This window comes from Mytilus californianus, unplaced genomic scaffold (assembly GCF_021869535.1).
Source record: "Mytilus californianus isolate M0D057914Y unplaced genomic scaffold, xbMytCali1.0.p SCAF_4, whole genome shotgun sequence".
Classification (NCBI taxonomy): Eukaryota; Metazoa; Mollusca; class Bivalvia; order Mytilida; family Mytilidae; genus Mytilus; species Mytilus californianus.
In genome coordinates this window covers 35,940,080-36,228,437 of record NW_026262690.1, presented here as the reverse complement: position 1 = coordinate 36,228,437, position 288,358 = coordinate 35,940,080, and the positions used below count along the sequence as shown (strand labels likewise).

General features: G+C 32.9%; 9 protein-coding genes and 1 long non-coding RNA gene across 11 annotated transcripts; 8 read left to right on the top strand and 2 right to left on the bottom strand.

The window, feature by feature from the left end:
* Positions 1-25,939: 25,939 nt before the first annotated feature.
* Positions 25,940-30,783, bottom strand: LOC127737967 (uncharacterized). The gene is made up of 3 exons (XM_052248932.1): positions 30,491-30,783; positions 27,869-28,057; positions 25,940-26,758 (listed from the first exon to the last, which is right to left on the bottom strand). Exons 1-3 carry the CDS (start codon positions 30,768-30,770, stop codon positions 26,004-26,006), a joined length of 1,224 nt encoding a protein of 407 aa, XP_052104892.1. The 5' UTR covers positions 30,771-30,783; the 3' UTR covers positions 25,940-26,003.
* Positions 30,784-70,873: 40,090 nt separating this feature from the next.
* Positions 70,874-76,008, top strand: LOC127737966 (uncharacterized). Its single transcript, XM_052248931.1, has 4 exons — positions 70,874-71,028; positions 71,295-71,421; positions 71,984-72,057; positions 75,678-76,008. The coding sequence occupies exons 1-4, from the start codon at positions 70,974-70,976 to the stop codon at positions 75,704-75,706; spliced, it is 285 nt and encodes a 94-aa protein (XP_052104891.1). The 5' UTR covers positions 70,874-70,973; the 3' UTR covers positions 75,707-76,008.
* Positions 76,009-81,145: 5,137 nt separating this feature from the next.
* On the top strand, positions 81,146-87,057 carry LOC127736917 (serine-rich adhesin for platelets-like). The gene is made up of 3 exons (XM_052247482.1): positions 81,146-81,452; positions 81,952-82,327; positions 85,755-87,057. The coding sequence occupies exons 1-3, from the start codon at positions 81,276-81,278 to the stop codon at positions 86,633-86,635; spliced, it is 1,434 nt and encodes a 477-aa protein (XP_052103442.1). The 5' UTR covers positions 81,146-81,275; the 3' UTR covers positions 86,636-87,057.
* Positions 87,058-90,059: 3,002 nt separating this feature from the next.
* On the top strand, positions 90,060-96,281 carry LOC127737965 (uncharacterized). Its single transcript, XM_052248930.1, has 4 exons — positions 90,060-90,181; positions 91,837-92,005; positions 95,727-95,802; positions 96,070-96,281. The coding sequence occupies exons 1-4, from the start codon at positions 90,075-90,077 to the stop codon at positions 96,240-96,242; spliced, it is 525 nt and encodes a 174-aa protein (XP_052104890.1). The 5' UTR covers positions 90,060-90,074; the 3' UTR covers positions 96,243-96,281.
* A 943-nt stretch (positions 96,282-97,224) lies between these two features.
* Positions 97,225-111,864, bottom strand: LOC127737964 (thrombospondin-2-like). Its single transcript, XM_052248929.1, has 6 exons — positions 111,602-111,864; positions 105,749-105,801; positions 103,891-104,079; positions 102,771-102,941; positions 102,267-102,431; positions 97,225-100,411 (listed from the first exon to the last, which is right to left on the bottom strand). Exons 2-6 carry the CDS (start codon positions 105,795-105,797, stop codon positions 100,344-100,346), a joined length of 642 nt encoding a protein of 213 aa, XP_052104889.1. The 5' UTR covers positions 105,798-105,801; positions 111,602-111,864; the 3' UTR covers positions 97,225-100,343.
* Positions 111,865-118,032: 6,168 nt separating this feature from the next.
* LOC127698223 (uncharacterized protein C5orf34 homolog) lies at positions 118,033-142,517 on the top strand. Its single transcript, XM_052201580.1, has 13 exons — positions 118,033-118,104; positions 122,811-122,986; positions 124,726-124,865; positions 129,796-130,651; positions 131,214-131,448; positions 132,372-132,489; positions 133,093-133,184; positions 135,037-135,100; positions 138,251-138,448; positions 139,542-139,675; positions 139,979-140,080; positions 140,509-140,549; positions 141,950-142,517. Exons 2-13 carry the CDS (start codon positions 122,842-122,844, stop codon positions 142,297-142,299), a joined length of 2,475 nt encoding a protein of 824 aa, XP_052057540.1. The 5' UTR covers positions 118,033-118,104; positions 122,811-122,841; the 3' UTR covers positions 142,300-142,517.
* A 5,653-nt stretch (positions 142,518-148,170) lies between these two features.
* LOC127698228 (F-box/LRR-repeat protein 2-like) lies at positions 148,171-154,630 on the top strand. The gene is made up of 2 exons (XM_052201584.1): positions 148,171-148,291; positions 152,957-154,630. The coding sequence occupies exon 2, from the start codon at positions 152,962-152,964 to the stop codon at positions 154,444-154,446; it is 1,485 nt and encodes a 494-aa protein (XP_052057544.1). The 5' UTR covers positions 148,171-148,291; positions 152,957-152,961; the 3' UTR covers positions 154,447-154,630.
* A 3,953-nt stretch (positions 154,631-158,583) lies between these two features.
* On the top strand, positions 158,584-192,260 carry LOC127698226 (aldehyde dehydrogenase, mitochondrial-like). The gene is made up of 14 exons (XM_052201583.1): positions 158,584-158,710; positions 160,398-160,502; positions 161,289-161,429; positions 163,216-163,342; positions 165,729-165,790; positions 166,521-166,649; positions 167,888-168,001; positions 173,586-173,688; positions 176,160-176,344; positions 186,223-186,387; positions 187,462-187,619; positions 189,537-189,611; positions 190,720-190,759; positions 191,283-192,260. Exons 1-14 carry the CDS (start codon positions 158,663-158,665, stop codon positions 191,313-191,315), a joined length of 1,485 nt encoding a protein of 494 aa, XP_052057543.1. The 5' UTR covers positions 158,584-158,662; the 3' UTR covers positions 191,316-192,260.
* A 12,288-nt stretch (positions 192,261-204,548) lies between these two features.
* On the top strand, positions 204,549-207,809 carry LOC127698249 (uncharacterized). The gene is made up of 3 exons (XR_007980768.1): positions 204,549-204,707; positions 206,178-206,246; positions 207,400-207,809. It is a non-coding gene; the product is annotated as an uncharacterized LOC127698249 (long non-coding RNA).
* Positions 207,810-229,442: 21,633 nt separating this feature from the next.
* On the top strand, positions 229,443-278,898 carry LOC127698236 (thrombospondin-1-like). 2 transcript variants are annotated; one of them, XM_052201597.1, is made up of 6 exons: positions 229,443-229,910; positions 261,086-261,145; positions 272,812-272,997; positions 273,948-274,118; positions 274,738-274,908; positions 275,814-278,898. In XM_052201597.1, exons 2-6 carry the CDS (start codon positions 261,100-261,102, stop codon positions 275,897-275,899), a joined length of 660 nt encoding a protein of 219 aa, XP_052057557.1. In that variant the 5' UTR covers positions 229,443-229,910; positions 261,086-261,099; the 3' UTR covers positions 275,900-278,898. The 2 variants fall into 2 exon arrangements, with proteins under 2 accessions (XP_052057557.1, XP_052057558.1); XM_052201598.1 differs by lacking the exon at positions 229,443-229,910 and adding an exon at positions 244,851-244,978.
* The last annotated feature ends 9,460 nt before the right edge of the window (positions 278,899-288,358 follow it).

The following is a 288,358-nucleotide window of genomic DNA, read 5'->3' as shown; positions in this document are numbered from 1 at the left end:
TGTTCGCTTGTTGTTGATAGTATGGCTATGTCATCAGCAAAATCAAGGTCTTCTAGGTGATTAATTAAGATCAACTGGATATCCCTTCTCTTGTCTGATGTTGTACGCCTTTGTATCCAGTCAGTGGCCAATAAAAACACAATGGGTGACATAATACATCCCTGTCTTACACCACATCCCTGTCTTACACCAGATTTAACTTCAAATGAGTCTGAAATAGCGCTACTAAGGATGACACTGAATTCAAAGCTGTTGTAGAAGGCTTTTATTAGCATCAAAATTTTAGGTGGAATTCCATATGATTTTACAATTCTCCAAAGAGTTTCTCTATGTATACTGACAAACGCCTTTATGGAGTCAATGAAATTAATGAAAAGTGGTGTGTTCCATTCTATGCATTGCTCAATGTTGTTCCTAAGCATAAAAATTTTCTTTTAAAGCCTGCTTGTTCTTCTCTTAGCTTTTCATCTACGATTTTATCAATTCTTTTTAGAAGAATTTTTCCGAATACTTTACTAGGGACAGAAAGTAATGTAATCCCTCGCCAGTTGTCACAGTTGCGTAGATTACCTTTCTTTGGTAGTTTGACAATGAGGCCTTTGCTACAGTCTGATAGTATGTCCCCTTCTTTCCAGAAGGAAAAGATTGTGAAGTACTTTGGATGACGTAAATATGTCTGCCTTTAACTCTCTGCGTGGATGGAATCAGTGTTTTCAATGATTTAATGGCATTTCTTACTTCTTCTATAGTTGGTGGTTCTGTGTTGATGTTTATATCATCTTCTGATGGTTCAGGGTTAGCTATGTCATCAGACTCAGGGCAGTTTAATACCTTTTTGAAATGTTGGACCCACCTTTCTGCTTGTTCACGTTCTGTTCTCAATGAATTGCCATTTTGTCGTTTACATGGGCTGTCTGGGTATTTGATGTTCCACAAAGTTGTTTGGTGATTTTGTAAACTGTACTCAACTCACCCAGAATGACTGCCTTGTCTTCCTCTTTTGCTAGGTCCTCCATATATTGTCTTTTATCTTTTCTAACACTTCTGTTAACTTCTTTGTCTTTTGTTCTGTATGTTACTTGTAGTTGATCTTGTTACCTTTTTGGATTTTGCATTTACTATTTTCTGTTTTATAGTTTTTTCTTTCTTCAATTTTTTGCCAGCCAATCTTTGTTCTTTTTTGTCTTGTGACCAACTGTCATTTCTGCAGTCTTTACATAAATATCTTTGATGTTATCCCACTTCTCTTGTATACTGCCTTCTCCATCACCAGAGAACCGATTTTTCAATTCTAAGCAAAATGCTTTCTTGACATATGGTGACTTCAGCCTGGCTGTGTCTAGTCTCTTTCTGTTCTGACTTTCAGATGGAGCCTTTCTAAGTTTTAATTTGATGGTGGCTTTCAGTAGATATTGATCACTATTTACATCTGCAACCCTGAGTACTCGAAAATCTCTTAATGACATACGCCACTTGTTGTTCACCAATATGTGATCAATCTGGTTTACTGTTCTTCCATCCGGTGATTTCCATGTTAGTTTATGGATGTTTTTATGAGGAAAGATGGTCCCTCCTATCACCAATTCATTGCAAAGACAAAGATCGATAGTACGTTCTCCATTCTCATTTTTCACCCCGCAACCATGCCTGCCCATGACATTTTCAGCATCAGTGTTATCTGATCCTACTTTTGCATTAAGATCTCCCATTATTACCAGCATGTCGTGTTGAGGTACTTTAGAAATGGCAGTCTGCAGCTGTTCGTAAAAATCATCCTTGGTCTCATCTTCAGCATCATTTGTTGGTGCGTAACACTGTATGATTGAAAGCTTACAGTAGTCTGAATTAAATATTGCTGTGACTAATCTAGCACTGATTGGTTTCCATTCTAGCAGTGTTTTTGCCTTTTCTTTGCATATAATTATTACTACACCATTAATATGACTGTCTTTGTGTCAAGAGTGTAGGATGATGTTTCCACTATTTGTTCTAGTCTTTCCTAAGCCAGTCAAACGACATTCACTCACGCCAAGAATGTCAAACCTGTAGTGCTGCATTTCTTGATGACCTGTGCAGTCTTTGATGTTTCATACATGGTTCGAACATTCCAGGCTCCTATTATGTATTTGTGATTTAGATCCTAGAATATTCATAATCATTTTCCTAGTTTCCACATTAGGGCTTTCACTAGAAGTCATTGTTGGTTGAGTCCCCTGTTGAACCTATAACAGTGGGTATTCTGATTTCATTTGTTGTAACTGTGATAGTTTTTACAGGATGGGGGAGTTAACCCCATGCCCAACACTCCAACCTGGAGAGCCAGAGAATTTGTGATCAAGGTTTCCATCCTCTAGAAGGGCTGCTGTCCTGAGCTTATGAATCCATTTTATCCAGGTTTGTTTTCAAATTTTACAATTTCCTTGATGAGTTGCCTTACTGGGCTTCGACTCTCATCTAACCGACTATTTTCCCATAGCTAGGACAAGGTTGATGAGTGTTAGGGTATGTCCACACACCGATGGGCCTACACACTGAATCGTTAGGGCCCTTGCTGCTCCGAGATCTCCTGCAGTTTAGCCTCAGGTAATAGACCCCAGTTTACGTGCACTGTCGCGGGGAGGCATTGCAGGAGTCTTGGTAGTGTAGAGGCTATGTACTGACAGGGAAGACTTACAAACTCGGCTTTCTTTTCACAAAGCAAGTATGCTAGCCAGCGGTAGTAAATAAATCATAGACTTGCTACCACACTTGACGCATATCACTACCCTGTGGCATAAACCACCAGCAGATGAGCGAGGATTGTATAAGATGTGGTATGGTTGCCAATGAGAAAACTTTCCACCAGAGACCAAATGACGTAGACGTTAACAAAACCCATACCGCATAGTGATCTATTAAAGGCCCCAAAATGACAAATGTAAAATAATTCAAACGAGTAAACTAACGGCCTGATTTATGTACAAAACAATAAACGAAAAACAAATATGATATACAGAAACAAACGACAACCACTGAATGACAGGTTTCAGACTTGTGATATGCACACAAAGAATGAAGCGGGGTTAAACATTTTTGCTAGCGCCAGACTCTCCACCTAACGTGGGACAGTGGTGTAACAATACAACATAAGAACAAACTATAGAAATCAGATTGATACAAGACACAAACAAACTAACACAAAAAACACAAAAGACACAAAGTACAGATCTGAGAGTACTCTAAGTTTCTGAAAGCTAGTTCATATCCAATAATAATTAATAAACAAATCATGTATGTAAGACTAAAATATCAATCAGTACACATCCAACAGCCAATGGATATAGTGTAAAGGCGTTAACAGTCAGAGAAAAAAAGATCTTGTACAATGCCAAAATAAAAGTATCGACAGGTTATAGGACCGTGCATGTACATATTTATGTAACAATAATATTTAGTTGGGTTTTAATTTATTGATAACAAATCAATATTTATACCGATAAAAACAATATTCAAAGATCTAATTACAGTGTTGAATTGGTAAACTTTTAAAATAAATTTATTTAAGTTTACCTGGATCGTTTTCTAAATATAAGGGCTCGGTAAACAAAATCACCGTACAAATTTGGAGGTGCTATCCATTTTGTAACCAGTTTTCTACAGGTACTGCCAAATTTTCAAATCAATTCTTTGTATCTTTGAAAGATCAATAACAACTAATAAAACAAGAGTGTACACGTCGAAATGTCTCGCCTGTTTTATTTATCATTGAATTTATGTTGAAAGTCTGTAATATGAAGGTTTAACTACAAGTATCACACAAGTAATAGCTTTTCTAAAAAGCTAGCCGTCTCGTAGCTGATGAAAGCGGAAAATGTTTTCTCTTTGTAGTTTAATTCGTTCAGAATTGTATGTAAATTGTAGTGGATTACAAAAATTATAAAAGGCTTATACAATTTTTTAGTTTTACCAATTTGCTTTTGGGGAAAGTATTAACACTGGAAATGGAGGGGTAATGTCTTTTTATCGATTTTTTTTTTTCAAACAGATATCGGAGTTGTTCGTTGACTTTTTCTTTGGTCGTTTGCTTATTTATTTGTGTTAGAAAAGTATGGCTGCTTCCACCTGAAAGTGTTTCGTTCAAAATAGGCATCGAAAAGTGTAGAGAGTGAAACGTAGAAAAATTTAAACATATAAGAACACAATTAATATATTTCCAACATTATCTCACATCTTTTCAAAAATGATCCTTAAAATGTAACGCTTCACATATATGTATGGTTATTTTTGTTGTCGATGAAGATTTTGTCTATTCATTGTAGTTGGACTGTAACGTGGAATGCCCCACGCCTCTTTTTCTATATTTGAATAATGAGTATCCCTACATTTAAATGTTTCTTTTTTTCAGATTATTTGGTTTTATTGGACTTTTTGATTATATTTTTGTAGTTTCGTCGCCATTCTTTTTCAAATTATAATGGACGTCGTTGGTTATAAAGAAGGTGATAAGTTCTGCAAAGCTATTTCAAGTTCACTATGATGTCATCAACATAAGAGAATCAACAAATTTGACCAAAAACTTTATTAAGCATACAGATTTATACTGTATCTTTTGTTATTGTTTTACTTGTACATATCTTCATATTTATTTACTATACCATTTAATGTTGGATGACGAATAAGGCCCTTATCATACTATCCCTTAAAAGCTTGACATACTGAATTGACATAATCTTTTGTGGGAGACCGTTCGTATGTTGACATATAAATGTCTTTTTGTTTTGTGATCATAGTATATGTATGTGTATACTTGTTTTACAATTCTTGTAGAAAACATACAATTAAGAATAATCTTTTAAAATGCCAACAGTATTTTCGTCTTTAAAATATATAATTTTCTTTTATTTCTCTTTCTCTCATGTAGCATGTCTAGTATAAATAGTCAATAAACCTCAAAACAAACATAAGAAGTTTGTTCCTGACCCTGCTCATAGTTTCAAGTAATATCTGAATTTTTTGCTATTAAGATTATTTTTTGTAACAAAAAAATTGTTCCGGTGTGACATTTGTTCCGCCGGAACTTATTTCATAGGAAATATGTTCCACCGGAATTTATATCACAGAAAATGTATACCCGGAATATATATTATAGGGAAATATGTTCCAGCACTGTAAAATTTGTTCTGGAACTATTTTTTTTACTAAATGTTAAATAAGTTCCGGTTGTTACAGATAAACATGATGCATTAACTTTATATCATGCAAAACATTCTATAGTTGTACCTGACAAATTTAATACTCAACATTGAAGTCTTTAAACAACACGAAAAGATTCAAAATAAGGTAAATCTTTTAGAAATTCAAATTAAGTCAGCATAAATATTGTACGTAGATAATATGATTAAAAAACAAATGCAGAACTGTGATTAACAACTGTGATAATTATTTAAAACACACTAATTCATTTTTCTACAAATTCTGGTATGAAGTAACATATGTTAAATTGCAATATTCATAAATAAATGATTGATCTATAAAAAAAATTCTGATGGATTTTTCTTATTCTTCGCTTTTCTGCCTCATTAAATTATTGTCATTTGGGTATTTTTTTTTATGGATAATGTAATTAAACATTTTGCTATACGCCACATAATCCATATTGGATGTTTACACCTTTTATTTATTACATAATCAATATCATACATGTTTTTATAATGTACTTCAATTATAACTTTAAACTCACTGATAACAATGCTCAGTATAAAAGATGTAATGACATGTCCATTGAAGAAGACCGTAGATTGAACTTTAGAAGTAAATTGTCACGTTTTGTTTGTTGCTTAATTGGGTTGCTGTCTAAATTAATTATGTATAATTCACATCTCCTTTAAAATCATTCATAGAAATTAAACATTGCTTAAAATATGTTAGCATACATGTATAATTGCTTTTATCGTCTGAGAGTAGTTTTTTTTTGTTCTTCTTATATTCCCTTTTAGATATATTTTTAGTCTTCTGTTCTTCAACGTCTGCTATCTTGCTAGGAAGAGCTAGCTAGGTAGATCTAGACAACATCCAACTCAGCCCAAAGATCTTGGGGTGTGTGTGGGGGCACTTATTATGTAATGAGTGGAAGGGATGAGTCGCTGGGATAGGTCACTATTTGAAGCTTCATGAAATTGCATGAGGTCGAGAAATTTAGGTGAAATATAAGACAAGGTTGATGATTGAATCTGAAACTAATCAGATGTCGATATTTTTTTTTTACAGATGCAATTAAAATCACAAAAGATTGTGTATATATTGTATATATGTCTCTAAAATCATTTTCGTAAATGTTTAAGATATTTGTCAAATCTATTTACTAGTATCTCCCCATGAAATAGCGTAACAATGATAGCTATGTGCAGGTATATATACTTATTGTAAAAATATATGATAACTAGGGTAACTACATGTATGTTCTTTTATCATTCAATATATATATATATATATATAAAAAGGGTGGGGTATTGGATGTCTCAGCTGCTCACCCCTACCATAGAAAGGTCGAAGTGCCGCCGCCCCCGCCCCCTGAGATAAAAATTCTCGTGTAAATTAATATTAATCGAAAAGAAATTATTTGATATCTCTGTTTTAAAATGTTTGTGTTGCCTTTAGATTATCTTAAGAGTATAGATAAATATAACCTAAGAAAAAGGCATTTTCCTAAAAGTTTTCTTATGTTTTCACGTATAAAATGTACGTAACTTGAAATAATCACGTGTGTGTTTACAAATCTTCAGGAGATTCGGCTATTTATAGATAAGTGTTATCTGTGTACCGATATGCATGATTGGTAACCAGGCAAATCTATTTACTGAAATAAAGAGTTCAGATCCGACACTCTACGGGATTAAAAGACATTTACTAGGTTTGAATTGTCCCAACCAATCAACGAACTTTAATTATGACAGCGCCGGTAATATCTTCCAATCAGGTAGTAAGAAAGCCTTCTGCCCGCAGACTGTTCATCGTTCAACTCTTAATACCGTCTCCTCGGAGACGGTAATAAACTAAACATTATCTTATCTCCTATACATTTCTAGGAATATGATTGGTTAAAAACAACCGCGTGGAGACCGTGTATATTTCATATGGGGTTAGTAGGCGGGGATTATTTCAATACACGGTTAGTAGTGGTGTCACGTCCCTTTGTAAAAACAACACGGTGTTGAGGAAAAATCTGAAAGGTTCAACTGACGAAGAAATTGATGATGAACGATTGTAATAAATTCATAAAACACATTTAAAGCTAACAAATTGTTATTGTTGGTATTTGTTTATGTATAGACCAATGGAAGTATTGAAGACTTGATCACTCTGACAATGTTATATATGCCACTATGTTATGATAGTCCGAGTAAGATAAATTCGTTACATAGTGTGCTAGTGACCTAATACGATATATATGGGGTAATGATAATTCCATATGGGGATTCGATCTTCGCTCTCAACCCCTTATATATCGTATTAGGTCACTAGCACACTATGTAACTAATATTAGCAATGTTCTATGAAAATGAAGTAACCAACATATGAACTATGCCAGATAAACATATACACCTTACAATCATTCCATACACAAAATATAGTGGTCCTAGCTATCGCTAATAGTGCCCAAGAAACAAATCAAACTACAAAGTCTTAAAATTTAAACAATGAACCATGAAGATGAGGTCAAGTTCATATGAATCTTGCCAGACAGCCATGAACACCTTACAATCATTCCATACGCCATATATAGTTGACGTTTTGCTTAAAATATATGAGAAATGGACCAAACCACAAAAACTAAACATTGTCCGATGAACCATAAAATTGAGGTCAAGTTCAAATGAAACTTGTCAGTCGGACATGTACACCTCACGATCATTCCATATACCAATATAGATAAGAAGATGTGGTATGAGTGCCAATGAGACAACTATCCATCCAAGTCACAATGTGTAAAAAGTAAACAATTATAGGTCAAAGTACAGCCTTCAACACAGAGTCTTGGCTCACACCGAACACATATAGTTGACCTAATGCATATAGTATCAGTGAAATAGACCAAACCACAAAAACTAAACATTGTCTAATGAACAATGAAATTGAGGTCAAGATCAGATGAAACCTACCAGTCAATCATGTACACCTTACAATCATTCTATACACCAAATAAAGTTGACCTAATGCATATATATATAGTATCTGAGGTACGTACTTGACCACGTAACTTTAATCTTGATCACTAATCCATGAAATGAGGGAGTGCGAGTACTCTCAGATCTGTACTTCGTGTCCTGTTTACATCGGATGTGACCTTGAGAGGTCATACCGGTGTTATGTTGCCGCAGAAATTTCCTTGCCGTTTGACTGATAACCGAACGTATTTCGTATAATTACGCGGATATTATCGAGTGCAAAATAAAATTCCTTATGATCGCTTGTTATATATTAATTTCATCAATAAATATTCATGAAAATAATTTTTAAAAGCATAGATAAATGATATGAAAACGTTTTGTCGTGAGAAATATATATATCAATAACAAATCATGAATACCGAAAATTTGTGTTAACGCATGCGGAAGAATATCTCGAGAACGTTTTGCAACAAAAGCAATCTGATCTGATGAGTTAAGCCTTTTTCAACTGATTTTTATAGTTTGTTCTTATGTTGTTCTGTTACACCACTGTCCCAGGTTAGGGGAGGGTTGAGCGCTCACAAACATGTTTAACCCCGCCACATTCTGTATGTGCCTGTTCCAAGTCAGGAGCCTGTAGTTCAGTGGTTGTCTTTGGTTCATATCTGTCATATTTGTTTTTCGTAAATTGTTTTGTTATAAATTAGGCCGTTGGTTTTCTCAATTGAATTGTTTCATATTATTCATGTCGGGGCCTTTTATAGCCGACTATACGGTATGGGTTTTTCTCATTGTTGAAGGTCGTACGGTTGCCTATAATTGCTTACATCCACTTTATTTGAACTTTGGTGGATAGTTGTATAATTATTCAATATATTGGCAATCATACCTCATCTCCTTATTTTTATATAGAGGTCAAGTGAAGCCTACTTGACTGACATGTAGACGTTGCAAAGAACCCATATACCAAATATAGTTACTAGTATCTTATTACTCATAATAAGTGAGTATTTCACTTGACAAAAAGACAAAAAAATGTTCAAGCAGTCACTAAACCATGAATATGAGGTCAAGGACAATGGACATATGACAGACGGGAGACGTAGCATAAGGTATCTGTTTACAAGGTATGAAGCATCCAGGTCTTCTACCTTAAACAAATAGTTTACGCCATCGCCGCTGCCGCCGCGAACAACGAACAACACACGGTCCAAATAGCAGGATCCAGTTTTCAGTTTTTCTTGAAACTTTAAAACAAAAACCATATATATATATATTTATATAAGTGTTCACGAAATTCTCGTTAGCTTTCAAAATAAACCTGATGTCGGTCTGTTTTGTTGCTGAATAACCGGTAGCTTTGTGTAAAATCCATCTGCAAGTAATATAGATATGCTTTTAAAATAGTAGTCGATTGTAGTAGCATCTATGTATATGCATCTTCGATATTATATATCGGCGCTTTCTGTGAAATCTATGTAAAAGTACAGTTACATAGATATATCGGCGCTTGATTTAAACTCTGTGTACATGCAACCAGATTATCAAACCCTCACATTAAATTCAAGGTGGTTAAGCATAAGTGCAAGATCATTTGAATTTGAAATTGTCGTTGTGTTTAGTATTTCCCTTACACAAAGGATTTGTCGAAGTATTTATTACATACTTTGTCCAGCTCATGCCATCTGTTCTTAACAATTTAATTACCTCGTTGTTCAAAATGTTTCAAGCATGAACATTTTATAAGTGAACGTGTAATTGTCAATTTTCTGCCGCGTATGTGTAAATTAGTTATCATTTACGTACCAAGGGTCAGTAGACTACCACGCCAGCATGGAACCCCCCTATTTTTTAGCTCACCTGGCCTAAAAGGCCAAGCGAGCTTTTCTCATCACTTGTCGTCCGTCGTCGTCGTCGTCCGTCGTCAACTTTTACAAAAATCTTCTCCTCTGAAACTACTGGCTCAAATTTAACCAAACTTGGCCACAATCATCATTGGGGTATCTAGTTTAAAAAAATGTGTCCGATGACCCCGCCTGCCAACCAAGATGGCTGACATGGCTAAAAGTAGAACATAGGGGTAAAATGCAAGTTTTGTCTTTTATTTTGAAAACCGTTATAAATAGAGAAAATCTGACAGGGGCAAAAATGTTCAAAATGATGAGCTCTATCAATTGTCCGTACACGTCAAAACTATCAGACGACTTCTTATAGGAGTTATTTCCCTTAAATGACAAATTTTACCATTTTTGTTCATCTTTGCCTATTATATTGAAAACTATAATAGATAGAAACTTTAAATTGCAAAAATGATCAGCATGACAAGTTCTACAAATAAGTCTGCATTGTCAAAATCGTCAGTCGATTTCTCATTAGAGTTGTAGCCCTTTGATGACAATTTTTACCATTTTGTTTGCGTGTTTGCCTTATATTTAAATAAACTGCTTCGCTGTGCGCAGTGAATACGACCGCATAGGTCCAACCCTGAACAGTTGGGGCAAAAATGGACACAATATTCAAGCTTGATACAGGTCTGAAATTGGATTGTAATTAAATATTTGACACATGATAGGTTTCTGACACAGAATGAATGTAGTCAAAGAATTTGAAATTGGTTATATGATTTGAATTTATATTCAATTGAAGATTTCTTGCTGTTGTGCAATACACTGTGCTGTTGCGCAATACTTAAGTTAATCTGTTTTCAGGCTATATACAAAGAATAAGCAAAATAAATTTTAACCCCTAATTTTGTTTTGGAAAATTGATAATTTCTTAAATCTTGAGGAAAAAAATTGACCCCCCCCCCCCCCCCCCCAATTTTTTTGTACCCCCCACCTTTTTCAAAAAAAAAATATTATTTGAAGAAATTTTCTTTTTGTAAACTGTGGTACAATTTAAGAGACATCCATATACTTAAAAACAAGTGATTGTTTGAAAACTAGAAAATTGTTTGTTTTGGCCCCTAATTCCTGAACGGTTTTGGGCAATTACCCCCAAAATGAATCTCAACCTTCTACTTGTGGTATTTAACCATGTGGTACCATTTCAGAGCAATCAAAATACTTATACACAAGTTATTGTCCTGAAACTAGAAAAATGCTTGTTTTGGCCCCTAATTCCTAAACGGTTGGGACCATCACCCCCAAAAACAATCCCAACCTTCCTTTTGTGGTATTGAATCTTTTGGTTAAATTTCATAGAGATCTATACACTTTAAACTAAAGTTATTGTCCGGAAACCAAATTTTTCGGACAACGCCGACGCCGACGACGACATAGCATTATACGAACGCACATTTTTTGTGGTCGTATAAAAATTATAATAGATAAATAGACACTTAAATCACAAAAATTATCATCAAGGCAAGTTCTACTAACAAGTCAAATTTTGCCGATATAGTTAGTAGACTGTCACTCTTTGTAGGAGTGATTGCCCATAAATTAGGATTTTTTTTAACCCTCTTATGTTTTGATTAAAAACTAAAGAAGAAAAAGTGAAATTAAACAGACTAAATGATCAGCAATACAAGATCAACAAAACAGAGATTTTTGTCATGAATTCTGTCTCGTCTACAATGTTGGAGAGTGTCCTATTTTGTGGTCTTTGTGTACAATCACTCAGATATCAAAAAAATTGAAATGTTCATTCCTCGGTAGCTTAAAATTTAGTGAAGTCATGTTCTAATTGAGCATTATCAACACTTTCGTGTTCACCTTTTAGAGGTTATGCTTTATATATTACAAAAAGAAATAATTTCAGTTTTGCTGATTCCTGCTGGAATACCGAATATCAGAAATTTGCTAACTATCCCTATTACATATATAAATTATTTTACTCTAATTTTATTATGGAGAGCAGTTTTTTTAAATAACCATAGGACAAAAGGGTAAAATCTAATTTATAAATACAAAACATCTACAATGTTTACCGGAAGCTGCTCTTTAGGAAAACTTTTATGGAAAAGGAAATTAAAATATATAATAAGCAGCTGCACCCAGAGTGCATGATACGCCTGTATTGTGCATATTAAAATTCAGGTTGCTAGAACAAAATAGCAAATTTAGAAGGTATCTAATCAGAAGTATAATGGCTCTGTAAAAACACATGCATAAGGATGTCCTTGGACTTATAAATATTGCATCAAATGTGACAGTTAATAGTCCCATCACTCTAGAATGGAAAACCATAAAAAATTTACAAAATTAACAAGAGGCACAGAGGCACACCTGTGCCTGTATCGCTCACCTGGTTAAATAAAATCGCCAGTTTGCTAAGGACTTTTATATACACATTCTATAGTTACTCTTTGTGTTGCTGATTATTTTAGCAATTTACATGTTTAACCTAGCTCCCATAGGTTTTTAGATAACAGCCAAAACTTCACAAAAACAATAAAAATAAGAGTTCCAACATCCCCCGCGTTGCGCATATTTTATCTATCCAGGGGCAATAACTAAAAAAGACACACTTTTTTGTTGTTCTTTAAAACAATTTATAAATAAAAAGCGTACGCGGGGGACAAAAAAGTTTTTTTCATTGTATACTAAATATTTCAAACAGACCTTCAAGGGCATTACTTATAGTATACTATAAGTTTAATGTAATATTGTTCCCGTGAGAGCACTAACGAGACCATTTTCCATAAATTTAATATTTCCAAGGGTCATAACTCTTTTAAAAAAAATCAATCGTCCACCATTATAGAACTTGTCCCAGATATTGCTGATATTAACCTATAGTATAAGTTTTATAAAAATCTGGCAAGAATTGTACACGTGAGAGCTCTAACGAGGCCATTTTCCATAAATTTAATATTTCCAAGGGTCATAACTCTTTTTACAAGACGTCGATCGTCCACCATTTTAGAACTTGTCCGAGATATTGCTGGTATTAACCTTTAGTATAAGTTTTATAAAAATCTGGCAACAATTGTACCCGTGAGAGCGCTAACGAGGCCATTTTCCATAAATTTAATATTTCCAAGGGTCATAACTCTTTTTAAAAGAAGTCGATCGTCCACCATTTTAGAACTTGTCCGAGATATTGCTGGTATTAACCTTTAGTATAAGTTTTATAAAAATCTGGCAACAATTGTACCGGTGAAAGCGCTAACAAGGCCATTTTCCATAAATTTAATAATTCCAAGGAGCATAACTCTTTTAAAAAAGTCGATCTGCCACCATTATAGAACTTGTCCGAGATATTGCTGATATTAACCTATAGTATAAGTTTTATAAAAATTTGGCAAGAATTGTACATGTGAGAGCGCTAACAAGACAGGACGGACGCCCGGTATTTCAATGTCCCCAGCAACGCGGGGGACAATAAATATTTAAGAGGTAATAACTCCAAAACCGGTTGTCAATTTCAGAGTTAATAGATCTTGTCATGCTGATCATTTTTGCAGTTTACAATAAACTTCTATAGTATCAAAATAACTACAACTAATGAGAACAATTGGAATCAAAGTACTGAAGTACTGTACATCGGATGACCGCAAGTTCTTGTGGATGGTCAAAAGCACTTGTCTCAGAAAAAAATCACATCTCTATACCTGAAACTGAGGTTAATGTACAGAGATATATTTTTTTCTGAGACAAGTTCGTGCGTGGATGATGAATAAATGACAGGGAATTTAACCTCACCGTAACAACTATTATATTGTAGTGATACAAATCAGTATACACTGGTTTGTTGTTATATATTATATATTTTGTACATCATTCTATTCTACTATTCTAATAATAGTGCAGTACAAGTGCATGGTGGACACTCTTCTGTAAAAATTCGATTTTTCTAAAAGATCGGATATGAGGAGGCATTCATATTTTCAAACAAATTTTCAAAAACAAACTTCCATGCAGAGTTACCGGTCCATGCGGGGATTGCCGCAAAAGGTTCTTGAGATATTCTTCCGCATGCGTTAACACAATTTTTCGGTACGTGTGCATAGATATTATCAATGATTTTTTACTTATACATATATATCTAACGACAAAACATTTTCATATTATTAATTTATGTTCTAAACAAAAATATTTTTATCAGTATTCATTGAAGAGATGTATTTATAACAAACGATAAGGAATGTTACTTTTGTACTCATTAATGTCTGCGTATTTATCATGTTAATAGATCGGTTACAAACCCAAAACGAAAGTTAGGTAATGGAGATCTAGGCGATAGCAATACATCGGAATGCCCTCACGGTCATCGCTATGTAAAAATTTATATTTCAAGGACAATAACTCAATAAAATGCTCCGCTGGGCGCAGCTTGATACGACCGCAGAGGTCAAACCCTGAACAGTTGGGGCAAGTATGGACACAACATTCAAGTTTGATACAGCTCTGAATTTGGATTGTGATTAAATATTTGACACAGCATAGGTTTCTGACACAGAATGAATGTGGTCTAAGAACTTAAATTTTTTTAATTTTCCTATTATGGTCCAATATCCAAAATCTAAATACATGGCTAGATTCAGCATATCAAAGAATCCAAAGAATTCAATTTTTGATGAAATCAAACAAAGTTTAATTTTGGACCCTTTTGACCTCAATGTGGACCAATTTGATAACGGGGCCTAAAAATCAAAATACATGGTTAGATTCAGCATATCAAAGAACCCCATATATTCAATTTTTGTTGAAATCAAACAAAGTTTAATTTTGGACCCCAACTTGGACCAACTTGAAAACTGGGCCCATAATCAAAAATCTAAACACATGTTTAGATTCAGCATATGAAAGAACCCCAAGAATTCAATTTTTGTTAAAGTCAAACTAAGTTTAATTTTGGACCCTTTGGACCTTAATGTAGACCAATTTAAAAAACCGGACCCAAAATTAAAAATCTAAATACACGGTTAGATTTGGCATATCAAAGAACCCCAATAATTCAATTTTTGATGAAATAAAACAAAAGTTTAATTTTGGACCCTTTTGACCTCAATATGAACCAATTTGATAGCGAGGCCCACAAATAAAAAATCTAAATACATAGTTAGATTCAGCATATCAAAGAACCCCATATATTCAATTTTTGTTGAAATCAAACAAAGTTTAATTTTGGACCCCAATTTGGACCAACTTGAAAACTGGGCCCGAAATCAAAAATCTAAATACATGTTTAGATTCAGCATATCAAAGAACCCCATATATTCATATTTGTTAAAATCAAACAAAGTTTAATTTTGGACCCTTTGGACCTTAATGTAGACCAATTTGAAAACTGGACCCAAAATTAAAAATCCAAATACACGGTCAGATTTGGCATAACAAATAAAAAAATGTGGTCAAAGATTTTACAAATCTAATGCGCCATACTGTGCAATTAAAGATTACTTCTTGAAATTCTTCAATATTTGAAATTTGAAAAAAAAATAATATTTGAAGAATAATTCTTTTTAATTTCTGAAATCTGAAATGAGAAAAAATTGACCCCCCACAATTTCTTTTTAACCCCCCCCCCCCCTTTTTCCCCCAAAAAATTCTTTCCCTCAAGATATGGTCATAATCTCAATTCAAATTTCCAATGGAATTTGCAACCATAATTACCCATTTAAATTTACCATAGTGCTAACTTAATCTATTTTATAATAGAATTTAAAATAACGTGTCAAATCTTTCATATTGATTTTTTTGTAAAAAAAAAAAAAAAAGATGCAACATTTGCCGATATTTTTACTGGTCTTCCTTTATAAATATGCATTTCTTCAAACATAATTTAAAAGCAGTGTAAGGGAAGTAATCAAAACGTTGTATTGGATTACCTCCCTTCCACTGTTTTAAATTGTCTTAATTGTTCATTAACTATTACTTTATACATAATTTAAAAGCAGTGTAAGGGAGGTAATTCAAATGATGTATTTGATTTATCTCCCTTACACTGCTTTAAATTATGTTTTGTACTAAAGTATTTGTCCATATAAAAATGCTTGTTTTTTGTCCCTTTTTTGGCCCCTAATTCCTAAAATTTTATGGCAATTACCCCCAAAATCAATCCCAGCATTCCCTTTGTGATATGGAACCTTGTGGTACAATGTCAGTGAGATCCATACACTAACACACAAGTTATGTCTGGAAGTTACAAAAATGCTTATTTTTGGCCCCTAATTCCTTAACTGTTGGTACCATAACCCCCAAAATCAATCCCCATCTGCCTTTTGTGGTATTGAACCTTATGGTAAAATTTCATAGAGATCCATTCACTTAAACTAAAGTTAGAGTGCGAAAACCAATGTGTCTTCGGACGACGACGACGCCGGACGACGACGACGACGACGACGATGCCAACGTCATACCAATATACGATCGCAAATTTTTTTTGCGGTCGTATAAAAACAGGTTGACAGATTTTTCTAAAATTTTTAGGATTAATATCAATATCGTGTCATGCTGATCATTTTTGCAATTTACTCTTTTAACCTAGCTCCTATATAATAGTTCACGGTAACAGCAAAAAAAGACAAAAAATATCATTTCAAGGACAACAACTCCAAAACAGATCAACAGATTTTTCTCCAATTTTCATGGTAGAGACATCTTGTCGTGCTGAACCTTTTTTGCAATTTACACTTTTTACCTTACTTCTATAATTTTCATGATTACAGAAAGCAACGGCTTATATTTTGCAATTGCAATTTTTACCTTGCTCCTGTAATTGTTTAAATAATGACAAGAAACTGCCAAACAAGGACAATAACCCCTATAAGAGGTCGATTGACCTTTTTTGTCTTTGCCATTAAAGGTTTATTAATATCTGTATGTATCATAATTTCTGCAAAAAAACAAAAACTTTGGGTAATAAAATGCTTCGCTGAGCACAGCCTGATACGACCGCAGAGGTCGAACCCTGAACAGTTGGGGCAAGTTTGGACACAATACTCAAGCTTCTTACTGTCTGAATTTGGATTGTGATCAAATAATTGACATAATATAGGTTTCTGACACAAAATAAATGTGGTCAAAGATCTTAAAAATTTGAAATGGGACATTTAATTTACCTAGAATGGTCTGATATCCAAAATTTAACAACATGGTTAGATTCAGCATATAAAAAAGGCACTGGCTACGGTTACATGGAAATGAAACAATAATATAAAAATTATTGTTACATTGGAGACTAATTGCCGGAATGCAGGGTTGGGTAAGGAACCGATTAATTACGAATGTAACAATAATATTTATGTCTACGGTTACATTGCGTTATTGTTACATTAATGCACTGCAATTTACTATGGGACAAGTAATATGTATTAAAATAAAACTTAAAACTTTTATTTGATATTTACAGTTCACAGTATTTTAGTTCACTGTTGGCAAACTTTGCTTTTGATGTATCAATTTACTGCGTTTTATAACTAAAATTTGAGTCTTGATATGATTTAGTTTCGATTCAAACGCATCACAAGTTTTAAATTTTTCATCTAAAACAAATTTGGTAATGGGAATCACTTCATCCATTGTTCATAGTATATAGACAGTAATAAATCAAGGGTAGGTGTGCAGTTAAATACATAGAAGTGAACAATTTTTTTCAGCCCAAGTTCTTAAGAACGAACCATTGAACTGTATTTTTGGCACTAATAAACTGTAGTAAAATTGAGAATGGAAATGGGGAATGTGTCAAAGAGACAACAACCCGACCATAGAGCAGACAACAGCCGAAGGCCACCAATGGGTCTTCAATGCAGCGAGAAACTCCCGCACCCGGAGGCGTCCTTCAGCTGGCCCCTAAACAAATATGTATACTAGTTCAGTGATAATGGACGTCATACTAAACCCCAAATTATACACAAGAAACTAAAATTAAAAATGATACAAGACTAACAAAGGCCAGAGGCTCCTGATTTGGGACAGGCGCAAAAATGCGGCGGGGTTAAACATGTTTTTTGAGATCTCAACCCTCCCCCTATACCTCTAGCCAATGTAGAAAAAACAAACGCACAACAGTACGCACAGTAAAACTCAGTTTAAGAGAAGTCCGAGTCCGATGTCAAAGTAGGAAACAAAAGAAAATAAACAAAATGACAATAATACATAAATAACAACAGACTACTAGCAGTTACTGACACGCCAGCTCCAGACCCCAATCAAACTGATTGAAAGATTATGTCTTCATCGTATGAATATCAGGCACAATCCCTCCTGTTAGGGGTTTAGTATTATACCATCATAAAATATATGAGAAGAACATAACCCGTGTCATGCCAACAACTGGTTTTAGAATAAATATGTTTAAATCCGATGCAAAGACCCTATAAGTGAATCAATATTAAAGCCAAAATCTTTAATGACCTGACAACAGTATCGTAACTATATCCCTTCTTAATAAGTCTGTTTAAAGGTTTTGTTAGCTTTTGAGGTGAATACTGACATTTTTGTGCTTTGTAAAGAATATTACCATAAAAGATTGGATGTGAAATACCCGAACGTATAAGATGTCTGCATGTTGAGTTATATTTACGAATGATGTCCTTATACCGATGATAAAATTTAGTCAAATGTTTTGACTAGTTTATGATATCGAAAACCCTGGTGTAATAATTTTTCAGTAATACATAAATTTCTCTCGGTAAAATCTAATACGTTGTTACATACACATACATAAAGTAGTATCTTTAAGAACATCAAAACAATTAATATTTCAAACTATTTCAACACTATTGAATAATATTATTAATATTATCATTATTACTAATATTATCTTGTACATATTGAATAACAAAGCAACAAAACTATAACTAAACTATAAATTTGTAACCGTAGACACAAATATTATTGTTACATTCGTAAATAATCGGTTTCTCATCCAACCCTGTATTCCGGCAATTAGTCTACAATGTAACAATAATTATTTTATTATTGTTACATTTCCATGTAACGGTAGCCAGTGCCTATAAAAAAACACCAATAATTTGATTTTAGTTGAAATCAAACAAAGTTTAATTTTGCAAGAATGGACCCTTCAAACCTTAATATGAACTAATTTGAAAACAGGGCCCAAAATAAAAATCTAAATGCACAATAAGATTCAGCAAATCATACAGCCGCAATAATTCAGTTTTTGATGAAATCAAACAAAGTTTAATGTTGGACCCTTTTGACCTCAATGTAGACCAATTTAAAAATGGGGCCCAATATCCAAAAAAATTATACAAGGTTAGAACCCCCAAAAATTAAAGACTTAATTAATCCCATCGTAATTGGTTAAAACATTTGTATTTGTTTTCAATTGAAGATTTCTTGCTATTGCGCAATACTGTGCAATTAAAGATTTCTTGCTATTGTGCAATACTGTGCAATCGAAGATTTCTTGCTATTGCGCAATACTGTGTTGTGCAATAGAAGATTTTTTTGCTATTGCGCAATACTGTGCAATTGAAGATTTCTTGCTATTACGCAATACTGTGCAATTGAAGATTTCTTGCTATTGCGTAATACTGTGATATTGCACAATACTATGCTATTGCACAATACTGTGCAATTGAAGATTTCTTGCTATTGCGCAATACTGTGCTATTGTGCAATACTGTGCTATTGCGCAATACTGTGCAATTGAAGATTTCTTGCTTTTGCCCAATACTGTGCTATTGTACAATTCTGTGCTATTGCGCAATACAAAAAATTTTGAAGAAAAAAAAACTAACCCCTCCAAAAAATTGGAAAAAAAAATCCCCCCAACTTTTTGAACCCCCCACCCCCCTTTTGGAGTAATTACCCCAAAACTCAATCCCAGCCTTCCCTTTATGGTATGGAACCTTGTAGTACAATTTTAGAGATATTCATACACTTAAACACAAGTTATTAGATATAAGAAGATGTGGTATGAGTGCCAATGAGACAACTCTCCATCCAAGTCAAAATTTATAAAATGTAAACTATTATAGGTCAAAGTACGTTCTTCAACACAGAGACTTGGCTCACACCGAACAGCAAGCTATAAAGGGCCCCAAAAATTACTAGTGTAAAACCATTCAAACAGATAAACCAACGGTCTAATTTATATAAAAAACGAGAAACGAGAAACACTTATGAACCACATCAACAAACGACAACTACTGAACATCAGATTCCTGACTTAGGACAGGTGCAAACAATTGCAGTGGGTTTAAACGTTTTAATGGTACCAAACCTTCACCCTTATCTGAAACAATAGTGTAACATCACAACATAGAAAGACACACTATAAGATATCAATTGAAATGGCTTAACTCAATCAAAAGACATATTAACACCAGTGAACATACATTGAACAAATAAATTTGATCTATGATACAATGTATTGAAATTAGAAAAATGCTTGTTTTTGGCCCCTTTTTTGCCCCTAATTCCTGAACGTTTGGGGCAATTAACCCCAAACTAAATCCCAGCCTTCCCTTTGTGATATGGAACCTTGTGGTACAATTTCAGAGAGATCCATACACTTACACACAAATTATTGTCCGGAAACTACAAAAATGCTTGTTTTTGGCTCCTAATTCCTAAACTGTTGGTACCATCACCCCCAAAATCAATCCCAACCTTCCTTTTGTGGTATTGAACCTTCTGGTAAAAATTCATAGAGATCCATTCACTTAAACTAAAGTTATTGTCCGGAAACCAACAACTATAAAGAATCAACTGACAATTTTGAGTATGTTAACTTATTCGTAGATCTTTCTTTGCTGAACATTTTTGCCACATAAGTTTCTCTCTATCTATCACAGCTTCTGCAAAAATTTGAAAATTTAATAAAAATTGTCTTTTGAGCGCAATAACTCCTATTTTTCGATTAGTTGCCTTATTTGTACTACAAATTTTGTAGATCTTAATTCACTGAACATTTTTGCTGCTTAAAATTTCTCTTTACCTATAATAATTTAAAGATAATAACCAATAACAGAAATTTTGTAATACTAATTATTTCAGGAGCAATAACTCCAAATATGGTTGTCCGATGTGGCAGATAAATCTTAACATGCTTAAATATTTACCCAGGCAATTTTGTTGTAACAGCTTTAATTTTTGAGATATAAGCCAAAAAATGCATTTCACCCAATACTAGATACTCTCAGGATTATTCAGCCCAAGTTTGGTCGAAATTGGTCCAGTGGTTGCAGAGGAGAAAATCTTTGAAAAAGATTACACAGGACGTTGGACAGACAGAAAGATGAGAGATGCAAAGGGATGGCAAAAGCTCACACAACTAATGTTATCACCCTATCTTAACAAATTTTCCACATTTTTTACCCATTTTTCAATCCTGGAAGAAATAATTCTACATTTTCTATTTAGAACACACAATAATAATAGTTTAATAACCATTGAAACAATGTCAAGAACAAATTAATTATAAGCTGTATGCATTATGATAGAAGTTTTCATATCTAAGCAATACTCTTTTTGATAGTGTTCCTGATAATGACAATCTTTTGAATCAATTAAACTTCATTATTTAAGTTTGAAAAACAAAGTACATGTAGTATATCTACAGGAAATGGTTTGTTTTCTAAAGTCTAGTCCTCTATTAGAAATAGAGTAAAACAAACTGCATAAATTAGCGGCAACATAGTTGTATATAAGTATTCATTATCAAGTTTCTATACATGTTTCAATAAACTGCTTCGCTGTGCGCAGCTGGATACGCCCGCAGAGGTCCAACCCTGAACAGTTGGGGCTAAAATGGACACAAAATTCAAGCTTGATACAGGTCTGAATTTGGATTGTATTAAATATTTGACATATTATAGGTTTCTGAATAAATGTAGTCAAAGAACTTGAAATTGGTTATATGAATCGAATTTATATTCAATTAAAGATTTCTTGTTGTTGTGCAATACACTGTGCTGTTGCGCAATACTTAGTAAATCTGTTGTCAGACTATAAACAATTAAAGTTCAATTAATTCTCAATGTCATATTAGAAATTTATGAAAATGTAAAGGGAGCTTACATCAATAGATATAAACAATTCACTAAAGTTTCATGAGAATTGCTGACAGCATTTTTGAGTTATTGTCCGAAAACTGGAAAATCCCCCCTTTTTTAATGAATAAAACCCCATAACTCAGAAATGTAATATGTAAAATTTATAAAATTCTAAACAGAGCTTACATCAATAGATATAAACAATTCACCAAAGTTTCATAAGAACTGCTGAAAGCATTTTTGATTTTTTGTCCGAAAACTGGAAAATCCCCCTTTTTTAATGAATAAAACCCTGTAACTTGGAAACGTAAAATCTGAAATATATAAAAATCGAAAGGGAGCTCATGTCAATAGATATAAACAATTCACCATAATTTCTTGCAAGTTGGTGAAAGCATTCTTGAGTTATTGTCCAGAAACTGGAAAATCCCCCTTTTTTTAATGAATAAAACCCCATAACTCGGAAACGTAAAATCTTAAATATATAAAAAACGAAAGGGAGCTTAGGTCAATAGATATAAACAATTCACCAAAGTTTTATGCAAATTGGATAAAGTGTTTTTGAGTTAATGTCCGACATGTTGACAACGGACGGACGGACAGACGGACGGACAGACGGACAATGGTATATATATCATAATAATAAACGGGGTATAAAAAATCTAAATTCATGGTTAGATTCAGCATATCAAAGAACCCCATATATTCAATTTTTGTTGAAATCAAAAAAAGTTTAATTTTGGACCCCAACTTGGACCAACTTGAAAACTGGGCCCATAATCAAAAATCTAAACACATGTTTAGATTCAGCATATCAAAGAACCCCAAGAATTCAATTTTTGTTAAAATCAAACTAAGTTTAATTTTGGACCCTTTGGACCTCAATGAAGACCAATTTAAAAAACGGGACCCAAATTAAACATCTAAAAACACGGTTAGATTTGGCATATCAAAGAACCCCAATAATTCAATTTTTGATGAAATCAAACAAAGTTTAATTTTGGACCCTTTTGACCTCAATATGAACCAATTTGATAGCAGGGCCTACAAATAAAAAATCTAAATACATGGTTAGATTCAGCATATCAAAGAACCCCATATATTCAATTTTTGTTGAAATCAAACAAAGTTTAATTTTGGACCCCAATTTGGACCAACTTGAAAACTGGGCCCATAATCAAAAATCTAAATACATGTTTAGATTCAGCATATCAAAGAACCCCATATATTCAATTTTTGTTGAAATCAAACAAAGTTTAAATACTGGACCCTATCTTGGACCAACTTGAAAACTGGGCCCATAATCAAAAATCTAAACACATGTTTAGATTCAGCATATCAAAGAACCCCAAGAATTCAATTTTTGTTAAAATCAAACTAAGTTTAATTTTGGACCCTTTGGACCTTAATGTAGACCAATTTAAAAAACAGGACCCATGATTAAAAATCTAAATACACGGTTAGATTTGGAATATCAAAGAGCCCCAATAATTCAATTTTAGATGAAATCAAACAAAGTTTAATTTTGGACCCTTTTGACCTCAATATGAACCAATTTGATAACAGGGTCCACAAATTAAAAATCTAAATACATGGTTAGATTCAGCATATTAAAGAACCCCATATATTCAATTTTTGTTGAAATCAAACAAAGTTTAATTTTGGACCCCAATTTGGACCAACTTGAAAACTGGGCCAAAAATCAAAAATCTAAATACATGTTTAGATTCAGCATATCAAAGAACCTCATATATTCAATTTTTGCTAAAATCAAACAAAGTTTAATTTTGGACCCTTTGGACCTTAATGTAGACTATTTTGAAAACTGGACCCAAAATTAAAAATCTAAATACACTGTTAGATTCGGCATAACAAATAAATAAATGTGTTCAAAGATTTAACAAATCTAATGTGCCATACTGTGCAATTAAAGATTACTTCTTGAAATTTTTCAATATTTGAAATTTGAAAAAAAAATAATATTTGAAGAATAATTCTTTTTAATTTCTGAAATCTGAAATGAGAAAAAATTGACCCCCCACAATTTCTTTTTATCCCCCCCCTTTTTTCCCCTAAAAAATTCTTTCCCTCAAGATATGGTGATAATCTAAATTCAAATTTCCAATGGAGTTGGCAACCATAATTACCCATTTAAATTTACCATAGTGCTAACTTAATCTATTTTATAATAGAATTAAAAATATAGTGTCAAATCTTTCATATGGATTTTTTTATAAAAAAAAAATGATGCAACATTTGCAGATATTTTTACTGGTCTTCCTTTATAAATATGCATTTCTTTAAACATAATTTAAAAGCAGTGTAAGGGAAGTAACCAAAACGTTGTATTTGGATTACCTCCCTTACACTGTTTTGAATTATCTTTATTGTTCATTAACCATTACTTTATACATAATTTAAAAGCAGGGTTAGGGGGATAATTTCAATGATGTATTTGATTTATCTCCATTACACTGCTTTAAATTATGTTTTGTACTAAAGTATTTGTCCATTAACCAGGACAACCTTGTTTTTCCCCCTTTTTTGCCCCTAATTCCTAAACAGTTTGAGCCATAACCCCCCAAAGCAAATCCTAACCATCCCTTTGTGGTATGGAAACTTGTAGTATAATTTCAGAGAGATCCATACACCGTTCCACAGTTATTGTCTGGAAACTAGAAAATGCTTATTTTTGGCCCCTTTTTGGCCCCTAATTCCTTAACTGTTGGTACCATAACCCCCAAAATCAATCCCAACCTTCCTTTTGTGGTATTTAACCTTATGGTAAAATTTCAAAAAGATCCATTCACTTAAACTAAAGTTAGAGTGCGAAAACCAATGTGTCTTCGGACGACGACGACGCCAACGTCATACCAATATACGACCACAAAATGTTTTTGCGGTCGTATAAAAATATGTAGAATACTCGAGTATTTGTTTATCAGGCTATTTCGTGTATTATTTTCCACTTCCTTAGACAGTTTTACGCTTGACATAAGTAAGCTTGATGTCTCCTCTGAAGATATTGTAACGTTGATGATAACTTCTCCTCAGACACTGCGATGTTGCTGATAAGTTCTGCTCACATCTCTAAATTGTGATACAAGAATTACGGAGCAACTGACCTGGGTGATATGGGAAGGACGATAATATAAAATATCACCCTTAATATCAGCAAGGAGGCCTAATCATAACTAGGTCAAAAATAGGTTCACCATAATGAAACTTCTTATCTATAACTACTCATTTTACAAAGATATATCAAATATCTGCTCAATGTATGCAATACATGGCCTTTTATAGCTTTCTACTAAGTATAGGTTTTGATCATTGTTGAAGACGCTACGATGACCTATAATTGCTTACATCTATTTGGACTCTGATGGATAGTTCTCTCATTAACAATCATACCACATCCTCTTATTTTCATAAGGAGAAAATCTAGAACAAAAAAATTCTATAAAGTCCAAGGACCATTACTTCTAATTACACAAAACCTAATTAAAGTTCAGCTAAATGGCCATAAAAGATTACAATTTTGCCAGTCCCCCCGCCCCCTCCTCCATTTCCTATTGGTTTTAACTGTCGACATGTATGTTGGATGGCGAGATACACTAATGATGTTTCAGGTTGATGTAGGTTCCAACTTACCAAGTGTTTTACTTTACAAATCAAAGTGATTTCAATAATTCCAACTACCTTAAAACTCACAGAATTAATTTTATAGGAATTTTACATTTTACTAATAAAAGTTGGTATCACCTGATAGTAGAAAATTCAAATAATGGGTTCAACAGTCATTCATGATTAATGATGGGTGCGGTGGCCTAATAAATGGGGATGACTTGGCAGAGTTAGATGTAAACTATGCAAAATATTTACATAAAAAAAATCTGTATTTTGTCATATTTAGGTTGCAGCTTTCAACATGTATCATCATCTCAAAAAGGAATTTCTTTAGAATCATCAGACTCTTGTAGCTTCTTTTCATACATAGTTTGAATCCTTTGCAATTTTTCTGACATTTGTTTTGAATATTCTGATACAATCAATAAAAATTTCATGTCAAAGTTAATATCAGATGAATTTCTTTCTTTTGAATTCTTCAAGGGTTTTGTCAAATTTTTCTCATAAATGGGCAACAGATCCCCAACAAAAGTCTTGAAATTTGCTTTCGGAACATTTCTCATGGTGAATTCTTCTTCAGGAACTTTGTTCTGAAATCTCTCAAAGTGCAGCGCTAACCAAATACAAACTATTGTGCCAATATTATAATTATCACCAGACCAAATTTTCATATTTTCAGATGTGTACAACCTATCTGTCTCACAATTATACATATGAATACTAACAACATCTGGTGTTGCAAAAAAGGATGGGATAAACAAATCTGACATTTGTGAGCATTTTGATGATTCAAAAAATGCATTTGTTATAGTTTGAGAAAATATTTGTGGTAAATGATCCCTTTGTTCATTCAAATGTACTGATACAGAACTGCAATCTGAATCTCCATCTGAATCTACTGTATCTCTTGATGATCCAAACTTCTGTCCATTATTTCTTCTCATATATTTATGTGATGGTTCACCCATACTGCCATCAACACTTTCTTCATCCTCCAAATCCTTTCCAACTTTCACAGTACTTCGACCAATAAGAATATCAGTAAGCCCGTGCCAATAGTCTGCATGTCCTAAAAATCAATTAGGAAAAATCTTATTTCAATCATTTAATCAAAGTCATTTTCAATATATAAGTAGACACACAAATTGTCATGTATGTCTAAATGGTATAGTCTTAAAGGACATTTCTAAGTTACATTGAAAAGGCAGTATCTCTAGCTAGAGGTTCCAAGGAATCTGTACAGTATCACTCAACTGGCATCCATCATGAACAAATGTCTAACTTCATTTGATTTAGGGGTTCCAAGGAACATCTTTAATAAAGTACAGCAACTGATTGGAGAATAGAATGACATAAATATATATCAGCAGGTTAAGTATTTGAGATTGCTTATTCAGTCACTTTGAGCATTCTTTGATATGGTATAATTTGTTATTTATTTTGTGTTTTTGTTACTCTTATCCTAGAGTTGATTACTCTTTCTGTACTTGGTTTTTAGGATATTCTTGTATGTATGTTTTGTTAATCTATGATTGAGATTTCAAAAAAAAGATTTACCCTACCACATTTTCATGTGTGCTTGTCCAAAGTCTTGGACCTCATCAGTAGTTATCTTATGTTATATTTTAATGTTTTTTTCATTATTTGAAGAATTGGGTTTCAATTCAATGGCAGATCTTTATAGATCGTTTTTTGTCATATTTCAAAGAAAAACAAAGGAAATGGGTATCCATACATGACAGGAAATCAGTACATGTACAGCAAAAAACACACAAAAAGCAAAGGAATAGTGCTTTTATTGCTATTTTTCATCTCAAAGTCTCGTGCGAGACCCTCATGGTCGTTAAACACCACCAAGTAGTAGTAAAGTCACAGTGAGGCCTTCAACATGGAGCAAAAAAAAAAACTCTGACCTCACTGCAAGTTTAAGACAGCCAACATTACTTTTCAACTCTGGACGATTTGGAACACAACATATTCTATTGACATATATATGTCTATTGTTGCCCTATGGACATGATAGATGTCCTATGGTTTTTTCTGTCATAGGATTGCTGCCTCCTTAACGTATATCTCACCTCTCCTTTCCATTAATGATCCTAACTATGGTCCATGCATACATGTGTGTGAAAATTTGTTACATATGAAATCTTTTTTACTGACAAATAAATATACTAACCAAATGAAGTGTCACCCAAGTTTAATTTCTTCTTGCATGCTGGGCATTGTTCAGAGTATGCTTTAGATTCATCCACTAAATATTTTGAGGATGATGCTAATGGTGCGAACAAATGATGTGCCAAAATAGACTGAAGTTCAGACTCTGACCCTGCACTAGTGACTTTCATAAGATGTTTTCTGTTATTCTCTGAAATATAAATTTTCTATTGCAGTGATTATATGAATTAACAGACTTAAAAAATTTAGTTTTACACCACATAATATAACAGTGATGCACACTCATGTCAGATACATGTATCATAAGCCTATGATTAAAGAGATTTTGTGACTATAAGACATGGAAACCCTAGAGTTACCTCCCATTAAATATATATATATAATTCGTCTAAACAACAGCCCAACAATGTTAGATCTGTAAATTTAAGGAAGGAAATTTTTTTGTTCTTCCCTGTATATATACAGAAATTAATTTTAAGGAATTATCTTCAAAATGAAAAAAAAAAAAAACAAATGAAAAGAAGTGTAACATCCGAGAAATACAGGCTGAGACACTTAGACATCTTATTCTGTTGTTTGATTGGCCTTATATTTAAATGAACAGAAAGACAGGATCTACCAATATGCCAACACATCTTGAACAAAAAATATTGTGGAAACATAACATAAAAATAGAGTTATAAATAAGTATTGTGCTTTTTGTTAATTAAGTTTACTACTCTGACATCTTAACTCCTAATAAGTAAGTAATTAAGTAATCTACTTGTACATTCTATTTAGTTTCAGCACATACAAACAGTTAACAAGAAACAATAGAGCCTTTGCTGAAAAGTTAATCACAGAGTCAAATACAGTTGCTCCTGTCAAGTCCCCAAAGGCCTAAGGGGAGAAGACTGTAAAGCTTGAGCAAGGGAAAATCAATATTTACCCATAAGAATATTTTGGAACTGCAATACATAAATTTATAGATATAGGAAGATGTGGTATGAGTGCCAATGAGACAACTCTCCATCCAAGTTACAATTTATAAAAGTAAACCATTATAGGTCAAGGTACGGCCTTCAACACAGAGCATTGGCTCACACCGAACAGCAAGCTATAAAGGGCCCCAAAAAATTACTAGTGTAAAACCATTCAAACGGAAAAACCAACGGTCTAATCTATATAAAAACGAGAAATGAGAAACAGAAAGACAGGATCTACCAATATGCAGACACATCTTGAATAAAAAATATTGTGGAAAACATAACATAAAAATAGAGTTATAAATAAGTATTGTGTTTTTTGTTAATTAAGTTTACTACTCTGACATCTTAACTCCTAATAAGTAAGTAATTAAGTAATCTACTTGTACATTCTATTTAGTTTCAGCACATACAAACAGTTAACAAGAAAAAATAGAGCCTTTGCTGAAAAGTAAATCACAGAGTCAAATACAGTTGCTCCTGTCAAGTCCCTAAAGGGGAGGAGACTGTAAAGCTTGAGCAAGGGAAAATCAATATTTACCCATAAGAATATTTTGTAATCTAAAATTCCAAAAAATATACAAACTTGTATTACAAAGATGATTTTAGGCTTTAAGCTTTTTATGTACAGATAACAGAAATCCAGCAGTGCCTACATGCACATATGGAGTGTATATATTTCTTGATAGAGGGTCACTGCTTACAAAGAGGCTATTGAACCAAGGGTTCAAAGTGGTAAAGTTGCAGTTATCCCTTCCAAGTTTTACAGAAGCCAAATCACAAGTTGATTGACTATTATGAAATATGTGTCACAGATGACCAGGGATATGTACCTATTGTTGTAATCCCAATCCTGCCCTCTTTTCCTTGATTGTGTTATCACTATTAAATGAGACTAATCACCAAATTTGTATTTACCATGAGGAACACTACAGGTGTCAAATATGGAACAGAATCTATTATCCTTCTAGAGCATCTGGGATATTCCCCAGTTGGTAATAACTATATATTTGGGTGTTTGTTGTTTATCCTTTGAAATTGTAGTTTTGTACATGTATTGTTTGGTAGACTTTTGTTCGTCTTTTCATCTTTTTTCATTTTTTTGCCATAGTGTTGTAATTGTGTGTGAGTTTTGAATGTCTCTTTGGTATCTTTTATCGATTTAAGTAGCCATACGATTTTAGTTGTTTAAAAACAGTTACTGTAGACATATGGTCATGATGGTAGAAATCCAAAATTTTTAATTTCTGCATGTTTTCAGGTTCTCTAAATACCCCAATGAAAATTTATCTTCGGCAAACACCTAGTCATGTATATGAATGTTTTTACAGTTCTAAGTCTATTGTAAATAAATCAATCTTGACCTCCTTCAAATTTAGATAATGTTTAAAGCCAATAAAGGTAAATTGGGGGGGTGGGGGTTGGGATAGGGGATTTGGAAATGAATAACTTGGCCTGGTAAGAACTAAAAATACATCATTTTGCACAAGACAGAACAAAAATGAGTGTTCTGCAACACAAAATGCAGAAAACAAATGTGTACTAAAGTGAAAATACGGCGTTTCTGGTTTTTAGGTTTTTAGTGAAACCCCCCCCCCCCCCCCCCCCCCCAAAAAAAAACCTATAGGTAAAAACCCAGTTAGTGTCCAAATAGTTACCATCTTCAAGAAAATTGATAAGATCCTCAAAAATTTTATCGTCTCTTATGTTTTCATCCTTTATTATTTTCCTTTCCATTAATTTGCAAATGGAATCTTGCCAAAATAAAAACAGTGGAACGCCAAATCCCGAATCATATTTGACATATGCGTTTGAAAAACGACTTTTCCCCTTGGCATTGCATTCTTTTATGGTAACATTTGAAAATCTCCTTGAGGGAACGCTGTCATCCGTTTTCAAAAGAAACTGCAATGCAACTTCGTGTAAAAAACAAGCCATCTTCCAAGTGGGATTTTTCGGGAAGGTCTAAAAACAGGACAGATAAAACAAGGACAGTTATTTTCGATACGTTTTCATCTGTAACTTTTGTTTTTACCAACATATTGTTAAAATTTCAATTGTAAAATAAAGAACAGGGTATATACTTACATTATTTGTAAAAATATTTAAAATAAAAAATTAATAAGTTAAAAAAAATCTGCCAGGACAGTTAATTTTCAAGAAAAAAATGACCGAAATTGCCGAGAAAAATTTACTTATAATTGAAATAATTTCTCCAAAACAACTGTCTGGCATAATATTTTTGTACGATTATAAAGTTTAGGGAATACTCATTCTAAAAATCTAGAATTTAATATTTTTTTCGATTTTTAAAGGTAAAAAAATCTGCCAGGACAGTAGCCTATTACGTTAGAAATTTTGTTGAAATCAGCTCAAAATCAAAATATAAAGTTAAATATCTTCTTCAAAATGAATGTCTGGTAAGCAAATTTTGATTCATTGGAAAGTTTAGAATATAAGCTTTATGAAAATATAAAATTATGTGAACTTTTATTTTATTAACACAAAAAAAATCTGCCAGGACAGTAGCCTACTCCGTTAAATTTCTGTTTAAATGGCGGAAATTAACAACGCAATTTCTAACTATAAATGAAATAGTTTCTGTATTGCGATTGTCTGGCATACTATTTTGTTACTGTTATAAAGTAACAGACCCAATTATCAAATAAAATAAAGAAATTCAACAATTTTCATTTTTAAAGTAAACAAAAATCTGCCAGGACAGTAACTTATTATGTCTTAATTAACTTGTGGAGAAATTGGTTTCAAATCGAAATGGAAAGTTGAATAGATTATTATCATTTTTGTTATTCGTTGTAAAGTTTGAACAATAAATTTTAGGAAAAGATAAAAATATTCATTTGATAATAGATTAATACCTCAAAAATCTGCCCAACAGTCGTCCTATAGCTAAATATTTGGTTGGCACGTGCCAAACTTTACGACCAGTCATTGAATCTGTGTATTTGTGTATTCTGTTATGTCAACCGTAAACGAGCGTGTGGTAATGAATACCTATGAGGAGATATTTATTGTTTTAAGTTATAATTATTTATTAAGAATATAGTTGAAAAAAACCCAATTCGAAACACTATTTGATTGTATATTTAAAAGTTAAATTTGATTAGATCTCAATTTTACCGCAAGCATCTAAGAGTACGTGTTATAGTAGTCTCAGAGCTCACTAACAACATCTTCAGAAATACAGCTTTCACATGATAAAAAACGTCTGTTGGTCAAGATACCAGAAGTTCAGAAACAAACTAATTCCATAGATTGTGGGTTGTTCGCAATTACAAATGCTGTAGAATTTTGTTTTATAAGTTTTTCAGGTGGGATACATGTAGAATTTGACACTGAACTTTTTAGAGAACATCTTGTGATTTGTTTGGAAAAAGGTGAATTTATTCCATTTCCAAAGAAAAAAATTAGCATGAAAGGTAAATCGAAATATAAAACTAGTGTGGTGGAATGTAATTGTGAGTGTGGCAAATATGATTCAGTAGAAGACATGTTAGGGTGTGAATGGCAGAAAGGAGTAAAGAAATGCAATATTTGGAAACACGTTTCGTGTACGGGGATGAAAGAAGGCACTCTAAACACATTACTAATTAGTGAAAATAAATACCTTTTGAAGGATTTGACACCAATCAGTGACTTTGAAGTTTTTATTACTGTCAAAACATAATTTACCTGACTTAATTTGTTAATATTTTACTTGTCTTCCGATGTAAAAAAAAAGATTTTGCAGTTTTTAACACTTGTGTGTTTTTTTTTTATTGTATTGTATGATGATTTATATATATGTATGGGTATGAAATGTTTTTGATTAATAAAACATAAGCCCATGCCCGTTCAATGACCTGTCTGCTGCCTTTAATAAACTGAAAAGAGATCAAATTAATCAACATAACAAAATAAGTAAACAATGTTTTAATGAACACACAAGTAATTATGTTTTCTAAATATATTCACTTTAATGATTCTAACAATGATAAAGCTTAAACTGCAAACTTTGAATAAAATAAAAAAATCATTCTTTGAAAATTATTTTAAATTTGAAACAAATTTCTTCACTAGTTCCAATATGATATAGTACTGTCCTGGCAGATTTTTTTTACTTAGAGAAATGATTAAAAAATAAATTCAAAGATTTTTTGAATGATTTGGTCCTAATAATATCAAAAAAGTATGCCAGACAATGGTAATAAAAATACTATTTCATTTATAATTAAAAAATTACGTTGATTTCCGCCATATATTCAAACATTTAACATAGTTGGCTACTGTCCTGGCAGATTTTTTTTATGTTTACAAAATAAAAGTTCATAAAATTTTATATTTTATTAAAGCTGATAATACAAAGTTTCCAATAAACACACATTTTCTTGCCAGACATGCATTTTGAACAAAATATTCAAATTTATCCATTGATTTGAAGCGAATTTCAACAAAATTTCTGACGAAAAAGGCTACTGTCCTGGCAGATTTTTTTTGTGTTAATGAAATAAAAGTCCATATTTTTTTATATTTTCTTAAAGCTTATATTTCAAACTTTCCAATGAACCAAAATTTGCTTACCAGACATTCATTTTGAAGAAGATATTTAACTTTATATTTTGATTTTGAGCTGATTTCAACAAAATTTCTAACTTAATAGGGTACTGTCCTGGCAGATTTTTGTTTACTTTAAAAATGAAAATTTTTCAATTTCTTTATTTTATTTGATAATTGGGTCTGTTACTTTATAACAGTAACAAAATAGTATGCCAGACAATCGCAATACAGAAACTATTTCATTTATAGTTAGAAATTGCGTTGTTAATTTCCGCCATTTAAACAGAAATTTAACGGAGTAGGCTACTGTCCTGGCAGATTTTTTTACCTTTAAAAATCGAAAAAAATATTAAATTCTAGATTTTTAGAATGAGTATTCCCTAAACTTTATAATCGTACAAAAATATTATGCCAGACAGTTGTTTTGGAGAAATTATAACAATTATAAGTAAATTTTTCTCGGCAATTTCAGCCATTTTTTTCTTAAAATTTAACTGTCCTGGCAGATTTTTTTTAACTTATTAATTTTTTATTTTATTTTTTTTTACAAATAATGTAAGTATATACCCTGTTCTTTATTATACAGTTTAAATTTTAACAATATGTTGGTTAAAACAAAAGTTACAGATGAAAACGTATCGAAAATAACTGTCCTTGTTTTATCTGTCCTGTTAATAGACCTTCCCGGATTTTTCACAATACAAACTCGGCACATGACATACTCGGTCTTTTATATCAAAGTACAAATGAGGGTATAAGTATTAGCAAGGATTTGTATTTACTATAGTAAAAACAAATCCTTGGTATTACAGTACTGCCAAGTTTTCATGAAGCAAATGCGTGAGATTTGGCCAAAATTGTAAAGATCAAAGAGTAAAAACAATAGATCGAAGGAAAATGCCGCCAAATTATGCATGAAAATGCGTGAGTCTCACGCTAATTGAGACTTGGCAGCCCTGGACTATTAGTAATGTTTTTATTACTAAATTATATTGACACTCAATATAATATTCTCAAGTACAAATGTAAGATTCTATATAGGGTAGAATTTTTAAAACGATTACATTAATTATAATAGGTTAAAAAGAAACAATACAAAATCGCCAATTAAATTAACAATCACAATACTATACACAGATATTTTTTATTCAAAACTTGCTTGTTATTAAAGGGCCGTCAATTGAGGCATCATGCATTGGAAGCATGGTACTCTAAATTATTAAACGTTTTAAATAAACATGCTCTTTCTTTGTTGTGATGTTACACTATTGTTTCAGATAAGGGTGAAGGTTTGGTACCATTAAAACGTTTAAACCCGCTGCAATTGTTTGCACCTGTCCTAAGTCAGGAATCTGATGTTCAGTAGTTGTCGTTTGTTGATGTGTTTACTTTTATAAATTGTTACTTGGATGGAGAGTTGTCTCATTGGCACTCATACCACATCTTCCTATATCTATTCATAAGTGTTTCTCGTTTCTCATTTTTTATATAGATTAGACCGTTGGTTTTCCCGTTTGAATGGTTTTACACTAGTAATTTTTGGGGCCCTTTATAGCTTGCTGTTCGGTGTGAGCCAAGGCTCCGACGGTGTTGAAGACCGTACTTTGACCTATAATAGTTTACTTTTATAAAATTTGACTTGGATGGAGAGTTGTCTCATTGGCACTCATACCACATCTTCTTATATCTATCCAATAATAACGAAAAGAGTAATGAAAAAGTCTCAACCGAAGTAGTTGAATCAGGATATAAATCAACTACGTGCTAAAAGAGACTTTTATCATAAAAAGAAAGATTTTAAAAACTACAAGAAACAAGCTATCCGCCACAAATTAATGTAAGACTGACTATTTCTCCAAGGCTGTACAGTCTAATTCAAAAACTAGTGAAATCTGGAAACATCTCAAAGATTCGAATGCAGAGTCAAAATGCCCAATAACAAGTGTTACTTTTCAAGGATCTGAGGTCAATGAACCAAGAAAAGTTTGTGAACACTTCGATGAGCATTTTTGGTACTGTACATGCTGTAGCTGAGTCAAAAAATTTCGAATCCCCAAAGTTAAAAGAGTTTATTGAAGAAAAAGTTGGTGGCAACTATTTTAAATTTTATTGTTTATCTCCAACAGAAGTCTTTAATGAACTTTCAAAATTTAAAATTGATAAATCTACGGGTTTGGATGATGTTGGTCCTAAAATTCTAAAAATAAGTGCTCCAATAATTTTTGAATCTGTTGCGCATATTTTTAATTTAAACCTTTGCACAGGTACATTTCCATCGACCTTTAAGTGTGCAAGAGTATCATCTATCCATAAAAGTGGCAACGTAAAAGACATATGAACAACTATTGACCAATATCTATACTTCCAATTTTATCAAAGATTTTTGAAAAGATTATTTATTCCCAAATTTACAAATATTTGATAGAATTTGATTTGATTTATAAGTACCAGTCTGGGTTTAGACACGGCCATTCCTGTCACTCAGCTCTAACGAAAATTGTTGAAGAATTGTTAATTAATATGGATCAAAGAAACTACACGGGAGTTGTATTCTTAGATTTGAAAAAAGCTTTTGATATTGTAAATCACTCAATTTTATTATCAAAATTAGAAATGTATAAGTTTGATTCTCTTTCTTTTAAATGGTTCAAATCATATTTATCAAACAGGTCTCAAAAAGTAAAAATAAATACCAACATATCTTCAGGTAAAAAAGTAACATTTGGTGTACCGCAAGGCAGTATTATAGGCCCTTTATTATTTCTTTTATATATTAATGATCTCCCACTTCAACTAAATCATACAAAGCCTGATTTGTATGCTGATGATAAAACACTTAAAATATTATTCAAATCCCGTTGTTGATATATGTGATAAACTTAATGACGAAATAGCAACTTTTAAAATATGGCGCGAAAATAATGATAATTATGATTTTAAATATTAAAAAATCCAAATCTATGTTGGTTGGATCACATATGAAGCTTCAAAGCATACAAGAAACATTGAAAATAGAATACAGTGGAATTCTTTTACAAAATGTAAACAGTGAAAAATTACTTGGCATTTTAGTTGATGATTATCTTTCATTTAACCCATTTCTCTGACGTCAGTCTATTGTTCTGACTGTAGATTATTTTTCAAGAATCCACTGACCATAGTATTAACTTAAGAGAACTTATATTATAACTTTAACCTTTTAACTTACGATCTTTTATCCTCTCAAAAACGAGTGGCATGTGTAGGATTCGAACCCGCGCGTATTTTCTTCGTAATCAATACAGTCTTCAGTCTATGCATGATACCACTAGACCACGATGGCTGACATCAATCATTATATAAATAGTACTCTTAAAGCGCTTACTTGTCAAAACATGTCATTTAACTGTATTTCTGTCTCATTGTAATCTAATGAAATAAATATATCTTGGTTTGTTCATGTTTATTGAATTTGTTTTATTTTGGGTGTTATTTTTTTTTAAGAAATGGGTTAAAACTACTTCTTTGACAATAAAAACAGAAACAAAATCATCGCCATTATATGAAAATGAAATATATGATACTTGTACATGTTCTAGGATTAAAACAATATTTTGGTCCAGAAAAAAAAATTACAATGAAAAAAATTCATTCCGGGTACAAGGTTCGAACTTTGCACTGTTAATATCACCGTTATGACATTCGTTATAAACGACTAGACGATCACGGCTATGAACAGCTTGATGGTAAGTTTATGAAATCAACATAATTATTCATTGTACATCCGTAGCAAGAGCAATTCTGATGTGGATTCAGAATGCGTACCACAGATAAAACTATTTTACTGACCGGTGAACGATATATGCCAAATGTAATAACGCTAAAATAATCTTAACTTAAATGAAACGGAAACAGTTTAAACAAAATTTAAATATAATTGTTCAATTTAAATCGTAAGCACATAATTTTAATACTTTAAACAGCAATATGAATTATGAAATGGCAGATTTATGGCATATACGCTAATAATATTTAATTGACTAAGAACGACATAATGGTGTTACGATTTCATTATACCAAAGCACGTTGCTAAATATTATATATATAAATTTTGAAGATTCTAAATTTTGGTAATTAAAATTTTTTAACTTTTCAAAACAAGATAAATAAATTCTGTATATCAATATATGTCTTTTTGAATAAATTAAATATACCAAAATCTATTTAATTTAAATAATTTGTAATGATTAAAGATTAAATGAAATATGTATATACAAAAATAAAATCTGGTATTAAAAAGGGGAGCTAACACCCCATTTAAGTTATATTAAACTTATGTTAACTTGTCAAATGTCTAAATATAGATGCGAACCGTGTGGATATATTCATTTCCAGCTATTATAGAATAAAAAAGACAAAATACCAAACTTTTTTTATGAAATATTGTTGATTCATTGTCAAAACGTAAAACAGACAGTCGTTTTACTAGAAATGGGTTAAGCTAGAGGATTCGGAAACGATAATCAACTTGCGACTAAAGTCGCTCGTTGATTATCGTTTACGAATCCACTACTTCTTATCAATTCTCTACTACGGAATCAACAAATAAACAAAGTATGTACTGTAATTTCAACTAGACTAGGTTTACTAAATCGATTGAAGCATTATATTCCACAAAAAGGTTTATGTTTATTTTATAATGGATATGTACTTCCTCTCTTTGATTATTGCTGTATATAATATGGGCAGAAACCCCCCTTTTTTTGGACAGTCAATGAATTTGAATGGGGACATAAAGTTGGAACCCTCCTTTATCTTGGGTTGGGAATCCCCCTTTTAAAAATGGCTGGATTCGCCTCTGCAATTATTTAACAATAACCAAAACGACAATGCAAGATATTCTTTGCGTTCATCGGACAATAATTGTCTTTTCATACCACGTCCGAGAACAAATTTTATGAAAAAGACATTTCATTATTCCGGTACTGTTCTTTGGAACAGTATTCCTGTAGAAATAAAAAACATAGAAAACATAAAACAGTTCAAACAAAGGTATCATAATTTCTTGTTTCTAGAACAAAAAAAGCTAATTATCAGATTCATATACAAACATGTAAAACCAACCAAATAATGATTATCACAGAAATTTATCTATCTTTTAATCATCCATTTATTTGACTTGTACATCATTAAGAAAATGAAACGAATCTGTATGTTTTTCACCATTTGTTTTGCTCAAAAAGCTGTATGTATGTATGTATATGTATATATTATATTATTATATTTTGAGTTATTCAGAGGGCATCAAATAAAGTATCTATTATTATTATTATTATTATTATTATTATTATTATTATTATTATTATTATTATTATTATTATTATTATTATTATTATTATTATTATTATTATTATTATTATTATTATTATATACTTAATAAAATTGAGAATGGAAATGGGGAATGTGTCAAAGAGACAACAACCCGACCAAAGAGCAGAAAACAGCCCAAGGCCATCAATGGGTCTTCAACACAACGAGAAAATCCCGCACCCGGAGGCGGGCTTCAGTTGGCCCTGAACAAAAATGTGTAATTTTATATGCTGATGATACTGTGCTAATGGCAGAATCACCTGCAAATATCCATTGGCAACTTATCTCATTTCAAGATAATTGTTCTATTTGGAAACTGAAAGTAAGTTAATGCTGATAAACTGAGTAAAATCATGGTTTTTTCTAGAGGAACACTTCCAAGGAACCTTAGTTTTAACTTGAACGGAATAGAACTAGAAATAGTGAATAGTTTTAATTATTTAGGGATAGAATTGGCCAGGATTGGGAACTTTAAGAGATAAGATAAGATATTTTATTAGTATAAAATCCAAACCATCGGATTGCTACTAAATACAAACACAAATAAACAATAAACAATACAAATATGTAACATTTACAAAAAAATATTAAAATGTTAGACGACATGCCTCCCCTTTAAATCAGAGAGCGAAACAGTCCATAGCCAACAAAGCTACTAAGGCAGATTTTGAACAACAAATCATAAATTACCTATTGCAGCTGGTAGATGGTATTACACCAACAGACAAAACAGAAACTGTACTCTGTGTAGAAAAAATGAAATCGGGGATGAATTTCACTTTATCTTGGAATGTCCATTTTTGGAACAGGAGAGAAAAATTAACATTCAAAAATATAGTTACACCAGACCAAATATCTTAAAGTATAGATTATTGGTGTCATCAAAAAAGAAAGCTTATTAAACTTTGCAAAGGTATCAAAATCATAAATTAATCTGTGTGTACTCCAGACTTAATCTACTCTAGTGTGAAGCCACCCCTATTATTGTTGATAAAATGTCTTGTGCAAATTGTATTTTATTAAATATTGTATATATTGTACATATGTATTTCTCTATACCTTGTCAAAATGATGGTTTATTGAGAATGAAGATATATATAGGGCGTAATCACTAACATAACTGTTACAGTACACCAATTAAAAAACATACTGTGACACGGTACATAATGATTTAACTTTTCATCAACAACAAAATTACGAATGTAATAAACAAAAATGATTCTGGGATCTATCTCATTTCGAACATTAACCCTCGTTCAGTAGACGAATTTTGATGATGACATAATTTATATGTTACTATCATAAATACCCAGAGAAATATATATGTCTCTGATATATCATACTTTGTTCAAGATGCACACAGTCAGAAATATATTATAATATAAAGCTCAAAAATAAAACTAATTAAAGAAACACAAATTTACATTATAGAGTTTTGAGTAAAGCATACATCCAGAAAGACAATATATGTGACTAAACTGCACGAAACACGGCGAGGGTCGGTGTTAAGATAGACAAGCTGCATGATTATAATGGGAAGGAAATATATTGAAATTATTAAATTAGTAGGAATGATATTGTCAGAGTAAGTCAACATTCGTTTAGTCCAGGAAAGCCAGCCTATGCGGTACATAATACTAAGTATACTCCCCTTAAAGGGATTCTGTCACTTTAACAAGATAAAATAGCTGTGTATTCACAAATCTGTTTAATAAGTTTACTAAGATAACTATTTTTATTTAATTGATATGCTAAATTGTTTTTAAATCCACATGAACAGCATACAGTTGGATGTACAAGGGAACAAGAAGTGCATTTCTCGTGATCGTCTTTTTACCTTGAGGTACACCCGAGACAAATTCTATGTGTTCGCCAAGTAACCTGGTACCTTTGTCGTGCTCTTTGCAACTTATGCGCAGATACTCTAAGAACAGTGATGCTTTTCTTCTGCCCAAATTAATTACAGACACGGAATATTTTTCAAAACCAAAATAACGCTTCATGTACTTTTACAGTGGTATATCCTGTTGTGAGAAATCTACCGATATCATCAGTAAGCACACCTCGTCGCAGTGGATTACACAGACAGCCAGGGTACATAAGATTTTCGAAAATACCATGCAACCCATACAAGATATACGTTTCAATTTGACAGTGCATCGTAAGACTTTTTGGCTGGCTGTAATGTAATATTGCACTAACATGTACCTGTTGAATATATACAAATTGCACTGTATAAGCCATTCATTCATTCTTTCATTCATCGGTCCTTCTTTCATTCATACATTCCTTCCTTCCTTCCTTCGTTCATTCATTCATTCATTTATTCATTTATTCCTTCAATCCTTTCTTTCTTCGTTCGTTCGTTCAATCATTCAGCCGTTCACTACTATCATCGACAGTAAATGGGCACCAAAGCCTACCACCACCACCACCACCACCACCACCACCACCACCACCACCATCAACACCAATAGCTTGGTCTGGACACAATACACCGTTCTCTCAATTATTCAATTAACTAGACACCTTAAATACCATATCACAACCATCATCATCAGCAACAAGATACCAGAAATCGTCACTAGTATAACCATAGAAAACTTCAAGAGTACCGCTAGATGCATTTTTATGCTTTTTATAACATTAAGAGGAAAATCTTTTTCATAGTTCGTGGGCAACCGTCAACCGTCAACCATATAAAATTTTCTATAAAGTAAAACAACCGATTGCAAGCGAAGGGTGGCATGATTTCTTATCATCTGAATATAAGTACTTTGAGCTTGCTTTCACTAAAGTTCTACAAACATTCTTTAATACGGTATAATTTGGTTTTTATATTGTGTTTTTGTTGCTAGTATCTAATATCCCGGTATTTTAAAGTTAAGTGCTTTTCTTGTACTGGTTTTTTTATTGAACTATGTGCTTGGTTGTACGTTTTCTTAATCCACTGACAGAGATTATTAATAGGGAAACAGTTGTTATCTTAAAGAAACTTGTTGAAACCCGTTACATTTTCAGATAATGTCTGCCACAAGTCAGGAACCTCGTATGTAGTCATGTGTAAAAGCGAGAGAAATGCGTTTGCGTCAAAAATGCATGCGTCCTTTTGCGCCACAAACCCATTTTAGTCAATAAAACGTTTGCGCCACCAGTTTTTGAAAGTATTGAGTATCATTTTCGCCAAGTTAATCAAACTTAGAACGTCTTCTCATTAATATACAGTATGTTGCAAAATATCTTAAAGCATGCAAATGTTTACTTACAAGTTTAAACGTTATAAAATAAAGGCATGTTAGAGAAGAGATATGAAAAAAGAGACGATAAGAAGTGAAGTTAATGTGTGCGTGCGTTTTTATCATCTGGTATTTCTCATGTGCAGCTCGTTATATTAAACACCTTTTTTCTCTATATAATCGAAAACAATTTTTAATATTTATATTGATTGTGTTCATATGATAAATTCATTTTTTTCCATGAGTTACTAGATCCAATACAAAAGGAACTTCAAATATCAACTTCAAATATCCCCTAAAAATTGACTTTTTGGAAAAAATATCTTTCCTTTTAAAATACAAAATTAAAAACAAATCAAAACAACAAAGAAACACACACGCGCGTGCGCAAACACACATCTTATAAGTATAAATTTTCAAATTTTAAACATCTCTGCAAGCCTCGCGTTTTAAATTTGAAAATTTAACTATCTCGAGAGGAAAAATATCTTTTCGTAAAAAAAACAAAAACAAAGCAAAACAACAAAGACACACACACACGCGCGCAAACACACATCTTATGAATATTCACATCTTATTTAATAACCTAGTAAATAACCGCCCAACTAGTAACGATATACTAGTATTCAATGAAAAGTAATGTATTATAACTCATTTTTTATCACTGATGATAGTTGTATTTGCATTATTTTAGCATTGAATAATTGAAAAGGGGGGGGGGGTAATGTCGGACATTCAAGGTTGTTCCACTTGTGTATTCCCACTTTAAGTTTTGATATTTTTTCTTTTTATAGATAAATGTGTTTAAAGTCAGTGTAAACAACATTTTTATTGTAGAATGCATATTTTATTAGACCAATTTTGTCGTAAATCAAGGGAAATGTAAACATAATTTTTTTTAATTTTTTTTAACTCTTTACATAAAGGGAATTTATTTTAAAACACACATTTTGAAAAGTCAAAATTTAAAGGGGAAAGTGGAAGCTCTTTATTTGAATAATACGTCCGAAAACGGAAAACATTTTTGATGATTCGTTTTATTGTTTCATCGAATAGAAACCTTTTTAAATTGAGGTGACTGTAGCGCCACTACTTATCATATAATAAAAAGAACGTATTTTTTTATATGGCTTTTTTTCTGAAAATTCCTCTAAGAGAAGAACGCATACAAAATGATCTTCTGTAAAATTACAATATCAAAGTATTGCCATTAATTTGATTTACGTAACTGAACTTTCTTTGCCTATAAGCACCATCGACAAATGTCACCAAGTGTGATATCAAATCTTTGAAAATGGAAGATGCAAACAATAGATTGTTTTTATGAATAATTTAATAATATTGCATTATTGGTTGTTATTTAGAGTGCATTTCTTTCTAACACAAACGATACAAACGGCTAAGCGCGCACATGTTTTGATCATTTCTTTCTAACATACGTTTGCAAAGATTACCTAAACTTTGACAAACTATGCACTCGCTAAAACTGCGTCTACAGTTTGTCGTTCACCGTTTGTTAGTACAAACGCTACATTTGTTTCTAACTTCAGCCTGATTAAACGATGTGTTTGTTTCAACTTTTGTAATAAGTCTGTTTACCAACAACATTTGCATGCATTATTGAAAGTTCAAACAGGGTCAGTAAACACTGATTAAACGCTGTATTTGTTTCTACTTTTGTAGCGTTTAGCAAACGATAACAAACGGCACACAACGTTTACAAAATTTTGGTTAGAAAGAAATGCACCCTTGATAAATGTTAATAAATGAAGTACAATGAACTATGGAAACGAATACAGAAGAAAAAGGCACATTTACTTAAATTCTCACGTTTTTGAGACAGCGATGAAAAGTAAAATATGCAAAATATCCCAACTGCATGTTGCGTAATATGATTAATTCTCATGTTTTAGCGAGAAGTTATATTTCATATTTTGATTTCAATCCTAAAAAGCACCAAGACTCTTAATTCAGAACAGAAATATTTCTGAAACAGAATTTGACGTACATTAATTCATAGTTAAGGTAGTATGGGAGTATAAATTTTCAATACTTAAAAATTGCGGCAAGCCTCACGTTTTGAATTTGGAAATTTAACTATCTTGAGTGAAAAAATATCGTATCACAGTTGATGCAGTGTGGAAACAATATATCCAATATCCCTATTTCCAGATATATTATAATTAATTTTTTTAAATGAATAAAATTTGCAACAACAAAAAAAGCGTAATCGTATAAATGCAAGAAATAAGTAATCATGTTAATAAGGTAGGCGGAGCTAATAACGCTATAATCTTGGGTTGCATTCATATGGCATGGGTTGTTTTCATACAGAATAAAAACATATGACTACGAAGTCAAATGATTCGTCTTTCAGCCAATAAAATATCAGCATTTGTATAAATTCAACACCTACTGTTAATATAACTGCATAAATGTAGGTCGAGATAGCAAATTTTTGTATAAACAATCATATTACTATCTAAGATGTGTCCAATGCCACAATTGCATTGATCTACTAGTATGACTTGGACTTGCTTAGATCTTAAGCTCTATGCAAAACTCAAAACCAAATTCATACCTACATAACATGATGGTCCACAAGGCCCATTTTTTTACATGATCCTTTGATACCATTAAATATGTAGTTACTGACAAAATATCACTAATCTCTGTCTTGGTTTTGCTTAAAACTGGACCATATACAAAGCTCAATCAAGGTCATTCAAGTGTAAACTTTGTGTTCAGCCTTCCTTTTTGTGCCAAGGAACATTGTGATAAAAGCTTCAGAAAGATCGGGTAAATTAGAAAACAATATGCTGACATACCCATGACACATTTTGTTTTGCACTTGTATAAAAGTATAAAAATAGGTACACTAAGACAAGGACACATCACACATCAAACAATTTCTATTTACAATGCATTTGATAAACTAAAACTTCCTTTCGAAATCATAAATATAACTGACATGTTACATCATAGGATGAGTGGGTAGCGTTTAAAGTGTCGGAGGTTATTTCCCGTATCCAGAGGGAAGAGCAGATTACATGTAAAGGTCAAGTTACAGTAAATGGGATACGTCACTGATTTTTATAAGATGTTGCATACAAAAACGATGTGTTTGTCTTGAACTAAAAATCTGAAAATCATTTATTTATCCCGATCCTTTTTTGAAATATTTTTTGAATGAACACTTCAATAAGTATGTAGATTTGTATATAACACACGTAAAGTTAGTGAAAAACTTTCTTATCTAATATTGTCTTGAAAACATAAAATCTCAAGAAACCAAACCATAGAATTTTCTTAATTATTTGTTGTTGCTATACATAAATTTCCATTTAATGGATATGAAATACTAGTAATGATAGGTTCAACGACTTTTTTATGTATCAACCAATAAGTTTCAGGGAAAATTAGAAAAACACATGCCGATTTTTACAAATATGCGAAAAAAAAGAAAAGAGAATAATGGGTTGCTAAGGGCAAAATACAATATAAAACAGAAGAAAATTGATATAAAAAGATAAATACAGAAACGTAAAGCTTTGACGTTGTATCAAAGACCGTTTCAAGTAATGAAGCTTTTATTCGAATATAGTCAAAGTAATGTTATGGATATAAGAATAAGGAGTAGGCTATGATTGCCAATGAGACAACCATTCAACAGAGACTAAAGAACGAGGATGTAATCAGCTATATGGCACTGTAAGGCCTCCAGCAATAACAAAAATCTATACCAAATAGTAAGCTTTTAAAAACCCCGGCATGATAAAATGGGAAAAAAATCAAAAGAGAAAAGCAACGGCATAATTTACTCTAAAAACAACAAACGCAAAACAATTTCAACTGACAGCAACCAACGATAACCACTTTATTACCGACATGCTTCTGACTTGGGACACAGAAAGAATGTTGCGGGTATAAACATAGTCAACCCTCCCTTAACCTGGGGAAAACAAAACAAAAAACAGTTGGAAAAGACCTCATTCATCAGAATGGCGCTAAAAATTGTGAAAAACTTAAACAAAAAGATAAAAAAAAAAAACAACAAGTTTCAATTTACGAGTTCTCGCAGTAACTGACAACTAGTTCAATACCAATTTCAACTAATAATTTAAATAAACCAAGAATTTCCCGTCAAAATATTCAATCAGTATACATCTAAAGGATTAAGTGCAAATAACTTATATATAAAAACAGTCTTAGAAAAGTACGGTCTTGTGCAATATCAAAATATAAGTTTCGAGAGGATGTAGGACCAAAAGTTTTCATAACTGTAAACCCGAACATCTTTAATTATGTTTTAATTCATTACAAACAAAATCAATGTTACATGTAGTACCAATAAAGACACTATCCAAAGATATTACTAAAGTTTATTTATATATATATATATACTTTTTCACTTTTTTTGGTCTTTTGGAAAATGTTGTTTGTGCTGTATTTAGACACCTCTACCAAGAAATTTGTTTTGCATGCACACGTATAAAAATTGCGGTTTTTATCCAACGCAATCATAGGTTTGAACGTTGTTTTCAATTTAGACTTGTGTATATTTTTTCGTTTGGGCTTGTATTATATTTGCCTTCGGGTTTAAATGATCCGTTCATCCTATTTTGACTCCTCAAAATTCAAGAGTCTATCCTAAATTGAGGTAAATTGTATGGCTTTCCAAATACCGTTTCGATTCCTAACATCACTGAAGAGACATTAATTGTCGAAATCCGGATATGGTGTACAAAAACCTTTGCACCTTTTGTTTGCGGTATATCATCTTTTCCGCAAGTTTATTGTTTTCTATTTAGTATCAAATTTATAATTAAGATCCATTTATTACATCGGTGATCCGTTTATTTGGCAATCGCCAATGGCAGTCAGCAGGGTTTAAGAACATTTGTTGTTCGACCTGTTAGTCAAATGCGTTTTGTTAAAAAATACTTTTTCACTTTTTTGACCTTTGAAAATGTTGTTTGTGCTGTATTTAGACCCCTCTAACAAGAAATTTGTTTTGCATGCACACGTATAAAAGTTACGGTTTTTATCCAACGCAATCATAGGTTTGAACGTTGTTTTCAATTTAGACTTGTTTATATATATATATATATATAACCTTCAGAATAAGTTTATTCAAAGGATCAATATTCTAACATGGATGATATTTAAATTTACGGGCTCTATAAACAGCGTCACCGTAAAAGTAAGGATGTGGTATCCATTTTTTTTAATAAGATAGCTACAGGTACAGCAAACATTATATCTTAACTGTATCTATGAAAGCATAAAGTAAATGTTTTAAGTAATTTGTTGTAACAAAATCCCTGCCTAAATAATTCATTAGATATTCAAAGAATACGTTCAATGAAATCTAAACAGTCACAACACACAGAAATTGGGAAAAATGCATACCATAAGAAGTGGCCAAAGGAACATAACTGTCCAAAAAAGATAGGTTAACAATAGGAAACGAAAAATCATGTCATTCATCGTAATTTTTAAGATATTAAAGTTTCCCTTGTGAAACTGAAATATCCAAACGTATGGAAAAGGACAATTATTGTTGTGTATGTTAGATTTTTTCTAAAGTCTGTTCTTTTGGGAAAATTTCTGCAGAATTCTTGATTATCTAAACCAAAAATATAATATCATAAAGGTAACGGTAACACAGGCACTTGTCTCTGAAATTTTTTCCCCCTTTATATCTTATTTATAACGCAAGGTACCTAACTCGTTTATTTGAGAAATATCACCCGGTCGCGAACTTCCGTTATATTTCGATTTTGCGATTGTCTATCCCACTAAAACTTGTTATTCCGTAAATTTGAATTGAAGTATAACACGCCTATTTCTATTATCGGAATCATTCGTAATAGGCTTTCCAAGTATGTCAACCGTAATTATTTCGTCTGTTCAAAGCCCTTTGGAAATATTAATCTCGCAGTGAATGATTAATTATAAAAAGGATTTCCCAAAAACCTGTTGCTTTTTCTCTGAATAGAACTTATCATCTAGATAAATAAATTTGTAAAAGATTCCGTGAAAAAAATCTAATAAGTGTTATTTGAGGTATGTGTAATGAGTTATGAATTTCTATTTTTAGACTCCAATTTTCTCATTCCATCAATGTCATTCAGATTCTCCCTGGACTTTACATATAAAATTGATATAACTCCAAAACACATTTATTTTAAGCAATAATTTGATACCAATCGGAAACAGAGATATGTATAAGAGAAGGGAAAGATATCAAAGGGACAATTATAATTAACTATTTACTGCGAAATTAATATTTCCAAAGGGCTGTGAGAAGACGAAATGTTACGGTTGACATACTTGGGAGGCTTGCTACGAATGATTCCGACAACAAAGGTAGCCGTGTCATACGCCATTGTGTAGATTTACGGCATAACAAGCTTTAGTGGGGTAGACAACCGAGGAATCGAAATATAACGAAAGTTCGCGACCGATTGTCATTTTTTAAAAATGCGAGCTAAGTACCTCGTGTTATATTAAGGTATATAGGGGGGGGGGATTTTTCAAAGACAAGTGCCTGTGAACGGTAAGTGTTATTAAATTGTTCTATTAAATGGAAGTTAGACGGATCTTTACTTTGGTAGATATCTTTGTCAGCTTTTATGGTTTTTTTTTGGAATATACATTATAGTTCAGTATTTTTGTTAGTAATTTTACTGAGTTTGACCATGAAATGTAATTCAAAACAATACAGGAATAAGTCTGATATTATGGGTACAGTTAGTGCCCATAGGAATACATACAATCTGTCGAAAAACTTTATTACCGAAACGTATATTACATGTAATGTTGTCAAGGAGAAAATCAAAAGCTTTTTAAAATCATCTTATCGCAGTTTCAGTAAGTGTATCTTCATATGTTTACCTGATTTCGTTTATCAGAAATAATGCAAGGGTTTTACTATTGCGACTTAACGTAACCACGATGCATACTGATATTCTTTCGATATTCATTTACTGACAGTTTTCCGTTGCATAATTCTATCATTTCTTTAGCCAGAGGTTCGGGTTCGCCTTTACTAAATGCAAACATTAATTTCCAAATTTTAACAGGCGTTTTATTTTGAATAGAATTGATATTGAATTGACCATTTATTCTGACAACTTTTGGTATTCTGTTTTGTTTTTTTTGTCATTTCTTAACAATCTTTTATTTTCAATATTCTCTTTTTTGTACTTATATAATTTTTCGATGACTTCTTTGTCGCAAGTTATCTGGGCTAGCAAAATATTTGTTAGTGAATTTTATTTATATTTCCGTCTCATTATGGTTTTATACATGTTTTTGCTTTTTGTTCTTATCATTCAATGGCTTGACCCTCAGATTCTTCTTATGATGACTTGAAGCCTATAAAGAGACGAATCCTAAAGTTAAACAAAATGTACTCGAAAACAATTGGTTAATGATGCCGATATTCATTTAAATCTTATTTGACCAATAATTAACTTGTAATATAAGACCGTTGTATTCGTTTGTTTATATACATGGCTTTTATAATACCGGTAACCTATATTTCACATTTTTATTGGAATTATATTTGGAAAGAAAAAATTATCATAATAATATAAATTTAGAACACGAGCACGAACATGCACATCAATTACATTTTGTTGGACGTTGTGACAAAACGGCTATAATTCCTTTAATTTATTTGAAAAACAAACTTTTGGACAAATTCTGAATTTTTACTGACAATATATATTTCTATATCAAACCATGCTTATATGATAAACAACCGGTCGAAATCTTGATTCAAAAACTGGACCGTTCTTTTTTTTTTTTTTTTTTTTTTTTTCGTTGTGAGAAGATGGCTATACTTTTTGAAGTCATTGCTGTAATAATACTAATGTTTCTTACAAGAAAAATTTACTTTTTTAAACTATAAACCTCATTTCTCTTACCCTTTCCAATTTCGCGATTTAAATACAGAAACCAGATATTTGCTTACCTTGCATTTTCTTGGATATTTTTCAGACCAAAAACTGATGGTGATCTCAGGTGCTACGGAAGGGTAAGCAGGTCAAGTTCTACGACGATCGGAGAAAATACGAAATATATAAACAGAACATTATTATCTGTTGTACACAAAAAGAAATGTTGGACATGGCGTGTTTGCGTGGAAATGGGGTAATCGATCATTATTATCTGGGGTATTTTAATTCTTAATTCAAATTGTTCACTATTTGCGAAATGCATTAATTTAACAAATATAACTATACCATTAATTGACGACGTTCCTGACTTAGCACAGGAACATGAAAATGTATAGATGGTGTCAAATTTTATTTGGACAGTCAACCCTCATCATGTTTAATATCAATAAATTGAATATTAAAAGGTACATAGAATAATATGAGTACAAATCAGTTCATAAAAAACTTGACTCTATAATATCGGTAAATTATACAATCTCTAAAATCCTTGTAGTTAATGAAAGCAAGCTCGAAGTACTTTTTATGTTGATATTGAAATCATGGCGGCCAACACTATAATAACGGATTATGTACTTTGGGTTGATCTTATTCACTTATGATATGACCGACTTTTCTTCGTCAAGTGTACAATTTATGAGGCCAATTTTGTTGAAATGAAAAATGTTAGCATAAAAAAATTATCTAATTTTTTAAAGGGAATTTATTCTAAAACCCACATTTTGGAGAGTCAAAATTGTAAATGGAAAAACATGCAACACGTCCTTGTTATTTCATTTCTGTTGAATGAGGAGAACCTTGAATTATTTTCGTACATTTGGTAAAAGCTTTTTTTTTTAATGTAGAAGACTACGTAAACCCCCGTCACCTAAATTCGGAAATATATACTATTCTACACATGACATATCTATATCACACTGGTAACTTTGTCTATTCTACACATGAGATATCTATATCACACTGGTAACTTTGTCTATTCTACACATAAGATATCTATACCACACTGGTAACTTTGTCTATTCTACATATGACATATCTATATCACACTGGTAACTTTGTCTTTTCCACACATGTGATATCTATATCACACTGGTAACTTTGTCTATTCTACACATGAGATATCTATACCACACTAGCTGGTAACTTTGTCTATTCTACATATGACATATCTATATCACACTGGTAACTTTGTCTATTCTACACATGAGATATTTATACCACACTGGTAACATTGTCTATTCTACATATGACATATCTATATCACATTGGTAACTGTCTTTTCTACACATGAGATATCTATATCACACTGGTAACTTTGTCTATTCTATACATGACATATCTATATCTCACTGGTAACTTTGGCTATCCTACACATGAGATATCTATATCACACTGGTAACTTTGTCTATTCTACACATGAGATATCTATATCACACTGGTAACTTTGTCTATTCTATACATGACATATATACATCACACTGCAGTGGCGGATCCAGAACTTTTCATAAGGGAGGGGGGGCGCCGACTGACCTAAGCGGGCCCGCTCCAGTCATGCTTCAGTGATTCCCTATATAATCAACCCAATTTTTCCCACGAAAGGGGTCTAATGTACATTTATCCTACACCTTAATCTTTTTTTCTCGGTTAATCATCTTTTCAGATCCAATTGATATATTCTAGTTTGCTCTTATCCTGAATATGCATGAATATCTGTCACTGGATGCTATCAATACCAGACGCTTCAGCACTATAAACTACAAGAATAATGTTATGCTTTGATAGCCAACCAACGTATCTGTCGTAGTCGACTATAAATATGAGCATGCTACTTTCAATATCAAAATTGGAGTAATAATTATTATGGCATTATTCTTTATTTCAATTTCATCCACATTATTACTGATTTCTAAAATTTTGATAGGAACAACATTAACTGTACCAATCATTTTGCACCAGATGCGCATTTTGACAATTAATGTCTCTTCGTGGATGCTCAATCAATGCCAAAACCCAATACAAACGTTAAGAGATGATAAAACCTATAAAAAAACAAAAGTATAGCCAAACCCGGACAAGAAATAGGATCTACGGATAAGGGAGATACATTCATTAATTTGATTTTGAAATTAAATAATAGCAAATTTGAATAGAACAATATCCGTATTGCCATGTCATCACAGGTACTTGTTACTTGGCTGGTGTTACCCTTAGTGACTAACAGTCCACCAGGAGAGACATCGATCCTGGGGTAGTAATAACCTAAACGGCACCAATGTGTTTCCTTTGTATTGATCATTTTGAATAAAAGAATTTATCTCTGTCATTCAAGTTTATAGAGTAAAATACATACTCCAAACATAAGAAATATGATGTCAATAACAATCAAGCAATCATGCTAATGTGTCAGTTTCAGAGAACGTTTCATTGGATCAGAGTGATTTATTTTTAACAAAGTATGGTTATCTCTTCCCAAAACAAAATATTTGCATCTAAGTTCCCAATTTTTGTTTAGATTTGCTGATTGCAGAAATTGACCAATGTGTATTTGCTTATTTCAGCCAATATAGAAGGGAGTACAACATTTACTTTTTGTAACATGTTAGGTTCATCAAAATACTTGAACAAATTCTCTCAATTTTTCAAATGCAGTTTTGTATTTTCTTTCTTTTATTATTGCATGTAGATTAGATGTGTACAATTTATTTTATCAAACCATATCTAGTAGCTGGGTTGTCCATTTGCACGGTACATCAGATTGAAGAATAAACTGAAGCATATAAAAATAGTTGACTCAACAATCAGTACCCAATTTTGATAATCTATCGTAATGATTTATGGTTGAGAGAAAAATTTCCAGAGGAACGTATAAGGAATTTCCACATTTGTTATACGATGGTCCTCCTACCAGATATAAAAACAGGTGAACTTTTAAAACTCTCAACACAAACGTTATACGACAATGCATTTGACTTTAATCTGCTTTGTCTTATCTTGCATTTTTGCATCAGGTATTTATTTATGATTAAGTAAAAATATTGATGTATTTAATTTTCATTTTACTGTTTTTGCATACTGCTTCTATACATGTAATTCAAAAACAAAATCAAACTTTGCAATTGTTTTACATTATCTTTGTATCGTTATTGATTTTAGATTTTTATATATGCTGATGGCATTTTGACGATCTTATAACATAAATTTACCAATCTCAAAATATGCATTTTAACATTTCAATATTAGCTACTAGCCAATGAATCTGCGTTACTTAAATGTATTTATAATCATATTTATTATGACGTATTTCTGAAAATTATACACTATTTTGTTTTTTCATGTGTAGTCATCACAAAAAGTTTGTCTCAATGTTTTCGGTACAAAGGATGATATGTTTGTAATATTTCAGTGTTTGCCGCTGTATGTCAATCTGATTCCCAGTGTTCAGATGGCTATCACTGTTGTAAAGGAACCATATGGTGTTGTGCGAGTGGTTACGTGTGCACAGGTACATCAACATGTCTGTCCGCTGGGTATGTCTTTTTCTGTCATGTCGCATATAATATCTTTTCTTCATAATTCAGACTAAGTGTTATTTTCAGGCGCAAACAGTTAAGGCCGTACGGTTGCCTATAATTGCTTACGTCCAATTATTTTAACTTTGGTGGATAGTTGTCTCAATGGCAATCATACCACATATCTTTATTTTCATAAAGATTATGTTTGGCGTCAAAAATGGGCATATCTTAACCCGTGGCTTTATTGTTTTATGCATGCTGACGTTAATAATAAAAAAAAACATATTCAAGAGTATTTGACTTCATTTAACAGGAGGCCTGTAATTTTCATACAGATTATTATGTTTATCTCTTCCCGATATTCTATTTTACTTCTTTGAGTGGAGTTTATTTTGTCAAATTTTAAGTTGTCTGTGTTAATGTGTTGTTTCTCTTAATCTGTATTCCGTTTTCATTTTTTCTTGAAACGAGATTGATTCATCAGATAGCTTAAAACAAATCTAGTAAAGACCTATGAGGAGGGGTGAGATAATGGCACATTTGACCATAACATGTATTCTTATGTTCATGAGCATGTTATCTTTTAATAACTTTACTGATAAGCATGTTCGGAATAAAACCTGATAAGATAGCATAAGAACAAATCGGGCCAATTTCAACTGAATTTCTTGATCTCGTAGAGTCAAAAATCCAAAATTAGTTCAAACATATCGTATACTGAAGATTCTTAATCATACACATTAAATATTTCATACTAATTTCACGTATATCAATAGTATATTTAGTAAATAAAATGTTGTTTAGCGATATACATTGAAGTTGAAGACAGTTTTGATAAATCGTTGCAAAATTCACATGTGTTTGTAAAATTTTGCACCATCTTAGACCAACATAATTGATTTGCAACTAAAAGACAAAACATAGCACTGCTTCTCTTAGATTTTATTTCAGTTAAGAAGATACTAATGTAGACACAGAGCATAACAATAGTTTATAACTGAATACTAACGAATCCAAAATGTCTGTCTGGTTACTAAATCCAGTTTTATCAAATCTCTTTTTTAATAATTCGTTGTTTTATTTAGACACTTGTATATAATATATATTTATATATATATATATATATATTGGGTACTAAATGTACTTAACCCCGTCACATTTTTGCACCTGTCCTGTCAGGAACCTCTGGCCTTTGTTAGTCTTGTATGTTTTTTTTAATTTTGGTTCATTTATATGTTTCGAAGTTTAGTGTAAAGTCCATTTTCGCTATACTAGTATATATTATTGTTTAGGGACCAACTGAAGCCCGCCTCCGGGTGCGAAATTTTTTCGCTGTGTTGAAGACCCATTGGTGACATTGGCTGTTTTCTGCTCTTTGGTCGGGTTGTTGTCTTTTTGACACATTCCCCGTTTCCATTCTCAATTTTGTTATGTCTACTATTAACACTATTCCCTTGTTTGGACATAGAATGTAATGAATAGATGGAGGGAAGGAGGAGGAAGATACCAAGGGGACATTCAAAACTCATCAGTCGAAGAAAAACTGACAACGTCATGACAAAAAAAAAAAACGACGAAAATATGAACTTATCCTGAAACGTTAACAAAAATCGAGCATCATGAACCCCACCAATCCCGGTGATTAATCAGGTACTCCAGAAGGGTAAGCAGTTCCTGATACATTAGGAAAGCAGTTCCTGCTCCACATATTGCACCAGTCGTGTTGCTTCATGCAAGTATAAATCCGGTGATAATCAAGTCTCATTCGATAGGTCACATTCGAAGATGGACGGGATTGTGGTTACGACAATTGGAACATATCCATGGTCATCTCTGACACAGAAATGCCATAACAGTCAACCAACTCGTGATGGCATCTAAAACTTCCAAATAAATTACTAACTTCACCACATGGAATCATTGGTTCAAAAATTTCCATTTAAGCGGCTATCCTCTATCAAGGAAATCATGACATTAAACGCAAGCTTCGGAATATTGTATCAACTGGGAGATATATACACATATACTCCGTATGGCATATGCCAGCGCTGCTTCAATGTTGCTGCATAGAAATGCAAAGTTCACAATTGGGAATCTAAATATTCAGAACGTATACGTGTTTTATGTTAGATAACCTTGTATGCATGTAGTTTCCTTTTCAAACTTTCCGTCACTGGTTTTTTTTTCTTTTAGGATGATCGCGGGTATTGTGATAGGAGTACTAGTAGTTGTCGTTGGTGTGGCCGCTGTAGTCTACAAAAAGTTTTTCCGTGAGTAAAATTAACATTATAATTTTCGATTATGATAACGGTTATCTATAATTTTTATGAATTCTACAAAATTAAAAACAAAATTAAAACAACATGTTGAATAATTGCATGCGTCCGAAGCGCTTTTCTGGATTTACTTTCATCAGGAAGGCTCAAAGCCGAATTCGTGAAAGCCGAGGATGTGTTCGTCCGCTTGATGTCTTTCCGTATCGAATCATCTTTTTCGATGATTAGTTTTAAAAGTGTTTAAAGCATATAAACATTCGGCAGCAAAGACTCCAGTACTTGTTTAATGAGGTTACTAGCTTTTACAGAAACAACGTTGAAAAAGGGAAATATGAATATTGTGACTATGCACTGTTACTTTAGTTATCATTATTTGAAATTAAGCAAATAGTAGATTGGGGAATTATCTGGAATAATGACAAATATATGCAATCCAGTTCTCAAAATTAGGTAAAGTAATTCACCAATCTTACACAAATTGAAGCAAACATTAATAAAGGGTCACTTTTCATTAAGAACATTGTATTTAATGAAATCTATATTCAAACTAAGTAGTAAGCAACTTGAACAACAATTTCTGTAGGTCGAACTATTTATGAGTAGTGAAAAAATTTAGTTGTCAATTTCTCGGAGACATGTTCATGTTAGCACATTTCGATTCATCCTGAGAGGTGATAAAAGTTAGGACCTTTTAACTTAGCCAATCATCTACTGAGATCATCGACAACCAAACGTTGATTAATTTTTTTTAAACAATTGGTTAATTGTAGGTTATATAATACTTGGTCATGTTTTATGAATATTTAAAGCCCGAGGCGTAGCCGAGGGTTTTAAATGTTCATAAAACATGACCAAGTAATGTCTGACCAATTTAGAACATATTCACACCTTCGAGTGACATAAAAAAATTAGCCTCTCATTGTTATAATCAAACCTTGATATTAGCTCACTTTAAGTGTTAACATGTTTAGTAAAAGGGATTTAAAATATTAAATGGTCATTTCAACAGATGGAATGAAAGAGCAATGCGATAGTTTTGTGATAACAAATCAAAGTACTGAAGTACTGAACATCGGATGACCGCAAGTTCTTGTTGCTGGTCAAAAGCACTTGTCACAGAAAAATATCACATCTCTATACCTGAAACTGAGGTTAATGTACAGAGATAAAAAAAATTTCTGAGACAAGTTCGTGCGTGGATGGTGAATAAATGACAGGAAATTCAACCTCACCGTAATAACTATTATATTGTAGTGATACAAATCAGTATACACTGGTTTGTTGTTATATATTATATTAATATAACAGTTACATGTATATATAATTTTCATCCATTTGTATATCATTCTATTCTACTATTCTAATAATAGTGCAGTGCAAGTGCATGGTGGACACTCTTCTGTAAAAATTCGATTTTCTAAAAGATTGGATATGAGTAGGAGTCCATATTTTCCCGCAAAAACAATTATAGAGTTACCGGTCCTTGCCGGGATTGTCGCAAAACGTTCTTGAAATATTCTTCCGCATGCTCTTAACATAATTTTTCGGTACGTGTGCATAGATATTATCAATGATTTTTTACTTATATATATATATATATATATCTAACGACAAAACATTTTCATATTATTAATTTATGTTCTAAACAAAAATATTTTTATCAGTATTCATTGAAGAGATGTATTTATAACAAACGATAAGGAATGTTAGTTTGCACTAGTTTAATATCCGCGTATTTATCATGTTTATAGATCGGTTACAATCCAAAAACGAAAGTTACGTGTGCAAAATTTAGGCGATTGCAATACATCGGAATGACCTCACGGTCATCTCGATGTAAAAAGGATAAATTATTAAAAAAAAATGGAGATTTCCTCTGCTTCAGGTACAATTTAATCTTACATATCTAAAATATCCTTCATTTCAAAAAAGCACAAAATATAATATAAATCAGCTTTTCTAAAATTGTAAAATTTTTAATATGGACAAAACTTCATAAATGAATTTTAATTTACAATCGTTTCAACATGCTTGTTTTTTATTGATGAATGTATTTGTTTCTTTCAAAAATTTGTTTATCAAGTCATTGTTTCTTAAAACATTGAGTTCGAGGTTTGGTATAAAAATTTGATTAAATATTACATATATTTTACCAACACCTTTGTCCCTTTTCAACTTTTTTTCGGGGGTGGGGTCTAAATATATACCATTAAATAACATTTACAATGTTGAAATCTCAACTTGAAATACTTTTTTAGTTCTATTCTCCTGATTTAATTTATAATACCGGGTAATTAAACAAACAACAGTACTCATGTTTTTTTCTTTTTCTCTTATCCCTTGGACATTGCCTTGGGGGTTGTACAATTTGAATTTTTAAGAGTTCTCTTTCATAATTAATTTACAATGAAAAGTCATCCATGTGTAGCATTTTATAGTGCATGGAAAGCCATGTACTATGAAAAATAGAAGGGAAAATACTGATTTTCCATAGGACGAGAATGGGTGAGTATGTTCTAAGTATATGTAAGAGATCATCCCTTTCTTCATGATTAAGTACAAGCGTTAGCGAGTAATTATCATGAAGAAAGGGATTGTCATTCTCTTACAAACTTAGAACATTGTAAAGTGCTCACGGCTCAAATGGTCTCTTGATTGGTTGTATTCAAAAATTAGTTCCATTGTCAGTGCAATGTTTATAATTAATGCATGACTTCCCTTTGAGGCATTTCAGTAATAGTTATCCCATGAGGACGCGGTGTGTCAGTGTAAGATCACCCCGACGGCCGTGATCTTACACTGACACACCAATTCCGAGTGGGATAACTAGTTACATCACATCTCTTCTAGACTATATGAAAAAACATTTACGCTTCATAACATCTAGTTAAGAATGCCATACATAATTATAATATACTTTATATATTACTATATAGTATATACCCTTTATGCGGAGCCCCGGATACAATGTTTAGATATGTTAAATTAACAGTGAGTTTGTATCAAGTCGTCGTCCTGGTGTAGAGGTATGAATCGTGGCTTCATATGCTTAAGGTCTTGAGTTCGATTCCCTGCATAGACACTGGAAATTTAGTGGATTTTTTCTACATAAATTTTGAAAGTTAGCCTTCATTCCCCATAAATATTTCTAAGTTTTATTGTGTGTTCGATATTCCCGCCAAAATGTTACAGAACAAAAGAAAGCATGCAGAACAAAGAAACTCAATGTAGGGTGATCTGGTAGGGGTGATCCGACTCAGATCACGCCTGTTAGAACAAAGGAGTTGGGATGTAAGTAATAGTTATCCCATGAGGACGCGGTGTGTCAGTGTAGGATCACCCCGATGGCCGGAGGCCAGAGGGTGATCTTACACTGACACACCAAGTCCGAATGGGATAACTATTTTACATCCCAGCTGTTTTAGATTAGACGAAAAACCATTTACAATTCATAAAATCTAGTTTAGAACGCCACACAACTATTATAATATACTTTATATATTACTATATAATATATACCCTTTATGTCCCCCGAACACGATGTTTGAATATGAAACCATGTCAACTCGCCCCACTGGCCAATCGGCCCACACTAAATCGCCACTTTCTTAAAAAAAATCGCCCCACTCTTGTTTAACAACTCACCCCACTTATGAATAAGGGTAAAATCCCATTGAACAATCAGTCTGACAACTCGCCTTATTTATGAAAAGGGTTAAAATCCCACTGAATAAAGGTCTGCCAACTCGCCCACTTATGAAAATATCTTGCTTCCTTTAAATATGTTAAATTACTGAGAGTTGGTATGCAGTCGTCCTGGTCTAGGGTTATGTGTCGTGGGCTGATATGATAAAGGTCTTGAGTTCGAATCCCAGCATAGACAATGGATTTTTTCTACATAAAGCATGATAAAGTATGACAGTGTGTCTTTTCTCATTAAATAATTCTAAGTTTTATTGTGGATTAGGCATTCCCGCCAAAATGTTACAAAACAAAGGAAAGCGTGCAAAACAAATAAACTGGGGTGATCTGGTAGGGATGATCCGGCTCATATCACCCCTGGTAGAACAAAGGAGCTGGGATGTAATTTATGAAACAGTTTAAGTGATGAAAAGACTGTCTTATTATTCTGGAAAATAAAATGTGTTTTAGAAATTATATGACACAACAGAACAATGAAATGGTAGGAATTTCTAAATGTTTCTTGATTGTGAGTATGAATGCAAATCATGTAATATTTTAGTGAGGAATTATCTTTTTGATTATTTACAGTTCAAATCAATAAATTCGAAATTTGAGTTACAACTAAGTTTTATTTCACAGCCAATATTTTAGTCCAGCTCTTTACATCAAATACTACTTCAATAAGTCATGGAAATGTTCAAATAAAATGCCTTTAAAAGTTTTAAATACATTCAAAAGTTAATATTAAACTCCTTTTGTTTTTTTAAAATTTTATTGGACTATTGGAAATTACTGTTCTTACCAACTGCGGACCCAATAAACTGAGTTTTGGTAAGCGTATTACAGAAGATTTAGATTATATTTAATTTTAAAACTTTGTTCTTGTTTTGCATTGCTTTGATATTGTTTATTATATTTTTTAGTAATTTGAAGTTATTAATATTCTCATAATAACATTAACATTACCAATTGTACTGCGCCAGTAATCTTCAACTTATTTTGATTTTATTTTTGTTTCAAAATTAAACTTTTAGTCAGTTTCAATCACAAATCCTTTCAAGGTAATAAATGTGCTTCGGGGCAGTTGTAACTCATATAAAGAAATTCTTTGTTTTGAACTGTAAGTAGGCCTAAATAATACTATAATCCCTTACTAAGAACATGATTTACATTCATTCTAAACAAGTAAGAAACACCAAATCCTACAATTTCATTGATCGAGAGCATTTTTCTATATTCTAAGAAAGGATTAAATTGCCAAAGAATTAGAGAAAGCGATATACCTTTCATCATTCAATAGATTTTATTCAAATTTGTCTCACCTCCCAATGTAGTGTATTCGTAGATTGTATATTTTAGATTTTAGTACGATCGTGTCAAATATGGTTTTTCCAGATAATGAAATTTCATTTCCATCGAACTTCTTAAAAAGAATTTTAGCTGCGTGAAATCTTAGGATTGTTTATATTATCTATTAAAAAATACTAGCTTTGTAAAGAAAAAGAGTTAATTGTGTTATTAAGCCCACGAGACAGCTATCCACTTTCGATAAGATAGCGTTATTGAGAATATATATCATCATTTACATAGAAGTGCAATCATTTATCAGCAACAAGTTCAGATTTTGCAATTAAACCAGAAAAAGACAATTAAGATAGTTCAGCGATTCATATTGCTATACAGAAGCAGTGATCAGGTATCAATTTGATGACAGAAAAATAGACACAATTAAGATTTCATTCCAAATCCATAACTATAAAACATCTTCCGAAAGTGTTACTACATCTGGAAAATTTGAGATAATAACACTTTTCCTGTTTTATCAAAACTAACTGTTCTTTTAGAACAAGAGAAGTATGTATTTGTTACTTCTATCTAAATCAGATGTAATCGTCTCCTTTCGTCGGGGCTGACACCCCTCAGATATGAGAAGCTTACATCTAATACATGATTTTGGCTTTTACAATACACATTGAAGCCGTATTGATCTCATTACATGACATTTGTACGATCTATTTTGATTCTTTTTATCTGTGGAAAAAGTTGAAGAATCGCATTTTCTTAAAATATTTCTGATAATCTAATGACAAGCCGATACTATATATTTCTTTAAACTGTTATCGGGTGCGGTCTTCAATAAATAGAAGTGAAATCATAATTATGACACCAAACTCATAAAACTGCATTCATGATTAACAAAAATATCATAAACTTGAGGTCGGTCATATGAAACAGCAAGCATTATTGAGTGTTTACTACAGAGGTATATCATTATTGAGTGTTTACTACAGAGGTATATAAAGTTAAATCATAATAATTCATTTTATTTTTATGACATTGAATGCAGTTTTAAAATGCTGAAACAAAACTTAACTGATATTTACAGGAAATACAGCATAGAGAAGACACAATGGAAAGTGAAAGGATGAAATCACAGTAGAATGACGTTTATAAACATTTTATGTTTGAGAAATATTAAACTGTAACTCTGCTTTCAATAATTGTTGTATATTAATGAAATAAAATTTTTAAAATGTATTCTATTCCTAATATAATGAATAACGTGTCCCTTTTTAGCTCACCGGGGCCCGAAGGGCCCCATGTGAGCTTATGCCATCACTTGGCGTCCGTCGTCGTCCGTCGTCGTCGTCTGTTGTCGTCTGTCGTCGTCTGTCGTCGTAAACTATTTCAAAAATCTTCTCCTCTGAAACCACTGGGCCAATTACCTTCAAACTTTAACTAAATGTTCCTTAGGGTATCTTGTTTATAAATTGTATCCGAAGTTTGTATCCATCGACACACATGGCTGCCATGGCTAAAAATAGAACATAAGGGTCAAATGCAGTTTTTGTCTTATATCTTAAAAACTAAATCTTTTAGAGCAAATGTGACATGGGGTAAACTTGTTTAATTGGTCAAGATCTATTGGCCCTAAAATTATCAGACGAATCGAACAACCCATTGTTGGGTTGCTGCCACCGAATTGGTAGTTTTAACAAAATTTTGCAGTTTTTTGTTATTATTTTGAATATTACTATAGATATATGTAAACTGTAAGCAGCAATAATGTTCAGCAAAGTAAGATCTACAAAAAAGTTAATGTGACCAAAATTGTCAATTGACCCCTTAAGGAGTCATTGCCCTTTAAAGACAATTTTACACAATTTGTTCATCAAAATTGCTAACATTTAAAAATCTTCTCTGAAATACAGGTGAGCGATTCAGGCTCTTGAGAGCCTCTTGTTTCATATCTGATAAATATGTATATATTATATGGCCTTCCAAATACCGTTTCGTTTCCTATGTCACTAAAGAGACATTTATTGTAGAAATCCGGATATGGTGTACACATTTTTGCACCTCATGTTTGCGGTATACAACCTTTTCCGCAAGTTTATTGTTTTCTGTTTGGTATTAAATAGATAATTAAGATCCATTTTGCTACATCTGGTGATCCGTTTATTTGGCAATCGCCCTGGCAGTCAGCAGGGTTTAAGAACATCCGGTGTTCGACCTGCTAGTCAAATGCGTTTTGTTAAAATATACTTTTTCACTTTTTTGGTCTTTTGGAAAATGTTATTTGTGCTGTATTTAGACCCCTCTACCAAGAAATTTGTTTTGCATGCACAAGTATAAAAATTGCGGTTTTTATCCAACGTAATCATAGGTTTGGACGTTGTTTTCAATTTAGACTTGTTTATATTTTTCGTTTGGGCTTGTATTGTATTTGCCTTCGGGTTTATATAATCCGTTCATCCTATTTCGACTCTTCAAAATTCAAGAGTCTATCCTAAATTGAGGTAAATTATATGGCCTTCCAAATACCGTTTCGATTCCTAACATCACGGAAGAGACATTTATTGTCGACATCCGGACATGACGTACAAATTTTCGCACCTCATGTTTGCGGTATACCATCTTTTCCGCAAGTTTATTGTTGTTTGTTTGGTATTAAATAGATAATTAAGATCCATTTTGTTACATCTGGTGATCCGTTTATTTAGCAATCGCCATGGCAGTCAGCAGGGTTTAAGAACATCAGTTGTTCGACCTGCTAGTCAAATGCGTTTTGTTAAAATATACTTTTTCACTTTTTTGGTCTTTTGGAAAATGTTATTTGTGCTGTATTTAGACCCCTCTACCAAGAAATTTGTTTTGCATGCACACGTATAAAAAAAAGCGGTTTTTATCCAACGCAATCATAGGTTTGAACGTTGTTTTCAATTTAGACTTGTATATAGATATATATATCAACTGAGATGAATATGTACGTGTAGCGTAAAAGTCAGGAAGACAGCAAGCAATCTTTTTTTACAACCAAAATAGTTATCTAGAGATCACCATATATTAAACTGAACAGAACAACTTCATGACATCGAAAGAAAGAGGAGATGAAGCAAGGAGAGCAATATAGAACATCTAGATTCGAACAAAAATAGAAAACACAATGTTCAAGAGAAAAACGAAAAAAGCCAAACAGCAGTTCACAAAACACAACATTGAAAACTAAAGACCGAAAGATAAGGAGACCCCGATCCACTACTGGTATCTTTCGTGTTGCTCGTGGTAAAATTCCAAAGAAAAATGTCGATCTTTTGTGTAAAGAGTCGTTTAATAAAGTATAAAATCATATATGGATCTTTGTAGAAATTTTATCATCTATCCCACAGACGTATTAAAAAATCCGTTTTTACACAAGAAAATAGAATGAATTGGAAACAAAAGCTTACCTAGCTTCTTACATAACGCTGAATTCATAGGAGTAAATGTATACATGGTGTCTGACTGGTTAAAAAATAACCTTTTCGAAAAAAATTTAGTAACTATACTGCTTTGAAGCCTACAATGCAATATTTCACAACCATTATGGTTACCCTAATTCCAAATGCGGGTCATACATTTATGTTTACCTCTAAATCAAAGAGAATCACAAATATTTCAATTATTTTATATATTATTAAACCAGGAAATTCAAAGTTAATTGGAAAAAAATCGATGAGAAATTTGTAATTTAAAGAGGTCAATCTAATTCTCATAGACAATGCAGATACATGCAGAATGGAAACGGTCCCTAAACAGTTCAGTAACTATAATCAAATTTGCATAGTTGATGACCCGAAATTATGCTTCCATAGATACATGTCTCTTTATATCACTTGAAGTAACGAGATAAGTATTCTAGAAACGACCATCACTTACTTGCTACACATATCGTCAGAATCCATATTTGTAAATATTTATAAGCTTTAAATATGAAAATAGTTTTATCAGACACATAGTGATCAGTCAGATGTTTAGTAATTTGTATGATTTCATATAAATCAAAAGAACATTTCAACACCTCTGTATAAAGAACTGAATTTATAACAAAATGAAAAAATAGGTTTTCAACAAAGAAATTGCATCTGGATCAAAAGGAGCTTAAATCGGATGAAAAGGGGTAAGTTGATTATTTTGTAAATGTTTTCAGTGCAGATAGACTATTAGTGATTGTTTAAAGGCTAAATTGTCCATGAAACTAAGGGTTAAAAGGGTTTATTTCTGTTTTTAAAGGTTCCTTTTCGTTGATTTTTCCAGGCCGTAGACCTTGTGCAAAGCATAATTCTTTCCGGATGAAATAACATCCGGCGGCAAAAATATTACATATGATATTTTAAGATTCTTTCCGGAGAAAATTATTTCATTGTGAGATATTTTCCATATACATGAAATTTTTACCGGAAAATTTTACAGATAGAAGGTGTGAAATTGTTGTTTTCAGCCAAAGTAGTCATATTTAACGATTAGAATATCAAAAAGTTAATAAACAACTAAATTTTTGTAAATACTTAGGACTAATGATGGAGTAATTCAATAAAAGCTAAAGTAGTGATTAAAAAACCAAAACAATTGTATTGTAATCGGAAATAATATCATAGATATTATTCGTAAAATAATATCAGGAAATAATTTTACAGTAAAATATCGTCCGTTTGAAACAATTTTCTATTTCATAATCACAATATTAAAAGGAAAACAATTATCATGCAAAATATATAACAAAACCAGAAATAATTTCACAGATCTTAATTGTGAAATAATATCCTGATTAATAAGAAAATAAGGTAAGTGAAATACAGGCACACGTGAGTTGTTTTCAGATGTGAGTACAATTAAAAAGTAAAGGCAGCAATATAGTTACATCACTACAGTAATGGAGGAATCAGAATATGATGATATATACTAGAATATAAACTCCCTGGTTGTTTTGTTCACACATTGTTGTCAATATAATGGAATTTTATGCGACTGTCATACAAATGAGAGGTTTGGCTAGCTATAAAACCAGGTTTAATCCATCATTTTCTACATACGGAAATGCCTGTACCAAGTCAGGAATGTGACAGTTGTTTCCATTCCTTTGATGTGTTTGAGCTTTTGATTTTGTCATTTTATAAGGGACTTCCCGATTGGAACTTTCCTTGGAGTTCGGTATTTTTGTTATTTTACTTTTTCTCAAGAATATATTTACACATTTTGTCATGTGTAATACATTTTAGAAACTGTTTAATGGTAAATACTTTCCATACAATATTTTATTGCGCAATGCTGCCCAGCAAAATATTTCACATCTTGCTGGATAGTGTTTACTTGTGAAATATTTTACGTCTATTTAATCTTTAATTAAAGTCATCATTTTATATTTAAGAAATCAAGCAAAAAAAGAAACAATTTCACTATGAATTTTTTTCCCAAATAAAATATCCATAAAATGAAAATCTCTCATAATTTCCTCCCTTTGATTGATAAATTATGTAAATCTGTTCTACCTTGGTGAAACATTTATCATTATGGTTAGGTATATATATAGATTGTGAGTACCTTATATAGTAGACAGTGGGATTCACAAGCTTATGTGAAATTTTAACCGGAAAGGATTTGGTTACCCAGACGCTTGAATTTTACAAATCAAACATCTGGGTTATCCCATATAAGATGGAAAGAATTGCACTCCTCCGGAAGAAATCTACCCGTGATATACCATGTCTGGAAACTATTTACGATGACAAATCTTCCGCCGGAAAAAAATATCACAGAGGAAGAAATAAACAGTTAAACTTGCCTTTGTAAGTTACCGATAGTCATACCCTTCATTTTCAAATATACCAAACATGTGTAAAAACTAAACTGTTTTCTGTTTCCAAGGTGTGTCGGTAATAAAAAGTTTTCGTATAACGTAATTTGAGTAAGATTTTGTATCCCTCGTGTCGTCATGTTGGAGGTCAACGTGCACAAATTCATTGGAGTGCATACAACAACCAAATTAAACTTGTTATAGTGACCTCTAAAGTTAAGGAAATATGAACAATCTTCACTTGTTTAAGCCTTGTATAATTCCTCCATACGATCCTGTAAGGATCATTTATCAGACTTGATTGTACACCATGTTTTAATTTAGTGAGTCAAATAAGAAAATCAACTACTTTGCCCTCTCATATGATTATGGTTAAGGGAAATAACTGCAGTTCTAATTAAGGAACAATCATTCACCTTAAAAATATGGAGTCTGTTTTTTGTTGGTTTTTTTATTCCGATCCCAAGGAGAAGAAAACTAAATAATATGTCGCAGCATTGGCATTGATAAAATATTCTGTTTCGACTTTGTAAGGAAAAAGAAATGGTTTGATTGTAGATGGTTTTGTTTTAAATGTGTCCATCTGATGAAAAAAAAACCATCCGGTAATGTTACCTTGACCACATTGTTAAACTCATGGTCCAATGATATCATATACTAAATTAATAAATTACTGGACACATAAACGAATCAATAATCAAATGGTAAAGGGTTGATAGTTCAAATAAGAAGTTACCAGATAGATCCCTTCAGAAAAGATTCGTATCGAAAACAGTGCGTCGATATAATTTGCGATTACAAATGAGACTAAGGGTTATAGTGAGATTATACTGTTTTAAAAAGGGCGCGGTTCCGCACGTTCTATGTCAAAAGGGAATCAATTGTGAGATCTTAATGTACAAGATATCTGTTTCGATTTCTTCCGAACCAAAAGATTTTCAAGTTTTGATAATGCCATCATGTTTCATTAATTTCCGCAATTTTGTTTGGCAGACAACAATCGTGAGGCATTCCAAAATTATATATTACTTCCAAATAAAATGCAACATTCATGACTGCACGTGCTTCCCATGATTACCTCGTTATTACTCGTAATTTCATGGTGGTAGACAAAAATGTTATAGGAATAAAAATATCGAATTCTTCTCTTTTATAATCTAACAGGGTTTTACCAGTTTTGATCGTGGGAACATTTCTAGCATGAAGCGCTTCCACTTCCGCGCTTTTACATCTAAAAAATATAATTGAAGCATTCTTAAAAAAAAGGAGATGTGGCATATACATTTACAATATATAAATCACACGACATAAAGGGACACCTTAAAAAAGGGATTTAATAAGATCAAGTTGAGGTAAATAATTTTCATTTGCATCTTTGGAAAAAATGGATCATAACAGAGAGTATGTTAGTTATAGCTCATATTTATCTAAGGTCCATAACATTATATATGATTGTTTTGTTGATAAGATAATGTACAGTAGTAGCGTAGTGTACAGAGTAGAAAAATGATAATGGCAAGAAGTCAACTTGCCATAACATGACCGTATGTCAACGATGTGTAACGCCCCAGAAATATTTATAACAGCTACTAGCAATGCTTTATGACAATACTTTGATAACGAGGTCCATCACCATAGTTGGAACCTTTTGATTTTCACAAAAACAGCTTTCAGTTCAGTCGTTTTTGAAATGTATATATATATACGATTTTTTTTCTTCAGTAGAAGTAGCACTAGCTGATAAAGAACACGACAAACTAATAATCACAACAACAAAAATTCTTATCAACTGAAAAAAAAAAAAAAAAAAAAAAAAAAAAAACACATCAACAAAAACATACACGAAATGATCAATTAGAATGTTTTCCTCACAATCTTCTATCGTCGTATCAGAGTTTTATTGACTTGTGTACATCATTATTTACTCTGTCAACCTTGTGAGGCCAAATCCAAAATTTCGATATCATGAGAAAATCGATAAGAACGCAATAAGAAAGACAACTTTGGATGGATCATTTGAAAAATACACTCATTTTTACCATACATGAAACACATTCGAACTCCTAGGAAGAGACTGGTCGATGATATTTAGAATTATGCTAAAAAAAGTATTTTTCAACATTGTTAAAAGCCCTTTTGAGTTACAAAGGTTCATGTACTCGAAAACAATTACCGTTGCCGTATCAACAGTTCACCGCAGGACGATATTCCTTATACTTTCGAAAGTAAGCGCAATTATAACTCTTTTAGAAAATATAAACCATAAGTTTGCAATGATTAACACTAAAACTTTTAATATATTTATCACTTCTGTATTTATCAATTCCCCATTTTATAAGAAGTCTTCAATTCGATATGATATCTCTTATGTGAAAAAAAATGTTAAAAATGTTGTTGTTTTAAACATAATATGTTCTTTTCGTGCTCTATCTGCTGGGCTTAAGTGTCGACTTGAAAAGCTTATAATACATGTAGCTGTTTTAACTTATTTCATAAATGAATTTAAAAAAGATATTATTATAATTCTGTCGACTTTACAAGGACAAACAATACATGCATATTTTGAAAACATATTATATATAATATTTCATTAATGAATTTTTCATGTTTATATATGTTACATGCATTTTCTAAATTCAGGCATTTTGTATATTGACTAATTTGTTTTAAAAAATGCCTGGAAAAATTAAAAGGCATTTTACAAAATGCCTGAAATTATTTTATAGAATGAATTATTAACAAAAACTGAGCAATTAAAAGTAAAGAACAACAGAGCAGTTTTAACTATGATAATAAATGAATTTTAAATCTTGCATTTTAACAGTTTTAATAATTAAAAATAGATTGTACTGAATCATTTAAAATTCCCAAAAGCACCGAACTCGACAGTTATTTGTTATTTCATATAATGTTTGGATGGCAGGATATGTTACATATGTGTCCTGGTTTTTTTTTGCAAATACATTGTTTGGAGTAAAATCTCGTCTTAGCATTACAATCACCTCTGGTTAAACCCGGCCCATCACACGTGCAGCTTTGTCAATACTTTTTCTGATAAAACACTTAACGATTGACCAACATTGGGTTTCGCAAAAATCAGACACATGAATATCTTTTTTTTCATGTGTTCCCAACAACTTCAAAGTCATATTACCATGATTAGATTGACTGACATCTTTTATGCTATGAGAGCATTTAATAGGCTGAAGCACCTATACGCATGTCTGGTGATGCATCCATAGCAGGGGACACTAACCATGTTTGGGCACCTTTATTTGTCTCATCTTGGTCGATTTTCAAGATTTTACATTGGTTATAACTAATGATGCATTAAATCATCCGTCTGTAAAGACCCAAGGATTCTTTTGGCCAATGACGATGAAGATATTCATATACCTTTGCATCACTACTAGACACAAAAATTTGTATGGCGAAACCCATGCTATAGAGAGGGACTTCTGTTTGGCTGTGCATCATGTATAAATTCGAGGCAACGTTTCTGTCCCTATCCAACATACCTTCATTTCAAGCAACAGTCAAATTTCTCTCCTTTCTCCGAGTTAATCTATTGCAGAACTTAGCTCTCTGATTTATAAATAATTTGTTAAATATGCGTGAAATATTTGCTACTGAATGCAAACAGACAACAATCTGTCAATAAAAAAATACTTATTTTGCTGCTATGCTTGATAAATCAAACTTCTGTTATGAATCTAGATTTTCTAAAAATTCGTTTCTAAACTTTTTTCTATTGTAAGAACAATTTGTACTTGAAGAAGATGATAAAATTACAATACATAGTCAGTATATAGTTTACGTAGTTTCACTAAAAACAATACAAACTTTTCCAGCTCGTTTTGGAAGATAAACTCAATTTTACCAATTACTTAGTTATTTTCTTTGCAATATATTGTGTTTTGGTCAAATGCATCCCAATGATAAGTATCCTTTTTATAACAAATTACCTGAAACTGAACAGGCAATTTGTGAAATTCTGTTTCAAAATTTCAGTCATTTTACAAAATTACTAGGTATTTTTAGTCATTTTATATAATGCCTGTCAAGGTTAGTCATTTTATAAATTGCCTGAAAATTCAGTCATTTAAAAAAATGCATAAATTTAGAAAATGCCTGTAACATATACAAGTCCTCATAATACCGCTTAAGTCCTATATTACAATATTTCGTGTATAGTCAGTACATTTCTAGTATCTTCTCAATTAACAACATAAATCGTTTATTTAAAACTTTGTGTATTGAAATTACATAACAGTAATCTAAATGACAAAATCATTGTACATTGTGCATCTTAACAGTTAACGTATGAATTACGGTCATATATTTATTCTACAGTATAAATATACTGATTTAAATATGATTGCTTTGTCTTTAGGTTGTAATGCACATACAAATATAATCGAATATGACACTTTTATGGAGTAGAAAATGAAGATGGCTATTGCACCCGTTTTGTTTTTTATACAACTCAGCATTTCATCAGGTAAGGAATTTATCACTATGAAAATGTCTTTATATAAGTCAGTTTTTTTATGTACTGATCATTTTTCATGGTTAAAGCACTTTTTACAGTAATTAAGATTAACACTGGGATAGATATTCCTACACGTTTACGTGAGGAAATTTTGTGACCATAACAATAATTTACTTAGACCGTAGACCACTGTTGTTAACATTTACCCCCCTTTCTTTGTACCAGCTTATTATTTACTTTGCATTATTTAATTTTTATTTTATTTTTCTGTTCAGGAATTGAGGTGTGCTTAAATGGTTCGGCTGTTGGATATTGTAGTAATGGATGGCATTGTTGTACCAATGGTTACTGCTGTCCTGATGGGTTTATATGTTCTTACAATAACCATTGTTATTATATAAGGTAAATGTATTACTAGATAGATTTAGATTCATTTTAAAGGCAAAATACAAAAATATGTTGTCATAGTTTTTGTCATAACACATGTATTATACCATTGTATTATATTATTTATGAATAAAAGATATGTGGAGTATACATCAATGAGAATGCAACACAACGACAAATATCTAGAAGGCAACATATTGACTTCATGGTGGTTATGATAATTATTGACTTTAGGTTGTATGGAATGCTATTGAAGTAATACAATTTTAGTACTTTTTTCTAAGAATGTAAATTTCTTTGTACACGTGTTTCAGAAAATTGAAATTCTGCATCTTGAGGTTGTCAGTTACAGAGAACTTTTTGTTTGAATCCGAGTGATAAGTTAATTCTCATGTTTGGTTTGCGTATAAGTCTGAACTATTAGTTATTTAATTATAATATACACATAATCAACCTACATGTATATAAAATTGCTGTAGAAATACTGCATATTTCGAACTATACCACAGAAATAAGTAAGTTTCTTAAAAAACGATAATTTCATATTTGTCGTCTTTGAATATAATACTTCTTTCAGAGCTTCGCTTATTCCAGGATTGTGTGCTGTGCTGTGTGTTTTATGTTTTATCAGCATAGTTCTATATACATCAAGTAAGTTGTTATCAATACGTATAGAGGAACTGTACCTATGTAACATGTACGGTATACATCATACTTTAGAGCAAGTAACAATTAACGTATCTTAATTACAAACATAGTAGTCATACAATGTAACCATAAGAAGTTTGCCTGGTACACATCGTATCTTAATTACTAATATAGCAGTCAGATCCTTTAAATAAACTTATTCTAAAAGGTTACCAATTCAACACTGCATGTAATTAGATCATTAAATATTGTTTTTATTGGTACTAATATTGATTTTGTTATCAGTAAATTAAAAGCAAACTAAATATTATTGTTATATACATATACACATTCATGGATCTACAATCTGTCGATACCTGTATCTTGGCATTGCACAAGGTCATGTTTTTCTCTGACTGTTTATGACGTCTTTACACTAAATCCATTGGATGTTGGATGTGTACGGATTGATAATTTAGTCTTAGATGCATGTTTTTTTTTAATTAGTTGTTAGTGGCTTTGAACTAGCTGTCAGTAACTGCGAGTACTCTCAGATCTGTACTTAGTGTCTTTTTGTTGTTTGGATGTACAAGTACCCGGCCACGTTCACTTGTATTTGTAGTATTTGTATTTTTATTCATCTGATGAGTTAAGCCTCTTTCAACTGATTTTTATAGTTCGTTCTTATGTTGTACTGTTACATCACTGTCGCAGGTTAGGGGGAGGGTTGGGATCCCGCTAACATGTTTAACCCCGCCGCATTCTGTATGTATGTGTCTGTCCCAAGTCAGGAGCCTGTAATTCAGTGGTTGTCGTTTGTTTATGTGTTACATATTTGTTTTTCGTTCATTTTTTGTACATGAATTAGGCCGTTAGTTTTCTCGTTTGAATTGTTTTACATTGTCATTTCGGGGCCTTTTATAGCTGACTGTGCGGTATGGGCTTTGCTCATTGTTGAAAGCCGTACGGTGACCTATAGTTGTTAATTTCTGTGTCATTTGGTCTCTTGTGGAGAGTTGTCTCATTGGCAATCATACCACATCTTCTTTTTTATATATACAATGTAACCATAAGAAGTTTGCCTGTTACACATCGTATCTTAATTACAAACACAGTAGTCGAACAATGTAACAATAAAGAGATTTGCAGTGGCGTAGTATACATTGAGGTGGTGATGCAACTTCCTCGGTGAATATTTTGGCCAAGAAAAACAGAGAAAGAAAGATCAAATGGGAATTGTGCATTCCGTATATGATGTCATATAGTATAGGGTGATTAAACGCTTAGTTTTCTCTTCACTCAACACAATTATTCCTCATTATAAGCCTAAAGACACATTGAAAGCATTTGTCCAACTTTGTTTCATAAAAAGGCCAACGTAGATACTAATTTCTTGCTTTAGAAACAGACAACTACTAGTAGTACTTCGTAAAAACCTGCATTATTTAAACCAGAAGTTCTGCCAAACTGACATGAAGATACTCGATTTATTTTATTAGAAAACATTTTTTGTTTCGTTTGCCAAGTGGGTTTTCAACAGACAGTTGGTGTTCCTATTGCAGACAACTTATCTCCTTTACTCACTGACATGTTCCTTTATTCTTACGAGGCATACTTTTTACGGGAGCTTCTAAAAAGAATGCAAAAAAACCAGCGTTTCCATTATTTAACTTCACGTGACACTTAACTAGTATAGATGTTGTTCTCTCACTGAATATTTCAAAGTTTAATGACTATGTTGATTACGCGATGCCTATCCAATTTGACATGAAATAAAGACACCACATATACAGTTAATAGATATAGGAAGATGTGGTATGAGTGCCAATGAGACAACTCTCAATCCAAGTTACAATTTATAAAAGTAAACCATTATAGGTCAAGGTACGGCCTTCAACACGGAGCATTGGCTCACACCGAACAGCAAGCTATAAAGAGCCCCAAAAAATTACTAGTGTAAAACCATTCAAACGGAAAAACCAACGGTCTAATCTATATAAAAACGAGAAACGAGAAACACGTATGAACTACATAAACAGACGACAACTACTGTAGTCAGATTCCTGACTTAGGACAGGTGCAAACATTTGCAGCGGGATTAAACGTTTTAATGTTACCAAACCTTCTCCCTTTTCTGAAACAATAGTATTACATCACAACATAGAAAAACACACTATAAAATATCAATTGGAAGGCTTAACTCAATCAAAAAACGTTGTTTCATACATTGACTTAAGCTCGCACAATGAGATGAACTTTTGTTTGAGAACTCAACTTTATGAACAAAAGAGATGATTCCAGTTTGTTCGTTAAAGCAATAATTACGATTTTTATTAGAAACATGCATGCAGCACCTCGAATATATATTATCAATTGATAATATCTTCTAGGGCTTTCGTTTCTTGTCTTTATCTACATGATTACTGTTTACAAGTAGGCTGTCGAACCAAGTTTTCGTACTGGTAAAGTTAAAGTCACCTCTTTTTTAATATTGAAACCATTATTTTGTAGACCATTAAGGATTAATTGTGTTGCACATGGCAAAGGGTATTTTCAGGATAATGCAACAACCCATTCTCTTTTCGTAGTTTTTGACATCACCAAAATGCGACTGATAATTTTCTCTTGCAATAACTGCTCATGATTGAGCGACACATATCCCACTAAAATTCGGGGTTAGAATCGGGTGCTTCAGAAGGATAATCAGACCTACAGTGCAGCAATTTTGTTTTAGTTATTTTTTTCCATGAATTTTTTTTTCTATTTCCCCTTGGTATCCTCTTAGACAAATTCATTTATTGTATCCTGTTCCTATATAAAAATGAACGCAATGGAGAAGTAATGTATATAAATATGGAAAAAAACTCCTCTCGTCAAGCAAAGGATCCATGGTGACTTGGATGTTTGTTTAGTAATGCTGGATATAATGTATGTACACGTTAACAGACACGTCCATCAGTTCACATTCGTCGTTCAAGCTGCAAATCGTTTGCGTCACTAAAAAAAAGGGTCATTCTACGTGACTTTTTGAATGGTACGTATCACAGCTTTTAAATACATTTATCATGCAGTAACAATAAATTGATGTACTACCGATGCGAATGAGATCAATATTCACCAAAGACATAAAGATCGCAAATGTCTATAAATCGCCAGATGGCTTCAAATCAGTGTCAATACCATGGACATGGTGGATCAATAGCGAACAAAAATGAAACTAGAGGTACTGCGACCAAAGCTCATAAAATGATATTCCAGCCTACACAAGCAATGGCAAAATCTATGATTTGGTTAGGAAATCCCCATAAATAATTGCAATCAAATATTGAGGTAAAAAATGATATCATATTGTTAGGATTCTGAGAAGTTTCAATAAATTATGTGGACATTCATGTCGCGACAATATTGTCTTCAATCATAGCAGAAATATCTCTCAAATCCTTTTTACTCCGTTAGAAAATGGGTATAAGATAGCTAGAGGAACATGAATAAGAAAAAGCTCATTTCATGTTTATATTTTGTAGGAAAAACTTTACAACAATAACATTTTCATCTATTAAAAATGTATGTATGTTTACAGTCGTAATAAACGTCTATAAATGTCTATATGATATGCCTATATGACTACTACATTTTATTTTCAGAAAAGCATTGGGACAGTAGAAAACTATGAAAGGTTGGAGAAAATTTTTAAACAAGAGTGGACACACTGAAATGTCTCGCCTGTTTTAGTGTTCATAATTGAATTTATGTTGAAAGTAAAAAAAATAAGTTTATATAAACTTTACATTAAATTAACATTTTAATGATGAATGAACATGAAGTCAAGGTGAGATAAACCCTATTGACAAATATGGCCATTTTTTTTATTTCCTCTTGAGTACAGACAAACCTGTGCACAAGGAAAAGTTTTAAGGCATTGCAGAAACTGGATAAATATTTGTCAATTCCTTGAGATGAACCTGAAAGACCCCCCACCCCCCAAAAAAAAACCTAAAATTATCTTCAATCTTTGATCAAAATATTGTAAAAAGTCATATTTTCATATTATCTATTTATCTATTTATGTTGCTATGCTAAAATATTTTTTACTTATCTCAATACTTATCTTATTTCATATGTATCAAAAATCAGTAAATGTGATTCTGTTGTGCAAACAAAATTTCAAAAGTTCTTCAATCTGTACATATTCAGCCAATTAATCTTTATGAAGGGACTGGAGTGAACTGTATTCTATGTTAAACATTCATGCATGAGTGACCTTATTTTAACATTTTCACACCTTCCAATGTTTTTGTTAATCACGGTTTAGTAATGATCCCTTAAAAGTTTTTATTATTTATTATCATTATTAATGTTATTTAAAGATTTTTATAAAATAATCTATTTCAATGTAAGTAATCAGCAGTTAAATAATAAAATACATTCCATACACCAAATATAGTTGACCTATTACTTATAGCATCTGAGAAGAAGACCAAACAACAGAAACTTAACATTGACCAATGAACCATGAAAATAAGCTCAAGGTCAGATGAAACCTGTCAGACAGACGTGCACACCTTACAATCATTCCATACACCACATATAGTTGACCTATAACTTATAGTATCTGAGAAGAGGACCAAACAAGAGCAACTTAACATTGACCAATGAACCATGAAAATGAGGTCAAGGACAAATGACACCTGCCAGACAGACATGTACACCTTACAATCATTCCATACACCAAATATAGTTGACCTATTGCTTATAGTATTAGAAAAACAGACCAAAAACACAAAAACTTAACATTGACCAATGAACCATGAAAATGAGGTCAAGGACAAATGACACCTGCCAGTCAGACATGTACACCTTACAATCATTCCATATACCAAATATAGTTGACCTATTGCTTATAGTATTAGAAAAACAGACCAAAACACAAAAACTTAACATTGACCAATGAACCATGAAAATAGGTCAAGGACAAATGACACCTGCCAGACAGACATGTACACCTTACAATCATTCCATACACCAAATATAGTTGACCAATGGCTTAAAGTATTAGAAAAACAGACCAAAACACAAAAACTTAACATTGACCAATGAACCGTGAAAATGAGGTCAAGGTCAGATGAAACCTGCCAGACTGACATGTATCCTTTATAATCATTCCATACACCACATATAGCTGACCTACTGCTTGTAGTATCTGAGAAACGGACCTAATCACGTAACTTTAACCTTGATCACTGATCCATGAAATGAGGCTGAGGTCAGGTGAACCCTAGTTTACGCCGCCGTCGCCGCCGCCGCCGCCGGATAGTAATACCTATGTCTCACTTTCTGCGACTTTCGTCGCAGGCGAGACAAAAAACCACAGAGATCCTATAGCGAGTCAAGAATGTTTGTTGCTATATTTTGTAAAGGATTTACTCATGTTCGACATGTTGAAATAACGTAAACATGTTCAGAACTGTTCTAAAAAAAACTCTCTTTATACATTTCATGACATGTACATTCACTTTGTTATGGGGAAATAGTTCAAAATAAAAACAAGCATAATGAACTTTCTTTCTTCCTGAAAAATGTATTTTCAATGAAAATATTCATTTCATTTCTCCAAATTTCAAGTTGTTAAACATTGAAACTACCAGAAAGTATCAATAGCGAATGTAATTTCACAACGCCCACCATTTTTTTTAAATCTATTTGAAATACAGATTCTTTGTTTAATGGTCATTTTATCTTCACTATAACTTCGAATGTTTGAACATTATGTCACTTTTCTGAAGAAGAAAAAAGTCATATTCTAAATATTAATATATGGCTAAACTGTTGTATGAACATGTTTTGTGGATTGTTACTCTTTTCTGAAAACTTTATATTTCACATTAAATAGCAAATTTAATAGGAAGTAAGTAATCTTCTCTTGAATGACTTCACTGTAAAGTCACCGAGAAAAAAAAATCACCACAAATATCAACATCTATTGGGCTGAATGGCTTATTTTTTACAGTATACTGCTATATATCACATTTGTTTGCATTCATTTTCATTTTTTTAAATTTTTTTATTTTCCTATATTGACTTTTTAAGTGAAACAAGTACATTTATGTAGTACATGATGTACAGAAAATTTATCTGATGTGTTCGTTATGTCTAAATTTTTAACCTGAAGGTAAATATTGAACACGATAAAGATTGATTAATTTTGCTGATTCATATATAGTCGACGTACAAGGATGTACGATACCTTAACAATTTATTGCTCTAGAATGAATACTTATATAGAACAAGTTATACCCAATAGATATAGACTGGAATTTTTTTATTTGGTTCAATGAATAATTATTGATTGCCTATTGATGGTAAATCAATATAAAGTGTGTTCCCCACCATTGAAAATAATTATCTTGTTTGCACAAAAAAGCTCGTACAATATATAAATTATTTATTTGAACAACATTTTAATGTTATTGTAAAGTACTTGTCACAGTCTGAGATAATGAGACTGGGGAGTCATTGGATGAGTCTTCGTGGTAATTTTTCTGCTTAAAAAATGAAGTACTTAGAAAAATTCTGGCATTACTAGTCACAAAAAGGCATACGTAAAACTGGTTTTCCTAGATTAAAGCCATATTCAATACAGAAGAGATTTAATGTTGATTATTATTTGAAATTTTGCCAAGGTGTCAGTTTTAACATGTACTCTCAAAAAATGCTCCAAAAATATGGCCTCATGAGTAACCTGCCAGATATTTTAGTACGATTTTGGCATGTTTCAGGCCAAATCACAAATTTCATATCAATACTTATTTGGGAAAAACATGTTAAATATGTGAATATAAAGTTGTAGACTATAATTGTCTTGTCCCAATAAATGAATGCAGTAAAAGTCTTGTCGATTTTTATGTAACTTTTTTAACGCTTGAAATCTCATTTCCCTTTTGGTGCTGAATAACGCCGTAAAAAAATACATAATCTTGAAGTTTAATCAGACACTGTTGTCATACATAAAAACGGTACACCTAAAAGTTACACTATAATACATGTGTAATTGCAATAATATATATGTCATATATTATTATATCTGTAGTAAACGAAATAGTACTCAGAAATCAAAGAAGATACAAAAAATGTAAATAGGAAATTATAACCTTACTTTTAAAACTCAATGGTTAACATGAATTACAATTTTAATATTTGGTTTTCATTCATGCTAGGGTATATCTAATCAACTTGTCATCGTTTGACACTCATAATTTTGAAAGTGGTGCGTTGGGTTGGGTTTTTGTACCCTCCTTTTTGCCAGGTACAACTTGTATTTCAGTTGTAGTAAATCTATCATATACATAATAACTGACAGGCGAATTCACAACATAAACTTAGTTGGGTGTTTTTGCCATGGTTTGTCTATCTTTCTTCTTTATGTAATTATTGTCTCCATGGTAATTATCTTTTTATTTTTAACTACGTTTAATCAGTCCCAGCACATAAGTAGCACCCGTCTCAGAAATGTTCGTAATTATTCTTTTCCTTGAGAAGGCATGGCATATTAGTACACGTGTTTTGGGCTTGGTGTTCCCATCAGACTGCCCATGATTATGTATTTATGCATCCTGCTAAACAAAACAAGTGCTGTCTTGGAAAAAGTTGCTGTAAAACATTATTCAACATACAGAGTGCTCCCCTGGTTTTCAGTGAAAAGTTCTTGTTAGTCAATCTTTAGTTTTCTATTTAGTGTTTTGTAGACTATTGTTAGGGGTTTTCCCTTTTTCAATTTTGGTTATGGTACTGCATGTCGGTCTTTTTTCGATTTATGGCTTTTTTTTCTATATCTAAAGTGAAATTCACAAAGATTTAAAAATATGCACGTCTACTCATGGTAATGAAGAACAATGTCATGTTAAAAGATAAAAAAGACAACAACAAAAGAACGAGGAATCATGGTGTTATTCAATAAAGAGATAGGCGAAAAACCCATAAAAACTGTACACAAAACTCTTTCAAAGTGGATGAATATAAAATAACAGTAGCATGACTTTTGTAATAGAGTTAAAATTTAAAAAATCTTCTTCGTGGCGTTTCTTTTTCTTCATGATACATTTTGAAATGACAGCAGGAATACCAAAAGACAGAACCGCTAGTATCATTCATATTTAGTTTTGTTTTAGTTTATAAAAACAAAATCCACAAGAGTATCGATAAAGTCATATGCAAAGTTCTTATACAGTGTTAATATAATGATAAATTATAAACCTTTAAGACTAATAAGTTAGTTTAGAGGATCAATAGGTTTACATGGATCGTATCTAATTGTACAGGCTTTATAGGATGTGATTATTATAGCTGTTTTTAATTAGGTAATTAAGGCGATTTCTTTCTAGATATGTAACCAGGTAACAAATTGGTTTTTTTTTTCGGTTTAGTAATGCAACTTTCCTGTTTGACATATTGAATATATTTCCTTTTGACTTACTTTGCATTTATGGGTAGTTTCATGATAATATACAGACATGATGATCATCTACTAATGGCATCAACTGCAACGATTTATGTTTATTCATTTTTTTCGCAAGACGATGCAGAATTTTGCCATCCATTTGATTTTCTGAGCATAACTACATGTAACTATCATCATGAAAATGTCCATTTTTCTGTTTTGTTTGAGTTCTTTGTTCTGCTTGCAATGCTTTCAGATTTTCATGACTTTTGGTGTAAGTATTCCTAGTGAGGATTATCAAGACAAAAATCCATTATTTTTTATGTTAGCATGGATATTCTCAAACATCAACCTATTAAGGTGTATCAGCAGACTTGACATTGTGATCTAGATAGACTGTTATAACATAGCCGTCGGTATAAAGATAAGCTAACAATATGACCATCTTTATTGGGGTGTCAACCAACAGACCAAATCGATGAAAAAACTGATAATTAATGTGTTTAAATGTATGTTTTATGTTAGGATGACAAATTAACTTCACAAATTGAAATGCGCATTCTGAGTATCGAAGACATTAGACTGTGATTAGTATATCCGGATTGAAATATTTAATGGATGCGCTAGTAGAAGACTTTTAAATTTTTATATATTTTTAATTCCATTGCCGGATGTTTTCACGTATGATCCAGTACTAGTGATGAAGGACTTGCGCTTAAGAACATAACATACACATGAGAACACCGGAATAGCAGAAATCACAAACAGCGCTTTAGAAATAATAATAATCGGGTTTTTTTAATCTATAATGGAACGTCGAAACACAAATGCATTAACGTATATTTTGATAATTAACAGTTTTATATGTTCGATCCATGGACACGGAAGATTAATTGATCCTCCCGGAAGAGCCTCCATGTGGAGATATGGTTTCAGTACACCAGTTGATTATAATGACAACCAATTGTTCTGTGGTGGATATAATGTATGTATCATTGTTTCAATGTGGCAATTTTTAAATTTTTTAAATTTTTTTTTCAAAAAGACGAATTGTATGTAAATTAAGCATCCACAATCATATTAGGCGTAGCAAAATTAAAGTACAATATGTAACACAACAGGCAAGTGAAGATAAGGAGTAGTATATCATAACAGAATTGTATTGGATTCAAATTAGTTACCTTTCAAAGCGACGTCTCTTTACGGAGGTCAACTCTTATAATCTCCCGTGCATAGCTGCATTAATTTGCAACTGCAACTGCAATAAATGTTTGCTTATTTGAAAATAGTTTATTCTGAAGTAATACCATTATTACTATGAATGACAAGCATGTACCTCTCTTTATACTATTTAATAAGTTGTTTGATTATATTTCCTCGTACAATTAAAATTAACTTTAAGTTGCTTTTAACTTCAGTATCATCGTCATTTCTTTCTGTTCATATTTATTAGGTCTGTTCTAATATCGTTGTTGATGCTGTAGGTACATCATTTTCAAAATGGCGGTAAATGTGGAGTCTGCGGGGACGAGTATGGAAAACCCCAACTTAACCAACCACCTGGAAAATTTGCCACTGGTATCATCACCAGGAGCTATACGGTGAACAGTAATGCCTCAATGATGTTTGAAATAACTGCAAGCCATCGCGGATACCTTGAATTCAGGATTTGTCCGAACAATGATGTAACTAAGGCAGTCACACAGGACTGTCTTGACCAGTATATACTTTCTGATGTCCAAACAGGAGGAACGAAATTTTATTTTAATTATCAAACAGGAGGAAAATTTACAGCAACGGTTTCACTCCCAAGAGGTTTAACATGTTCTCACTGTGTTATTCAGTGGCGATATCGTACAGGTAAACCTAAATCTATATAACTTTTTTAACAAGTCAATGTCTCAAATCTTTTTTTGGCTCAACAATATTATATTCTTATTTGACGTACTCTCCAGCTTGACAACTGCATTACAAGTTTGTTACTATATAAACGACCATATTGTTTAGCAAATATAACATGAAAATATAAATGGCGACTCGGTATTATACGGAGCCCTGTTGGTCTCATACAGATAAAGGGTTATTGTTTTTAAAGTCAAGCGCTGGAGATATAAAGTCTAGCGTTGCATATTTAAAATCAAGCGCTGGAGATGTAAAATCCAGCGCTGTAGATATATAATAAGTCTAGCGCTGGAAATGTAGTCGAGCGCTGTAGATATGAAGCATAGCGCTGGAGATATAAAGACCAGTAGTCAGTTTCACAAATATCTTACGACTAAAGTTGATCGTAAGTCTTACACAATTCAGTATACTTGCGATAAACTTTAGTCGTAAGTTTGTTTTGTGAAACCATTCCAGCGCTGGAGATTTAAAGTACAGCGATGTAGATATAAGTCCAACGCTAAAGAGTGTATTATAATACTGCGTTCACACGTAATTCGAATTCGATTCGCAATAACTAATTCGAATTAGTTTAATTCGCATTCGAAACGTTTAACGTCCAAACGTAAATTCTAATTCGAATTGCAATGCGCGTCAAATTCGCTTTACTGTCCTAACGACGTTAACTTTTAATTCGTATTAACAAAAACGCATTTCTAATGCGAATTGGTTAATGCGATTAAGCCAATTCGAATCGATTCGAATTAAAAAAGAAGAGTGTTTGAACGCGATTAGCGAATTCGATTCGCATTCGATTCGAATTCAATTCGAATTAAATGTACGTGTGAACGAGGCATTCAAATAAGAAGATGTGGTATAATTGCCAATGAGACAACTCTGCAATAGAGACCAAAAGGACATAGACGTTAACAACTATAGGTCACCGTACGGCCTTTGACAATCACCGGATCAAAACCCATACCGCATAGTCAGCTATAAAAGGCACCGAAATGACAAATGCAAAACGATTCAAACGAGAAAACTAACAGCCTGTTTTATGTTAAAAAAAAAACAATGAACGAAATACAAATATGATATACAGCAACAAACGACACCCACTGAATTACAGGCTCCTGACTTGGGACAGGCACATACAGAATGTGGCGGGGTTAAACGTGTTAGCGGGCACCCCCCCCCCTAACCTGGGACAGTGGTGTAACAGTACAACATATGAACAAACTATAAAAAATCAGTTGAAAAGGGCTTAACTCATTAGATGGATACAGAGCAGAAAAACAAGTAACAAAAAACAGACCGGACGTGGCAGGGTATTTATACATCCCTACAACAAAAAAGACACTAAGTACAGATCTGAGACTTCTTACAGTTACTGACCGCTAGTTCAAAGCCAATAACAACAAATAAAAAAATCATGTATCTAAGACTTAAGTCCAGCACAAGAGATGTAACGGAAATTTATATATACAGTGCTGGACTATGCTTCTCTAGCGCTGGACTTCATATCTACAGCGCTAGACTTCATATCTACAGCGCTCGACTTTACATCTCCTGCGCTAGACTTTTTATATACCTATAGCGCAAGACTTTACATTTGCAGCGCAGGGGCTCTTTTCATAAAAAACATCTTACGACAAAAAATGATCGTAAGTTAAAGTTATACTGATATGTTCATGACTTAAGAGTGTTTTTTCTCTTAAGATTTTTTGCGAAATTGATCACTGGAGTTTATTTATACATCGCTGGATTTTAAATCTCCAGCGCTTGACTTTATATCTACAGCGCTATACTTTACATCTCCAGCGCTTGACTTTGAAAAAAAAAACGCAGCCCTTTATCTTAATGAGACCAACAGGGTTCCGTAGTATTGAGGAGCTATTGTTCAGATTAGATTTGATATATAATAACTCCAGGATATTTTAAAACGAGCAGTTTCAAGTTAGATGATCCATGCAAATAAGCATGATTTGCAATAGACACCTTTCTATTGTTGAAGACTGTATGTTGACCTCTTTTGGTTATTTTTTGTCGTTGGGTTGTTGTGTCATTGATTGATGTTTACTCCTCATCTTTATTATGCATATAAGTACAGTTCGAATAAAATACAGATACATATTCATTTACTTATATATTGTGTGTACGCAAGTTTTTTTACACATAGTTGTCGTAACGTTTGGATATAAGGCGATGTGTGGTAAGTTCATTGAAGTAGCAATCCAATAACACGAGGTTATAATAATTAGCATCCAGATCTGACACGTAAATTATACAACCAAATTAGACAAAAAGTATAAATAAAAGCCTGCAAACGAAAGGAGGTGTGGACTTTACGACAAAAGAGACAATTTTTCGTTCCCTAGTGTTAATTTTCCTTTTTTTGACAGTGATGTTCCTTTGCCACTTCTTATGGTGTGTATATTTCCCAATTTGTTCACTATGCCCGTGTCTGTAGTGACGTTTTAGATTTCAATGAAAGTAATATATGAATAACTTTTAAATTATTAAGTCAGGGATTTCTTTACCATAAATTACTTTAAACTTTTACCAATTGTTTTCATAGATACAAAGTTTTGTTTTGAAGTTTGGCTCTTAATGTATAATTCTTATAAAAAACGGGATATCACATCCTAATTTTTATGGTAATGCTGTTAATAAAGCACGTAAACTTAAATACGACCCATTCAAACGTATTGATCTTTTGAATAAACTTATTCTTAAAGGATATCATTTTAACGCCGTAGAAAGATATTGTTTTTATCGGTACTTACATTGATTTTGTCACTTTTGGTAAATTAAATCATAATAAAATATGTATTGTATTACGTTTATGAAAACGTGTGGTCCTACATCCTGTCGATATAATGTGCTTATATGTTTGCACTGCGCAAGGTCGTGCTTTTTTCACACTGTTACTGACGTCTTTACACTCAATCCGTTGGATGTGTACTGATTGATACTTAAGTCTGGGAGAACATGATTGATTTTATTTTTTTGTTATTGTCTTTGAACGAGCTTCATGTAACTGCGAGTTATTTTAGATCGGTACTATGAGTCTTTTGTCTTCATGTACATTATTTGTTTTAGTGCTTCGTGTCGATCTGATGAGGCAAGCACTTTCCATTTAATTTTTAATTTGTTCTTATGTTGTGCTGTTAACCATTCAGTGTTCCAGGTCAGAGAAGAGTACAGGTGGATTAAATGCATATTCATTTATTTTAAAATAAAAGCAAAATCTAATTTTTAATGTTTGGGCCTTACGTGTTTAAACGCACATCGTCGTATTTAATGTGAATAAATGAACAAAAAAGCAAATTCATAAATAGACAGTTGCAGTAATAAAGAATTTATAAACTAGGAGTGAAATTCTTTTACCTTTGTTATATTCCAGGAAACAGTTGGGGATGTAAAAATGATGATGCATCAAATCCTGAAAATTGTGGAATCGGAAAAGGAAGACAGGAAGAGTTTTTTGCATGCGCAGACGTTGCAATAAACGACAATGGATATGTCGCATCTTCTTCAACAACAGCTTCGGTTGCAACTTCTTCAACCACAACGTTTAAAGATTCTACATCATCGCCACAATTACTTTCGTCTACGCCAATGCAATCATCGACAACTTCTTCCCCCACAGTATTATCTACGGTGACAACTTTTTTATCCACGTTATCTTCCACAACAAAAAAATCAGTACAGGTAAAATGTACTGCGATAGGAGCCTTTAAAGGAAATTCTGTTATGGACTGGTGGTGTAGAATCAACTGCCAGGTTGGATACTGCCCAACAACATACTGCAGTGAGGGTTGTAGTTCAACTTCAGCCAGTATTCCAACAACCGTTACCCCAGCCAGTATTCCAACAACCATTACTTCAGCCAGTATTCCAACAATCATTACTTCATCTAGTACAACCAGCACTTTCACCACAAACAAAATAACAACATCAGCGACAACAGTATTAATCATTCCAAGCACATCCGAAGGTCCGCCTTCCGAAACTATTACATGTGTTGGCACAGGCGCATGGAAAGGCGATACAGCAATGGCTGCTTGGTGCGATTCTAACTGTAAATTAGGTCATTGTCCTCCTAGTCACTGTCAGTGTCTTAAAGATGGCACATTGACCGAAATAACGTATGGTTTAGGGGATAAATGCGTTACTGTGATGGCAAATATTTCTTCAAGCTACAAAATGTATATGGATCTTTGGTGTAAACATAATTGTCCAAGTTATGGATGTTGGAATATTCCACACATTTGTGTATGCTAAAGAGAAAAAAGAATATTGAAAACTAAAATTATGTGCATATCTACCTTTCACAAAAAAACGAACTCGAATTAGATTGTCCTTTTGGGATTGTATTATGATATTGGTTATAAAAGTTGCCTTGTTGCTTGTTTATCATTAAACACAATAGTTGACATTAGTCGAAATGAGTAAGGAGAATGGTAGATTGGAATAATTTCATAATTTGAAAAATCCAAATTCATTGGCAAACATGGGAAAACACCTCAATAACCCAAAAAGGGGAAAAACAAATAGCAGATATAGTCACACTTCGGATTTGGTGGAGTACACAAAGAAATTTTATTAAACAAATATGTGCCTCTGTCCGACTGAGCTAATTAACTAAACAGCATTTGATATCATCTTGATGTAAATTACATAATGTCATTTAGAATAAAAGTATCTTGCAACGTATTTAAGAAATGTATGTAAGGAGTCTCTACACCGTCAGTAATATTCAAGCGACTGTAGTCAGTATCGGTTGGATCGAATTCTATTTCAAACCGAAAAATGAAATTTAAATTATATTGTTTTTTTTTTAAATAAAAACAAGTGTCCATACCATAAGTATGCTATAATCGTAATTGTTGTGGATCTGTCATCTACACTATCCACTGCTATATTTTAAAACAAGACTTGATAAACACAGTACAAAGTCGGTCTTATAATGGACACTGAAGGGTTCTTTCGAGTGTTTTATTCAGTGTTTTATGCAGTTTAAAACAATGTCGGGGTGTTAAATATTGGTGTTATTTTGTAGAATTTATAGATTTTAGAAATCAATCTGATACAAGATTTATGGTGGATCTATGTCAAAAATTCTTTAAAACTACTAGAAAGATGTTTTATAATTCTAAAATAACCAAGTAAGTTAAGCTAGTAAAATTAAGATACGATCGATATAAACTGGTAGTTTCTTTGAGTAAGCTAATTATAAAAGGTTATTTATCTTTTATTATTGAAAGAACTTTACATATTGTTTTTATAGCTGCTCAAATCGGTTTTTAATTTGTCTAATATATAACGTGCTAAATATAATTATATTGTTTTCCATGTATTTGCACTGGTGATCCTACATCCTGTCGATACTTACATTTTTGGTATTGAACATGGTCATGCTTTCTTAAACTTCTTATGATGTCTTTACACTAAATCCGTCGGAGGTTTACTGATTGACATTTAAGTCTTGGACAACATGGTTTATGGTTTATAAGTTGAAATTAGAACCAGCTTTCAGTAATTGCAAGTACTCATAGAACGGTACTTCGTGTGTTTTGTCTTTTTGTTACTAAGTACCGATATAATGAGTCGAGCCCTTTTCAGCTGACGTTTACAGTTTGTTATTATGTTGTATTATTACACCACTGTCCTAGGTTAGGGAGAGGGTTGAGCGCTCTCGAATATGCTAAAACCCCGCCACATTCTTCATGTGCCTGTCCCAAACAAGCTGGAACCTTTATTTCAGAGGTTCTCGTGGTTTGCTCTGTCATACTTAAATTTCGTTCAATTTGTAGTATAGATCGCGCCGTTGGTCTTCATATTTGAAACTGAATCACTGAATTTGATGGTTTTGATGGTTAAAGAGTTAGGATCCTTACTGACATTAAGAATTAGAAGATGTGGTATGATTTCCAATGAGACAACTCTCCACCAGAGACCAAATGACATAGAAGTTAAAAACTATAGGTCACCGTGCGGCCTTCATCAAACCCATACCGCATAGTCAGCTATAAAAGGCCCCGAAATGACAAATGTAAAACAATTCAAACGAGAAAACTAACGGCCTGATTTATGTACAAAACAATAAACGAAACACAAATATGATATACAGAGACAAACGACAACCACTGAACTACAGGCTCCTGACTTGGGACAGGCATGTACATAATGTGGCGGGGTTAAACTAGTTTGTTGGCGCTAAACCTTCCCCCTAACCTGGGACAGTGGTATAACAGTACAACATATCTGAGATATTTTCCTTCAGTTTCCAGATGATAACGATAATACCGCTTGACCAAATCTTTTTGAAACTTAAACACTATGTCAGGGACTATAAATTACAGGTCAAATTCGTTTTTGATTGTTTTGACATTTTAAAATTTATAACCCTTAGTTACCATAGACTTTGTTGTTTTTTTCAAATCTCCGAATGATTAAAGTTAAGTATCAACTGACCTAATATTTTGAAATTTGAATACAATGTCATGGACCATAAAATACAGGTCAAGTTTAATTTTAATATTTACAGTTCAAGAGTAATTTTCCCTGGTTACCTTAAAAACTCTTCTTTTGGGGTGGGGGGGGGTTCCAATTGAAATTGAAAATACCGTTTTACAGAATCTCTTATTTTTTAAGACAATACAATGAAGCATACAATACAGGTCACATTTAATATGAATATTGGTTTTAGCCTTTCCGGTTTTCTGCAAGGTGGGGATATTAGTGATCTCTTTATCACTTAATTTTAGTTTTTATACCTAATATTAACAATTTGTGTTGAATTTGACAGATTTCCATTGGTAGTACACATTTTAAAAGATAGGGTTATTGAATTTTTAGAATACGACAAACTATACTTTTAGGTGATTTTTACTAACTTTTGATGAATGTACAAGGCAACGAAAATGATCAGTTTAACTTGTTGTCATTAGTAAAGTAAATAGCTGTTGAATGTGTATCCATGGAAATGTGGAATAAAAAATAATTTATGAAGTAGAATATGAATATCATAAAAGAAAGCATTAAGCAGGGACTATAAGACCAAATCAATCAGAAATCGCTTTCTGATGTATCAATAATACTTGAGGTGATAGTCAGAATTTGATGCAAAATTGCGGTTGGTTCTATTATCAAGAACTTGTTTCCACCATATTGGCTTCCGTGAAAGAGCCCGATCACTGCATATTACAATCAATGTTGAATCAGGATTTATCATGGATTCATCCTCATTAACGTGGTACAGAGGTTATCCAGTTGATAGATATTAGGTGACTGCGTCACCAGTGACGATATACATGATTCTCCTACATGTTATTCATAATTCAACCAAATTTGTTATATAAAACTTTAACAATTTTTCCTCGGGGAATTTCTTCGTCATTTTTCAATGTTAACAACATTGTAAAAGACAATCGCCACATAACGTAAATATGAACCCATATCGAGTCATTTGAACCTCAGCATGTTTACTATAGATATATAAGCAAGTTTACACAACCAGATAATTGTGGTACAATTTTGTTTCAGTAAGAGGTTGCTACATTATCTTGACATCTTACTTATTTATCCTTTGTCAAGATATATTCTTGTAATTGATAAACGTGACCTGACCGTATTATCTTGGCTAGTTTCACCTCATTTGACAGTAATTGATTGTCCGTTTAAAAAAAAAAAGGGAAACAAGATGTTGGTTGCTTTACTTATGGTTGCATGTTTTGGGTCTGTTTTCGGAAGATATTTAGCACAAGACTGTATGTACAAAGACCCTGCTACTGGGAGAACATATGACCTGACACCTTTAATTTCCAGGTAATAGCATGACAACATAAAGCTTAATTCATTTGAATTACCATATCACTTATTTGTTTATAAAATCGGAATCGGGAGTTGACCGTGTGCGCAATCTTCATTTATAAGATTTGCTTTTTATATAAAATCAAACTCGTCAATAGAACAATTGCATTGTAATATGTATATAAAATTAGGGGAGAGGGAGAGGGTTACATTTTAATAGACCTATTCCAAGCATATTCTTTTATTCATAAGTAGCAAGTTGCAACAGAAGGACACTGCTTAAAACCGGTAATAAAACCAGATATATGATTATATAAATGGAATCGATAATCCTCAAATTTTCAATAACCCGCGAAATTGTTATAGACGTATTTTCTCGCAGCCCTAATTGGGAAATGTTTTAGAAAGAGTACGCTTCTTTTAGTGAAATGCACATATTGAGGACGTGCTTTGACGCCAAAACCTTAGAAAATATTATGTTATTACTCAAGAAACGAGAGGTCGACAATAGGAAAAAGCGTGTTTATCACATAATATAGTTCATTGTCATATATTATAGTCTCGCCGCGATATAGCTTTTTTTGTGCTGATGCGGCGTAAAGCAATCACCAATCAATCAATATGTTATAGTCGGATTTTTGGTTTTCATTGACACTTATGCAATCATGAAACAATGTTAAAAGGTGTGTGCAGTCACTCTGCTCTCTCTTTTTTTATGGTACCTAACACGTATAACAGGAATTGCCAAAAATGTAAAACAGCACAACCGAACACACCAACAATCCACTCTTCCGGAAAAAACCAAACACAAACAAATGGAAAAAACAACTCACGTTCCATATATCCTGCCTTGGTTAAGGCAAAAAAGCATTTAACCAGTTTTACGTTTGAAAGAAACCCGCTATGCCTATCTAGGGTATATATGTCGTAAAAGTAAAACACAATAAAAAATAAACCCTCTATGCCTATCTAGGATATATATGTCGTAAAAGTAAAACACAATAAAAAATAAACCCTCTATGCCTATCTTGGACATATATGTCGTAAAAGTAAAACACAATAAAAAATAAACCCTCTATGCCTATCTAGGGCATATATGTCGTAAAAGTAAAACACAATAAAAAAAATAAACCCTCTATATGCCTATCTAGGGCATATATGTCGTAAAAGTAAAACACAATAAAAAAATAAACCCTCTATGCCTATCTAGGGCATATATGTCGTAAAAGTAAAACACAATAAAAAATTAACCCAAGGATATCAAAGACGGTACATAACTTGGGATGTAGGGTTGAAATGGTTCCTCTACAATTGGAAGCTAACTAAGGTCAAAGTTACTGGTTGGATACTGCCAATCAAGAAAAAGATAAAATGAAGAAGAAAAAAACACTCCTCACAGCTGTCATGAACTTTAAAATATAATTTGACATCATTAGTATTTATGATATGCCAGTTAGAATTTTAAATAGTCGGATCATACAAAGAAACAACCAATTTAACTGAATTAGTAAATACATCACACATGCATCTTCATGTTGAAAGATGCAAGAACTTTATATTCTATGAATCGTTCATTTGCTATCAATCTAACTACGTAAACCAAAAGATCTTTAACCTAATGTATGATGAAAATATAAATCTTCGTTATTTGTTTTTAATCTATTTTTCAGTAGTCCCAATGGCTATATGTGGACACAGACAGTATGGTCTATTGGTGGATATTCTCTCGATAGCTTGAATAATGACAACCAGGTCAACGTATCTTTTCAGTTACAGCTTTGTAGGAATATCATAAATCAACAATTCAAAGGGTGTAACAGTACAGGTGCAGCATATTCGGTAAATTTATCAAACACAAAATCGCACGTTTCTTTAGATAATCAACGGCTATTTATAAGTTGAATTGTTTTAAGCACCAGTCTTTGTAAGAATCAGGCAATTTTGAAAAAAATCAAAACATGGCTGAAAAAAAACCACCGACCTAACCATCCTATTTTGAAGTTATCCTCATCCTGAGTTAGAATGGTAGTTCTTTCATTTCTGCGATTCCGGTAATTCGAGATATCTCAAGGTAACTTTTGGTTAGAATAGCTCCCCTTAATTGTTAATTTCTAGTGCTTTTCAACCAAATTATATCTTGAATTGCCAGCACAGGAAAAGGAAAAGAATGTTATATTCATGTACCATTATACATTTTGAACATAAATTAATGTCAACTTGAGTGAGTTTTTGTTTGTCATGTTTTCACCACTGCCTGATTCTTAGGCAGATTGCCACTTAAGAGAAACACAATAATTGATTGCATAATAATTTGAAATGTAAAAAAAAACATTCATGTCATATCAATTGAATTGCAAACAGAATTTGGTTGCCAATTAAGTTATTTTAGAATATAGCAAAGTGCTCTCGACCAATGAAATTGTAGGATTTGATGTCTCTTAAATGTGAAGAATGAATGTAAATCATGTTCTTAGTAAGGGATTATCCTATTATTTGGGTCTAATTACAGTTCAAAAGAAATGAGTTACAACTGCCCCGAAGCACATTTATCAGATTGGAAGGATTTAGCACAGTGATTGAAACTGAATAAAAGTTGAATTGTGAAACAAACAAAAAAATCAAAATAAGTTGAAGTTTACTGCTGCAGTAAAATTTGTACCTTTAATGTTATTATGAATATATTGATAACTTCAAATTACTAAAAAAACAAACAATATAAAAGCAAAGCATAAAAAAAAAAAAAAAAGTTTTAAAATAAAAAATAACCTACATCTTTAGCTTTCCAAAACTCTGATTACTGAACAAGCGGGTGGGAAGAATAGTTATTTCTTATATTCTTTATAAAATAAAAAATTAAAAAACAGGAGTTTGATTTAAGTTTTGAATATATTTAAAACTTTAAAGGCATTTTATTAGAACATTTCCCTGACAAAATGAAATAGTATTTGATTTTAAAAGCCGGACCAAAATATTGGCTGTGAAATAAAATCAGTTGTAACTCAAATGTATTTATTGATTTAAACTGTAAATAAAAAAAGGATAATTCCTCACTAAAATATTACATGATTTACATTCATACTCACAATCAGGAAACATATACAATTCCTACCTTTTCTGTGTACTGTTGTGTCACCTAATGTCTAGAACGCATTTTTAAAATATTTCCCAAATCATAAGAAAGTCCTTACATCACTAAAACTAGCCAATAAATGAAATGCTGAAAAATGAAGTCATGCATCAACTATAAACCATTTAATTTACACTGACAATGAAACTAATGTAAATGCTCTTTTGTTCCGACGTTGGAAAGTTCCGGGCGGAAAGAACTAACTAGCCGAAAAGTTCCGAAGGAACTTATTAACTAGTTACTTTGTTCTTCCTCTGGTTTAAAAGTTCCACAGGAACAAAGTGACTAGTTGAAAAGTTCCAACGGAACATATCAACTAGTCAGAAAGTTCCTTTTTGCCAAATTAGTCAAAACCGGAACTAACAAACTAGCCCAAAAGTTCCAACGGAACTTATCAACCAGGCAGAAAGTTCCATTTGGAGAATTGATGCAAAGTCAAAGCGCAACATATTATATTTGAACCTTTCAAAGGGAAACCAAGATACTGATTACAAAAGTCAAAAGGAACTTATCAACTAGCCACAAAGTTCCTCTTTGGCAAATAAGTCAAAACCGGAACTAACAAACTAGCCCAAAAGTTCCAACGGAACTTATCAACCAGTCACAAAGTTCCATTTGGAGAATTGATGCAAAGAATCACAGGAGGAGGGGGTATTCTTCCCTCTCTTGAGGGTACTATGAATACTATATTTGCATGATAATGCAACTTATTCCGTTTTATGTGAGCTATGAAATACAACTTAAATTTTGCATATTTGTCCCCAAAGAAACCCCTTTCAGTGCGTTGGGTATTCTTGTAAATTAATGATTTGCCCTTATATATACTGATACTCATTCTTCCCCCTCTTTCTACAAAAAGGACGAAATATGGTATATTCGGAACGATGTAACTAGTTGTTCTATTCCGCCAGAACTATTCAACTAGCTTCATTGTTCTGGGACTTTTCAACTAGCTACTATTTACCGGAACTTTTCGACTGCACTCGGAATAAAAGAACTAGTTGGAAAGTTCCATTCTTGAATAAAACCAATCAAGAGATCATTTGAGCCCTGAGCACTTTACAATATTCTAAGTTTGTAAGAGAATGATAATCCCTTACTTCATGATAAGTACTCGCTAACGCTCGTACTTAATCATGAAGAAAGAGATTATCATTCTCTTACATATACGTAAATAACCGCATTACAAGTCATAATGAAAAGAACTTTTAACAGATATATACTTGTAGCTCATAGGGACACACGAGAGTGTGACCTATATTGTCTTCACTTACTGTCAGTCATCAGTCATGAAATAGTTTTTAAACTGCCAGCTCAGTTTGAACCTTGACCTTAATCATTCCTACGCATCTGCCTGAAACATTTTCATTTATTACACTGTTGACAAACCAATATGTTAGCCATAAATGAAATAAGAATTATCAACAACAAAAATGCGATTAAAGCAATTACTAAAACTTTGGAAGATACAATTGTGGCCTCCTTTCGTAATTTTTATTGATCTATAAAATGTTCATTTAAAGTCTAATTTAACCATGTAAGACCTGTAAGACCTATATCAACACATGAATGAATCATATGGCTCGATAAGGCATCGACATGACAACATTGTGAAACAATACCAACTTCCTGATTTATGACAAAACAATACACGAAAAATAAATATGACAGACATCAACCGATGACAACCACTAAATTAAAGGCTTCTGACTGTTTGTGAGTGCTTACACGCCCCCTTTTCTCCATAGAACAGTGGCATAACAGCACAACACTATAACTGTAAAATCAGTTGGAAATTTGGAAATGGCTTTAGGATGTACTTAGGTGAAATTTAAAAAATCTAGAATTTAAAATTGATACTATAAGTCAGAAGAGCATTAGTTAAGGAACAAAATAAGCTGAAAATATTAAAAGGTTATGGAGCTACTTTTCGAGATATTTAATTTTTTAAACATGGCGGGAAAAGGCTGACTCGGACTTTTACCTTATATTTGCATTGGTATTATTTGGGTCTCAAATCGAAAGAAAAGAAATCTAGAATCTGCTAAAATTTTGGTAAATTGCCTATTATGAACTATTGAAGTCTTATATGAAAAGAAAAATGGGTGTTATGAGGCAAAATATTTTACCCTGTATCGTAGGGAAAAAATAAAGGAGTCCGAACATCTGACAACGATTCCTAAACCTCACCCAAGTACATCCTTAAATCATCAAATTGGAAGCGTATAAAATAACGAACATAAAGACAAAAACAAAGTACAAATTGGAAGCATAAAAGCAACGAACATAAAGACAAAAACAAAGTACCGATTAAGAGTATTCGCAGTTTCTGAAAACTAGTTCAAAGCCAATTACAACTAATAAATAATTTATTTTCTCCAAACAGTTTGCATATAATTGTGTTAAAATAAAAGGAAAATTGTTATTTTTCAGTACGATGCGACAAATGGGTGCATAAATTGGGGCCAAGCAACAACTGCCGCGTTTGATGTGGCACCTTATAAAGACGGTAAGTTGATTGAGATTAGCTTTGATAAAATTCTGGAAAACTGAGGCGCTGAGGGTTTGTATTACTTTTTGGTAGCCTCATTTATTGATGATGGTTATATATTACTGTCATGACTTATGACAAATCCTTATAGGCAGTCATATTGAAGAGTTTCATTTTTTAATTAAACACAATCTATACATTGATGAAAGAGGTTCATTTCTTTTTGTATTTAGAAAAGTATTAAAATTGTCAAACATGGTTCACTATTTAGTTTTGCAATTTCAGGTGTATTTATGCAGATGTACCATGGCGACGTTGTCAACCACTGGCAGAAATATATGTCCAATGTATATATCGTGTGTGATAAAACTGCAACTGAAGTGAAACCTATGTTTGAACATGTCAAGTCGGATATTTCGCAAGCGCATTTCAAAATCCTGACAAAACAAGTATGTTAGTTGGGTGTATTTATTGGAATTAAAGATATAAGCTTTTGAGTTTACAAGTATTTTTTTCGGAGTTTATACAACCCATCTCAAATTTAGCCTAAGAATGTTAGATCTTTAAATTTGCGGTAACAAAATTTTAAATTTCGACATTCCTTCATCAAGATTTGAATCCATAATTTTGTGACATCGTGGCATCTCAATATATACTGTGTTCATCGCGCTTAACCACTCGGTCTATGCAACAATTTCACAAAAGCATGTTTTCAAGTCATGCTGGAGAAAGGAAACAAATGCAGATATACATCGATAAGGTATATTTCAGATGAAGAATATGTACATGTAAGTGTAGTGTTATAAATGTAAGTAATGGATGTTTTTCAATTGCTGATATATTGCGAGGACCAGCAGGTAGTATATGGGACGTTTTTATGTAATTCGTTATTAGAAGGGGGCGAGCTAAAGTTCGACAGCATTGAGTTCCTAGTCTCACTCGATGTGATCGATAGATCAGGCGTATACTTTTAAGAAGACCAGACACGTATTTCATCTACATAAAGGCTCATCATGCAGTCGCGCTCGAATCAAAACAGTTGGAAGGCCAAATCAATCAAGTAGTTGAAAACATTAAAATCCGAAACAGAGCACACACCCTACGACTATGTGGATAGCCAAAGGAGGTTGTCATTTTATGAACAATTGTAGTTTCAATCCAAACCAGATCCCTTTCAGGTATAAGGGTTTTTATTTGGGTGTTTTTAAGCATTTTTATCAATTCTAGTCTAGTCATAATAGCTGCAGTAACTTGGGTACATGATTAAATTATGTTCCAAGCATTTCTAGTGCTGGTCATTTATTTCGGAAAAGCATGTTCCCCATCGAACGAATAATAAAATATCTTAATATACATAAACCATTATGAAAACAACGTTTTATTCACATGTTACCCATTTCCGATAGTCCATATCTTTAAAATGACAAAATGATACAATGATTAAGTTTGCACTGTGTTTTATTTTACTTGCACATAACATTATACCTGCAATTGTTTTATTTTACTTGCACAAAACATTATACCTGCAATCATGTAAGTCCAATAAAAATGTAATGCCACAAACATATAGACTAGAGGCCTAAGGGTGATGTATTGCAATGGAAGTAACTTCCGTCAAAAACACAAACACATAACCTATTAGCAACATCTGGTTATAACTATGTTAATTTTACATCTTACATTTTATTTTTAGTAACAAATGAAACTATATTTGATAGTTGATGAAGTTAGTAATAATACAATGTAATTTCAAATGGGATAATACATTTAGTGGAATTTCTCAATTACAAATTTTGCATGTAGTTTATAACAATCAATTAACCGAAACGTGGATATAGTTTCCAAGTACAAATTTTTGACCTTTTAGAGGATTTTGATTTTTTCCCCCATTTTTGTTTACCATTATAAGATTTTTTTCTGATGGCTGTCACGAACATCCTAATGGTCAAACAGATCCCATCTGTACACTGTATACTGTAATCAAGGATTGGTATATTGGACCCTTTACAGGTTTACAATATTTGATCATATTTTATTCTTTTCGAAGAGATTTGTTTTGAATGGCTCAATTTTGCAAGATAAACTCAACGTGCGGATGGAGGACAATATTTCAGCTGTCTAAACCAAAGGGAATAAAAATACAAATCATACAAACAAGTAAAAATAAGTAGTAAAAATGACATAAAGAGTACAAATTATGAAGCAAAATAGTAATACAAACAAATATAAAATCATGCACTTCAATAAAGAAACATATAATAAACTTCAAGGAGTATATAAAACTAGCGTATGCAACACTTTCAAACAGCATTCAGTTAAAATGATAAGAACAATATGGAATGACAACATAGAGATTCCAGGAAATAGAGATTCAATGTATACATAACTCAAAAACAATTAACTCTTCAAAATGGTCTATAAATTAAATATTGTATATGTGTATGTTTCCTCCTGAACATTGTACAAGAAAGAGAAGATTGAAAATGATTTAAAGGGGCATTAGCTGTCAAATTCAAGTTCACCGATTTGACTCAAATTCTCGTATTTGATTTATAACATACTAAAACGTATATCCAAATCACAATAAGTCTGAAATAAACAGTTAACAATGCATGTATTCGATAGTATATATCAGCATTTCGTGTGTATTTTAGTCTAGACACCATCTAATCAACCATCGATATGTTCTACGAAGAAAAGACTGCAGACGGTCACATAACCCGATATAAACATAAACATGAATACAAATAGATAGCGACCTCGTGCAATTGGACTTTTCCAGGTCTGTTTGATTTCATGTTATAGGTTAAAAAATAAGCTAATCATCGTTTTTACCTGTATAAGAATGATTTTTTGTGGATCGAATCAGTCAACGAAATAGTTCACCTTTGTTTCACTTTCAATGTTGACATTCTTTTCCTTTTAATGGCTGAACACGACTAACACATGCGTAACCAATCTCTAGCTAATGGGTTAAATTGAAGGTCACATGAATACGGATTCAATGAGGTCGAATTATTCACTTGCAAGTGAGTAATTCATCAGCGATGTTTCTTTGCTTATTTTTGACAAAACTGAACCAAATTGACTGCTAAAAGCGAATTATTATTTCATTATTTCACTTTTATTAATGATTGAAAAAAAATAATCATATTCATATCTAATGTCCCTTTAAAGAAAAATGTCATAATCCAAAAAATAATCGCGACTAGTACTTTTTAGATCAGCATCAATACAAGGCCAAACTGGAAAAGCCATATACGGTTATACAAAGAATCAGGTAAATAAACACCTCATTTGAAAAGAGGAAAACTGATAACCGAGTTTAAAAAAAAAAAAATCTGTTTTACAAGATTTTAAAGGATTGAATGCTGTATATGAACATTGCGTTTTGTACCTGCTAAATTAAATAAAAGACGAACCAATTATTTTAACAATAAAAAAGGATATTAATAAAATTTCTATTCATTTGATATTTGCTACACGTCTCCGTATTTATGACTGTTTACTTGCACATAACATGTACTTGGTGTGATGACAGATCTTATTTTAGTCTGTATTGAAGTAATTTTTAACTTAAATATCTAGGCCTAGGCGATTTAGAGCTAGAAATGTTTCGGAACCTTCCTTATGGGTGCTCGAAAACTGTACGTCGTCTTCATTCACATTTAACATACATTATCTTTAAAAAATCGTAATGCCCTTTTGTTTGTATCCTTTTATTTGTGGTCTTAATAAAAGTTAGGTTTCGATATAAAAGCATACTGCTACCTTTCCTGGCCTATCTGAGTTAAAAAGTTTTAGAAAAAACGGAGAAATTTCTTATGATATTATAGATTGCTATATGCATGAAACTTTGGCAAGCAAGCATTTTATGAAGCAAATATGTCACGCAATGGATATGGCAAATCTTTCTAATATGAATTAATGGCAGTGTAAAGAAAGTTCATGTTGATTAAACAAAAATGAAGGTGGACAACTAAAGTCTATAAGCTTCAACGCATTACTATATAAACTGTATGCGATTTCAATTTTCATGGGGACAAGTTTTTGTTATAAAAAGGCAAACAGACAGAAAAAATATTTTCCCGAAAGGTTAAAAAACGGGGACATAATTCAGCAGTTTACAATCAAATGCATTCTTAGTTTGCTAATTTTGGTGTAGGAACTTGAATTTCAATCCCTAAGTTTCTGAATGACAAAATAATATTAAAATACTACAGAAACATCACACAACAGCCCAAAAACAACTATGCGATAAAAATTGACACTGTTACAATGATTACATGACATAATATATATAATATTTGGTTTTACACTTAATTACAATAAACTGTCTTAATTGAATTTCGTTGGATTCTTAAATGATATATCAAATGAAACAGACAAACAAACAGTATAAAAAAATCATATTTAATTCATCCGTAGTCCCTTTCAAGTATACATGTTTGAAAAAAAATCATAATACAATTGATTTCCATGAAAAATGTACAGGTTTCGGGAATTATGCAATTATTTGGCTGGAATATTGGCATTCTAAGACTCTGTACTACTGCAGTTCAGGAAAGATTTATAAACACGTTGTAACTTATCCATACAGCCATACTTGTTAGAGACAAATATATACCTTAAAATATACAAAGTTAATCACAATCAAATAGAAATAAGGAAAACAAAGTGATTACAAATATGTATGTCACAAATATGTAAAATATGTACATCTGCTACGAATTGTGAAGCCTTTATTATGATTGATCATTAACAGCACAATAGATTAAATGGTATGAAGGGTAAATGTTAATATTCAGCAACATAATAAACCGTAAAGTGACATCTACTTCATTTTTGATAAATCTACCCGAAGATTATATTAATTTTCTGTAAAAACCTATTTGGAAACCTTCTCTCTTATCTATCGACCTGAATATGCACGAAATTTTAGCTACTGGACGTTATGCATACAAAAAACAAACTCTTGTCTAATGGGAAAATCCTATTTTAGACATATTTATAAAATGGTTGTTAATCATTATTACAATCTATGATGTAAACCTTGATATTTGGTGAGTTTGTTTTTCTCAAACTTATATTCTTCTATATGTAGAGGTATGTTATTTGTTGTCTGTTCGTCCTAATTCTGTAGGCCGTGATTTTGTCTGTTCGTTCTTATTCTATATGCCATGATGTTCAGTTGCAACCTATGTTGAAGCGTTTATGCTTGGCCATATGATCTTCGAAGACATATAAAAAACAAACATGTGCAGCAGCAGCATATACCAAATCGCATTCGTCTTGAGGAATAATAATCTCATAGTATGTCGCCCGAAGGATGATCACCTGTTCGGCTTGCTGCATTTTCGCAAGAAACCTATAAGAGGAGATTGTTTACACATGCAGAAAAAGTGAAGATGTTCAGTTGCAACCTAAACAGCTGCTGTTGTTGTTGCTGCTGCTGCTGCGCATGTTTGTTTTTAAACTTTTTGAATTTTTGAATTTTTTGAATTTTTTGAATTTTAATTTTCCAAAAAAGGAGACATGTGTATAATTAACGTACCGAAAATGCCAACTATGTGAGTCATGTGTTTTACTTTTTATTACTTAGACATGGCGTCAATTTAGGGGATGACGCTATTCAATCCTGTTTGGTAGATGATGTATATGTCTCATACAGGATGTGGCCCCCTTATAAGTAGATAACATTACTTCTCGTCTGCGTCATCGGGCAATATCTGGTATGAACTTCCGGTGACGTCAAAGGATCGCCCCCCTCCGCCACAGCGCCACGGTTTTTAGACTTGAATAAAACCAGTCCCATCAGTCCTACTACTAGTATACCTCATTGTAGATATATTACCGTCGGCTTCTTGTAATCCTACTTTTCCATTAGTAACGCTTTAATATATCATAATTTGTTTCTTTAACATGTACAAGTCATACCTACAGGACTTTATATATGTATGCTAAACTTATTTGTAACATTTACTTATTATAGTAGTCTTTGCATATCTGATCATATCTGTTACATTTTCTCGTAAACCAATAAGATTTAAAGTACTAAATGTATATCTTTAACACATGTCTGTGACTCTAGTATACATCTGCGGCATTTATCAAACACATACCTCAAGTACTATTTGTGTATCTGTAACACATACCTTTAGCCCTATTTGTGTATCTAAATAACATTTTTTAGCAATATTTGTGTATCTGTAATATACTTTCAGCAATATTTCTGTATCTGTAACACATATCTTCAGCACTATTTGCGTATCTGTAACACATACCTTCAGCACTATTTGCGTATCTGTAACACATACCTTCAGCACTATTTGCGTATTTGTAACACATACCTTTAGTCCTGTTTGTGTATCTGTAACACATACCTTTAGCTATATTTATGTATCTGTAACACATACCTTAAGCGCTATTTGTGTATCTGTAACATATACCTTTAGCACTATTTATGTATCTGTAATACATACCTCTAGCACTATTTCCGTATTTGTAACACAGATGTTCATCACTTCCATCATGACATTGAACTTTTCGATCACACCGCTGAGACACTTCTACACACATTCGTTTACTTGTACACCAAAGTTTCCCTGGTTTCTTGCAGGTTTCAATATCAAAATTTTGTGGTATAGCTACAATGAAAGTAAAATATACTGTACTTTTAAAATTATTCTTGTTGCATGAAGTTTCATCTAAACAAATGCAATGTACTTATATATCACAACACAAGTCTATCATTTCGCACGGTTTTACGCTTGAGAAAGTATAACTTCCAGAATATCTACACGTCATCATGTATAGTACTAAACAGCTATAAAACAAATTGGTCATTAAGTTTTACGCATTTGTAACGATACTTGCACAATATATTTTACCCTGATGTTTTGAAAAATGCCATTCGTCTTCGGTTTTATTAAACATGCAAAACTGGACATATCTATGCTGATGTTATGATTATAATATATAATTACGTGGACAGTCAGCAAGTTTGCAGTTTGTCTGATCTGTACCACTGCCAATACAATCATTGCCCCCATTAAGTGGTCTGGGATTGGTACAGTATCTTGTTCTAGTCCTAATTCCTTGTCCACATTGCTTAGAACATGCAGAATTTGGCGACCACATAGTCCAGTTTCCATCAACTAAAAAGGTAACAAACAAATAGAAAAATCTTACTATTACATAAATGAATATTCTAAAAAAAAGAAGGTCAAGTCGGCATCTTTTATGTTTTTTTTTGCATAATTTTTATTTGCCAAGTATATGAAGCGTATTAGGTGATTTTCAATACTCATGAAGGAACGACATCCGTGACGTCATTTGTTGTGATGTTTTAAGGTAAGCACGGAATCTCAAGTTATCAATGGAGGAGGCGCGGCCATCTTGTGTAAGCGTTTTACGCATACATAACAAGAAGTCGTCTCTATTTCCAAGCTTTACTTCGGAATATCTTTAGTTGTCTATGTTGTGTCATCTGTACTATTATTTGTCTGTTTGTCTTTTTTATTTTTGGCCATGGCGTTGTCAGTTTGTTTTCGATCTGTGAGTTTGACTGTCCCTCTGGTATCTTTCGTCCCTCTTTTAGTACAATTGCACTTCTTCAAAAGGGGTTCTAGACTGTTATTTACCAATTAAGTAAGCCTAATATTTGTATATGTCTCTATTCATTTCACTGTATTTGTGTTTTAACTTCTGTCTGTATTCTTTAAAGAAAAAGAATGTATGTTTGGCTATACTATGGAGCTTAATACGAATATTCCAACATCAAAATAGAATTAAAAACAGGTGCAGCAAAAAAAAAAAATATATATTGGAAGCTCACTAAAATGCTATATTTGCCATGTACCCAGAGATTAGAAACAGAAGTTAATATCATATCATCTATGCATTTGTAACAGAAGCAACAGCCGTTACCACCACGTAAACGTATACCCAATCCCTCATTTGATAATAACGGGAATACCTTTTGCTAATATCTTTTTTTTTATTTCTAAGTGATCTGCAAGCAAAAGAATTGCTCCTTTGAGTATTGGGGAGAAATGTTTAATGATGAGTAAATGGACAGTTTGTAGCAAAACTACAAACGTATACCTGGACACTTTATATCAAGATAGCAGCTTGAATGTTGGACTAATGTTTCGTTCGTCTTCACACCATCTTCGTCAAACCAGTATCGTGTTTTTGTTATGGAACCATAGCCGCAAGTCACAGAACATGCCGACCAAGTATTCCAGTCTCCCCAAGCAGAAGACACATCACCATGAACTGTTACAGGAACAACTTAAAATAATAGAAAGAAGCTAAATTAATTATTAATAATAACATTAGTTCTTAAAACAGTACAGAACATATATATTTACCAGGGTATAACGAGTTTAATCTTATATTATTAAGTTTGTATTAATTTTTAATTTGATATCGTAACTACGAAAAAAGCGTTAGGAAAGCAACAAGGTAATCAAAAACCAAAGCAGATGAAAGACATACAACAATAGACATACAACAATACAGATATACAACAATAAAGACATACAACAATATAGATATACAACAATATAGATATACAACAATAAAGACATACAACAATATAGACCTACAACAATATAGATATAAAACAATATAGACATACAACAATATAGATATACAACAATATAGATATACAACAATATAGACATACAACAATATAGATATACAACAATATAGACATACAACAATATAGATATACAACAATATAGATATACAACAATATAGACATACAACAATATAGACCTACAACAATATAGATATACAACAATATAGACATACAACACTATAGATATACAACAATATGACAAAAATACGAAAAGACATACTCGCTCTAAGGTCGAATGGCACTTTGATAGCGGTGCTTTGCTTTTGCGCCAATCGGCATTTCATTTGCGCCAATAATACAGGTAAATAGTATAAATAATAGATTTATTCAAAAGAAATTTTTAATAATAACTTTGAAACACAGTTTTTGTCTCAATGATAAAACATATTCATCCGAAATCCGTCATCCTAAAACCACAATGAAAACGCTATACACGGATATTTAAAAAAAAGACTTTTGATAATAATGGTAAAACAGAGTTTTATTATAAATCACCAGGATCATAAAACAAAAGTAAAATTATAAGTCTGTACTTGCACAAAACTTGTAAGCAACAGTCCGTATGTACTCATGTCGGAACATTTCACCTCTATGGTGTATACTTTATTTTTCCAAAAGATATATAGAGTCCATTTTTTTCTTTCTCCCATCGTCTAACTACAGACGGTTTGTCCTTGGATCTCATTTTTATATACGTTGTTTCCTGAATCTTTTTTACTACGTCCACATAAATGAAAATGTTTGGATGTTTTGATAAATCTGCTCGTTAAAATCTTAATTGAACGATTCTTGTCCGTTGTTCGTTCTCCTGAAATTCTCAGTTGGTGCAGCAGCCCCAAAAGATGGTGGATAGCTTGATTCAGGTGTTATATGTTATTCATAGTGTCATCAACAAAGCAGTCTTCAATCTGATCAGGCGGTAAAACCGATATCCCCAAAAAATGACAACCATTTACCAATATCGCATGTCAGGGAGACTACTCTAACAAAATCTTATTCCTGGTGCAAAGAATATTTAAATTTTTCCGTTATATGTTACCTGTGAAATGGCGCCAATGTTGTTTTTATTTTTTGGCGCAAATGAAATATGACCTTGTAGCGCAAATGAAAGATTGCATTTTGTAAAAATTGGTGCAAATGCAATGCGCCCATTGATGAAATATGGGGTCTAAATATATATATATGGTACAAAAAACTGATATTTAGTAGAAAATCCGAGATTTATTATCTTGAAAGGGATGGCTCATCACAGGGTCCTGTCGTCATGCACCTATTGTATCACTGTTTGAATATTTAGAGGTACAAAATCATACTTACTAATGCATACAACTAACAATGTAACTGTTCCGCTGTGAAAGAGTCTCATTTCTCTGCAAAATAAACAGACTGTTAGATTTTTTTCTTAGCTTATATCTTTTCATGCCATCATATGATGTGTATTGCGATACAGTACTAATAATTATCAAGTGATATTCTAAAATCACCAGTTGGCAGTGTATGTTGCAATGAGACTTTCAAAAAGGTTTATCGTCTCTAATAAAATTGTTCAAAATGACAAATGGATCAGACATAAGTTTCAGTAACATCTTATCCAATAGTATTGGCTAAAAATAATAAAAACATATAAATGTATGAAATCATCTTATATTCCATCAGATAACCATATATAGATCACTTGAAAAAAAAAATTCTAGCTTTAGTTCCTTTATTCACATGAGGCTGACTTTAAACAAGAGCTTCTTAGGACGAATGAAAAGAAGCACATTTCGACTGATTTTTTTAAAATTTTATAAGAAAAAGCAGTCAACGTGTGTAATCTGTTCTATAAGTAATATAAATTTTATGCGGTATGGGTTTTACTCATTGTTAAAGGCCGTACGGTGACCTATAGTTGTTAATTTTTGTGTCATTTGGTCTCTTGTGGACAGTTGTCTCATTGGCAATCTTACTACATCTTCTCATTATTATATTTGTATTTGAGCACGCGCGTGTGTTTGTTAGTCAGTATGTGTAAACATTTCCCTTTGATCTCGCAGTAAAAATCAGAAAGTTGATTCAACCGGGTTAGATTGGAATATCATAGTCTAGTAATAAAATTTAAAGATTTTTTCAACATTTTACAAAATTCTATAAAATCAAATGATTAATTTTTCCTATACAACGCTATTGGTGACAACTTTGAAAAAAAGTCATTTTAAAGCAATCACTTCTATGCGATTCTATTACTGTTTTTTATTGGTAAAATTAATTTGTATATCTGTCTTGCCGTTAAAGTGTCTTACCATCTATTATAGTTTCCAAGATAATAGACAAAAAAACACCAAAACTGGTAAAAATCGTTATTCAAGAGCAATTAACCAAATAAGGAGTCGACCGACGATTTCAGTCATGTTTATTTATTTGTAGATATTGTCTTGCTGATCATTTTTGCTTTTTAAAGTGTCTAACTATCTAGTATATTTTTCAAGAAAATAGGCAAACACATTTAAATTGGTAAACATCGTTATCAAAGAGCAATAACTCCATTAAGGAGTCGACCGGCAATTTCGGACCTGTTGACTTATGTATAGGTCTTGCCATTGATTTTTTTTTCTATTTAAAGTTTCTATCTAGCTATTTAAATTTTTAAGATATAAGGCAAAAAACAAAAAAAAATTGGTAAAAATCATCTTTAAGGGCAATAACTCCAATAAGGAGTCGTCTGAGGATTTCGGTCAAGTTAACTTATTTGTAGATCTTGTCTTGCTCATCATTTTTGCAATTTAAAGTTTCTCTTTGTTCAATGTAGTTTTCAAGATAATAGGCAGAATTTAAAAAAAAAAGGTAAAATTAGTCTTTTAAGGGCTAAAAACTCCTATAAAAAGTCGTCTGACAGATTTCACGTAAATGCACAGCAGGTAGATCTCAACATTCTGAACATTTACGCTCAGTCTGGTTTTCTCTATTTATAGTGGTTTTCAAGATTATAGACAAAACTTGCATTTTACCCCTATGTTCTATTTTAGCCATGGTGGCCATGTTGGATGGCAGGCGGGGTCATCGGACACATTTTTTAAACTAGATACCCCAATAATGATTGTGGCCAAGTTTGGTTAAATTTGGCCTAGTTGTTTCAGAAGAGAAGATTTTTGTAAAAGTTAACGACGACGGACGATGGACGCCAAGTGATGAAAAAAGCACTCTTGGCCCTTGGGGCCAGGTGAGCTAAAAATTATCACAAATTATAATTTTTGTATCGATAGTTGTAGAACAATTTTATTAAATAGTGAGTTAAATACTGAATAGGGTAGACACCGTTAATTACAACTTGAAAAAAAGTCCCCACTGTAAAAAGGGGATTGAATGTAATTTAGAAAATCGCAGCTAACAACTTTTTCTGGAAGTACAAGTATAGTCCAATCTTGCAACAAAATGTCTAATGAGGAAAAATTTACATTTATATTTACATGACATAACTAAAGTCATGCCAAGAAATTGCCTCCGTTGAAATTCTGCAAACACCCCATAGAGCAAATTACATGGATGATTAATATTGACCATTTGGTATATGGCCGTGTTCTAAGCGACACGTACATGAAGGTCATAAAATAATTTGTTGAATGAAATCAAATCTTTAGCTACTAATGAGTGCCGTAGGAGGTAAACCGGAATTTTTAGCGAGGATTTCTTGGCATGTTATTGCTATCGGAGTAAGGGACTTATCATTTTTTACCTGGGAGTGGGGCTGGTCATTTTGAAATCATACATACAAAATTTCTTGATCCCCCCATAATATTTCACTATTTTTATTTGATCCCCCCCCCCTGTAAAAACATTTAAAAAAATGTGATCCCCCCTCTATTAAACATGCCAAAATTTTAACATGCAAATCACTTATTATGTTATTTCAAGGAAATATTGAAAATGAAATATTCGCATTGGATTGAGTCCCAAAACTTATTTGAGGGAAAATTGCCTTGAAATAGGGCTCTTCCATGAGGCCTCTTCCATGAATATTAGTAGGTAGAGCAAGCCAGTGCTTTGAGTAGCTTTTTCTGACTATTTTTTTCTACGATTTCCTATATTGGGCTATTAAAGAAAACTTGATTCTGAGTAACTCTGTAAAAAATATACATTAAAAAGTAAACTTTTTGAAACAGTAACAACACATTATTTATATGTCCCTCTCTTGAACGCTGCTTAAACTTAATTTTTACGTATGGCCTTATTGAAACCTCCATTGAGTCGCTAAACTTTTATATGGATAGTTCATGCTTTCAGCTTGAGCAATTCAATTACTCATTTATTGTCACATTTCATTCATAAATGTGTGATAGTAACCTCACATTTTTGATTTATTAGCCTAAAAAGTACAAATTTTGAGGGAGTGAGAGGTATACATGGACCCAAAGGGCTCTTGTAATGAAAACAAAAAGATACATTGGCAATAATGCTTGTTAATTTAGTGATCGACGTGAGTGAAATATAACAACTGAATTATTCGGATTATGAAGCACCTATGCATTTTATATAAGACAAAATGACACAAAATGGCAGCTTCCTACATCACCAAAGTCTTGTGATGTCTTACTTAATTGTATATGAATGGTGTTAATATATTTCGATTTGACTGTTGTAATGTTCTTCTTGACATTTTGTCTCTTGAAGTATGTGAACTACTTATTTCCAAGTGCAAAAAATATTGATCCCCCCACTTTGAATTTATAAAAAAAAATTGAGCCCCCTTATCCACATACAGCAAAAAACTTGATCCCCCCTGCATTTTGACCAGCCCCCATCCCAGATAAAAAATGATAAGTCCCTAATCGATTTATCTGTACATTTTACCAAGAACAATAACCTAACTGACAAGAAAAACTAGAATTATGTTATACAAATTTGTGATTCTTTCTATTACATATATATTTTATAACAATCTCATTACGAATTTTCATTTGCAAAAGTATCAACTCCTCAAAAACAACTAAATATATGATATACTTATCTACTATGTTTCATTCATATTCAAACTGTTTTTTTTCTTTTTTGTATGTATACTTGATTATTGTTTTTTTTGTTGTTTTTTTTTTTGGTTATCTAAAATGTCTTATATTGTAATATGCCCTTTGTGAGCCCATTTAATGGAAATAAAACTTCTTCTTCTTCTTCTATTATACTATGAATGTTTTTTAACTTCGAATTTTGTACGTTTTCATATTTGGCATGTATATGTCATGCATGTTTAGTAACAATCCAATATTTGGATTTTAAATAAAAAAATATTTGATTTTATTTTATTTTATCAGTGGTAGAACAAATAGAAAAAATGGTCAGGATATGTTGACTCTCATTGGAAAATGAAAAAGCAGGGAAAATTCAAAATATGGCGTTTCTTTGTTGACTCTTTAAAACTAGATTTCATATCATAAAAAAGGACGAAAAGACATATTCTCTATATGCTATAACACAATTTTCATATATCCAACAAATCCTAATTACAGAAAATTCACGATAGCCCCTTGAGAGAGCCTCCATCAGATCTTACAATTGTCAACAAGCATTATAAGGTAATCTCAATCAAATGAGTTATAAAATTCAACTTCCTGTCACGTTCTTGGGTTGTCTCATCTCAACGATTAAGTGAAATCTATGATTCATTTATACTTGGAGTAGTAGCATGAATAGATAATGTATTAAGCCCAGATTTATAGTGCTCAAAAAGAAATGTTGAAACGCTCTTAAGGTTTTAGCTGAAGGGTAACAGAAATATTGCATAACTATTCCATTTTATTATACAATGTACTTTGATTGTTATACATTAAATTAATTGTGTGTTGGATCTTCTACCGAGAATAAGCATGTGTTCTGTAGAATTACCCCACAAAATTAAATAAGAACGTCGTCGAATGAACTTCGAATTATATTTTAAAATACTGTATATTTTTAGATCGGATTGGTACTGTTGAACTTTATCAGACGAGGTGTATAGATATAATTGGGAGTGTGGTATTTTATTTCAGATCAAAATAACAATATGATACACATGTCCTTTCTTCTCACAGCAAATTGACATAATTTCGTCCAGTAACTTGAAATTGAAATCGGAGCGACTTTGGAAAAGTATGTAGTTTTACTAGATTTTCAGTAATCGCAAGTAATCTTATTAAACGTGATGTACGGAAAGCAATTTATCCAGGTAATACCTCATAGTCATTTATCGAACAATGCATTTCACCCTAATTAAAGTTCATGAAAATAATCGTCTTCAATTTTCAATCCTACCTTTTTAAGTATATAAGATAATCACGTACAGATGCGTAAGGGATTAAAATGAAGTTGAATTACAACTGGTTACAGGACGATTTATTGATTTGATTGTTGGTTGCTTAACGTCAAGTGGCAAATATTTCATGCATGTTCAGAACTATGTTATTACAAGATGAATAAAGACTGCTGATATGTTAACAGAAGCTCTGAAGGACAGTTTTTTTTAAAGTATGCCTACGTGTTAAGTGTTAATGAAATCAAATATATGTATGTGTGCATTAAGTGTTGGTTTTATAAATACTTCCTCGGGTTCTCCAGATCCACATGATGTAAATCCAAACCTTAATAATAAATACATACGAAGCGTAATGTTGACATGCAGGAACACTTTCTTTAAGTTCCAATAGTCATGTTCAATAATTTTTTAACACGTTTTATAATATTGGTTAATTTTATACTTGAATCGTTCAACTCTCCATTAATATGAATGCTCTAAGTGTTAATTTATATTAATAAATTACTAAATTGTGATATGTAATGCTTACTATAATATTTTTTTTTCTTTTACCCAGGTATTGCTTTTGGAATAAAGAATAACTATATGTCAAATCAAATGACAAATGATTTTAACACATATATATATGTATATATGCTCTAACTTGTGAGAATTGATATGAACATTCCATAGAAGCGATACAAACATCAACATTTATATAGGAAGTGAAATAACCATCATTTATTTTATGTGATTTTTTTCGTATTATATCGTATTACACTGTTTTAGTTCTAACATGTTTTACATAAACCAAGTATAACACTGCAGGTAAATAATTGAAAAATTGTCCTGTGTAAAACGTTGAAGTCACCTACAAATAAACATTCTTACACAATATAAATTTCCTTAAGAGCACACTATTAACTTACCTAATATCCTACCTGGTGAAGGAGTATTTCCATTTACACCCAAAACAATGTGTTATTCATATCTGTGTTTTGAAAAATGTGGCGATAATTTCACAACAATTTGTACGTAATTACATTATGATTCATCCTATTATTTATTTCATTATACAGCGAATGAACCAGGTACGGAGTACATAAAACTAGTGTGTTGTTTAGTGTATTGACGAGGTGTTCTGAGATATCGTTAAATTTCCATGCCCCATTGATCATGGATACCATACAAAGTTTAAATTATAATATATTATCTTGAACTTATTTAAAGGCAATGTTCAAGAGGTTTAATGACGAAGACATTCACTGCCATGACATGAGCTAGCGCCGGCTAAGTAGTAGATCAGAAATAATCTTATATAATCTAATATAGGATGGGGATTTACCAAATGAACTTACCGAAGTCACAGTTCGAGGTTAATATGTAATTTGCACATATTTGCAGTAATGCCGCTGACGTTGATATAGAAATATGGTCACGCAATTAGACTCCTCCTTTCCAACATTAAGACTTTTGCTGAGTGGGCCACCGTTTAGCTGTACATGCAGGGTGCTTATTTATGCAAATAAATATGCATAAGAATCCTTGCTAAAACTCTCGAGGAATGAGTCGTAAGTTGGAAGACCAAGTTATAGATTTTTTTTTTATCAAAAACCGTTTTCTTTGCAGATATAATTTGTTATTTGATTAATGTGTATACCCCTTAAAATGCTTGAAATATTCAGCTTAATATAGTATCATATTGGTTGTGTTTTCAATTATACATTCATTGTTAATAATCAAATTGCTTTGATTTTCATAAGCCGTTTGTTTTCATGATTAATTTTCTTCGGAAAATAACTGTACCAAGTCAGCAATCTGATTAAAATTCAGATCTATCACAACTCACGTGCTCGTATATATATATATAAATATAAGGTACACGAAATCAGAGATTTATATTTAGATTAGATTGTCAAGTCAGGAAATATGACAGTTGTTTTCCAGTCGTCCAATTTGTTGATATAGTCGAGCGTTTGATATTAGAAAAATCAATGTCTTTCTAAATATACTGACAACGTAAGGGAGAGATTGGCGACTGGCTTTAATTGTACAGACAATATCGAATGAGAGTAATTGTTTGAAAAAAAGCGCACCTGCAACCCCCTTTTTTGCGACATATACGGCAGTCATTTATGTTCCAGATAACTATGCATCTAATGATAATGTGCTCGGATCGAGTGCGGAGTTTAAGGTACTTATAGATACTCTTTAAACCAATCACAGAAACAACAAGGATGTGCTGCTTCTCCGCCAAGGACGCAGCAATAAGAAGTAATAGCAGCAAAGACTGATCGGTTCGGATCAGAGTCAGAATAATGTGTCCGAGTAGAGTGATATTATAGGGTTATTGCATGAATATTGGGGAATATTGTCCCGAGTAGAATTTTATATTGCACGAGCTTGCGAGTGCAATATATGTTCTACGAGGGACAATATTCCCAAATATTCATGCAATAACCCTTTTATTGTATAGCAATATAATATTTGAAAGTAAAAATTGGTTTGAACTAAGATTTTGTCGTTGATGACGTCATAAATTTTGAAGATTTATTGCACTAGTGCAATATTAGAATTTATTGCACGCTAACTTTTGGTGACTTTCTGTGGGAAATATTATATTGCTATGCAATAAATATCATTATTATTTTCTTATTTATACTTTTGAAACAATTACTGTTGTTATCATCATGTTATCTATAAATAATGCTTCTCGTGAAAAAGATACAAACGATACAAAAGGAATAATTAAAAACCACAATTCGGAAGAAAATAACCCAGAAAACACCATTTCCAAAATGTAAACGACGAAGAGATTAACGTTAGTCCACGAAACACAAAACACTACTAGAAAAATAGACTGAGCAGCAAAAACCAACTAAAACCGGGGTTGATCTCAGTTGCTCAGAAAGGGTAACCCGATTCCGCTTCATTAGTGGCACATCGAAGTCGCATTCGGTGATGTCAAAGTCGAGGAAAAGAGATCGTAATTTGGCTACTACAATTAGAACATAATAATATCCATGATCATCTGTAACACACATATTGTATGTATTGACTAAACTTGTCAGACGACTCCTTACTCGGTTTATTGCACTTAAATGACGATTTCGACCGATTTTTATTTGTCTTTGCCTGTTTGTTTGAAACAATAATACTTTAAATGACGCCAAGATCTACAAATTCTTCAAAGATGGCCAAAACCTCCAGTTTACTTCTTATAGCTGTTTCTGTCCCTAAATGAAGATTCAAGTTACTTATTTTAGTGTTTGCATATAATCTTGAGAAGTATAATAATATAGATAGAGAGAAACTTTAACAGCAAAAATAATCAGCAAGACGATGTCTATAAATAAGTCAGAGAAACCGAAATTGTCGGTGACTCATTACAGGAGTAATGTTTTGCGTTTTGATAAAACAAAAAAAAAACAAAGGAAATAGAAGAAACTGTAAAAAGCAAAAATGATTAGCAAGACAAGATATAGAAATAGGTCAAACAGATGAAAATGTCAGTCGACTCCTTATAGTAGAAGCCATTGCAGATGTTCTCTTACTGAAGAATCCAAATTTTGGTGACTGAAAATATCGTCTATCCATTGAACTTGAAATAAAGACTGAAAGCAATAATATCGGAATTAAAACATAAATTAGCAAAGCTAAAAACTAATAACAGAAGCAGTTGTTTATCCCAGTGTTTCCCATTTCTTCCGTGCAACCTTCCAACTACGCCTGCATATTGATATCGAAGTTCCTGTTATTATGATATTCAAGTGCGTATACAACTGTGTCTACCAAACCATTCTTTGACAGAGTGTTGCTGTCGAGTAACAAGGCAGCGATTGAGCTTGAGGCAAAGTCATATATAGCTTCGAACGTTTAATAATGTGTTGACTGTTAAAGAATATCTGAGATGGCCATTGGTATATTGTGACTGCCTGTTGTAGCCGCAAATATATTCTCCCCTTTTCCATGATTGTGACCAAATGCGATCATATTATATTATCATCAGATGTTTTCTTGGTATGAAAAGGAACTGCTTACCCTTCCGGAGTTCATCCTCGGTGAAAATGGATAAGAGCAAGAACACATCAGTTAAAAAAGTTAAAATACTGTGGAATATTTACCCCAAAAAAGAGAAAACACAAAAACAAAATATTAACAGAAAAACAGTGGCGGATCCAGAGGGGGGCATAGAGGGCGTACGCCCCCCCCCCCCCCCCCTTTGCTTGCAATTTTTTTTTTTTGTAAAATGATTAATCAGACTAGACTTCGCGAACTTTGCCATTTCCCGTGTATTTAATTTTTATGCGACAATTCTTTACTTATAAAGATATTTTTCGCTCGTATTTAATTACTGTAATATATTATTGATTATGTCAAAGTCATGTGATTCGCTACGGTTGAGTTGACCAGTACGTCGTAAAAAACGTCACTCAGTCATTTTGAAATTCAAATTACAGTAACACATTGCTTAGGCTGAGGATGGACAAGCATGACGCCTTCAAAGCGACAAAGTATTGAGCAAGAACGTATTGACTTCTATTTCACAATTCCACCCAACAGAAAGTAATACTCTATTACACTCTCATGAAAAAAAAAGTTCCACAGCAATATTATTTACCTACGAAAACATGTTTAACCCCACACGCCCCAGCCCATTAATAACATTGCTGAATAGTGATCCCCAGTCAGTAAGCTCTAGATATAGATTTAAAGTCTAAGGTAATGACCATTTGATTTGAGGGGGCAGTCTGAGATATTTTAGAGAAAAAATTCTGACCCTAATTTTTGCCTTAAACAAAAATGCTGGTCGTATCTGGATTGAAAACAATAATCTTGTCGACTTTTTTGCTATAAGAAAAAAATATTTTCAACAAAATTATTTAGCATTAAATGAACATGATGAATAAAAAACGGGCGTAATTTTTTTTGGGGGGGTTGCATGTGAATCCCATATCTGACCGGAATGTCTGTTTTGCCGAACTGATATCATGACTGAATACTTTTTTCAAGGCCCGACTGCAACCTGCCCTCTGGGTGTCACTGTGGCCTATATGTCTCCATGTGTCGACCGTCATTCACAACTTCAATGTCATTTCCGACTCATTCGTAGCCTTTGGTTGATTTGGAACCCTCACTTCCCTTGTTGATTGAAACATTTCAACCAAACATTTGGATAAAAATTGCTTGTTTGTCTTTCTTTGTGTTGGTCGTATTGTAAATTTCATTGAATAGCCGTATATCTTGTTTACAACAAGAAATCTGTGAGGTTATGCTAACTAACCATACAACAAACGAGAAACGAGAATTTTCCATGTCCATTCTTTACTGACAAATCCCACATCAAATATATTAATTAGTACATAGCTTTGGATCCATCCAATCATTTTATAATAGACAATTAATGAAGAGAATACGGCACCAAAAATGTCCAACCCCTACACTTTAACTATAAAATGCATTTTACACTTATTTTATGTTTTTTACGACCAAAAAAAGGTCCAAAAAATTTTTCGCCTCGCTCCGCTCGCCGACCTTTAATACTACCCCCCCCTCAAGTTCCAAAATCCTAGATCCGCCCCTGGAAAAAGGAGGTTCCATTCCCCAAGCGCATGTGGATAAGACGAGTTTTAGATTTGCACATTATTTCCCTTTATTGTTCTACACAACTTACAAAGTACCGTGCAACTTCTTTTTTTTTAATATCTTTGTGGTTTACCGTATTCAGAGATCAAAATAGTTCTTCTTCTTCTTCTTCAGTTATACAACAAAACTTCAGGATACTGAAGATTACTTGTTGTTGCGCATGCGTGTTAAAATTTAATTTTCTTGAAGATGCCAAAGAACAAAAAAAATATATACAAATTTGACAATTTGTGCATGTATATTACAAAAACTAGTGATTAAAATAAAAATTATATACAAAAATTTAAATCAGTTGGCAGAGAACACCTTGTGTAAGGTGTGCTCTGAAACTGTCAACTGTGGTTGACTGTACTGTGGCTATAGGTAGCATGTTCCATTGTATGATGGTGTGTGGGAAAAATGACCACTTATATGTTTCCTTTGTGGTTCGTATATGTCTATAAGTATTTGGATGGTTTTGTCTTGTTCTACTGTCTGTTGGTATTAAAATTTCAGATGGTATGGCAATGAGGCCGTGAATTACTTTGTAAAATATAATAAGACGTGTTTTAAGGCGGCGTTCAGCTAATGTTGGTAGTTTTAAATTATTCATCATATTTGTAACGCTACTGGTGTTATGGTAGTTGTTACAAATGTACCTAGTTGCTCTTCTTTGAACCAGTTCTATGTTTTGGGTAGCATCTTTTGTGTGAGGGTCCCATAAACTGCAGCTGTATTCTAATTTAGGTCTGACTATTGCTTGATATGCCCTTGATTTAATGTCTGTGTTTGATATTTTTAAATTTCTTTTAAGGAATGCAAAAGATTTATTGCAGTTTGAGATAATGTTGTCATAATGTAGGTTCCATTTAAGATTTGATTGTAGAGTAACGCCCAGATATTTAGCAGATGTAACAGATTCAAGAATGTGACTATGAAGGATGTAATCATGTAAATATGGTTTCTTTTTATGTGAAATTGAAAGTTTAGTACATTTATCAGGGTGGAAAGCCATAAGCCAATCTGCTTCCCACTTTGCTGCAGCGTTAAGATCTTCTTGTAATTTATCACAGTCTGATTGAGATTTGATTTCTCTATATATGATGCTGTCATCAGTAAAGAGTCTTAATTTGCTATGTGTTAAATATTCAGAGAAGTCATTAATGTAAATGAGAAATAATATGGGGCCCAGTACAGTACCCTGTGGGACTCCAGATGTAACTGGCACTGATGTAGAAGAAATACCATTTATTACAACTGTTTGTGTTCTATCGGATAAAAAAGCTTGGATCCATTTAAGTGTATTTTTCCTTATACCATAGTATTGAAGTTTGTAAAGTAATCGTTGGTGAGGAACTTTATCAAACGCTTTAGCAAAGTCCATAATGATAAGGTCAATTTGAATGTTACTATTATTACTGACCCCCCCCCCCCCCCCCCCCCCCCCCCACCACCACCATTACTAGATGACAGTTCTTGAATGAAGTCAATTAATTTTGATTCACAAGATCGGTTTTTTCTGAAGCCATGTTGTAGATTATATAAAATGTTGTTTTGTTCTAAATGTGACATTATGTTACTTGTTTTCTAGTTTCATGTGACATTATGTTACTTGTTTTCTAGTTTCATTTTCATTTTTGGTCCGAGTAATATATTTACCGGAGAAACCCGAACTGAAAAATATCTGTAATGATTGGCCAAATTCAATGCACAAGTTATTGCTTGTTTCGTTTTGAAGATGGCGGAAAACATAAACTTTAGTAAACATAACAGATAACTTGATTCTGGATCTACAGTGTAACAGAGTGTAAGTTTATCAGTTGTTTTTTGTTACTGTAATCAAAATACGTATAAACACGAAGAGCTTCTTGAAGATTTTGTAAATCTGCAGTTTTGGCAATGAATTTAGCTCGATCTGGAAAATTGTTGAAAAATTATCCCCTTTTCAATTTAAAATAATTAATGAGGCTTGTTTAAGGGGGGTATCAATATCCCATATCCCTTTAAGTTTTTGTCCCAATATCCCATATCCCTATAATATTTACCCATAATATCCCAATAAGTATTTTTTTTTTTACAAATATCCCGTATCCCTAAAACTATTATATTATATTACAAATATCCCAAAAAATCATTAATTCATTCCCAAACCAATTTTTGTATACAACATTCGTAAATACATGTTGTAGTAAGGATATTAGCTTTTTCACAGAGAAAAGTTAATCATTCAGAATTAACCAGAGGCCTTTAAATTTGAATCTACATGTCTTTGGAATAGCCAATATATAATTAAGCGTTTGTAACGTTTGTAACGTCAGTGGATACATAAAAAGTTAATACACCTTATCGCTATTTGTCCACCATTACTGGACATCACACAGGTTCCCGTAAATTTTTGACGTCACAATACAAAATATCTGTCGCCACAATGGAAAAGTGATTTTTGTATGACGTCAAAAGTTCAAGCGGGACAGATTCTCGGGTCAGCCGGGAATAGCGATAAGGTGTATGTTGATATAGGCATGTTATTTAAAAGTAATTATCACTAAATCAGTAAAATATGAAGGCAGTGTCAGATAGAGATTTTCGCTTCCTCTTTCCTCTCGTGTGTAAAGGGTCAACATTGGTTTCAGATGCCTCCTCTAAATCCATCTCCACCTCTTCTTGTAATGTGACATAATTCATATCTGATCTTATATAGATATAAGAAGATGTGGTATGAGTTCTGATGAGACAACTCTCCATCCAAGTCACAATTTGTAAAAGTAAACCATTATAGGTCAAAGTACGGCCTTCAACATAGAGCCTTGGCTCACACCAACAGCAAGCTATACAGGGCCCCAAAAATGAATAGTGTGAAACAGTTCAAACAGGAAAACCAACTGTCTAATTTATATAAAAAACAAGAAACACTTTTGAACCACATCAACAAACGACAACCACTGAACATCAGGTTCCTGACTTAGGGCAGGTGCAAACAAATGCAGCGGGTTGAAACGTTTTAATAGGCGCCAACCTTCACCCTACCCTGAAACAATAGTGTAACATCACAACATAGAAAGACACACCATGAAATATCAATTGAAATGGCTTAACTCAATCAAAAGATATATTAAAACAAGTGAACATAGTGGTTTACTTTTATAAATTTTGACTTGGATGGAGAGTTGTCTCATTGGCACTCATACCACATCTTATATCTATATACATTGAACGAATAAATTTGATCTACATGATCTACGACACAATGTAAATACAAAATTAATAAAAACAAGGGGGTTAGATGTAAACCAATAACAGAAAGACAACCATAACCTTGGATAAAATGCCGCAAAATAAAATAACGTACACAAGTAGATTAAAATAATTTTGTTGTAAGGTATACATGGAGTACGGAAATATTTTTTAATACAAAATAGATAATTTTGTTATTCATAGTACGAGAACAAAAGTGAAAATTTATCGTCACACTGAACACGTATATACAACTTGTATCAACAGGTTAAATTAACACTAAAGTACGATTTGAGCGTACTGGCAGTTACAGAAAGCTAGTTAAAAGCCAAAAACAGACTAAAATCAACTAATTTAAAAACACATCCCAAGGATTTAGTGTTTTACTATCATGGACAGTCAAAGAAGACATGGCTTGTGCACTGCCAAAGTAGAAGTATCGACAGGCAGTAGGATAGTTAGGAGTTAACCTTTTAATAAATATGTATAATTTTATATATAGATAGAGTAATCTCTATATAGAAAATGAAAGTGGATGTGTATTTATACATCCCAAACACCGTTTGAAAAGAATACAAATTTAGTTATGTTTTAATTTGCTGATGACAAAATCGATATTTGTGCCAGAGTAAACTATATTCAAAGCTATACACACTTTTGTCATGCAAGCATAAAGGAATCTTCATAAAAAGTAAAATCACAAAAATACTGAACTCAGAGGAAAATTCAAAATGGAAAGTCCCTAATCAAATGGCAAAATCAAAAGCTCAAACACATCAAACGAATGGATAACAACTGTCATATTCCTGACTTGATACAGTCATTTTCTTATGTAGAAAATGGTGGATTAAACCTGGTTTTATAGCTAGCTAAACCTCTCACTTGTATGACAGTCGCATAAATTACTATCCCATCGTCTTCAGCTTGAAAGTCATCTAATAGTAAATTTCAATAACACTCTCTACTATAAATGTTTCTGATGTTTCTGCATAGTACACTCAACGAAATCAAGAGGGGGAATTTTGTCCTGAGCAAACCACTTTCCCAAAAATTTGGCATCAGGCATTTTATAGCAATCTGATGTGATGACAATGTAAAAAGGACTAGATGGTAGACCTTTGATATCACGTTTAAAAACACCTACTGTTGATCCCTTGCTGTAGATTACATTTCTGATTTCCTGGATTTCAACTGTAGAACCTACAGTTTCTGGTATATGTACATCTAGCTCATGAACATCTGGAGGTAGTTCCTTATATAACAATGCAAAAGAAAAGTTCCTGCGTGGTCTTTGGTGCTCATGTTTCTTATCGTTAACTGGCGAACACACTGTCCATTTTCTACTTTCTATCTCTCATTGCATTTATTTTTGTGTCTGAAAGTTTTACTTCTTTGGGATGAGACATTTCCTCAAGAGAATGATAATTCAAGCAATAACTTGAAAAATTTTCATAATGTGAATACTCACTAGTATAATACAAGAAACACATCTGTGTAATTTTTTTTAAATAGTTCTTGTACACAATTTGAAAATTTGCGAGCGAATTGTATCATTACTGGTGTGTCATCAATTGCTCTCATCTCATAGAAAAGATTTTCAACAATGGTTGTGGATGTACTTTTCGTCGAGAATTTTGCCTTGAATAAAGGTTGTGTTTCATTCACAACATCCCTAAGACTTTTTTTCAACGCAGTGATTAACTGTGAAATGTCATGTTTCGTCTGCATTGAATTTGCACCATCTGGACTTTGAAGAGCATGGTTTTCTGATGTCATTGTTTTAATCTCAATGTCACAAAGACAAAGAAAGTCATCAATGTCAGCTAGTCTTGAAATAGCATCATCTATTGAGAAGTTCTGTTTGTCTTTAGTAAACCAAAATGTTGACAAGAGTTTGTGTAAAATTTCTAAATATATGAGTAAACTACTGCTAGGGGTTATCGTTTTCACTTGACCAACAGCAGTATCACATACAAACAGGATTCATCTCTGAACACATAGAAGTAGGTTGCTGAAATTGAGCAGTCGTTTGACATCCATCTTCACTTCCAGCTCTACCTGTATCTGCCAATCGTTTGACAACTTTGGTCTCTACATTTATTTCCTTTACTGTTTTGTTATCAATATCTAAGAAATATATCCTTAAAGCGGTTATTCTATGTTCATCTGTTGTTGTAACTGGAGAAATGCCATGAACTTTCTAACAATCAATTGTACCATTTCTATGAATCTCATTGTATATAAATGTATCATCAATTTCATGGTAAGCAAAAAATCCCCCTTTTTAATGTCTGTTGATACAGTGTGTATATAAAGTGGTTATGCACAAATATGCTATAAACAAGAAGTTGCACACCAATAACTCTTCCTGCCGTTGCTTTCATTTGTCTGGAATTATGATGTAATGAAAATCAACAAAGCACTAAAATGACCTTTTCTAGTAAATTAGTTTTGGCAATTTTATCAAGTGAGATGTAAATATTTCTGGACTTAACTTTTAAATTCCACATTATTTTTCATGTTCAAAATTCAATATCCCATATCCCATTTAATTTTAGGACAAATATCCCATCTCCCTAAAATTAAAATGGCAAACATCCCGTATCCCAATATACCCTATACAAGTCTCATTAATGTGTATGTACAAAATAGATATGTTATGGGTGTTTAGAGGCAGTCTTTACATTTTCAAAAGGTCTCAAAATGTTTCCATAAAAAAATAACTCGTGTAGATTTTTTTTTTTAACTTTTATCACAGGCGCTTGGGTATATCAGTATATGATACAGATATTTTTTTTTAAATATTCAATTTTCTTGAGACAACCCCCATTTTTACTATCCACACTAAGAAATTAATGGGGGTTGTCTCAAGAGTTGGTAAAATCACTCGAAACTAGGTGAGACATGCGCAGTAGTGATAGATATGTAGTATAAATATAGAAAATTAAATATTTTAATCAACAACAAAAAAAAATCCCAAAAAAATATCTGTATCATATACCCAAGCGCCTGTGACTTTTATCGATTATTGATTATGGTTTATTCGAAAATACAATAATTGGTCGTTTTTTGGTTATATTCGATAACCATGGTAACAGGAACATCACTAATAGAGGCTTATAAAACATAAGGTAATATGAATGTTGATTCTATTTTATGAGTTGGACTGCTTTATACATGTTATATCTGTCAATGAAATGAGTAAGCCAGCTGGCTGTGAGATTTTAGTCTGCTTTTACATGTATATATGTTCTTGTACTATATTTTGTTCATTTTCAGTAAAGGTCTGTCCAATATAAATGATTAAAGGATGGCAGCTCCTGTGTTAATGACACTGTTTACAGATGATGCTGTTGAAGTGAGATATTCTGACCAGTCATGTTTACAGCTTTCCCCTTGTGGCTCAACATTTGTCCATCATGAAAGTCCAGGACAGCTGATCCATCCTGCACATGGTATGCATCATGTTAGATGTAAAAGTACCCTGCTTTGCTCTTGCAATTGTCCAAAAAGGTTTCTTTGATAAATATAGTGTAGGCCATGATTAATACATCTAAAGAATGTATGACACCACCAAAAGAGGATCAATTGGCATCAGGTTATTATCACCTTGAATAGATAATATGCACTGGACTATGGCATGTATGGTGTTGATGTTTATAGATCCTGTAAATAAAGTTACAATTAATATAAACTTGATATTGTTCTTTGAATAATCTTATTCTGTAAGGTTATCAATTTAACACTGTAATAAGATCTTTGAATATTATTTTTATCAGTACTAATATTGATTTTGTTATAAAACCCTAACAATATGTATTGCTATACAGTTATGAACACTTATGGTCCTACATCCTGATGGTACATGTACTTATATTAAATGCTGTATGTTTTATGACGTCTATATTAAATCAACTGGATGATATTTATCATATTTATACGCCGCCTCAAAGAGGGTGTATACAGTGATGCACACATCCATTTGTTCATCTGTCCATCCATAACAATATAGAAATAAGAATTTGAAGATGATTGCCAATGAGACAACTCTCCACCAGAAACCAAATGACGTTAGCAACTGTAGGTCACTGTATGGCCTTCAACAATGAGAAAAACTTATACCGCATAACAAGCTATAAAAGGCCCTGAAATGAAAAATATATTAAACCAATTCAAACTAGAAAACTAACATCCTGATTTATGCACAATACAATAAACGAAAAACAAATATGATATACAGAAATGAACGAAGTTTTGGAATGAAAATACCAATTTCACCAAATTTTTTTAATTGAACCTAACATTACAAGTCAAGTTCGATATTGATGGTTTTGACATGTATTGTTCAAGCGTTATGGCCCTTACTTTCCTGAAAAAATGGGTTTTCTTCAGTTCTGGATAAAATTGATTATACATCTTCGCAAAAAAATTTTGCAACTTAAATACATTGTCATTGACCATAAAATATTTTAGATTTTAATGGTTTTGACTTTTTATACTGTTCAATAGTTATAAATGCCCTAAGTTGCCTTAAAGTTTGGGTTTTCTTCAGTTTCTTGATGATATTAAAGTACCACCTGACCAAATCTTTTGAAATTTGAACAAAATGTCATAGATACAGGTCAAGTATGAATACAATGGTTTTGACATTTGCCAATTAAAAAAGCTATGCCCCTAAGTTGCCAAACTTTTTTTTTCAATTTTCAATTAAAGTACCACAGGACTTAATCTATTGAAGTCAATGTCATGGATCATTAACTACAGGTCAATTTCAATTTTGATGAATATTGACATTTACCAATCAAGAGTTATGTCCCTTATATATCTTACTTTAAATATCTTCCTGTTAAAAAACAAATTCAGGAAGATATTTAAAGTATCACTCCACCAAATCTTTTGAACTGTGAACTCAATATCATGGATTATGAAATACAGGTCAAGTTCCATTTTGACAAACATTTATACTGTTAGAGTTATTAACTTAGTTAACCTTTAGAATTATTTAGATTTTTCCCCCAGCTGGTGATAATGAAATTTAACCTAGCTCTTTTGGTATCTGAAATGAATAGGATTAAAAGACTGGTTTCCCAAAATAAGGTATTCTTTATATGATAGAATGTGGGCAGTTTGTTTATTTCATAATCCCATGCAAATCTTTCCTATAAATTTCTTTTTTATTTAATATACTTTAAAGGTATGAAGACTATTGGTCAGAGATGTGAGTTTGTAACAAGTGATTATAGACAGAAAGTGTTACAGGCTTTGGACTTCAGAAATAGATTTGCGGAGAGACCATTTGTATGTCATTCCCTTATAGAAGATGACCAGATTATGGTAATTTGATTAATTCATTTTACACACAAACATGACAAGGCTGTGTTAGCTTATATCACATTTCACATAATTTGATGGTAACAACGATTGGATTCTTGACACCAGTTCATGTTAGAGGAAGCCTCCTATAAACATGATAAATACTTTTCAAAGTATATCTTAGAAAAATCTTCCTCTTTGAAACTACTTGGTCATTTTGGACCATATTTCACCTGTAAGACCATAGTAGTTTATTAATGATGAGGATTGCAACTAACCAATGTTGCCAAAGGTATTACAAATAGAACAGCTTTTGGCAAATGATAAATAAAAAATCGATTTAATAATAAATTCAGAAAAACATTTTGATAGGCCAGTTGGTACCTAATTAATGATTCAGTTAGAATTATGGATAGAAATTCTTCTGTAAATTCCATTTAAAATTCTAACAAGTCATGTAGAAATGTTGTAACTGTGACCTTTTCCCAAGAATTATAGGTGATGCCTCTCACTTCTGTTAATTTTGATAATCGTATCATAAAAAAAATAGAAAAAAAAGAGATTAAATAAAAAAGTCTGATTGATAGAAGCTATTAAACCTTGACCATTACTTAAAATAGATAAGTTTTTATCTTTTTGGCGAATTATGGTTAGCCAACATTGCTAAAAATAGGCATATGTTAAAACAAAAAATACTTCCTCATCCACACAGTTCATTCAAGAAATTATGCCAATATGGTTGTATGATAATTAACTCTCTTAACCAGCAACCCGCCTCATTAAATATATATTATTACAGTACTCTGTGTTAATTGATATCTGTTCTAAGTATTATCTACACAGGATAATCACTTATTGTACTGTATGCATGGAGCATTCAAAGAACAAACATTAAACATTCGTATATTGTACATTTATGTTCATTAAATGAATTGATTATTAAGGCAAATTAATTAATATTTCATTAAGGTTTTCAAAAGCAACTCATATATCAATGTAAATGAACCCCATCTTCACCCCCAAGTGCATTATGTTACTCCATACCAAGTTTGGAATAAAATGACAGGTGATTATAAAACAGTTGGTCAAACATTCTTGGGCTTTACACTGCTTAAAAGATTTATATGTTTTCTTTAAAATGAGCCATAAATGAAAATTATTATAGGCCCAGAAATAATTTAATAAATAATTAAAGTAAATATGGAATAAATATGGTTTAGGTGTGGGTATCTCGACCGTTTACAAGTTCTCAAACAGGAGGGGTGGGTAGACCCCAGGGACTCCCCCTATATTTCATTTGATTTGTTATATTGTCCCATACATGAATACATATGGTTTAGGAGTGGGGATCTCGACCATTTCCAAGTTCTCAAACAGGAGGGGGTGGGGTAAACCCAGGAACTCCCCAAATATTTCATTTGATTTGTTATATTGTCCCATACATGAATATATATGGTTTAGGGGTGGGCATCTTGACTGTTTACAAGTTCTCAAACAAGAGGGGGTGGGGTGTCCCTATGGACTCCTCCTATATTTCATTTGATTTGTTTTATTGTCCCATACATGAATATATATGGTTTAGGGGTGGGGATCTCGACCATTTCCAAGTTCTCAAACAGGAAGGGGTGGGGTGACCCGAGGAACTCCCCGTATATTTCATTTGATTTGTTATATTGTCCCATACATGAATATATATGGTTTAGGGGTGGGGATCTCGACTGTTTACAAGTTCTCAAACAGGAGGGGTGGGGTGACCCCAGGGACTCCCCCTATATTTCATTTGATTAAATTTATTGTCCCATGCATGAATATATATGGTTTAGGGGTGGGGATCTCGACCATTTCCAAGTTCTCAAACAGGAGGGGGTGGGATGACACCGGGGACTCCCCCAAATTATTTTCATTTGATTGCTTTTATTTTCCCATACAAGTATATATATTATTTAGGGGTGGGGATCGCTAAGGTTTACAAGATAAAAGTACATTTTCAAATTGAAGGGGGTTGGGATGACCCCCAGGGACTCACCCTATATTTTGGTTGATTTTTTGTATTGTCCTGTGCTCATTATTGAAGACTGCATGTGTCTATCACTTACTGTTTTCGAGAAATAGTCATTTGAAAATTAAAAAAAATAAAATCCCATAGGGTTCTATAGTAAACCCCTCCCTTCTTCTGGCCCCTCCAAATACCCCTAAATAGACCCCAATGCACAATTAATGGCTCCGCTAGACATGTTAGTCTAATATTTTATGTAACCCTAAGTAAATCTGACAAACGTCAAAGTTGTCTTCTTAGACGGTTTGAGTGGATTCGGTCCGACTTGTTTCGGGGACAAGTTGTCCACATTATTTAAAACATCCCATCAACGTCGATTTCCGCATCTGTTTCATGACCTCGTTTCATTCATAAAATAACAACTACCTTATTTGGCAAGATAAGTTAAAAATTACCGCCCACTTATATAACTTTATTTCCTCTATCATAGAGATTTGTTGTACATGAACAATATTCCTGCACATTTTGCCATTTGGGAAATATAAACGACTTGTAATTACCGATTTTCGGCGATGAAATATTTCATACAATTGTTCTTTGACATCTTAGCCAAAAGCACAGGGGATAATAAACTACGTACGGATTTCTATTGAGCACTACTTCCTATGTGCAACTTCAAAAGTTTTGGGTAGTTGACGATCTCTTAAGGTTTTTCTGGTCATATTTTTTGTATTCCAGAAATAAAAGTTTTAAAAAATGTCCAATTAGTTATAAATAACATAATAGCCAGCTAAATAATAACAATGGCACGTATTTCAGCATCTATTGGGTAGAACACAAATCTAGGGTGCTCGCATAAGGCAGCTTAACTGCCTAATAACTATTTTTATAAAGTAGGTATCTTTCTGCTATTTTTTATACAATTTTAAGAAAAGATCGTCTCGATTTTTGTGCATTTATTTGCGGTCTTCTCGATCTTTTCACATTCAATGTTTACCTCGAGATAAGGTCCGTTTGAATTTGCTTAGTAACTTAATTTCAAAAGTGCCAATCTTTGCTGCATATCAATCGATTCCTTTGGAATTTTTTTCCCTGACTTTCTCTGATCTAGCTGTATATATATTCGGATAATTAGCATGTTCCAGAAAGATATACAGCCAGTAGAAAAATAAATTGAAGTTGGTACTCCAGGCATTTTAAACCAGTTTTACATCAAGCTTCTATAGCCTGCTGTACTCGTCGTTTGCAACTTAAGGAGGGAAATGATAACATTGAATGGAAACTTTGTTTTTATTTCAACTTATTTCTATTTTAACTATTTACCAGAACGTGAATCCATAATTGATAGCATCCTTGCTAAAATGGGACAAACATTGAGAAGATCTAGTTTTCAATATTTACAGGGGAGGTAATATTTTGTCACTAGATTTCCCACTGAGTCATGGTACATTGACTGGAATTATTGCATACATTGTAGTTAAAAGTTTTTAATTAGTTCAGTAGGGGACCCTCTATATTAAGTAAATGATATTTGGCATGCAGATGTAATTACAATAGTATTGGCATATCTCATTTCCATGGAGATTATTTGGCCCTGAACCTACAGTCATGATTCATTTATGATCAATTAAGAAGACAGTGCATTAAAACATGCACCCTCTTATTTGTTTAGAAGCTAGAATCATACTCTTATCCAACATTTAACTTGCATGTTGGGGGAGGCAGGTAGTAGCCAAAGTGTCGTATTGACAGAGCTAGTCTTTTATCTGAAAAACTACTTAGCATTCACATGAATGTCATCTCTTCTTTGTATAAATATATGAATATATACTGCAAGCTGACTATAGAAAATAATTAACCTTTTTTATGCCCCCACCACAACATATGGGGCATTTAGTGTTACCCTTTTCCGTCCGTACGTATGTCCAAAATTAGTTTCCGTTCTCTAACTTTAGTTTGCCTCAACCAAATGTTATGAAACTTATTCACAATGCTTTTTACCACAAAACTCAGATCAAGTTACAATTTGGGTGTGTCACTTTTAATGTTCTGGAGTTAAGTCCCTTTATAACGATATATGCAAGTGGGGGCATCATCCATGTCAAATGGACACATTCTCCTTTTTTTATGCCACCGCCGTAGCGGTGGGGGCATTAAGTTTTACCCTTGTCCATCTGAATGTACGTACGTACGTACGTATGAACGTACGTCCCAAAATTGGTTTCCGTTCTCTTACTTGAGTTTGCCTCAACCAAATGTTATAAAACTTATACACAATGCTTATTACCACAAAACACAGATCAAGTATGAATTTTGGTGGCATCACTTTAACAGTTCGAGAGTTATGCCCCTTTATAAATGGAAAAATTGCAAAATTTTTAGTTTCCATTCTGTAACTTAAGTTTGCCCCAACAAAACATTATGAAACCTATACACAATATTCATTACCACAAAACTAAGATCAAGTACAAATTTTTTGTTTCTGTTTTCTAACTTTAGTTTGCCTCAACCAAATGTTATGAAACTTATACACAATGCTTATTACTACATAATACAGATTTAGTACAAAATTTGGTGGCAACACTTTTACCATTCTTGAGTTATGTCCCTTTATAAACATAAAAATTGCTGAATTTTTCGTTTCCGTTCTTTAACTTTAGTTGGTTTCAACCAAATGTTATATATGGTTATAAAACTTATACACAACGGTTCTAGAGTTATGTGTGTTTACAAATAGAAAAATTGCTGAATTTTTAGTTTCTGTTCTCTACTTAAGTTAGCCTCAACCAAATGTTATGAGACTTACACACAAAACTCAGATCAAGTTTAAATTTGGTAGCGTCACTTTTACCGTTCTTCAGTTATGTCCCTTTATAACTATATGAAATGCAAGTGGGGGCATCATCTGTGTCCACATGTGGACACTATCCACATTTATTTTATTTTAACTTTCAGGCTTTATATGCCAAAATAACAGATGTAGCATGGCCAAAAGGCACAGAACATTCCAATTTTGAATACATGATGGATGGAGGTGTGAGACTTATATCTGAAGATGAATATGCTAGTATTGTGTTGTCACCTCATAAACAAGATTTTACTGTGTGTTATTTATGTGGTGTAAGTCCTGATTCACCAAGGCAAAAGTTACACACTATTAAACACCAACAGACAAAATCAGCATCTATAGGCGGTTTGAAAAAGTATGAACAGGAGCCTGATAAATACCATAATTCTGCAGAAGTGATGAAATATACTACACATTCTGAGAAAGGCATGATTCAAAACACTGGAAGTCCTGATAGAGCTGATATGTTAAGAAATAACTTGAATTTATCTCCAATCAGTTTAGCTAGTACCCAAATGAGTAGAGACTCATCTCCTACCAATGATAGCAACACAGATATAAATAGATACTCAACGCCAACAAATATTGTTCAAAAACACACAGAAGTTCTTGAATCCTTAGATGGTTCTTTTTTGCAATTTGCACCAAAAGGGGAAATTGGAAATATAAAGACAGAAGCAGTTAACAATATGAGTTGTGATGCAAAGGAAGATAATTTATCTACTAAATCGAAACATTATAATCAGCCAATTAATGGAAGGCATGTACATTGGACATCTATTGATTCAGGTGGATCAGATACAAGTCAAGCAGGAAGTATTGATGGCCAATCAAGTTCTCAGATATTATATACATGGATTTCAAGGCATTATTCTTGTGAAGAGTGTCCAGTTTCTTGGAATCATGTTTTGAATTTGGCAAGAGCTGTTATAGACAATAAAGATGAACTAGAGAAGTACTCTTGTAGGTTATACATGTTGAAGTTAGAATCATGTTTTAGTATTTTGTTAAATCATTTTTGAACATTGCATTTTATTTTATTTTCATATTTTTAGAAGCAGCTAGATTGACCAGTTCCTTTACTTAAAAGGTTTTTGATATTTCATACTTATTTATAGTGATAAAAAACTTGATAAATACAAAAAAATATACTTAACTTTCTTACAAAAATGAAAATGTACTGCAAATAATTGACATGTGATTTTTCAATATTTTCAAACATGATACTACATGTACTGTTAAATTTATAAGCAAATTAAGGAAGCTTTTTTTTTTTGTTTAATTCAATAGTGCTTATAGACAAAAATTAGGTTGACCTTTAGATGATCTTTGATGACTAAAGATTTAATTGACACTGACTCACAACATCTGTTTTTAAGTATATACTCATTAACTCTCTAAATATATACTCATTAACTCTCTAAATATATACTCATTAACTCTCTAAATATATACTCATTAACTCTCTAAATATAAAACTAGCTTTATTATTAAGATGATTAATTGTACATTATTTGATTTAAAGCAACAACATCGGTTCATATAACACAGAGACCTAGAGGTATTCCAAAGATGATAACTCCAGAGAACTACTGTATGGCACCACTTCCTGTATCCTTGCCAATCACTTGCCCAGGACAACATCTACACAAACAATACACCAAATATGTACATGACAGTGACAGAGATATGATAGAGAATATTACTGCTCTAAGTAAAGGAAAACTGAAGGTTGTGTTAATTGATGGGATAGTTTTCAGGTGAATCATACTTACCAAATCCACTACTAATCATAAAACCAGCTCCTTTTATTTAAAAGGAACAAATGATTTAACTCACTGACATTGAAAGTTAACAAATAAAACATGCATATAAAGTAATATTAATATATTCAAATTCACACTTAAGGATCTAGACAATTTTATTAATATCAGATCTTTCACTCATTTTGCTGTTAAATTTGCTAGCTACTCTTTTAAGGATCTGAAGATATCCCATAAGGGGTCATAGTCGGATGACCTTTCAACATCCAATCAAATATTTGCCTTCAAAAAGTTTTGATATGTTTCACTATGAACTATCAAAAAGATTGTTGGCCATCTGCGTAATATTTCAGGATATACACACACATGTAGTCTAGAAATTCTATGTTAATTTCCTACATCATTTTGTTTATAAACATAGACCTTATTGTAAACATTTCTCAACATTACAAAGCAGTAAACATTGTTAAGTTGCATTTTATATGTTATCAACTGTAAGTTGTTCCAGCATTAAATGCATAGGGGCATGTGAGGCATTCTTTTTTAAGACCGCAACCACCCATGATATAGAATTTTCCTGTAACTTCTAATCTTACAAAATTCTAAAGAAAATGCAGCCACCCACAATAGATTTATTTTAGTGCCCTCCCTTCATAACTTGTGGAGGATTAAGAACTTACTGTATTTTGATGGAGCCTGTCCCATATTGAAAGTCCCATTAAATTACTGGTCGTAGTATTTGGCTCTTCTGTAGTTTCCTTTTGAATGACTTCAACTGCTATGTCCTTTAATAATTTCTAGAACATGACACTTTAATATTTGCCATACTCTATATGCATTTTTGTATCAACCTACAGTAATAATGCAAATAAAAGTTATTTATATAACATCATTAAAAGCATCTTCTGTACTAATTACAGAATAGTTCGATTGACGTCAACCAAATTTGTAGAGATTTACCCTGGAGATGGTAGTGTTATACTGTCTCAAGGATTGAGTGGACATTTTTACAGACATATTATTCCAAGGGGTAATCAGGTAAGTAAGTCAAATGGTGTTCTACGTGTAGAAGAAAGACATACAGATTATGCCATATAATAAGAAATAAGTTGAAAGCCAACATTTGTCTAACTTGCTCTTTACAAGAGTTTACATCTTGAATTCATTGGCTTGTATTTCTGTCAATTTAAAGATTTTAATTGAGGAAAAAAAAATGGTTTTACAAGTATTTTAACATTTCCAATGATTGTGCAGTGAATAGACTTGCATAAACAAATCAACCTTTCTGGAGCACCTGAGTTTTTTCCACCTTGGCTTAAGCAGAAAATGAAAGGAGTTACCATATAGAAGTTTTCTGTGTGTGTGTGTGTGTGTGAGTGTAGGATTAGTGTATTTTTGACATGTTAGACACTGTAATTGTTTTTTTAGGATGACTTTTCTCTCCTTTTTTTCTCTCATTCTTTTCTCTCCTCCTAGGCCTCTTGCCAGGCTGTGCCCAAATGCTGGACCAAACAGGGGATCTTGTGTGGAACCTAATCCTCATCTGTTGATTGTCTTTTTTTATTCAAAACACAACACTTTTCCTTTATATATGAGTGAAAAAGAGAAGTTGTATATAATATATGAATATATTTGTCACAGATAGATGAAAGAACATATTCTATAAAGGCATTGCCTCCTACACCAAGATCAGCCCCATACTGTATTGAAAAGTTAATAAAGAGAGCAAGCAGGTCAGTAATATAACAAATGATCACTAATTATATGACAGAACAATGAGAAATTGTAAAAAATTATTTATTTACTTGTATATAATTCAGTTTTATGTCTTTTGAACAGCGGTATACTACTGTTGCCTTTATTTATCAGACCTTGTGAAAAATTTATTCATCTGTGAATTATTATTTTTGGATATATTGAAGGCAGCATGATGCATTTTTTGAAAAATCACATATTAATAGAAATTTTTTTAGAAAAATAAGGATTTCTTAATATTATTGGAAATTTCTAAATTTAGTATTTTTAACCCTACAATAATGATGATAATGATAATGGTTCTACTTAGAACTGTAATCAGGTAAATGAAGGAAAATTGAAATCACAATTTATAGACATGCAACTATGTCCAGTATCTCCAAGTTGTATGCAAACTCGTACAAAAGTCTGTGACATTACCCATTTTCTTTACCTTGACCTAAAATGCCTTGAGCTGTAAAGATCAATTTTGTACAGTTAATATTACAAATTTCATGTTTTGTTTCAGTATGTTTTTATACGACAGCAAAAAAATTTGCGGTCGTATATATTGGTATGACGTTGGCGTCATCATCGTCGTTGTCGCACTCTAACTTTAGTTTAAGTGAATGGATCTCTATGAAATTTTACCATAAGGTTCAATACCACAAAAGAAAGGTTGGAATTGATTTTGGGGGTTATTGTACGAACAGTTAAGGAATTAGGGGCCAAAAATAAGCATTTTTGTAACTTCCAGACATAACTTGTGTGTTAGAGTATGGATCTCTCTGACATTGTACCACAAGGTTCCATATCACAAAGGGAATGCTGGGATTGATTTTGGGGGTAATTGCCTCAAAATTTTAGGAATAAGGGGCCAAAAAAGGGGCAAAAAACAAGCATTTTTCTAGTTTCATGACAATAACTTGTGTGTAAGTGTATGGATCTTTCTGAAATTGTACTACAAGGTTCCATATCACAAAGGGAAAGCTGGAATTGAGTTTGGGGGTAATTGGCTAAAACGTTAAGGTATAAGGGGCCAAAAAGGGGCCAAAAATAAGCATTTTTGTAACTTCCAGACAATAACTTGTGTTCAAGTGTATGGATCTCTCTGAAATTGTACTGCAAGGTACCATACCAGAAAGGGAAGTCTGAGATTGATTTTTGGGGTAACTGCCTCCAAATTTTAGGAATTAGGGGCCAAAAAAGGGCAAAAACAAACAAATTTCTAGTTTCAGGACAATAACTTGTGTGTTAGTGTACGGATCTTTATGAAATTGTACTACAAGGTTCCATATCACAAAGGGAAAGCTGGGTTTGAGTTTGGGGGTAATTGTCCTAAATGTTTAGGAGTTAGGGGCCAAAAAGGGGCCTAAAAACAAGCATTTTTCTAGTTTCCAGACAATAACTTGTGTTCAAGTGTATGGATCTCTCTGAAATTGTACTGCAAGGTACCATACCACAAAGGGAAGGCTGGGATTGAGTTTGGGGGTGATTAATCATAGGGGGGTTCAAAAAATTTGGGGGAGGGACTTTTTTTTCCTTTTTTTCCTTTTTTTTTCTTTAAAATTTTCCATTTTAAATTGGTTATTTCTGATTTATATATAAAAGCAAATAATAATGATATGGTTTGAATAGGTAAATTAAAAATTTTAAGTTCTTAGACCACATTCAATCTGTGTCAGAAACCTATGCTGTGTCAAGTATTTAATCACAATCCAAATTCAGTGCTGTATCAAGCTTGAATGTTGTGTCCATACTTGCCCCAACTGTTCAGGGTTCGACCTCTGCGGTCGTATCAAGCTGCGCCCAGCGGAGCATTTTATTCAGATTTGTGTCTAATTTTTGTAGGTTCTTGCTACAGACTCATCAAGAAGACAAGACATTAACAAACAAAAGTGTATGCTGCTGGAAAGTATGTTTATTAGAACTTAAACTATTCATGCATGCTAAAGAGAACTCATACTCATAAATTTCCTATAACAAAGAGAATATATATGATAAAAACTCAAATTTACTTGGCTACTACATTATTAGAATGTTAGTTACATATTAGTAAATCTACAATATAGAATAAACCATACTTGACTCAAGTATAAGAAATTTCAGGCAAGTCTAAACCCTTTTTTTTTATTATACCCCCGCTGTAGCGGAGGGGGCATTAAGTGTACCCTTGTCAGTCCCGTCCGTCCCATCCATCCCTTCCATCCATACGTCCCTAAAACTGGTTTCTGTTCTCTAACTTTTAGTTTGCCTCAACCAAATGTTATAAAACATATAAACATTGCTTATTACAACAAAACACAGATCAAGTTAGAAATTTGGTGGCATCGCTTTTTCAGTTCATGAGTTATGCCCCTTTATAAACATAAAAATTGTTGAAGTTTTAGCTCACCAGGGCCCAAAGGGCCCCATGTGAGCTATGCCATCACTTGGCGTCCGTCGTCTGTCGTTGTCGTCGGCGTCGTCTGTCGTCGTAAACTATTTAAAAAATCTTCTTCTCTGAAACTATTGGGCCAAATACCTTCAAACTTTAACTGAATGTTCCTTAGGGTATCTAGTTTATAATTGTATCCGATGTTTTGATCCATCGACAAACATGGCCGCCATGGCTAAAAATAGTACATAGGGGTCAAATGCAGTTTTTGGCTTATATCTCAAAAACTAAAGCTTTTAGAGCAAATCTGACGTGGGGTTAATTTGTTCAATTGGTCAAGATCTATTAGCTCTGAAATTTTCAGACGAATCGAACAACCCATTGTTGGGTTGCTGCCACCGAATTGGTAGTTTTAACAAAATTTTGCAGTTTTTTGTTATTATTTTGAATATCATTATAGATATATATAAACTGTAAGCAGCAATAATGTTCAGCAAAGTAAGATCTACAAAAAAGTTAATATGACCATAATTGTCAATTGACCCTTAAGGAGTTATTGCCCTTTAAAGACAATTTTACACAATTTGTTCATCAAGTTTGCTAACATTTAAAAATCTTCTTCTCTGAAACTACTGGGCCAATTACCTTCAAACTTTAACTAAATGTTCCTTAGGGTATCTTGTTAATAAATTGTATCCAAAGTTTGTATCCATCGACAAACATGGCCGCCATGGCTAAAAATAAAACATAAGGGTCAAATGCAGTTTTTGGCTTATATCTCAAAAACTAAATCTTTTAGAGCAAATGTGACAGGGGTAAAATTGTTAAATTGGTCAAGATCTATCGGCCCTGAAATTTTCAGACGAATCGAACAACCCATTGTTGGGTTGCTGCCACCGAATTGGTAGTTTTAACAAAATTTTGCAGTTTTTTGTTATTATTTTGAATATTATTATAGATATATATAAACTGTAAGCAGCAATTATGTTCAGCAAAGTAAGATCTACAAAAAAGTTAATATGACGTAATTGTCAATTGACCCCTTAAGGAGTTATTGCCCTTTAAAGACAATTTTACACAATTTGTTCATCAAGTTTGCTAACATTTAAAAATCTTCTCCTCTGAAATACAGGTGAGCGATTCAGGCTCTTGAGAGCCTCTTGTTCGTTTCCGTTTTCTGACTTTAGTTTGCCTCAACCAAATGTTATTAAACTTATACACAATGCTTATTTCCACAAAACACAGATCAAGTTTGAAATTAGGTGGCATCACTTTTACCGTTCTTGAGTAATGCCCCTTTATAAATGGAAAAATTGCTAAATCTGTCCTTTCCAATCTCTAACTTTAGTTTGCCTCGACCAAATGTTATGAAACTTGCTTATAATCACAAAACGGTCTTAACTACTTGAATCCTGCATCTGTATGTGGAAGTTGACTCATCCATATTTACAAGCGGGGGCATCTGTGGCCCATAGACACATTCTCCATTCATTTTAAATCTGTTAAATGTTTTTACAAAAGTAGTTTGATGTATTTATGGAATTTATTTGAAGTACACAGGACTCCACATTAATTTTATGTACCAACTTATTCATTGTGGCCTGTACCACACAACAACTTCCTGTTTACTTCCTGTTTACCAAATAGTTTTGTATTCTTAAACATAATACATGTAGTAATGTATCAATCTTCATGTGAGCATGCTTTAAGGGTTAATGCATTTTCAGATTCTTAACTCAACAACTTCCTGTTTACCAAATACTTATATATTCTAATAAATTATGGCATTGGATCAAGTTTTCATTGCACTTTCTAAGGAACTTCAATGCAGGGATTTCAGAAATTGGAATATTGCATCATATGAGCATGTTTTACTGTGTGATGTGTTTTCATATCCATCACTCAACAACTTACTGTTTACCGAAATATTTGGGCAGGGGTATCATCAGTGAGCAGTAGCTCGCAGTTTCACTTGTTAATTTTGAAAATTGTCAAAAATGATTTTACTGGAAAAAAGTAAGAACACTCAAGCTGAATTAGAAGATGTGAGAAAAAAGTTAATTTTGTCACGTTAAGATGTAATGAAGGGAATTAACAATTTGTTTAGAATTGTCTATTTTTTTAAGAAAATACTTTGAATGATCAATTCCATTGTCATATGTAAATATCTCATTGGGCAAGGGTAGTGCTCTACATTATTGCTTAGGATCTCGTTTTGAAGAAGAAGAAGCAGGAAGAATATTTACAGTTATAGAATATTTGAGTGCATTATTGTAATTTAGTGGGTTTCTTGTTGCTAAGGTCAAATGTGTAATATAAGAGGCAAAAAGTATTTACTTTTCTTGAGATCTTCAAGTGAAATTAAGTTTTTGTTGGATTTGTTAGTGTGTGAAATATTGTAAAATGAAGGAACTGCTTTCTCTTCTGGAGCACCTTTTAGCTCACCTGGTCCATAGGGCCTTGTGAGTTTTTGCCATTACTTGGCATCTGTCATTTTAACATTTAAAAGAATATTCTCTGCTGAAAACACTCGACCCAATTGGAACCAAAACTGAGCCACAATCATCCCTGGATAAACTAGTTTATAAATATGTCTGATGATCCTTCATTCCAACTAACATGCCACCAAGGTTATAAATAGAAAATTGTTAGTTATGGCTACACTTAAGTCACTGTCATCTTTTGCAGTATAAGAATAACATTTTGATGGAACCTTTAGCATCAAGTCTTCTAGAAGAGGTTAGTGTACCTGGTCATGGGCGATTCTCTGCATTCTCCAATGGACATATCAGAATATTGTTTGAAGACAGGACATCATTAGATATGTCATGTGACTTTACAAAAAGAATAATCGGATGTATAGAACACAGCAGTAATGCTGAAGAGGTATGCCATTTTTGTTTGCAGGCTGATTTTGAAAATGAATATATTCTGGCCTGGTAATAACTGAAAATAAACAACCTTGCCCAACACAGAATAAAAATTAATATTTTACCCAACAAAATGCAAGATATCAGGTCATCAGGTTAATGCTTACATTTAGCATGAATGTGAACTATACAGGAAGATGCACTAGAACAAACTTTGTTTAAATTCACTTACATAAATTGTTTATGTGCTAAAATGCTCCAGCTATTTTGAAACAATGTGAACGTAATTGAGCCCATGCAATTATTTACACTTTTCTTACTAAATACAATGAAACAAACACAATGTTTTGGTATTGAATTGTGCAGTGACCAGCTCAAAACATTTTCAAATACAAAATATCTCCTCTGCCTCAAAGCCCATCAAACTAAACTATAAAGTTCATATCAACACAAAAGAAACAGCATGGCAGAATCCTGAACATGTTCTATATTATTCAAAACAATCTACAAAATAGAAAAGACATGTTTAAGATACATAAATAATATGAAACAAAGATACAAAAACATTTTGTATAACAAAAATTAAACTAAACATAAGTGCTGGTTTGGTCTCTACTCAATCCTCTGTGATTTGAAATCTGTGCAGTTACCTTATATACTGACCTTAAACCTAATAACAACAATTGTTACACAACCCATTTAAACTTACCGTTATAAAATCATTGTGCAATCTTTTATACTCATTATGCATAACTCTCATAGATACATTTAAAAGGAAATAAAGCTTGATTTTTTTTGTTTTTTTTGTCTTACAATTTTCCAATCAATTTGATACTGTCTCCCAGGTAAATCTTACCGTGTTCTGTTCACACAATATGATTTTCCATTTGATAATCATATGATAGCTGATTTTTGTGTTTTGTGTTCACACTGTGATTTTTATACGCCCATTCATGGGACATCATGGTATACCTTTGTCAGTCCGTCCATTCATAGTCAGCCAATCAACCTTTGTTTAAAATATAGCAACTGAATCTTTACATTCTTCAGTCTTATTAAAAGATAGGAATGTTACTGTAACTACTATATTCATTTGACTTGGATTTCAGAAAGCTATTTTACAACAACAGCTCGAACAGCAGAGTAGTCTGGAGTGTAGAGGTAAACAGGGGTTATGTAAACTACTGTTGACTAATGGACAGTACCAGATAGTGGACAGTAAACAGCCAGGGATTTATAGCAAGTTAGTATCATAATAAGCTAAAAATTAAGCTTTGTTGACAAGTTTATATTTGTGGGTAAAAGAAATGAGTTTTAAAAGGTCTTCCCTTTTTAAAGTTCAATGTTTCATATAAATTTAGAAAGTTAAGATTTATTCTTTAACAATGAATAGTTTCAATAATTATACACAAATTTACATTTTATATTCAGAGAAATTATATGTTTTTAATTATTGTTTTGTTCTTTTGATAATATTGAGTAAAGTAACCATGGTGTCTTATAATATGACATTAACTGTTTAATGATTTTTGTTATTAAACTAAAGGTATACTGATGCTGCTTTAGAATGGGCTGCCTGGGTAAACAGTTCCCCTACACAGAGAAAAATATTCTATCAGAATTGGAATCAGCCAGATGATGCTGCATTGTAAGTAACTTCTCCTGTGAAAAAATTGGTAGAGCATCTGTCCAAATAGATGATTACTGTGTACATTTTGTATTCATTTCTGCCTTAATACCAATTATTGATTGTCTCTGGCCTATTGTCATAGCTCTTCAATTTTCTTTTAATCTTCTACAATATGAGAATATGTTACTTAGACAAGTATTTCATAGTTCACCAAAAGCTTTTTTTTTTAGAAATATATATTTTCCAGACAAGCCTTCATTGACATGGTATATTTTTAGTTGCATTAAATTGGAAGACCTGAACTATTTATTTTCTTAATCTGAGATTTAGCAATCAATATAAAAAAAAAGGTAAGTTACCTAAAATAGTACCTCATGCATATTGAAAACCATGTTACTGAATAAATATACAATAGACAGTTATATTATACAATGTGTATTTTTCAGAATGGTTACCAAGGAACTACAGAAAATAAAGTGCTTTAATTGTATCCTTTAATTTGCAATGTTTTTGATAGATGAACTAACATAGAAGCAGGTATTTAGTAAAAAAAATTCAATAATTGAAATGTAATGTGAACACAGGATGATTTTATTTGAATTTAATTTTATGCAATGAGAAAAGTATAAGGAATCATAAATTCCAGCCAGGGGTTTAAAAAAATTAGGCAGGTCTGAGATCAACGTATTTGTCATTTATACAGTTGAGTGATCCTGATTAACTTTTAGGGCCTAGGTTAGTTTTTTTAGATTCAATTATACCTGTTGTGTTAAATCCTTGTAAAGTTTAAATACAAAAATAAACATATGTGATATGGTTGCCATCTATTGATACAATTATATTTGTTGTGTACAATCCTTGTAGAGTTTAAATACAAAAATAAAGAAATGTGATATGGTTGCCATCTATGTATACAATTATATTTGTTATGTAAAATCCTTGTAAGGTTTAAATACAAAAATAAAGAAATGTGATATGGTTGCCATCTAAGATACCATTTTATCAATCATCCCCCTCTCTATATCACTCTGCTCAGGTCTTAATAAATTTGCATATATCAGCTTTGTGACGGCAAATACATTGACCCGGCCTCAATAACTTTTACCCGGACATATCAATGACGTCATAATATATGACCAATGTTGATAAGTTTGACCCCAACTTATCACGTCATTTTCTGGTTTGCTGGTGAAACAAAGAAAACACTTGTTTTTATCATGCAAAATATGCAAATACAACTGGATAAATCGATTATCTGGTTGTCTGCATATTGATATTGTAAAATATCAGCTGCTCAACACAATATGAAGCCTTTTTGATATTTCGCTGTGCTCACTCGACAAAAAGCTTCATATTGTGACTCACAGCTGATATTTTACGATAACCATATGCAGACAACCTGATAATCGGTACATATCTGTTATGTTAAATCTTTGTAAGGTTTAAATACAAAAATAAAGAAATGTGATATGATTGCCATCTAAGATACAATTTTAAGATACAATAAAAAGTTATATGGTCGCCAATCTAAAAGATTTCTTGACTCCAGTCACCAGATCACCCCCAGTTTTTGGTGGGGTTCGTGTTGTTTAGTCTTTAGTTTTCTATGTTGTGTCTTATGTACTATTATTTGTCTGTTTGTCTTTTTATTTTTTAGCCATGGCGTTGTCAGTTTATTTTCGATCTATGAGTTTGACTGTCCCTCTGGTATCTTTCGCCCCTCTTTTTTGACTCCATTTTCACGTTTCTTTGATCAATGTAAAGTTTTCCTAATACATGTAGTAAGAGCTTGATATCAAATACTTGCAATATATAGTTCAAACATATTCACTTAAACAGGCAAGATATCTAAGCGTGTATACATGCATTTTTCCTTCACTTTTTAAGACCTTGCAGACAATTCTTTGGCAAACCCGGGTATGGAGCAGCAGAAAGACGCAAGATTTTCAGAAATGCAAGAACCTTTTGCAGGAAATATCATGCTTGAACAATGTGGACACAAAGCTTCGGGAAACACTCAAAATTATTCTAGTCAAACATATTGTACAGGAGGTGATCATTTTAAAAGTGATGAAGTGCCAATTCTAAAGACTAAACGTTATGGACATAGAGATGATCCGTCTAAAGAATTAGAGATAATTAGAGGCTTTAATTCTGTTAGGGAAGCATTATTAAGGACATCTAGTGCTATCAAAGACATTGATGAAATTATAGAAAAGAAAGGGGTAAAATCTTGATAATGCAATACATTCTTCTGGCTCTAATGTTTAGATTCATTATCTGACCTACAACAGGAAAACATTTAGCATAACAATTGAAATTAATTGCTTGCTTTTGTCAGAAATAATGGAAACAGAAAATATCATTTATATTATATAAGCAAAATTTATTGAAGAATCTTTATTTATACAAATTGTGCAAGTTATGTTTGATTAAAAAATTGAAATTGAAAGAATTGCTTTATATATTCATTATTTCCTGCTTTTAGAATTTTATATTTTTAGCGCTAACATTATATTGTTTTGATTGGTATTTCATCAAAATGGACAAGGAGGGGGTATACTGGTTTACCCCTATCTGTCCATCCATCAGTGTTTCTGTCCTTCCGTCTACCCCTTGCCTTTGCAGTACTGCTGGTGGCCTATTTGTCACAGATGGTACCAGACATGTTTTAAATGATACATTGTATCTAAATTTCCAGTTCATAAAATTATGTCATTGGGGAAATGCTATGGTTTCAACTGCTTGAAGTAAAGTTTAAATTAAGAGAGTTTTGGCTGTTTAAGACCTTTTATCTTTTAAGCTTACAAAGTTTTTTTAATTTTGACCTATCAAATTTTGAGTTTTTAGTGTTCCTGATAAAGGTTATTCCAGAAATCATGTGTTGTATGCACTGTAATAATATTAGACTTGTCTTTTACTAGTCTCAGCTAATGTATCATTTAATGGTACATAAAGCGAATGTACTTGTATTTACAAATATTCAAGCACAAGATAGTCCAGGGGAAAACTTGTTAACATTGAAAAAACAATCGCCATGAGATTTTGTCTTGTGAATATAAGAACTCATGTGAGATAATGCCATTATTTGCCTTGCATCGTCATCTTTAAAAAAAGATGTCCTCTTCTGGAACACCTGAGATCACCCCGAGTTTTTGTTGGGGTTCGTGTTACTCATTCTAGTTTTCAATGTTGTGTTTTGTATACTGTTGTATTTTGATCGATTTTTGCCATGGCATTCTTAGTTTGTTTTCACTTAGAATTTGAATATTTTGGTATCTTTCGCCTCTCTTGAATCTCTAAATCTCGAGACTAACTTTTCTAATTCTGTGAATTAATGTAACACACACAAAGATCAGATCGACTATCAACATCATTTCTCTAGTTACATCAGATGATGCTGTCTACTAACATGGCTGTCCTTATTATAAATCCGAGCTAAAAATCCTATGTTTATTCTTTTTCTTTCCTTTGGGAATTTGTCCTTTGGTGCCCTTCTTTTTGTAAATATAAAAAAGGTCTGTAATGCAAAATATTCTGCTATATACTTATTTACATGTTCTTGATTTGATTTTGTCCATTTGGAAGGAATATTGCTGAGATGGTTGAAATTTACAAATAATGTCTATCCATCCGAGAAGTCATTTCATAGTTTGAATAAGATTTGTAGTCTTGATCTGATTGTTCATCCCTGCTTGTGTTTATATGTGGAGAGTGGAGAGGTGTAGTCTTTTTGTCTGAGTGTTCATCTATACTTGTGTTTGGTCGGATTGTTTATCTACATGTATGCTTGTGTTAATAAGAATATGATGAAGTTTTTGGTCTGTGTGCTCATTCCATTGTTTGCACCGGGTTTATTAAGATTTGTGACTTTTTTATTTGACACAAAGACGTAAAATGAATGGAGTTGTGATCTAAATTTGATTTCTTATTTCTAAGTTATTAGTAATGATGAAGGGCTGTTGGGGCCTTTTTAGATTTGAAGCTGTTCAATGTTTATTATGCATTTTGCTTCCAAACTTTTTATCATGATGCTGGTTATTGCAGACATATGTGTTATGTGTAAGAAATTCTGTAATATATGGTATATACCCACTATAAGAGTTGGAGGCTAATTGCAATCACCTTGTTTTTCCTTTCGCCCGTTCGTCCAGCAAATATTTTCGTCATACTCTTCTCGGGAACAACAGATTAGAATAACTTCATATTTAGTCAGCAGCTTGTTGAAGATGAGTTTTATTGCGTAGCACATCAAGCTGCTAACCAGATATGAAAGCTTTCTGTGTGACAATATTGGTCAAAATTAAATTTTGGTTTGAATAATCGATATGTTCGAAGTTTATTATACCCCCGCTTTAAAAAAGGGGGTATACTGTTTTACCTCGGTCTGTCCTTCCGTCAGTCCGTCAGTCCGTCCGTCCCATGAATATTTTCGTCGCATTTTTTTCAGGAAATACTTGACAAGGATTTCTGAAATTTGGTTTCAGGGTTTATATAAGTAAAAGAGGGACGAAAGATACCAGAGGGACAGTCAAACTCATAGATCGAAAACAAACTGACAACGCCATGGCCAAAAATAAAAAGACAAACAGACAAATAATAGTACAGATGACACAACATAGAAAACCAAAGACTAAGCAACACGAACCCCACCAAAAAACTGGGGGTGATCTCAGGTGCTCCGGAAGGGTAAGCAGATCCTGCTCCACATGTGGCACCCGTCGTGTTGCTTATGTTATTACAAATCCGGTAAATAGTCTAATTCGGCAAGTCACATTCGTGAAAAGGGAGGGTTTTGTAGTTACGACATAAGGAACATATCCGATATCATCTCTGAAACGGTTATTCCATAACGGTCAACCAACTCGTGATGGCGTCCGTAAAATTTACGAAGGGATGATTTCAACTTCCCCATTTGGAACTCTTGGTTTAATAGCTTCCTTGTGAGCAGTAATCCTCTATCAAGGAAATCATGATAGGAAACACAAGCCTGGGAATATCGTATCAATTGGGAGATATATACTCCGTATTCAGGCGCTGCTGGAATGTTGCTACATAGAAATGGAAAGTTCACAATTGGGAAGCTGAAATCATCTCTTTTGTCGTAAAGTTTTGTTTTCAACCGACCCTCATTGTCAATTTCTAGATGTAAGTCAAGATATGAGGCAGACTTAACTGTATCTGTAGTATCCTTTATCTCTAGTTCGATGGGATTAATTCGTTCAACATAGTCACCAAATTTTGTTTTATTTAGTGAGCGAACATCATCTATATAGCGGAACGTAGAGTTAAAGGATATTGCTAACTTATCTTTCTTCCTAAGAAGTTCCTGTATGAAGTCAGCCTCATAATAATAAAGAAACAAGTCGGCAAGAAGAGGGGCACAATTGGTTCCCATTGGAATTCCGACAGTCTGTTGAAAAACACGTCCCCCAAACGTAACAAATATGTTGTCAATCAAGAAATCAAGCATCTACTAGTATATAATGCCAGTTTCAGAGAATTTTTTATTTGAATCAGAGTGATTCTTTACAAAGTAGGATTTATCCCTCCCCAAGACAAGATACTTGTATCTACGTTCGCCATTCTTTTTAATGAAACAAAGTAGTTCCAACTCTTTCAATTTGTCTTTTAGTTTGGAATGGGGAATACTTGTGTAAAGTGTAGAAAAGTCAAATGTTTTAATACTATTGCAAGATGAGAGAGTCTTAGATTGTATGTACTCTAAAAGATCAAGACAAGGATTTCTGAAATTTGGTTTCAGGGTTTATATAAGTAAGTTACACCGTGTGATGCGTTATCAGATTCATCACTCAACAACTTCCTGTTTACCGAACACTAGTATTATTTTACACATGATAGCCAAGTTGAAAATTTTCGTCACATTTTTCTCAGGAACTACTTGACAAAGATTTCTGAAATTTGGTTTCGGGGTTTATATAAGTAAGTTACACCGTGTGATGCGTTATCAGATTCATCACTCAACAACTTCCTGTTTACCGATCACTTGTATTATTTTACATATGATAGCCAAGTTGAAAATTTTCGTCACATTTTTCTCAGGAACTACTTGACAAGGATTTCTGAAATTTGGTTTCAGGGTTTATATAAGTCAGCTATACCGTGTGATACGTTTTCAGATTCATCACTCAACAACTTCCTGTTTACCGAAATATTTCGACGGGGGTATCATCAGTGAGCAGTAGCTCACAGTTTTACTTGTTTCCACTATTTTGCCTTTTTATCATTAACAACTCCTTCTTCCATATGTTACAATACTTTGAATATAATTTCTTTTTCGCCATATTTTAAATGTTTGTTTTAGATTAAAATACTTGATACTTTTGTAAATCATCCCAGTTTTAGATAATGTGTTTATGCCTTTGTTAATAAAGTATAATTTAGATTGTTTTCCAATATTTGATCATGTTTGTTAAAATATCTGAGAATCTGTATGGATGGCCCTAGGTTTCTGTATTCTTTAAATTTTTATTGCAATTTCTAGAAATAAAGCTTATGCTGTAAAATTTCTATGAAAATGATTTTACCATTACATCTTTTTGTGATCAGATGATTTCTTTATTCTTTACATTGAATTTCTGTAATCAGTAATGTATTTGCTAATTCCTTTCTTTTCCATAGTTATTCTTTATACTTTAGCACCCTATAATCTTCAATTCTCTATTTTTTTCTTCATTTTTCTGCTATTATTCTTCATTCTGTAAAACAAAGCCATACCCTAGTTTCTAACACGTAGCTCACCAAATATGGCTAGATTCGTTGTGTGCTTTTCCTAATGCAAATACACAGAATTTCAGATGTACTTTCTCAGTTTTAAAATCTTTGCAAAGTCTATCGAAATAATTCAGTCCTGATTTATTGTTCAACTTCTGTGAATTATAAAACAGTCCAATGTTTCTGAACAATATAATATATTTAGTATACTTAAAGAAAGCTTTAAAACCTTATTAAAAAACTTATTTTTGACTTCCGAAATGCTACCAGGTGCACTGAAAGTAACGCCAAGATAAGTATAATGCTGTATATTTTTGATGAATGTGTCTTTATATGATGAGGGTGTTAAAAGGGGGTTGGGGCTGCCTGCAAGGAAAACACGTGAAATAAGACATAATTTCACGTTGAACGTCCTCCAAACGTAACAAATATGTTGTCAATAAAAAAATTAAGCATCTTGATAATGTCTGTGTCAGAGAATTTTTGTTTTTGTTTGAATCAGAGTGTACATAGTATGATTTATCCATCACCGAATCAAGATGTATATACGTTTGTCATTCTTGTTGAACGTGAAATAATTTCTGTCATGAACGTTGCACGAAAAATAAAGCCTTTGATGTAAACCTTTTGTGACTGATTCACTGTCTTCCTGTATATATAAACTCCCTGTTTTACTTGATATTCCCGATTTAGTATACATATTTATCATATAAATTGTTTACCGGCTTAAAAAAAAGTATATAACGATCTTCTTAACTTTCCAAATGCAAGTACACGAAAGTGTATTAATCTTGATCTATTTCAATGAATCCATTTTTTTCTTGACGATCCCTGCCAAGTGTTTGAACTTTATTTGAAAAATACCGAGCACGCAAAATAAGCATTAATTTTGAAAATCACGATGCACGTATAATTTAATAAACAGAACACGTTGAACGAGGCACCTGTCTTGCACGACTGAACGCCATATAAAATAGTAAAAACACGTTGAACGTGAAATAAAAAACGGCGATCACGTTGCACGAAAATAGCCCTTTACCACGCTCTATGAGGGTTGTGCATCTTTAATACGACCAGATGATTTTAAATTAACTTTTAATCCCCAATTTTCACAATAGATTTCTAACTAGCTTATTTAATGCATTCTGTAAGCCTTGTTTAGATTCAGAAAGACACAGCGGATAAGTGAAAGACTCATCAAAGATAATAGAGTTATAATTACTTCGGGTTTTTGTTTATTTTAACCATCATTATGTACTAATAAAATAAAAGATGTATCCTACAAACAATATTATAACATAAATTTAGATTTGTCTGGCCTATAATTCAGGTAAACAAAATGAATCATGATGTTTATAGGGATATCGCTTTGGTGTGAGCACACCTATAAAAAATGTGTATTATACATTTATAAATAAAAGACGTCAAACACCTTGAACAGCTTATCAGTATTTGACATGATAAAGACATTGTTTTCAGAATAAAGTCTTATAAGTAAGTAACATCTATACATTCTATTTTTTTTTAAATAGCACACGTCTTTGTTTCAGTTAAATCGATTTATGACTGTTGAACAGCGGTATACTACTGTTGCCTTTACATACACTGTTTTACTTTAATTACAATGATTTCAATCTGCAGTAGGCGTATGGATATATATAATTTATGTTATACTATGTTAACATCAATTTTGATAGCAATCAAAACCGGGCTTCTAAGTTATTGCGAAACTACCTACTCAAGAGGTGGTGTGAATCATATGAATAGGGACTATACTCAAAAGTTCTGAAGATCTGATTGAGTAAATACGATCTAAGTATCTTTCCTCTTGCAATAGTCTTTACATTTAAATTTCTACTCTTTACACAAGTATTCCCCATTCCAAACTAACAGACAAACTGGGCGTATTGGTCCTGCTTTGTTTCATTAAAAAGAATGACAAACGTATATACATCTTGATTCGGTGATGGATAAATCATACTATGTACACTCTGATTCAAACAAAAACAAAAATTCTCTGACACAGACATTATCAAGATGCTTAATTTTTTTATTGACAACATATTTGTTACGTTTGGAGGACGTCTTTTTAACACACAATCGGCATTCCTATGGGAACCTACTGTGATCCTAGTTCTTCTTGTCAATTTGTTCCTTTATGCATATCAGGCAGAATTCATACAGGATCTTCTTCTGAAGAATAAAAAAAAGCTAGCATTATCCTTCAACTTCTCGTTCCGCTATATAGATGATGTCATCTCACTAATAATTCAAAGTTTGATTATTATATTGAACGCATCTTTTTCATCGAACTTTAAATAAAAGATAAAACAGATACAGTTAAGTCTGTCCTCATAGCTTCACTTACATCTTGAAATTGACAATAATGGTCGGTTGGGAACAAAACTTTACGACCAATGAGGTGACGCAGCGCCTGTATATGGATTAAATACACTAAGTATAGTTCATACGATTTGATTTTTAAAGTTCATCATAACAATCGGACAAAAATGACTTTGCTTACACCTAGATTTACTCTGAGTACATACAACCCTTTGCACTTGGAAAAGTTTTAAGGCCTACCATCCACTAGATATATAGAAATTAAATGCATTTTGTGTTTCAGAAAGATAAGATCTCTTTTTGGACTATGATAGGCTTTTTTTCATTCCTGCAGAAGTTGTGAAAAATAAACGAAGTTTGGTAAAATGTCTGAGATGCTCTCTCACATGAAACAATTGATATGAACAATAGATATCTACAATGCAATAGGTGATTTAAAGGGTGTAACTGAGTGGACAGTTTCAAATTTAATTCCGGTGTTTGTCTATTTTACCATCATATGCAGTGATGTAAAAAAAAAATGATAGGTGTAGAGTCTGTTTGAAATTTCAGTTGTGCATGCCAGGGAAAATTTCACTTTTTGGACATAACAGATTTATCTCTCCCACCTTTAAAGAAAATGACTACGAGCGGGATGAGAAAAGGTTGAAAAATGAGTGAATTAAGCCGATATTAGTTTATCGATGTTCAAATATCGTAAATCGATTAGGAAGGGACAATTCAAGTTAACAAGCAAACGGGAATTGCATGAGCAAGACTGGATGGGTTGATATGGTAAGCGTCTCCTGCTATGCATGTATAATGCATTACCGTCAATGCGAATTCACACTCAGTCAAAACGTCATAATCGGGAATAGGACACAATCGGTAAAATTACAAGTCAGACGACTTTACCAGATTTAAAGACCTAAGACCACAAAAACATGCTGCTAGTGATCAGTTGAGACACCGACACATCGCAGCGGTCGATTTCAATCGTTCTTCCTCAACTCTGTTGGAGCGGTTTTTGTGTCAGGAGCACACCTCTATTAATAAATTCCGTATAGAGTTAGCATGCACGAGAACAGATTATTAATTGAGATATGTAAACACCATACGATGTAGCAGAGGGAATGTTACTTGCCGTATAGAAATGGGAAGTTGACAATAAGAAATCATCACGTTAACCATAGATTCTTGTTTGAAGTCGCCCATCTGTGTTAGTATCGAGGAAAAGATCAAGATATGAAGCAGACCTTCTACTTTTGGTAGTATCCTTAATCTCAAGTTCACTAGGATAAATGAGATGTAATCGCTCATTAAAATGTGGGTTATTGAGAGACTGAACATCATCGATATATCTGAAAGAGAAAAAAAAACTTTGCAAGCTGTTTTCTGTCGTTAAGAAGGTTCTGTATGATTTCTGCTTTATATGAGTACACAAATAGTGGTACACAATTAGTATTCATTGGAAAACCGACTGTTTGCTGAAAAAAGTAGCACATTGATGATAGCATCTTCGATGTATTTGTTGTGGAAATTGGTGGTTCTTCAAAGAATAAGACTTGCCATGACCTAAAACAAGAAATTTGTATATACGTTTCCCCTTTTTGTGGAAAAATCTCTGTTTAATGAGACAATTTAGTCGATCTTGCAATTGAGCATGGGAGATAGAAGTGTACAACTTAGAAAAATTAAAGGTTTTGATACTACTGCAAAATTGTAAAGATTTTCATTGAAGATTTTGGAGTAAATCTTTAAACTTTTTAAGAATCCACATCTGATTGACACCTCGGGTTAAATATACCTCATCAAAATATTCCTGAATGCCATCTTTTACTCTAAAAAGAATGGTGGTTAGAACTTTGGAAAGATGTTAAATCGAACATCATGACGACCCGGCTATATTTCGTTCCTCTAAAGACTTTTGTGAAGTATAGATATCCAGTATAAAGATGGGAGATTTGCATCGATATTTGTTATGCTTATACCAAAGGCTCGAGTTTTATCCATTTCTGCCCAACTCCATTCATCATTAACCTGGTCCTTGTCTCAGTTGATGGACTGGGAAATTTGATATTTCGCTAGGTATCCAGTATAAAGATGGGAGATTTGTATCGATATTTGTTATGCTTATACCAAAGACTCGAGCTTCATCCATTTCTGCCCAACTCCATTCATCATTAACCTGGTCCTTGTCTCAGTTGATGGACTGGGAAATTTGATATTTCGTGCCTTTGGCTAACAACTCTCTAAGTTGTTGATTGATTACGATCACCAGTTATAACACGACTAGCGAGACTACCTTTGTATCGGGACGATTCACAAGATCAATCTGGAGGTTTGAATTTTACGTCCCTGAGGGTAAAGGTATCTTATAACCTATTGTTGAAAATGTTGGAAGCAAAAGGTTTGGGTTAGGTATATGAAATGACAGGTGTAGATTTATCTTTGAAGTAATCAGGTATTGTTTTCTGCATAGATTTTTGGTGGAAAATATTGCTAATATTCATGGCATCCACACCTTCTTAGCAAATTCTACATGAAAACAAAAAGTACGTTTTTCATCCTCTTAGGGAGAAGTTGTCACTGATTTGAATAGACTATAGTACGCAATGTCCATAACCATTGCAACCAATCTGCACTTAGCAGAATTAGTCTCAGTAACCGAGGTGGTTTGGGTCTCTTGAAATAGTGAATTGTGGTTTGATAAAGGTATGGAAAAAGGTAAAATCGATAATAGTGAATTCCCAAAGGTTTATGAACAGAAGATACCAAACCATACGTGAATTGGGATTATAAAAGAGAGGTGGAAGATACCAAATGGATAGCCAAACTCACGAGTCAAAAACAAACTGACAATGCCATGGCAAAAAAAAAACGAAAAACGACCAAAGACAGTCTACAAAACACATCATAGAAAACCAAATACAAAGCAACAGAAACCCCACAAAAACCAGTGGTGATCTCAAGTAATACGAAAGGGTAAGCAGATCCTGCTCCACATGTGGCACCCGTCGTGTTGCTCATGTAAGTACAAAGCCGGTGATAAGTCTAATTCGGTAGGTCACATTCGAGGAAAAGAGGACGGGATTATGTTTATGACAATTGGAACATTTCTGTCGTCATCTGTGAAACAGATATTCCATAACGGTCAACCAACTCGTGATGATCTCCGTAAAAATTTCAAAGGGATGACTTCAACTTCACCACTTGAAACTCTTGGTTTAATAGCTTCACTGTAAGCAGTAACACTCTATCATGTGGTTATTAGCATGTGTTCTGGAAAGGTTACGTATTCTGCTCCACATGTGGTATCCGCGCTAAAGAGCTCGTCAAACCAAAAATGTTTAAAAGTAAAGCCAAATCGGATATTAATGTTGATATATGACTTATGTCTTATATACATCTGCAGGATGTTTTTTTATGTTTTTTAATAGATTAATAACTCTTTTTGATTTTTTTTTTTTCAATGAGCTTTTTTAATCCGGTAAATAATTTAAGAAGATGTAGGTCATTTAAACTTACTAAACACAAACTACATTTTCTGTGTGAAAATCCTTATAACGGCTTTAGATACAACAAGGAAGAAAATCACCACCCCTTCTTATTATATCATCAAAAGAAATATGAAAAATCATTGTAATTCTGAAAGTCAAAAGAGATTAACTGCAAAGTTTTACAAAAGACAAAACTTTCATAAATCTTTCAAAAGAGTAGGTCAATACTTTTAAAGATTGACCAAGAACTTATTGTCCAAAGCATAGTAACTTTGTTACCTCCTGTTTCTAAGCATATATTAGCAAACATATTAAACTCAAAAATGTTTCGTTTCAGACAAAATGACTATCAACAACTTGCCGCCAGAAGTATTGGTGAAGATTCTATCATTTCTAGCACCGAAAGATTTACTTTTCGTTATCCGCAACGTTTGTCACTTTTGGAGAGATCTGACATCATCGATTTGCCTTTGGAATTATGTTGAATACACGTATGAACCTCGCAAAGATAAACTTAATCGATTTTACCGTTCTTTAGTCAAACATAAGCTGGTCAATTTCATTGTTAATCTTAAAATAACAGAAGAACTATTTTGGAAACTTTTGAAATACGACAAGCATGTCAAATTTGCTAGCCTTAAAAGCATTGATATATCTGAAGATCTTTTACGATCAGGAAAAATCTTTGCTGAAATTTGTAATAGATGTCCCTGTTTGGAAAGGATAAAGATTTGGGCGGTTGCTGGCGTTGACGTAAAAAAAATGTTCAAAGTTTTGTCGAAAAAGAAGTTTATTGACTTTGACGTAGGTTACTATAATGAGGACAGACAACAAGATTTTGACAAGTATTTATTGTCTTTCCTTGCAGCACAGCCACATATTCAGCAATTGTCATTACGTACATTACATTCGCACGATGAACATGATTTGGCGCGCATTATTGAAGGGAATCCTCCAATAACCTCCCTTTGTCTATCAAGTAACTACATATCAAGTCATCTTTTTAAAAGACTACATCTCAACTTGACAAAGATAGCAATACATTCAAATCTTTTTGACGACCAAGGTCTCGAATGGCTTACAAGTACAAAACAATTAGTATCGATCAATGTTAAAGATTGTGAAGCTATCACTGACAAGGGCATTTCTTTCATCGGTCAAAATTGTCCTTCATTAGAAAATTTAACTTTTGGAAATCACATGCAAACTAAAATTAGTAACGATGGCCTGTTGTCAGTTGCTCAAGGTTGTTCTAAGTTGAAAACATTGCATACAAGTTATATTTGGAATATTAATGATGACAGCGTCGTCCTCCTGGCGAAGTCTTGTAGGCTTCTGCAGAAAGTTTCTTTTGAAAAGGGTGCACAATTTACAGATGCATCCTTGGTTGCCATAGGAGACAATTGTCCGTTACTAAAGTTTGCCCACTTCAAAGAATGTGATAAATTAACAAAACACGGTGTACTTTACTTGATTACTTCGTGTATATATATGGAAACACTAGATTTGTCATGTTGCCGTGGTATAGGTATGGAGCAATCAAATGTAGATTTACAGAAAACGTCATCAACTATAACAAGCAGATATGATTTCACAGAAAACATTCAAATAGAGTCAAGTGGAGCAAGCACCAAAAAGCACTCACATTTGAAAAGGCTGAATTTGTTCGGATGTTTAAATACTTCCAATGAGACACTTCTATACCTGGTCAAACAATGTCCTGACCTCCGGTATTTAAGCAGAACTGATACGTCTGTCCACTGCAATGATCAATTAATCTCAGACCTTTTAAGAATTTGTTCTTTGTTAGACACAACATATATGTGACGATACAATTTTCCATATTGATATTTCGTTGTTTTTTTTAAACAACGTCGATGTGTCTGTCCGTCCGTGGGTCTTGACCAAAACAGGAGCACACACCAATACTACTTGATCCTTATTATATTTCAAGAAAATATTACCTGTAAGCAATTCTTTGCTACGAACAAAAATAAAAATTATAAGGCAACATGTATTACTTGCTCTACTCGCCTGATGTATCAACATGATCAAGGTTTTAAAATCTCTATAGATAATAAAGTTTCACCTCTGAGTTTTGCATCGAAATAAAAACTCTTTTTAAATAAGTTTATGGTAAAAGCAGCACTGACTCCTAGACGTATATCATTTTATTTGTATCAACCAAGTACAAACAGTGAACGATGTTAGTGGAAACAACTGTTCTGCATATTAATTAAGTCCTTCATCTGAAATTATAAAACAAACAAGTATGTGTCCATAGTACACGGATGCCCCACTCGCACTATCATTTTCTATGTTCAGTGGACCGTGAAATTGGGGTCAAAACTCTAATTTGGCATTAAAATTAGAAAGATCATATCATAGGGAACATGTGTACTAAGTTTCAAGTTGATTGGACTTCAACTTCATCAAAAACTACCTTGACCAAAAACTTTAACCTGAAGCGAGACAGACGGACGAACGAACGGACGCATAGACCGAAAAACATAATGCCCCTCTACTATCGTAGGTGGGGCATAATAACGCGATGAAAAGTAAATTAAAACCAGTAGAAACTTATCTGATCGGTTAATTTACAGACCTGGTAAAATAACGTATAGGCCTATATATATGCTTTTCTGTTAATTTGTTGAATGATAAAAATATTTCTTTCGGGCTCAAGCGGCAATCAACTCCTCATCTTCGCGTCAGTACGGCAAAGCGAGCTGTGAGCAAGGATCCCAGGCCATGAATTAGTATTCTGTTAAATTTGAACAACAAAATATCGATCAGTGATTCAAACGATAAAGGAAAACGATTCGGTATTCATGAACGTGAAAAGGAGAAAAGTGAAACATAACATCGAAGTCGTCTAGATTTAGGCTTGAAGGAAGAATTTTTTCACCAATAGAGTTGTGGAAATATGGAACAGCCTGCCTAAAGAAGTTATTTCAGCTAAAACACATTTAGAAACAGAATAGATACATTTTGGGTCAACCAACCGTTAATGTATGATTTTGAGGCAGAATATGAAATTTTATCCGGAAGTGAAAAACGAACAATTACAATAACCGATTGGTCAACTACTGTATCACTAACCCTGTCAACACTGAGGTTGTGAGTTCAAACCCCCGCACGTGGCAGGTGCATTCAACTCCAATCTTGATTGACTACTGAGTTTTCCTACCGAAGGTCGGTGGTTCTCTCCGTACAGTCCGGGTTCCTCCACCATTTAGGGAGGGGGGGGCTAGGATGAAAAATTTTGTCCTGCATTATTTTTAGTTGTAATCTCTGTCCTGCCTTTTTATTTTTATTAGTTTATCCTGACTTTTTTTACATAAATTGTCATCCTGCCTTTTTTTTTGCCAAGTTGCTCATCCTGCCTTTTTTCTTACTTAAAACTCCTGTCCTGCCTTTTTATCAAATTTCATCCAAGCCCCCCATAAAAATCAAATGGTAGCTCCCTTAAAACTGTCCGCCGTGTTTAAAGTGGCGAACACCAAAAATCAATCAATCATGGCAATCAATTTATACAGACCTTGGCAGGAAAAGTCCCGCGTGCGATAAATTCGTTATACGACCTCATCCATATTATTATTTACCATTAAACCAATCCTGACCAGCACTCTTCATTTGAATTATCTATATGTTCAATGGTGTGACTGCCTCAAGACCGAGTGTAAACATCTGCATAGTTGTACCAGAGACATATAATACAATTGTATTATATGTCTCTGGTTGTACACAGTATATTATCTCTAACATAAAAATATCCGTTAATATAAGAAAGGTGTAAAAAAGATGAAATAATATAAAAGTATTTAAAAGAACATTGGACCCAAAATTAATCCCTGTGGCACTCTCTATACATAGTTTCAACTTGATGAACTACTGGTCCGAGACTGCTCTGACGGCCTTTTTGTGATTGGCTGGGACCGTTGGACGACAAAGCGCAGTCCACATATTATATATATAAGAACACTTGGAAATTGCCAGCCCAAACTGTCTGTCTCGAAATGGTAAATGATTAATATTTATATAGATAAAAATTCCTCCTGCTACTCATTTTACTCCATCTGTAACTCTTAAGAACTGGGATAGATTGTGACTATTCTACTCTTTCTGCAAAGAACAGAGACCAGGAACATATATTGTTAGATATACTGTTCCCAGATGAGAGACTTAACATAGTACTATATGTCTGGTAAAGGATAACTAATTAAAAAAAAACATGAAATTACTTTCAACTGGGACATACTATATATTGACTATTATACTATTTCCAGTGGCGGATTTAGAGGGGGTGCGGGGTGCCTTGGATCCGCATCTGATTTCCAGCTTTTATCAGGGATTTGTATAATAAATAAACCTTTTGCTTTCAAGTTCATAATTCTTGCTGCTCTCTTCTGAATCTTTATGCAATACATTCAGGCGCGTAGCTCCCTATACGCCAACACGCAGTTGCGTGCACTTCGGCATGCTGAAAAAAATAAAAAGGGCCAAAAAAAAATATGAATAAAATGTTTAAAGGAAACACATATATTTTGTTGCTTTTTTAATTGATGAAATGTCATTAAATAACGGCATTTGGTTGACGTTTCTGGTATGTATACGCACATAAGATGTCCGTCGTTGAACACGACATGACGTCGAAACGTAGCGAAAAAGGTGAAAAGGCTAAATGGAAAACTACTGACATTTTTTTTACTAAACCCGTTTCAACAGAAACGAAAGGTTCTTCAGAAGAACCCATTTCCCAACAATCCTTGCCAGAGTCTGAGAGAATAAATCATGATAGTGCAAAAGCAAATGCAAGCTCCATCTCCGGCAGTTTCGACCTCCAAAGCCAACACCGCTCCGTACCCAGACATGTCAAGCCTGCACGATTCCAATTTGCAGATGACAGAAATTAAGATGCAATTACGAACATCCAACTAGAAAGATGTAAATAATTTTGACTTCCCGGCGAGGTATGTTGATTTTAATTCTTCCAAGTCACTATAAGTGTGTAAAACGTTTCCCAAACTCATGGAATAGCATATGCCAGGGGTAACTCTTTGGATTTGCTGGGGTATGCTGAAATTAATTTAAAATTGTGTCCAATTCATTAGTAGATATGAAAATCCCTACCCCGAAAAACAGTCAATTTGGAAAAGTACACAAGTCCTAAATTAAATTGTTAATAACAGACCCGAATTATTATTATACTAAACATGCTAAAGATAGTGTAAATTACAACGTTTGAACCCGAATTTATCGTAACCCAGTGCTGTATCCTTCTGTAGATACTATTTTGAGTATTATGTTGACAATGCAACCCCATAACAAGTGCTACCGCGGAGAGATCGTTTAGTGTACTACGTCGGTTGAAAACATATATGTACGATCAACCATACATAACGATAGGTTATCTTCACAAGCATTAATGCATATTCATCGGGATTTAAGTGTGAATATTGACAAAGTAATGGAGAAGTTCGTTTCTGTTAAGACCCGAAGAGCAGATTTTGGACAATTTTGAGTAAATTCTGTCTCACAAAAATGTGTTGCTTATGTATTCAATTTACCATGATTTACCCTATTCAAAAGAATTCTGAATAGTTTTGCATTCATGAATTGTCTATAAGTCCTATATGTAGCACCTCCTTTTTAACCCGCCTATGACCGAAAAGTGAAAAAATATCAATTTCTACATAAAATGGTCCAAAAAATGTTGGTCTCGCTCCGCTCGGCGGTAGATAGGCGTGCACATCATTTTAGTCTAGCTACGCCCCTGACATTCCACCAAACTGAACTACAGTTGTCTATGTATGCTAGAATATATGCATTATAAAAGATTACAATAGCTTACATGGGCTACATAGTCACTCAGGTGAGCTAAAAAAAAATAGTTTTCAATATGAAAAATATTTACTGAATCCGGAAAATAATCAAGATCTGTCCGGAAAGGATTCGTCAATGCCTAATTATAGATCTTACTTTCGGTTTTTGTTGGTTTCATTTATGTTGCCTGTGATACTTGAGCTTTGAAAAGTTAACGATGCCAGCACCTCAATCAGATCGAAATCCAGAAATAAAATTTAAACAGGTAATACTAAAATGGTTGTTAACGAATTAAGTGATTTAAAATGTGATATCGGAAGCACGCGGGCATGCCAGTGATGCTGAATGCTGAGTAATCATAATTTACAGTTGAAGTCAGTTCACCAATATTCAAGAGTTCTAGAAACCTTTTTTCAACTTAGTGGTATAAGAACCACCATGATTACAAATCTGGTGGTCATAGTGAAAATTTGGTGGTCCTTTATTTGCAGTTATTTTTTGCTATTATCGTATACTGACATTACTATCACAATATCCATATGTTAATGAATTAGATAGCCAATTATATATGATTCCATACTAAATATTGATAAACATTGTAATCAGGGGCTACACTTAATACAAGAAAGCCTTAAATAGAGGACCATCAGCACCACCACTATATATACACTCAAAATAAGCAGACCCACCTTTTTCAGGAACTTGTAACTGATCATATAAAAGAATTGCCATTTGATGATGTAGATCATAGATTGTTCAACAATGAAAGCATAGAATAATAAAACAGATTATAACTGTAGTTTGTGTGCCTGATTTTTAACACTGCTTTTTATACGACCGCAAATTTTGCGGTCGTATATTGGTATGACGTTGGCGTCGACGTCGTAGTTGTCGTCTGAAGACACATTGGTTTTCGCACTCTAACTTTAGTTAAAGAGAATGGATCTCTATGAAATTTTACCATAAGGTTCAATACCACAAAAGGAAGGTTGGGATTGATTTTGGGGGTTATGGTACCAACAGTTAAGGAATTAGGGGCCAAAAATAAGCATTTTTGTAACTTCCAGACATAACTTGTTAGTGTATGGATCTCTCTGACATTGTACCACAAGGTTCCATATAACAAAGGGAATGCTGGGATTGATTTTGGGGGTAATTGCCTCAAAATTTTAGGAATTAGGGGCCAAAAAAAGGGCAAAAAACAAGCATTTTACTAGTTTCATGATAATAACTTGTGTGTAAGTGTATGTATCTTTATGAAATTGTACTACAAGGTTCCATATCACAAAGGGAAAGCTGGGTTTGAGTTTGGGGGTAATTGCCCTAAACGTTTAGGAATTTGGGGCCAAAAAGGGGCCTAAAAACAAGCATTTTTCTAGTTTCCAGACAATAACTTGTGTTCAAGTGTATGGATCTCTCTGAAATTGTAGTACAAGGTACCATACCACAAAGGGAAAGCTGGGATTGAGTTTGGGGGTGCTGAATCATAAAGGGGTTCAAATACTATGGGGGAGGGATTTTTTTTTTCCCCAAAATTTTCCACTTTAAATTGGTTATTTCTGATTTATATATAAAAGCAAATAATAATGATATGGTTTGAATAGGTAAATTAAAAAATTTTAAGTTCTTACACCACATTCATTCTGTGTCAGAAACCTATGCTGTGTCAAATATTTAATCACAATCCAAATTCAGTGCTGTATCAAGCTTGAATGTTGTGTCCACACTTGCCCCAACTGTTCAGGGTTCGACCTCTGCGGTCGTATCAAGCTGTGCCCAGCGGAGCATTTTATTGTTTATATTATCTCTTGTAGAATAAATCTTGTACTCGCAATCTCATGCAACACATAAGTCTACTCTTGACAATATTCACCAATATTCATGCAATAACTCTATGTTATATTTGTTTTTCCTTTATTATTTTGATATTGTTTTTTCTCTATATTTAACAGATATTTATAAACAATGAATGGTGTGACTCAGTCAGTGGAAAGACATTTTCAACAGTTAACCCATGTACCGGAGAAAATATTTGTGATGTCCAAGAGGGTGACAAGGTAATGATAGTAATTGTACAATAGTGAAGATGAGTTAAAAAAATGTTTAGTAATAAGAAAAGCATTTGTCAATTCATAGAGCTGCTACTATTCAGAGGACTCACTTCATACATTTTACTTGCTTTAAAATATCTTGGAAGTGCCATATTGACAGGAAGTCCAAAAAATAAGTTTCTAATGTTTATACTATAATGCAATATATATATGTCATTATGTTTTTTATTGCATCATGGGATCATTTAACTTGAAGATTTGGAAAAAAATTGCTACAGAGAATAAAAATTGATGACAGTATAATCATTCTAAGCATTTTATTCATGGTTTCTGATTGATTGATGTTTGCTTAACATTCAGTGGCAAGTATTCTATGCATGTTTAGGATAAGAACATATTTGCAACAAATACAATAGGTAGGTCCTGTAATAGGGGTTGACCTGGATTAAGGGGTGGGAAATTTAGACTTCCATTAGAAAATTTTGGTATATGGATAGAACAGAAATTTAGCCTAGCAACAGGCTACTTACGGACCCTCAGTACTTCTGACTTTGCAATCAACAACTAGTTACTTTGATCTTAAAAAATGAAAGAACGTATCTCAATAAACCACAAAAAATAACACAGCCCGGCGTCTACAAAAATATCCTGTCACATCAATCACTTCTAACTATTTTGATCATATGTATGCAATATATGGGACATATCTACAAATATTTATGCTATTTTCAATAATTCCTTAGCATTATTTACAATAATTTTATTTCATTTCAATTTTACATTTGAATTAAGGCAGATATTGACAAGGCTGTAGCTGCAGCTAGGAAGGCCTTCAAACTAGGATCAGAATGGAGGAGGATGGATGCCTCAAAAAGAGGCAAACTCATGCATAAACTTGCAGATTTATTGGAGAGGGATATATCTTATCTTGCAGTAAGAGTTTTTAGTTTATTACCGATATAAAAAAAATCTTTTTTTTCAAGCTTTTTTATTGATTGAATAATAAGAAATATAAAAATCTTTTTTGGACGGGTTGGACAAAGTAATTTTACAGCAAAATATATGAAAAGATAGTTTTCAAACCAGATACCTGAAACTTCACAGCAAGATTGTATATATGTTGAAGTTGTGCACCTCCCTTATGGAATTGTTTGAAGAATTTTTTCACATTTTTCAGGACTTGAGCAAATTTTATTATATTTTTTTATAAAGACCAACATATATTTTAGAAATGCTTTATAGTTTGGGTTATAAAAGAGTATAATAAAAGGAATTCATTATTATTTGCAAAATGATGCAAAAAGGGAAGATATTATTTTTTTATTACATTGTAATTGTTTTTGTACTGGCATGAAAGAATTTTGACATTGATGATTGATAATTTTGAGATTGACAAAAATCTTCTTGTTGTGTTTAACGGTCATCATCTTGATGCACAGGTTTTCAAATGTGTATTTTTTTTATCGAATTAGTTTTCAAATTTAATCTTTTATTAAAAAGAGGTGGAATATACCAAGGAGACATTCAAAACTCATTAGTTGAAGTAAAACTGACAACGCCATGGCAAAAAAAAAAACGAAAAACGACCAAATGAGGAAGAAGTCCACAAACACTACACATAAAACTTAAGATTGAGCAGTACCAGAATGAACCCCATTAAAAGCTAGGAGTGAACTCAGGTGCTCTGGAAGGGTAAGTAGTTTCTGTTCCACATGTGGCACCCATCTTGTTGTTAGTGCAAATACAAATGCTGTGATAAGTCTCATTCGGTGATGTGACTATCAAGGAAAAGAGGATGGAATAGTGGCTTTAACAGTTGGATGTTGATCTAATATTCCGTAATGGTCAGCAAAATTGTGATGACATCTGTTAAACTTTGGAGGTGATGACTTCAACTTTACAACATGGAACCCTTCTTTCAAAAGCTTCCTTGTAAGCAGCATTTTTATAATTGGGTTATAGCTTTTGTTAACTCCTAAATATGACATAAGCACCTACCCATGTAAATAAAATAAGTAAAATCTGTAATGTTAATTAACAATGCTCTACTTTTAATTTTCAGGTTAATATGTCATGTACATAGTGTGTCCCTCTTCAATTTACAGTTTTTGATAGAATTGTGAGATTTAGTAAAACTGGAGTAAGATGAAATTAATAAAATTCTTTAAGGAAACTTTAGAAGCTCTTCCAAAGAAGTATTTAGTTTAAAGGTACTTTAGACATTGCTCACAAGGAAACTATTAAACCAAGAGTTCCAAGTGGTGAAGTTGAAATCATCCCTTCGTAAATTTTACGGTCGCCATCAAGAGTTGGTTGACCGTTAGGGAATATCTGTTTCACAGATGACAACCAATACATTCCAATTGTCGTTACTACAATCCTTTCCCCTTTTTCCCTGTTGTGATCTACCGAATAAGACTTATCACTGGGTTTTACCAACATGAGCAACACGACGGGTGCCACATGTAGAGCAGGATCTGCTTACCCTTCCGGAGCATCTGAGATCCCCCCATTTATGGTGAGGTTCGTGTTGCTAAGTCTTCAGTTTTCTATGTGTTTTGTGTACTGTTGTTTGTCTGTTTGTTTTTTTGTTTTTTAGCCATGACGTTGTCAGTTTATTTTCGATTTATGAGTTTGAATGTCCCTTTGGTTTCCTTCGCCTCTTTTTTTTTTAGGTAATTTCAAAACTTATTTATATCTCTTAAGTTATTTTTTGAAGAGTCTAGAAACCCTTGATAATGGAAAACCATTTCAAGACTCTGTAGAAGACATCCATTGTACAGCAGACTGTATCAGATACTATGCAGGATGGAGTGATAAAAACATGGGGAAAACCATACCATCAGGTAAACGATTGTACAAGCATGTAAACAATTTATGATGAAATGACAATACTTTCAGGTTGTAAGTTATTACATGTAGCTAGCATATCAAAATGTAAACAAAAAAATAGAAAAAACTGTACCAGCAGATAACAGGGGTAAACAAAGGTATAAAAGAATGGGGGGAAATCAATTGCCAAATGGTAATTGATTGTACCACTGTAAGTATACATTCATTTCATTGTGTAGAATTTCTGGTATATAAAATTTCCAAAAGTATGAAAAATAAAACATAGGAAAAAATTTACAATGGAATTTTTATACAAGTGAATTTACTCCAAAAGGATACAGCACTATATATACACCAGAAACAATACATATAATACAAACAATTTGGAAACAAAGGTAAACACAAATAGAACAAAAAAGAACCAGCAGGCTACTGTAACAAAAATATGCAGTAAATGATACTGATACCAGTATGTAAGCAGTGTTCCAATATGCAGTAAATAATACAAGTATGTAAACAACTGTTCATTCATGCAATAAATGATACCAGTATGTAAACAACTGTTCCAACATGCAGTAAATGATACCAGTATGTAAACAACTGTTCCAACATGCAGTAAATAATACAAGTATGTAAACAACTGTTCCAACATGCAGTAAATGATACCAGTATGTAAACAACTGTTCCAACATGCAATAAATAATACAAGTATGTAAACAACTGTTCCAACATGCAGTAAATGATACCAGTATGTAAACAACTGTTCCAACATGCAGTAAATGATACAAGTATGTAAACAACTATTCTAACATTTAATGATACCAGTATGTACACAACTGTTCCAACATGCAATAAATACTACAAGTATGTAAACAACTGTTCCAACATGCAGTAAATGATACCAGTATGTAAACAACTGTTCAACATGCAATAAATAATACAAGTATGTAAACAACTATTCTAACATTTAATGATACCAGTATGTACACAACTGTTCCAACATGCAATAAATACTACAAGTATGTAAACAACTGTTCCAACATGCAGTAAATGATACCAGTATGTAAACAACTGTTCCAAAATGCAATAAATAATACAAGTATGTAAACAACTGTTCCAACATGCAGTAAATAATACAAGTATGTAAACAACTGTTCCAACATGCAGTAAATGATACAAGTATGTAAACAACTGTTCTAACATTTAATGATACCAGTATGTACACAACTGTTCCAACATGCAATAAATACTACAAGTATGTAAACAACTGTTCCAACATGCAGTAAATGATACCAGTATGTAAACAACTGTTCCAACATGCAATAAATAATACAAGTATGTAAACAACTGTTCCAACATGCAGTAAATGATACCAGTATGTAAACAACTGTTCCAACATGCAGTAAATAATACCAGTATGTAAACAACTGTTCCAACATGCAGTAAATAATACAAGTATGTAAACAACTGTTCCAACATGCGATAAATGATACCAGTATGTAAACAACTGTTCCAACATACAGTAAATAATACCAGTATGTAAACAACTGTTCCAACATGCAGTAAATGATACCAGTATGTAAACAACTGTTCCAACATGCAGTAAATAATACAAGTATGTAAACAACTGTTCCAACATGCAGTAAATAATACAAGTATGTAAACAACTGTTCTAACATTTAATGATACCAGTATGTACACAATTGGTCCAACATGCAGTAAATGATACCAGTATGAAAACAACTGTTCATTCATGCAGTAAATGATACCAGTATGAAAACAACTGTTCCCTTTACATGTAATCAAAACATGGAGAAAATATTTAACAATGACAGCTGTTAAAGAAAAAATGCAGTAAATGGTACCAGTAGGTCTCTTAGACCAATATGTTGATAAAACATGGGGAAAATTTTACCAGCAGATAAACAAAGCATGTAGTAACTGGAACAAATTGGTAGACAACTGTACCAACAGGTAAACAAAACCTGTAGACTACTAGTATACCATTTATGCTTACTTGTATTCATCTCTTTTATGGTATTAAAACAGGACACACAGTAATTACACATCCTCATAATGTACCAGAAACTACTATAAACATAAGGAGATGAGTTATGATTGCCATTAAAAAAACTATACAGAGTCCATATTATGTATATGTTATCAACTAATATAGGTCAATATACAACCTTCAACAATGAGCAAAACCCATACCAGTTTTCATAATACTGTGTTGGAATATACAACACAAGTTCAAATATTTGTTTGAAGTTGTTATGATGAAAAGTCCTTTGTCGGTAAACGATTGATTGAATTTTTAAGAGGGTTTCACTTATTTTCTATGCAATTTTGTGTTGTATGAATATATCTACAAATTGATGCATTCATCTAATATTTTAGATGGTGACTTGCTTTCATTTACTAAACATCAGCCCATAGGAGTATGTGGACAAATCATACCAGTAAGTAGTTTCAGACATTCAACATTCACTGTGTCTGTTGAAAGATACGCTCACACCATACAATGATAATTAACCAAATAGATGAGTACAGTCTATTTCAAAATGTATGAGCTGAGTATAGAAATCCACATTTCATTAAAAAAAATGAGCTTAGTTATCTAAATTTGATGTAGTTTAATTATTTTTTAGACCAAAAGACTTTTATGATTAGGAAAGACTTTGCTTATATTAATATCGATTTTGTAAAATCCGTGAACTTGTTATGGCTAGAAATAATGAGTTCCAGGACTCAACAGAAATTTTTTTTAGTGAGAATCTAGCAAAAATATAGGATGCATTGGTGATTGGACAGTCATCAAGATGTTTAATCACAGTATTTGTCTTTCTAAAAATCAACTGTGTTCTTCATTTCCATTCATATGTTAAAAAAGCATCATCAAATTTTGTTTCTTGCATATTAAAAGTTTTTAAATTTGGAACTAGGGAAGTCAACTATAATCCGATAGAGTTTGAAATGTTTTACTTGTATTGCTGTAATGTAAGGCCAGGGTATTATTAGGGCCTTATATGACCCTTTATGTCTGTATTAAGGATTAGATTAAATGTATTATTTATCCACTGTACATAGTTTCTAGATTTGCTTAGACTTTACTCTTGTTCATCTTAATATGAAAATTCATATAGATAACAGATGGATATATTTTATTTATGTAGAGTATATATTTTGTAGTGGAACTACCCACTGATGATGATAGGCTGGAAGTTTGGACCTGCTTTAGCTTGTGGTAATACTATAGTCCTAAAGCCTGCAGAACAAACACCACTGACAGCCTTATATTGTGCATCACTTGTTAAAGAGGTAATTATTAACATAATACTGAAATTTGATGCTTAAGTTATTAATTATGATGTAGATAGGTTGATAGATGTATTATTGCACAGCTAAACTTGGTCTGATGTGCCAACCTTTATTTTTGTGTGGGTGTGATTTATAGATACACATTCAAGTTCAGGGCTTACAGTTGGCTGAATGCGCGGAGCCCCACAACAAGTCTTGATTTATAGGGGTCAACTTGGCTGTGTAAGATGTATAGATATACAGTCACCTCAGATTTGAAACATTTAACTTGAAGATTTATATTTAAATTGAATTGAAATGAATGTCATACATGGATTCATTTGCATAGTACCTGTACCATGCTAGTTATATGACATTCAATCAAACAATTGTTTCAATGATGAATGTTTGAGAATATATTTTTTCTAAAATTGGCCAATATTTATGATCATTGATTTCAATGGCCTGCTTATGATAGTAGGGGAAATTATGTTTTCTGCTCTGTGCATTTTTCAGATATTCTATCAGTCTTTCTGTCCTGTATCACTGGTAAACATTTTTGGTAAAGAAAGTTTACCATTAAGTTGTGGTCACATCAACTAGAAACTTATACATCTTCATTAAGATACAAATGTTTTAGATTATATGCCAACTTATGGTTTTTACCCAACTTTTTTACTGAACATGCTACCAGTTTACTCTTAGCTTAAAGTTTTTGGATAAAGTAGTTTACAATGAAGCTGTTGTCACTCCAACTTTAAACTTCATTAGGATGAGATATTTTAAAATTATACCCCAACTTGCAGTTATGACCCCCAATTTCACAGTTCCCTGTACATGGAAATGTGATAGTATGAAATCAATACATTGTTTAGTTAAAGTTTTTGGATAATTTAATTTACCCAGAAGTTGTAGTCATATCAACTAGAAATGTAGTACAGTTCATTATGATGTGAACGCATAAAGAATTATATGCAAAAATTCAGTTTCAACCCTGATTTTACCGTTCACTGAATGCATAAATGTGATAGTGCAAGAGGCACGTGGTGTCCAATGAGCACATAACACATATTCTTATTCTTATGAACTTAGATGTTAAAAGATTTTTACATTTTCCACTGATATTTCCTATGCTTGGTTTGTATTTATTTATTGCTGGGTTCCTTCTTGGTGTAGTTTTATGGATAACTTTATTTACAAAATTCTTCTTGGTTTAGTTAGTTTATTTACAGGCTATGTGATAATTTTAATATTTGAAGGCTGGATTCCCTCCTGGTGTAGTTAATGTTGTCCCTGGTTATGGACCTACAGCAGGAGCAGCCATTGCTGAACATATGGATGTGGACAAAGTAGCCTTCACAGGATCAACAGAGGTACATTTATTTAAAAAAAAGGAGTGGGCTATATATCAATAAGACAGCAACTTCCAATGACAGAAAAAGAAAGCAAAAGATATCCAGAATAAATATACTTTCATTGCCATTTTAAAAGATTTGCAATTTCAGAATCTAATAAAAAAAACCACTGAAAAACATAAAGATTTAGCAGATATAAAGTAGTTTATAGAACTCAACCTTTGGCTTTTATCTCAATCAGCTGGAAATGAAAGATGCATTAAAGGCACATAAATCACTTGCAGCATGTTTATAAGGTACCAAATACACAACAAAATATAAACAATTCTAATGCCAAGTCAATGAATGCTCTCAAATAATCATACCATTGTTAATCCTTAATATATGCCCTTCATAGATGTTATAAGAAAAACCATGATTTAGCACAATACAAACAATGCATTAGTGCTTTTAATTCCAATAAAGAAATAGGAGAAAGGATAACAATTTAATTATTTATAATATTGTTGATTCTATATTAGTCTTGAAAAGATATGTAGAGTTAGCAAAACTGAAATATTTATAACTTTTTTCAATAGTTTATAGACACATTGAATGGTTTTATTCAGAGCAATGATATATTTTATGAACACAAATTACTTGCCTAAAAAGCTGGTATGGCAATATTTAACAAAATTCTTACATGGTCCAAACAAGCGACCAAGAAAAGAAAATAAGAAAAGAAACTATTTGGAAGCAGTACCTCTTTCAGAGTGAAGCCATTTGAAATGGTACTGACTGTCCAGTGAGGTGTTGTCTATTTTGGAAAAGATACAGACAATTAATAAATAACTTTCACTTTTCCTCATTTTAAAGTCGTCAAACCCACAATTGTGACGTGACGTAACCCAACATGAACTTCATTCTATTACCACGTACGGAACCCACACAATTATATTTGGATAAACAGATCAACAAGACAATGACAATTCTATAAATAACTATGAATGTACTTCAGGTATAATTTTTCTTATTGCAACCGTCCTAATGATGCCACTCATGTGGTGAAACATGCAGCAATAAGACATAATAAATTCTTTATTATTTCGGTATAACATGGGTGTTGACTGTTGATGTCTTTATTTTCTACACTATTCTTATCTGTTTAATGGAGACAAGCATTCTGAGAGTATTGCATGGTAATAGATAGTCCCCTAACGGTTAAAAATTCATTGTACTGGAACAAAACCCAATCTTGATCTTTAAACTATATAACAAATATCAAATCAATATCTTCTAGCATAACAAAAAAAAAGTTCAAAAAATTCTTACTTGATCTGTAACTTGTCATGGTAAAACTATATACTAAATATCAAATCAATATCTTTAAGCATGATGAAAAGAAATGCTGAAAAATGATTACTTGCATCAATTTTCACAGTCCAAGGATCATAGCTCTGCACCAAATCATCAAACCGGAACAAAATTGAAGTTTGATCTGTCATGATAATAAAATTGAGAATGGAAATGGGGAATGTGTCAAAGAGACAACAACCCAACCATAGAGCAGAAAACAGCTGAAAGCCACCAATGGGTCTTCAATACAGTGAGAAAATCCCGCACCCAGAGGTGGTCTTCAGCTGGCCCCTAAACAAAAATGTGTACTAGTTCAATGAAAATGGACGTCACACAATAGGTACAAAAAACTATATTCCAAATATCAAATCAATATCTTCAAGCAGGAAGGAAAAAAGTGCGGAAAACTAATTTGCCGACTAATGGATAGACTGAGGGCAGGACAGACAGACAGACAGAATGGATGGAGTGCAAACCTAAAGTCCCCTTCTGCTTCATTGGTAGAGGACTACAAAATGAACTTACTTATTCTGTATAACAGAGAGAAGGGATATCACTTGTCTTTTGATCTTGTAACAGTACATTTATTTACAAATGCCATAGAGTTTTCCTAACATGGATCACTATGACTTACATTTTATCTTTAACACCAGTTTTGTTTGAATGTAGGACAGAAAGTCACAGGAAAAGTCACAATTTAGTTTTGAAATATTTATATATGACCACAAAATTTTTTCTACCGTAAAATGATGTTGTCTTAGTTGTCCGAAGACATTTGGTTTCCAGACAATAACTTGAGTATAGGTGTATGGATCTCTATGAAATTGTTTAGAAATAAAGGGCCAAAAACAAGCATTTTTCTTGTTTCAGGACAATAACTTGTGTATAAGTGTATGGATCTCTATGAAATTGTACCACAAGGTTCCATACCTCAAAATGAAGGGTGTGATTGCTTACGGGGTAATGGCCTAAATCAATTAGGAATTTGGGGTCAAAAAGGTACAAAAAACTAGGATTTTCTGGTCTCCAGACAATAACTTGAGTATAAGTCTATTGATCGCTATGAAATTATACCACAAGCTTCCATACCATAAAAGAAAGGTTGGGATGGATTTTACCTGGTTATGGCCCTAAGTGTTTAGGAAAAAAGGGCCAAAAACAATACTTTTCTAATACTTTTTATAAATTGCTTATTTCTTGATCAATTTCAATGGGGTTTAATTCAAAGTCTTGAATTCTTGGGGTTCTTTAATATGCTGAATCTAACCATGTATTTAGATTTTGGATTTTGGGCCCAGTTTTCAAGGTGGTCCAAATGTGAGTCAAAAATTTAACTTTGTTTGATTTCATCAAAAATTGAATTCTTGGTGTTGATATGCTGAATCTAACCATGTATTTAGATTTTGGATATTGGACCATAATAGGTAAAAGTCCAATTTCAAATTTTTCAAGTCTTTGACCACTTTCAATCTGTGTCAGAGACCTATGCTGTGTCAAATATTTAATCAAAATCCAAATTCAGAGCTGTATCAAGCTTGAATGTAGTGTCCATACTTGGTCCAAGGACACAGTTATTGTCCTTTGGTTTTCATTGTCTACGAATATAGTCCCTAGTGTGAACAGTGTATAACTTGCATTTTTTTTTGATACACTTTCCCAATTTATTTCTTGATATTTTATGCATGAAATATTAAGTAAGGGGATGCAATTACATGTTAAAAAAATTTGGGTGCTGAATCTTTATGTTAAGTAGTGATTTGGTCCAGTTAAAAAAGGTCAAAAATTAGAATGTCTGAAACTGTCAAACTGAATTTTAGCCCCCCTTAACACAGAATTGTCAATATTTTGAGTTAGAGCTGGTAGAAGTTTCTATAATTTTGATATTATTTGTATCAATAGTAGTACGCTACACTGTAAAAATCTTTTTGAGATTGAGCAGGTGCGATTTTTTAAATTTGAATTTATTGTCTAAAAGAAATGCACTACGAAATAACTGTGTTCTCGGGCCTAAGAGATGAATTCCGTAAATGTAGATTCTGTACTTTGGCAACTTTCCTGAATGGTTTGCTGGTTTCAATTTGTCAAACTCAATAAAAGTAAAGGATTTACATCTTTGTTTGACAGAAATTCTGTTAAAATGTCCCATTTTGGCATTATACGGCTAAAATAAGCATTTTAAAGCAGTTTCCATTTTATGCCTAAGAGCCATGCTGAATTTCTATCTGACAGCTTTTTATGTTCCTGATATTTGTGTTTCTATGCTTAAATCAAATTTAATTAACCATTTGTGAACTCTGAATCTAGAGAAAAGTAGATTATCACAGAAAAAATGTGCAGAATATTTGTATTTATGTCCCTGGTTAAACAGCCTGTTTGATGTATGTGAAATGTGAAGAGCTTTGTACATAAAATCTGTAAACCATCACAAATATTTCACTAAATCTGTAAAAAAAAACACTTTACAATGATCAGTACACCCTATTCATTTCATATGCTACCATAATTTTCTTCTTTAGGATAGTAAGTGGTTCAAATATATGCCAATTGAGACTAAAACTACATGCAAGTTTTCCATTAAAAAATGAAAAACTGGTCATCAGACCATACTGTCTGCAAAAAAAAGTTGAATTCAAGAGTCCTTTTGCAATTAGACTTCTTGTATCATAACATCTTAGCATAGAAATGAGCAAAAAGTAACAAATTTCCATTTCTTATAGCCTCTGTGTGCATTTTTATATGTAAATATGGGCTACAGCCTAAATCGACTCTAAATAATTCTCAGTCTTACATGGCCTAAGACCATTTTATACTCATGTGGTATGCTTTTTGTAACTTTTCTTTACATTTAATATATATAGAAGAATAATGTATGGTTAAAAAACTTCAAAAACTTCAAATTGGTTGAAAAAAATGCAAGTAAGGCTTCCCTAAATTCGAAAATCTCTATTTTCAGGCACAGGCTCATATAAATTTGACTTTTGAATAACTGTGATAAATCTGATAAATCAAATGAGTGTTCCGTTGCTTTTAATATGTATTATATTATATTCAAGAGTATTTAAAAAGCAAATTTTTGCAATATTTAAATTTTTTAGGCCAAAATCTTGACAGTTGAAAATATTTGATTTAAACGTCAAAAATAAACATCCAAATTTTAATATTAAAATGACCCTAGTTTCTATAATATATATCCTATTGCCATGAAACTTGGCCAACTATCTTATAATTTCCTAAGCTTAAGTCATGCAAATTTTTATAAAAATTGGTCAAGTCTTTCTATCCTATTAGGTCCAAGGACACAGTTATCGTCCTTTGGTTTTCGTTGTCTACGAATATAGTCCCTAGTGTGAACAGTGTATAACTTGCATTTTTTTTTTGATACACTTTCCCAATTTATTTCTTGATATTTTATGCATGAAATATTAAGTGAGCGGATGCAATTACATGTTAAAAAAATTTGGGTGCTGAATCTTTATGTTAAGTAGTGATTTGGTCCAGTTAAAAAAGGTCAAAAATTAGAATGTCTGAAACTGTCAAACTGAATTTTAGCCCCCCTTAACACAGAATTGTCAATATTTTGAGTTAGAGCTGGTAGAAGTTTCTATAATTTTGATATTATTTGTATCAATAGTAGTACGCTACACTGTAAAAATCTTTTTGAGATTGAGCAGGTGCGATTTTTTAAATTTGAATTTATTGTCTAAAAGAAATGCACTACGAAATAACTGTGTTCTCGGGCCACTTGCCCCAACTGATCGGGGTTCAACCTGTGTGGTCGTATCAAGCTGTGCCCTGCGGAGCATTTGATTAAAATATGTATTTTTCTTTAACTATTACATATATATAAAACTACATGGTGACAAAACTTTTTCAAACTTTTTATGGTAATAATCAAATTATTGTTAAGAAAACAAGCTGTGAAAAGTGGCTTAGTACTTTATTGGCATAATGGTGCCATGACATATCCCTTTTGCATGATTATAATGTGATAAATTTTAATTTATCAAGGCTGATGAACAATTTCCTAAACTGTAAAATGATTTTATCTAATAAAATTTAATGTTTTGAAGGACTTTCTATATATTAAAACAATTGTAAACTTTATTAATCATAACTTTTAATCCTATCAATTTATGACTTTCTGTCCTGTGACTTTCTGTCTGTTTACCTTTTGCATTTAATTGTATTTTATTTCACAGTCTGGGAAAGTTAGAGTTCTAATGATTGTCTTGAATTTATTTAAAACTCACAATTAAAATAATTATAGGTTGGTAAATTGATCATGCAGGCAGCTGGAAAGAGCAATTTGAAGAGAGTTTCACTAGAACTTGGAGGCAAAAGTCCACTGATTATATTTGGAGATGCTGATTGTAAGTAGAATGTTTATAAAATACTCATTGTTCTTTATGCATAGTTAAAAGCTTGGCTTGAGTACTTTGCTTTGGAACAAGAAAACTATATACTATTATCAATGTATTTATCTAGTGTTATTATTATATGACCGCAAAAAAAATTTTGTGGTGGTATATTGGTATGACGTTGGCGTCATCTTCGTCGTCGTCGTTGTCATCGTCGTCCGAAGACACATTAGTTTTCGCACTCTAACTTTAGTTTAAGTGAATGGATCTCAATGAAATTTTACCATAAGGTTCAATACCACAAAAGGAAGGTGGGGATTGATTTTGGGGGTTATGGTACCAACAGTTAAGGAATTAGGGGCCAAAAAGGGGCCAAAAATAAGCATTTTTGTAACTTCCAGACATAACTTGTGTGTAAGTGTATGGATCTCTCTGACATTGTACCACAAGGTTCCATATCACAAAGGGAATGCTGGGATTGATTTTGGGGGTAATTGCCTCCAAATTTTAGGAATTAGGGGCCAAAAAGGGGCAAAAAACAAGCATTTTTCTAGTTTCATGACAATAATTTGTGTGTAAGTGTATGGATCTCTCTAATATTGTATCACAAGGTTCCATATCACAAAGGGAATGCTGGGATTGATTTTGGGGGTGATTGCCTCCAAATTTTAGGAATTAGGGGCCAAAAAGGGGCAAAAAACAAGCATTTTTCTAGTTTCATGACAATAACTTGTGTGTAAGTGTATGGATCTTTATGAAATTGTACTACAAGGTTCCATATCACAAAGGGAAAGCTGGAATTGAGTTTAGGGGTAATTGCCCAAAAAGTTTAGGAATAAGGGGCCAAAAAGGGGCCAAAAATAAGCATTTTTCTAGTTTCCAGACAATAACTTGTGTTCAAGTGTATGGATCTCTCTGAAATTGTACTGCAAGGTACCATACCACAAAGGGAAGGCTGGGATTGATTTTGGGGGTAATTCCCTCAAAATTTTAGTAATTAGGGGCCATAAAAGGGCAAAAAAACAAGCATTTTTCTAGTTTGAGGACAATAACTTGTGTGTAAGTGTATGGATCTTTATGAAATTGTACTGCAAGGTTCCATATCACAAAGGGAAAGCTGGGTTTGAGTTTGGGGGTAATTTCCCTAAACGTTTAGGAATAAGGGGCCAAAAAGGGGCCAAAAATAAGCATTTTTCTGGTTTCCAGACAATAGCTTGTGTTCAAGTGTATGGATCTCTCTGAAATTGTACTGCAAGGTACCATACCAGAAAGGGAAGGCTGGGATTGATTTTGGGGGTAATTCCCTCAAAATTTTAGTAATTAGGGGCCATAAAAGGGCAAAAAAACAAGCATTTTTCTAGTTTCAGGACAATAACTTGTGTGTAAGTGTATGGATCTTTATGAAATTGTACTGCAAGGTTCCATATCACAAAGGGAAAGCTGGGTTTGAGTTTGGGGGTAATTGCCCTAAACGTTTAGGAATTTGGGGCCAAAAAGGGGCCTAAAAACAAGCATTTTTCTAGTTTCCAGACAATAACTTGTGTTCAAGTGTATGGATCTCTCTGAAATTGTACTGCAAGGTACCATACCACAAAGGGAAAGCTGGGATTGAGTTTGGGGGTGATGAATCATAAGGGGGTTCTGAAAATTTGGGGGGGGGATTTTTTTTTCCTTTTTTTTCTTTAAAATTTTCCATTTTAAATTGGTTATTTCTGATTTATATATAAAAGCAAATAATAATGATATGGTTTGAATAGGTAAATTAAAAGTTTTTAAGTTCTTAGACCACTTTCATTCTGTGTCAGAAACCTATGCCTTGTCAAATATTTAATTACAATCCAAATTCAGTGCTGTATCAAGCTTGAATGTTGTGTCCATACTTTCCCCAACTGTTCAGGGCTCGTATCAAGCTGCGCCCCAGCGGAGCATTTTATTAATCCATTGGTACAAAAGCTTGATCTTGCTTATATCTTTTCTGTGCTTTATAGATGTAGTTTTTTGGGTGCCATATGAGAACACAGTGCATTCCTTAGTTTTAATGAAAAATAAATAAAGCAGAATTGACTCGTTACTTTCAAAAATCATATCATCAGTCTGTTTTATTCTTCAGATATTCATATGAAATAGGCCTTTAGAACACAGTAAAAGTAATTTTTTTAAGGGGAGGGGATTCCTGAAGAAAAGGTTTAAGATTATGTTTTTATTTTATTATATCAAAAGATATGCATTTAGACAGTAATTCACAACCATCTGAGGGCCACATTAATATGCACCAGCCAAAAATAATTGAATCAACAACAATTATCAGTAGAAAAAGAAGAAAAACAACTGGTATTCCTACCCAGATTGGTATAGAAGGATCTATTTATTTTGTCAAACAAAACACATTGACCAAATAATATGGACAAAATAAGAGCCTTTTACCTATCAGAAATGAAAAGAAAATTACTGTGTATTGGATTATTGTGTTGTATAAATTTCAGTGGATACAGCAGCTTATTGGGCACATGCTGCCATCATGAACAATCATGGACAGAACTGTTGTGCAGGGTCAAGGACATTTGTGCAGGACACAGTTTATGATGAGTTTGTTAAGAAATGTGTAATGTTTGCAGAAAATCGGTGTGTAGGAGATCCATTTGATGACATGACTCAGCAAGGACCACAGGTGATGTTACAGAGCAGATGTAACCTTATTTTTATGCCCCCGCCGTAGCGGAGGGGGCATTAAGTTTTACCCTTGTCCGTCTGTACGTCCATACGTACGTACGTCCCAAAGTTGGTTTCCGTTCTCTAACTTTAGTTTGCCTGAACCAAATGTTATGAAACTTAAACACAATGCTTATTACCACAAAATACAGATCAAGTTTGAATTTTGGTGGTGTCATCCTAACCGTTCTAGAGTTATGCCCCTTTACAAATGGAAAAATTGCTGAATTTTTCGTTTCCGTTCTCTTACTTAAGTTTGCCTCAACCAAATGTTATGAAACTTATACGCAATGCTTATTACCACAAAAAACAGATCAAGTTTGAATATTGGGGGTGTCACTGTGACCATTCTAGAGTTATGCCCCTTTACAAATGGAAAAATTGCTGAATTTTCCGTTTCCGTTCTCTAACTTAAGTTAGCCTCAACCAAATGTTATGAAACTTATACACAATGCTTATTATCACAAAATACAGATCAAGTTTGAACTTTGGGGATGTCACTTTTATTGTTCTAGAGTTATGCCCCATTACAAATAGAAAAATTGCTGAATTTTTTGTTTCCGTTCTTAAACTTAAGTTTGCCTCAACCAAATATTATGAAACTTATACGCAATACATATTACCACAAAACTCAGATCAAGTACAAATTTGGGTAGCTTCACTTTTACCGTTCTTGATCAGTTATGTCCCTTTATAACTTTATATGATATGCAAGCGGGGGCATCATCTGTGTCCCATGGACACGTTTCCATTTTATTTATAAATATTGAAGATTTTTCAGTTAGGGTATACAATGACAACTTGCCCTCAATGAACTAAATGTAATACTATGAACATCACATATAAATCAAAGCAGTAAATATACTGCTATGAAAAAGATGTATTTGTCACTTTATGAGACAATTAAGCTACCCTGCAAGATAAAAATTCTAAGTAAAGTGTGAACAATTTAAAAAGGAGTATCAGATCAAACATCAGCAACAAAATCATAGTCAATGTAGAATCTTTGAAAAGTATTAAAACCTTTAGAAATACAAATACTTTTCCTTTCTGTAACTTTAGTTTGCCTCAACCAAATGTTATGAAACTTATACACAATGCTTATTACCACAAAACACAGATCAAGTTTGAATTTGGGTGGCAAAACTTATACTGTTCTAGAGTTATGCCCCTTTACAAATGGAAAAATTGCTGAATTTTTGTTTCTGTTCTCTTACTTAAGTTTGCCTCAACCAAATGTTATGAAACCTATACACAATGCTTATTACCACAAAACTCAGATCAAGTACGAATTTGGGTAGCGTCATTTTTACTGTTCTTAAGTTATGTCCCTTTATAACATTATATGCAAGCGGGGGCATCATCTGTGTCCCATGGACACATTCCCAATTTATTTAATCAATTGTTCCAGAATTGATATGTGGACATGGGATATAAAATTAACAGTCATATCTAAGGCAATATTTATATGCAATATTTATATGCCTAAGGATATCCTGATGCAAGTTTTTCTGCAGAGCCATTTTTATACGACCGCAAAAAAATTTTTGTGGTCGTATATTGGTATGACGTTGGCGTCGTCGTCGTCCGGCGTCGTCCGAAGACACATTGGTTTTCGCACTCTAACTTTAGTTTAAGTGAATGGCTCTCTATGAAATTTTACCACAAGGTTCAATACCACAAAAGGAAGGTGGGGATTGATTTTGGGGGTTATGGTACCAACAGTAAAGGAATTAGGGGCCAAAAAGGGGCCAAATATAAGCACTTCTGTAACTTCCAGACATAACTTGTGTGTTAGTGTATGGATATCTCTGACATTGTACCACAAGGTTCCATATCACAAAAGGAATGCTGGGATTGATTTTGGGGGTAATTGCCTCAAAATTTTAGGAGTTAGGGGCCAAAAGGGGCAAAAAACAAGCATTTTTCTAGTTTCATGACAATAACTTGTGTGTAAGTGTATGGATCTTTCTGAAATTGTACTACAAGGTTCCATATCACAAAGGGAAAGCTGGAATTGAGTTTGGGGGTAATAGCCGAAACGTTTAGGAATTGGGGGCCAAAAAAGGGGCCAAAAATAAGCATTTTTCTAGTTTCCAGACAATAACTTGTGTTCAAGTGTATGGATATCTCTGAAATTGTACTGCAAGGTACCATACCACAAAGGGAAGGCTGGGATTGATGATGGGGGTAATTGCCTCAATATTTTAGGAATTAGGGCCCAAAAGGGGCAAAAAACAAGCATTTTTCTAGTTTCAGGACAATAACTTGTGTGTAAGTGTATGGATCTTTCTGAAATTGTACTACAAGGTTCCATATCACAAAGGGAAAGCTGGGTTTGAGTTTGGAGGTAATTGCCCTAAACGTTTAGGAATTAGGGGCCAAAAAGGGGCCAAAAAACACATTTTTCTAGTTTCCAGACAATTACTTGTGTTCAAGTGTATGGATCTCTCTGAAATTGTACTGCAAGGTACCATACCACAAAGGGAAGGCTGGGATTGAGTTTGAGGTGATGAATCATAAGGGGGTTCAAAAAATTTGGTGGGGGGGGGGGGGTTTTCCTTTTTTTTTCTTTTTTTCCTTTTTTTTTTCTTTTAAAATTTTCCATTTTAAGTTGGTTATTTCTGATTTATATTTAAAAGCAAATAATAATGATATGGTAGGAGATACACACCAAACAGGATGTGTAAATTATTATATAATAAGTATTGTGCAATAGCAAGAAATCTTCAATTGCACAGTATTGCGCAATAGCAAGAAATCTTCAATTGCACAGTATTGCGCAATAGCAAGAAATATCCAATAGCACAATATTGCGCAATAGCAAGAAATTGTCAATTGTACAGTATTGCGCAATAGCAAGAAATATTTAATTGCACAGTATTGTGCAAAAGAAGATACTTCGTATAAATTGCTTATTTCTTGACCAATTTCAATGGGGTTTTATTCTTGAATTCTTGGGGTTCTTTAATATGCTGAATCTAACCGTGTATTTAGTTTTTATACGACCGCAAAAAAATTTTGAGGTCGTATATTGGTATGACGTTGGCGTCGTCGTCGTCGTCGTCCGGCGTCGTCGTCCGAATACACAATGGTTTTCGCACTCTAACTTTAGTTTAAGTGAATGGATCTCTATGAAATTTTACCATAAGGTTCAATACCACAATAGGAAGGTGGGGATTGATTTTAGGGGTTATGGTACCAACAGTTAAGGAATTAGGGGCCAAAAAGGGGCCGAAAATAAGCATTTTTGTAACTTCCAGACATAACTTGTGTGTTAGCATATGGATCTCTTTGACATTGTACCACAAGATTCCATATCACAAAGGGTCAATGCTGGGATTGATTTTGGGGTTAATTGCCTCAAAATTTTAGGAATAAGGGGCCAAAAGGGGGCAAAAAACAAGCATTTTTCTAGTTTCAGGACAATAACTTGTGTGTAAGTGTATGGATCTTTCTGAAATTTTACTACAAGGTTCCATTTCACAAAGGGAAAGCTGGAATTGAGTCTTGTGGTAATTGCCCAAAACGTTTAGTAATAAGGGGCCTAAAAAGGGGTTTAAAATAAGCATTTTTTAGTTTCTAGACAATAACTTGTGTTCAAGTGTATGGATCTCTCTAAAATTGTATAACAAGGTACCATACCACAAAGGCAAGGCTGTTATTGAGCTTGGTTTGGGGGGAAAGGGGGGTGGGGGTGATGAATCATAAGGGGGGCGGGGGTCAAAAAAGGGGTAATTTTTTTTTTTCCTTTTTTTTTTGTTTAAAATTTACATTTTAAGTTAGTTATTTTTTATCACGAAGAGAAAGTAGGAATTGAGTTTTGGGGTTAATTGCTCAAACATTTATGAATAAGGGGCCAAATATTGGTCGAAAATAAGGATTTTTTTAGTTTGCAACAAAAACTTGTGTTCAAGTGTATGGATCTCTGTGAAATTGTATTGCAATGTACCATACCACAAATTGAAGGTTGTGATTGAGGTGGGGGGTGATGAATCAAAAGGGGGTTGAAAAAATGTGTGGGGGGTAGGACTTTTTTTTTTCCTTTTTTTTTCTTTAAAATTTTCCATTTAAAGATGGTTGTTTCAGATTTATATATGAAAGAAAATAATAATGATACAGTTATATATCATGAGGAACTGAAATTTAAAATTATGTATATTGGAAATTTAGGTTACATTGGAAAGTAATAATTGGCTTTGGGGGGGGGGGGGGGGGGTGGTGGTGGTGGTGGTTATGGCTCTAATGTTTAAGGAATAAGGGGAAAAAAGGTTAAAAAACAAGGGTTTCCATTTTAATAGACAAATAATTGAGTAAAGAACATTATTTAAAAGCAGTGTAAGGTTGGTAATTCAAACTCATTTAAATATCTCATCTACACTGCTTTTAAATTATGTAAATTGGAAATTTGCCAATAACTTTATTGTTAATAAATGCATTGGAAATTTGCCAACAATTTTAGTGTAATAAACTTCATTGGAAATTTGCCAATATAAAATTTTGCTGATGAAGGTTTTTTGTTTACCTTTAGCCTTGACTATGAAGTCATTTTCTATTTTTATAGCCTTATGATGTAGTTGAATTATTTAATACTTTTATGATGTGTTTAAATGGGGTTTTATCATGTTTATGGTTGCAAATTTATTGTTTTAGTATAATAAACTCCATTTAAAATTTGCCAATAAAAAAAAATTTTTGTTTATTTTTAGCTATGATTATGATGTCATTTTCTATTTTACTTTTATGGTTGCAAAGAAATTTTTATTTTTAGATATTACTGTTAAATGATGCTGATTAAGGTTTTTGCTATGTTTAGCCATGACTATGATGTCATTTTCTATTTTAATATCTGTTATGATGTATTTAAATGGGCTTTTATGGTTACAAAGGAATTTTATTTTTAGATATTACTATAAAATGTTGCTGATGCTGATTAGGGATTTTGTTTATTTTTAGCCATGACTATGATGTCATTTTCTATTTTAATACCTTTATGATGTAATTTCCATTTTTATACGACCGCAAAAAAATTTTGTGGTCGTATATTGGTATGACGTTGGCGTCGTCGTCGTCGTCGTCGTCGTCGTCGTCGTCGTCGTCCGGCGTCGTCGTCCGAATACATATTGGTTTTCGCACTCTAACTTTAGTTTAAGTGAATGGATCTTTTTGAAATTTGACCATAAGGTTAAATACCACAAAAGGAAGGTTGGGATTGATTTTGGGGGTTATGGTACCAACAGTTAAGGAATTAGGGGCCAAAAAGGGGCCAAAAATGAGCATTTTCTAGTTTCCAGACAATAACTGTGGAACGGTGTATGGATCTCTCTGAAATTATACTACAAGTTTCCATACCACAAAGGGATGGTTAGGATTTGCTTTGGGGGGTTATGGCTCAAACCGTTTAGGAATTAGGGGCAAAAAAGGGGGAAAAACAAGGTTGTCCTGGTTAATTGACAAATACTTTAGTACAAAACATAATTTAAAGCAGTGTAAGGGAGATAAATCAAATACATCATTGAAATTATCTCCCTTACACTGCTTTTAAATTATGTATAAAGTAATGGTTAATGAACAATAAAGATAATCTAAAACAGTGTAAGGGAGGTAATCCAAATACAACGTTTTGGTTACTTCCCTTACACTGCTTTTAAATTATGTTTAAAGAAATGCATATTTATAAAGGAAGACCAGTAAAAATATCTGCAAATGTTTTCATCTTTTTTTTTTACAAAAAAATCCACATGAAAGATTTGACACTATATTTTTATTAATTCTATTATAAAATAGATTAAGTTAGCACTATGGTAAATTTAAATGGGTAATTATGGTTGCCAACTCCATTGGAAATTTGAATTGAGATTATGACCATATCTTGAGGGAAAGAATTTTTTGGGGGGAAAAAGGGGGGGGGGGATAAAAAGAAATTGTGGGGGGCCAATTTTTTCTCATTTCAGATTTCAGAAATTAAAAAGAATTATTCTTCAAATATTTTTTTTTTTTCAAATTTCAAATATTGAAAAATTTCAAGAAGTAATCTTTAATTGCACAGTATGGCGCATTAGATTTGTAAAATCTTTGATCACATTTATTTATTTGTTATGCCGAATCTAACAGTGTATTTAGATTTTTAATTTTGGGTCCAGTTTTCAAATTGGTCTACATTAATGTCCAAAGGGTCCAAAATTAAACTTTGTTTGATTTTAGCAAAAATTGAATATATGAGGTTCTTTGATATGCTGAATCTAAACATGTATTTAGATTTTTGATTATGGGCCCAGTTTTCAAGTTGGTCCAAATTGGGGTCCAAAATTAAACTTTGTTTGATTTCAACAAAAATTGAATATATGGGGTTCTTTGATATGCTGAATCTAACCATGTATTTAGATTTTTTATTTGTGGACCCCGTTATCTAATTGGTTCATATTGAGGTCAAAAGGGTCCAAAATTAAACTTTGTTTGATTTCATCTAAAATTGAATTATTGGGGTTCTTTGATATTCCAAATCTAACCGTGTATTTAGGTTTTTAATTTTGGGTCCTGTTTTTTAAATTGGTCTACATTGAGGTCCAAAGGGTCCAAAATTAAACTTAGTTTGATTTTAACAAAAATTGAATTCTTGGGGTTCTTTGATTTGCTGAATCTAAACATGTGTTTAGATTTTTGATTATGGGCCCAGTTTTCAAGTTGGTCCAAGATAGGGTCCAGTATTTAAACTTTGTTTGATTTCAACAAAAATTGAATATATGGGGTTCTTTGATATGCTGAATCTAAACATGTATTTAGATTTTTGATTATGGGCCCAGTTTTCAAGTTGGTCCAAATTGGGGTCCAAAATTAAACTTTGTTTGATTTCAACAAAAATTGAATATATGAGGTTCTTTTATATGCTGAATCTAACCATGTTTTTAGATTTTTTATTTGTAGGCCCCGCTATCAAATTGGTTCATATTGAGGTCAAAAGGGTCCAAAATTAAACTTTGTTTGATTTCATCGAAAATTGAATTATTGGGGTTCTTTGATATGCCAAATCTAACCGTGTTTTTAGATTTTTAATTTGGGTCCCGTTTTTTAAATTGGTCTTCATTGAGGTCCAAAGGGTCCAAAATTAAACTTAGTTTGATTTTAACAAAAATTGAATTCTTGGGGTTCTTTGATATGCTGAATCTAAACATGTGTTTAGATTTTTGATTATGGGCCCAGTTTTCAAGTTGGTCCAAGTTGGGGTCCAAAATTAAACTTTTTTTGATTTCAACAAAAATTGAATATATGGGGTTCTTTGATATGCTGAATCTAACCATGAATTTAGATTTTTTATTTGTGGGCCCCGCTATCAAATTGGTTCATATTGAGGTCAAAAGGGTCCAAAATTAAACTTTGTTTGATTTCATCAAAAATTGAATTATTGGGGTTCTTTGATATTCCAAATCTAACCGTGTATTTAGATTTTTAATTTTAAGTCCCGTTTTTTAAATTGGTCTACATTAAGGTCCAAAGGGTCCAAAATTAAACTTAGTTTGATTTTAGCAAAAATTGAATTCTTGGGGTTCTTTGATATGCTGAATCTAAACATGTGTTTAGATTTTTGATTATGGGCCCAGTTTTCAAGTTTGTCCAAGTTGGGATCCAAAATTAAACTTTGTTTGATTTTAACAAAAATTGAATATATGGGGTTCTTTGATATGCTGAATCTAACCATGTATTTTGATTTTGGACATTGGACCATAATAGGTAAATTAAAAAAATTCAAGTTCTTAGACCACATTCTTTCTGTGTCAGAAACCTATGCTGTGTCAAATATTTAATAACAATCCAAATTCAGAGCTGTATCAAGCTTGAATGTTGTGTCCATACTTGCCCCAACTGTTCAGGGTTCGACCTCTGCGGTCGTATCAAGCTGCGCCCCAGCGAAGCATTTTATTAGATATTACTGTTAAATGATGCTGATTAAGGGTTTTTTGCTATGTTTAGCCATGACTATGATGTCATTTTCTATTTTAATATCTTTATGATGTATTTAAATGGGCTTTTATGGTTACAAAGGAATTTTATTTTTAGATATTACTTTAAATGTTGCTGATTAAGGATTTTTGTTTATTTTTAGCCATGACTATGATGTCACTTTCTATTTTAATACCTTTATGATGTATTTAAATGGGCTCCCATGTATTTAGATTTTTGATTATTTATACATGTTACCAAATTGGTCCACATTGAACAAAAACGGTCCAAATTTCAACTTTATTTCATTACATCAAACATTGAATTCTACATATTCTTTGATATATTGAAATTAACAAACAATTTAGTTTATGGATATTCCACCATAATAGGTAAATTAAATTTTTTCCAGTTCTTACACCACATTCATCCTGTGTCAGAAACCTATGCTGTGTCAAATATTTAATGACAATCCAAAGTCATAGCTGTATCAAGCTTGAATTTTGTGTCCATACTTGCCCCAACTGTTCAGGGTTCGACCTCTGCGGTCGTATCAAGCTGCGCCCCAGCGAAGCATTTATTGGATTCTGGGCCCCGTTTTTAAATTGGTCCACATTGAGGTCCAAAGGGTCCAAAATTAAACTTTGTTTGATTTCATCAAAAATTGAATTATTGGGGTTCTTTGATATGCCGAATCTAACCGTGTATTTAGATTCTTAATTTTTGGTTCCATTTTCAAATTGGTCTACATTAAGGTCCAAAGGGTCCAAAATTAAACTTAGTTTGATTTTAACAAAAATTGAATTCTTAGGGTTCTTTGATATGCTGAATCTAAACATGTATTTAGATTTTTGATTATGGGCCCAGTTTTCAAGTTGGTCCAAATTGGGGTCCAAAATTAAACTTTGTTTGATTTCAACAAAAATTGAATATATAGGGGTTCTTTGATATGCTGAATCTAACCATGTATTTAGATTCTTAATTTTTGGTTCCGTTTTCAAATTGGTCTACATTAAGGTCCAAAGGGTCCAAAATTAAACTTAGTTTGATTTTAACAAAAATTGAATTCTTAGGGTTCTTTGATATGCTGAATCTAAACATGTATTTAGATTTTTGATTATGGGCCCAGTTTTCAAGTTGGTCCAAATTGGGGTCCAAAATTAAACTTTGATTGATTTCAACAAAAATTGAATATATAGGGGTTCTTTGATATGCTGAATCTAACCATGTATTTAGATTTTTGATTTTTGGGCCCCGTTATCAACTTTTTCCACATTGAGGTCAAAAGGGTCCAAAATTAAACTTTGTTTGATTTCATCAAAAATTGAATTCTTGGGGTTCTTTGATATGCTGAATCTAACCATGTATTTAGATTTTAGATATTGGACCATAATAGGTGAATGTCTAATTTAAAATTTTTAAGTTCTTAGAACACATTCATTCTGTGTCAGAAACCTATGCTGTGTCAAATATTTAATCACAATCCAAATGCAAAGCTGTATCAAGCTTGAATGTTGTGTCCATACTTGCCCCAACTGTTCAGGGTTCAACCTCTGCGGTCGTATCAAGCTGCGCCCTGCGGAGCATTTTATTCTAACTTCTATTTAATTTTCCATTTTATTCTCAATTTCTGCTCTTGGCACAGCTGTTTATTTACTTTTATGGCATTGATTGTATTGAAAGTTTTATCTTGTATAGTATTGTATGTATGCCTTTTAAGTTAATGTTATACAATAGAAATTATTTCTTCACCTGCAGTTTTCACATGAAATAACCAGTCGTTTTATCTTTTGTGTACACTAAAAGAATAACATATGCTTACTTTTTATAGTAACATTCTAAAAAATATATTAAATTACTTTACAATAAATATGGGTTTACTTTTATTACTATGAATAGGTGGATGAAACACAGATGAACAGGATCCTGAGTTACATAGAAAGTGGAAAGACAGAAGGAGCCAAATTAGAGTTTGGAGGTTCCAGACAGGGAGATAAAGGATATTTTGTCCAGCCGACTGTATTTTCTAATGTCACAGATGAGATGAAAATTGCTAAAGAAGAGGTAAGATAATAGTATAATGTGTGCAACAACTGCAGGGATGTTAAAATATTTGAAATCCATCCTATCGCTACAACAGAATATTCACAGTCCATCCCTTTAATATAAACCCTATCAAATAAGTTATAGAAAGCCATGTTTTATACATGTAAAGGTATTGAATGTACTCCCAATTTTTGGCCACAGAAATGCTTAATATCTTTTTTTGTTATCTGGTAACCTTAAAAGGGAGAAGGAAGATACCAAAGGGATATTGAAACTCATAAGTAGAAGACAAACTGACAATGCCATGGAAAAAAAACCCAAAAGACAAAAGATAAACAAAACACAACAGAGACAACTAAAGACTGAGCAACAGAAACCCCACCAAAAACAAGGGGTTAGTTACAAACTTGTGAAACTATACAGATAAACAAAGTGTGTTTTTTGTCAGCTTTTTAAAAAAAAATTACATTCTCAGTTTAAAATGAATGACCTCTTTTTATACCCCCGCTTTAAAAAAGTGGGGGTATACTGTTTTACCACTGTCTGTCCATCCATCCATCCATCCATCCATCAGTCTGTCAGTCCGTCCGTCCATCCGTCCCATGAATATTTTTCGTCACATCTTTCTTAGGAACTACAATACAAGGATTTCTGAAATTTGGTTTCACAGTTTATATAAGTCAGCTATACCGTGTGATGCGTTTTCAGATTGATCACTCAACAACTTCCTGTTTACCAAACACTTACATCATTTTACACAACACATCCAAGTTGAAAATTTTCGTCACATTTTTCTCAGAAACTACATTACAAGGATTTCTGAAATTTGGTTTCAGTGTTTATGTAAGTCACCTATACTATGTGATGCATTTTCAGATTCATCACTCAACAACTTCCTGTTAACTGTCAAGTATTTGGGCTTGGGGTATCATCAGTGAGCAGTAGCTAGCAGTTTCACTTGTTTTTCATGCTTGGTCCAGGAATCGAGGCACACTGTTTTAAAAGATACAATGACAACATTGGTGTTAAAGTATTGTTTTTATATACAAAGAAGAGATGAAATTCCTTTAACATGTATCTTCTGTTTTGTAGATATTTGGTCCTGTTCAGACGCTTATTAAATTTAGCACAATGGATGAAGTATTAGAGAGAGCTAACAACACAACCTATGGACTTGCTGCTGGTGTTATTACAAAAGATATCAACACAGCTCTGATGGCTGCTCAAGGTCTTGAAGCTGGCAGTGTATGGTAGGTTCATGGTTTGAATATAAAGTGTTTTCTGTAAAAAAATGTGTATGAAGCAAGGCTTCCAAAACAGTTATATATTCCAGACATTTGTATAATGTCCGGTAAAAAACCGGCTGGGCAAAGCATGAAACGGTCATCCACTTTTTAGTTTTCAAGGCTTTCTTAAGAGACGGTCATTTTAACATAATTCACGATCTTTTTGACCCAACCTTTTGCCTTTATCAGCCACACATTTCCGGTCATAAAAGTGACATGATCATTAAGTACTATCAAAACAACCCCTACTTTAATACCTTCTCATTTTAATCAAGGCTAATTAGTTGTCGAACAGCTGAAATTTACCTGTTCAGGTGACAGGTAAACTATTTTGAACCGGACATTGATCGGTCTATTCAAAGTTATTTTCTTACATTTCAGCGGTTTGCATCTAATTAATTTAGTCAAAAAGATTTGAATTATCAGAAATACGTTTACAAATATGATTTGATGAAATAATTAAAAAGGTGAAAATGAAAAATCGTCATAACCACGTTTGAACTAGTACACGTGTGCGCAGGTGTGAAATTTAAATATGCATCCTAATTTCTGCTTAAATTGTCATTGATACCTGTATCTCACATTTATTTCGAATATTTTCTTGAAGAAATAACCTAGAAAGAGCTACTTACACTGATTTATGCTTTGCAAACGTACACGGAATTTACATATCCGTCTCTGGTCCATGTTCTACCATTGTCAAGATAACATCCGGTATTAGATTTAAAAACGAAAGTAAAGTTTTTGACAACGTTATTTTGCACAAATAAAGAGTCTAAGGCAGTTATAAGTACACTGATGTTACACACTTCGAATGATGCACTGCCAATTTAACAGTTTACGTCAGAACTTCGAATTTGAATCAAAGAAAGTTTAATATCTTTTTTTTAATGTCAATCATTGGGATGGCCAACTCGACAACTGATTACCATAATTGCCTTTTGTTTATTTAGTCTAAATCGGGATAATATATAAAATGTCTGGCTGGCTAAAAATAATTTTGGAAGCCCTGGTATGAAGATGTTTTTCTTTATGAAGTATGCCATTTTTATTTTTTTTTCTCATCAAGCTTTTGTTTTTTAATAGATGACCATATCATTTTGACATAATAATTTTTACTTTTTACGTATTAACCAAAATACATTTGACAACTTACTGCTAAGTTCAAAAGTGTCCGGTATTAAACAATTGTCATAAGTTACTTCCTGTGAAATGCAGAATTTAAAATACTGTAGATATTTTCTCAACGTAGTCAGTAGTAGAATATAATTTTTAAGCTTTGGTTTATACAAGGAATATATAAAACTGAATGGAAAGCTGTTATGTTATAAAACTACTGCTTTATTTAAAATTCTGGTGATTGTTTTGAAAGGTTGATGTGAAATCTCCTAGACAAACCTTCCAATTTTACTGAAAGAAACTCAGAATTTTCCTGAATATTAACTTTTAAACTTAACACATCTGTAACAAACAATCTTTTTCTCAATAATTCAAATATGCAAACTGTTGAGAAGTATAAAAGATGATGATTATGTTTTGAGATTGGAAAAGTTTGCTAACTTCAGTTATGAAATTCATCCTTAGAAATAAAATAAAAACCTTATGATTTGATTTACTAGAGTCTTCAGTGTAATCTATTAATTTTTCTTCTATATCTGTGTACTGGTATGTTGAAAATTCTGTTAGGGGCATTTAAGGTAGTTTAATTTCACAATTTATGATACCATATATATTCTTTAAAACCCATATATGATTGGGACTCAAGATAAAAATGTCTGAAGCATATGCAAATATTTATTATAATGCCAACGACAGCTTTTGAATTTGCAGTTTTTAGCCACATCTGATTATTTTGTATGATTTTAAACATTCCTTTTGTAGGGTAAATTGTTATGACCAGGTCGTACCACAAGCACCATTTGGAGGATTTAAACAGTCTGGACAGGGCAGAGAGTTGTAAGTATTCAATAATACAATGTATTACATCTGTTGATGACCATGTGACATGTAGTGAGTTCAAAGGTAAAATCTTATGAACAAAAACAAGTTAATATCATGATCAAAGCATTTATTGGCAGATAAAAATGTTGTAAATCAAGACTGACAACATTTTCAAGACAGGCACTGAACTTGAATTTATGCTGACAATGGTCTATGCATGCAGGACGAGCAATTAGCATAACAAGTAGGATGAATGCACCTTGCAATGCAAAATCACAATGAATGGATGAAGAATATATACAGAGAATAATGAGCACACAAAGGACAAGGTACGATAAGGCCCGTTTTTGGCCCCCCTATTTTCTCATTTTTCAAATTCTGTTTTGGAAAGCTACTTTTTATGTTAAAACATTCCCTGATGTTTGAAGTTTGTTTGGATATACTTCAAAACCACTAATTTTTGCAACTGGGTGAGGTGAGGGGGTATACTTTCTGTTATTATTCAAATATTGTAATTATTATTCACTTTGAAGGTGTTCAGTACAACTAATTTTTAGTTTTTAAGTGCCTGCGCCAACGTGACCCAGGAATTTTTTTATTCCAATGTCATGAGAACTGTTTTTGCTGTCTAAATCGCCATAATTTTCTCCGGGTCACGTAGGCGCACACTATTAAACTTTAAGAAACAATGGCCAAATATCGTAATTTTTCCTTCTTTTGGCGTTTTTGATGCCCTATTACACCCCTCACCTCACCCATTTTCTGAAATTAATGGTTGTGAAGTTCATTCAAACAAACTTCAAACCTAAGGAAATATTTTAACGTGATAAGTAGCTTTCCAAAACAAATTTTGAAAAATGAGAAAATAGGGGGACCAAAAACGGGCCTTATCGTACCTTGTCCTTTAGAATGATGAATACATGGAATAGATAATAAATAGGGATTGTATTTAACATATTTTATGTAAAATATTCTGATAAAAGTTGGTATTTAAAGAACTTATTAGTCTGTACCTAAAAAATATTTTAAGATATGAATGATAATAAGAGAATATAAGAGGTGAAATAATTAAGGGGAGTTTAAGGAATTGTAAACTAATACAAAGATATTTTTTGTATTTTAGAGGTGAATATGCTTTAAAAGAATACACAGAAGTAAAGACGGTAAGTATAGCTACAGATGGGATCTAATTAGACTTAGAATGCAATCATTATTCATTATTCATATGTCAGGGAAAAAATGGAAGAAATGTCCTCAAGCAATGATTCTTTAAAAGGAATTTTGATAAATTATATAAAAGTTCCTATTTGTAATGTTTTTAAAGGCAAAAATGTTTAAAAGCTTTGTTTCTTGCACACTTTAAACTTGAAGCATACTTTTAATTTTACAAAAAAACAAGTTTTAAATGCTGCTTTTAAATTAAGGATGTTACAATTATTTTTTATGTGATGGCATAACTTCTAAAGAAATTTTTTTTTTCAGATGGGGAGGGGGTTGACATTTCCATGTCAGATATGTTATAGAATATTTTTTTAATTTGCTGCAAAATCTGCCATCTATGATTTCTAAAAAGTAAATTTAATTAAGCACTGATTTATTTATATATCATAACTTGAATTATGAAGTATCAATATTTGAAATTCAAAGGTTAAGAATAATTCTTATTTGCATTTTTATATATTTTAGGTAACCATTATGATTCCAGAAAAGAACTCATAAAAACCAGCAGTTTGAAAAAAAACATTATATTCCTACTCAAGTTTAACTTTTTTGTTAAAAGGATTGTACATTGTATGTTTGAACAGTATTTTGTTCATGCATTGCACAAACAATTTAATTGCATTCAACTAATGTTGATATTATAGTGTAGTTCATTATTCAAATTTATTTTATGATTTCATTCAATCATATCTAGAATTGATTTCTTCAAACTGATGAACATTGGTACATTTTTCAACAGCATAATAAAATCTTATCAGATCTCATAAATTACTCATTACCAAATTTGTACTTTATTTTGTTGGACAATTATGATAGTATCCATAATATAACCACAATGTTCACTATTAACTTTGAATATTTTTAATTCAGGTTATTGGAACAAGAAACTGAAGTATTGCTTAAAAGTTTTAAAAAATTGACAAAACGAAGATTGTTTTATATTTAGTATTCATCTTCCATGTGTTGCCAGTTTTAAAAGTGATTATGGACCTTTTATGTATATAATTTCGCTGCATTTTATTTTTCAAACAATTTATTGGTGACAGTGTTGCATGCAATTGATGAAAATCCTAAAATCTTGGGCATTTTTAGTAAAATTAGTTTGTATTTGTTTATTATTTCTAAAGTATATGATTTGTCAGACCTTGCCTGTTTCTAAAGCTCCATAGAGCTTGTGTTGTAATTAAATTGACAATATTTATTGTTATGATTTCCAAGAAATCCAATTCCCCAAAACCTTCATACAATGTTATCTATTGCACAAAACATATAAACAGGAAATACTGGTAAGCAGAATTACTAGAAAAAAATATATTTTTATAAATTGAATGACAATGTCAAATATGTTTTTTTTATTTGTTTTATTGTGTATCATAATATTTATGTTGCTTTTAAGTTTTGACTGCATTAAATTTGTGTTGAAATTAAACAAAATTGAATCAATTTGACAATTGTTGGTACATTTTGAAAGAAAAATAAAAGCAAAAGTTTTTCATGAAAGAACATTTTATCTTAAGTTTTATAACTCTTGTAGCTTAACACTTTTTGTTTTACACTTTTCCAAAAAGAAAAAAAAACTTTTCAAAGGAAAAGGAATGATTAGGCTCTGTGAATTATAAAATCATGAAGTATACCTATATCTAATTTCTCCAGATATCACACTATACAATTATGGCCTGCAGAGGAGGTGAATATCCAAAATTGTCAACCCTAGTAAGGGTTATTTCACCGACTCAATGGACCATAACTATTTTATTATACCGAACAAACAATCAGTCTTCATGCTTAACCACAGGACCAACAGCCCAGGCTTGTAAAATTACTTACGGGCCTGTAATTTGTAAAAATCATCTCTACAGGCCAACAAAATCTAACTAAAATATTAAATTAAACAATTAAAAGTAAAATATTGTAACAGATTGTCAAAACACCACGTTAGAAAACTATTTTGTGTTTATTAATATTTCTCGTATGAACAACAAAGGTAGACTCTTTCTGTTAAATGTAGATGGCCCTGAAAAGGGCCGTTTACAAGAGATATCATCGGCACTAGATGAATTTCCATGCCTTGTTTGATCTTGTTTCTTTGTCACTTGATGGGCTTCTATAAACCTTGCCGTTGCCATATTTGTTTTTGCTTTAAAGGGAGTTAACTCGTGATCATTGATGTATGACAAGGGTTATTCACCGGAGAATAATAGTGTTGTTCGATGGAGGCTTCAATTTGTCGGGGTTATTCACCGGGATATAATAGGGTTGTTCGATGGAGGATTCAATTTGTTGGGGTTATTCACCACTCCTGCCAATTTATGGAAAAAAATCGAAATTAAACTATGACATGTGATTCCGTATTAGCCAATCAAATAATTACTATATAATGTAAGGTATAATAAAAGGCATTGTTCTGTCAGATATCAGAAATAGTATGTTTATATACTTATACCTGTATAGAGCTGAAATTTTTGCTGTTTTTATTATTTTTGTCGAGCCTGCGACTTTTGTCGCAGAAAGCTCGACATAGGGATAGCGATCCGGCGGCGGCGGCGGCTACGGCGGCGGCGGCGGCGGCGTTAGCTAACTTCTTAAAAGCTTTATATTTTAGAAGATGGAAGACCTGGATGCTTCATACTTTGTATATGGATGCCTCATGTTACGAAGTTTCCGTCAGTCACATGTCCAATGTCCTTGACCTCATTTTCATGGTTCAGTGACTACTTGAAAAAAAAGTTCAGATTTTTTGTAATGTTAAATTCTCTCTTATTATAAGTAATAGGATAACTATATTTGGTATGTGCGTACCTTGCAAGGTCCTCATGCCCGTCAGACAGTTTTCACTTGACCTCGACCTCATTTCATGGATCAGTGAACAAGGTTAAGTTTTGGTGGTCAAGTCCATATCTCAGATACTATAAGCAATATGTCTAGTATATTCGGTGTATGGAAGGACTGTAAGGTGTACATGTCCAACTGGCAGGTGTCATCTGACCTTGACCTCATTTTCATGGTTCAGTGGTTATAGTTAAGTTTTTGTGTTTTGGTCTGTTTTTCTTATACTGTATGCAATAGGTCTACTATATTTGGTGTATGGAATGATTGTAAGGTGTACATGTCTAGCTGGCAGGTGTCATCTGACCTTGACCTCATTTTCATGGTTCAGTGGTCAAAGTTAAGTTTTTGAGTTTTGGTCTTTCTTTCTAATACTGCATGCAATAGGTCAGCTATATTTGGTGTATGGAATGATTGTAAGGTGTACATGTCTAGCTGGCAGGTGTCATCTGACCTTGACCTCATTTTCATGGTTCAGTGGTTATAGTTAAGTTTTTGTGTTTTGGTCTGTTTTTCTTATACTGTATGCAATAGGTCTACTATATTTGGTGTATGGAATGATTGTAAGGTGTACATGTCTAGCTGGCAGGTGTCATCTGACCTTGACCTCATTTTCATGGTTCAGTGGTCAAAGTTAAGTTTTTGAGTTTTGGTCTTTCTTTCTAATACTGCATGCAATAGGTCAGCTATATTTGGTGTATGGAATGATTGTAAGGTGTACATGTCTAGCTGGCAGGTGTCATCTGACCTTGACCTCATTTTCATGGTTCAGTGGTTATAGTTAAGTTTTTGTGTTTTGGTCTGTTTTTCTTATACTGTATGCAATAGGTCTACTATATTTGGTGTATGGAATGATTGTAAGGTGTACATGTCTAGCTGGCAGGTGTCATCTGACCTTGACCTCATTTTCATGGTTCAGTGGTCAAAGTTAAGTTTTTGAGTTTTGGTCTTTCTTTCTAATACTGCATGCAATAGGTCAGCTATATTTGGTGTATGGAATGATTGTAAGGTGTACATGTCTAGCTGGCAGGTGTCATCTGACCTTGACCTCATTTTCATGGTTCAGTGGTTATAGTTAAGTTTTTGTGTTTTGGTCTGTTTTTCTTATACTGTATGCAATAGGTCTACTATATTTGGTGTATGGAATGATTGTAAGGTGTACATGTCTAGCTGGCAGGTGTCATCTGACCTTGACCTCATTTTCATGGTTCAGTGGTCAAAGTTAAGTTTTTGAGTTTTGGTCTTTCTTTCTAATACTGCATGCAATAGGTCAGCTATATTTGGTGTATGGAATGATTGTAAGGTGTACATGTCTAGCTGGCAGGTGTCATCTGACCTTGACCTCATTTTCATGGTTCAGTGGTCATAGTTAAGTTTTTGAGTTTTGGTCTGTTTTTCTTATACTGTATGCAATAGGTCTACTATATTTGGTGTATGGAATGATTGTAAGGTGTACATGTCTAGCTGGCAGGTGTCATCTGACCTTGACCTCATTTTCATGGTTCAGTGGTCAAAGTTAAGTTTTTGAGTTTTGGTCTTTCTTTCTAATACTGCATGCAATAGGTCAGCTATATTTGGTGTATGGAATGATTGTAAGGTGTACATGTCTAGCTGGCAGGTGTCATCTTACCTTGACCTCATTTTCATGGTTCAGTGGTCAAAGTTAAGTTTTTGAGTTTTGGTCTTTTTTTCTAATACTATATGCAATAGTTCAACTATATTTGGTGTATGGAAATATTTTATGATCTATATGTCAGTCACGCAGGTTTTATTTGACCTTGACCTTATTTTCAAGGTTCATTGCTCAGTGTTAAGTTTTTGTGTTTTCGTCTGTTTTTCTTAAACTATAAGCAATAGGTCAACTATATTTGTTGTATGGAAGAATTGTTAGCTGTACATGCCTGCCTAGCATGGTTCATCTGACCTTGACCTCATTTTCATGGTTCATTGGTCAATGTTTAGTTTACTTGGTTAATGTTAAGTTTATGTGACAGTTGTAATAAAGCTTTATATTTAGGACTATCAACATAATATCAATGATTAGTAAAGAAGGCGAGACATTTCAGCGTGTGCACTCTTGTGTTGATTATGTATAAATTAAATAAAGCTAGTTGTATAAGTTTTTATCATATAATATAATATATGGTGATAAAATATACACAAAAGTGTTTTTCAAAAATGTAATGTATATAAATAAGAAGCAACAATAGTTTACCAATGTTCATATCTCTAAAATCCATTTTGAATATACAAATCAAGTGGTAAAAACTGAGGGAATCACATGAACATTAAAATTAGCTTCAGTAATTGTCTCCTGCTTAGCAAGCATCACCAACCATGAGAATCCAGACTCAGTCAAAACGTCATGTTAGGGAATAGGACAAAAGGAAATTAAATTTATAGATCAGACAATTTTTCTGTAATATACGACTGTAAAAATATGCCTCACATTAGTTGAGACACATTGTATTGATCAACTAATTTGTGATGGTGACTTTAAAACTTATGTAAAGTCCTTTGTCAAGCTATGCATTTGCTTATTAAATTATGCGAGAAACCATACACTTTTCTATTCATATCTAGATCCAGAAAATGTTCAACAACAAATAGTTCAATTCTGCAGACTAGTGTTCTTCCAACAGATATGAAATACTTGAATAGTTGTGACAACTATTTTTTTTGCTGTTACCTTTTTTTTTTGTAAAATTTAGCAATTAATCAGAGAAATGATAGTTGCCATTAGTTTTTTTTTGTGTGATGATATATATGTTTGTTTTTGGATAGAAATTTTACCTTCATTTGGTTGGTATTCTGATGGGACTAAATGTGTTTATTTCATCACATAGTTCTTCCTTTGCTATATTAAGAACACAATGCCAATATGATACATGATATATGTCTCTGATAATGTGTATGGCTTCCGTATGTACTTATTTGTTGTGACAGCAGACCAGGATAGACTATACAAAACAGCATAATTGAAATATTAATTCATTCAATGCTAGCGCAAATTCACAAAGAACATACAAGAGAGAAAAAGCTATTGGACCTACCATTTATAACAAATCCATCATTGTAGTCTTCCACAAACTTGCCAGGAATATCGAATCATGCAGCAATAATAGTAGACATAGATATGAAACCTTTCCACCGAAAGACAAATTCGATGAAAAGATACATCTATTTTAAAGAAAACTGCACCAAAATCAAAGCAGATCTCACAAACTAACAACAATCAATGAGAAGTACAACCAAAACGATTATATCTAGAACCTTCATACCACCTTCAAAAAAGTACTTGTCAATAACCAAGAGGAAAGACACAAATATCGATAAACTACAGAACATTAAAGAAAGAATGTAAAAAACAAATTCGAAAACTGAATGGGAATACATCAATTCAACAATAATTGAATGATTGAAAAAGAACAACTCAGAACCCTTCTGGAAGTACATATAGTCCAAGAAGTAGGACAATATTGGAGTATTGCCTCTCAAAAGAACAGGCCAACTGATAACAGACAGCAAAGAAAAGGATAAAATACTTGCACATCAATTTCGATCTGTATTTGCAAAAGACAAATGACGCCATACCAACAACGAAGACAGTAGTCAAAATCCCATTTTTCAGATTATTTGAAAAAGAATTTGCAGTATTACTTGGGAAAGTCGACCCTGCCGCAGCCTCAGGTCCAGACAACATACACAAATAGAGTACGCAGATAATGTGATGAAGACCTGGCACCATCACTAACAACATTCTATCAACACTTGGGAATTATACATGAAGAGGAAAAGCAAATGTATTTAGCAAATACAAGAAATGCTATAAATATTTGACAGAAAAATACAGGCCTTTATCGCTAACATCTGTACCAGGCAAACTATTGGAGCGTATGTAAACACATGCTGATACACCTAGAGAAAAATACAGTTCTGACCACCCTAATTCACTGTTTTAGATCAAGATATTCTTGCGAAACTCAGCTACTACTAACATTCACCATACTTGCCAATACTTGACATGTCAAAAAGCGTGTGTAGCATTCGACCACATGCTTCAGTCATTCGACAAAGAATAAAAAATACTAGTAGACTTGGCTAAAATGCACTTCTCAAAAGCTTTTGATACAGTTCCTCACAAAAATTTAAAAAAAATATTTACATATGTGCGTACTACAGAAGACAGGTATCTGATGAAGAAAGTTTGAGATGTTTTGAATCATCAATTTCAATAGTAAGTAACATCCCAAATTCGAACATCATTATTAGTGGAGATATGAATTTCCCAGTTTGGGACTGGAAGAGCAACACTATAAAGAGGGAACTCAATATGCGCTCCTACATCAATCTTTTATAGAAAATACGCTAAATCTCGTTCTAACAAAAAGTAAAATAACAAAAATACCAAACTCAAAAGAAAATTCAATACGGAAAGTCCCTTATCAAATGGCAAAATCAAAAGCTAAAACACATCAAACGAATGGAAACAACTGTCATATTTTGGACTTGGTACAGGCGTTTCCTTATGTATAAAATGAAGTAAACCTGGTTTTATAGCCATACAAATGCACCAAGTCTAGTTCAGAGGGTAGATGTCGAATTCTAGTCAAATCGGCACCCAACGTAGTCATTTCGGCACCCATGTTAAATATGTTGAATATATATTTTTTTAATTATTCTAAGCAAAAAGATTACAATAAAGAAGGTATTGTCCATAAATATTGACTTATTAATATTTTGTGGGCTTTCTGTATGTTTTTTTTTGTTCAACTTAATGTGAATACGAGGTATTGGATATTTGTTATCCATGTTTTAACCAGTTGAGCATTTTGCATGATTGTTGGTTTAATGCTGTTTAAACTTTCCTGAAATACCACCTTAATTGCTGATTATTTTGCATGCGAGTTTGATTACCAAGAACGTGTCAATGTGAGTACAACCAAGCTGGTGTTTAAATGCATGGAAAATGTAAGTATAAGAACTATTCATTATGTCTGTTTTATTTAAAGTTGAATATTTTGCATGCTCATTGGTTTATGGTTGATTAAACTTTCTTAAAGTATCAACTTTGTTGAATATTTGAAATGTATAACATATAATAAACGCCTTTCAAAATTGTCCGCATTTTAAAAGAAAAAAGTGTCCTGCATATTTTTAATAAAGCAATATGTTAAAGTTCCTTCATTTTTTAAAATTTAATAAATAAAATAACACGGAATTTTGAGAAAGTCTTCATTCAGGAACAATAACAGTACTTACCCGTGTTACAGGTTCTGTGCCGTCAGCCTGAACATCTTTCACACTGAATCGCCTCCTGTCTTGGTCTTACTACTTTGGTACACTTAATTTTTGTTGTTTTTTTTTTCGGGACAAGAAAAGGGGTGGGCCTATCTCGCCCCGTTAACACAAAGATAACAAGAGGTAATTACTGGGGGTTTGGGCTTATTATCGCCTTTATTCTATCAACTTAAATCCAAATTTCTTTGCTACTTCTTCTATGTCTTTTTTCCTTTCTTCCGTAAACAAGAAGTTCCTTTTGTCTCTTACATCTAGCCAATGTTCGCGACTCCTCAATATTTCACTGTAGTGAAGAGTGGGTCTTTTTTTCTTCTCTACTAGTTTATAAGGAGTCATTTGATCTGAATAGACTAGAATGGAAATCTCTTCCTTTTTTACCCCAAAAATATACATGTAGGTCTTTTGAGGTATGTCTAAAGTTACTTTATCTACCCTGGATCTACGTTTTCGTGGTGTCGTTGTTTTTTCCAATTCTTCAGTGGTCTTAGGTCGACCCTCGGCACCTGTTTAGCAGGCGGGATTTTAGGTTTCGTACAGGGTCTTCGAGGAAAGTTTCTGCCGGTTGTTCATTGCGATTGATTCATCTGGGGATTGAGTGGTAGTCTCTACCAGCTCACCGGTGTTGTTGTTTTTATCGGCGTTGGGGGCATTTTCTAGGTCTTCTTTGTGAGCAGAATTTCCTATCTCATTGATCGATGGCTTGGATTTCCTAGCTATGAATGCTTCAAGGTGGCGTTTGTTTCTGTCAGCCCTGGCTGTGAAGTTTCGATGACCTTTTCCGAGTCTTTGTTGTTGTGGTTGGTGTCTCGACATGCTCCATGATAATTGTTTTTTTTTTCTAAATGGTTGTTGAATATAATCATTACTTACAGTCGCTGTCTGACTATAAAACATTTGATCGTTGACCAGCTGATTGGCGCCATTCCCGTCAGACAAAGGATATTGAAGAAAACGAGCCATATCGTCCTGAAATTTCACTTCTAATCACGGAAAATGTCGCAAAATGTCAATTATAAACTTTGGGTTTTGATAACCACACTTCAATCGAGATAAAGTAATCCTTGCAAACACAAAATCAAACTGTTTTTCAGAGCTGTCACAAAATCAACACTGACATATATCACGTGACATTTATCTTCTATATTATATCAAATATATATTATTGGATGCCGAATTGACCAAGTGAATGCCGAATTGAGGTGCCGATTTGACCAGATGCCGATTTGACTTTTTCTAAAGGTGCCGATTTGACTTGTACTCAGAACCCGTAGATGTCCTCCTGGGAATATCAGATCCAGATATCGTTTTTTCAGAGTTTGACATGAATACAATCAAATTTAAGGAACAAGAAAGACTCATACCACAATATAAGAGAGCAAACTGGGAAGGTTTCAAAGACGACCTTACAGCACTCTATAAACAGATGAGTCAAATATATAGATCTAAAATCTAAAATGCAAACGATATCTGTGTAAGAATAAAGACTGCTCTACACAAAGGAATAAAAGGTCATATACCACACGAAACAAGAAAAAAAAACAACCATGAATAAAAGTAAAAACTAAACTGAAAGCTCACTAAAAGGCAACAACGACTCTACAAAAGAATGAAGAAAACCCAGGATCCTAAAGTAAAGGCAGAATATAAAACCTTAAAGAAAGGGGTGCAAAGAAAACAACGAAATGCATACTGTCACGACATTGAATATATCATTACTCCTCAAAACGATGAAAATACGTTTAAGGGATCAAAGAAATTCTGGACTTTAGTCAAACATAAAAGAAAAGATTGATTGATTGTTTGTTGGTTAACGTCCAGTGGCAAATATTTCATGCATATTCAGGACGAGAACAAGTTCACAATAAATACAATAGGTAGGTTCTGTAATAGATTAAGGGGTTAAGGTCGGAGAAATTTAGACTGCCACGGGAAATGAGGGTATATTGGATAGGGACAGAAATTTAGCCTTCCAACAGGTCACCTACGGACCCCTCAAAGAGTTGTTACAAGGGTTCTTAACGTGCAAAGAGCGTGGCACTCTCTTTACACGAGGCATCGGATTTAACGTCCCCATTCTGACCGGACGTGGCTGCAAATTTGTACATCCCGCACAGCCAAACGGACGCCCCACTTTAGCACGGGTTTTACTGCCGGTCGGAGGAAGACCAATGGTGACCATACTTCTATTCCCCAGTCACCCTTGGGGGGTAAAAGAAAAGAAATAATTGGTATAACATCACTTATGAAGGAAGGCAAAATGCTCACTGAACCAGCTGACAAGGCAAACATCCTTAATGCATAATTTAAGTCTGCATTCTCTGAAAGAAGTATATTCACACGTGATCAATTAATATCCTCTAAGCGAATGCAATACGATGCCAACTATGAAAAAACATAACCATAACTACAGAAGGCATAGACCAACTGCTAACAAAACCTGAACCCAAACAAATCACCGGGGCCGGATGGAATATCACCAAGAATCCTCAAAATATTACACAGTGCGACAGCACCTCTTCTACGGTTACTGTTCGAAAAATCCTTAGAAACTGGAGTTGTTCCAAACGACTGGCGTTCAGCAAATGTATCTCCGATCTTCAAGAATGGTCAAAAGTATAATGGAGCAAACTAAAGGCCCATCTCCTTGACGTCAATATGCTGTAAAGTCATGGATCATATAATATCATCAATTATGACCCATGGTGAAAACACAACATTCTTTACAAGTTATAACATGGCTTCAGGAAAGGCAGTCCTTATGAAACTCAACTCATAGAATTCATTGATGATCTTATCTAACAACATGAACATGGGACAACAAACAGATGTACCGATAATGGACTTTACCAAGGCCTTTGGTAGGGTAAACCATAGCTTATTGGTGAACAAGTTACAAGCTTACGGAATTAGAGGCAACACAAATACGTGAATGAAGAATTGGCTGAGTGGAAGAACACAAACTCGTATTAGAAGGATGCAATTCAGCATCAGTCCCTGTAGATTCAGGAGTACCACAGGGCTCAGTCCTTCTATATTACATCAATGACTTGCAAGAAGACTTAACTGTTTGCAGATGACACCATCGCCTACCAGACAATATCATCAAAAAACTGTTGAAAAATATTACAAGAAGACCTAAGCAAACTAGCAAGATGGTGCATGAAACTTCACCCTGACAAATGCAACATCTTGAGTGTAACAAACAAGAATACACCAATTAAAACATCATGTCATCTCCATGGTTACAATTTGGAAGAAGTACAGCGGCCAAATACTTAGGTCTCACAGTTCAAAACAACCTGAAATGGGATCAACACATATAGCAGATAACGGACAAAGCAAATAAAATACTCGGATTTTTGCGGAGAAACATCAGAATTTCATCAACAAAAGTAAAAGAGCTAAACTTACATTGGACTAGTAAGATCACAGCTAGAATATACCTCAATATGCCTCAACGGTTAAGGACCCAGCCACAAAAGAATCTATCTACAAAATAGAACAGATACAAAGAAGAGCTGCCAGATACGTGACAAATAAGTACAAAACAATTGCTTATATCACAGAAATGGTATATCACCTACAAATGAAGTTCTATAAAATAGAGAATAATATGGTAGCAATGTTTAAAGAGAGCGACATACACCACCAGTGCGTCAAGGGAGAAATATACATTCTAAAGCATACCAAGTCACTCTGTGTTTTTGTTAGATGTATTTCTATTTATATCCATCTTATGAGTTAAGCCTTTTTCAACTGATTTTATAGTTTGTTCTTATGTTGTACTGTTACACCACTGTCCCAGGTTAGGGGAGGGTTGGCGCCTTCAAACGAGTTTAATCCCGCCACATTCTTTATGTGCCTGTCCAAAGTCAGGAGCCTGTAATTTAGTAGTTGTCGTTTGTTGCTGTGTAACATAATTGTCTTTTATTCATTATGTTGTACAGAAATTAGGCCGTTAGTTTTCTCGATTGAATTGTTTTACATTTGTCATTTTGGGCCTTTTGTAGATGACTATGCGGTGTGGGCTTTGCTCATTGTTGAAGGCCGTACGGTGACCTATAGTTGTTGATTTCTGTGTCAGTTGGTTTCTTGTGGAGAGTAGTCTCATTTGCAATCATACCACATCTTCTTATTTTTATATAGTTATTTCCATTGGACCAAAGCACAAAGGTAACTTACATGAGGTCTTCTCCTGCAAACGGAACTTGTCAGAAAACAAAAAAATCTTATATAGCAGAATCTTCAATTTGTTGAAGGAGGTTATTACCCGACAGAAACAGAAACAGCATAGTTACAGCAAAGTCAACCAAATGCTTTAAAACACACAGTATAGCCGCAATTGGGACTAATTACGTTCTCCTTCACCGTTGTAATATAGCCTGTGGGGATTATACAACAACGTACCCATACATATATATATATATAGTTCTTCATTTGTTTATTTTTAATCATTTTGTACCAAAATGTTAAAAGATAGATATCTTCGCCAATAACGATCAAATATCTATGACCAAAATTGAACGTATTTGGTAATCAGGATCTAGACTACAGCTTGTAGGAGGTGATTGGCAGGCGAGAATCAAAGTACTGAAGTACTGAACATCGGATGACCACAAGTTCTTGAGGATGGTCAAAAGCACTTGTCTCAGAAAAAAACAACATATCTCTTTACCTGAAACTGAGGTTAATGTACAAAGATATATTTTTTTCTGAGACAAGTTCGTGCGTGAATGATGAATAAATGACAGGAAATTCAACTTCACCGTAATAACTATTATATTGTAGTCAGTATACACTGATTTGTTGTTATATATTATATTAAAATAACAGTTACATATATATATGATTTGCATCCATTTGTATATCATTCTATTCTACTATTCTAATAATAGTGCAATGCAAGTGCATGGTGGACACTTTTCTGTAAAAATTCGATTTTTCTAAAATTGGATACGAGTAGGCATTCATATTTTCCCACAAAAACAATTTCAGAGTTACCGGTCCTTGCCGGTATTGTCGCAAAACGTTCTTTGAGATATTCTTCCGCATGCTTAAACACAATTTTTCGGTACGTGTGCATTGATATTATCAATGATTTTTTTACTTATATATATATATATATATATCTAACTACAAAACATTTTCATATTATTAATTTATGTTGTAAACAAAAATATTTTTATCAGTATTCATTGAAGAGATGTATTTATATCAAACGATAGGGAATGTTATTTTGCACTCATTTATGTGCGCATATTTATCATGTTTATAGATCGGTTAGAAACCCAAAACTAATTTACATAATGGAAATCTAGGCGATAGCAATACATCGGAATGACCTCAAGGTCATCGCGATGTAAAAAGCACTATACTACTAGTATAATGGCGTTGTTTTGTAAGGTTGCTGTCTATTCGCATTTACCCCACATTCATTTCATTCATATAATCCCCTTAATCGAAATATTTTTATACCAAAGTGCGCAAAAATATCGGATTCAGCATCTGATTCTAGGAAAACCTGAAATTTAGGATAGCGTGTTATATGGTTATTAAATGTATCAAATTTCTATTTAAAATTGTTTTGCTTGAAACATACAACTAGAACCAGAGCTAGGAAACGTAGCGAAACTTTACAGAAGCTACACGAACACCAGCCTACGTGACTATACGTTAAAATGTTTTGCACCATTGTAGCGCTGGTCTTGCTCCTTATTTGTGGAAACAATACAATGGCGGAGACACAATGTGAAGCCGCCAAAGGTTAGTAATTAATTTTACTTAAATTTTGATATATGTTTGACTTAATCATCTACATTACTTTACATAATACAACAGTACTACTAATATTATTTATAAGATTTTAAGTTACAAACAAGTATCAAGACCTTATATCTCAAAAAACATGTTTAACCCCGCCGCATTTTTGCGCCTGTCCCAAGTCAGGAGCCTCTGGCCTTTGTTAGTCTTGTATCATTTTTAATTTTAATTTCTTGTGTATAATTTTGAGTTTAGTATGACGTCCATTATCACTGAACTAGTATACATATTTGTTTAGGGACCAGCTGAAGGACGCCTCCGGGTGCGGGAGTTTCTCGCTGCATTGAAGACCCATTGGTGGCCTTCGGCTGTTGTCTGCTCTTTAGTCGGGTTGTTGTCTCTTTGACACATTCCCCATTTCCATTCTCAATTTTATTGAAAGCTTTATTTAAAGTCGATATTTACTAGACAATTGCAAAAAAAGCTCAGGTAGAGCTTTGGAAACCGTCCGGAGATCCGTAAATACAAGCGCAATTTTAAATGTAATTCGGCTGGCACATTTATAACTGATAAACATTGTTAATTTTTACAACATTTCTCTACATAAAATGTTATCCAAAGGACTTTTGAGTTTGAACTTTTGATTTTGCCATTTGATAAGGGACTTTTCGATTTGAATTTTCCTTTGATTTCGGTATTTTTGTTATTTTACTTTTTAATACATCTTTAGAAATAACTTTAAAAACCTTTGCCAAAGTGAAACAATGAACAAAACTTGAAGGAAATGACGCAAATACTTACAATGTACATTTACTTTAAACTGCTTTATAGGTAAATCAGATATTAAATATTTATGATTCACTATGATAAATATTTTAAACGTCGTAGTTATATTTTTAAAAAATCGACTATTTTCTTGGAATTTTGGAGGAGTCAATCAACAAATGACTGTTAAAGTCCTTGCTACGCACATACACATTGTAAATGAAAATAACGGATCGAACGACCGATAACTCAAAAAAGCTCTCCTTGTATTGAGATATCATTTTCAGTTCCAATTTAGTTCTTCCCTTTTGCGGCAAAATCAAAACCAAACACGTTAGACGGAAAATCTTTACTGTCCAGCCTTAAAAAGCCATCAAAACACTGATGCAAGATTATAGTTATGATGTTCTTTGACTGAATTGCGCATGACATTTTTTCCGGCATATGTCTTGTAGTAAAAGTCATGAATCAGAACGACTGGTACAACTTATTTTAACATTCCATGTAGCCAAATGGATTTAGTACCCCCATTCTTAGACATGCAGATAGGTTGGGTTACTCAAGACACTTGTCTAAAAGTTTATGTTCTCAATTAGACCCGATATGACTGTGTATCTATACAAATTCAAAATGTGTTTGTTTTTTTAAACAAATTCAATCTTCGACATTATTTTTTTTTTAAGTCAAGTCATATTGTAAATATTTCAGGAAAGACAACATGTATAACTGAAGATCTGCTTGAGATGTTAATTAATATAAAAGACCACAAAATCCAAGGTACATTTAGATATTTCGTTTAAACCATCTCGAATTTTAAATCTGAATGAGCCTAGTCCGGTTTGTTATAATATTAAGCTATGGTCATGTAAGGCAATCTGTAAAGCAGGAATTTACCAGACGTTCAGAAAGAAACATTCCTGTGATGTTTTTCAGGCTATGTTCATTCTTTAGAGTGTATTTTAATGCTACATACAAAAGCCGTTCTATAGATTTATAAATCAGTGCTTACGTTCCCTTTTTTTGTTTGTGTTCTAAATTTGAGCTCAATCAATATCCGCGAAGTTTAAATCATTTGCACCACGAATTGCTTAACACTGTAATAAAACTTACTGTAAGGTCACCAGAAACAAGACGAATGATTTTGTTTATGTTCCTTTCTTTCTAATGAAAGTGAAAAAAGAAAAAATACAATTTTCATTTATAGAGGGTCCTGATCAAGCAGTTTTCAGTGGGTAATTCGGATTGCTGGGCATATAAATGAAATTTGCGTACGTTGTCCTTTAACAGAAACAGATATGTTCTATATCCTATTTAACACATTGTCTTATGATCAACTGGATTTATTTAAGTCTGTCCCTGCTAGTTATTTTGGTGAATAAACCTGAAAGTAGTCAGATTACTAAATTCTTCGTCATGTCAGGTCATCATCACAAGAATTGTGGTATTATATAACAACCATATTATTCATCGAAGTGTAATATATTAAAAATGCACACCGTCAGTGTAAAATTTTATGTAAGTATAAGAAATTTAAGGTGTCACGAACATTGTGGTACCCAGCTCGCTAAAGGTTTGAAAACATATGTATAAATCGCTATTTGAAATAAAGATTCGTTGCAGTGGAACACATGATGGTAGTCCTGGATTTTTAATAATTTTTTGATTGACTAAAAACATCGAAAAATGATAAAGGAAGTTCATGTATTCCTTACATGTATAAATAAGCTACATTGCATAATTATGTAGAATATCGACCACACTAAAAAGTAATTAAGAAAAGAAAAAATGAATACTCCTTAGAGGTTCCAATAACAAGGGGTACACACGAAGATTTCCATTAACCAAACTATCATTTTATGAACAATTATTTGCATTTAGATTTAATTATTGTATTTAAACATGCTTACTGGGCTAGTTTCTGTTTTTAAAGTTCCAAAAGTGAGACCAGTATTTTTTGCCTTCCTGAAAAGTCATACAAAATATTCTGGATCAATGATATACAAGTTTGACGATGTTAGAACAAACATTGGAAACGGGTATAACCCAAATACAGGAGTTTTTACAGCATCGGAGAAAGGTATCTACCAAATTAGTTGTGTGATTTCGGGTGTTATGAACTCAGATGTATATTATCAAGTAATGAGGAACGATACTTAATTTGCTAACGGATCAACAAGCAAGGGTACCTGGGAATCTAGTACTAATATCTGGATCATGGAGTTAGTGAAAGGTGATCGTGTGTATATACAACACAGACATGATTCACGTGAAGTTCATGCAAATCTACACACATACTTTGGAGGTTATTTATTGTAGTAAATAAAATACACAAGTAATTTTTGTTTTTTTGCGAGTGTAATATTAGACTAGTATTTGTGTTTATAAAAAAGAAAAAAAAACACTATGAATAATTTCGTGCGTGTGGAGCGCTTTTCTTGATATACCGTCATGAGTAACGCTCAAACCCCAAAATTTGAAATTCAGGGATGTAAAAATTAGTAGAAGCGTTAGAAGCTTTGTGACCAAAAAGGGCCTAAATTATAGCCAAATTCATCAAAAGCAAATTTTGCCGTAGAGAGTTTGAACCATAGTTTCTTTATAATTTCTAAATTTATTAACGGGGAATTTATTTACCTGAGTCGCCAAAGGCGGAAGCAGGTCGAATAACCGCTCGACTCCGTCCGTCCGTCCGTCCGAAAGAATTTTCGCCAAAGTTTTCATGACTTCTATGAAAGGGAATAATTTAATATTTGGTCTGCAGGTTGATAAAGTTGAATTGTAGCGAGTAAATAATTTTTACATCTGCCGTGCAACTGCTTCCTGTTTGCTGATAGTTTGAAATTTTACAACACTCATTGTACAAGCAAAATTTTCGTCAAAGTTTTCTTGGCTCCTATTTAAGTGAATGATTTCAATATTTGGTCTGGGAATAATAATGTATGCTCCTGTATATATATCACTTAAATCAATTGCATGCATTCAGCGACGCAGGTCCAGACCCGGTATTGTTCTTGTTTAGAAAAGTACGTTAAAAATCATGTCACAGTACAGAAGCACTGACTTTTGATTAGTTTTAGTTTACCTTAATAGTATGCCGTCGTCCAAAAGTAAAGGGTTTTACAGATTGGAATCGTGGTTCTACTGAAGTGAGTTGACATTGACAGGAATAAACTGAATATTATAACATTACAATGTAAAATATACTATTTTTTTATTAAAAGTGCTCAATTATTTAAATCGAATTTTATAAAATCTTGTAGTCAATTTGAACTCGTTGGGCTGCATCTTGAGTATTGAATAAAATAAAAATCTAGAATTTTTACTATCAGAGAGTCAATCAATTAAAATTGGTGAAATGAAATTGCTTAAAATGCACGCTAGGTGCCATGAAAATGCATATTTTTAGGTTATATTGCGATTTCCGGAAATCCTGTAGAAATGGGTAAGATCTCGATATGTAGAATTTAAAAGTGACAAAAGGACAAATTAGAATTAATCGTCGACATTGCGCACGATATTGTTACCAGTGAGCTTTACAACGCCTCGTGCCTCAAAATCGTAACTTTTCGTGTATTTTCATACATCACTCTAAATTCACTGATTTAGACAACAAAACGTGGTACTATTTTACGGTTATTCTACACATTCAATCTAACGGAACCTAAGTAATAACCAAATTAATCTATGTTTAATGTTGCGTGACGGAGTTGGAACTTTAATTTCTTAATAATTTCTTAATTTATAAACGGATTATTTAAACAAAAAAATATGTTATAAGTTAATTTTCTCCACCGGAAAAGAAACTCGCGAAACTAAATTATCATATATCAGTCAGTTGGCCAAATCATTTCAAGGTATTGTCCTAAGGAGGGGTGTGTGTTTTGTTTTTTAAAAGGGAGGGGTTGATTATATATTTTTGACACTTTTTAGATTATACTAGTATTCGAATTTTGCGTTTCACGAGAAAGGTAGAATGGGAGTTTATTCATTGTCTATGACTATAAAACTAAGAAGATGTATGATTGACAATGAGACAACTCTCCACCAGAGACCAAATGACATAGAAGTAAACAACTATTATAATAGGTCACCACACCGCCCTCGAAAATGAGCATAACCCATACCGCATAGTTAACTATAAAAGGCCCCGAAATGACAAATGTAAAACAATTCTTGGTTTCAGTCACTTTTTTGCCAGGACCGATATCCCTCTTATTCTGGGTGTTGCATGTCTTCAACAAAAATATACCATAACCAGAAAATATACGATACAATAATACCCTGTCCTCAAAATAAAGGATGCAATATACAATGCCCATTATATGTAATAAAAAGAACGATTAATACATAGTTCCATCCACAAAACACGTAAATAGGAAACAGTAAATAGGAAGGATTAGTTACTGAATGCATACATTTAGCTATCCCGGAATAGAGAATTTTTAGCAAAATGTCTTCGTATATTACACACCTAGACTCAGAATGTTTTCATGCACAGAGGTTTTATACCTTCAGGTGTTAGATGCCTGTGATGTTTATTTTAACCATTGAAACTAATCCAAGGATGTGGGCCTAGTGGTAAACATCTCTTTGACATAAACATTTATCAAACATTAATGCTGAATATTATTTCATTTGCTAAACAAATTTAAATGTGCGAATAAAATAGGAAACTTAATGTTGTTACTAATCGATATACAAATAATTTAAACTGAACGGCTATATACTAAAGTCGAACCATTTCTTTTTTTTGGTTGGCTTACAACAATCGCGAGGCACTCAATACTCGAGGCATATCAAATAATTTTATTTCCATATAAAATACAACTATAAAGAATGCATAGAAAACTAACGGAAAGCTTGATATAACTCTTAATTTCATGGTTGTAGCATTAAAATGTAATTATAAGAATTGAATGCTTCTTTTTATAATGTTATAGGGTTGTAAAAGCGTTGATCGTGCGCACATTTTTTGATGTAATGCGCTTCCGCGCTTCATACAAAATGTGCTTTGGTCAATGCTTTAACAACACAATAAAATCAAAAAAAGAAGCATTTGTTACTGAAATAAAACTGACAATGAGTTTCGTAACGGTAATCAGAACACTAGTAAGTTCCTATTCTTGATATGACTGAGAATTAAAATTGTGCCTCAATGATTAAACTCATGATTCAGTGTTTTTCCAAAATTTAATGTAAAAAGTCTGATAAAATGATAACACAATGATTTGTAATACTTTAGTTAAAGAGTAAACATAGATCCTAGACCACTTTTTTATTAACCTGTCCTTGTTTATTTGCAATGTTTCATATTTCGTGTGATTATCGATCTTTCCTTTAAGTTTATGATGCCCTTCACTTTACTTGTAAATGGCAATTTTCCAGTGACTACAAAATGTACCTCCATATCATCTATTACATTGAAAAAGTAATTAAGGATACTATCAAAGCAAGAAGGTCTGCTATATACCCACATCTTATCATGAAATTGACATTGAAAGATAACTCAAAACTAGGATCTATGCTATATGCGATCATTTCTGTTTCCTAGTCTCAAACTTTACATTATTGAATAATATTACATACCATATGACACCCATGGCATATCTTATTTGATGGATAATCCTTATTCTATTCTTATTATGACAATTTCAGAGAGATATAGCGTAACTCAAAGACTACCCAAACAAGGTAACGGGGAAGAATGAGTTGATAAGTATTACGGGCACCATCATCAATTGGAGTTATATTATCTTAGTTTCTCAACTAAACAGAGACATTTAAACTATAACATAGACCCACTTATCCATTCTAGTCCATTTTACGCCATTACTGGTTTCCCATGCTCATGTGTTCGTATTTGATGACGTTCTAATGCTTCAGTGGTTGTCGTTGGTTCATGTCTGTCATATTTGTTTTTTGTAAATTGTTTTGTTATAAACTAGGCCGTTAGTTTTCTCAATTGAATTTTTTCATATTTTTCATGTCGGACCCTTTTATAGCAGACTATACGGTATGGGTTTTTCTCATTGTTGAAGACCGTACGGTTGCATATAATTGCTGACATCCACTTCATCTTAACTTTGGTGGATAGTTGTCTCATTGGCAATCATACCACATCTCCTTATTTTTATCCTGTCTTTTGCACTTGCTACGATTTTGGAATCATCTGAGGGGTGATACATGCATATTAGGACATTTATACCTTATCAACAAACCTAATCTTAGGACGTTTAGAGTTGATGTCATCCCTGCTGTTTTCATCCCTATGTAGTGCCTGTAAATACCTAGATATACGATATTTATATTATTACTCATATTCATGTCCTCCCTTGATATTTATCTATCTGGAAATTGCAAAATTTTCCTATATCCCAATTTCATTCATTAGCTTAGAATAGGAAAAAATAAGAACGTTATATTTTTATACACTATCCTCCGCCACAAACAAAGTTTAGGGATATGTATATAGAAATCTGTTAGTCCCTCTGTCTGTCCGAGCATGCTTTTGAATCATTTGTCCAATTTAAACTAAACGTTTACAATTACAGAATATGATGGTTCAACTTTTCAGCACAATGAATATTTTCTTCATTTATACATTTAGTATATCAGAGATTATTTCCACTGAACATAGAAATACTATTACTATTCAGCATGAACTCTGTTGCTTCAACTCCTCCTGCAGGTTTAATTAAATGTTCATTAAACTGTGTACATTGTAAGAATGATGCCAGCATAAAGATATGCTAATAAATTACCCAGTAGTCAACACTTTTATAACGACGTGAAATATCATGGATAATTTCATTTTACGTAAATTTACTGTTTATGAAATGTTGAATTATTCAACCACTAAGGATTTTTTTTACCCGAACATAGATTGCCTTATCCATATTTGGCACAACTTTTCGGAATGTTTGGTTTTTAAACTTCGTATTTGATGACGTTCCAACTGCTTTGACTCAAACGCCACTGATAAGTCTAATGGCGAACCAAATTATAAGGCTGGTATCTTTTTCTGCATGCCTCATCAGCTGTTCATGAAACTTTGTACAATGTAAAATCCTAACATGAAGATGTGCACATAATTATGGTTTCGTTATTCCTTTGACAAATCCCAGAGTAATGTCCCTTTGTACTATGAATTTTTTTATATTATTCAAGTATGCACTTTGTTGACTTATGCCACTTTGCACATATATTTTTATACTATTTAATATAGATAAAATTGAGAATGGAAATGGGGAATGTGTCAAAGAGACAACAACCCGACCATAGAACAGACAACAGCAGAAGGTCACCAACAGGTCTTCAATGCAGCGAGAAATTCCCGCACCCGGAGGCGTCCTCCAGCTGGCCCCTAAACAAATATATATACTAGTTCAGTGATAATGAACGCCATACTAAACTCCAAATTGTACACAAGAAACTAAAATTAAAAAAAATACAAGACTAACAAAGGCCAGAGGCTCCTGACTTGGGACAGGCGCAAAAATGCGGCGGGGTTAAACATGTTTATGAGATCTCAACCCTCCCCCTATACCTCTAGCCAATGTAGAAAAGTAAACGCATAACAATACGCACATTAAAATTCAGTTCAAGAGAAGTCCGAGTCTGATGTCAGAAGATGTAACCAAAGAAAATAAACAAAATACAATAATACATAAATAACAACAGACTACTTGCAGTTAACTGACATGCCAGCTCCAGACTTCAATTAAACTGATTGAAAGATTATGTCTTCATCATATGAATATCAGGCACAATCCTTCCCGTTAGGGGTTTAGTATCATACCATCATAACATATATGAGAAGAATATAACCCGTGTCATGCCAACAACTGGTTTTTAATAAATGTGTTTAGTGCCGATGCAAAGACCCTATAAGTGAATCAATATTAACGCCAAAATATGCAATCTTTGATGACCTGACAACAGTATCGTAACTATATCCCTTCTTAATAAGTCTATTTAAAGGTTTTGTTAGCTTCAGAGGTGAATACTGACATTTTTGTGCTTTATATAGAATATTTCCATAAAAAAATGGATGTGAAATGCCTGAACGTATAAGAAGTCTGCATGTTGAGCTATATTTACGAATGATGTCCTTATACCGATGATAAAATTTAGTAAATGTTTTGACTAGTTTGTGATATCGAAAACCCTGGTGTAATAATTTTTCAGTAATACATAAATTTCTCTCGTTAAAATCTAAAACATTGTTAAATACACGAGCGAATCGTACAAGTTGAGATATATAAACACCGTAAGATGGTGACAAGGGAACGTCACCATCTAAAAATGGATAATTAACGATAGGAAATGAAAAATCATCTCTTTTATCATATATTTTAGTATTAAGCTTTCCGTTAATGATATAGATATCAAGATCGAGGAACGGGCAGTGGTCATTGTTAGTATTAGCTTTATTTAAAGTAAGTTCAACAGGATAAATTTCTTTAGTATACATACTGAAGTCGTCATTATTGAGAGCCAAAATATCATCCAAATATCTAAAAGTATTATTAAATTTGTGTATCAGATGTTGTTTCGATGGGTCTTTGCTGATTTTTGTCATAAATTGTAACTCATAACAATACAAAAAAAGGTCCGCAATAAGTGGTGCACAGTTAGTCCCCATTGGAATTCCGATAACCTGACGATATACGGAATCTCCAAAGCGAACAAAAATGTTATCTAGTAAAAATTCAAGGGCATATATAGTATCAAAGCATGTCCAATTGACATAGTTTTTTTGTTTATTGCTACTAAAAAATGACCTAAAAGAGTTTGAACATATATATTCACATTCTGACTTTTTAAATGCCCATTTAATTAGGTGTGTGAATTTTTTCTTACTGAGAATGTGAGGCAATGTGGTATATAGGGTAGAAAAATCAAAACTTTGAACAGATTCAAAATCACCAATATATGCATGCAATTTATCAAGTACTTCCAACGAGTTCTTGACACTCCAAAAGTAATTAATTCCACTATTTTCGAAGGCCTTATTTGAACAATTTATTATCAGTTTTTTGATTGTACCAAGTGTACTGGTAAGAAGAATAGGCAATTTAGTAGTGGAACAATGGCTTGAAGACGAAATGAATCTATATTTGTAAGGTGTTTTGTGTAGCTTCGGAAGCCAATACATAGTTGGGACTTTCATTGTATTTGGTTCTGCTTGTAAAGCGGTAGCTAAAAGTTTATGTTTGTTACAGATGTCGTTTTCTGAAAATGGAGTCAGTTGGAATGTTGGTGAATTGGTGATTTCTTTTTCAGAAACTCAATGTAATATTTACGTCAAACAACAATAATATTATTAGCAGCTTTATCGGCCGGGACAAAAACAAATTCCTTGGCTAGTTCTTTTAGTTTATGTTTGATACGAGAAATAGGTTTATTGTGGTTATTGTTAAGAGTAAAATGTTCTTTAAAATGTTGAATACGTATATCAACTATGTTCATTACTGATTTAAAAAAAGAGTCCAAAGATTTTTTGTCAGATGAATAGATTAGAAAAGAAATCTACATTATGATGGCTAATGTGTAAAAATACATTCCATCAAATAGATATTTGGGGCTTAATAAAGTGGAAGTGGATGTATTTGTCTGCTCAACATACATATATTGATAGAAAATGCACTTCATATTGTCAACTTCTTAGTGAAAGGACAACTAGGTATCGAACCAGAGTTAACAGCCCCCCCCCCCCTTTTTATATTGGTAGATGTACCGTTTGTTTAATTTCTATCGTGTACTTGAATATTAGGCTTCTGACACCCTTTACCAATGTATGAGACGATTAAAAATGAGCATAGTCTGTTTGAGCAGCAATTAAAATTCTACGCCTAGGAAAGATGCGAACAAACAAGGAGTTTCTAAAATTGTTCCTATTTTATTTAAAATAGCAAAAAATTATAAATGGAAATAGAAATCCATTACTTTAATAGGTAAAATATCGGAACAAACTTCCCTTTATCGTTATCAAAATACAAATTAAATTAAAGAAAAAAATGAAAATTAGAATCGTTGAGATGTGTACAATGCAGATATAAGATGCTACAACGAAATATTTTATTTTTAAGTTATAAAAATATTTTTAACGGTATGATGACGTTTTTGAAAGATTAAATGTTTAGGCATGAGGTCTGTGTTGTCGGATATTATGCATATGCAATCATGAGCAGTGGTGACATACTTAAACTGGGTCAGAGATATAAAAAAAAAACGAATGTCTTTTATAGAGACTGAGTGATAACAGATACAGTCAGAGATAATATAATGAACTTCTATTTATAGTAATTTTAAAAGGCTCTACATTTTTCTTCTTATAGGGTATGGGTTTTGCTCATTTTTGAAGGCCGTATTGTGACATATAGTTATTAACTTCAGTTCTACATCATTTGGTCTCTGGTGAAGAGTTGTTATCGCATTAGCAATCATAACACATCTTCCTCTTTTCATATATAAAGAAACCATACTTAATCTTATTAAAAAAAAATGCAAGGTAACCCCGGAAATTGCGACAAAATTGTAAAGTCACCTTTTAGGTGTGTTAAATGCAGAAAGTATTGAAGCAGTCCATAAATGAATATGCGTTTGGGTCCTTAGAATAATTCTATTGATATGAAACGATTTTAAGACACACTGATTGATATCTTTGTGGTATTTGACCCCCACCCAACCCCACCCAACACAAAATATCAGACTTAAAGTTAAAGTAGCAGGTGCACAACTTAATGTCCAACCTGAAGAAGAATCAGTGCAAGTTTCTTGGAATTCCGTCAATTTGTTTTCAAGCAGTTGAGTCAATCTGTATTCATAGGCGAATTTAGAGGATCTATATAAAAATAAGGAGATGTGGTATGATTGCCAATGAGACAACTATCCGCCAAAGTTAAACAGAAGTGGATGTAAGGAATTATAGGCAACAGTACGGCCTTTAACAACGAGAAAAACTCATACCGTATAGTCGGCTATAAAAGGCCTCGACATGAAAAATATGAAACAATTAAATTGAGAAAACTAACGGCCTAATTTATAACAAAACAATTTACAAAAAAATAAAAAGAATAATGACAGACATGAACAAACGACAACCACTGAACTACAGGCTCCTGACTTGGACAGGCACAGAAAGAATGTGGCGATGTTAAACATGTTTGTGAGCGCTCAACCCTCCCCTAAACTGGGACAGTGGTGTTACAGCACAACATAAGAACAAACTATACAATTCAGTTGAAAAGGGCTTAACTCATCAGATCGACACAAAGTTGAAAAACATCTAACACAAACACAGACCGGAAATGACAGGGTATTTATATATATATACTTTTTTTTTGCTAATTTACAAAAGGACAAGTTACGAAATGAAAGAGTGAGATTTGTTTGAACAAACTAATTTAAGTATAAAGTTGAGGCTTTAAATTGTTTCTACTCAAAATGTCTGATTGGAGTTTGTTGCAGTTAAGATTGAGATCAAACATATCCTGAATATGATAGCTAATGACCAAACCATATAAACCAGTGTAATTGGTTTTCCAGAACTGTTTTAGTACGGGATTAACATATATAAGCTTAGGGTTTTGAACTGTTTTTCAAACTTGCTACAAATACAATGATTCAATTTTTTAAATATCTTCAAAACACAGACTGTTTTGACATTTATATGTCGACTTTAGCCAGGAAACTCCCTCTAATTTTCAAAACAGCATTTTTAGAATGGAACATACAGTGGTTGCCTCCTTTTTAGCATACTATAATGTTATCTTTCGGAAGAGGGAGGAATGGGAGAGATAGAAAAATGACTTCGTTAACAAGAAAATTATGCCCAACATTGAACAGAAGTTTCATTAAGAATCCATGTCCGTTTATCTACATCTTATACAAAAAAATGAGGTAAAATCATGCATCTTTGTATAACAATTACCTAATCTTATATACCAAACAGGCATTTAGGTTCACGATTGCATTTCTTTTTTTAAAGAAAGCAACTTGTCTGTTATAGTTGATGGATAGATTTGGTAATTGTGGCAAAGTTTTCTATACCACCTCCGGTAATATTCACACACTCCCAAGAAAGAACACTGTTCGATTGCATCAGCTGGAACGGACCATTCCTGTATGTAATCTTTTGCCAGACCAAATGGCATTTGTTAGCTACTTCCACCTGCAAGTTCCCCGAACAGAGGTCTTAAGTTAAGAACAGAGGCCCCCCCCCCCCCCTTTTGTGGGAAAAATTTGGTTGATTATATAGGGAATCACTGAAGCATGACTGGAGCGGGCCCCCTTAGGTCAGTCAGTTGGCCCCCTTACAAAAAGTTCTGGGTCCGCCACTGGCATCTTTTACTGTTAAATCGTATATAAGAGGTTAGTTCCGTCCTTTTTCTGTATCAATACTACTGTGGATTCATTGTTATTCGTTGGATGCCCATTTTTGCTGAATTCATGGTGACTGGGGATTATAACCATTTTAAATGTTCTTAATGAATGGCTATTATTTATTTTGAATTTATTGAACCATAAAATTAATTTTTGACTCTTCACATTGAATAATCCGCGAAGCGGATTATGTTAAATGTGAAGAGTCAAAAATTTATTTTATGGTTCAATAAATTCAAAATAAATAATAACCATTCATTATAAATAAATTTCTATCAAAAATAAGGCTCAAAGAGCTTTTTATATTATTTATATTAACAATAACAACGTACACACATGTTGGCGTATGAATACACAACGTCAGAGTGGGTGTGTCGCTTTAAGAATTGACAACATTGAAAATAAAGGTAATACTTTTAACCAATCAGAAGACAGTAAATACACCAAATTTATTTATAACGAATTACAAATTTTCTATAAGAATGTATGCACACATTGTTAAAACCACGAAATCAAATATCCTCTAAAATACAAGTTTTATTCAATCCACGAAAACTGGTACCAACAAAAATAAATGAATGCACATTTCCCCAAGAAGACCATGGATCTCAATAACCTTCCGTTCAAGCATATCAGGCGCGTAGCTCCCTATACGCCACCACGCAGTTGCGTGCACTTCGGCATGCTAAAAAAATATAAAAAGGGCCAAAAAAAAAAAACATGAATAAAATGTTTAAAGGAAACACATATATGTTGTCGCTTTTTTAATTGATGAAATGTCATTAAATAACGGCATTTGGTTTCAAAATGAAAGTTTTATTTAAATCATGACGTTTCTGGTATGTATACGCACATAAGATGTCCGGCATTGAACACGACATGACGTCGAAACGTAACGAAAAAGGTGAAAAGGCTAAATGGAAAACTATTGACATTTTTTACTAAACCCGTTTCAACAGAAACGAAAGTTTCTTCAGAAGAACCCATTTCCCAACAATCCTTGCCAGAGTCTGAGAGTATAAATCATGATAGTGAAAAAGCAAGCTCCAGCTCCAGCTCAGTTTCGATTTCCAAAGCCAACACCCCTCCGTACCCAGACATGTCAAGTCTGCACGATTCCAATTTGCAGATGACAGAAGTTAAGATGCAATTACTAACATCCAACTAGAAAGATGTAAATAATTTTGACTTCCTGGCGTGGTATGTTGATTTTAATTCTTCCAAGTCACTCTAAGTGTGTAAAACGTTTCCCAAAATCATGGAATAGCATATGCCAGTGGTAACTCTTTGGATCTGAGGGGTATGCGGAAATGAATTTAAAATTGTGTCCAATTCACTAGTAGAAATCATGTCTGAGTCAAAAGTATATCGACAAAAAAATATATAGTGTTTTAATATGAAAATCCCTACCCCGAAAAACAGTCAATTTGGAAAAGTACACACGTCCTAAATTAAATTGTTAATAACAGACCCGAATTATTATTATACTAAAGATTGTGTAAATTACAACGTTTGAACCCGAATTTATCGTAACCAAGTGCTGTATCCTTCTGTAGATACTATTTTGAGTATTATGTTGACCATGCACCCCGATAACAAGTGCTACCTCAGAGAGATCGTTCAGTGTACTACGTCGGTTGAAAACATATGTACGATCAACCACGAATAACGATAGGTTATCATCGCAAGCATTAATGCATATTCATCGGGATTTCAGTGTGAATATTGACAAAGTAATGAAGAAGTTCGTTTCTGCTAAGACCCGAAGAGCAGATTTTGGACAATTTTGAGTAAATTCTGTCTCACAAAAATGTGTTGCTTATGTATTCAATTTACCATGATTTACCCTATTCAAAAGAATTCTGAATAGTTTTGCACTCCTGTCTATTAGTCCAATGTAGCACCTCTTTTAACCTTCCTATGACCGAAAACCAAAACAAATATCAATTTCTACATAAAATGGTCCAAAACGTTTTCGCCTCGCTCCGCTCGGCGGTAGATAGGCGTGCACATCAATTTAGTCCCCTGCATATTATCGATAAGTCTGTCGACTTCCTCTTGCATATAAATAGGTGTGCGACGAGGCGGTTGTTTTTCTTGTGCTTTGTTTCCTTTTTTATGTTGTGACACACCAAGCTAGTTCTACCTAAGTCTTGTCTGAGGCTGCAAAAAGACCCTTGTATTCATTTAAAAACTTTTCGACATCATGTTAATTATTCAGACATCGATTTTCCCTGGGGAAATCTAAACCGATTATACTCACTATTGTAAGATCGGCTACTACGGCCTTTATTAAAGGGGCACTAGCTACGAGGTATATAAATAATCTAATATATGATTTATTTTTGTTCAATCATTAATGAAAGTGAAATAGTGAAATAATCATTCGCTTTTAGCCGCCAGTATGGTTCGATTTTGTCAAAATAAGCTAAGAAACATTGATGATGAATTATTCACTTGCAAGTGAATAATTCGACCTCATTGAATCCGTATTCATGTGAACTTCAATTTAACCCCTTAGCTAGAGATGGATAACACGTGAATTGTATGTGTAAAGTTAAAGGAAAAGAATGTCAACATTGAAAGTGAAACAAAGGTAAATCATTTGATTGACTGATCCGATCCACAAAAAATCATTCTTATACCGGTAAAAACGATGATAAACATATATTTTTAATCTATGATATGAAATTAAACAGACATAGAAAAATCCAATAGCACTAGTTCGCTTAATCTATTTATATCTTTATTTATGTTTACATCGCTTATATGGTCGTTGATAGTCTCGATCACCCAGACGCATTATGAATATAGCTGATTTACTACATTCAAGCGTCTGGGTAACCGAGACTAGGTCGTTGATGACTTTGGAGGTCAACTCGATAGATAATTAGATGGCGTCTAGACTAAAATACACACGAAACGAAGCTACGTGTTATCATGCCCTTGTCCTGTTAACTGTTTATTTTAGACTTTTAATAGTTTGGATAAATGTTTTACATTGTTATTAATCAAATATGAAAATTTGAGTCAAATCGGTGAACATGAATTTGACAGCTAGTGCCCCTTTAAGTATTCATTTTTTTTAATCCTAAGGTGAAATTCCCCTTTTCCAGCAGTGTTTAGCCTGGTTCCAGTTGAGTGAACTTTGGTCTCTCTTCATTTCTCAAACTATAGAAGTGGCCTCGGTGGCCGAGTGGTCTAAGTAGTCGAACTACTGTATCACTAATCTGTCAACACTGAGGTTGTGATTTCGAGTCCCGCACCTGGCAGTTGCACTGGACTCCAATCATAATTGACTAGGATTGTCAGTTTTCCTATGGAAGGTCGGTGGTTCTCTCTATGCACTCCGGCTTCCTCTTCCAATAAAAACTGACTAAAAGTAGCATTAAACACCAATCAATCAATCAATCAATCAAACTATAGAATAGTAAATGTGATATAGGAGTGGCTCCGGTATCTACGAGGAAACATGCCTTTTATTTCCTATGTCGACTATATATGCCCATGCTTCATTCGTCGAGTTACTTTTGACATTTGAGTTTATCTGTTTAGATCGCTGTCTTCTTCGAGAATATCCTCACCTTGCGGAGGCATTCTCGGAGTTCCTCTCTTGGCCGTTCCCATCGCCATTCTGTTTCACTTACACGCTGACGCCTTCCCACAAACAAACTACCGTACACAAAACACAACATAGAAAACTAAAGACTGAGCAACACGAACCCAACGAAAAACCGGGGATGATGCAAGGTTTAGCATATCCTGCTCCACATATGATACCCGTTTTGTTGCTCATGTAAGTTAAAACCTAGTGGTAATTCGGTAGGTCACATCCGAGGAAAACAAAGTTCCACATTCGCCCGACCTATCATAATTGGTCAGTTTGATTTCTCTTCTCGTCGTAATGTTTCCAAGCGTTTGTGCTTTTTCCCATTGCAATGGACGACCAGCCTTGCATTCTTTTAGTTATGTCTAAAGATAGAAGATATATCCACTGAGGTTTCTCTAAATGTCGCGGGCGAGGCGCTTTGTGTGCTGTGCGTCGCTTGCTTATGACACACTCACAGGTTGTGCTCACTTTCGTTAGATCCAAACTGCACAAGAACATAATCAGCTTGTTGAAAATTTGTATTGTGCGCTCTGTCCCATACCCGAAAACCGTCCGCCGTGTCTGAATTATACCTGAATCCTTCAGGTTTCTATCCTGATCTTTTGGAGTGTAGTGTTGTGTTGTCAAAAGCGTAGTGTTTTGAGCTTGGCTCACTTTTACCATCGTTTGATTATCACCTTTCTCCAAAGTTCTTACTAATATATGCACTCCTACATTGTTCATGTTTTAATCTATTGTCGGTGCACTTACCACTGCCACCAAAATTATGTCACGTATGACTACTGGGTATCGTATAGGTGTTTACCCCTGGACGTTTAAAGATGCACCGTTTGTAGAACTAATATCGTGTACTTAGAGATTAGGCTTCTTACATCCTTTGCAAATGTATGGGAAGTCCCCTGATTTTAAACAGCCCGTATATGATGTGCGGCAATCAGTGCACTATTTAACCTGTGCTCTGCTCTACCTTCGCACTATTTGACGAATTTTGCTCAGCTCTACCTGTGCAATCTAATCTTAGTGTGCTGTAACAAAGCACCTTTCTTCCAGTGCTTACGTTCAACTTGGAATTGTAATATCCAGATACTCCCTAGCTGCATCCTTCTTCGGGTACGCAGATAAATCTTTATTCAGAATCTTTTTGATCAATTATTAATTACTTGTACTTTCTTGCTTCTTTTGTTCGTATTGACTATCCATCAAGACTCCCCTGAACTACTACTACTATGGGGGTGTTTAACGACATTGAATTCCCACGAGGGTCTCAAACGGTCGGTTCCCCAAATGATGATGATGATGGGAGTTTTTAACGACCTTGACTGGCTATACAGCCCTCGCACGGTCGGTAAACTAACAGTGTATCAGGTTTTATACGAGATATTGGACCTTACCATTTACTTTGGACGATATCAAATGTCTTATTTCTATGAGTGTCTGTAAAATACCCAAAACATTTGTTGTTGAACGTTTTGAAGACGATACTAAACTACTGAGCAGAACAATTCCGGGTTGCAAACCATAACCCGTCCGTTCTTATCTAAATATCATCAATTTCAATAGTAATACATAAACAAACCAAAAGTAGACATTACATTACCCACCCCTCAAAAAAATGCGTTCCCCCATTTTACTCCACCATTGCTAACTGATAATTTAAACCTTGGCGGTCAGACCCAAATCAGAAGCAGTTGAAATTTTAAACTACTACAGTTTCCGTACTTTGGGCGCCAATTTTAAACTACTACAGTTTCCGTACTTTGGGCGCACCTGGATTTACCCATTTAAAGAAGATATTTCTGCTGGAAACTACAACCTATATACAAAATGGACGACTAAGCAATTAAACATTATTTCATAGAAATTTTTAACATATAGCATATTTCCAAAAACTTCGGTACTTACACGATTTACAACAAATCTTTCTAAAATTGTCCGTTTATAAACTGAAATCATAAAGCAACTAATGTTTCAGCTCGCTCAGTCGAAGTTGACCTTAGATGGATTAGGCAATTTTTAAGGTCCTTTTAGGTCATATAGCTCTTTGACTGTTTAAGTTCATATAAATCCTTGTCTTTCAAATATTCGGCTTTGAGCATGTCTGATGGTAAATCCAGAAAAGCACTTCGGACGCGTGAAATTTATAACGTGTTGTTTTCATTTTTTAAAATTATTTTTCCTAACAACTGACCACTAACTGAAGATAAGCCCATGAGATAGTTCTTTGACGTACATGGAACATGGTAGCTCTTAACACGAGACATCAAATTTAACGTCCCCATCTGACTGACACAAATATTGAAATATGCAACAAATTGGTATTGACTAAAGATTCCTTCGATTTTGATTACAACTTTTTAAAAATATTCTTTGGTGATTTTGAATCTGTTCAAAGTTTTGATTTTTCTACCCTATATACCACATTGCCTCACATTCTCATTAAGAAAAAATTCACACACCTAATTAAATGGGCATTTAAAAAGTCAGAATGTGAATATATATGTTCAAACTCTTTTAGGTCATTTTTTAGTAGCAATAAACAAAAAACTATGTCAATTGGACATGCTTTGATACTATATATGCCCTTGAATTTTTACTAGATAACATTTTTGTTCGCTTTGGAGATTCCGTATATCGTCGGGTTATCGGAATTCCAATGGGAACTAACTGTGCACCACTTATTGCGGACCTTTTTTTGTATTGCTATGAGTTACAATTTATGACAAAAATCAGCAAAGACCCATCAAAACAACATCTGATACACAAATTTAATAATACTTTTAGATATTTGGATGATATTTTGGCTCTCAATAATGACGACTTCAGTATGTATACTAAAGAAATTTATCCTGTTGAACTTACTTTAAATAAAGCTAATACTAACAATGACCACTGCCCGTTCCTCGATCTTGATATCTATATCATTAACGGAAAGCTTAATACTAAAATATATGATAAAAGAGATGATTTTTCATTTCCTATCGTTAATTATCCATTTTTAGATGGTGACGTTCCCTTATCACCATCTTACGGTGTTTATATATCTCAACTTGTACGATTCGCTCGTGTATGTAACAATGTTTTAGATTTTAACGAGAGAAATTTATGTATTACTGAAAAATTATTACACCAGGGTTTTCGATATCACAAACTAGTCAAAACATTTACTTAATTTTATCATCGGTATAAGGACATCATTCGTAAATATAGCTCAACATGCAGACTTCTTATACGTTCAGGTATTTCACATCCAATTTTTTATGGAAATATTCTTTATAAAGCACAAAAATGTCAGTATTCACCTCTGAAGCTAACAAAACCTTTAAATAGACTTATTAAGAAGGGATATAGTTACGATACTGTTGTCAGGTCATTAAAGATTGCATATTTTGGCGTTAATATTGATTCACTTATAGGGTCTTTGCATCGGCACTAAACACATTTATTTAAAAACCAGTTGTTGGCATGACACGGGTTATGTTCTTCTCATATATGTTATGATGGTATGATACTAAACCCCTAACGGGAAGGATTATGCCTGATATTCATATGATGAAGACATAATCTTTCAATCAGTTTAATTGAAGTCTGGAGCTGGCATGTCAGTTAACTGCTAGTAGTCTGTTGTTATTTGTGTATTATTGTCATTTTGTTTATTTTCTTTGGTTACATCTTCTGACATCAGACTCGGACTTCTCTTGAACAGAATTTTAATGTGCGTATTGTTATGCATTTACTTTTCTACATTGGCTAGAGGTATAGGGGGAGGGTTGAGATCTCATAAACATGTTTAAGCCCGCCGCATTTTTGCGCCTGTTTCAAGTCAGGAGCCTCTAGCCTTTGTTAGTCTTGTATTATTTTTAATTTTAGTTTCTTGTGTACAATTTAGAGTTTAGTATGGCGTTCATTATCACTGAACTAGTATATATATATTTGTTTAGGGGCCAGCTGAAGGACGCCTCCGGGTGCGGGAATTTCTCGCTGCATTGAAGACCTGTTGGTGACCTTCTGCTGTTGTCTGTTCTATGGTCGGGTTGTTGTCTCTTTGACACATTCCCCATTTCCATTCTCAATTTTATTTCTAACTGGGAACATAAACTCCTTCTTCGAACTTCTATTAGTGTCCATTTAGCTTCCAAAATTAAGTGTCCAGCTTTCTACTTTTTGACGAACAAAAAATTCGGGGCATCGTACAATTTTCGGGTCGATGTCTGACTATTAGTATCCCACTCCTTTTCTTCGCTTTCTAAAACAAGGATGCCATGGTTGTCTAGAAAATATTGTTTGCGTGATGATGTTTTTTTTTCTGGTCCGCTTGAGTAATGTCGTTCACAGTTGCCTTTACCATTGGGATACTCAGAATTGGTACACTAAATACAAAAGTGGAAATTGAAAATTTTGTCGAGATCTTTCTTGATATAACACATATGTTTTGGGACATAACTGAAGTAGCTGAACATATTGTACTGGAGACAGTAAGGAAATTCCATTGGGTGAGATGGGCACGGAAACCTTAACATATCCTTTACATCTGGTTATGAATGGGATGTGCCTGGTCGGTTTGCGCATAATAAGTCGTCCCAAGAATATCAAACAAATCGTCAGGATTCCGATGTTCCCAATCTGAGTCTCCTACTGCCTTGTCAAGACCATGTTATCGTCTCTCTCTCTCTCTCTCTCTCTCTCTCTCTCTCCGCAATTTTTGTACGTGTGCATGCAAAACAAATTTCTTGGTAACAAAAAACATCCGTTGTTCGACCTGCTAGTCAAATGCGTTTTGTTAAAATATATTTTTTTCACTTTTTTGGTCTTTTGGAAAATGTTGTTTGTGCTGTATTTTGACCCCTCTACCAAGAAATTTGTTTTGCATACACACGTATAAAAATTTCGGTTTTTATCCAACGCAATCATAGGTTTGAATGTTGTTTTCAATGTATACTTGTTTATATTTTTTCGTTTGGGCTTGTATTATATTTGCCTTCGGGTTTATATGATCTGTTCATCCTATTTCGACTCTTCAAAATTCAAAAGTCTATCCTGAATTGAGGTAAATTATATGGCTTTCCAAATATCGTTTCGATTCCTAACATAACTGAAGAGACATTAATTGTCGAAATCCGGATATGGTGTACAAATTTTTGCACCTTTTGTTTGCGGTATACCATCTTTTCCGCAAGTTTATTGTTTTCTGTTTGTTACATATGGTGATCCGTTTATTTGGCAATCGCCAATGGCAGTAGGCTGGGTTTAAGAACATCCGTTGTTTGACCTGCTAGTGAAATGCGTTTTGTTGAAATATACTTTTTCACTTTTTTGGTCTTTTGGAAAATGTTATATATATATATATACATTGTTAAAATAATTGACACTGAAGAAGGCTATTTGTTAAGCCGAAATATTTGTCAACACGATTTAATAACAACATCTTCGTATAATACCATCTTATATAAGTATCGTTGTGCAAATCTCTAGACTTATATATATATATATATATATATATATATATATATGTGTGTGTGTGTGTGTGTGTGTGTGTGTGTTACTTTTGTCTTCACAAACTCTGAAAAATGAAATAAAATAAAAGGAACTTAATGACTCGTTGTGTCAGTTTCTGTACACATTTACTTTTTGTACATATATATAATAATGTGTGTTAATGATTATTAATGTATATACAAAAATGAGTACAGTATTTCGCTAACGTATGAGTCATGAAGCCACACCCGCAAAATGTCGAAACCAATTCATAATGCAATAGTTTTTCATGTTGAAGTCAAAATTCTTGCCCTCGTCGCGATCAATCCACTTTGCAAAACCAACCTATTGGATGTATTGTTAATTTGTTCTAGTACTAAACATGCATGAAATATTTGCTACTGGACGCCAATCAGTCATGAACCTTTTTTTTTAATTTATCAGAATTACATTATGTACATTTTCATTGAGGAAAAATTACATAGCAACGGTACATTCAATGACTAAGGAGAACATATGTGCTATTATTGGGTAATATATATTTCAACTATATGTTGGCACAGTTTCCAGTGTTCAATGATAAATACCTAGTTATTGTAATTTTTACCGCTAGTAAAGATGAGATATTACATGGAACAATTTTAAATATAACGATACCGCTTCAAACAAAAAAATGCTATATGTTTTCAAATAAAAGCTTGAAAGATAACTTTAGAAAACCGTTGGAAAGCCGTTCATAATGCTCTGTGACCAATTCACCTTTTTTGTTAGGTGTTTCCACCTTTCCATAAAAAGACTAGATATTCCTCTGGTCATTTTTTATTTCGCCACTTTTGTTCCTCGAATGTCGCTTTTGTTTCGCAACATGCCCATAAGATATTTGGTATATGATATCAAACAGCTATATTGAACTTTTGAAACTCACTCTTTTCAACTGAACTCTTTTCCATATGGGAGTTATCTCCCCGTATACAATTTTTTTTTTGTTAACGCTTCTCCCAAGAAACCGTAAAAGATATAGCTGAATCTTTTTATTGGAATTGTTTGTTATTTTCTCATGATGATCTATTCAATTTGGACCGACGCGATCCGGTTACATTTCACAAGGAAGTGTATAGTGTCTCACTATACAAATCCTTGCATTTCATAAGATTTATTTCCCTTTGTGTGTCCTACATAAATGGTATGTCGGTGTAACTCGTAAACTGTGAGTCATAGAGACCTAGATTTTTTTATTTATATAAGTTCCTTGGTAAATAGACAGCAAATTAGTGACAAGGTCAAAGATAAGGGATAAGGGTCAAATTTTAAGTTACGATTTGATGCAACGCTGGAACTTCTGGGTCGAAGTGCACTGGTGACTTTTTATAGGAATTTTCTCTTCTTAACAAATATTCAAAATGAGCTGTTTGGTACGATTAATTCTTAACCATACATATTAGATATGGGGTATTCTGATTTGTGATCATTTACCTTTATATTGTTTGGATTATGTTAATAGACATATGATCTGACAAAAAGTACAACCACAAATAGCCTGCCGTGGACCGGAAGTAGCCATTTCTGTACTTATTTCATGCAAAAGTACCACAGGCACTTGTCTCTAAAAATAAAATTCCTATACACCTTAATATAATATAATGTTATATTAAGGTATATAGGATTTTTTTTTCAGAGACAAGTGCCTTTAAAAAGTACATAGAAACTCTATATTTTTGGAATCGCCATAAAGAAACCAATCATTCGACACCGGAAGTGACATGATTTAAACCTTATTTCAAGAAAAAGTACATAAAAATAATATATTTGTTTAATCAGTGCAATGTAAGTTATCATATGACACTGGTAGTAACTTTTTGAAACCAAAAATTGAAAGTTATCTACCTTTGTCGACCGAAAAATATATATAAAAACCTTATTGTTTTAGAATCAATGTAAAGTAAGGCTATCATTCTTTTAAAGCGGAAGTAGATGATTATCTCCTAATTGCATTTTAGAGATTCGTGTAAGATTATCTTTTTCCTAATGCATAAAGTGACTTTGTAAACCACTTGTTACTTTTTTTTTCTCCTATTTTATAAGATTCATGTTATTATTGATCATACATCCAACTTAAATGATCAACAATTGTGAATTTATAGGCGGAAATTGTTCTCTGAACACATGGTTAGAGAACAATTTCTTTTTTAGATTATTTCTTTAATTTCTTCTTTGAAAAAATACTTTTTTTTTATTAAATATTTTAACAGCTGCCATAACGGCAATGGTTTCTGAAAGATATTGCCTTCTGAATAAAATTCAGCAATCCATATCGAAAATACTCGCATACTTAAATATATTTAGTTTGTTTTATTAAGAATCAATGCATTACAGCTGCGACGATACTTGCGTTTTCAAGTTGTATTGATTTTGTTTTGTTCTTTTTTTACATCCTTAATCATAGGTGATTACCACTGCTATTTGCATGTTTTACACACATTGTAAGTTTCAACTAAATTATCTGAAACAGCTGATTTCACTGTAGGTTAATACAACCCAATACACAGCAGATGCAGAGTGTGTTTTTCCTTCTGTTTTAATGAAGGAATGTCTATCAATAATTGTGCGGGGAAAAAACTCATATCTGGTTTTATTGTTATCACGTGTATCATAACGATTCCTTTCAGCTATGCATCTTTACACCATTAAAATCCTAGAATATGGACTTAAAAAATCGATCGATATTATACGTTGGAGTACGCAGTTGTTTATGTTATAGAAGCAGGTAGTTACGGAATGATTAATGTCAAACAGTTTTCTCTATCATTGTACGTAATGAGATATAAACACAGATTTTTTACATAAACACCTTAGAGACATGTAATTATTTGTTGGTGGTAATGATTTATCAACAGAACTGTGCTAGTGATTATTGAAAGGAATTTTTGTTTTTGAAAATGTTATATGGAACTCTGATGGTTACGAAATGACGTGTAAGTATGATATTTCTGTTTTACTGTTAACACATCTTTAAATTTGTATAACAGCATACGTGTTTATTAGTACACAATTATATTTCCAAGAATCTAAATAACATAAATACGTCAGGTAAAAAAGATTATGTTCGAATACCAATTAAAAAAATATGACTGCAACATGTGTCATGCAGTAGCAAAATATTTACCTCTTGTGTTGTAATTGTTTAACATTTTTGACAGACTTAAAAGACCCACAAATGACCTTAAATTTCATTTTGATTCAAAAATAAGCAGCTTTATCGAAGAAAATTAACTGTATTTTTGATTTTGTTTTATGTATTCTGAGAGAACATCATTTTTTTTTTATTTTAGTTGTTATAGGCTTTAAACTATCATTCAGTAACTGCGAGTACTCTTAGATCCGTACTGTATGTCTTTTATCTCTATGTAAGTTGGGTTTTTTTTGTGCATCGAACCAATCTGTTGAGTCAAGCCATTTTCAACTGAATTTTTCGGGTTGTTCTTGTGTTGTTGTTAGACCACTATCCCTGGTCAGGATAGGGTTGAGGGCTCACAAATATGTTTACCCCCGCCACATTCTATATGTGCCCATCTGAAGTCAAGAGCCTGTAATTCAAGGGTTGTCGTTGGTTGCTGTCGGTCTTATTTGTTTAATCGTTTATTGTTTTTTTTTTTTCATAAATCAGGATGTAGTGTTTTCGTTTAAATTGTTTCACATTTTGCCTTTTATAGCTGACTATACGGTCATGATGTGTTTTGTTAGAGGCCATAGGTGACTTATAGTTGCTTTAACCACATTTTTCCAAGATTGATTTTATCGACAAAACTGAAAATCGGAAAGGCTTAAAATCTGAAAATTTGTGATGAGGATTTCGAGTAATATTTATGATAGCCCTACTAAACGGTATGAGAATAGTGAAAATATACCCTATCTGTGTTTATGGTATAATAATACGATTTGTTTCATGTTTTGAGGGGGTTTGAAATATAGGCAACAGCCAAGTTAAAATTCTAAACTAGGAATTATCTTGTTGTTTGCTTTTACAAAATCATTTAAGTACATTTTAATATATGTATTGCGTGTTTCTTTGAGTTCGTATTACATAATAAATAAGGAATATGGTGTTGAAGGCAGATATTATTTAAGTTAGTCTGTCAGAAATGTATTTACAACTTGACATAAATTGAGTCTATCCAGAGCTCGACATATAACATCAAATCAAATCAAACGATTTTATCGATATAAAATCCGATATTAGGATTGTCACGAAGACCTACAAAACCGAATGAGAACATGCATGCATCAGACACATTGAATGTGTAATAACATAAATATAGAATGTTAGATAAAGTAGTCTCTTGCCAAGGTTATTCACAAAATGCGAAGACAAAATGTATACATGTAACATAGTATTATAAAAATAAAACACATAATTAAGATTATGTAATATTACTAAGCAATTTCTCTTCAGCTATTTTCCCCAGTATATATAAGCCATTAACTCCTTTAACAATAATGTTAGTAATGCCATACTCGTTAAAAAATTGTCTGGAAAATTTTTAAAGATGGGACTATACTTTCTATTCCATTAAAATCCTGTTCTTTAAATCTTTACAATAGAGATAACCGTATTGTATTCATAATTTTATGTTTGATTACAAAATGGATTAAATATAATGGTTTATTAATGTTCACGGGAGACAATATCTTTTTTGTGGGGATTTTTTTTTTAAAAGAGAAAGAATATTTATAAGCATTCACAACATATCGTTTTTTCTGCATTCCCAAAATCAAGAGATCTTTGAAATGTGTAACTGGAAAACTGAAAGATTGATTTTTTTTTACAATCACAGGGTACACATTTTACTGCACCAAATGTAAATTTTGAAATTATTAAGATGTCTCTTTTCAGATTATGCGGTATGTTGAACGGGGTGTATACCGTAGGTTATAGTTTAATATCGAAACTGTTGGTTTCGGGTTCATATCGGACTTGCTATATCCAGTGTAAACGGCTATACTAATATATAAAAGAAACAAAATAATTTCTAAAAATCATGAATCATGCTCGGATTAATGCGCTGAAATTGTCTTTCTTGGCTTAATACAATAAAATCCAGTTTCCATTGCACGCATTTCAGTAAAATTCAATTTCATGTGTTTTTATTTTATAATATAGTCAAAAAAAGTAAGATAATGTAAATCTGTTAATCCAGTAAATAGCAGTTCAACATTTATTAGTATTTTTTAAATTACATATTGGTGGATTTATTTTCGAGGTAAATGTCAATATAACAGCCTCTTTACACACAGTGCTGCGTGGTAGTAATTAAGAATTTTTTATTTCCTAAAATGGTCCCTTTCTGTATATAAAATCAAATAAACAATTTCTAAATCAGTGTCTGGAAGCACTTCGTAAAATACTCATTACACGCCTGGCTTCTTCTTGATATATTTTCGTTGATCTAACTTTCATCAAGATCTCGCAATTTTACGCTATGCGGCCGTTTTTTATTCATATGAACGAATTCAGAACAAAAAATACAAAAATCTATGCAAACAAGCACTGAGGTCGGCTGCAATTTTACACTTTCCAGTGATTGTATTGATCAACCGGAAGTCAAATTGATAGATGGTCATATAATTGTAAAGGTTAATCAATACACAATTTCCTTCTTTTATTAAGGACTATTTTGCTTTTTTAACCATTAATCACACTTTATCGTAGTCAAGTAGAGTAAATAACGAACGATGGTGTGACGGTAACGAGGTTAGCATAGCAAAAACAGACACGAAGGTAAACAAAGCTACAAATTTTCATGGAGATTTTCAAACTGAGTATCTGATCATATTATTATAACATTTAGCAGTATCTACAAAAAAAATCCAACTACAAATTTTATCTATAGCATATTTTTTTTCTCTTTAGAGATCTGTATTTTCCTATCTTATTACTTTGACTGAGTTTTAAAGAAAGAGATAGGACCAGTTTTCTCCGAATTTATTTCACACCAGGGCCATTTTCGAATACTTTTATCTTTACTGCAATTTGTAGTATCATCGTTCCAATAAATCGTAAAAACAAGTGGCAGATCGAGAGTGCCTTCTCTATCCATTCAATGTTAAATAAGTTATGGTCAGGCCGGCGTTCAAAAATATATGCGTGAACTTTATTACCTGTATATCAATTAACAATTAAATATAGAATTTTGAATTGTCTTATGTTATAACAAATAAAGCAAAATTTAAGGATGTTTGTAGAAATTTTCATATAAGCCAAATTAATGTGCTCCTTCTTCCAAATCAACCGAAAAAATATCAGAAACATAGGGCACACATGTTAATACTTCTATGGGAAGCTTCTTTATCTTTATTCGCTTTTTTGTATTACATAACCCCCAAGGGTGACTGGGGAATAGCAATGTGGTCACTCTTTGACTTCTTCCGACTGGCAGTAAAACCCTTGCCAAAGTGGGGCGTCCGTTTGACTGTGCGGGACGTACAAGTTCGCAGCCAGGTCCGGTCAGAATGTGGACGTTAAATCCGATGCCTCGTGCAAAAGAGAGTATCACGCTCTTTCCACGTTAAGAACCCTTGCATCAACTCTTCCTTCAGAGGTCCATTGGTGGCCTGTTGCAAGGCAAAATTTCTGTCCTGATATATCCAATTAATTATACCGTCGTTTTCCAGTGGTAGTCCAAATTTCCCCGACCATCATCCAGGACGGCCTCTATTACAGGCCCTACCTATTGTATTAATTGTTAATTAGTTCTCGTCCTGAGCATACATGAAATATTTGCTACTGGACGTTAAGCAACCAACAATCAATCTTGTTACATAAAAGCAAACTATGATATGATTTGTGAACATTTCTATCATTTAGGGGATAGATTCTTTTGTGATGCAATTGGTCCTTGTTCCATTAAAATACCGTGTCAGTGACCTTGTTTTCGTTCCTAATAAAAGGATTTCAAGTCCGAGTCTATGGTGCTAAAAGTAACTTTTTGCAACTGTTAACATGCTTCAAGAATATTTCCAAACTGATAAGTCGAAGACAAACTGACGGCGCCATGGCAAAAAACGAAAATGCAAACAAAAGTCTATAACAAGAGGCTCTCAAGAGCCTGTGTCGATCACCTCATTTTACTTTGGTTTTGCCAATCATGTAAAAATAGATTAAATTCATAACAGATACCCTAATAATGATTGAGGTCAAATTTGGTTTAATATTGGCCCCGTAATTTAATCAAAAGCAGAAGACTTTTGTAAACTTTACAGAAATTACCAATAAATTCATTGACATTGTAGAAAATGACTTTATAAGGACAATAACTCCAACAAGATGCCAATTGACAATTTTGATCATGTTGACTTATGTGTAGATCTTCTTTTCTTGATAATTTTGCAGTTTACAGTAGATCTCAATCTATAAAGATACATGTATTAAGGTCTTCATCAGCACCTCATAAGGAACATTTATGCCATGTTTGGTTTCATTCCATTCAGTGCTCCTCTAGAAAAAGCATTTGTATGTATTTCCCATAGTGTCTTATGTTAAACTAAGTCCCTTGCTGGCGACCATCTTGGATGATGGTTCGGCTACAAAGTAACAACACTTGGTCAGCACCTCAAAAGAAACATTCATACCATGTTTGGTTTCAATCCATTAAGCGGTTTTCTAGAAGAAGACATTTGTATATATTTTACATAGGGTCCTTTGTTAAACGAAGTCCCCCGTTGGCAGCCATCTTGGTTGATTTATTGTCTACAAAGTAACAACACTTGTCCAGCACCTCATTAGGAACATTCATGCAATGTTTGGTTTCATTCCATTCAGTGGTTTTCTAAAAGAAAAAATATGTATGTATTTCCCATAGGGTCCTATGTTAAACTTAGTCCCCGCTGGCGGCCATCTTGGATGATGGATCACCTACAAAGTTACAACACTTGGTCAGCATCTCATGAGGAACATTCATGTCATGTTTTATTTCATTCCATGTAGTGGTTCTCTAAAATAAGACATTTGTATGTATTTCCCATAGGGTCCTGTTAAACTAAGTCCCTCCCTGGCGGCCATCTTGGAAGATGGATTTGCTACAAAGTACCAACACTTGGTCAGCACCTCATAAGGAACATTCATGCGATGTTTTATTTCATTCCATTCAGTGGTTCTGTAAATGAAGACATGTGTATGTATTTCCCTTAGGGTCCTATGTTAAATTAAGTCCCTCTCTGGCGGCCATCTTAGATGATTGATCCGCTTCAAAGTAACAACACTTGGTCAGCACCTCATAAGGAACATTCATGCCATATTTTATTTCATTCCATTCAGTGGTTCTGTAAATGAAGACATTTGTATGTATTTCCCTTAGGGTCCTATGTTAACTTAAGTCCCTCTCTGGCGGCCATCTTAGATGATTGATCCGCTTCAAAGTAACAACACTTGGTCAGCACCTCATAAGGAACATTCATGCCATGTTTTATTTCATTCCATGCAGTAGTTCTCTAAAGGAAGACATTTGTATGTAATGTCCATAGGGTTCTATGTTAAACGAAGTCCCCCGATGGCGGCCATCTTGGATGATGGATCGGCTTTAAAGTAACAACACTTGGTAAGCAACTCATAAGGAACATTCATGCCATGTTTGGTTTCATTCCATTCAGTGGTTCTCCAGAAGAAGTTCAAAATATAAAAATTTAACGACGACAACAACGACGACGACGACGACGGACGCCAATTGATTAGAAAAGCTCACTTGGCCCTTTGGGCCAGGTGAGCTAAAAACACAACACTGAAACTAAAGATGAGCAACCCGAACCCACCAATCTCAGGTGCACCGGGAGGGTTAGCAGATCCTGATTCACGTGTGGTACCCATCGTGTTGTTCATGTAAGTACAAATTCGGTAATAAGTTTCGTTCGGAAATGTCACATCTAGGAAAGGAGGACGGGATTGTGGTAACGACAATTTGAATATATCCATCCTGATCTATGAATTAGATATTCTAGTTGTATTTAAACATTAGAATACACAGTAGAATATGTGTTCTATAAGATTGCTGTTTGCATATGATCAATTCTGATTCTATTGGGTCGATTAGACAAATAAATACTTTGTAGGCAAATCTAAACACTTCTTGTTTGACTTCCAATGTAATTCCAATGTTAATCAATTGTTCTACGCTATTAATCTATCAAATTCTTTGGATAATAAATGGAGTTGAGATCGTCATTTGTAATCAAAGTCAACTATAATAACAAACTCACGCCATTAATGAATATTTATTTATTTCAAAGTAATTGGTTATAGTAATACGAATATTTTTTTTTTCAGTTTCAATGCGTTACACATGTCTATCGTATTTTCAACCCGATCGACTGGATAAAGCTGAAACTTAGGCACTCGCAATTTAAGAAATCGAATGAGAAAATATCTAAATTATTCAAGTAGGAACATTTACAAATCACGCACATTTTGTAGTCATGCACTTTTTTTCTTGAATGAAAAAAAATGCAGACAAATGCCTTTGAATATGACATAGTTCAAATATAAGTACTACTGAAATCTGACAGAGAAAAAAAATCTGGTGAACATCTGAATATTTATTATCTTATAAATTCGATGAAATACAAGTAATTTTCGAATTCAAGCGATCGAATGTAGGACTTGTTTTATTTACCTTTTGCGGAGGCAACTTAAAACAATTTTTGTTTATTGTGTCAGTGACAGTATCTTGTATACGTAGTAATGCATGTCGGGATTACAGTCATGAATCCAGCATGAAAAGTAAGATTTAGGTTTTTTGTTCTTAACAAAAATAAGCACAAATTCATCCTCCTCGTTATTTCTTTTGCAATGGATTTCGTATTTTTGCAAGAATTAGTTTTAAAGGATAAAAAAACCCCACAACTTTCTGTATTTAAATGTACTGACAGCGAGACTGGCAGGAAGTTACCATCGAGATTTATACAACCAGTATGCATAATTTCAGAATATTTTTTTAATCGCATTAAACCTTCAACTAAGTACTATCATTAAGATCTATACACTATAGAACTATCGTAACACCTTGCTTAGTTCTGATTCATTGTCCAGGTTTGGCTATACTTTTGGTCCTTTTCTGTTATACCCTCTTCCGCCCTTTTATTAAGTTTTAGATTTTTAGGCATTTTGGCCTCGAGCAGAAGTGACATCAATTGTCTTCTGAAGTAAAATTGTTACCATTTAATATTATTACTACCACAATGTCGATAATTCTGTTGGTAGACATCAAGCCCACAAGGGTATCAACAGCCCAATAACTTATAAAATATTTTATTGAAAACTGCTACTTGGGAAGTCATTTGAATTTTTAGAAATGTATCTGCCGTTATGTCTGAACTTCAACATTTGTATCAAGTTTTGGATTTTCAAAGATTTTGGCCTCGAGCATCACTGAAGAGACATTAAGTGTCGAAATGCACATCTGATGCAGTAAAACTTGTACCGTTTGGTACGATACCGCTGCTGGTGGACCAAGTCTCCAAGGGTATCACCAGCCTAGTAACTCAGTACCTCGGTACTGGCATGAAAAAACAAGATAATGTTTTATTGAAATATACTGTTATAAGATTATTTGAAATTGAGGAATGCATCTCCCTCGCGCACAGCTCAGAATCCTCGTCCACTTCTGACTGAACTTTTATTTTGTTTTGCCTTTTCTTTGAGGTTTGTATTAGATTTAGATTTTCCAACATTTTGGAATCGGGTTACAATGGATAGATATTAATTGTCGAAATGCGCATCTGGTGCAGTAAAATTTGTATAATAATGCAGTTACAAAAAGGTGAAGACATCTCTTTTTTTGTTTGAAAGTCGTGTCATGTTTTTGGAGAAGTATTGAAATTTTCATTTTTTTTTGTATTAACCCATACATGCAAAATTAAAATTAAAATATCCTGAAAAGAAACGCATGAAGACCTTTTTTTTTTGGCCCTTTTTGAGAGTGCAGATTTAAGTTGACATATTGTAAAAAATCCAATGAAATATCCACGTATGACCTCTTACGTTTCGTATGGTCACCAAGAGAAAAACATTCTACCTAGCAATTATGTATTTAATTTGAATTAGTCTTCACTGCCTTTAATATGACATCAGAACTTTGTTTGCATTGTAATGAGGGGTAAGTGCCCTTGATTACGGTCAACCATATATTTTCTGAGTCGGAAATAATTTTGCTAAGCTATTTTTATACGACCGCAAAATGTTTTTTTCATATGACGTTGTCGTCGTCGTCCAAAGACATTTGGCTTCCATACATGATATTTCAATCGGGCAAAAATTCTCTCCAATTTCAAACATTTTATCAGAAAATACATCTGAATAGTGTGTCCACTTTTTCTTGTAATGTTAAATTAGCTCATATCAATCTGGAATTTGCTATGATATTGAATACATTGTAGTTATAGTATTGTCTTTATGTTGAAATAATTGCGTTATACATAATGCAAAAAAAAACAAAATCAGCATTATAGACAAGTCTCTTTATGACTACTGTAGAATCGGAATAGTTACAGTATATTATATCTTTCGATAACAATGTCAGACAGTGAATAATGACCAATAAGGAATAAAAAATTGAAACAAGCATGCATTTCATATTATATTAAGACTGAGTAATATTATTTCAAAAAAGATGCTTCGTAGTTAGGGCATTAACAAAGCTAAATTGAATGTATCTTAACAGATCATTGAAATTTTTTAGTATCCTCATCTGATTCACACCACCCCTAGAATATGTAGTTTCACAATAACTCTGAATCCCGGCTTAGATTGCTGATAAAATTGATGTAAATGTTAGTGTTTTGTTTATCGATTATAAAAAAAAACGGAATGTATTAATCGCCTGTGAAACGTGTCTGCTTAATTTAAACAAATGTCACCAAATTGTCATCGTGGGCTCACCCTTATGGAAATTTATGTATAGAACAGCTACTTTAAAATTGATGTTATTAGTTTAGAAAGAGGATTCGTTGAGCACCAGGAAGACCCAGCTATATAACGCTGCTTGTAAGGACACTAATTAAAGTAAAGGACGATCAAGATCCCCGTGTTCGGTTGATATTCCAAAAGAACATAGAACAGATCTATGATCATTCCGGATTATTTCCTCTCTGGTAAGTGTCATGGGGGTATATATAGAGTTTCCAAGTGAATTATGATGTAAAGTGATTTACGCACACAAACACGATATTGTTTAGGGCTTTATCTACGGGGACAACAACATATTTGTAATGGACCTTTGGCATGTGATTACAAACATTTGGGTCTTTAAAAGTCGATGTAGCATCTGTATTCAAAGACCCATTCAGTTTTTTTAATCCTAATTTGTATCATCAACCTCACAGCCTTTACCCATTCGGAAAGAGTATATTCGTATTTTTTTCGCGTTAAGTCAATTGCCTGGCATGATTCTCGACTGAATCCATCAGTTATTTGTTGGGGTTTTGGTGGATTTAGACTTATCATATTTCGGGCCTTTGATAACACATTTCCGGCAGAGAAGTGTTATTTACAATGTTCAGGTCACCAGTAATAGCGTGGCCAGCCAGATTATATATGAATGGGGAAACACCACAGGTACAGTCGGAAAAAATAAGACTTGAAATCGTCAATACTGAGATCCTGCAACATGTGTTTGTAACTGAAAATTTTAGTCGCAACATAAATGTGGTGCGTCCGAAGCCCTTTCATGGATATACCTTCATCTGGAATGCTCTTTCCCGAATATTTGAAAGCCAATGATGCATGTATATAAATACCCGAATACGAGAGGAGTTAAATGACCAAAAAGGAACATGCTTCTTTATTCTACTTTGGCTAGAGGTATAGGGGTAGGGTTGAGATCTCACAAAACATGTTTAACCCCGCCGCATTTTTGCGCCTATCCCAAGTCAGGAGCCTCTGGCCTTTGTTAGTCTTTTATGTTTTTTTAATTTTAGTTCCTTTATATGTTTTGGAGTTTAGTGTGATGTCCATTTTCACTGAACCAGTACACAATTTTATTTAGGGGCCAGCTGAGGACCACCTCCGGGTGCGGGATTTTCTCGCTGCATTGAAGACCCATTGGTGGCCTTCGGCTGTTATCTGCTCTTTGGTCGGGTTGTTGTCTCTTTGACATGTTCCCCATTTCCATTCTCAATTTTATAAAAAGAATAGCCGAAAATCACCTAAGACCATCTTTGCCCGAGGGAGCCGTAACCTAAATAATAATAGTCTCTTGACAATTTGAATTTATCAACGGAGAATTTTTTTAAAAGTATATGTTTTAAATCCTGCGAAGTTGTTAGTTTAAATCGATAGTTAGATGATGTTTTATTGTTTTAGGTTAATATGTAATTTTAGAGATATGTTATCACATACGTTTCACGTTGAAAAGATCTGTATTTGTCGAACAGCCCTGGGTAAGGACGGAATTAATTCAAAAAAATTTACAATTGATGCTTACTTATAACCAATAAATAACTTATGAAATAAAATGAAATGATCACAGAAGTAAGACAGTGTCGTAATGAATCCAGGATCTATTGTAAGATGTCAGAAATCCACACCAAGTAGCGACTAAGTCTTATGTAGACATTTTAGGAAGACGACAATTGTGCTTTGAATGTGTCTCACACATGAAAAGAGTGGTATCACATCATTTCTTTATATGAAAGAAAAACAAACGTTTCATGTTACAACATTAAAATGAACAAATTATTATTTTCTATTTAAACGCCATTACTACATTCAACATTGATTTCTCGACACTTTCATGTTTTTTTTTTTTATGTTGGCATAAAAATCGAATAACCTTGACCCGAATGTAATTGATTTTATTATTCTATATTGATGAAAATAAGTATCGGCTGCATTTATAAGCGTTGATATTCAAGTGATAATTAAGTTAAATCAACTTTCAAATTTGGAATATCAGTGAAGAAAGGAAATGATAAATAATGGATGCTTTATACATGGAGTGTAGATAAGTGCAAGTATGGGGGTCTGGATGGGGGTTTATAGTATACAGAAAAAATGAAGAGAACAGAATAATTGGAATGAGAATAAAGTAATTATTTAAAGGGGTCTCATTGGGGGGTTCTGATCCCGGATCCCGCTTTCTGTTTTGTCAGATTCCCGTATCCCGCTTACACTATGTACGTAAGCAATTCTCATTTTTTGTAATTTCCCGTGTCCCGCTAGACTTCATTTCCCGTTTTCACGGCACAATAATTTGACTTTCACGTGTCACGCTTACAAAAAATCGGCAATCCCGCGTCACGCTTAGACCCCAATGAGACCCACTTTAAATGTTGGGCTTTTTTAATAATGGTGCTTCTTACATTGCAATACAGTAAGTGTCTTTTAATATATACGGGCATTGATTACAACATCTTCAATCATTGTCAAGTCAAAATTACATGTCTGTATTAGTCAATAATGACCAATTTGTGAATCCCATTGCAATCTGTGATTCAAATGTCAGAATGAAAGTATATCTATCAATCACTATTGAGGGTTGTTGCTATTTCACTATTATTTGATTTAAGAATTTCAATTTCTCTGCAAAGTACAGGATGTATTTCTTGACTGAATTCATCTATTCCCAGATTCTGTAGTTGACATCATACATTTTTATCCAGTATATTTGTGTTTACACTTAGTAAAGACATTTTAATTATGTCCCATATAACTCTCATTCTATATATAAGAATAAGGAGATGTTGAAATTTTTAGATCTCATAAGGACAACTATACCCACCAAAGGACGAGGAGGTTGACAACTATACCCACCAAAGGACGAGGAGGTTGACAACTACAGATAACCGTATGACCTTCAACAATATTCACTAACGTTTATAACAGTTATGTAATTTTCCTAGACTTGAAACTTGTGCCGCAAGCATATCGACGGGGTGCTTGGTGGTAATGGCAAGGACCGTCCTTTTATGATGGTCTTTGCTGCACTAATATGCTCAACATCATCTCATTATTATTTCATCTTATCGTACCTAAATCAACCTGGTCTTGTTTATGTACAAACAGAAACCTAACATTGAAAAAGGTTTCTGTATGCTTCCTATCTCGTCTTGTTTTTCACAACGTACGAAATATCAAAAAAATTTAAATATTAATCTGCTATACTCCGGTACGACTTTGGATATATAACCTAGTCCGACCGTATATCGAAAGTTTTGTCGTATTTAAAAATAAATGGCGCCTATATATAAAAAAAAAGCAGGAAAGCTTTCGAACGTGTGGGATTTCATCATTTTATGCCTTGCGTCTGGAGTTTACGGTAGTTGAGTGAAGGTTGTATCTTGCATCTACTTCCATCATATGAAATGGACTTTTGAATGTAAAATTGAAGCAAATAAGGAATTTGAAATTTTCGAAAAGCTCAGTAATCGTTCATATAAATCACCAACACTTAGTAGTCTCTTTTGAGTTCATACAGGCCATATTGTGTATGATTTAATGAAAATGTGGTGCATGAAACGTATTTGGGCGAGCGTTAGTACGACATTATCGACCTTTCCAGATTTGTAGATGGGAGGCATAGATAAACAGCTTCCAAAAAATGATTGTGATGGTATTCACAAGAACACGTATAATCATGGAAAATCAGTGGGGAAAATAAAGAAACAGCAGTGTTACATAAAAAAAAGAAAAAAGGGAAAAGTTGGTCAATGTCAACAACGTAAGGCATAAAATACAGTTAGTTAAAGAAAAGAATTGCAAGTTTGTAGATTTCTCCTTAATGAATAGATGCCTACTATAATCGATTATGTCCACTTATGACACTAAATCAATTGATTTCTGTATTAACTAATTGAGTGTGTTATTTGATATTGTAATGGATATTAAATCAATTCATAACTTACTATTATAGTATATTATTACTGTTACGAATGATTATTAGTCTGTTATTAGGTTCTGATCATACACATTTTTTCTTTTTAACTTAGAGACTACGATCATGGACTTGTATTTGCAATAAGTAAATATTGAGCATCAGGTATACATATAATGTGAAATTATTGAGAAAATTGGTTCGGATGAGTAACTTTTTGCCTCTTTCGAAGAAACAGAACTCGGTTTAATCATGTACTTATTATAACAAGATAAACCAATAGGCAAGCCAATGAGTAAGATGGTGTACACGAGCAAGGATATCGATGCTTTCCTTAACACGGCTATAATCTTGTTACAATTTTTCAAAAATCCAATTACAGTTTTAAACTTATAATTCAGATTAATGCAGGATCACTTTATACTAAATGGCTGAATTTTAATCCACTTAATTCTTCACTGACTAAAATACTTCAGAAGATTATTCTAGTATTGGCATTATTATTATTTCTTCAGTACATTTGACGGTTACGATAGTGTAGCGAGGATTGAAATAACAAATGAAAAAGATTTAAGATAAGACCAAAGGTTGACTCCTTTAATATCAATCATTGTTGTTGTTCATGTTAAACGCAAACTACATATGCTGTTGTATCGTGTTGTTGGGTTGGTTGCGTTCGCAAATGACGTTGATTCCACGTTTCATTTTTAAATCATATATTAAGTCTAGAAAACATGAATGAATAGACGTTTTGAAATGTACGGTCTCTTTTCTGAATAGGACCATTAATATTTGTAATTGGATGGTGTGTTCATTTTCAAAGCTATAACTGATTATTTTCTATTCAATTCACCACTTCAGAATCTAGAACATTCGGAGTAATATTTCTATAAAATTACATCAAAACATTGTGATTGCTGCTTAACAATGTCCGAAACAAAGAATAAACCATCAATGAAGTAATGTTCTTGTAAAAAATGGAGATGTGGTATTATTACCAATGAGAAAAGTATGGATAAAGATGTAAACAATTACATGTCACCGTACGGTCTTCAACAATGAGCAAAACTGATACCGCATAGTAACCTTTAAAAGGCCGCGGTATAACAAAATTTGAAATTCAAAAGAGAATTTAGAAGACAACAATAGACGAAAAACAAAAATAGCAGACAGCTATCAACAAAATTCACATGATTACAGGTTCCCTAGCTTTGGACAGACATGGAAGAATGTGGCGGGGTTTAACGTGTGTTAGCGCTCAACACTCCCACTGACCCGGGAGACAAAGACAAATGCAAACAACTAAGAACTCTAAATTTGAAGTTATAATATAGTATGTTATTTGGAGCAGCTAAATCTAAATATATATATCGAAAACAGTAGTTTGGTAAACCGTTCTGTAATAGGGTGGATAGTTGTCTCGTTTGCAATTATACCACTTCTCTTATTGTATACTATGATAATAAAGTTTTAAATTTGGGCATATACAAATATAAAAAAAAACCTTCAATAAACTGGACAAATGGCACTAACGTTCCAGATACTCGTGAATTGTATTGAAATAATGGAACACTCTTTTACAGACCTTTAATGAAGGAAAGATATTAACACTTGAAGCAATCTAGTTGGCAGTAAAACAAGGGACATCTGACACTTGTGTCAAGAAAAGTTGCCAGAGTGTTCCATTTAGAACAGGCTGGTAGATGAAGTAATCTAATTTTATTAAAAGACTAGATGAGACCAACTTCTTAATGTATCATGTTAAGGGCGGTCGCTACACGATAAAATTGCTTCACTGTCGTCTCGTCAATGAAGTTTAAAACAATTGAATATTAGCTGGTTATCAAAGCCGATAAAATCAGTTTATTTGTAAATTACGATTTAACCTCTAGTTTTGTATAAAATAAGGACTAAATAATCTATATGAATCGAATGCAATATTTGATACAGATAAAGAAATATTTTTAATCAATCTGATAAGTACAATGGGAGTTATTTAATTACTGGGACTAAGTGTCATGCGTATGTTTAATGGTTTAAATACTGTTTATGAAACATTGAACTGTTCAGACATACTAGATTTATATTTGCACCAATATTTGATCGAATCATTTAGTAGCATGTAATTAAGTGTTTGTCATTAAACTTTAAGATCGTGACAAATGATGTCGGTAGAACTTAGCCAGGTAAGAATTTTTGTTATGTTATAGTTAACAGCTGTCTTACTGTAGTATCATTTTCTAAAAACGTTGTGTTATCTGGTTAAGTTTCATGTTAATTTGTATGAGTTTTTGTATGGTAACAGCGTGAAACTGTTTCTACCTGTGTAGAAAAGAGAAACTTGAAACTACACTGAAGGAAGATAAGCGTGACCCAGAGTTTATTGGAGCTCTGCTCACAATTCAGGATAAAATATATATTTTATCCAACCTTATAAAGCCTCAAACAATATGGTTTTCACCTATTTCAATTCGCTGTCAACACACTCAATATCAATAATGGGTAACCGAATTAAAAAATGAGTTATATAAAAATTTTGGATTTTCAACATGAAATGTATAGTCTTAAATATTGAAGATCTGTTGGTGACCTTCTGCTGTTGTCTGTTCTATGGTCGGGTTGTTGTCTCTTTGACACATTCCCCATTTCCATTCTCAATTTTATCTGTTGAATATATTTACATTTGTTTTGGCTCGGGTCTATTATGGACTTGACATATTGTATAGACACCAAGTTTTTTTCTTTAAATGATATTATCAGGCAACATTGTCTAATATCTTATTTATTTAAATGTTGAACTCACCCAGAGACACCTATGTCTCTGACTCACCTGGGCATCACTTGACGTCCGTCGTCGTCGTGCGCCGTCGATTCGTTAACCTTTTACATTCGCATGTTCTCTGAAACCACTTGGCCAAATTTAAAACCAAATTTAGAAGGAGGAATTATGCATGAAAGATCATCTACAAACGATTCTCATTTGGTTGCGGTCAGACGGAAAACTTTCCGACCAGAGACAATCTCTTCCATATAGCAAAATGTTTTGAATGATTATTCCTACAAAATTTGGAATTTACTTTTTGATTATTCATTGAATTGTCAGAATGCAATTTTTGTCTGAGCATAGATATTACATTTTGAATTTAATTCTTACTTTCTACAACGTCGGTCAATTTTAAAACCTCGGATCAAATGTGATGTAAAGGTTACCCTTGGGAAATCACGTTCTTTCTCACAAGCCTCCCTCAAATAACGCCTCATAACTTTTAATGAATTAATTAAAATGGTACCAGTTGTGAAGCTTGACACTTTCCCTGTAAGCCATTACGTAACAACAGAAGAAAGACTGCTTTTATTGACGTTAATGAATTCCAAGAAATTAATTCTTGTCAGGAATATGAGTGCAGGTCTAGATAACAGTACAATGCCACTGTCAAATCTCACAGTGTTTATCGTGTTTAACAAGATTAAATATTGATTCTCTTTGCTTTACATACACTGGAATACTTCTAACTTCTCATTTGTAGATACATTGTTTAATTATGTTAATATCATTGTGTAATACAAACGCATAATGCCAATTACGGTTGTAGTATGGAGGATTTTCTCTTGAAATCCCTTTCCTGTTTTACGTAGGCCCTGTTGGTCTTTGTGCCCTCCATCGTTATGTATATTATGCTTTCCAAACGTTTGGTTCAGAGAGTAACTGATGAAGGTTATTCCAGAAACACGTGTTCTGTATCAAACGTTTGGTTTAGAGAGTAACTGATGAAGGTTATTCCAGAAACATGTGCTGTGTATCAAACTTTTGGTTAAGAGAGTAACTGATGAAGGTTATTCCAGAAACACGTGTTCTGTATCAAACTTTTGGTTAAGAGAGTACCTGATGAAGGTTATTCCAGAAACATGTGCTGTGTATCAAACTTTTGGTTACGAGAGTACCTGATGAAGGTTATTCCAGAAGCATGTGCTGTGTATCAAACTTTTGGTTAAGAGAGTACCCGATGAAGGTTATTCCAGAAACATGTGCTGTGTATCAAACTTTTGGTTAAGAGAGTACCTGATGAAGGTTATTCCAGAAACATGTGCTGTGTATCAAACGTTTGGTTAAGAGAGTATCTGATGAAGGTTTTTCCAGAAACATGTGCTGTGTATCAAACGTTTGGTTAAGAGAGTACCTGATGAAGGTTATTCCAGAAACATGTGCTGTGTATCAAACGTTTGGTTAAGAGAGTACCTGATGAAGGTTATTCCAGAAACATGTGCTGTGTATCAAATGTTTGGTTAAGAGAGTACCTGATGAAGGTTATTCCAGAAACATGTGCTGTGTATCAAACTTTTGGTTAAAAGAGTACCTGATGAAGGTTATTCCAGAAACATGTGCTGTGTATCAAACTTTTGGTTAAGAGAGTACCTGATGAAGGTTATTCCAGAAACATGTGTTGTGTATCAAATTTTTGGTTAAGAGAGTACCTGATGAAGGTTATTCTAGAAACATGTGTTGTGTATCAAACTTTTGGTTAAGAGAGTACCTGATGAAGGTTATTCCAGAAACATGTGCTGTGTATCAAACTTTTGGTTAAGAGAGTACCTGATGAAGGTTATTCCAGAAACATGTGCTGTGTATCAAACTTTTGGTTAAGAGAGTACCTGATGAAGGTTATTTCCAGAAACATGTGCTGTGTATCAAACTTTTGGTTAAGAGAGTACCTGATGAAGGTTATTCCACAAACAGGTTTTCTGTATCAAACTTTTGGTTAAGAGAGTACCTGATGAAGGTTATTCCAGAAACATGTGCACAAGGAATTGATTATTGGGAGACCTTCTACAATCGTCCCCGCTGAATGATAGGACGACCGACATGGTGGTATTGGTGATATCAGGGTTTCATTTAAAGCCTATAGAAAATCTCAATTTCATCTTCTTGTCTCTAACACTTCTTGACATAATTTGGCCACCTTTGGTTTTAATTAGATGATAAATATGTCTGCCAGATTAAATTTGCTTCAAAAAAGTATTGCTACAAATCATGAAATTACAAGTTTCATATTTCGAAGACACATTATAAAACGAACATCATTTTTTAATCAGGTGGCAAACATGGCGGTGATATCTGGAGCACCAGAGCTCATCCCTGTTTTTGAAGGGGTTTGTGTACCTCAGTCTTAAATTTTCAAGGTTGTGTTTTATATACTGTTGTATGGCTTTTCGTCGGTTTTCTTTTTTGGCTGTGGTATTGTCTGATTTTCTTCGACTTGTGGGTTTTAATTGTCCCATTGGTATCTTCTGTCTATTTCTCATCAATTTCTCTGAAACTATGCAGTCATTGTAAATACAGCAGGAATAATGTATATAAGTTTATCTATAATAATCCAATTGTGTTCTGATGGAAGGAAAATATAGCTGAGGCATTCAATTAGTTTTGAATGAATATTCAACTTTTTTTCTACTTGAATATCAAGGACAAACGTGTAAAAACTTTATTGTGTTCATAATCTTGAGTCCTTTACAAATATTATTATCTTATGTTGGTAATCAAAACGGTTGTGGTTGTACATAGCTTCCATTGAAATCCTATAGGAATCACATTTTCATTTCTTTAAAACTGCTTGGCTAATCACAAAATTCTAAAATATTTTGTATGAGCTCCTCCACTTTATTTCATTCCGTTTGAATAAAAGAACATGGCTGCCAAAAATGTTTCGGAAACATAACTGCACTTTTGATAGGGCGACTCTTCAAACGACTTTCAAGTTGAACGTCAATCAAATGGAAATGGTCGCATATCGAGTTACAATTCAAAACTAATAGGAAATCACATATTAAATTGCTTCTGATGAAACTATAATAGGCCAATCTGCATTAAATTTGGCAGGCATATTTTATATAATATTTATTATATGTATCCAGTCCAATGATAAACAAAGTGATACGAATCTACAGTTAGCAGAAGTTGTTTTCTCTTCAGTAGTTAAGGGGTAAATTTACCAGGTGATCGATACAGATTACTAGGAGCCTCAAGTTCAAATCTCATTGATTCAATAGAAAGCATAACTTATTGGCTCTACCTCTTGCAGTTTTCCCAAATATCTCGGAGGGACAATCATGAGTAAAGCTTACCTGTTCTATAAAGCAAATATATCGGAGGGACAATCATGAGTAAAGCTTATCTGTTCTATAAAACAAATATCGACTGCTTCTATATTTTTTAAAACTTTGTTTAAAAGTAATTATAATGTCTTTGCTTACGAAATCAAAAACAACTTTATATCTTTATTTTTCGCTCCAATTATATCTTGCAATAGTAAATGATAATTTTGTATTGACCGAATACATATTAAGAAACATGATTAGCAAATCAGAACTATCTATTTCAGCTAAATGACGCAGAGCTTTTTAAAAGTATTTTGTTTTATGACTATGACGCATTTGTTATGCGTCTGTATTGTCCTTTGGATTTTATTTTAAATAGTTTGTATTAGATGTAAGCGTCTCATATCTGACCGAGGATATTAGTAATAAATAAAAATTAAATCTTTTCTCTAGTTCTAAAAAGAGCAATTAGTTTTGATTAAACAAGAAAAGTGTCATTAGCTCAAATTTTCCAGATGCAGTAACACTTTCAGAAGATTTTTTGAAGTTATGGATTTGGAATGAAATCTTAATTACGTCTGTTTTTTCTGTCATCAAATTGATACCTTATCAATGCTTTTGTATGGCAATATGAATCGCTGTACTGTCTTCTCTTTTCCTGGTTTAATTGCCAAAATCTGAACTTTTTTGCTGATAGATGATAACACTTCTGTGTAAATGAAGAAATATCACAAAACTGTTTGAAGCAGACAAGAAATGAGTGCTTGTCTCTAAATCACTTGACCGTCTCATTTATATATCATTGTCTGCTATGAATACGTTAGCTACAAACATAGTAAGCTGTTGTTTACTGCAACATATTTTGACGATACTGGCGCCATATTTGTTAGTACTTTCCATTTATAGATACAGATCAGATACATTTATAGATTTGACTGTCAGTGTGTCTTAATTTTCACTTTGTAACCATAACTGAAGAGAGAAAATGTCTATTACTATGCGATAAACTATCCTAACTAGGAAATGGGATCGGGTGTCATACTTATTCAAAGTCAGTCTGAGTTGTCCGAGTTTAACATCGTTATATTATATCTTATGTATTGTACTTATGTGTTTTTTAATCGAAAGACGTACATATGCTATGGTAATTTTATGTTTTTGTCTTTATTTAAACTAATAAAAGGCAACAGTAGTTGACCTATTTTCAATGTCATAAATCGAGTAAGCAGATACAAATTAAGGAACAAACAAAAAGTGAGGGGAAAACTTGTAAATGCTGCAAGATTGAGAATGTCAAATACAAGTTCAAATATAGGAATGTTCCAAGTAACATGACAATAAACCCCTCTAAATCAACATATTTAAACAAAAGTATTGGTTATGTTTTGTAATTTGGCGATGAATATCAATACATGCAAATTGTGATATTTTCAATTTTGAATTTTGTGCCCGAATTTACCATCAGATTTGCACAAAGTCGTTTTTTATCTCACCTTTCCAAAGGAAATGTGAGCTTTGGCCATCACTTAGCGTCCGTCGTCGTCGTCGTCCGTCGTCCGTCCGTCCGTCCGGTGCGGTGACTATTTCAAACATCTTCTTCTCTGAAACTACTGAACCAATTCTAACCAAACTTAAGCTGAATGATCCTTAGGGTATCTAGAATAAAGTTTGTGTTTTATTTTCCGTTTCGTCAAAAAAACATGGCAGCCATAGCTAAAAATAGATCTGAACATAGGGGTAAAATGCAGTTTTTGACTTATATCTCAAAAACTAAAGCATTTAGAGCAAATCAGACAAGAAGTTAAAGTATCCATTAGGTCAAGGCCTACTTGACCTGAAATTATTAGACGAATCGGGTATCTGAATTTTAGGCTATTGCCCCTGAATTGATGATTTTAAGGAAAGTTTGCAGTTTTCGGTTATTATCTTGAATATTATTATCGATTAAGATAAACTGTAAACAAAGTAAGATCTACAAATAAGTTTTTATGACCAAAATTGTCAATTGACCCCTTAAGGAGTTATTGCCCTTTAAAGACAATTTTCACAATTTGTTCAGCTAGTTTGCTTACTTTAATAAATCTTCTCCTTTGAAACTGTTGAATCAATCACAGCCAAACTTGGGCTGAATGAGTTTCAGAGTATCTAGTATAAATTTTGTATTTATTTTCCTTGTACGTCAAGAAACATAGCCAATATGGCTAAAATGGAACATAGCGGTAAAATGCAATTTTTTGCTTTTGAAGAAAATATGACAGATACAAAGAACATTTAAATGGAATTTTTAAGCCACTCATCAATATATATTGAAAAGCAAAAATAATCATTGATGAAAGATTTAAGCAAAAAATTACAGGTGATTAATTCTGGCTCTTGAGAGCCTTTTTGTTTCTTTCACCATCACTGATAACTAATAATTTATTATTGTGTAGAGAAAGCTTTTATTTTTTTTAAGATAAGTTTCTTAAACAAAATCTGTATACTTAAAACGGCTTCATGATAGTTCTTCACGTATTCTTGCTTTCATCGTATATTTTTAATTTTTAATCATTACATGAAAAGAAATATGACGTGAGAGCGACATTACCTTTTTCAATTTCCGTAATCTTGAGATGGTAATTGATTTATAGCAACGAAGTTAGTATCATTATTATAGCAGTGATTGCTGACTGATATTTCGCAAATACATTTTGAGATATTTTTGCTCAAAGTGGAGCCAATTTCCTCTGATTTCACACTAGGGTCATTTCCCAAAAATCGTAAAATCTTTACAAAAATTGATACTATGCGGGTCACGAACGGTCTGTTCTTCAATGGTTTATTTGTAGATTCAAACAACATAATGATGTGTTTCAGAATATGTTACCAAATTATAAAAACATGAAGAGGGCTCAAAACTGCAATATTTAACTAGCAGAATTTGCTTACCCATCCAGAGCACCTGATATCACCCCGGTATTTGACGGGGTTCATGATGTTCAGTGTTTAGTTTTTCAGTAGTGTTTTGAATTTTTAAAAAAGTTCGCAGAGATTAAATTATAGTAATCACCAATTTAAAAAAAAAATATATCGCAAAAGCAAATAAGAAAGACAATTTTAATCTAAACTGAAATTATATTGGGATTGAATCTATGTTTTATGTTTTAGATAGAAATTAATTTAGTCTGGTAAAGCTTGTCCTGCGCATCTTTAACGATAATCTGTGAAATGTGTGATATTGTATCCAAACTCTCATCAATAACAATATATCTATAGTGCTGAATAACATTTTAATTTTATAAATGTGTCACTGTGTGAATTGTTGTAAAAGCCTTTAAGTTTTGATGAAGGTTTTTCAAAATAACTTGCGCAGTTTGGCCATACGAGTGAAATACATTCATTCACTGGTGTTAAACTGATAATCGTAACTGGAATTACGACGATCCCAATATGGCGACGGCAGAAATAGGTAAAATCTTTTCAATCATTTTTCTCAAATGTAGCCCGTTGTTGTCAAGAGATACTCAGCTGCAATTTTTTTCTATACCATTACATCATATTTGAATCGTAACGGTGCACTATAATTGTCTAAGCGCTTAGAAAATTGCCGTCGAAAAATTCGGGATGATAATCGTAATTCGATGGCATTTTTCTTGTTTGATAATCGTAATTTCTTTATGGGATAATAGTAACTGAAAAATAATAAATGTGTCTTCCAGCTTGTCAATGGTATTTTGTGTGTAAAAACGGCAATGTCCAGTTAAACGATGACATTAACGCGCAAAATAAAAAATAATGAAGCAACTTACAGGTTAATATTTAGGACAAATTTACTTACATGTATATATATCTCGATTTATAACTGACAACAATATGCATAACCTTTTAATATATACATGTACCTGTTAAAGATATGGAAAATGAAGCAGCTGTCGAGTTTATCCCATATCGCAAAAGTGCAATCCTTTCAAATGAAAGTCCCGTATACCACATTTCAATATGCCATATGTTTTGCCTCAAATATTGCATATATCCAATCGATTTTTAAATCAATAAAAAGGGCAAGCTAACCTCCCCTATCTCAATATTCCCTATACCACGGGGGTGGCTGTGGGTTACTTCCTATATAAATATATAAGTTATAACATGGATCAGATTTTTGGTCTTCGGCAATATATGAAAGGGGATATTTTTTTTAATCTCAGCAGCACGCCAGAAGTGACACCACCCCTTCCCCCGTGACTTATACAGACCTCATATATCATAAGATCGCTGTCAGTTTTGAGTTTTCTGTTGTTTATATTCGGGGATGGGTCCACAAATTATGTAAAAGGGAAATGGGGGAGGGGGTGCTATAAACTGAACGTTAAAACTTTATACTAAATTTCTGCGAGAAATGACCAAAATTTTCCATCAGTTACTTAACTGCATTATTGGATTTAACAGTTAATACTTTGATTGGTGGATATGAGTTTTCATTTTGCCCTTTTCCTTATATTTCAATAGAAATACATATAGTTTAATTCTGGAGTGAAATGTATCCCGGTTAAAATAGCCGTTCATATTTTTCAAGTGAATTCACTTTTGTTCTGTTTTACACTGATATTTTATATGATCTTCAAAATTAAATTCAAATATTCTGATTAAATACCCATGTATTTTAGGACGTTTCGTTAAACAGGGTGGATGGTAAAGGATCTAGAATAGTTACCAGTTTATTGTTACTATTGTTTATTGTTACTTGTGTTTATTGTTACTTGTGTTTATTGTTCCTTGTGTTTTTTGTTCCTTGTGTTTATTGTTCATTGTGTTTAATATTCCTTGTGTTTATTGTTCCTTGTTTTTATTGTTCCTTGTGTTTATTGTTCCTTGTGTTTATTGTTCCTTGTGTGTATTGTTCCTTGTGTTTATTGTGTTTATTAGCCTTAACTAAATGGCGCGTATAGTCTTGCGAAGCATTTGAAGGACTGAAAAAAACACAAATATATATTATATATATATGTGTATTGGTCCTCAGAAGGCATAATATGTAGATCATCACGGTCGAAACTGGTTTAATTACAAAGACTTTAATAGACAATCAAACAAATATTTTGTGCTTCAGAAAAATGCATGACAATTATGAAAGGCTAATTTTTGTTTCATTTGATAGAAAAGTACTAAGTACAACTATTAAAGAACACAAATCCATGTTTGCCAATGATCTCCACGTCACCATGTGCTTAACTCCATAACACACAAAGCATTCCAACTTTTATCTACGCTTATATTATCATTAAACGTTTTAAAGATGTCATATTATTAGAATGCCAAACTAAATTGGTGTTGTTAAAATTTATAGTTATTTTCTGAGATATCGAAATGTCAGTGACGGTCATGAAGTAGCTAAGCATTTTTATAGTATTTATGGGCTATACAACTTTTTACACATTCAAAAAGGTGTGACAATTTATCAAGTCCGTATTTAAATAGAATACCAAACAATATTTTTTTAACTCTAAACATGAAGAGATCATGATGACATTTTTTTTTTTAATTTTCTCCCATATTTTGTGACGGTCCTAGTTCCTGGAGTTTTCAGTATTTTAACATAGTTCGTGTTTCCCCATTTACAAATTTATTGAAGCTGGTCCCCCTTCCAATTTTATGATATATACTAGTATGTAGCTGTTTACATTAGAACTGTTAATCATATATGCACAAAAAGAAATGTCATAAGATGTGGGAACGTTTTCGTGATTAATTCATCACCATATTTCATCATATGCTATTAGACAGGCGCTTTTCGTGTCAATACCAATCAAACACTATCCAGTTACGATTATCTTCTTATTTATTAATACCGAAATTACGATTATCATCCCGAATTTTTCGACGGCAATTTTCTAAGCGCTTAGACAATTATAGTGCACCGTTACGATTCAAATATGATGTAATGGTATAGAAAAACCTTGCAGCTGAGTAACTCTTGACAACAACGGGCTACATTTGAGAAAAATGACTGAAAAGATTTTACCTATTTCTGCCGTCGCCATATTGGGATCGTCGTAATTCCAGTTACGATTATCAGTTTAACACCAGTGATTCATTGGAAAATACCTCAGTGATTTTCTAATGTTATTCTTTGCCTCATCCTGATTGGCGCTAACACGCACACCGAGCTATAATAACCCATTCCACTAAATTTTTCACTTTTCCACATCCTATAATGTGAATTAGAAAAACGTGTTTGGAGAACACATATTGCAAAAGTTGGATCAGCTTCAGATAATGTGTCGTATGATTGAATTTCAAATAATTTCAAGAAAATCGAACGCTTTTCTATGCGAAACAATAAATATTAAAACCCATAGTTAGACAATAGAAAAACAATTTAAAAACATTGAGACTTTGAATCAAGGGAGGGAACAGAAAACAGATTTACGTCTGTATTTAAGGTATTAAGAAGGTATAGAAAATGACAGAATATTTATTCTTGCCAAAAGTATATTTTTATTGAGGTATTTGAGGCAAAAATCCAATAATAAACATGGTTGACTGCCTTTTTTTCAAACTAAAGGCTGTGCAAAATTCTCATATTTTTGTATGAATTATACACGGATTAGCACTAAAGAAAAAATTACTTAATTTTGTAATAGAATATGATAAAATAGCTTTTACATAAAATGCTTCAGAAACAAATAAAAGATGAGGCCACTTGCTATGCGATAAAAAAATTTGTCAGTTCAATATAATGTAAAACTAAGTGACCTTGGTTATCCTACTTACAACCAATGTTTTCAACTTTCTGAATCAATCCAAAACGTTTCTGTACATTTTTTCTTGTAAAAAAAAATTTAAATCTAAGCTACAATCATATAAATTTCAAAATTTGAATGAATGGTCTTACGATTAAAAATCTGGACCAATCATTTGCTGTCATTACATGAATTCTCTCATACTACCTTAACTGGTACCTGAAATATGTTTTCATATAAGTTCCTTAAAAAAAACTACCTCATAGATCTAGTCAATCCTCCTCCAAATGTGTATAACCTATTACAATTACCTGGCCTTTGTGTTGTTTCAATTATTGATAATCTCCACATCAAAAAACAAAATATGCTCATACCATCCGTAGTTATTGTTGTTTCGTCTTTATAAGAAACATTGTGTTTTAGCACAAATCTGTAAACTTCTTTAATTATATCATTTATAAAATGTTAAGTTTCTTCATAAGTAATGATGGAAAATTATCTTTATCTATAATGGAAAAGTTTTTTTTAGAAAACAACATGTAATTACTATTATTCAAAGTAGAACTTAATGATGTTACCTCTTGTAAGTTCAACCATGTTACGTGCATAGTTCATACTTCAGGGCTAAGACTGTCTGATTGAGTTATACCATTACATTTAAACAACAAAAGAGTTACACTTTTTACATTTAGCAATTTTATCTAAGGGATTGGTTTAAAGGCTTGAAAGCATTACTTTAATAACATTTCTCGTTAAAAACGATCATGCTTCAACGTTTCTTAAATCTTTCAACAGCAAACAATCCTCTTTGAAACAAAACGAAAGAACAATTTAAAACAAAACTGAACAATAGTGCCAGAATAACTTATCATCTGTAATTAATGACGATGTTACAGTACTTTCTGTTGACAGAGTTAGAAAACTTGTAACTTCAGAATCATGAATGAACGCGTGTAGGAAAGAAAAATTCAGCAGGTACCTTTTGAGCTACAAATGTCCAACATTTAAAAAGATGCACGATATTAAAAATTTGAATGAAAGACAAGTTATTTTATTATTTGTTTTATTTGTTTAAGATATTAATGTATACCATAAAGATTAAGTAAAAAAAAGTGCTTAAATATCTTTGCAGATGTTGTCACACATTTTACTATTGATACATTTAATAAAGATTATAATCCAATGGGTCTTCTGTAAAGTGTTTCGAATGTATGCATTTTTATTTTCCACTCCACAACATTCCGTTAAGTATTGTTTTTTACATGAAAATATAAGCCTGAGGTATGGCATTAAGAACAGGCTATTTTCACTTTTGACATTTCATAATACAGCGGCGGTAATTAATTTTTATGAGTTGTCTACTGTATTCTATTTGATGGTGATGTCGAATTTAAGAGGTTCATTTATGAAAGCAAATTTAGAAATCTCATTGAGCACAATAAAAAAAAATTACTAACCAACCTTTAAGTCTCAAATAATTTAATAAAACGGAATAAAAATACGACTATCACATAAAACGCATCATGTATTCCTACATGCTTTCCATTCATCTGCTGTTATTGTTCCCGATTTTTTTTTTTTTATTTGATGCTCTCTTCTGTTTCTATACGGCCGCGGCCATATGATGGTATGGCGATGTCGTCGTCGGAGTCGTAGTCTGCGTCGTCGTCGTCTGAGTCATCGTTGACCTTGTCATATGAAGACATTTAGGTTTCCAGACAAACATTTGAGTATAAGTGTATGGATCTCTATGAAATTGTACCACGAGATTCCATACTACAAAATGAAGGTTGGGATTGATTTTGGGAGTCATTGTTCTAACTGTTTAGGAATTTGGGTATAAAACAAGCATTTTTCATTTTTCAGGACAATAACTTGTGTATAAGTGTATTGATCTCTATGAAATTGTACCACAAGGTATTATACTAAAAAATAAAGGTTAGAACTGATTTTGGGGGTTATGGCTCTAGCCTTTTTGGAAAAAGGGACCAAAAACAATACTGTTCCAATACTTTGTATAAATTTCTTATTTCTTCACAAATTTCAATAAGGTTTAATTCAAAGTCTTGAATCTAACCGCGTATTTAGGTTTTTGATTTTGGGCCCCGTTTTTAAATTGGTCTACATTTTAGGTCCAAAGGGTCCAAAATTAAACTTTGTTGATTTCAACAAAAATTGAATATATGGGGTTCTTTGATATGCTGAATCTAACCGTGTATTTATATTTTAAATTTTGGGCAGTTTTTTCGAATTGGTCTATATTGAGATCCAAAGAGTCCAAAAATAAACTTTTGATTGATTTCATAAGAAAATGAATTCTTGGGTTTCTTTGATATTCTAAATCTAACCATGTATTTAGATTTTTGATATTGGACCATAATAGGTAAAAGTCCAATTTCAAATTTGTAAGTTCTTAGAACACTATTCTGTGTCAGCAACCTATGCTTTGTCAAATATTTCACACAATCCAAATTCAGAGCTGTATCAAACTTGAATGTTGTGTCCATACATGCCCAACTGTTCAGGGATCGACCTTTGCGGTCGTATCAAGCTGCGCCCTACGGAGCATTTTAATTTTGTTTTGCTTATTGGTCAGATACCTACCTGCATATATATCGACAGCATATAAATTACAATAAACGAGATAAAAGTTAATATATTTATACGTCAGCATAAGTAACACAGAAAGGAATACTTGCGTACAGTAAGATTTAAAATATTACTATTTTGAACCTTCTAACAGACCAAATGAAGACTCCTCGCGAATATCGAAGAATGATTGAATGGTTTATACAGTGTAATTATCAGAGGGCGTTTATAATCAATGAAACTTTTTCTTTTATTTGAACCTCTCGATTCTGACCGGGCGTGTATGCGAATCCCCCGTCGACAAGGGTAACACTCATGGATACATAAAATCCAAAAGAATATCAGTTCACTCTTTAACTTACCCTGTCTATTTGAACTTTTGGCGCTTCTTAACGACGGGTGTAAAGTTCTTATCGGGGAGCAAAAAGACTTGCCCCACTGGTGGAACACGAACTTATTACCTGCAACTGGATTAACCCCATATATGTGAAACACATATTTCTTTTTCATTTTTCCTATTCTGACAAAAGTGTGACTTTCACAATTTTTTTTTATTAATTCATATAACCATCTGATAATCAAAAATTGCGATTATAGCAGGTAATATACATATCCAGACCATAGTATCGTATTTTGACCGTGGACTTTTGTCCCGTTCGTATGAATATACAATAAACGTGTTAACACCACATATGTATATGTCCCTGAGAAAATAATGGAAGATGCATTGATTATATCATGATTACGTACAATGCATTTCGACCTATTACAATTAACATGTTTGCCTCAATTAATTGTCATAACTTATATTGATCAGTTTATTTGAACTTATAATCGAAACCGAAAGAGCGTAGTTGTCGTAAATTCACTACAGTCATCTCGGTTTTTAAAAGTTTATTTGAATCTAAGTTAAATATATCAAGTCAGATCAAGTCAGGTTATATGTTTTTAAACAGCCTCAATGTACATGTAAAGTTAAAGATAAGTTAAGTGTATTAGTTGACTAGATTTTCCTCCTTTTTATGAAATTAGACCCCGTATACAAGTACTCCATATGGTGTAACAATAATCAGCAATTGAAGAATATATGCATTCAATAACTGATATGTATATGTCAAGGTTAAAAACTTACATATCTTTTGCAATAAGTTAATTCTATTTCATATAACATCAGAGATCATATTTAACTGTTGAATCCTAAACGTCAAATTACTACAAATGTTTTAACTAACATTATTCAAGGGAATATCAAGTTACTTTTTGTGAAGGGAGAATTGATCAGTAATGGAGAAAAATGGGTTAATGGGCAAACCAGACGACAAGTTGCTGTAATAGAAATGATGTGTATATGGGGACTTTGACATCCGACAAGGTCCAGCGGTATAGAATGATCTTGTCATATCACAACACAGCAAGTTATTCTTGAAATTATGTAATTCCATTATTTTTTATACTATCTCATACAAAGTTTTAGGTCTTCGGTGTCAAAATTATGTAAATAAAGATTGATAGACATACAAACACCTTTTGTTTTGAACTTATACAACCAATGTAGTTCATTTGTATTGAAGTTATAATGCGAAACGTACCGGACCTTAGCCAAAAGATTCCCAGCAGTCCAGGACCTTAAAACTACCCACTCTTTCTTGTCTTCAAAAAAGGGATCGATGAATATTGTTGATATGAAACAATAGTCAAGCCCATGAAATAAAGGTTTCCTGTTATAATAGGACATGATAGCAGTGTAATCTGACATTCTACAGTCTACATGCAAAAACAATGACTGGGAACACGAGTTTGACTTTGGATCATCCCTTTGGAGAATCAATTTAATCTTATCATGCATAAAACCATTGTAGTCGATATCCAATGAAAATCGTGATTACCTCACCAATAGATAACTTGCATACTCCTGTGCAATGTCGTTATCTTCTAAGCTGTTATGAAGTCATTTGACTGTTTGTTTCATGTTATACCAGAGTCTGTTAGTGGGTGTAATGTTAACCGATATGGTTCGGACCGTACACTAATGGTTTGTAAAGCCTTATTGTTTCGTCTTGTCTAAACGGACCGTACACTAATGGTTTGTAAAGCCTTATTGTTTCGTCTTGTCTAAACACATTAATGAAGCAAATGCATGATACAGTCAGACCGAATGAATTATACACACATGGTTTGGGCTACACGCATACGGTCGAAAAACTCGTATGGTCTGAACTGAACGAATGCATCAAAATACTCTTGGGTCTGGGAAATTCTTATATAGATACATTGATATTCAGTCATCGGTTATATTATTTTTCTACTTTCTTCGTTAGTACCCGACTTCCAATTAATACCTTGAATAAATTGGCATTTTAAATAGAATTTTTGACATTTTTTATTCCTCAGAATTTAAGATCACTTTAAGGAACGACTATGTATTCTATTCAATAAGTAATGGTATTAGTGAATGAAATTGAAGTAATCGTATAATTTTTAAATGTTGAACAAATAATTGATTTAAATCAATATTACTTTTGGATAAAATATTTCCGTCGATCGCGCGTAAATTGACCATATGGATATTTGTATAAATTACATAGACCAATTAATAAAGCAAAATATATCTGGCTTGTAAATTATTTGGTTTTGTGTTTTCAAGTATCTATTATCACATTTGGTAAATAAATCGGTTTGTATACCACAGAAGCATACAACGGCTTTCATTTTTACCTGTAGCTTAATATATTGGAAAAATAAATATACATATGTGAAAATGTATTTAAATTTTTGTATTTTTTTGTTTGTTTGTTCTCAGGTAAATATTTTTTAAAAGTTTTTAAACAATTTACCGCATTCATATAGTGTGCATTTACATATACATGTATACTTAAAGTGTGTTGTTTATTTCAGATGCTTAGTAAGTGATGCACATTGACTTAGTACTCTTCCTGTTAGTTTTCTCGATAAATGGTAAGTTTAATTTTAGAAATGATAAAGATGTATTCATTGAATATAACGATAAGAAACATTTTTTCTAATGTAAAATTTAAATATAAGACACCGACATTATAGCACTGTTTAAGAGGAGACAGTGACATCTATGACTTTATAACAGGCACGTTATATCAGGTACTCATAAAATGTCAGTCAATTTGATACATGGCTAGTTAAGAAGTAATCACAAGATAGGATTTTACGATTTTGAGACTGGTTAACTGAACAGTATTGTTGATACACGTACTAGTTAATTAGGATTCAGAAGTTAGACTGTATCGTTAATGGCGCCTGTTTTTTATACCAAATATGACATATCTGCAGATATATGATTGATTGATTTTTGCTTGTTTAATGTTCAATGGCAGTTTTGTCATTCATATTCAGGAAAAATAACTTTGTAATACTATTGGTAGGGATCTGGTTGTAGGGCGGGAAACTTATAATTACAGACAAATTTTATAGATTTTTAATAGATATTGTATTAATGATAAATGACATTTTGGATTTTTTTTCATCTTTTCTTTTGTAAATTGTTTGAAGAATTTTGTGGTTGGTTTGTTTGTTATTCTGTATAAACTTAGTTTCTGAATGCTATATATATTTTTTTTTTGATGAAGCAAACTCCTTTAAAAACTAAGCTTAGTTTGTCTATTAATAAACATATATTTAGATTTCTGATTTTGGTCCCAGTTTTCAAGTTGGTCCAAATCGGGGTCCGAAATTATACTGTGTTTGATTTCAACATAAATTGAATATATATATAGGGTTCTTTGAAAAGCTGAATCTAAACCTGTATTTATTTTCATCATTAATTATTAGTTAATACCCCATTGAGGTCCAAAGGGTCCTAAATTAAACTTTTGTTTAATTTCATCAACAATTCAAAAATTGAATTCTTGGGGTTCTTTGATATGCTTATGATAACAATGTTATTAGATTTTGGATATTGCACCATAATAGGTAAATTTCCGATTTCACAAATTTTTCAGCTCTTTGACCACATTCATTTTGTGTCACAAACCTATACTGTGTTAAATATTCAATCACAATCCAAATTCAGAGCTGTTTTAAGCTTAAATGTTGTGTCAATACTTGCTCAACTGTTCAGGGTTCGACCTCTGCAGGAAAATCCGGTTTGCTGTCACTCTGACAGCCTCTTGTTATATTTCCATTGAACTATCAGAAGTACTCTTATTACATTGATTCAGTATTGTATCAATTTAATGCAAAAATGCGAGGTAAGCAATACACTTCAGTTTCAGGGTTGCAGCGGCCCTTGCTTGGCCTTCTTGTTCATTTACTATATACTCCGTGACCAATTACCATAAACTATGCTATTTAGACAATTGAATATTATGCAAATTAAAGTTGTGTCGTACAAACGTATGTGCACCCACAGGGACTGACAGTCCACTCGTTCAGTTCCACCACAGTAGTAGTATGATACCTTATAAATAAAAGAAGATGCGGGATAGACGTCAATGAGACAGAGGGCCTCCAAGTGGTCTAATTGGTTCATCTAATACGTCACTACCCTGTCAACTCTGAGTTTGTGAGTTCGAACCTTGCACGTGGTGGATGTGTTCGACTCCAATCTTAATTGACTCTCCTGCCGAAGTTCGTTGGTTCACTCCGAGCACTCCGGCTTCCTCCATCAATAAAAAAACTTTCCGCCATGATATAGCCAATAGTGCTTTAAAGTGGCGTTAAACACCAACAATAAATCAATGACTGAGATAACAACCTTATGACATTAAAAAACATCTACCAGTTACTAGATTAATTTTCATCAAGTATACTGCACACAATCATATATACATAAGAAGAAATGGTAAACAAAAAATCAACAAACATGGCTGAATTTGATGTTTTTAATTCTGATTATATTAGTAACCGCTGTGGTCAACATCTTGAAAAGATGAATTTCTTGTTTTTATTACAAGTGTGGACACAGATCAGTGTGGACAGTATGATTGGATGTTTGACAGTGTTTTATATGACAAAAGTTCTATGTTTTATGTTTTCTATGTATTAACTGTGTTGCACAATGACAACCAACATGAGCATTAGGGGTGTTGTTTATGAAATATTTAGTTTTTTATGTTCAACAGATACTAATTGCATTAATTACCAAATGATTATGGTAGAATATATATGTTCCACTTCTTTGTTTGGATACATTTTGTAGCTAGGAGAGGAACACATAATAGGTTAATTTTTTTCTTAATGTGATTTTTTTTATATGGGAGATGGTATCTGAGAACATGTATTTGCTTACTATTTGTATGGTTCTATTTATAATACTTTGTGGGGGATAGTCAGTATCATAAGTAAAAGATTTCGGTTAAATGTGGAAATTGTTTCTCAGTTTAGAAGACATTTAATGTTTTTTAGTAATGACAATGCCTGACATGATGATTGGGGCTAGATGAGCTAGAAAGTGAATTTCTGTGTTATTTTTTATTAATTCTTTGAAAATATCTCCTCCAAAGCTGTTCAAAGCAAAAAAAAAGTTTTGACCAGTATGAAAATGATATCAACAAAAGAACCTTTGTGAGCATGCTTCAAAGACTCATAACTAACTACAGAAGTCATATGATAAATTGTCAAGTGGATATTATGAGCATCTACTTAATATGTCTAAATATCTAAAAAGTTTTAGTATTCAATATGAAAAAGCTATTGCAAAAGTATTCTCTTTTCAGTTTTTTTGTTATATGGATACAAATATAAGTGATACCAATACAGTAAGGCAGTTTTGTTATGGTATGAAAGTGAAGTAACTAACATTTACTGTTAATTCACACAAATTAAGAAATAAACAAATGAATGATAAATGTTGAACATGTACAATGAAATATATTTTAGAAATCAATTAGGCCAGATAGGCCTTATAAATTCTGGTCTTTTTCTAAACATACTGAATGACCATTTACACTCAGAACTGAGTCACCAGTAGGCAGTACAGATGTAAAAAAAAAATGTGGATAGTGTCCACATGTGGACACAGATGATGCCCCCACTTGCATATCATACAGTTATAAAGGGACATAACTGAAGTGGTAAAAGTGACGCTACCCAAATTTGAACTTGATCCTAGTTTTGTGGTAATAAGCATTGTGTGCAAGTCTCATAACATTTGGTTGAGGCTAACTTAAGTAGAGAACAGAAACTAAAAATTCAGCAATTTCTATTTGTAAACACGCAATAAATAATTATAACTCTAGAACGGTTGTGTATGTGTATAAGTTTTATAACATTTGGAAGTTAGAGAACGGAAACGAAAAATTCAGCAATTTTTATGTTTATAAAGGGACAAAAAATCAAGAATGGTAAAAGTGTTGCCACCAAATTTCGTACTTAATCTGTATTATGAAGTAATAAGCATTGTGTATAAGTTTCATAACATTTGGTTGAAGCAAACTAAAGTTAGAAAACGGAAACAAAAAATTTGTACTTGATCTTAGTTTTGTGGTAATGAATATTGTGTAAAGGTTTCATAATGTTTGGTTGGGGCAAACTTAAGTTACAGAATGGAAACTAAAAATTTTGCAATCTTTCAATTTATAAAGGGGCACAACTCAATAATGATTAAACTGACACTACCCAAATTCAACTTGATTTGTGTTTTATCAGTGGAAGTCAAAATTAAACATTGCATTGTATAAAGCATTGATTGTATCTGATTCAACTATAATCATGGACAAAGGAAGATAACTCCAATTAAAAAATTACATGATATTTAGAAGAGAATAAAAATTTTGAAATTTTTCCATTTCTTAAGGGGCATAACTCTAGAATGGTTAAGGGTGACGCCACCAAATTCAAACTTGATCTGTGTTTTGTGGTAATAAGCATTGTGTATAAGTTTCATAACATTTGGTTGAGGCAAACTAAAATTAGAGAATGGAAATGAAAAATTCAGCAATTTTTCCATTTGTAAAGGGGCATAAGTCTAGACCGGTAAAAGTGACGCCACCAAAATTCATACTTGATCTGTGTTTTGTGGTAATAAGCATTGTGTATAAGTTTCATAACAGTTGGTTGAGGCAAACTAAAGTTAGAGAACAGAAACGAAAAATTCAGCAATTTTTCCATTTGTAAAGGAGCATAACTCTAGAACGGTAAAAGTGACGCCACCAAAATTCAAACTGGATCTGTGTTTTGTGGTAATGAGCATTGTGTATAAGTTTCATAACATTTGGTTGAGGCAAACTAAAGTTAGAGAACGGAAATGATAAATTCAGCAATTTTCCATTTGTAAAGGGCATAACTATAGAACGGTAAAAGTGACGCCACCAAAATTCAAACTTGATGTGTGTTTTGTGGTAATAAGCATTGTGTATAATTTTCATAACATTTGGTTGAGGCAAACTAAAGTTAGAGAACGGAAACCAATTTTGGGACGTACATACGTACAGACGGACAAGGATAAAACTTGATGCCCCCTCCGATACGGCTGGGGCTTAAATTAAAATATTGTTTGTTTGCAGTTTACCGACCGACCTTCGAAAATCCGCCCGACTGTGAACATTTTATTGCTTTTAATTTGAAGAAATTATTTTTAATACTTCTATCGACTCGATCCGGAATTTCGGGCCGTGTCCAGAATTGATTCCAAGTCTAGGTTAATTACATGTTTGAAGTTAGGTTTTTCTTCCCTTCCTGTCAAGCGTTCATCGGACCCTTTAATGGTAAAGCACATGGAGATTGTTTACAGGTATCCACGAAGTCATGGAGGAGTACTTTATTCTGTCGTCTTCTGTCAATTTTAAGACAAATAATACACAGAAAAGTTTCAAAGTAAACTGTTTATACTGATTCAGGCAGAATTGCACACGGAATGATGTCTTCGATGATATCATTGACGATGATGCAGCGGATATTCATAAAACCAACACGATAACCGTTTCTGTCTCAAACAAATCGGATACAGAATCTTTTGAGACTGACTTTATGGAACCAATATCAGTGGTTCAACAATTCGACAGCAGCCTGAAGTATGCCATATTTTCTTTAAATCGTCGTGAAGACGACAAAGATGAAACCACTCCTTCAGTATCTAGCAACTATCAATCGCTTCATGCACAAATTGATATAGGTTGAGTACCCCTCTGTCAGAAATAAGAACATACCTCCACCTAATTTTAGTTAACTGATGAAGAAACATTCAAAACTATAAGATGTTATCTAATAGACTAGCTGCAATGAAATCCCAGTTTTCTAAAATGGTACCTAAAACTCAAAAGATTTTAAACTATGCATTTTAAATATTGCAAATATACATGCAATATTAATTCTCAAAAATTCGCTATATTTTTCCTCATTTTGTATTTTGTTCGAGACTGTATATTGACCTCTAGATGTCTTTCAATTACATCCAGTTTGGCGTGGGTTGATGTTTGATTGTTGTACATGTTATATATCGACGTGGGATTTGTTTATATAAATTAGGCGTGAAATAATTTTGGTTAACTGAAATCCTTTAACTTACTTCCAAATTAATGTTAATACTGAGGGAAAAAATTGCTAAATAACCACTTTAAAACACATGCAAACTTTTTGAGAGGAAGGCATAATGCATGTAACATTTATTAGATCTTTTTTTAAACCATTCTAAACTACTGACAAGTGATAAAGTTTGTTAACTGTTACTTACCTTCAAAAAGGGGGTTGCATTCACTTTACTACATATACATATAAATATAATCAACAATACTGAGTGCAACACCTAGGATAAATAGAGGATTGTTTTGTAAGAATAGTTGCTGAAATAAGCAGGCAATATTCAAAGTAGAATAAAAAATATTACAGGACTGTGTATTAAAGTAATAAGCATTGTGCAGGGCTCACGTTACCATGCTACTGGGGCGACAAAGTCGCTTTCCCGGTCGCAACTTCGCTTTGACTGACCTTCAAAAGCGAAATCTAGTCGCCCTGTTGTTTACGATACTCGCTTTCAGTCGCTTTCGTCATCGGCAATATTCAACATTTACCAAGTCAATGAAACAGCAATTTTTCATTTGAAAGTAAAGAAATTCAAAGACGTAAACAATTTATTTTCTTTAGGAGGGTTAAGGTTCATGTGGACCCTATAGCTAAAATGGCTGTGTTTTCACTTCAAAATCTACTCTGTGTACAGACAAACCTGTGTATCTGGTAAAGTTTTAAAGCATAGCATGCCCTAGATAAATAAAATTCAAATGCATTGTATGTTTTAGAAAATTTAAAACTTAACTGAATTTTGCAGTGCACTTTTTTTCGTCCCTGCAGAAGATGATAAAATTAACAAACAGTTGAGTTTCACTTGATATGGTCCACTCAGGTACACAGTTTAAATCACCAATTATTGTCACGTATCTATTGTCCACCTATTGTCCATTTCAATCAATACAGTTCACTTCAATTATTACCTGTGGGGAAGTTCTCAAACCTCTTTCCCAACTTAGTTTATTTTGGCACCTTCTGGAGGAATGAAAAAAAGTGCACGGCAAAATCCTGTTATTTTTCTAATTTTCTCAAACATAGATTATATATTTGAATTTTATTTATCTAGGGCATGCTATGCCTAAAAACTTTTCCAGATACACAGGTTTGTCTGTAAACAGAGTAAATTTTGAGGTGAAAATGCAGCCATTTAAACCAAAGGGTCCACATGAACCTTAAAGCATTGATTTTAAAGTTGGTTGCATGTTATTTTCATAAAGACAATTTTTTAATCACTTCTGATACTTGTTACTCAATTGTAGATCATATCATTCTAACTTTCGGCAAAATAAGCTTGTTACTTCATTAGAACGTGATGAAATTAAAGATTTCTTGCTGTTGTGCAATACACTGTGCTGTTGCGCAATACTTAGTAAATCTGTCGTCAGACTATAAACAAATAAAGTTCAATTAATTCCCAGTCATATTAGAAATTTATGAAACTGTAAAGGGAGCTTGCATCAATAGATATAAACAATTCACTTAAGTTTCATGAGAATTGCTGACAGCATTTTTGAGCTATTGTCCGAAAACTGGAAAATCACCCCTTTTTTAATGAATAAAACCCCATAACTCAGAAATGTAAAATGTAAAATTTATAAAATTTTAAACGGAGCTTACATCAATATAGATATAAACAATTCACCAAAGTTTCATACGAACTGCTGAAAGCATTTTTGATTTTTGTCCGAAACTGGAAAATCCCCCCTTTTTTCATGAATAAAACCCTGCAACTCAGAAATGTAAAATCTTAAATATATAAAAATCGAAAGGGAACTCATGTCAATAGATATAAACAATTCACCACAATTTCTTGCAAGTTAGTGAAAGCTTTTATTGTCTGAAAACTGGAAAATCCCCCTTTTTTTAATGAATAAAACCCCATAACTCAGAAACGTAAAATCTAAAATTTATAAAAAACGAAAGGGAGTACATGTCAATAGATATAAACAATTCACCAAAGTTTTATGCAAATTGGTTAAAGCGGTTTTGAGTTAATGTCCGACATGTTGACGACAGACAACGGTATACCATAGTACGTACCGTAAACGGGCATATAAAAATGACAGGGTGTCATACCACATCAAAACCTTCTGAAAGAAACACTTAAGTTGGCAAACAAATTTTTTTTTTTCATTGACAACCCTGTATAACCTTGCAGCAGTATCGAGTCTACATGCATTACCTTGTATATTTCATGTACATTGAACTTAAAAATATGTGGTCATTGTCAAAGTTAGTTATGTCAGTTATAATTTACACATTTACTGAAACATGCCAGAGAAGTGCATGTACAAACTTTTGAATTTAATCTGCAAACTGGGAAAGCCATCCTTTTTTACGAATAAAATCCCACAATTTATTAAATTGAAAGTGAGCTTGCATCAATAGATATATATAAACAATTAACCAAAGTTTCATGACAAATAACAACTGCTTAAAGCATTTTCGAGTTAATGTCCGAAAACATGGAAATCCCCCTTTTTGAATGAATAAAACCCCTTACATTGTAACTGGATAATGTAAATTTTAAAATTCCAAGACAATCTAAAGGGAGCTCACATCAATACATAAATACAATCCCATATAACTCTGAAACGGGAAACCTAAAATTTATAAAATAATCAATTCACAACAGTTTCATGCAAATTGGTGAGAGCGTTGAAGAGTTGGTGAACAAAGCATTTTTAGAGTTAATGGGCGTTAACATGAAAATCCCCCTTTTTTAATGAATAAAACCTCACATTTTGAAAATGTATATTATAAAATTCCTAAAAATCTAAAAGGGAGCTCACGTCAGTAGATATAATCAATTCACCAGAGTTTCATGCAAATTGGTGAAAATATTACTGAGTTAGTGAACAACATGCTAGAAACAGACAGATCAGGGCAGACAGACGGACAAAGGCATACCATAATATTTCTCATGAATAGGCGTATGAAAACTGCAGGGTACCATTCCAGGCCAACACCCTCTGAAGGAAACACTATAAGGGAGCTTCCTTTCCATTTTTATGGGGGAAAAAGGGGGGGGGGAGGGCTAGGATGAAAATTTTTTTTCCTGCATTTTTTTTTAGTTCTAGATGTAATCTGTCCTGCCTTTTCATTTTTCACTCTTTTTTGTCCTGCCTTTTTTTCTATTAGTTTATCCCGACTTGTTTACATAAATTGTCATCCTGCCTTTTTTTCAAATTTCATCCTAGACCCCCCCCCCCCCTAAAAATCAAATGGCAGCTCCCTAAGTTAGCAAACAAATTATTTAATTTTTACATTGACAAACCTGTATAACCTTGAGGCAGTATTATTAAGTTCATGTATTATCCCGCATATTATTACATGTACATTGAACTAAAACAAATTGTGGTCATTGTCAAAATAATAGTTTACAGTTTACTTTTCCAATGCTTTCAATTTAAGATTAGGGCATTTTTGTCATTGGAATTGAGTTTAGTAGTTGGAGATTACTTTAACCTCCAACGATTGTTTTGCGACACCAGCTAGGGCAGTGGGACTTCAGCTGGTCCCATATCAGATAGATGATATTTGCCTCTCCGAAGTGGAGGCGACTGGATTCATATAAATCAAGCCTCAATTTATTCATTTTTCTCTTCATTTAAGTAAGTTTGATCAACCTGCCACCCGTTATCTTCTCATATATGGACAGTTTTCACATTGACCCATCAATACTGGCATTTTAGAGGGTATGAATGCCCTTTACCGTCAGGCGTCAAACAGTCATTTTCGGTTACCGTTAGCATCAAATTGGTTAACATTTTACCGTGATTCGTCAACATATCCTTATCGTGATTCGTCAGAGGTCTCAAATAATTATCGTTACCGTTATTTTTGGGGAAAAAATAATGTGATTTCGTCAAAATCTATTTTTTTATCGTCTTGAAGAAAGTATTTTATCGTCATGCACCAAAAATTACCGTTAACGTCATTTGGCAGGATTTTTTACCGTTATTCGTCATGAAGGTACCCCCATTACCACCCTCATTTTAACTTTCACTTTATAAGAATGTCACATGACCAACATTATGGGAACTGATTTATGCAAATGACCCATATTCCATAGGAAAACATAATCTATATAAATCGAGCCTCAATTAGTTCATTTTTCTCTTCATTAAAGTAAGTTTAATCGACCTGCCACCCGCTATTTTCTCATATTTGGACAGTTTTCACATCGACACATCAATACTGGCATTTTTACTTTAACTTTAAAAGATTGTGACATGACCAACAGAAAAAGTAATTTACAATGCATTGCATGTATGAGAGCTGATTTATGAAAATGACCCTTATTCAATAGGAAAACATAATCTAACACCTCGTTCATTTATGATGCAAATAAGCTGAATGGCCGAGTGTGTTCAATTTGAAAATAAAGAGTTAAAATGCCGGAATCGCAAAAACAGATGTTGGACCCCGTGAGTAATCTCGGACTATGAGTATGAGTTTTGGGCAATTTGTAAGGGGGGGGAGGGTTCAAGGGAAGCAAATGCTCTTTAAATTATGCATGTTTCAAAAATTGGGGAAAAATTACACAGAGAGTTGAGTCATTTTTTTTCAGACTTAATTCAAATAATGACTAATGCAGAATTACCTTCTAATTCTATAAAAAAAATTCACAACTACTGAACAGGAACAATCATGGTACTTTTTTACCTATGAAACTACACTATGACATCTGTCGATGATCTGATCTGCAAAACCTACAAACAGACACAGAAATACCATCAAATAGTGAAATAAAAGATTGATTGCACCTTGTATGGTTAGTTCCGACACGTGTTACATGGGGAGCCCGTTTGTTTACAAATAATAATGTCACGTGATCACGCACTGACCGTCACAAATTTTTATCACACAATATTACTGTACTTACACAATTCACAAATGCATAACCCATTTATCTTGCGGACATGCAATAGGAATGTGCACGGTTATCAAAAACTACAAAAATATTGCATGTACAGTTTATGAAGAAGTTATTTCATCAAATAGATGATAACACTCATGACAAATCGACTGGGTGTCATCGCCATCGGGGATAATTGATAAATGGGATTAAATTGACCGCCAAGAAGGTGTAGAGAACCACCTCTGGAGAACCTTAACATTAATAAGTAATACTCACCAAAATTTCTCTATAATTAACGCTATTTTCTGTTGGAAAATTTCAGAAAGATGCTGATAAACTTATTTGGTGACACAGATTATTTTCTTGTTTTGGCGCGAAATATATTCTTACTCTTAATGCTTGACGTAACAAAATTTGTATAGAATTATATTTAACTAAAGCTCAGCGTAAATATGCAGAAGCATGACAATACATTAATAATAAAATGTGTAAATATTTCTGTAAAAGAACATAATTTTACTTTACCAGTATACTTCACTTAGAATTACATTTGAGCGCAAGAAAATCTCTATGTGAATCGGCTCGTGGTCGAAGTTCAACATTTCAACGGAAATTTTTGCGTGTACTTGCGTTGCTTTAGATCGAGGCCACAGCTTTTCAACCAATCGGGGAATGTTTACTTGGGGCATACATCTATTTTTACTGCAGGTTTCGACATGTTTAAATCGGGATTATAGAAAAATGGAATGTTGTTGGTAGATACAGAACAGAAAATGATGAACACTTTTAGCAAAAGATAAATTGGATCGGGGGTCTGTGAATTCACATTATTTGTACAACTCCCCTTACTCTTGGGAAGCGTGTGCTTTACATCGAGGCTTGCGTTGCTTTACATCGAGGCTTTCGTTGCTTTACATCGACGCCATAGTAGTTCAACCAATCGGGGAATGTTTATTTGGGGCATACATCTATTTTTACTGCAGGTTTTGGCATATTTTAATCGAAATTAGAGAAAAATGGAATGATGTTAGGAGATATAAAACAGAAAATGATAAATATTTTTAGCAAAAGATGAATTGGATCGGGGTTCTGTGTATTCACATTATTTGTACAACTCTCCTTACTGATGGCAAAAAATGGAATTTCCGTGACCTGAATGGTTCGCGAAAATTAATTTTTTTATATATATATAGTAATTAGACTTTTCTTTCTTCTAACAGATACTTGTACAGGTTGAAAAGAACGCTATTTCGTTAAATTGGTATGTTTTTTTTTTATATTTCAGTAATATTTGCAACCATTTCTGAAGACTACGGTGAATGGGGAAATTGGGGAGATTGGTCACAGTGCTCTGTCACGTGTGGATACGGATCGATACATCGGAATAAAAACTGGATTTATAAAAATGGACAAGTATCAAACTACACATACAGTATGATTGTAGAATGCTGGACAAAAATATCATGTCCTGGTATGTAAGCATGTTAAATAGTGATACATTAAATGCTTGCGTGACAAGCGAACAGCAACATAGGGATATTCGATATTGGTCGTTAGAGGTAAATCCAGAAAAGCTCTTCGGACACAAGATTTTTATAAAGTGTTATTGCCATTGACTAGCACTGGGTCGATACCGCTGCGGGTGGGCTATTAGTCCCCGGAGTATAAATAGTGTATTCATGCTTCGGCACTGACATGATTTATGAAAGCTATTTTAAATTCCCGGTTATTAAATTAGGAAACGAAGTTGACCTAAGAATATTTGGATATTCCGTTAGGTTCCTTTTGGTCATAAAGCTTCTAACGTTTCTATGTATTAATGTATCCCAGGCTTTGAAATATGAAGGTTCAAGCGTTCCTGGTGAAGGTAAATCAAGAAAAGCGCTTCGGACGAACGAAATTTAGGAAGTGTTATTATCATTTTCAATCATTTAGAAAAGCACTTTTATTGCCGTCTTCATATCAAGCAACAACTAACATTCAACACAAAACATAATGATCTTACCTCAGTACTGCAAGTTCAAGTCGGGTAATATCCACAATTTACAGATTATAACAGGTAAATAAATCTAACAAATACTGTCATAATTTGCGCGAAAATATCTGTGATACACATAACAGTATACGCATTATGTTGTTTTAAGATTCCTTGAATAATGTCCATTTCCATATTTGGGTTTTTCATCATGCATGTGCCATTCACTGAGAAATGGCGTCTTCATATTGACAAATGCATTTTTTAGTTTACCTATGACCTGGTTTAATAGTTGAAGTCTTTAAAAATGACCAGGAAAATATTAGAGGACCCTGATCATTATAATTTACGGTAGCGTGTTTTTTCAATCAAATATTTGAACCAATTTTAACACAATTCAAAAGAAATCAATCTGAAATTAGAAAAACAATTTTATACGATTTTAGTTGATGGCGGTTGGACAATGTGGACCGCATGGAGTGACTGCACTAGAATGTGTGGAGGCGGAACTAGTACACGTACTCGATTATGTTTGGCACCTGCGCCGTCCTCAAACGGTAGACAATGTGAGGGATTTCCGCGTGAGGAAAAACAGTGCAATGTCATTGTTTGTCCAGGTACGTTTTAGTAGTACTTGTACCATATATTTTTTCGTATGAAACATATAAAACATTTTATACGAGCAACATGTCGGATGCCATATGTGGAGCTCAGATTTTCTTATCCTTCCGGAGCTGGGATCACCCCCGGATATGGGTTGGGTTCGTGGTGCTCATTCTATAGTTTTATATGTTTTTTTTTGTATACTGTTGTTGGTCTTTTTGTCGTTTTCCGTGTTTTACCATGGCGTTGTCGGTTCGTTTACGACTTATGATTTTAAATATCTCTTTGGTATCTCTCGCCTCTCTTTAAAACAGATATTTAATTGATTGATCAAAGGCAAGGAGTAAAACAAATGCCCAGCATGCCCATAATTTGAAGATCATTTCATTTTCATTCTAAATATGAAAGACACACACAGCTCTGTCTTATTATCATTTAAACCTGTACATTTCCCGATATATATATCGCGTGTTACCAATATAATACTAATAATAGTTTAACACCTAAATCTGAAATTTACTTGGAAGTTCATTGTTCATTTCGATCTATTTATAGTTTTAGTATAGCAGTAATACTCACTCTCATAAATGCAAAAATCGAAAATTAAAAGTTTTAAAACGATTTTAATTTCAGTACTTCCAGATAACTTTGATATGTCAGTATGCAACGATACAACCTTTATCTGTAAAAGCCAGAGACACTGTATACCGGAAGTGTTTCATTGTGATAACACACTACAATGCCACGATGGAAGTGACGAATTGCCCGACGAATGTCGAAAGTTTAACAGCTTAAATAGTAGTGGTAAGATTCAATTGAAAATTTGGAAGCTAGAGGGACATGCGTTCAATTTTTATTACGAAGAGAGCTAAAATTTCCTTGTATAGTATTGCTCTTGGTTCAAAATGGGAAAGCTGGTGAAATAATGTGCTATTTAAATATTTAAGAGTCTACATACTATAGTAAAAAAACAATTGCGCGTATGAAATGAAACTGTCACAGACTTCAGCTTGAATCCAATCTTAGTTGACTGGTATTGTCGGTAATTCTACAGAAGGTCGGTGGTTTTCTCCGGCTAGTCCGGCTTCCACCACCACTGAATAAAAACTAAGAGAAGCGTATCGACCTCATACAAAGAATATAATTGTTATATTATCAATCAACAACTATTGCAAGAACAATTTAAAATTGGGGATTTCTAGAATGTAGTTTTAGTAACACGCTGTATGCCATGTGTAATATGCTGTTTTTGACCTACGAAAAGCTAAACACAAACTCAGTAAATACAGATGTACATGTGATCAAGTTTTTTAACGAATCACAAGTCCTTAAACTATTCGATTAATAATATAAATGAATATTCATAATAAAGTTGTTGAAATAAAAAGGAATTTAACTTTACGGATAAGTCGAAACAAAGGATAAGATATCAATATACAAACTTGTCCCGAACATTACACTACAGACGTTCCGGGATTAATTGCAAATTAAAAAGTGCACTTATGACTACATGAAATCACTGGTGTGATCTTTTATAGATATCCGTGTTGAAGACCGTACTGTGACCTATAATGGTTTACTTTTGTAAATTTTGACTTGGATGGAGAGTTTTCTCATTGGCACTCATACCACATCCTCTTATATCTATATATCATCCAGTTTAAATGCCTTCTGTGGTTCCTATATATTATATATTCTTATCTTTTCAGGAAACCAACAAAATATAGCAATGAACATTTTAATGATTGTGATAGCAACTCTATCTGTTATTGTAACAACAAATCATCCGGTATGACGCAAAGGTCGTGAACTATAGGAAACAAGTTGATATGCAAACTGTGATAGAATTTACCTTTTTCTGTGTTCACGGGTGATATATATGCAGTCATCACATTAATGCATTTTAAACATGGCACATTCAAGCAATAATGGATGCAATGAGATAAAATATTCCACTAAGCTCGGTATGTGCTAACAGATTAAACGACTATGGGAAACTTCTAAATGGTCTTACCATGCAGTAGTTTCTAGTCTGACTCAAACTGAATCAGAAACAGTATCATTTGTAATATAAGTCACGTTTATAAAATACACATTTGACTAATTTGCAAAGCACATGATGTACATAGCAGTGTCGTTTTAATGCGCTTCCGAATGTCTTGTCATTTTTAAACGCTCCTCATATAACAAATTGAATCCTGTTGCATCATACTATCCTTTGCAAGATCATTGAGAAATGAAGTATATCGCAAAATCGATTGTCGTTCAATAGCCAAACTTTTGTTTTAGCAGTGTTAAAACTGTGTCATATAGCGAATAAATCAAACTTTATTTTCGGCATGATTCCAAGATACGATAAGATTAACACAGAATTATTTGTGTTTTTAAAAAAGCTTTGTGGGTTCTTTCAAGAGTCCGTTTTTTATCTTGCCAAAACATTTCATGAGAAATTGGAATCTATTTAAAACAAAAGAATTTCTATCTTTCGCTGATGAAAGAGTGTATGTTTTCAGGCTTGTTCAAATATGTTCTTTCCTCAAAAACGATATGTTCTGCCCCTCTGGTGTTAGGTACACGGAAAAGTGTTTTGAAGAAAAACAAATATTGGTCTGCTCTTCATCATGACATCAACGTGCCGAATTTGAGAAACTAATCTTACGGACTGTTATTTAGTGTTTTCGCTACAATAATCTGGGCGTGTTTGTCTACTTTAATAAGAAGAAATTGTTTCATTGCAGTTCTCATGAAAGTGTTAATGTACTGAAGTTGATTGAGAATGCTATAAAATCACACAATATTTTTTACTCTATACTTTGTATACTATATATAAATATATATATATATATATATATATATATATATATATAAATAAATAAGAAATAGTAGATGTACATTTTTGTAAAAGAAAATATGCACAAGTTTTGTTTGAACAAATCCACTTCTTCCATTTATCTAATTTTTAACTGTTTAAATTTCGTATTAATTCAAGGGATATGTTTAGTTTGAAATTTTAGATATCAATCAAGATATTTTTTTTAATACATTCCCTTCTTCCATTAATTAAATTCTGAACTATTTAAATTTCGATTTATTCAAGGGATAACATCGATGTTTTATTTGAAATGTTAAATATTAAACAAGATTTTGTTTCTGGTTCAAAGATATTAGGATTTGAATACAAGTTAAAGACGATTATTTTTGTGATCAAAATTTAACATCAATATTTCCGAATCTTCTTTAAATTGCATTCTGAATATTGTTGATATTTAATTATGAAATTAGTGCCAAGTGGTAGACCATGTAAAATAAAAACACGAACCTTTAAAGCAAACTGGCGTCACAATGCAAATTGTTAATCGAGTCATTTGCCTATCGTTCTTATTATGGGAAAAAGAACATAAATTGATTCCCCGTTTTTCCCTAAGAAATATGAACTAAAATATGAGTGTTGCATGCAAAAGCTAAAAAGGATTTCTTTGTGTAATACTGTTAGATTTATTATTACAAAATTAATATTCATCGACAAATGCAATATCCTGAAATTTCAGGTTGTATTTATCATTTCAAAAGAACTTTGTTACACAATGTTATTAGAGGTGCCAATATAAAATGAAGTTATTAAACGTATTCTGTGCTATTTTCATTCATACAAAACATTCATACCTCTATTTAGCTTATAATATAAAAGTGAAAAATTTTCCACATTAGATACCGTTTCTAGTATTTAGTTGCATGTACAAAAAATCCACGGTCGGCTTTTTTATGTATAAGTTGCACACTATGGGTACTAAAACATACTAGGCTGAGTACATGCAAACATACAACGACAAACTATCAATTTGTCGACAAAACCCTGTTATTTTTTTTTTGTATTTCCTTTACAAATGATGGCTTGAAAGATACAAACAATTCGCATAGGGCATTGCCTAATACCCGGATCGATTTCGACCTCTCTAATTGGACCGTACGCATATTAACCGTAGCAACCATGTACAGTTTTCGCTCTTTATTTTTCGAAACGCGCGAAAATATAACTATACTAAAGTCTGTTACAAAATACCTGTCTAGAAAAAAAACATAACAATTACTATTAACGAATTAAGAGCATTTAAGTTACTTTTTCCATCTTTCTATTTCTATAAACTATGAGGCAAAAATTCTCTCTTTTTCCATTCTTTCTTTTCGTTTTGAAACACCATTGTCATTCGATAATGTGAGTATTTTTATGAAATGTTTAAACATTTGAAATATATTCGTGGTTTACTTAACAATTTTCAGAACAAATATATCGTTTCTCTTTTTCATTTTAAAAGAAAATATGAAAATCGAATTGCTTTAATTACTACATCTGCTTGCAAGACCTACATTGTATTGTCAAGTGTATTAATAAGATTATTTCATTAACCTTTTAATTGAGTTATTTCGAGAAAAAACATACTAACCTAAAGTTATCAGTTTTGCCCCTTTGTCTATTCTTTCTTTTTTTAACTTTGGAAACACAATTATGTAAATCATTTTTGTGTGAAGGTTGCATGTATCTTATAGCATGTAAGGAAAATATAAATTATTTTAAAATGTCTTAATTAATTTGTTTCATTATATTCAATTTTTGTTACATTCAGATGTACAACGGGGGAACACTCATCAGTTATGCTTCTATTGTATAAATTCTTGAATTATTAAGATGTTCCATTGTGTAATGCACACAACATTCCTGAACTGTGTTATTTTTTTTTGTGTTGTTACTTGTTCATCATCAATCTGTGATCGTATAATAAAATCAAATCAAATGTTTTGATATCTTGAATAAGCAGCTTTATAAAAACCATTTAGCCAGCTGGCGTTTTGACGAATACGGCAATTCACCACAGGTAAATCGTTACATTTAAGCATACATTTTAAGATAAGTATGTACGAAAAAAAAAATGGTAAATTTTAAATATGTTTGGCTTCCAAACAACTCTAGGGTGCTTATTTCAAATACTTTTTTTTTAAAATTATCCAGGAGTGAAAACCCTGAAATAACAACATAGTAATCATTTTAGATTCGTTAACATGAAATCTGATCATACTTGTAGCATATGAAGTGCATTGTGTATCATAATTACATATGTATATAACTGCCTGATGGAATCTGTATATTGATTGAATAACACGCCATTTTCAGAATATATCTCCTACTAAACCGAGAATAATTAATTTCACCCGAAGTCCACAATATTATTTTAGTAATGCTTCTTTTCCGAGTTGCTAATCATTTAACATGTAAGAACGATATGTTTTCTACGTAGAACGAAACAACAGTGCATTATTTCTTATGATATAAAAACTCAACAAAGATATCAGGCATACTATGTGGTACGTTTCTTCTACATATTTAAAGACTCATCAGTGGTGCACGAATCCAAATTGTTTCGAAGACCAAATCAAATACGAAGTTATAAAGCTTTAAAACCGAATCGGAAAAATTGTGTCAAATACGACTAAGACAATATATGCCTAGGGTAGAAAACCCTTAGTATTTCGAATCATACAGCATTTTTAAACAGCAAATTTTCAGAAAATACATATATCAATGATATTGCATGACAAACACGTGTTTCGTCTACCTAAGACTCACCAATGGCGCTCGATTCAAAACAGTTTGGAAGACAAATCAAATGCTAAGTTGAAGAGTATTTCTGGAACAGGAAATTTCTATTAATGTATTGATTGAATGTTCCTTCTTGGTTAACGTATTGTGGGGTCCTGCAAATAGTGGGTCTGCCAAGTTACCGGGGTTATAAAGCGTGCGTTGGACATGACTATCGCCTTACATGATTCTTTGACCTGACGTGGCTGCGTATTTATACACATCCAGCTCAACCAAACGAAAACAAAATCTTGAAATTGGTTTACTGAGTAAAACATGCTGAAATTGAGCGTTACAGGTCAGGAAATCTTTATTGATTGATTTTCCGTTCGATGAGATAATAAACTGTTAATAAAGATTGTTTTTTTTAATGTATCAAACAATAATGATGTTTGTTGACAATGTGGAAATTCCTTTTTGTTTTAAAAGATTTTTTTTTACTAAGGCTTTATTTTAGTTTAGATAAATCATCACATAACAATATAATTATACATGAAATGAATAACTTTGGATTCAGAAACAAGCAAAGTGGCTTTCATTTCTATCTGAATAATATAATATTGTTTTAGTTAACGATTGTGTGGTCCGCCTTTACCCGGACTGTTAATAATGCTTTTTGAAAAGCACTAACGCCACCACCAAGACTTTTTGTAGACACAACGTTGAACTGCCATTAATCAAGCGATTAGGGTAAAGGAAGGATAGACATATAGACAGCTAGATCAATAGATTCGATTGATAAATAAGTGAATGAAGGAATGTAACAGTTGTTTATTGACTATCACTTAGTTGCTAAGGAGTCAGATTCTTCTTACTTTGTTGTAAGTTATATTATTACATATTACATATGAATAAAAGACATGTGTGTGTAGGGGAGACAGGGAACGAATGATACACTTTTCAGGTTTTTATCCAAACCAACAAATTCCAGCAGATCTAGCGAAGAAGGGAGAACGGTTTGAATACTCTTAGGCAACTGATTGAGACTTAATTGACTTAACGAGTGTGGTCTCATGCCGGACTATACCCCGTATGCAGGGCAAGTTGCGATATGCATACAGGAATAACAGTTTTCTGTTTACATCCTTAAATGTACATTTTTGCGTTCTAGATTGTTATTTTTGTCTTTGACCATATATTTTAAACTAAAAAAACGTATAATAGCTCAGCAACAAAATATTCAATCTATATTTTTTTTCCTCAAGCATTTTGACATGGGCAAAACTGCATTTTATCTTAAATGTTTGTGTACCATGTCAGAGATTTGACATTCATATTGTTGATAATACTTTTTTTCTAGTCTATTGTTTTTTTACTATTATCCTGAAATGTCTGTATTTTGATTTATTGCATTGCATGGGACTATTTTAAAGTAGTTTTTTGCTAAATCTGAAGCAGAAAAGTTTAATCAAGCATTAAAGTTTAGACAGGCTATTCAAGCTAAAAGTTTGAATTTGTTTTCTATCTTGTTTGTATTTTCCCGTTGTCATGCATTTTACCTGGAATGTGCATTCTTTGTCTTTTTTTCTTACTTTCTCGAATGACACGATATTGTTCTCGATTTTCTACTATCTCTTTAAGAGTTATGTAATTCATTTCCTTTCTCGACGTTGGTGAAGATTAAAAGGAAAGTATAATATTTCAATTTTTGTATCTCATATCCAACTTTGAAAATACTAACAACAACGGTAGCGGTTTTAAACACCATCGTCCCTCTAGTCATTATCGTATAAATGTTTTTGTTTCTAACTTGGTGCATTCTTCATTTGCCAATTCTGTGCAACAACTAGCACACAGAATCCAAGATGTCCTTGGGTTTACTGTTCTAATATGGTTTTATGCAGACCAAGCAAAAGCATTCATCTTCATCATCCCAATGTTAAAAATTTTCACCTCTGTTCCTGCGTGTTGCTTCTTTCTGTATTTGTTTTTAGCGTTTAACAGTTTTCCGCTGTTTCTGATCGTTCATTACTGATGTATTAGTAAGGACAACAGATTTTATCTTTCTATTCCTGTATTCCTGTATGTTTTAAGTCGAGGTGCTTTTAGGAATGGGTGTGCATCACTTCGGGCGAATGATGTTGCTGATCATGTTTAGTATTAGAAGGACATACTACCTCTTGAACTGAAACGCTGTAAATAAACTCGTCATAGATACAAGGATTAAAAGTATGTACGCCAGAATTTGCTGCTGTATCTCCTTCCATAACGAGATAGATGTTTCATCTTGTGCAAGCTGTGGACGTGGTGGATTATTGCTTTAGCTTAGATATGCTGTTGCTCTCAACTCTGATCACGTTGACGAAAACTTAATGTATATTGCACAACAAAACTAGATTAAATCTGCAGTTCTGGATATACATTTGCTTTCGTTAATGTAACTGTTATTCTTTGTAATGAAATCCCTGTCGTATTTTTAAGGAAATCTTTGTAGAAGTTTGTATCTTTTATAGCGTCACCTCCCCGGTTTGAAATATCTTTTCAATGCCGATTTTTTCGTAAAACTCCACTCCATGCATAACGAAAATGCCTTCATATGGAAGAGTCCATCCCCTTGAAATTTACCAGAACTCGTTGTCGTTTCTACAGATATGCTTGTAAATTTGGTTGTTTGTTTTTTGGTCTTTCCTCTGTTCCCGATTGATCTTGTTCGTCTCTTGATTGGTGATACTCTCCTGCATGTTGCTCATGTGTATCATATGTTTGATAATCTCTACGGTTGTTCCCTTTGTTTCCCTTTCCACTCAAGATTCCAGGTAAGTTATAGTCATTGGCTTCCCAAGGTTATTTCTCAACCAACAATCCTTTGCTGATGTAACGAATTTTTTTCAATACTCTGTCCTGTCCATTGGTTGAAACGGGTGGGAACAGTAGGGAGGAAATGAAAGCATTATAATTTCGTTGAGTTTTGCTCAGTCAAGTTTTGTTACAGCAACATGAGAATGGTGGTTATCTAATAAAAGCAAGACGGGTTATTGTACTGGGTACTGGATTTGATGTGCACCATAAAGTTTTGTAGAAATATGAGAAAGTGATCAGCTGTCATCCAGCCTGATGGATGCACTCCTGGGGTAAAACTTTAATAATGTGGTCTTTGAAATACTTTTGAGGAAAAATAACCATTTGTGGTACATTTTTATTTGTGGCGTTTACGTCTCTACATACTTCGTCACTTCTGATATTCTTATCTAATCAGGGTGTTTCAGTAACATATTAAACTAATCTTGTGAATTTATCTTAGTCCACGACACCGGCATTTGTATCCTAAGTTTGTCTACATAATCATATGGTAGTCTTCTTATTTTTTTTAGGTGTCAGTCCAAAGTAAATGAACGAAACATTTAGCATGTTCTTTTAAGCCATTGATTATGTGCTGTAGACATAGTAGTCAACTTCAACATTACTAGACCCAGTGATGTAAATAATGAAAACAACAAGTAATAAATTTCATGCGTCCGAAGCGCTTTTCTGGATTTACCTGAGGGAGTTGAAACCTTAGTTTCTTTATAATTTCAAAATTTATAAACGGACAATTTTAGAAAGGTTTATTATAAATCATGTCAGTACCGATTTACTGACTACGGTGGTGATGATACCCTCTGGGACTTATAGTCCACCAGCAGAGGTATCGACCATGTGATGTAAAAACTGAGACCAACACGTTATAAATTCCATGCGTCCGAAGCACTTTTCTAAATTTACCTGAGGGATTTGAAACCTTAGTTTGAATGAAAACAACACGTTATGAATTCCATGCGTCTGAAGCGCTTTTCTAGATTTACCTGAGGGAGTTGAAACCTTAGTTTCTTTATAATTTCAAAATTTATCAACGGACAATTATAGAAATCTTTATTGTAATTCATGTCAGTACCGAAGTACTGACTAATGAGCTAATGGTACCATCGGGGACTGATGTCCACCAGCAGAGGTATCGACCAAGTGATGTAAAAAATGAGACCAACACGTTATAAATTGCATGCGTCAGAAGCGCTTTTCTAAAATTACCTTCATCATTGGATATTCAGATATTTTGGCCTCGAGCATCACTGTAGAGACATTAATTGTCGAAATGAAATGCTCATCTGGTGCATTAAATTTGATACCGTTGATGTAATTATTAACTATTGGTTAATATATCGCATATGTCAAATATTCTCTAATTTATTTTTATGTTGAAGGATAAGAAAAATAATGTACAACTGAAAAATAGCGCCAACTTATGAAATCTCTGACATTTTCATGTAAGATTTGCAATCATCTTTTTACTGGAATAAACCTTGCAGTTTCATTACCCTTTACAACCAGGGTTTTCCCTATATTGCACTCATTCCTGTTGTGTATTGTAAGAAATCACCTAAAGTCATGAATGCAACCACGTTAATGTAAGCAAAGTTTTAATGGATCAAAGAGAAAAATGCTTTTTCATGTAAGATTTGCAATCATCTTTTTACTGGAACAAACCTTGCAGTATCATTATCCTTTAGAATCAGGGTTTTCCCTATTTTGCACTCATTCCTGTAGTGTATCGTAAGAAATCACCTAGGTCATGAATGCAACCACGTTAATGTAAGCAAAGTTTTAATGGATCTAAGAGAAAAATGCTTTTACATATCTGATCAGGACCATGCGCAGGCAGTTTACAAAAATATACTCTTTAGATTGCACAAATACATGGTACAAAATAACAACATAAAACCATATCTTCAGAAATAATAAGTATTTTAAGTAATTGTGACAATATTAACTTTTCCATTCTTCATATGAATTTGATACCCTCGGGGACTGATAGTCCAATAGCAGAGGTATCGACCCAGTGATGTAAAAAATAAGAACAACACGTTATAAATTGTATGCGTCCGAAGCGCTTTTCTAGATTTACCTTCATCAGGAACGCTCAAAGCCGAATATTTGAAAGCCAAGGATGAATAAAACCGAAACAGTTGAAGAACTATACAACTAAAAAGGACCTAAAAAATTGAAAAATCCATCAAAGGCCAACTTTGCCTGAGGGAGTTGAAATCTTTGTTTCTTTATAATTTCAAAATTTATAAATGGACAATTTTAGAAAGGTTGCTGTTATATAAAATTTTTGAAATTATTTTTTAATTAGGAATATATCTCCCTCATGCAAAGCCCTGATTCCTTGTACGGATAATGCTATATCATAGGTCCGTTTTGGTTACACTCTTCAACATTTGTTTTAGATTTATTTTGGATATTCAGATATTTTGGCCTATAGCATCACTGAAGAGACATTAATTGTCGAAATGCTCATCTGGTGCATTAAATTTCATACCGTTTATGTAATTATTAACTATTGGTTAATATATGGTATATGTAATATATTCTCTAATTTATTCTTATGTTGAAGGATAAGAAAAAATATGTAGAACTGAAAAATAGCGCCAACTTATGAAATCTCTGACATTTTCATGTAAGATTTGCAATCATCTTTTTACTGGAACAAACCTTGCAGTTTCATTACCCTTTACAACCAGGGTTTTCCCTATATTGCACTCATTCCTGTTGTGTATTGTAAGAAATCACCTAAAGTCATGAATGCAACCACGTTAATGTAAGCAAAGTTTTAATGGATGCAAGAGGAAAATGCTTTTACATATCTGATCAGGAACATGTGCAGGCAGATTACAAAAATATACTCTTTAGATTGCACAAATACATGGTACAAAATAACAACATAAAACCATATCTTCAGAAACAATTAGTATTTTGAGTAATAGTTACAATATTAACTTTTCCATTCACCATATGAATTTGATACCCTCGGGGACTGATAGTCAAATAGCAGAGGTATCGACCCAGTGATGTAAAAAATGAGAACAACACGTTATAAATTGTATGCGTCCGAAGCGCTTTTCTTGATTTACCTTCATCAGGAACGCTCAAAGCCGAATATTTGAAAGCCAAGGATGAATAAAACCGAAACAGTTGAAGAACTATACAACTTAAAAGGACCTAAACAATTGAAAAATTTATCTAATGCCAACTTTGCCTGAGGGAGTTGAAACCTTCGTTTCTTAATAGTTTCAAAACTTATAAACGGATAATTTTAGAAAGGTTTGTTTTAAATCATGTCAGTACCGAAGTACTGACTAATAAGCTGATGATATCCTCGGGGACTGATAGTCCACCAGTAGAGTTATCGACCCAGTGATGTAAAAAATAAGAACAACACGTTATAAATTGCATGCGTCGGAAGCGCTTTTCTGGATTTACCTTCATCAGGAACGCTCAAAGCCGAATATTTGATAGCTAAGGATGAATAAAACCGAAACAGACGAAGAACTATACAACTAAAAAGGACCTAAACAATTGAAAAATCCATCAAAGGCCAACTTTGCCTGAGGGAGTTGAAATCTTTGTTTCTTTATAATTTCAAAATTTATAAATGGACAATTTTAGAAAGGTTGCTGTTATAAAATTTTTGAAATTATTTTTTAATTAGGAATATATCTCCCTCATGCAAAGCCCTGATTCCTTGTACGGATAAGGCTATATCATAGGTCCGTTTTGGTTACACTCTTAAACATTTGTTTTAGATTTATTTTGGATATTCCGATATTTTGGCCTCGATCATCACTGAAGAGACATTAATTGTCGAAATGCTCATCTGGTGCATTAAATTTCATACCGTTTATGTAATTATTAACTATTGGTTAATATATGGTATATGTCATATATTCTCTAATTTATTTTTATGTTGAAGGATAAGAAAAATAATGTAGAACTGAAAAATAACCCCAACTTATGGAATCTCTGACATTTCATGTAAGATTTGCAATCATCTTTTTACTGGAACAAACCTTGCAGTTTCATTACCCTTTACAATCAGGGTTTTCCCTATATTGCACTCATTCCTGTTGTGTATTGTAAGAAATTACCTAAAGTCATGAATGCAACCACGTTAATGTAAGCAAAGTTTTAATGGATCTAAGAGAAAAATGCTTTTACATATCTGATCAGGACCATGTGCAGGCAGATTACAAAAATATACTCTTTAGATTGCACAAATACATGGTACAGAATAACAACATAAAACCATATCTTCAGAAATAATTAATATTTTAAGTAATTGTTACAATATTAACTTTTCCATTCTTCATATGAATTTTCAATACTCATTTCAGTTTTATCTAATTCGTCATCGAGCGAATCTTCAAACGATCTAATAGAAAAATAACTTATAACAGGATTATTCTCTTACCCGTTCTTTAATATGTTTGTACATTACAATGTATTTACGTTTATTCGATATTCATCAATTCATTTTATTATTAGTGACTCTGATTATGTCTGCTGTAGATAAGATAATAGATTTGCTCGTTTCATGTGATGTAATTTCCAACCAGTTCATTTATTAGAAAAATCTGTATTCATGAAATAACAAAAGTTTAAACAAGAGCTTTGCATTTGAAGAGATTTGACGGTTTTTTTTGCTAATCAAGAGCACTAAGTTTGTAAACCCAATCTTTAAGAGGGGTAAACTTAGAAATGTAATTTGATTTACAAATTTGTCGTAATTATGATTTTTACAGAAGTAATGTCATCATTGGTGTTTAGGAAAGAAATAGAATACCATGAGTTGCCATTGAGAATGTAGCATTTACTTCGTATGAGACTTACAATGACTATATAGTAAGTAAACTCGTTCTTTAATCTAGTATTAGTTAAGTACAATGATGTAGTAAAATAATTTTTTTTAAACAATTTTGGATTCATTACATTTTAACAGATCACAATCATATAAAAGAATACTGTAGCTACTGCTTTGGACAATCGCTAACCATTTTATTGGGAAGAAGTAAATATTTCAAACTTATAACTATATTGGAAACAAGTAAATATTTCAATATAATCATTATCTTTGAGACGCGTAAATAGTTTGCAAAATATTTTATTTGTTAAATCAAAATATTGTCTTTGGCAGTTGTTTATAGTAAAATTATGAATTGCCAAAGATAAAATATTAATATAACATATTGAAGAGTTCTCTCAAAATAATATGATCATATAGCACATATCTTCTTTTTAACAATAAAAGCACTATAGGACAGATCTTGCACGAAACACGCTAACGTAGAGGGATATTTCTGAATTTCTGACGAAATGCTATCGTGCAGTTACTCAAGACCAGGCGCAGGCTTTAGTTACTTTGTTGGTGTTCTGTAAAAGAGCATGTCAGCCATTTTAAAAACAGAAGTGGACTTTGTTGTACCTTTACATATGTAACCACGAGGGGAGTGACCGGTTAAATGTTATACAACCTAGACTTTATCATTTCAAAATACAATTACATGAGGTTCATATTAAGGCTTCCGTATAAAGCGCTCGACCGTATTGATATCTTGAAAAGGGAACACGACATCCCAAGCAATAATTCAAAGGCAAAAAGGGATATATGACCTTAAATATAGTCAGAACATCTATAACGTCGGCAATTTTTTTTACACACTCGACTAGTAAAATAAGTCAATGTGAAAAAAAGATTTTGATAAAATCTCCTTGAAATAGACCACATAAAATATGCATATCTTGGATCACAATGAAAGGGTTAGACTATATGAAGACAGATAGATGCCTAGTTGAATACACCATATCGTT

Coding starts and splice junctions, on each gene's coding strand:
- LOC127737967 (XM_052248932.1), bottom strand. CDS start 30,770: ATGGCTTGTTTTTTACACGAAGTTGCATTGCAGTTTCTTTTGAAAACG. Junction 28,058..30,490: donor TATCAATTTTCTTGAAGATG/GTAACTATTTGG, acceptor TTTATATTTCAG/AGAATAACAGAAAACATCTT. Junction 26,759..27,868: donor CTTGGGTGACACTTCATTTG/GTTAGTATATTT, acceptor ATTGATTTTTAG/GACATGCAGACTATTGGCAC.
- LOC127737966 (XM_052248931.1), top strand. CDS start 70,974: ATGAAGATGGCTATTGCACCCGTTTTGTTTTTTATACAACTCAGCATT. Junction 71,029..71,294: donor ACAACTCAGCATTTCATCAG/GTAAGGAATTTA, acceptor TTTTCTGTTCAG/GAATTGAGGTGTGCTTAAAT. Junction 71,422..71,983: donor AACCATTGTTATTATATAAG/GTAAATGTATTA, acceptor TACTTCTTTCAG/AGCTTCGCTTATTCCAGGAT.
- LOC127736917 (XM_052247482.1), top strand. CDS start 81,276: ATGGAACGTCGAAACACAAATGCATTAACGTATATTTTGATAATTAAC. Junction 81,453..81,951: donor TGTTCTGTGGTGGATATAAT/GTATGTATCATT, acceptor TTGATGCTGTAG/GTACATCATTTTCAAAATGG. Junction 82,328..85,754: donor TCAGTGGCGATATCGTACAG/GTAAACCTAAAT, acceptor GTTATATTCCAG/GAAACAGTTGGGGATGTAAA.
- LOC127737965 (XM_052248930.1), top strand. CDS start 90,075: ATGGTTGCATGTTTTGGGTCTGTTTTCGGAAGATATTTAGCACAAGAC. Junction 90,182..91,836: donor CTGACACCTTTAATTTCCAG/GTAATAGCATGA, acceptor TCTATTTTTCAG/TAGTCCCAATGGCTATATGT. Junction 92,006..95,726: donor GTACAGGTGCAGCATATTCG/GTAAATTTATCA, acceptor GTTATTTTTCAG/TACGATGCGACAAATGGGTG.
- LOC127737964 (XM_052248929.1), bottom strand. CDS start 105,797: ATGAGACTCTTTCACAGCGGAACAGTTACATTGTTAGTTGTATGCATT. Junction 104,080..105,748: donor ATTGTTAGTTGTATGCATTA/GTAAGTATGATT, acceptor TATTATTTTAAG/TTGTTCCTGTAACAGTTCAT. Junction 102,942..103,890: donor TCTTGATATAAAGTGTCCAG/GTATACGTTTGT, acceptor TTACCTTTTTAG/TTGATGGAAACTGGACTATG.
- LOC127698223 (XM_052201580.1), top strand. CDS start 122,842: ATGGCAGCTCCTGTGTTAATGACACTGTTTACAGATGATGCTGTTGAA. Junction 131,449..132,371: donor ATTGATGGGATAGTTTTCAG/GTGAATCATACT, acceptor TACTAATTACAG/AATAGTTCGATTGACGTCAA. Junction 133,185..135,036: donor TTAATAAAGAGAGCAAGCAG/GTCAGTAATATA, acceptor TAATTTTTGTAG/GTTCTTGCTACAGACTCATC.
- LOC127698228 (XM_052201584.1), top strand. CDS start 152,962: ATGACTATCAACAACTTGCCGCCAGAAGTATTGGTGAAGATTCTATCA.
- LOC127698226 (XM_052201583.1), top strand. CDS start 158,663: ATGCCAGCACCTCAATCAGATCGAAATCCAGAAATAAAATTTAAACAG. Junction 160,503..161,288: donor ATGTCCAAGAGGGTGACAAG/GTAATGATAGTA, acceptor ATTTGAATTAAG/GCAGATATTGACAAGGCTGT. Junction 163,343..165,728: donor GGGGAAAACCATACCATCAG/GTAAACGATTGT, acceptor CTAATATTTTAG/ATGGTGACTTGCTTTCATTT.
- LOC127698236 (XM_052201597.1), top strand. CDS start 261,100: ATGCACATTGACTTAGTACTCTTCCTGTTAGTTTTCTCGATAAATG. Junction 261,146..272,811: donor GTTAGTTTTCTCGATAAATG/GTAAGTTTAATT, acceptor TTTATATTTCAG/TAATATTTGCAACCATTTCT. Junction 274,909..275,813: donor TAACAGCTTAAATAGTAGTG/GTAAGATTCAAT, acceptor TTATCTTTTCAG/GAAACCAACAAAATATAGCA.